The sequence below is a fragment of the Aotus nancymaae genome, unplaced genomic scaffold, assembly GCF_030222135.1.
Source record: "Aotus nancymaae isolate 86718 unplaced genomic scaffold, 86718_ANA_hifiasm-v0.15.2.pri h1tg000029l, whole genome shotgun sequence".
Lineage (NCBI taxonomy): Eukaryota > Metazoa > Chordata > Mammalia > Primates > Aotidae > Aotus > Aotus nancymaae.
Genome location: NW_026988442.1, coordinates 25,858,913 through 26,120,381, shown reverse-complemented (window position 1 = coordinate 26,120,381; position 261,469 = coordinate 25,858,913). Strand labels below are relative to the sequence as shown.

Genomic DNA, 261,469 nt, shown 5'->3' with positions numbered 1-261,469 from the left:
AGCCAGGCATGGTGATGTACACCTGTAGTCCCAGCTACTTGGGAGGCTGAGATACGAAAATCACTTGAACTTGGGAGGCAGAGGGATCCTGCACTCCAGTCTGGGAGACAGGGTAAAAATAAAATTCATAACAGCAGCCAATACTTATTGTTTTAGGAAACGTGTCTGACTGATAACTGGAGGGTGGCTGGAGCGAGGATGGCTCAGAAGGGTCAATGGGCAAAAGGGCTCTGGTTTATTCAGAGCCCTAGAAGTCACGGCAAAGACCTTGGAATTGATGGGGCTTATAGACGGGAAGCCAGTGATGCTGATCACAGACGGGATGCTGATTGTAGAGAGGGTTAGAGAGCAGAGGAGTGGCCGAGCCGACTTCCATTTTTAAAGGATTATTCTGGCTGCCCAGGGCTAATAGACCTTGGGAGCCATCAAGGGGAGGTTGTGATTAGAAAGACCAGGCAGGAGGCCACTGTCACAGCCCACAGAGGGAGCAATGATGGCTTGGAGTCGGGTGGTGGTAGTGTTGGGTGGTGAGAAGTAGACAGAGGTCTGAGTGCGCCTGGAGACATCGGAGCACAGCACTGTGTCCAGCGCATGGGGCGAGCCATGAGGAGGTAGCAGGATACCCTAGGACAAGTGGCTGCAAGCACAGCTGCGTGCACTAAGCAGTCTGGCCCTCACCGAAGTCCCCACCCCACGACTCGGAAGGGGGCAGTGGAATATGATTAATATCTGCGAGCCAAGAGCAACAAGGATCCAGCAGAAAGTCTCTGGGTCCACGGGTGCCCTGAGGATGGAAACCCCACAGCTACTGTCTGGACAGTGACCGAGGACCAAAGCATGGCAGATGGCCAGGTGACCCCGACACCAGCCCCCACTCACTTCCTTCAAATACTTGGCACCGCATGAACGCAGAATCCACCCAAGAAAAGTGCAGGAGCCTCAACTTGATGAAACGAAGATTTCAACGCTTCCCAAAAATGGAGACTCAAATTGCCCTGGAGAAATACAGAAAGGTATGTTTTCTGCTTGCCTATGTTTGTGGACTGATATTTGGGTACCATTTCCATCTCTCTAGATTGGTGCTTCATGCCTAGTTTATTTCTTATTGCAGGGGTTGACAAACTTTTTTTTTTTTTGAGACAGAATTTCACGCTAGTTGCCCAGGCTAGAGTACAGCGGGGTGACCTCGGCTCACTGCAACCTCTGCCTCCTGGGTTCAAGCGATTCTCCTGCCTCAGCCTCCTGAGTAGCTGGGATTACAGGCACCTGCCACCATGCTCAGCTAACTTTCTGGATTTTTAGTACAGACAGGGTTTCATCATGTTGGCCTGGCTGATCTCGAACTCCTGACCTCAGGTGATCCACCTGCCTCAGCCTCCCAAAGTGATGGGATTACAGCCATGAGCCACTGCGCCTGACTGGCAAACTTTTTGTAAAGAGCCAGAGAGTAAACATTTTGGGCTTTGCAGGCCAAGGTAAGAGTTGGGCTCCTGCAACTATTCAACACTGCCACTGCAATGCAAAAGCAGCACGGATCAGGGCTGTGTTTCATTAAAACTTTATTTGCAAAAACAAGCGGTGGATCCCAGGGTCTCTCCAGTGTTTACCACAAGATCTTGGATGTGTTTTGGGATCAAGAAATATTTGCTAATCTAATGAATGGTTCTTGCCACTCATCAGCTTGGAGACCTTGCACAGGTCCCCTCTCTGAACTTACATTTTTTTTGTTTGTAAAATAGAGAGACTGGACCAAATGAACTTTGATATTCTATGAGGGTGAGCTATGATTTGAGGATTTCACGGTGTCCACAGTATTTCTGTATTATTTTCTTATTTTAAACGGCATGGTGGGTGTGCACGTGGTGCAAGGATTTATAAGTTTTCTTGGTCCTCTTCTTTGATTCAACTTTCTGTGGCTATTCCATTATCTAAAACAGGAGTCCCCAGCCCCTGGGTCACTAACTGGTACCAATCGTATGACCACCTGAGCTCCACCTCCTGTCAGGTCAGCTGTGGCATTAGATCCTCATAGGAGTTTGAACCCTATTGTGAACTGAGCGTGGGGGGATCTAGGCTGCGTGCTCCTTATGAGAATCTAATGCCTGATGATCTGTCACTGTCTTCCATCATCCCCAGATGGAACCATCTAGTTGCAGGAAAACAAGCTCAGGGCTTCCACTGATTCTACATTATGGTGAGTTGCATAATTATTTCACTATATATTATGATGTAATAATAGAAAGAAAGTGCACAATAAATGTAATGCGTTTGAATCATCCTGAGACCATCCCCGCCCCCATCTGTGGCAAAATTGTTTTCCACGAAGGGAGTCCCTCATGCCAAAAAGGTTGGGGACTGCTGGTCTCAAAGGTCTCGTCATGAACTACTGTGGGTCTCTGATCTGCCCAGTTCCCAGGGGAAGCCTGGCCTCCCTTCCCTCCTGTCCCTTGGTCTGTCTTCCACAGCAACTGTATTAACAGGACTCTTCCCATTGTAAATGACAGAAACTTAAACTGGCTGTGGCATAAAGCAAATTTTTTAGTTTACGAAACTAAAAAGGCCATGCGTAATATAGCTTCTAGCACATTCCATTGGGAAACCCCAAGGAGTCCAAAATCTCTACATTTTTTTTTTGAGACAGTCTTACTTTGTTGCCCTGGCTGGAGTGCAGTGGTGTGACCTTGGTTTACTGCAACCTCCGCCTCCTGGGGTTCAAGTGATTCTCCTGTCTCAGCCTCCCAAATAGCTGGGATTACAGGCGTGCATCACCACGCAAGGCTAACTTTTGTATTTTTAGTAGAGACCGGGTTTCACCATGTTGGCCAGGCTGGTCTTGAACTCTTGACCTCAGGTGATCCACTCACCTCGGCCTCCCAAAGTGCTGGGATTACGGGCACGAGCCACCACACCTGGCCCAAGATCTCTAAATTTGAAATTGGACTTCCCGGTATTTTGGTCAAGGTAGGAGGATAAAAAAACATGTTTAGCTTTGTTAACAACTTTTAAATATTAGATACTTGGTATGTGGGGCTCCATTTATACTCTTGTCCTGGGGCCCAGAGATGAACTGGATGTGAGTGAGCTGGCCTTGGCAACCATGGGAGGACAAGAGGGAGGATCCTGATGGCTCTGCCACATGCTGGCCCCGGAGCAGGTGGCTCAGCCATGATTTCTAAAATGGGACTCAAAATAAAATCTAAGTCGCAGGGTGAATGTGAGAAGCAAGTGAGATAACGTGTGCAAACGTGCTTTGAGAAATCCTATACAACGACAAGGAATTATTATTATTACTGGAAGTGATTAGGCGCAGACATGGTTTCATCACCCTCCTGAGATGGTGCCTGGAACCCAGAGGATTCTGAGAAACGTCTGACCGAAGATGAATAGAGAAGGGCTGTGTGTAGACGGGAGATCAGGCAATGGGCTTAACATGGTGGGAAATCTTAGGAGCTCCGTAAATATTTAGCTTGTCTACCAGACGTCAGCTGAGATCTACCTGCGCTTCAAGTTTCCTGAATAGGCAAGCCGAGTGCCTGGGCATCTAGCCTGAAGCCCTCTCGGGCACTGACACCCCATGGAAAAGGGGGAAGGGTCCTCTCCATCCTGCCTTTCCCCATTCCTGGGAAATCCTGATCTAGACAGAGGCTTGGAGCAGTGTGCAGAGGTGTGTGGAGGAGAGTCCAGAGTCCAGGGGTGTTCAATCTTTTGGCTTCCCTGGGCCACACTGGAAAAAGAAGAATTTCCTTGAGCCACACATAAAATACACTTACACAAATGATAGCTGATGAGCTTTAAAAAAATTGCAAAAATAAATCTCATAATGTTTTAAGAAAGTTTATGAATTTGTGATGGGCCACATTCAAAGCTGTCCAGGACTGCAGGTTGGAGAAGCGTGGTATAGACGGAAGGAAAGAGGACAGTAGAGATGGAGGAGGAGGAGGAGGGAAGAGGAGAGAAGAAGGTTGCAAGAGAGAGCTGAGTGGACATTCCTAGCATTTCAGAGTTGAAAGAGAATCCACAGATTCTGCCCAACCTCCCAGGAAGTAGAGGCTCAGAGAGGCCAAGCAACCTGCCAAAAGTCACACAGTCAAGCATTAGCCTCAGAAAAGAAAGATGAGCTACCAAAGAGGGGTGGTCTGTTGTGAGCAAGGGATGGGAACAGATAGATGACTGCACAAGGGACTCCAAACTGACCCCCAGCCAGCAGGGTAAGCCCTAAGCGAGGCGGGGGGGTGGGTGGTGATGGCATGATCAGGAACAAGGTGGGGACTAACATTTACTGAGCACCCATGACATGCCAACCTCCATGCTGGACACTTTCCTCACTGAACAGGTATTGTTCTTGGATTATTCTTGGTTAACAAACTCAGATGTGTTTTTCTTTGTTTTGTTTTTATTAAGCACTTTCTTTTGGTCTCCAGGCCACATGTCAAGTCAGTGAACTGTTGGGGAAGCCAAACTCAGTCTTTGGGGCTTCCATTCAATGACCGTGCAAATATCCTAGGTAGCCCAAGTCATGGGAGTGCAGGGGGGCACTCTTATCAGTGCAAAGTCAGTCCCTACATAATGGGTGTCTAGCTCCCACATGGTCCCTCCAGGACAGGAAGCCCCAGTCACTGGTGCTGTGTTTAAGAGCACAAAATCTTTGGTGGGATCAGATCAGGGGACCCCTTGGCTGAGGTCTAAATTTCCTAGGCACAGCACAGGGCCATCAGCTCTGAGGGATAGCTGTCAAGAGCACAGAATCTAGAGCCGGACTATGTGGGTTAAAATCACAGCTCTACCACGGCTCTACCAGCGTTAACTCTAAAATAGTTAACTCTGCAAACTTGACAACTGGCTTAACCTCTCTGTGCCTAACTATGAAGTGGAGATTAAACATGATGGGGAGGATTAAATAAGCAAAACCAAGTCAGGTGCTTAGAACAGGGCCTGGTACACACTGTGCATTCAATAAATGACGACTACTACCACCAAGTTTCCCTTCTGTCTTTCTTTCTCCTTGGCCGCAAAGGCTCTCTTTTCTCTCCTTTATGTGACACCTAGCAATGGGCTGTCCTCTGGGCTAAAAAGGATAAGAATACAGTGCCGCTGGGATGCAGGCCATGATGCCAGTGGAGGGCTCTGCACAGCATTTCATATCTCTTTCTATCATTTTTATATTTATTATCATCATCAGTCTGAGTCTCATTAGACCCAGAATTGGGCTCAGAAGCATCTATTCATAGTAAATGGGAAAGCGCCCAGCAAAAACACAGGAAAATGAGCTGGAAGACCCCAGGTGCCTGGTGCAGAGGAGGAAGAGGGAGGGAAGTGGAGGTTCAGCTCTTAGGGCCTCCTGGAGTCAGCTCTGGCCTGTGCTGGTCTCTGGCCCCTCTGACCTCAGCTGACCTTGCCTCTTGCCAATATAGACCCTCTGGCTTGCCTGCCCTGGCATCTCTCTGACCCTTTCCCCTGTGACTGGCCCTCCTGGCCTGCTGCTTCTCACTTGACCAAGGTCTTCAATGACCTTGGCCAAACTTCTTGATCCAAGTCAGGTTCCAGGTCTCAGTGCTGTCACACCCATTTGGCAGGTCAGAACACCCAGGCCCCACGAGGAACTGCTATGAGGTGGGGGCAGATCCAGGATGCAGGTTTCCCGGCCTTTAGCCTCCTGCTGCTTGCACCGGCAAGAGTGGCTGTGCAGGGTGATTGATGGGCACACAGCCTAGACCAGCAGCTCTCAGCCGGGGTTGATTACGCTTTGCAGAAAACTTTTTTTTTTTTTTTTGAGGCAGAGTCTTGCTTTGTCACCCAGGCTGGAGTGCAGTGGCGCTATCTCAGCTCACTGCAATCTCCACCTCCCAAGTTCAAGCAAGTCTCCTGCCTCAGCCTTCTAAGTAACTGGGATTACAGGTGTGCCCCACCACGCCCAGCTAATTTTTTGTATTTTTAGTAGAGGCAAGGTTTCACCATGTTGGTCAGGCTGGTCTCGAACTCCTGACCTCGTGATCCACTCGCCTCAGCCTCCCAAAGTTCTGGGATTACAGGTGTGAGCCACCGCCCCTGGTGGAGAGAACCTTTGATCACATCTCAAGACATCTTTGGTTGTCATCACTGGGGATATGGGGCTGCCACTGGTATCTTGTGAGTAGAAGCCGGGGATGCTGCTAACAATCCAGTAATGCACAGGACAGCCCCCACCCCCAACTACAAAGAATCAGCCAGTCCCAGACAACAATCTGTTGAGATCCTGGGCTGGATTCACATGCAGCACTAAGACTTGGATAAATTGTTTAACTGGATCTTCTGTGAAATAATGATAATACTACTGAGTACATCGAATTTGGAGAGGATCTAATGACCTAAGGCACGAGACAGCTGAACGTTGTGTCTGGTGGAAAGCGAGTTTTCGCTCATGAACGGGGGAGGAGGTGAGTGTGTGGGCTGTTGTACCAGGAGGAATAGCTGCTGACAGCGTCCCATATCTACCCTCCAGAAAGTGCCAGGGAGGACCACAATCTTCAAAACCAAGCCGAAGGGGCACACTTGTGTCTAATGGAATTTTGAGTTCATCTCCCCCTCCCTGCCATCGGGCATTTGAGAATTTGAGTGTTAATTTCAAAGAAGAAACTGCATTACCTGTTCTCCATGCAGATCTGAGCTTCCATTTTAATTTGCCTTCATTATCTCTTTCTCTTATTAAGAATGGTAAATCTGTTTTGTGTTTTCATTATTCCATTAGCTCGAGGAAGCTCATCAGTAATGTGGGGAGCTGCCAACATAAATAGCACAATTTCCATACAAGCGATGCAATAATTGACTTAAATCACTATTCTGCGGAGACCGAGGTTCACAATTAGAGAAAGCAGTGTGATTTGAAAATGAGTTACAGTTGATTGGATTTTAGGGAAAACCAGGTTTGGAATGTGTTAATTGCATTCCGCCTAAACACCAGGCCTAAGTGAAGCAGCCAGAGATTTAGGTAAATAACAGAATCTTCTCCAGAAATGGCCCCAAATTGCTTAATAGGATAGGAGAGATCTGATTAAGATGGGGAGCTAATGGCCTTACTGTATTTCTGGGGTGACAGTCTGAAACTCTCATCTTGGAAACTCCTCGAGATAAGCGAGTGACAAACTTCAATCTGTTTTTCAGTCCGGCCTGGCTGAGTTTGGGGATCAAATGTCAATGGTGCCTCCTTCCTGAGCCTCTTTTCCTGTCCCACCCCACAAATGGTCCACTGACAAATCCTGTGGGCTCTAATTTTAAAAAGCATCCCAAATCTGGTGTCCGCTGCCACCACCATCTCTCACCTCAACTGCTGCGGTCACCTCACTGGTCTCCTGGTTTCTGTCCTTGCCTGGGCAGCCTCTTCTCTGTACAGCAGCCAGAGAAGTCTGTTAGAACCTAAGTGGAACTGTGTCCCACCTTTGCTCAAAATCTGGCTGGGCACGGTGGCTCATGCCTATAATCCCATCACTCTGGGAGGCTGAGGTGGGAGGATTGCTCGAACCCAGGAGTTCGAGACCAGCCTGGGAAACATTGTGAGATCCTGTCTCTAAAGAAAAAATAAAAAACTAAATTAGCCAGGTGTGGTGGTGCATGCCTGTAGTCCCAGCTACTCAGGATGCTAAGTGGGGAGGATGGTTTGAACCCAGGAGTTCAAGGCTTCAGTGAGCTATGATTGCTCCATTGCACTGCAGCCTGAGCAACACAATGAGACCCTATCTCTGAAAACAAACAAACAAAACCCCTCCAGTGGCTTCCATCTCATTCCAGAAAAAGCCGAATCCTTCTGATGACTTGTAAGACTCTATGTGATCTGCCCATAAACTTGCTGAATCCTTCACTCACCAGGGATGCCCAGGGTCCTTCATGATCAGCACGTTTCTGTTTCCATCTCTCAGTATTTTCTCCTCCCATCTCTCAGTATTTCTCCAGCCACCTGAGATTACTTCAAGACCCCTGATCGTTCCAGTCTCAGCCTTGTCACAGAATCTTGTGTGTACTGTCCCCACCTCATACGCTGGCTTAGTTTCTAAGCTCCCCTGAGATCTTACTTGATTTATGCCCCCTTCCTCCTCCAATCCTTTCTCTTAAAGTTCCTAGGAATTCAGAGAAAAAAGCAAAAACTAGTGGAAACTGTCAGATCATGTGACTAGCTCCCCTACCCCCCAGGTTTCTGGACTTTTCTCCTCCTCTCTTAGCTGCACAGATGAAGTGTGAACAGATATTTTAATACTTATATTCAACGACTGTGTTTCCTGGTCACAGTTGATTGGTCCAAAGTGGACCAATCAGAGTCCTTCCCTGGGAATTTGGAATGTGATATAAAGCTTTGAATCTTGATCTCGCTTCACTTTTATGTCTCTCTCTCTCTCTCTTAAACTTTTGCATAATCTCCTGTTTATATATAATTTTACCTGAAGGAACACATGTAATGATGTACATTCCTTATTCCCTTATTCCTATTTCCTCGCTGTTTTACCTACGTTATCTCTGTGACCCAGTGCTAGAGACCCAGGTTAACAGCCCAGCATGTATTCTTTCCAATATATGCTTTGTGCTTATATTTGCATCTGTGTTTTTGTGTGATACACATATACAGATTCACAAATATATGCAAATTGATTGGGATTTTTCCATTGTTCTTTGTTTTATAAAAATGGGATTCTATTTTACATTACTTTCTACATTCTATTCTTTTCTATTATTCAAAAGTATCTCATAGAAATGTCTCCAAGCCAACGAATAAAGCTCTAACTTATTCTGGCAAATACATGGTAGTGCAGTGGTGTGGGTTGAGTCTACACAAGAAAGGATGGCTATTATTCTGTGAGTAAAAGCAGAGAAAGTGGGTCCGAAGATGGAGGGAAGAAAGCAGAGACCCAGAGAGCAGAGAGGGAGACTGAGAGAAATTACAGCGATAGATGCCCTCTGAGTCAAGCTGGCATAAGGCCCACCAGCCTCTCAGCCTCAGGGCTCTGGGACACCCCATGCTTTCTTTATGAGAAAGTGGCCCTGTATGAGTTTCAGCCAATGTGGTGGGTATCAGTTGGTTGTAACTACCGGGTTTTATCTAACACAGATGAATCAGCCATGATGCTTTTATGGCTATTTGGAAACTTTACGGACCTTAAGCAATGAAGGTAGGGTTAGTCAAATTCCTCTGTTGGCTGGGGGTGGTGACTCACACCTGTAATCCCAGCACTTTGGGAGGCTGAGATAGGAGGATCATTTGAGCCCAGGGGTTCGAGACCAGCCTGGGAAACATAGTGGGACCTCATCTCTACAAAAAATTAAAAAATTAGGCAGGTATGGTGACACACTTCTGTAATTTCACCTACTTCGGAGGCTGATGTGGGAGGATCACTTGAGCCCAGGAGGTGGAGGCTGCAGTGAACTATGATCATGCCACTGTACTCTAGCCTGGGCAACAGAAACCCTGTCTCAAAAAAAAAAAAAAAAGAAAGAAAGAAAAAGAAAAAAAAGAAGAAGAAGGAAAAAAGTCCTTCCAGCTGGGTGTGGTTGCTCACACCTGTAATCTTAGCACTTTGGGAGGCTAAGGTGGGTGGATTGCTTGAGCTCAGGAATTCAAGACTAGACTGGGCAACAAACCCCGTCACTACTAAAATACAAAAAATTAGCCAGGCGTAGCAGCATGTGCCTGTAGTCCCAGCTACTCAGGAGGCTGAGGCAGGAGAATTGCTAGAACCAGGGAGGTAGAGGTTGCAGTGAGCCGAGATTGCACCACTGCGCTCCAGCCTCGATGACAGAGCGAGACTCCAGCTCCAAAAAAAAAAAAAAAAAAATTCTTCCAACAACATGTTGTCATAATTGGTTCAGACAAGCTCTAACCCTTGGTTGATTTGTTCATTTATGTGTTAATTCTACTTCATTCCATCCTTCGCTCCCACCTTCTGCCACTGTCAGCTGCCCAGATGTGTTTCCTATGTCTTTTATTTTGTATGATTAGGGATAATATATGCAAGTATTGTTTTGTGTGTGTGTTTTAAGTATGCCACATTGTGTGATAGACTACTTTCCCTCTTTTCTTTATGTGTGTGCGTTTGTTTTGTTTTTCACCTTGGGAGCAACCCACAGCTGTGCTTGTGTTTATAAATCTATTTAGTTCCTCTAATCTCCATTCCCCATTCACCTTCTTCCCCCCGGCACACTTGAGTTATCCTTTTGCTTGTAGGCGGTTTGCCAAACACCTATAATTGCTTTGTGTGCATCTATTTTACCTTATGTAAAATGGCATTGAGCGGTGTTGTTAAGACCTCTCCGTACTGCTGTGCACACATCTGGGGCGCTGCTTGTAACTGTCTCATAAGATGCTTCGTGCGCACCTGGCACATTTTACTTATGGTCAAAGAATGGCTCACAAACATTTAGCTAGTCATCTGCATGCTGTTTAGCTCTCCCATGAAGAAGACCCTTCTTCCTAGATTGTTTCAAGCAACAAAGGCAAAAACAGAATTTTGACAGTGTCAAAATGTGTTTGAAAAATTCAGTTTGAAAAATTCAATTTGAGTTGCTGACTAGAGGAGATGAGGAAGCTCATTGGGCTGTTTATGGGTTTGTTTTGTTTTTTGAGATCTTGTTAGCAGTGGTAGTTATCTGTACGGGTCTGCAGGTACCTCAGTTCTTGCCTCCTCAGAAGAAAGAATTTGAGGGGCATAAAGCATGGGGAGAGACTGAGGCAAGTTAAAGGCAGGAGTGAAAGTTTATTAAAAAGCTTTAAGGCAGGAAGGAACGGAAGGAAAGTGCACTTGGAAGAGGGTCAAGCGGGCACCTTGAGAGACCTGTGTGTGGCCTGGCCCCTTGACTTGAGGTTTTACATGGTGGCATGCCTCCAGGGTCCTGCGTTCCTTCTCCCCACTCCTGAGATCTTATTGGGAAGCTGCTGACCACCAGTTTCAGGTGTTTTCTATCTATTAAGGGACTTGTCTTTCCCTGGTTCCAGCTGTGACCAATTATTACTTTAGCGAGCTCGTTAACAACCACCTGACCATCACTTGATGGTTGCCTGACACTCCTGGTGTGTGTTGGGGCTAATCCTCTCCTGCCCTGCTCCTACATGACCAGCTACCTACTGTAACACTCTGGCCCCGGGCTGGAATGCAGTGGTTCTCACTGCAGCCTCGAACACCTGGGCTCAAGCTGTCCTCCCACCTCAGCCTCCTGAGTAGCTGGGGCTACAGGTGCCTGCCACCATGCCTGTTTAATTCTCTTTTATTTTTTGTAGAGACGGGGTATCACCATGTTGTCTAGGCTGGTCTCAAACTCTTGGCCTCAAGCGATCCTCCCACCTCAGTCCCCTAAAGTGCTGGGGTTACAGGTGTGAACCATCATGCCCAGCCTGGATTTTCTGAAAACTTGCAGAGTATGATTGTGGGGCAGTCACGACACCTCTAAGAGATGACCAACAGCATCTCTCCACCAGGCCTTCCATCTGCTGTGGCCAGGTGGGCCCATTCTTCCTAAGAACTCCCACCATCAAAGGGAGGGGCTCCCAGGGTGCCGGCAGCTGTCACCACTTCCAACCGTGTTGCTGTGAACATCCACATGTGGTCCTGTGCAAGGATCCCTCTCTGCTGTGAATTCTCAGTGGGGGTGATGCAGTCCCCCAGGGGCTAAGAACTGATTCTTAAGGGTTGGAATACTCTTTGCTTAAAATTGTGGCAGAATACACATAAAAGTTACCATTTTAGCCACTTTAAAATGTGCAGCTCAGTGGCATCAAGTATATTCACATGATTGTGCAACTGTCACTACGGTCCATCTGCAGAACTCTTTTCATCTTGCAGAACTGAAACTCTGGACCCATCCAATGCTAACTCCCCAGTCCCCGCTCTCCCAGACCCTGGCAACCACCATTCTACTTTCTATCTCTAGGATTTTGACTACTCTAGGTACATCGTACAATATTCTACAAATACTGTAGAATCACACAATATTTGTCTCTTGGGGCCTGGCTTATTTCACTTAGCATAATGTCCTTGGGATGCAGCCATGTTGTAGCATGTGTCAGAATTTCTTTCCTACTTAAGGCTGTATAATATTCCACATTATGTACAATAGCACTTTCTGTTTATTCATATCCATCAATGGACACATAACATTTTTACTTGTTTTCTGTTTTGTTTTGTATGTTTGAGACGGAGTCTCCCTCTGTCACTCAGGCTGGAGTGCAGTGGTGCAATCTCAGCTCACTGCAACCTCCACCTCCTGGGTTCAAGCAATTCTCCTGTCTTAGCCTCCTGAGTAGCTGGGACTACAGGCGCATGCCACCACACCCAGCTAATTTTTGTATTTTTAGTAGAGACAGGGTTTCACCATATTGGTCAGACTGGTCTTGAACTCCTGACCTCAGGTGATCCACTCGCCTCGGCCTCCCAAAGCGCTGGGATTATAGGTGTGAGCCACCACACCCAACCAAATCTTACTGTTTTTATGTATAAAGCACACATATACCTATAGCACACAAACAGATACATACACAGTGTCTATGTAGTTTCAAAATTTCATTAAAAGGGCAATTAGAAAAAAAAATCTTAAAAGTTTCCTTAAGGGATAATGATGACTGCTGACACTGTGGACCAGATAATTCTCATTGTGGGGCTGTCCTGTGCATTGGACAATGTTTAGCAGCACCCTGAGCCTCCACCCACTGGATGCCAGTAGCACCTCCCTCCCAGCTGTGGCAAACAAAAATGTCCCCAAGCATTGCCACGTGTCCCTAGGGGTGCAGGATCACCAAGGTTGAGAACTGCTGCTCTGGGCCCTGCCCCTGAGGGTGGGCTGCCTGTCAGAGAGCCTGTGCATTATCACTTTCTCTGAGTGCCGCCTCGTGGCTCTCCGGAGGGGGCATCCTTTAACCAGCAGTGGCCATGCATTTCTGTGGGGGAGAAAGCTTCATGGAGGAGTCTGGGCTGAAGGATGGGGTGGCCCTGAAATGGGCCAGAGGAGGACAGGAGGCTCGCCAAGTTCAGCACAAAGGCCCAGGGTTTCTTGGCACAGAGTTCTGGTGGCCTCTGGGTCACCTTACCCAGCAGTGTGACCAGAGACAGCCAACACCCTCACCCTCTTGGTTCTTGGGCGTCAGGCTCCAGAGGGCACCGTGAATGGACAAAGCTCAGGTGTTTGCTTCTAACAATACTCCTGCCACTCCTCCCAGCCACTTCCCCACCTTTCCTCAGCATGCCCCCTCCCCGCCAACACCCCCAAGTATTTGTATGTATTCATTCCTCTAGTTGACAGGTATTTATGGAGCACCTACTAGATGCCAAGTACAGTGTTGTGCTCTGAGATATGATCGTGAATAAGGCTGGCCAGCTCCCCATCCCAGCCTCACCCAGGAACTTTCAGAAGGCTGCGGGAGCTCTCAGCACTGCAGCCCTTCCAGCCTGGGCTGTCAGCCATCCTGGAGAAGGGACACCTAAGCTCAAACCTCAAGGGTGGGTCCAACCTGTTTCTACCAGCTTTGAATAATGGCAACAATTACAATGATGGTGGTCCCTGAATTTACCACGTGCCAGCTACTGCTTCCAGCCCCTCTCCAGTGGGTCCCTGCCCATTCCTGGGCATCAGGAACTGGAGGACAAGCCAGAATCCTCAGCAGCTTCTAAAGTTGTGCATCATCTGCCCCTGCTCTTACTTCTCCCTGACCTCACCTTCCAGCACTTTCTGCTGACTTTATTTCAACCGCACTGGCATCCTGACAGATCTTTCCAAGGCACCAGGCACGCTTCTGCTGCGGGGACTTTGCCCGTGCTGTTCTGGTCACTTGGAATACACGTTTCCTAACCTTCCTCAGGCCACTGTTCAAATGTCTTCTTGTCATTCTACTTGCCGTCATCATCCTTCTCCCTGCCGAGTCCCATCTAAAATCACTGCTTTATTTTTCTCCTTCCCACTGAGCACCATCTTCCATTTCCCATATTTTATATCTTCATCTTGTGTGTTTGTCTGTCTCTTCTTTGTCTGTCTCTCCCTATGATATGGTGTGGCTGTGTTCCCACCCAAATCTCATCTTAAACTGTAGCTCCCACAATTCCTATGTGTTGTGGGAGGGACCTGGTGAGAGGTAATTGAATCATGGGGGCGGGTCTTTCCCATGCTGTTCTCGTGATAGTGATTAAGTCTCGCAAGATCTGATGGTTTTATAAAGGGGAGTTCGCCTGCACAAGCTCTCTTGCCTGCCACCATGTAAGAAGTCCGTTTGCTTTTCCTTCATCATCCGCTATGATTGTGCAGCCTCCCCAGTCATGTGGAACTGTGAGTCCTTTAAACCTCTTTCCTTTATACATTACTCAGTCTTGGTTATGTCTTTATTAGCAGCATGAGAAAGAACAGACTAATACACCCTATTAGAAAGTAAATTCCGTGAGGGCTGGGATTCATCTGCCATGTTCAATGCTAAACTCCCAGCATTTGTAGCCAAGCCTGGCACATAGTAAGTGCTCAAGAAATATGTGTTGGATTGGCCGGGCACAGTGGCTCACGGCTATAATCCCAACACTGGGAGGCCCAGGTGGATGAATTGCTTGAGCTAAGGAGTTTGAGACCAGCCTGGGCATCTTTTGTAGAGATGGGTGAAACCCCATTTCTACAAAAAAAAAAAACAAACAAACAGAAATTAGGCAGGCATGGTGGTGCACACACCTGTAGATCCAGTACTCAGGAGACTGAGGTGGGAGGATCACTTTAGTCTGGGAGGTGAAGGCTGTAGTGAGCCGAGATCATGCCACTGCACTCCAGCCTGGGCAGCAAAGCAAGACCCTGTCTCAAAAAAAAAAAAAAGGTGCATCATTGAACCGCACATACACCTCCCAAAAGCCCGACGAGTTTGATCAAAACCACCTGGAAAGCTTGTGAAAACAGTTACTGAATCAGTGAGGCTGGGCTGGGTTTGAGATTCTGTGGCTCTACAAGTTCTCAGGGGATGCTGATGCTCCTGGCCCTTGTCCACACTCTGAGCAGCAACGACTTAGTGGCTGTGACCACCATCCACTTTACAGATGAGCAAAACCAGCGCACACAAGCTGACGACATCACTAAGGCACCGGCTTTAAGGAACAAGGATGAGTTTGCAGTCTGTCAGGCTCCCAGAGCTGATGTTGGTAACAGCGACCACCCTACCATACTGCTGACTGCAAGGCTGAAGGGTCCCTCCGGTGCTTGCAAAACTGAACTCTAAGTTTTCCAAGCAAGAAGGTCATGGATGCCAACTCAGGGCCTCTGTGACCAACTCTGGAGGCCTGTCCTGTAGTGCAGCTCCCAGTCGGGCCTCAGATCCTAGGCCCTCAACCTGTCTTCCTCCGTGTGCCCTACTTGTCTCTCTTGTGCTGGGATTTGTGTGTGTGTTGGGAACTATTCAGAATGCCTTCTTGGCGTGTTAACAATGAAGGGAGCTCTCTATGTGCCAAAGCTTGCACTGGACGAGTGGGAGCTGGTAAACTTGATAAGCCAATTGGGAGGAAATTCACAGCAGCATCTCATTAGAAGGTCAAGGGCATGATCTCGCGCTTACCCTCCCCCAAAGCTCTAGAGGAAAGCCCAGAGAGGAGGGCAGAGTGGTCATTTTATCCAGAGCATTCTAATTCCTTGATTCCATCTGAACTCGATATCACAGAGATGGACTCTTGGACACGCTCTCACGTTCCCTCTCAGCTCTTCACCATGGGCTAATTACAGAGGCTGCTATTCCCAAATCTAACTAACTTCGCCCACAATCAAAGCACAGTCTCTCTCTCCCCAGGCTGATCTATATAACGGCGGCCCTGCTGCTCCAGCCGAGGCCAGCCGCCAAGCTCATGGCCACCCCGCGCCTCCATTTCCTCGGTACCGACTGCCCTCTGAGCTGTACCCCTAGCCCGAGAACCCAATCCTAGTTCTGGGTTCTCTCACAAGCAGCCCCATAAAGGCTGGTGAGGCCACATCAGGAAGGCTTGAGAGGCCATCATAAACCCCATATTTACCAGGGCCGGGCAGGTAACATCAATGCGGAAGAGGAGTAGATGGGAGGGGCTGCCTGAAAAGCCCGCAAAGGCTGTAAAGCTCTTCCCAAGTGGCTAAAAGTGGTCCGAGAGAAGAAGTCAAGCCCCGTGTGGCCAGGGAGCCCCCACTTTTTTTTTTTTTTGCTTTGTTTTCCAGCAAAGCCAAACATTTAGAATTGTTTGCATCAACTCTCCCAATGGTTAAAGCTTGCAAACTAATTTGAAAGGATTTTCCAGCACTGCACAGACTGCGAGGCACGTGTGATGGCCTAATTCAACCAACAGGGCCACGGGTTTGCAGTCTCACCTTAGAACACTGAGGACAGAGTAAATGTGAATGAATAGGGTTCTCTATCAGTTGGGATCTGAGGAAGATACGGGGACACAGCTAAACAGCCTGGGTGACAGAGCAACTCTGTCTCAAAAAAAAAAATGATTTTCATGGGTACAATTGGAGCTGTACGTAGGAAAGTTGCGTCTGTACACACATATAAATTCAGCTATATTAGTTCGCTCAAAAGCATTTGAAAAGAAACAAGAGAAAAAAATCACTTAAACAATGCAGGCGGCTCCTCTGGTTTAATGACTATTTGCCACTTGTTGAGTGTGAAATGGGCAGTGTGAATCTGGGGACCTTCACAGGGTCATCCCTCTCCTGGGCATATCTTTCTGCCAAACAACTCCAGTGTTTCAAGACATGTAATTTCCATGCAATATACCTCCCAAATGCAAACCAGCTACTCTATGTATAGACAAAACCATTCAGGAACAATATAGGAGGTTTTCATGGACATTTTTGCAGCTTTCTCTATAGGCATTTATCTTTATAGCCTAACCCTGTGTTTGGGGCGACTCCACTGTGGAAATAAAAATAGAAGCCTATATATAGAAAAAGACAAGAAGCAAACGCACCACATACTACCAATGGCTGAATATGAAGAAGTGGGAGTGATTTTTTTTTCTGCCCTCTTCTTCTAGTCATTGAAATTTTTATTGAGCATCTACTATGTGCCAGATGCTATTTGATTCACTGAAGATAAAACAGTGAATTATAAAATGCAAAACTGCCTGGCAGGTGAAGACAGACGATGAACATCTAACTAAGTGAAATACACATCAGGCTGGGGTCGATGTGTGCTTGGGAGAACAAAATCAAGCTGGGCAGAAGACAAGAAGTGCCAGGTTGCAGGTGCAGGTGTGGGTGGGGAAGGCCTTATGGAGAAAACGACGCTTGAGCAAAGGTTGGAAGGAGAGGAGAGAGTGAGAATGTTTAAGGAAAGGGGAACAGCAAATGCAGGGTGTGCAGAAAACAGCCAGGGGCCACTGTGGTCAGAGCAGAGCCAGGGGCAGTGGCTTGCTGTGCTGTCTCTAGTGAGGGTCTGCCACTGGTATAATGGAAGTCCAAGCTTTTTATTATCTCTTTGGGAAAATCAAACGGGGGGTGAAAGGAAAAAAATCACCTTTTTTTCTGGCCCATGAAGAGCTGACAGTTTTCCTCTCTTTGCTCAGTTTCATGTCTGCACAAGGCTGGCCTCCTGCAGGCATCCCTTCAAGGCGGCCCTTTCCTGGGTCATCATATGATCAGCATGAGAGATGCCATTTCAAAGGTTCAGAGCTGTGTGGCCTGTGGACTCAGGGGTGGGGGACACACCCCCTCCTTCCTTCAACCTCCCTCCCACTGCCCGCTGCCAGGGTCTGCCGAGAGAAATGTGGGCAAACCACATTGACCAACCCAGGCCTCCTAAGGGCACTTGGGGTGATGCCAGCCCCAGGAAGGAGTCCTCAATAAAGATCCAAGGTGCTAACAAGAAGATGTCAATCCATTAACTTCACTTGAAGGGAAGGAAAAAAATGTCAATTACTGGTAACTTGAAACAAAAGAGTGGGAAATCACAAATGACAATCTTTTTAAGACAGCCCTGGGGCCACTTCCAGCCGACCCTGTGCATTAACCAAGCAGGGAGATTTTTCACTTGGCTGCTCCCTCCTGCGTCCTTAATAGCATAAAATAAAAAGATTTTAGATAAGATTTCATTCTGTGAATCAATTGGCAAACCACACTAGGCTTCACGGGGCATTCTGGTCTCAATCTAATGGAAATTATTATTTTTTCAAATGAGAATATCGATACTAAATTGGATCCCATAGCAGACAGCATATACAAAGGATTTTATTTCAGCTGCTTCTCTGGCTCCCACGGAGCTTTGCTTAAGTACCTGCCAGCCTCCCAGGGAAAGGGTGGGAGAATGTGGTGGGAGAACAAAATCCCAAATCCTTGCTGTGACGGAATAGCCAGAAAGTTCTGGCCCCGCATTAGTTTTCCTGGTTTTTCGCATTGGTCTTTGTTCTGTTCCTCAGACACCAAGCTCAGCCTGGGCCTCTGTGCCTGTAGTTACTTCTGCCTGGGATGCTTCCTCTCATTTCCCTGCTCTTGGCTTTCCCCTCTGCAGATGACAACTCTCTGGTTAAAAATCACTTGCTCAGTGAAGCTGGGCTTGACCACAACCCTGTCCTGTTATTCATGCCATCAGCATCCTTCACAAACCATGGCGACTATAACTACATAATAATTTATTTAATGTTTCCACTGCGTCTGCATAGACAGGAGGACATCTATGTACTAGTTCATTGCAATCTCCACTTGGCAGTGGCCAGTTGTTCTAATCAGGAACATGTTCTCTGGAGGTGACTGTCAGAAAGATCACACTCCAGAGGCAGTGTCCTCAATGGCACCACTAGCTTTATGCCAGGTCAACCCCAGAGGCTTCTCACTAATTGGCCCAAGGAGCATTAGACATGAGTGGTCATGGGCGGAAGTCAGGGCTGATGCTTGGCAAAGGGGATGTGAGAGATGCACCGTTTTCAGTGGCAGCAGTGCTTTTGAAGACAAGTGGACGGGGGGAACGTCTTAGAGCTGCTCCCTGCCCTTGCGGGAGCCCCGGAGTTTAAGAATCGAGGGCTGCACCGTCTCATGCAGTTGCCACAAGTCACACTGTTGTTATCTTGACTTCAATGTCAATTAACTAAAATTAAATGGCTACTTCAGCTCCTCAGTCACACTAGCCGCATTTCAAGGGCTCCATTGGCACGTGTGGCTGGTGGCTACCACATGGCACGGCGCCCAATAGAACGTTCCATTACCATAGAGAGGGCTATGGGCCACAGCTGCTCTAGGGGATGGTGCCCTGGGTTGGATCCCTAAAAAACCCCATTCCTGACCACTGTGGGTGCTAGACAAATTCTACTGCTGCAGTACTGTGGCCTTTGCCCCTGGCAGCCCCTTATGCAAAGCATTTTCTGAGCCCCGGGAAGGCCTGAGATCTGGTGGTCCAGGAGATTCCAGATCGGCCTGTGGGGCTGTTTTCCTCTGCCTGTTAATAAATTGTGGTTGGATGTGGTCTGAGAGGTGCCTTCATCAAAACCTGGATGCCAGCTACCAGCTACTCCATTTATTCTTGTAGTTATTTAACAAACATTTATCGAGTACCTACTATGTGCCAGACACCTTTTTGAGTGTTGGGAACACAGCAGAGCACAAGGCATACAAGTACTTGCTCTCATGGAGATTACATTTTGTGGTACTGGTGGGTGGGACAGACACCCAGAAAACAAACAAATGAATTAGATGTTGTCGGAGAGCGATAAACATCATGAAGAAAATCAGGCAGCATGCCAGAATACAGGGCGGCTTGGCGCGCAGGGGTAGTGAGCACTTGATGGAACAGAGGGGCCATCCACAGCAAAATCACTGTCCGTGATGCTGGAATTCCAGCATTCCAAGGCTCTCTCTCTACTGTCCCTCGATTCCAAGGCTCTCTACAGTCCCTCGATTCCCAGACCTCCAGATGTCTACACCGTAAGGAAGTTCCACCGGGGACGTTCCTTTGCCTGGCTCTTCTACTAACTTTCCTTGTGACCTCAGCAAAGTCATTGACCCAGCTTGGGTCTCCCTCTGTTTTCCCATGTACAAATTGCAGGCTTTGGACCTGCTGACTTTCAAACTGTGAGCTGTGACCCCTTAAGTAGGTTGTGCAGTTAAGTTGACAAGTGGCGGCCATCATTTTGTAGAGAAAAGGAAAAAGAACCAACAGAAAATAGAGTATATTGCACAGAGGAAGATATGGTTTCCTGTACCTTTCACGTGTGTGTGTACGTGGCGTGCACAGGTACTGGGTCGCTGTGTCAGCTGTATTTCTTCTTGTGAGCTGCTGTCAAAAGATCGGAAAGCTCTGCTCTGTATCACCTCCTGGGCCTTCTGATTTGAATATACTCCGAATCTGTTCTTAACCCGTGGGACCAGACAATTTAACAACATACTCACGAACAGAGTGGAAATTGAATCAGGGAGTGTGCTCTGAGCAGACGTCGCTTACATTTTTATTATTCCCTATATGCGAAAATCACATTAAGGCTACATTTAAAAACCTGTAATATTGCATGGAGGCCTGGTATTTCCTGGGGATCTGTTCCGACACTTCCACTCACCACGGTCTGAAACTCCAAAATCCCACCTTGGGAGTGCGAACTCTCCGTCTTTCTTCACTCCCGTTCTCTCACTCCGTGGGTTCTTCTTCTTGTTCTCATTCATTCATTTGTTCATCCACTCATTCATTCATTTACTTTTTGAACATTTATTTCTTGAGTCCCTGCTGTGGACCAAACACCATTTTGGGTGCTGGGAACAAGTACCAAGACCCTGTTATTATGGAGCTCACGGTTGGGTGGGTGAGGGGTGTGTCTGATGGGGCTGAGACAGATAAACAAGAGGTCAGATGGTGGCAACCTTCAAAGGTGATGGAAGTCATAAAAGAAACAGGAAGGTGGAAGAGAGGATGCAGGAGGCATCTGAGTTGGAGAAGCCAGCTTAGCCGTTAACCTGGGCTTTCTCAGAGTGACCTGAGGACAGATGCTATCAGCTGCTCACGTGTCTGGCACCATGGACCCTGAGTGCATGCTATACTGAGTCAACATGAGGCTCAGGCTATGGTTCCCAGCCCTGCAATTCCACTTTCCTGCACCCAGATAAATGGTTAGACCCATTTGAGAGGGAGCCCAGTGGTCCCCACTAATCAACAAACCAAGGAGTTGGCCCTCCTGTCCCCAGCACTCACAGCCCTGCCCAAAGGTACTGAGAACCAGAACATCTCAGCAAACAGAGTGTCTGGGGCTTGCGAAAGCCCAGATTGCCGGATCGACCCCAGCACCTGTGCTTCCCGGTCTTTCCATGTGCCACGCCCTCAGGGTGTTCCAACCTGCCTTTCCAGCAAGGTGCTGGGGTGTGTGGAAGCTGCTGGTCTGAGAACCACTGATCAGCATTGACCCGGAGGCTGGCTGGTGGAGGCAGCGCCTGGCAGGTCCAGCAGTGGTGCAGCCCACTTACGTTGACCACTTTTGCTAGGTCTCTTGTCTCCCAGCAGCTTCTTGGTCACTTACTATGAACCAAATGCTCAGCCAGGGCTGGGGGTCCCCACCTTTGGAGGGCCACTGGGGTTCAAGCCAGTGCTGGGGAGTTTGAGACACCCAGGGCTGCTGAGACTGTCTCAGGGAGGACACACATCCCCGGTGGCTCAGCATGGCTTCATCTCCAGTGGGGCTCAGCTTCCAGCAGGCACCAGCACCCCTAGGAAAGTGGGACTCCGAAAGTCCTTGGGAATTGTCTTTGGAGCTGGGTCCATTCACAGACGGCTGCCATCCGTGGGGAAGGAGGGACATGGGTCACAGGAGAGCATGGTGTATGGTTGTTAAAATTGATCACTAAGCCTGAAAGATTGAGTTCAAATCCCGATCTCCTCACTTCGTGGTAGTGTGACCTTGTGAAGTTCACTTAACCTCTATGAGCCTCAGTCTCCTCATCTGTAGCGCTGGGAAACATAGCCAGTATTTTCAGTGTTAGCCATCCTTTCATGGGTCATCGAGTCTGTCCCAGGCTCTGGTGTTGGGCACACAACAGGGAACAAAGCAGACCAAGAGCTGCTGCTCTCGGGAGACTGCTTTCTAGGAGGGAAGAGGGGACAGCTTTTAAACAGGAAGAGTAAATTAGATGGCATATTCAAAGGAGATAAGTGCTATGAATGTGGAAAACATTCCGGAATGAACAGCCCAGTTTCTTCAACAGATACACTGCAAGGAGAAAAATAGAAGACGATTTTAAAAAGATGTAAGGGACAGCTCAACTCTCATAAACAACCTTGTTTGGATCCTAGTTTGAACAAATCAAGACGAAAACAAGTTGAGAGAATGAAGGACATCTGATGTGGACTGGAATTCTGGTAACACTAAGGAATGATTGGTAATTTTTGAAGTAATGATAATGGTATTGAGGTTATGTTGGGAAAAAATCCTGATTTTGGTGACATTTACAAAACGTTCACAAATGAAATGAGGTAGTGTCCCGGATCTGTTTCAAAACCTCCAGTGGGGCAGAAATCAGTGAAGCCAGATGGACTGTACGTGGAGCTGCGGGGTGAGTGTGTGGGGTTGATCTTACTGTCCTCTCTACTTTTGTTTGGATTGATAATAAAACATTTACAGAGAAATCAAAGTCCTGCTCTGGCTTCACGTGTCACTCAGAGTAAAGCGTGGTCCTCTCGGCGGCCCCCACAGCCCTGTGAGGTCTGCTCCCCAACTTCCTCTTTATCCAACCCACCCCTGCTCACCCCTGCTCACCCAGCACCCACCAATTATTGGCCTTCTTGTGCCTCCCGAACCACCCAGGCTCACCTCCTGGGGGCTTTGTACCTGCTGTTCTCTCTCCCCTCCCCCACAGCTGCCCTCGCTCCCTCCAAAAATTCAAGCCTCTGCTCAAATGTCACCTCTCAGTGACACCTTCCCTGAGTGCCCCACTTAAAATCCAAACCCCATTTAGTGCCCTTCTCCGGGTTCCCTGCTTTCATTTCTCCACAGCACTTCTACCCTTATAATAGACTGTACTACATCCTTTACTGAATGTTTTGTTTGTGGCCCTCACTAGAATGTCAGCTCCATCATGATGGGGATTTTTTGTGTTTTTATTCCCTGCTACATCCTTTGCATCTAGAAAAATGACTGGCACATAGTGGGTGCTCAAAAAATCTGTTGAAGGAATGAATAAATGCAGACAGAGACACTGATGAAGGTCTTACTAAAAGGAATACTCAGAAAGGCCTGCAGAGGGTCTCTGGACAATGGGATCACGGGGAACCCCTGTTCTCTTCTTTGTACTTTTTTATATTTTTACACGTTTCTATAGTGACTGGTAATTATTTTTGCAATCTGAAAGAGCAAACAATGATATTTTAAATAAATTTCAAGGGTTCCCATTTTTACTGGAATGAAATTGACTCTTTATCCTCCTCTGGCACCATCCCTCTTTATCCTGACTAGCAAAAGAGAAGCAGAAAGTGCTCCTTCCTCCTGCCTGCTGAATGCTGGGCCCTCGGGAGGGGGCATATGTTAGTATGTTCTCATTCTGCTATAAAGAAATACCCAAGATGGGGTAATTTATAAAGAAAGAGGTTTAGTTGACTCACAGTTCTGCTTGGCTGGAGAGGTCTCAGGAACCTTACAATCATGGTAAAAGGGGAAGCAGGCACGTTTTACATGGTGGCAGGAGAGAGAGAGTGAGACTTTGAAGGAGAAACTGTCAAAGACTTATAGAATCATCAAATCTTGTGAGAACTCACTATCATGAGAACAGCAGGGAGAAACTGCCCCCATGATCCAGTGACCTCCCTCCATTGACACATGGGTATTATACACAGAGCTGAATCATATCAAGCAGGGAGCAGGGGCAGCAGGCCTAAGCATGATCCTTCCTTCTCTGATGCTGCATATGGCACCACCACCTGCCCAAAGGTCCAGGAAGGAGTCTTGCAGGCATCTGAGATCCCTCATGTCCCCCTCATCCCATGTTCCATCCCTCACCCAATCCTGGGGGAGTCTTGTTCCAAAATAGGCCTTTCCCCTTTCTCATGTGACTTTCCAATGTGCCACACATGTCCCTGCAGATCCGGCAGACTCCTGGTGGTCATCCAGGTCCCCGTCCCAATGTCCCCTCCTTTGAGAGGCCCCCAAGGGACACCACCCAGATCTCCCTCCCCACCACTGTGTATTGCCCCATCTGAAATGACCCTGGGTGGGGTCCATCTTCCCCAGCCAGAGCACAGACCCGGTTGGTCTCCTTGCTTGTCACAGCCTCCCACACCCGGGGGCTCACAACCCATCTGCTGAATGGATGGGTGCTGATGTGTTGGGAGGTTTGTCCCCTCCAAATCTCGTGTTGAAATGTGATTCCCATGTTGGGGGTGGGTCCCTCAGGAATAGTTTAGCGCCACCCCCTTGGTGAAGAGTGAGTTCTCCCTCAGGTAGTTCATGCCACATCTGGTGGTTTAAGAGCCTGGGACGTCCCCTTTTTGCTCTCTCCCTCACCATGTGATGCGCCTGCCTGCCTTTGCCTTCCGCCATGATTGGAAGCTTCCTGAGGCCTCCCCAGAAACAGATGCCTGTGCCATGCTTGTACAGCCTGCAGAACCACCAGCCAATGAAACCTCTTTTCTCTGTAAATTACCCAGCCTCAGGTGTTTCTTTACAGCAATTGAAAAAACAGCCTAATATACACATGCCCCGACTCCGAAGCGGTTACCAGGGACTGAGGATGACATGGGCTTGTCCGACATAGGGAAAAGCTTCTGATAGGATGTCAAGTGAAAATCCAGGCTGCAAAATCTATGTGTACAGGCTGACGGCCCCTGTGTTGGAAAACAAAAACAAAGTCAACAACGTTGTCTGGGGAAAAGGAAGAAAGTATTCACTATCTAAATGTTCAACTGTCCCTGGCGGTGAGATTCTGGACAATGTAGGTTTCTTTGTTCTGCTTTTTGGGGCTTTCCACAGTTTTCTTTAAGGCACACTTACTCCCTTTATGATGAAAAAGAGGGAACTAGGAGGCAAAGGAATCCTTGCGCCCTCTGCTGTTCATCATCTGCTACTGCAATGCACCTCCCAGGATCTGCCCGAAGTGGTGCGTAGGGGTGACAGGTGTCCTCCCATCCCCTAAATTTCAAAGGAATGGATGTCAAAGGTGATCATGACAGACTCTCCCATCCCCGGAGAGTCTTTTCAAATTCCCCTGAATCCCCTCATCCTCTGCAGAAGACCCCCAGAGCTCCACTCCCACACCCCCGTCAACTCCCCCTCACCCTGAGTCCCCATCCCTCCTAACTCCTCCGTTTCCCGTCCCTTGATGAGTTCTAGGAGTAGGAGGGGCATTAGGACAACAGAGTCAGGCCTCTGGGTTGAAATCCAGTGTGTCCTTGGACATGTCATTTAACTGCCCAGGACCTCAGTCTCCTCATCCATACACTGGGACAGTAAGAAGTCAGACTTTCTCAGCCTCAGTGCTGCTGACATCCTGGCTGGATCACTCGTTGTTACCTGGGCTTGTTTTGTGCATTGTAGAAAGTTTAGCAGCATCCCTGGCCGCTACCCACACCATGCCCAGCACCGCCAGCCAAAACTGTCTCCAGACATTGCCAAGTGTCCCCTGGGGCACAAACTCGCCCGTGGGTGAGACCACGGCAAGCCTGGTTTCCATCATTACACCTCGCGTCGTGCTACAGTTTTCTGCTGTTAGAAGGTGCTCAGAAAATACCAACTGAAGAATTTAGGGATAATCTGCTCTGAAAACAAAAAGGAGGAAGGAAGAGCAGGGATTGAAAGGGTGGCCTGACGCTCTCCTCCCCCGCGTCTCCCACCCCAGCTAGCTGCTGCCTGCAGGCGAGGTCAGTTACAACTTGGCCTCATCAGTGTCGCCCTGCCCTTGCCTGAGCAGGCCCCAGGCTGCAGAGGTGGGACGGGCCTCCCAGGCCCCCTTCGCACTGGGCCTGTTGTGCTTGGCCCTGCCTGCCGTCTCCACCGAGAGGAGAACGTATTCAATTAACCTACAAAAACAATAGCAAAAAGGGTCAGATTGATTGTGAAAGAGAAAAGGTGCTGAAAGATTCTGGCAAACAGGCCCCCAGTGGGGGTGGACAAGGGCAGGCAAAGAGCTTGGCTAAAGTGGGAGAAACCTCAGCAGCGTGGAGGCACTGGTGTCCCCTTGAGGGGACAAGGCCAGCTAGGAAAACAGACTGACTCCATTCCTTGGCCTGTGGGCCTCCCATTCGAGAGTGTGGAGGCAAGGAAAACACAGCCGCAGCCAGGTCTCCCGGTTTTCTGGGCTGGCTGGAGGGGGGCACAGAGAAGCTCAGGAAGTGCTTGCGGCCCTGGGGGTCTTGCTGGGGCTGGGGCGGGAGTGGATTCTTACCTCCTCAGTTCCTGGAGAGAGATCTTCCTATCCCCAAAGCCTAGAACTCAGGGAGCCAGAGATTAGCATAGAGGAGGGCTCTGCTAGGCAGTCTCTCTGTGGCTGGAGCTAAGGCCCCTGCCCTGTGGCCCTCCCCTGGGGAGAGTGGCCTCTGCTGTCAGCAAAGATCCTCAGGTACTAGGGGCCAGGCACTGTGCCAAGCACTCTATACACTTTACCCTAATTCATCCTCCCGATCCCACTCTGTGATAGCCTCTAGCTATCTGTTTATGTGCACATAGTAGGTACGCATATTTGTTGAGCACTTACCAGTGCCAGGTTCTATGCTTGGTGGCAGAAACTCAATGATGAGAAAAAACAGATGTGGGAATGCAGAACAGCTGTCAGGCTCCTACGTCACGAGTGGGAATGTAAAATGGTGCACCCACTCTGGAAAACGGCATGGCAGTTTCCCACGATGTTAAACACACACTTGTACAACCCTGCAATCCCACTCCTGGTGTGTAACCTACAGAAATGAAGACCTTTGTTCATGCAAAAACCGGTACATGCAGGGCTACAGCAGCTTATTCCCAATCACCAAGAACTAGAAACAACCCGAATCCCCTCACCTGGGCAATGGCTCATTCAGAGATAAATTACCTACGAGTCAGCAATAGAAAGAGCAGACCATCTATGGACGGACAACGCGGATGAACCTCAGAAGCATTCTGCTGCGAGAAAGAAACCCGTCCCCACGGCTGCAAGCGATGTGTCTTTTACATGACGTCCCGTTGAATAGAAAAGGCACAACTGCAGGGGAGAGATCAGACCCATGATTGACAATGGGTGGGGTGGGAGAAGGGCCTCACCATCCAGGGGCCACTGGAAGGCGTTTTTGGAGATGATGGAATTGCTCTGTGTCTTGATTCTGGTGATGGTTGCGTGACTCTGTGCATTTATCAAAGCTCATAGAACTGTGCTCCAAAACATGAATGTTACTGTGTGTGAATTAAACATAAATTAAAAAACAGAGGTTGGGCGCGGTGGCTCATACCTGTAATCCCAGCGCTTTGGGAGGCTGAGGCGGGCGGATCACCTGAGGTTGGGAGTTCAAGAGCAGCCTGACTAATATGGAGAAACCCTGTTTCTACTAAAAATACAAAATTAGCCGGGAGTGGTGGTGCATGCCTGTAATCCCAGCTACTCAGGAGGCTGAGGCAGGAGAATGGCTTGAACCCGAGAGGTGGAGGTTGTGGTGAGCTGAGATCATGCCATTGCACTCCAGCCTGGGCAATAAGCGAAACTCTGTCTTAAAAAAAAAAAAGAACAGATGTGAACCCTGCTATTGTGGAGATTATGTTTCAATATATAAAGAGGAAATAAACAAATAGGCAAACATATATACACTTAGTGAGGTGGGAGGGATATGGAGAAGCATAAAAGGAACAGAAGAGGTTGGGTGGGGTGGAAATCTAGGTGAGCAATCAGGGTGGGCCTCACCGAGGAGGTGACATTTCAGTAGCAGTCAGAAGGAAGCAAAAGAAGGAGCCATGTGGATACCTGGAGAAGACGGTTCCAGGCAGAAGGCAGGAGCTTGCTTGGTGTGCTTAAGGAACAGCAAGGAGGCCACGGTGGCTGGAGCAGAGTGGGGAGTGCAGGGAACTGAAATGGGGTCAGAAAGTACCAGGAAGCCAGATCTCCGAGAGCCTCCAAGGCCATGGTAGTTTCAGTTCTTGCTCTGAGTGAGGTGAGAGCTGTGGGAGCTGAGCAGAGGAGGGCCGTGATGTATTTATTTATTTTAGCAACTGCTCTGGTGCTGTGTGTGAGGTGCCGACTGTCAGGGGTGAGGCAGAGGCAGGGACCAGCGAGGAGGCAGCTGCCACACCGAGGCGGGATGCGACGCGGGCCTGGACCAGCGTGGGCGTGATGGAGGTGGTGAGAAGTGGTCTCATGGTGCCTGCAATTGGAGGTAGAACCCACAGGTTTTTCAGGCTGATTGAAGGTGAGGCATGCGTGAACGAGAGTTCGAGAGGATAACTTCAGTATTTGGGGCTCAGTTTCTGGAGGAATGGGCGCTGTCATGTACAAAGATGGGGAAGGTGGCTGGAGAAATAGATTTGAGGAGAAAACCAGGAGTTATTTTATTATCATCAATTTAGCGATGAAGTCGCTCAGGTCCAAAGAGATCGACTCCCTTGCGCAAAGTCACCCAGCCAGTGTGGGATGGAGATGAAGTTGGAAACAGATTTGTCTGACCCCTGAGCTCTGTCCCCTCTGCAGGCTCCTAGACTAAGAAATGGCTGGGTTCAATGATACTCAAAATGGGGTCCCCTGAGCTTTAGAAATGCAGATTCTTGGATTCCACCCAAGGGGGCATTTGCCATGTGCTTGTGTTATTCTCATGGGCTTCGTGTCATCAAACGTGCTTTTAGCTGCACGTAATCTACCTTCTAAAAGAGGTTAATCTGCAAGTTTCCTAGAAAGTATATCATATAATAAGAAGTCCTTAATTCGGGCTGGGTGTGGTGGCTCACACCTGTAATCCCAGCACTTTGGGAGGCTGAGGCAGGAGCTTGCTTGGTGTGTTTAAGGAACAGCAAGGAGGCCATGGCGGCTGCAGCAGAGTGGGGAGAAAATGTGTACCTACTATGTGCATATTTGTTGGGCACCTACCAACAAATATGAATCACTTGAGGTCAGTAGTTGGAGGCCAGCCTGGCCAACATGGTAAAACCCCGTCTCTATTAAAAATACAAAAATTAACTGGGCATAGTGGTGGGCACCTGTAATCCCAGCTACTAAGAAGGCTGAGGCAGAAGAAGAGAATCGCTTGAGCCAGGGAGGCAGAGGCTGCAGTGAGCTGAGATCATGCCACTGCACTCCAGCCTGGGTGACAGAGTGAGACTCTGTCTCAAAAAAAAATACTGAATTTGATAATTCCAAGATTAATGGAATTAACCATCAGTTGGGCTGGTTAATCTGGCAACTCAATTATGTCAGACACAAAGATGGTGTCTCTACAATTCTCTTGGTCTTTCCCTTGTGATCACAAGATGGCTGCTGCAGCTCCAGACATTCTGACAACATCAAAAGATAAGACAAACAAAAGAAGTTTCTCAAGTGTCTCTATTTTATCACACACGTAAAAACTCTGTTTCAGAGGCTCCCAGGAGACATCCACTTGCGACACCAGGGCAGGTTCCTGCCTATAAACCAACTACTGGCAGAAGGGAATGACTTAGCTCAATCACAATTGATGCCCTGGAGCTGGGGCTGAAGCATCTCTCCATTGAGCACATTGTTATCTGCTGTGCACGGAGGAAATTGAGTATTCTCTTAGCCAAGGAGGGAAGCTGGCTTTCCAGCAGACCAGCAATCTGTCTGCCGCAGGCCGCTGCATATGCTTTTGTGTATTATCTTATGTGTGTATGTGTAATCTTATTGAATAAGATACTTACATCCTAGTCACAGACAAGCACTGCCGGAACTGATAGCAGAAGAGGTCAGAAAGAAATTATTAAGCTTGGATCCTTCTATCAGACCATATAAGTTACTGTTTTAAAATAAATCCCACCATCTCTGCTTGGCACTGTTAGGTTGCTGTGCATATGAGGCAGAGGTGTGAGTCGTAAAATTTAACCTTGTAAGAGTGACTTCAATCTCGGTAATTGCTTTAGGCTTTCTTTTCCTTCTTTCTCTCTCTCCTTTTCAGTCCTTCACTATAGAAAATCGTTCAGGCTTTTTTGCTATCTGAGAGACCCTACTTAATCCCACAACAGCCTGCAAGGTGGGTTTGATTGTTTCTGCTGCATGGATGAGAACCCAGGTCCACATGCAGCAGGGGCCCCCCGGCCAGTCCCCGCCCTCCACCAGCTCTCTCCTCCAAGGACCTACAGAGTGGACTCTCACCCTGATTCCACTATGGAGCATTCAGGAAGGGAATCCTGGTATTTCATTGACAAGGCTGGCAGACTGGACCAAGTTGGAACTAAGACTTGCCCTTGTCACTCACGGGGGACCCTCAAGACATTCCCCCGTCTCCTGTACACACTCAAAATTACATCCTCCAAGAAAAGCTGTGAAAACACATTTTAAATAGATGCCTGGCGCGCCCTCGTGTGTCTCCATGGTGTAATAACATTGTAAGGTTTTCAAAACAGGTTTAAAAATAACAATAATGATGGCTGCTGATATATATCGCGCACTGATGTGCCAAGCAATGTATAAAGAAATGTAAATGCACAGTTTCCGCTTTGATATAAAATTTTTCTGCTGAAGAAACTATATATGACCATGGTTAAAAAAAAAAATTACACAGGGCACAAAGGTTTACAGCAAAGTTATCTTCTCCCAATCCTACCCAAAAAAATTCACACAGGGTTCGGGCGCAGTGGCTCACGACTGTAATCCCAGCACTTTGGGAGGCCAAGGCGGGTGAATCACCTGAGGTCAGGAGTTCAAGACCAGCCTGGCCAACATGGTGAAACACTGTTTCTACTAAAAATACAAAAATTAGCCAGGCTTGGTGGCGCGCACCTGTTGTCCCACCTATTTGGGAGGCTGAAGCAGAAGAATCGATTGAACCCAGGAGGCAGAAGTTGCAGTGAGCCGAGATCGTGCCACTGCACTCCAGCCTGGGTGACAGAGGGAGACTCCATTAAAAAAAAAAAAAAATCACACAGGACACAAAGGTTTACAGCAAAGTCATCTCCCCCCGCTCTGTTCTGCCTGTGTGGGAATGGTGCACACTAATGTTGGACAGTGCACAACCTGCCCAACCTTTCACCACTGAAATGGATCCATGTGCAAATGTATCTGTGGGACAAATTCTTAGACTTGGAATTGCATGTGTTTGCAGCCCTCTACTGGGGGCACTTAGTACCACTTTGAATCACAGCACTGGCACTACTTGCACTGGCGGATGTTTTCCCCATTATTTCCTTCACTGGATAAACTACTATGAAGCACCTACTGGATACAGGGAACTTGACTTCGAGGTTCTCTTTGCTGGTAACATGAGGGTAGATAAGAGTTCAGACCTTACATCCTATTCTCTCAGCAATCCAGTACCAAAAGTTTTTCTTATGAGCTTTAAAACTTATTCCCAGGATCCAGTATCATTGTCTTTGATTGGCTTAGCTTTGGCCACACCCTCATCCCTGAACCAATCATTGTTGCTAGGATGGTGGGGATGGAGTGCTCTTATTGGCTAAATAGGAGATGGGCAGGGTCCCTGAGGAGAAGATCCACAGGAGCGGACCTTGGGGGCGAATGGAAGTGCATGGCGTCCAAGCAACAGATGCCCTTTTCTGTGACTCCACCCCTCACAGAAAGTCTATGGGACTCTCTGCCTTGTATGAGTGGTACTGTTAGAAAGTGGCAGGAACACGAAAAGAAAATGTGGGCATTTTCTGTATCTGAGTTGATGCAGGCTGGAGACAACAGCTGCCAGAGCTGCAAGGCGAACACCCTGAGAAGTGGAACCGCAGGATCCAGGCGCCTGTTGAAGGGATAAATGAACGCTATGGTGTGAGGATGGGACCTTTCTGTCTTCCGTTTGGCTGAAGCTCCAAACGCCAGGAGTAACCCACAGGTAGCAAGCACCTATCCCTCGACCTCTGCAGGAATTGCAAAAAGCAACGTAAAAAATTGATCTGTGACCTTAGCCCAGTGCTCAAGGAGGTTGGAGAAGCTGAAAGACAGAACTGGTTTTGATATGGTTTGGATTTGCGCCTCCACCCAAATCTCTCCTGTGTAATCCCAGTGTTGGAGGAGGGACCGGTGAGAGGTGATTGGATCGTGGGGACAGATTTCCCCTGCTATTCTGGTGATAGTGAGTGAGTTCTCATGAGATCTGGTTGTTTAGATGTGTGTAGTGCCTCCCACTTCTCTCTCTTCCTCCTGCCCCAGCCATGTGAACACGTGCCTTCCTCCCCTTTGCCTTGTACAGCCTGTGGAACCATGGGCCAGCTAAACTTCTTTTCTTTGTAAATTACCCAGTCTCAGGTATATTTTCATAGCAGTGTGAGAAAGGACTAATACAGGTTTGGAGACACGTCTTTGGAGAAACTATTAATACTTGGGGTCCTGTGGCATTTCCTTGCCATGAGCACCTCCAACGCTATGCTGGAGAAAAAGCCATTCCAACTCTTCACCAAATGCTGAGTCAGAGAGATGTGAGGAAACCACCCAAAGAGCTTGCCCTGTGTCTTCTGGAGAGACCAGGGCCAAACCTATGCCTGGGAATGGGCAGAAGTTAGGGACCATGGGCGCTCAGCCTCTGCAGAATAATGGATTAGTGCATCAGGAATGATGACCCCAGAGCAGGCCAAAGGTGTAAATTTCTTCCAGCAGGTTCTGAACCTCAGAGGCAGCCAGCCTGGGGTTATTTGGGATTCCCAGTGCAGGACTGCCTGAAAATGTGAGGGACCCAGATGGGGCTGCTGGACCACAGGATGCCCAGGACCCACGGGCACACTCAAGAGTGGCCGTCCAGAGGAGACACATCGCCTGCATCCCAGGAAGCAAACCTGGAGGTTGCCAGTGGGAGAAATGCCAAGAACCACCATCCCTCCCCTGGGACACACAAGCTAAGGGGAGAAGGAATTGGCTCTCTAAGCTCCGAAAGCACAGGGTCGCATCATCACAACAACAGCAAAGTAAAGCGACCCTGCCCCTCACCTCTTCAGAGCCCAAGGGGGCCTGGGGAGAAGAAATGAGAGTGGAGGAGTGGAGATGTGTAATATGAATGAAGTTAGGAGTTTTGACATGACTCAACATTTTAATGACTTAGACTGTTACGACACTCAGAAGTGACCTGGAAACGTTATTATTTTCATCATCACCATATCGTTATTTATCATGATCTAGGGGTGAGGGGAAGGGCCAAGGGATCGGCCTAATGGATCATTCAGGGCAGGTAAAGAACTATCCCACCAGGTGTGTCTGAATGGGAGGTGGGAGGGAAAACCAAGTTGCTACTTGCACCCCTCTAACTTCCAACTTCCACTCTTTCAACATACCGGACACAAAAGCCAGGTAAATGGCTTCAAAGATACAGCGATGACAGGGGGTGGGGGTGGTAGTTCTTGGTTCCCTACATTGCGTGGAACGAGGCTTTGAATCGGGTTTGAGAATGGGTGACACTGGAAGACTAGTAATCTCAGGTGCTGACCTGTGGGCCGGATTACAATTGTCTTCAAAAATTAACCCACGATGGGATCAGACAAGTTAGTATGGCCGTAGGTGCTGCAATGGAAGAAAGCTTTAAATGCTGTTCAGGTCATAAGACATGGGTCAAAAGGAGCAACGAAGAGTTGATGCGAGGCAAACATTTCATATCTCTGTCCAAGAGCTACCTGATCAGGTTTCAACCATCAGGGATGCAGTGAGAACTTACTGGGTCCCCAGCACTGTGCAGACACGATTCAAGGAAAAGGTAACCAACTCTGGCATCCAAGCGCAGGGCAGCAGCCAAGTTCTTCCCCCTTATGAGCTGACATCTGATTGACAGATGGCCCCAGAGAAAGCTTCTTGGATCACATCTCAGTAACCACTGGCCTAGCCTGTCAAATCCTGAGATTTAGGATGGCATATAGGACCTTAAATCTGGAAGAACTTAGCAACTTCATAATGTCAAATCCAGGGGGAAAATATGCACACAGAGAAACCAGAAAAGCATAGAATGGTGGGGAGAAAGAAAGAAAATGAAAACACTCTGTTTCCATCGGCAGAATTAGCCTTTGCCAGGAAAACTGGAATGTTGACTTGGTAGGCACATAATTCATTTTTCTACACACTCAGAAGTAAAGTAAGAGCCAGACCCTGGGAGAAATCACGGATACTGTTCGTAACATTGGCAAAGCAATATAATTGTGAACTCAGCCTCATGTGAAATGCTTGATAATCTCAAAAGGTAAATGCCACAGCATTTTATATACTGTGTGGTCTCAGTGACGTTAGAGTTTCTATGTATCCCAATACCTGTCCTCGTTTCTAACTAGCCTGATTTATCATCATAGACAAAAGAGTAGATGAATGAATATATGCCAAAATGTTGTTAGTAACTGGTAGAAAATGGGCAGTTTTTATTTTTAATCTTTATAGTTTTCAAAAGTACTAAAAATTATTTTTAATTTTTTTCTTTTACTGTAATAGCCCTTTGATTATAGAAGCAAGACATAAATGAGAATTCACAGAAACAGATATACAGTATAGAAGGGTTTTTCTATTCTTTTTTTTTTTGCGGGGGGCGGGGGAGACAAAGTTTTACTCTGTTGCCCAAACTGAAGTGCAGGGCCATGATCTCGGCTCACTGCAACCTCCACCTCCCAGGTTCAAGCAGTTCTCCTGCCTCAGCCTCCCAGGTAGCTGGGATTAACAGGCACGAGCCACCAGGCCCGGTCAATTTTTGTATTTTTAGTAAAGATGGGGTTTCATTATGTTGGCCAGGCTGGTCTCGAACTCCTGACCTCGTGATCCGCCCGTCTCGGCCTCCCAAAGTGCTGGGATTACAGGCGTGAGCCACCGCGCCGGGCCCACAGACTGTTTCTATGAAACATTTATGCCAGGAGTGAAAAGCGCTAGTAATCCGTACCAAACATGGAAAGGGAGTGTCTGTGACTCTGCGCCACCTGGTGGCTCGTTTGCAGAATGCAGGCCCATCGTAACCAGATCTTCTTCAAGAGAAGCCAGAAATACCAAGTTCCATGCGAAATATTCCAAATTTCAAAGGCTGGTAACTAACTAAAAAATTTTAAAAGTAATGTCTGGAACAAATAACAACATTTGAGGGCCAGTGTTCAAAGCGTTGAGGCCTCTGCTTTAAGAAATAGATGTTGAATGTTGTATATATTGTCAATGTCTAGGGAAGAGATGAGGAATTTTGTTCATATGCCTTCCTTCCACTGCCCTTTATTCCTCTCACCTCCTTGTTTTTATTAGTTATATTATCACTAATTCTCTTACCAGTAGCCTTTATGATTTTATGTAATATATTTAAACTCCATTTTTCAATTCCATGAACTTTTTACAGCATCTATTGTGAAAAAGGAAGAAAATCCTTCTTTTACCTGTTTGGGGCTAATGATTATGCTTTATCATTATTGCATGTCTGCAACGTTCCAGGCACTTTACATTCACTCATTCATTTATTTCTTCAACAAATATTAAATATTAATTGTCTACTTATGTGCCAGGCACTTTTCTAGACACCGGGAGTACAGCAGTAAACAAAACAGGCAAAACGCCCTGCCCTTGGGGAATGAATATTGTAGCAAGGGATATAGATATTAAATGAACAAATAACACAGCTGTATCATATGTTAGAGGGTGGCAAAGGGTCAAGGAGAAGCAATAAAGCAAGGAGAAAGGAATGTGCAGCATGAGTGTGCATGCATGCATGCATGTGCAGGGGTGTGTGTGTACATCTTGAGTGTGTGCATGTGTATGAGCTAATGTGAGTGTGATATATTAGCTAGGGTAGCCAGGAAAGGCCTTTCTGAGCAGATAAGTCTTGAATAACTCTTGATGGAAGGGAGGGAGCCATACAACTATGAGGTGTGTGCAAATTCCTAACAAATGACACAGAAAGAGCCAAGGACGCGAGGCAGGGTGTGGCTGGTGTGTTGGAGGGACGGGGAAAGGCTGAGGTAACTGAGGAAGGAGGGGAATGGGAGATGAGATTGGAGGAAAAGGCTGGGCAGTTCATGGGGGGCCTGAGAGGTTCTGATAAGGAACCCTTTGAGTAACGGTGGGGTGGGGGACATAGGGAGACCAGCTCAGAAGAGTAGCATGAACTGACTTGGGTTTTAAAAGCCCATTATGGCTGCTACATGGAAGATAGACGGGGGCAAGGAGCGAAGCAAAGAGACCTGATAGGAAGTGGTGGCAGCCTCAATCTAGGGCGTGATGGCGATGATGGTGACGTAGGAGGTGATGAGAAAGGTCAAATTCTGCAGAGCCTGCAGGATTCGCTAACAGATTGGGCATGGGAGTGCAAGAGGAGTGAGGGGTGCCTGCAAGCTTTGCTGTTGTTGTTGGTTTGTTTTAGTTTTGCTTATTTTTTAATGACAGGGTCTCTCTCTGTCACCGAGGCTGGAATGCAGTGGTACAATCATAGCTCACTGCTGCCTCAGACTCCTGGGCTCAAGCAATCCTTCTGCCTCAGCCTTCCGAGTAGCTGGGATCACAGGTGTACACCACCACACCTGGCTTTTTTTTTTTTTTTTTTCGTAGAGACAGAGTCTCACTATATTTTCCAGGCTGGTCTCAAACTCCCGACTTTGGGCAATCCTCCCACCTTGGCTTCCCAAAGTGCTGAGATTACAGATGTGAGCCACTGTGTTTGGCCCCTCCAAAGTTTTTGATCTGAACAATTGGAAGGTTAGGATTGCCTTTTCACCATCTTCCTATGTAGGTAACTTGATCTGTCATCAGTGAAAAGAGGCTGGATGGATATTACAAAAATATTGTTAACAGTTATGTCTGTGTGGTAGGGCATAAGTGATTTTATTTTTCTTTCTGTTTTTCAGTATTTTTCATTTTTGAATATAAAATCTGGATTGTTATTATTATTTGTTAAAATTTCGGGCAGGTATGGCAAGGGTATACTCAACGGACCAGGTAAAAACACTTTCTACCTTGTTGAATTCTGTATTAGTCAGCATCTGCTGCATAACAAAACAACCCAGGCTCTTTTTTTTTTTTTTTGAGACAGAGTCACACTCTGTTGCTCAGGCTAGAATGCAGTGGCATGATCTTGACTCACTGTAACCTCTGCCTCCCAGGTTCAAGAGATTCTCATGCCTCAGCCTTCCAAGTACCTGGGACTACAGGCATGTGCCACCATACTCCACTAATTTTTGTATTTTTAGTTAAGATGGGGTTTCATCTTGTGAGCCAGGCTGATCTTGAACTCCTGGCCTCAAGTGATCTCTCCATCTTGGTCTCCCAAAGTGCTGGGATTGCAGACGTGAGCCACTGCACCCAGCCTCCAGGCTCTTCATTAGCATTTCTTTCTCACTTTCTGATATGTGGATTGGCTGGGGCAGCCCTGCTTCAGACTGCAGGTCAGGTTCAGGTCTATTCCAGGTTTTTCATCCTAGGACCTGGGCTCCAGATGTCTCTGTGGTCATTAAACTCTTTCTCTGCTTCATTTCTGCTGTTTCTGTGCAATGGGTCTGTTACTGCCCAGCAGGTATACGAATCTGTCTGTCCTATAACAATAGTATATAGATGATAATCACTGTTTGGCACTAGGTCTAGCTTTGGCTTTTGAAAAGCCAAAAAGACAAATACCCACTTTATAGTTAGTCCTGGCATACCTAACACTGTGTGTCATCAGAGATTCTGTAGTCCTGTGGGTTTCTTTTCTTTTTGAGAAGGAGTCTTGCTCTGTCACCAGGCTGGAGTGCAGTGGCGCAATCTTGGCTCACTGCAACCTCCGCCTCCTGGGTTCAAGCAGTTCTTCCACCTCAGCCTCCCAAGTAGCTGGGACCAGAGGCGCATGTCACCATACCCGGCTAATTTTTGTATTTTTAGTAGAGGTGGGATTTCACCATGTTGTCCAGGATGGTCTCGATCTCTTGACCTAGTGATCCACCCACCTCGGCCTCCCAAAGTGCTAGGATTACAGGCGTGAGCCACCTCGCGTGGCCGGGTTTCTATCAATCTAATCAAAATACAAGCAAGGCATGTTATTCATCGTCAAGAGGTAACTTGGAGGTTTGTTTGTTTTTTTAATCTCTTCATTTCTTTAGATGTTGAAATTCTATTAATCAGTTTAAGGACCCATGTGATATTTATCATGCTACAGAGGAAGCTTTGGGGATTATGCCTCAGTAACCAACAACCCAACCTGTCAAACCAGGAGAGCCAGGACAGCATCAGACCCCAAATCTGGAAGAATTTAGCAACTTCATGGTGTGCCAAATTCAGTGGAAACACACACACACACACACACACACACACACACACACAGAAGGATTATAAAAGCTGTGATTTAATATGCAGAAACAATTGCTAAAGATGCAAATATTTTAACAGAAAGGAATTCATATAACTATTGAGAGTATATTAACCAGATAATCTCAGAAGACCCAAATTGAGTAGACAAATATTTTGATTTTAATACAATTTTAATACAAAGCAAAACTAAATAGAGTTTACTATAATTTGGAAAAATATAATAATGTTTTGGTGTGCCACCTTTCAGAATGTTAAACAGAATAATTTTTAAAAACTGAATTTTATTTGTTATTTAATTTCACTTAGAATAGGAGACTTTCAACCTAATAACCTACCTGGGAGTTTTTCTCATCTTGTGGGAATCAATTAAAGGCAGAATGTCAGCTTTTCCAATTAAACATTTCACAAGGAGGAAAAACTCCAAAAGCACGTGCCAAACCATCCACGGTAAGTCACTTTCTGCCCTTGGATGGGACCCAGCATGTGAGAGTCTGGAAATGCTTTTAAAGGGTGTCTCTGAAAATGCTGTGTCTCACATCAAAATGCCATCCTCCTCCCTCTGCCACAGAAGAAAAAATATTTGTGCTGGAAAGTAAAATGAACAGATATGGAAACTGGGACAGCGGGAGCTGGGGACAGCCCTGGGTGGGGCAAGAAGCCCTGCCCGCTTCTGGGGGAAAATTTTGGTGGATCCCCACCCTGTGGTCACACTGCCTTCACAGCTGGGAAAGAGCTTCCCTACCCAGCATCTCAGTGGAATTGCCCGGCAGCCCTTTGGGGTGGGGACTGCTGCTGCCCATGTTTTACAGTTGAGGAGACTGAGGCTCAGAGAGGTTAAATCACCTGCCCAGATTCACAAAACTAGCAAAGTAGCTGCAGCAGAATCAAACCCTGGTCTCCTGACTGCACCTTCTGAACCCTTCCTCTTGGCCAGGCCACCCCTCTCTACGCGCTCCGTCTGCATCCCCAACCCTCTCTCCTGTAGCTCCTCTCACAGTTCAGTGTTGCGCCCAAGAACCCCATGATTCTCCATCAAGTCATGATCGAGACCACACATAAAACCCCTGGCCAAGATGAGGGCAGAGCCACACTACAGGGCACCGGCCAGAGTGACAGCCTGCCTGGCTTGGTAGTGACTCCCCCGTCTGTGGGGGTATGCAAGCAGAGCTAGACCCAGCATGCAACGTGGCCCAGGAAAATGTGCGAAGTGATTTCCAGCATCTCCTTCCTCTTCTCTTGCTAACTTTATGCTGTCCATTCCTTCCCCGCTCAGCTGTAGGATCTGGGGCCATTGGCCCCTGTACTGGGTTGAATAGTGTCATAAACTTCATGTCTACCTGGCCCCTGTGAATGTGAGTTTATTTGGAAATAAGGTCTTTGCAGACATAATCAAGTCACACTGGATTAGGGTGGGCCCTCCCTCCAATGACTTGGGTGATTTTAAGAAGAGGAAAATGTAGCACAGAGACACAGAGGAGACACAGTGGGAGGAGGGCCACAGGAGGGTGGAGGCAGAGATTTGGACGGATGTAGCTGTCAGCCAGGGAATGCCGAGAATTGCAGGCAAGCAGCAGAAGCTGGAAGAGGCGAGGAAGGGTTCTTCCCTGGAGCCTTCAGAGGGAGCTGCTGACACCTTGAGTTCAGACCTCTCAGGTCCAGACGGTGTGGGAATAAACTTCTCTTGTGTTAAGCCACCTGCTGTGTGCTGCTTTGTTAATGCAGCCCCAGAAGCCAGTATAAGCCCCATCTCCAGCAGCTCGAGGGAAGCCCGTCTACATCTCCCAGCACCCTGCTCCCCATGACTGGGTCTAGAGATGCACATTTAACCCCCAGAGAACCAGTGGGATTCTAGAACATATGTGCTGGGGCTTAGGGAGAAGGAAACCCTCTCCCCCTCTAGGTGAACATGGAAGGGCATAGCCAGAGTTAGTGCTGGAAGAAGAGAGGTTTTGTAATAGAAAAAAACCTGAGAACAGAGGCAAAAGGAAATAGCATCATCCTAGTCCTAGATCAAGCTGAGCCTTTCTGAAACCAGAACTAACTATGACGTTTTTAGTCCAGAATGAGTAGGTTCCCGGGTAACTTAAGCCTGCTTGGTTTCCGTTTCTGTCTAAAAGTTTTCTAAGTAATCCAGGAGTCAAGCATTGGATGGCTGTGTGGTCCAAACAGCCTTGATGATCTTTTTTTTCTTCACTCATGCCTTCTAACCCTGTACATTAATACACCTAGAAATAAATTTTGAATTCTTCTGGTATTCCCTGCATTCCACTCCTAAAGGGGGGACGTAATTGAGAAGGTGGCGTTACAAACACATATTCAGGGCTTTCCAGTTAGTCCTAGTTGATCCTGAATCCTGGAAGCGATTGAGATGTGGGGAAAATATAGTCTCTCCTTTGCAGAAAAATCGATTCAGGTGCCTGACATTTCCACCTGATGAGGCTTTGCGGGAAACCTCCTGCCCAACACGGGAGGCCACAGGTGCTTTCAACAAAGCCTGCCCTGTGACCGACCCCTTCTGAGCTCCAAGATTTGGCTCTTCCAGCTGGATCCTGGGGGTGGCCAGTGGAGGGAGGAAGGGAGGATGAGGGGGAGAACTCAGGCCGAGGCTCCAGGGACAGGAGGATGCTCAGTTTGCAGCTGACCTCCCATCCTCTGTCCGAGCGCCTCTCTGGCCAGCAAGGGGCTCATCCAGGCTGATTCAATGTTAAGGACTCCTTTTAAGAAAAAAATTAACTCCACATATAAAGTTAAGTATGGACGTGAATATTCATTAAAGTGGGAAAAGGAATCACTGCAAACTGGAAATGTTAGAAAGTTGGCAACTACCATGAACACCTGAAAATCAAAGTAAATAACAAACCATCATCATCATCACCACCTGCCTGACCCACCTCTATCACACCTGTCTTACTCCAGTTTGGCTGCAGATTCTCTTATAACAAGTTCATAGGATTCTTTTCTACAGTGACAATAAAAAGGGAATTTAATATTTTCTTTAGGCATGTTCACTTTATTTTATTTTATTTATTGATTTATTTTTGAGATGGAGTCACCCACACTGGAGTGCAGTGGCGCAACCTCAGCTCACTGCAACTGTCACCTCCTGGGTTCAAGCGATTCTCCTGACTCAGCCTCCAGAGTAGCTGGGATTACAGGTGCGCGCCACTATACCCGGCTAAGTTTTGTATTTTTAGTAGACATGGGGTTTCACCATGTTGGCCAGGCTGGTCTCGAACTCCTGACCTCAAGTGATCCGCCCACCTCGGCCTCCCAAAGTGCTGGGATTACAGGCATGAGCCACCACGCCCGGCCTAGGCATGTTCACTTTAAACTCATTTTTTAAAATTGATATTTTAGAGAAATTTACTTCGGGTCCACAACTCATCATTGTGGTGTTGTATCTCACTTCACCCTTGGGCTCCATGGTGCTTCCTGCCTTGGGCAAGTGGGCAGGAAACTCCAGCCCTCTGACCACCATTGGCAGTGGCTCCCTACAGATGCCTCCACCTTCTCTCGTCCAGCTCCTCTGGGTTCTCGGCAGCCCCAGTTTCACCTCCCGCCTGGCCGGTCCTGGAAGGCAGGACATGGGGGAAGTGGCTGTGAACACTTTGCTTAGAGTCCCAAGCAGGAAGTGGAGCCACATCTTTTTCTGATCCTTCTCTTGGGGCAAGGGAACACTGGTGCCAAGGGAACATGGTGGCAGCCCTCCAGCTCTGATCAGTCCAGGACCAGGGTACAGAAGCTGACCCTTAATATGTGCTCTTGGGGTGGATGTGTGACCAAAACCTGGTCAAGCAGGGTCACCTTGATTGGCTCAGAGACGGCATTTGCTTTAATCTGGGGTAATGTAAGTCAGCCCCTGGGAGTATCTTTCCTTTAGGGCTGCTAAGCCAGGAAGATGTCAGCCTGAAGCTGCTGGGAGACATTTTTGTCACCCGTGGGAAGGGCCCACCTTACAAAAAAGATGCCACAGCAGAAAGCAGAGGCAGTGCATGGAAAGGGCCAGATTCCTGGTGCCAAATCCCTCAATTTCCTGCTTGTCTGATCCTGTACTTCATCTGTTCCTGCTTGGGAATACCCTAACCATTCTCTTTCTCCACCCTATTCATCCACCCTTTTGGGTCCCTTGACCTCTAATGTCTGCCCTTGCTGATGCTGACAAATAGCTGATGAGGAAAGCATGAAGGCCCCGTAGGAATTTTGTGAGCCTGTGCCTTCCCCAAGTAGAATACAGAGCTGTGTTTTCCCAGCATCCCCGGGAGCTATAGTCATGTGACATCACTCTGCCAATCAGATGCATCCAGAATTGGTGATGTAGAGGTGCAAGTACATGCAAAGCCACCCCTGGGAAAAGCATTTGGTTTCCAGAGGCAGCACTGATAGAGGAGTCTCTAGCAGTGGCCTTCACCACTCAGCATTGGCAGGGAAGCACTGCTCTGTCTGGGCTTGGTGATGGTAGCCAAGGCGTCCCACTGGACAGTCTTGATCTCGCTATGGTGAGGCACAGTCCTGGCTATGTAATTCTAAGCCCAGTTCTCTGCCCCCGCTCCTAGAAATTCACTGAACTGTGTACTATCCTTTAATAACTTAATAATTTTTTTTTTTTTTTTTTTTTTTTTTGCTTAGTGTGGATACTCTTGTTTGCCACTAAATTTTGGCTTCACCCAGTGGCTAATAATGCCTGTAATCCAGCACTTTGGGAGACCGAGGTGGGCAGATCACTTGAGGTCAGGAGTTTGAGACCAGCCTGGCCAATATGGTGAAACCCCATCTCTACTAACACAAAAATTAGCTGGGGTGGTAGCATGTGCCTGTAGTCCCAGCTACTTGGCAGGCTGAGGCATGAGAACTGCTTGAACCTGGGAGGCAAAGTTTGCAGTGATTGCACCACTGCACTCCAGCCTGGATGACAGAGCAAGACTCTGTCCCCCTCAAAAAAAAAAACTGGAGCAATCTTAATCATATCCCTGAGCATGCTCAAATTGGATAACTCAAAGTTTAATAAAGGATCTTTTTTCCAAGTTGAAGGCAGGATGTAGGGAAATCGTAAGGCACAGTGCAGTGCCCCAGGATGAGTAATTGAGAGAGGGTTACCCCCATCAGACTTGCTGGGACAAAGCGGGTAGAAATTATGTGAACCTGGAGAGAAAGGTGAAAAGAGTTGTAAGCTAGGGAGGGATCCACGGGAGAAATAGTCCTACTCATTCTTCTCCCTGCCTACTACTAAACGCCAGGACTCCTAACCCAACCAGAAGCTGAGCATGGAGCAGCCCACTGATGGAGCCCAAACAAGTCAACCTGCTGATGAAGAGGAGGAAGAGGTCGAATTTGTTGGGGCAAATAAATACAGAATTACTGGTTCAAATCCTCATTCCCAATCAAACTATTTTTGGAAAGGAGGATTGGATAGATAAAAAGGATAGAAAGGAAAGATGGAAGAATTTTAATTTGAATCCTAGTACACAGACACTCGACATAATTAGGTGAAATAAGTATCATGGAGGAAATTAACAAGGGACTTGGAATGGTCCAATGGAAAGTGAGGTTGGTGATTCAGGAGACAGAGAAGCTCACCAAGGTGTAATATGGGGATGGTATCTCCCCAGCAGTCCAGGTAAGGGGATAGTCCTAAGGCAGAAGGATGGAGGATAGGGCAGAGATAATGGACAAGTCTGTAATTTTGGCAGTGGCCCTCTGTATTGGTCAGGCTGTTTGGCTGCAAGTAACAGACGCATAAAATAGCAGTGGCTTAAATGAGCTAGAAGGTATTTCTCTTTCAACCAAAGACTAACGTGATGTCATTGAGGGGAGAATCAGGGAGAGATGTGCGGTGTCTCCCCTAGGTCTCTGTAAGAGTTACTATATATAAATAGCCTCAAGGGCACAGATGATAGTAAAATGTAGTAAAATTAGGTAATGAATTTTGAGTATAATTATTTTTGTTTTAATATAATTTAATTATAAATTTAAATCATTTAATTTTAAAAATAATGTCTGTTTACCAACTTGCAAAAATCCTGAAAATGTAGCAATCAGCTTTCACAAGCCAGCAAAGCTAGCTCCAGCACATCACTGGATACAAGGGAGAAGCATCTAGAAAGGAGATAGGAGAACTCAAGGGGCCAGAGTCCTTGGGGGCTCAGCCAACACCCACGTGTGCAGGGATGGATGACAAATCATCCAGCACCTATGTTAGCTCTTCATTCTCCCCAGCATCCGGGAGCTTCTTGACAATCCCTTCCTTAAGTGATCTCTGGTCTTAGCTACTTGCTCAGTCCCCCATCTGATTCACCCTGACCCTTTACAGGGTTCAAAGGAGGGATCTGGGTAACGGAGGATGAGTAGAAATTCCCCAGGCCCTGGACCAGCTGGGGACCCTCCTGAAGGGAAATAGGGTCTAAATATACCCCTGGGACATAACTGTCCCCATCCTGCAGATGAGGAAACTTAGGGTTGAGGGAGTTATTATTTTCCAAAGTTCAAGGTCTGCTGAGAGGCAAAGGCAATATTGTCAAGCAGGTTTGTTAGCCTCCAAACCAGTCTCCTCACTGCAAAGCCATCCTGCACCATCCTGGAGACAGCTCCTGGACCAGCACTCAGAATTCCAGTTCACTGGAGTGAAAAGAAATCTTAAGAATGACCTGGTCCAGACTTCCCACTATACATGAGGGCAAACTGAGGCCCGTGGTCATTCATACAGCAATGACACCAGCTGACCAAGGACTAGAGCTGAGGCCTCCTATCAACCAGGCAGAGTTGCTGGCAAAGGATAAATATTCTGGGTAAGAGAATTAGAGGAGCTGAATAAAACTCAGATAAAAGAGTCAAAAGGCCTGTAATCCCAGCACTTTGGGAGGTTGAGGCAGGTGAATCACTTGAGGCCAGGATTTTGAGACTAGCCTGGCCAACATGGCAAAACCCCATTTCTACTAAAAATACAAAAAGTTAGCCAGGCATGGTGGCATGCACCTGTAGTCCTAGCTGCTTGGGAGGCTGAGGCACAAGAATCGATTGAACCCAGGAGGCAGAGATTGCAGTGAGCCGAGATCATGCCAGTGTACTCCAGCCTGGGCAACACAGTGAGACTCTGTCTCAAGAAAAACTGAAGAGTCAAAAAAGAGACTTCCCCCACCCCAAAATGTTGAAAAAAGAGATTAGAGAAGATGATATCTTCATTTGGATTTAGAATCAGGAGAGACTTCCTGCCAGGATTGGTACCCTTCAGATTCTTTGAGAAAGTCCATGGTGCAACAAAGACTCCATAAAATATTATTATAAACACTGCAGAGATGTGCAAGTCAATGGGGCAACTGAGGCACAAAGCTACCTCCTCAGAAACCCTCAGGGCCTGAGACGCAAAACGAAGAGTTGGGCATTCTCAGACTTTCATCCTTTTTGCCCTAGCAAAAAAAAAAGACCTCCTTTGGGGTAGGGGGCACTCCCAAATGACAAGCTGGAACTTGTGCTCTGGGTCCTAGGAAGCAGGACGCTGGAGATGGTCTGCCAAAGCCATGGTTCCAGAATTTCCAGGAAGACGGATTCCTCAGGAGGCCGCAGAGACCTCGATGGGGCTATACTGGATGCCAGTGGAGTTCTGCCTGTGGCCAAAGCTCAGGGCAAACCTGTCAAACAGAGAATGTGTGGGATCAGGGCATGGCAGGGCCTGGGGCCTTCCCTACGGAGTGGACCTTCCACTGGGGTTCCACTCCCCAATCTCATCTTCACTCCTACCATGATCCTTCTTGTTTCCTATGTTAGTACAGATGTCTACCTTCTCTCACCTGGACACCCCAGCAGCTCCTTCCTGGTCTATCTGGATCTTCCCTGGCCTCCTATAGCCCCTTCTCACCATTACATCCACAGTGACCTTTCTTTTTTCTTCTTTTTTTTTTTTTTTGAGATGGATTCTTGCTCCATTGCCCATGTTGGAGTACAGTGGTGTGATCTCAGCTCACTGCAACCTCTGCCTCTCAGGTTCAGGCAATTCTCCTGTCTTAGCCTCCCAAGTAGCTGGGACTACAGGTGCATACCAACGTGCCTGGCTAATTTTTTTGTATGTTTTAGTAGAGATGGGATTTCACCATGTTGGCCAGGCTGGTCTCGAACTCCTGATCTTGTGATCCACCTGTCTTGGCCTCCCATAGTTCTGGGATTACAGGCATGAGCCACCGTGCCTGGCCCATAGTGACCTTTCTAAATACAAAAATCTGTCACTCCTCACTGATATGATTTGGATTTGTGTCCCCACCAAAATCTCATGTTCAATTGTAATTCCCAGTGTTGGAGGTAGGGACTGACGGGAGGCGATTGGATCATGGGGGCAGTTTCTCAAGAATGGTTTACCACCGTCATTTTTAGTTCTGTCCTCGAGATGGTGAGTGAGTTCTCGTGAAATCTGGTCATTTGAAAGTGTGTAGCACCACTCCCTGCTCCCGCCATGTAAGATGTGCTGGCTGATGTTCACCTTCCACCATGAATGTAAGTTTTGTGAGGCCTCCCCAGAAACTGAGCAGACACCAGCATCATTCTTCCTGTACAGAGTACAGAACTGTGAGCCAATTAAACTTCGTTTCTTTATAAATTACCCAGTATTTCTTCATAGTAATGCGAGAATGGTCTGATACACCTGCTTAGAAGGAGACTGTCATCATGCTCAGCCTAACATCCCATGTCCTCACCATGGCTGGCCTCCCCGACACCAACCCCTCCAGTCCCTTGGCTTATCACACCCTGGACACATGGGCCTCCCACGTCTCTCCCTTCAAAACCCCTAACTTGTTTCCACCTCAGGGCCCTTGCTCTTGCTGTCCCCTCCACCTAGAACATTTCTTTTTTCTTTTTTTGAGACGGAGTCTTGCTCTGTCGCCAGGCTGGAGTGCAATGGTGCAATCTTGGCTCACTGCAACCCCCACCTCCTAGGTTCAAGTGATTCTCCTGCCTCAGCCTCTGGAGTAGCTGGGATTACAGGTGTGCACCATGCCCAGCTAATTTTTGTATTTTTTAGTAGAGATGGGGTTTCACCATGTTGACCAGGGTGGTCTTGATCTCCTGACCTCGTGATCTGCCCACTTCAGCCTCCCAAAGTGCTGGGATTACAGGCGTGAGCCATCACGTCTGGCCACCTAGAACATTTCTTCCAGTTCTTGAAACTGTTTCTTCTGCTTGAACATTTCTTCCAGCTCTTGAAACCATTGGCTTTTTCTCATAATTCCAGTCTCAGCTCAGAGCAGGTTTCCGTCAGTATCATTCACTCAGCCAGAGATACAATTAAAGATGACAGTGCCAGGCAATGTTCTAAGCCCTGGGACAGGGCAGTGAGTGAAACCAATACACAAAAACATCATCGTGCTTGTTGAAAATTCCTGATACACTTGTAACACAAATGCACCCATAGCTATTTGCACCTTAGCTAAAGAAACTGTATCCATCTCCCAGATCTGCCATTCACTCTCTGGTAGGTTAACCTGTCTTATTTTCTTCATGATATAAAAAACTCTGAATTATCTTATTTGTGCATTTTGAGTTTTGTAATCTATCTCTCTCCTGTACATTAAGATGTAACTTCCTTCTAAGTCCAGAGACAAAGTCTCTCTTGGTCATGAGTCTGTCCCCAGAGCTTACTACAGTGTCTGGCATTTGAAAATATTTGCTGAAAGTTGAATGAATTGATTCCTGAGAAATTGGGATAAAACAGAAACTTTTGAAGGTGTATTTTTGTTATTATATCCCCCAAGGGATTAGTAAAGGTCTCTTTTGAAGAGAAATAACCTGATAAGAAAGCAAAATAAACAACATTTCGGCAACCGATTGCCACTGATTGATTGTAAGGCGATTTGAGCCCCTTGTTTAATAATGTTCCTAAAGCAGGTAGAGGAACTGGATCTATAAGAAGGAGCTTGTTGGCTCCTTTTCCAACAAGCGCATCTCAGGCAGAGGGATGCAGAAGTCGGCCCACAGTAGTGGGCGTTTGCTCTACCCACATGTGCCTCCAATTTTGGGGGAACTAGTCTACTCTGTGGCATGTGGCTTGACTGGACTGTCAGTCAAGGAGCTCTGCCCTATCCTGGCTAAGTTAGGACTTAGGAGGTGGGCACATAAATCAGGCTTGGCCAATCAGACTTTCTCCTGAGACCATGACTCTTGTATGGAGGACACAGGAGTGAAAATAGTTGATGTCAAATGTTCCTGCTGTCAAAATCCCTGGACATGCCCCGGTCCCTGTGTTCCCAAAGTCAAGTTTCTCTCTCTCTGTGTGGCCTCTGATATCAAGAGCCCTCTGAACTCTAGGGACAGAGATGATAAAACACAGACCTACCTCCAGACTCTACCAAAACCCCTAACTTCCTGTCTTCTCCAAAGTCATAGCAGACCCAGCCTCTAGTCCCCAAGGGCTGGCCCCGGCTCCCTCATGTGACCCCAGATCCAGCCTGACACCCCCAGCTGCAATCACATCCTCCCTTACCCCAAAGCTGGCTCCCACCTGCCTTTCTGCCTCCTTTGCTTTTTGTACCAGAGGATGGATTTGGAATCTTCTCCCAAGAAAACCAGTATGGCAGAGATTCCAGACAGCTGTCTAGTAACGGAACCCTTGATTTTTAGCTGGGCACATGGCTGCCCAGATTGAAGACCACATTTCTTAGCCTCCCCTGCACATAGGTGTAGCCGAGTGCTATACAAAAGCATGTGGGTAGAAGCGACCTTGAGGACTGTGCCCGCCCCTTCCCCTCCCCCATCCTCTGGCAGGTATGTGGGGGTGTACCTCTTTGCACCATGCAGGAAAGGTGATATGGAAGATTGGCAGAGCAATAAGACGGAAGGAGCCTGGGACCCTGCATGACCTTATGGCGCACAGCTGCCACCAACCCTGGACGCCCAACAGACATTTGGACAACTTCAAGTTGCCAAATCGATTTCCTAACAAATGCAGCTGGGATGCTGAGGGGCCTGCCGAAACTGCAGAAGGCGTCACTCAACAAAGTAGGAGAGAGCGTTCTGGGGTGGGGAGGACCAGGTTACAGGCTCTTACATCAGGAGCCAGATTGGGATGGGGCTTAGCAGCTGGTTCAAGGTTAGCTAGTCAATGTTAGAATGATTTTTTAAAAACCTTTTATGACTTCCCAGGATCAGAATGGGCAGTCAGGAGCTGGTGACTATGACCTAGTTACAGGAGGTAACCGGGGACATTTGCCAAGGATGCTTAGGATTGTGGCACGTTGAAGCCCCTTCCAAAGCTCCCGTTCCGCTCTTCTTTTTTTTTTTTTTTTTTTGAGATGGAGTTTCACTCTTGTTACCCAGGATGGAGTGCAATGGCGCAATCTCGGCTCACCGCAACCTCCGCCTCCTGGGTTCAGGCAATTCTCCTGCCTCAACCTCCTGAGTAGCTGGGATTACAGGCACAAGCCGCCATGCCCAGCTAATTTTTTGTATTTTTAGTAGAGACGGGGTTTCACCATGTTGACCAGGATGGTTTCGATCTCTTGACCTCGTGATCCACCCACCTCGGCCTCCCAAAGTGCTGGGATTACAGGCTTGAGCCACCGCGCCCGGCTCTGCTCTTCTTTTATCTGAACAGCCTAAGGTCTCATGATGCTAAGATTCTGAACTTCCCTCAATGACCTGAAGGCCTGATGTGACCTAGCGCCTTCCCGTCTGGCCCATCTGACCCTCCACACTCTTCCCTCCCTCCTTCCCTCTGTTCCAGGCACACTGGCTTCCCTGTTGTTCCCTGCACATGCCAGATACACACCCACCTCGAGGCCTTTGCACTCACTGTTCCTTCTGCCTTCATCGTTACATGGCGGCCTCCCTCTCACTAACTTAAATTCCACTCCTCCGAGAGGACTTCCCTCCCTGACCACCCTCTCCACTTCAGCCACAACCCCTTTCTTCTTTGCTCCCGTGTCCACCTGGCCCTCTCAACATACTTTGCTGTTTCATTTTCTCCTAATTACCCGTCACCAACGAAAATGCTCTTGTTTATGCATTTGTTGGCTTCTCTGCCCCATCAAATGGAAGCTCCTTGAGGACAAGAACTTTGTCTTCCTTAATCTCAGCATGTTTTCTAAGGCTCTAAACACAGTCTGGCACATCGTAAGGACTTAATAAATAGCCACGGAATGAGTGCATGAACCCACAAGTGTTTTGCATGCAATGTTTGAAGGCCATGTTATAATGTTTTGCTTCTCCAAGGTCCCATGACTAAGATAGTTTATAGTTTTAAGATTCAACTCTTCTAGCCCCTTGTGACGCCTGAATCAATTGATTTTTAAATCCCTGTGACCTGGGTCTTAAAGTCAAATGAAAAGGCACCGTAGGGAGACACAAGACAACCCAAGGAAAACAACTTATGTATGGCCGGACAAAACTCACAGTGCCCAGGCAATAGGGAAGACAGGAGGGGTGCTCGCTTGCAAAGAGAAAATACAAAGACCAAAATCCTGGAGCTGTGTGCTTGGGGTGTGACACAGTTCTTCCCCAAGACCCCCCCCGTCAGCTTCCTACCGTCTCTTTTGGAACTGCTGGTCTATCTCTGCCAATGACTGGCCTTTTGTTTCAGGAACAAATACATAGATGAAGCCCAGGCCGAGGACAGCGGTCAGTCCGTAGAGCAGAAAGGTCCAGGACAAGCCGATGGTGCCTGGAAACAGAAGGGCAGGAGTGTTGGCCCAGGACCGAGCACTCTGGCCCCGCAGCCTAGGCCAACTGATGGGCTGTAGGTCAGGCATGGAAAGTCAGTTCACTCAAAGCAAATGTTCCCGATGGTCAATTTGCAGAGTGACCAATAAGCTGTCATGGAAGTACCTTAAAGCGGAAATCTCACTCATTGTCCCAGAGTCGGATGAGCCAGGATGCAAGTCCACAAGCACAGAGACGATGGCAACTTGTGTTTACGGGAATGACCCCTCACCCACATCTAGGGCACTATCCCGTGGACCACACCTGGGCTCCGAAAGCCTGACCTGAGGGGATGTGGATCCAGCTGAGTGGCCAAACAGCTGCACGGACATGACCTTGGCAAAGATCAGTTAAAACAAACAAAAAAAATCCTTAGAAATTCCATGAATTGGGCATGGCGCAGTGGCTCACACCTGTAACAGCACTTTGGGAGGTTGAGGTGGGAGGATCACTTGAGCTCAGGAGTTCGAGACCAGCGTGGGCAACATGGCGAAATCCTGTCTCTACTAAAAATAAAAAATAAAAAAAATTAGCTGGGTGGGAAGGCACACATCTGTAGCCCCAGCTACTTGGGAGGCTGAGGCAGGAGGATCATTTGAGCCCCAGAGGTCAAGGCTATAGTGAGCCGAGATCATGCCACCGCACTCAAGGTGACAGAGACCCTGAAAAAAAAAAAAAAGAGAACACCAGAAATTCCATGAATTGGTCATTCAGTGAATTGATCACTCAGAAAATTGAGTTTCAGCCAGTTTGCCTTGTGACTGGTTTGGGACAGAGGACAAAAGCCGCAGTTCAGTCCTGGAGTTGGCAGGGGGCTGGCAGGGGTTTGGGGCAGCGGGTGGCTCAACATCCTAGCCGCTGCCTCCTCCTGGAGCCTCCAGTGGGTCTCAGAGCCAGCAGCCAGGATGGGAATAATCCTGAGTCCTCTGATGTCATCCAGCCCATTAGAGCAGAGGCTGTGGTGGAAGGGTCTTTGTCAAGGTGGAAGATAAATTATGTTTTGGAAGCCATTCTCACCTCTGCCAGCCATGTCCATACCTCCTTTAGGCAGCCTCCCATGACCAGCTGGACCTATCGCCAGCAGGGAGTGCAACAGGCTAGAAGGCAGGGAGGCTGGTTCTAGTCTTTTGATTCCCTGGCTGGATGGGGAAGGATGTATTTTCCCATCTGTGAAATGGGGATGACACATGACATAATTCCAATAAATTCCTTCCTTCCTTCCTGCCTCCCTCCCTCCCTTCCTTCCTCCCTTCCTTGTTTCTCTCCTTTCCTCCTCCCCTCTCTCACTCATTTACTCCACAAAAAGGAAAATACTTGAAGACTGAGGCTGCAGGGAGAAGCTTGGATTTCCTAAGACTGGAGGTAGGGAGACAGTTATGATGTCGGGGAGGGGTTCTTCCACTGGTGTTTCCCACAGCACTGCCCCCCATCTCCCAAGTTGGCTGCACCTTTAAGAAGGAAACTAATGGCCATAGGGAACAGGAAAATAACTGAACCATAAAAACTGTGCCTTGGGGTCCACAGTGAAGGAGCCTGTGTACTCTGGCCCAGATGAACGAAACCCACTGAAGACCAGGGCCTGGAGCCATGAGCATCTCAGCATCTCAGAGCCAACCCCTGGTGTTCTTGGGCCCACATAATTTCCACCCCATCCCTCAGACTGGGTTTCAATGCTAGGGAGGAAGAGATGATGTCACACAAACTTGATCTGAGAAAAACTTCCAGGCCAGACATGGTGGCTCATGCCTGTAATCCCAGCACTTTGGGAGGCCAAGGCAGGTGGATCATCTGAGGTCAGGAGTTCCAGCCTGGCCAACCTGGTGAAACCCTGTCTTTATGAAAAATACAAAAATTAGCCGGGCATGGTGGTGCACCTGTAGTCCTAGCTATTCGGGAGACTGAGGCAGGAGAATCATTTGAACCCAGGAGACGGAGGCTGCAGTGAGCTGAGATTGTGCCACTGTACTCCAGCCTGGGTGACAGAGCAAGACTCCATCTCAAAAAAAATTAAAAATTGAAAAGAAAAACTTCCAGCTGGCCGGTGGCATGAACCAGTTTAAACCAACTGGGAGCAAATAAACATTGCTGCTCTTAAACCTGCCAATTGACCTCAGACAACCTCTTGCCAGTACCGAGTGTAGACTATCACCTGTTAACTGGCCTGGGGAGTTTAACAGCGTGTTTGAGGGTCCTGGATGTCATCTTGGACACTTGGTGATGTTTCTGCATAGAATAATAGTTCTGCAGCTAACACATAAGAAAGTCCAAAAATGTCTGCTTTCGAGTAGGGAGCTTGGGCTACAGAAAAAAATGGACTTGTCTGGGAAGCACTCACCGATGAGATCGAGGAAGGAGAGGCTGATCAAGAGGTTGGCTGCCCAGTTGAAGCTGTTACAGAAGGCAAAGGCTCTTCCTCGTATCTCCACAGGGTAGATCTCGCTGAGGACAAGCCAGGTCACTGGGGTGGGAGAGCAGGAGGGCTCCTGGGCTTTGGTGGGACCTGGAGCCTGGTACCATCAGGTCAAACACACAGCTTTGCAACAATGGGATTTTGCAGTGTCGGGCTCCTGACCAAACTCCCCCCATACCGCTGTAAGAATCCCGGTAGGGTCTCGGTTTGCCGAAGACTGAGAGGTTTTCTGGGACATGAGACTTTCAATGCTGAGATGGGAACAGTCTTGGATGAACTGGGATGATTTGTTTTTACCCTATTCATTAATTTCCTTCCAGTAGTGAGCTATCCAGGGAAAGATCCAGGCTTTAAGGGACCTGAAGCTTAAATGACTTGGGGAGCCTCTTAAGGAATACAAATTACAAACATAAAGTTAGGCACTGGCCCTCGGAGGAGCAAGTGCAAATAAGTGAAGGCCCTGAGGCTTCATGGTCAACCCACCTCTCCTGGCCCTCTAACACCCTGCCGGATAGTCAGGGTGGGAAGTCCCCAACTTCCCCCTAAGAGGGGTAGAAGGCTCCAGAGTCATCTGCAAGAAAACTTCACTTACCTGGCCCAAACCCAAAGGAGAAGGCGCTGACAAAGACCATCAGGCAGAGCAGTGCGGTCCAGCGCAGCAGTGCATGCCCCGGGGCGGGCAGAGGGGGCCCAGGGAGGGCAGAGCTCAGGGCCGGCTGAGGAGGGGCTGCTCCAGATCTGGGATGGGACTTGGTTTTCTTAGCAGTGAACAAGATTGGCTCCCTTTGGTCCTCACTGGTCCTTGGCATGGGAGGTAGAGAGGAGCCTTGCAGCAGATGAGAGTCTCCAGGGAGGCTTGTCTGCCCAGTGGCATTGGGCACAGCCAGGCAGCTTGGGCCTGAGTCCATGGGCACGGCAAAGCTGACAAGGCCTATACCGCTGACCGACAGGGCCATGAGGGCACAGCCAGCTAGCAACAGAGCCCTGCGGCCTGCGCGGTCCACCAGCCCCATGGCGATCAGGGTAGCTGCCACCTTCACTGCTCCAAGCCCCACGGAGGCCAGCACAGCTGAAGATCCCCCATGGAAGCCAACGGACAGGAAGATGGTGGAGGCATAGGACAGCACGTTGGGCTGCCCTGTTAGTTGCTGGAAGAGCACCAGCCCCAGGCCCACTGTGGTCCGGCCTCGCATGTTATCTCGTGTCCTGAAGAGGTCCAAAAAGGAGTACCGTGGCCTTCCCAGGCCCAGCTTGGGGGCCTCACCTCCCTGGAGTGGGATGAGGTCCTTGTGTGCTGCAGTCTCATCTGCATCAGCCGGAAGGAAAAGGAGGCTGAGGGACTGCAGGACAGCAGGTGCAGTGGCCCAGCCAAACATGTGCCTCCATCCCCAGGGGGCACCAGCCAGTGCATAGTTGAGGGCATAGGAGAGCAGGATGCCCACGGTGATGCCTGCCTCATAGAGGGACACCAGCACTCCCCGCTGCCGTGGCCCCACCAGCTCTGACACGTAGATACAGCAAGCCATGGAGGAGAGTGAGATGGCGAAGCCAACCACAGAGCGGCCCAGGACCAGCCAGGCCAGGGAACCAGCCAGGCCCAGGCCCAGGCTGCCTGCCAGCAGCACCAAGTTGCTCCCAAGGATGGCTTGCTTCCTGCCATAGCAGTCAATGAGGAAGCCCCCGATCAGGGAGGCAAGGAGAGCCCCCAGGAGCAGGCTGCCAACTAGGAGCTCCTGCTCCAAGCAGCTTAGCCCAAAGTCAAGCTGCAGTGGCAGCAGGGCACCTGATATGACTGCCAGTTCATAACCAAAGGTCAGGCCACCCAGCAAAGACACAGAGGCACACAAGGTCAGGACAGGTCGGGGGCGGCCTAAAAAACAAAAGTGACAGGGACAGAGTTAGAATGGTTCCTTGCCATACCATCAATCCATTCAACCTTCCCTCCATCTGTCAATACCTCCATCTATCCATCCATCTACTCCATCTACTCAACTATCCATTCAGCCATCTATCTCTCCATCCATCCATCCATCCATCCATCCACTCAATCCACTCCATCTATTCAACCATCCATCCATCCATCCATCCACTCCATCAGTTCAACCATCCATCCATTCATCCTCCATCCATCCACCTACTCCATCTGCTCAACCACCCATTCAACTGTCCGTTGATCCATCCATCCATCCATTCATCCATCCATCCATCCACTCCATCTATTCAACCATCCATCCATCCACCCTCCATCTCCACCATCTGTTCAATCATCCATTCAGCCTTCCATCCATTCTTCCATCCACTCCATTTATTCAAGCACTCATCCACCATCTATGCATCCTCCACCCATTCATCTACTCCATCCATCCAAATATTTATCCATCTCTATGTCCATTTATCTGTCCCTTAATTCACCCAACCATCCATCAGTTTATTGATCCATCTATCTACAAATCCATCCATTCATCCACCCATCTCTGTATTTCATCCATTTCACTCATTCACACATCCATCCATCCATCCATCCAAATTTATTTATCTGGCATTTACAACATGCCAGGAAGTGTTCTTAGGGCCGTAATACAGTAGTGTTGTCCAGGATCTAACGTCCTAGAAGAAATAGGAAGATGATAAATAAGTATATAGTTTCAGGTGGTGAAGATATCATGAAAAATGAAGCAGGGAAAGAGAATTAAGATTTATGGAGTAGCACCATTTTAAGTCCTCTCTAAAGAGCAAAAATTTGGGCAGAGATCTGAGCGACATGAGAACAAAAGTCCTAGGAAAATCTGAGTTTCTTCTTTTAGAAGGTGAACTTGGCCAGGTGTGATGGCTCACGCCTGTAATACCAGCACTTTGGGAGGGCAAGGTGGGTGAATCACCTGTGGTCAGGAGTTCGAGACCAGCCTGGCCAACATGGTAAAACCCATCTCTACTAAAAATACAAAAATTAGCTGGGCATGGTGTCAGGCACTTGTAATCTCAGCTACCAAAGAGGCTGAGGTGGGAGAATTGATTGAACCTGGGAGGCGGAGATTATAGTGAGCTGAGATCACACAACTGCACTCTAGCCTGGGTAACAGAGTGAGACTCCATCTCATAAATAAATAAATAAATAAATAAAACAAGAGGCGAAGTTATTCACATTTACTGCAATGACTGATACGATTGAAATTGCTTCTGCCGTTTACTTTTGTATCTTCTATTTACTGTGCTATCACGATATTTCTGTTTACCTCCATTTCTGCTTCTGGTGGGTCAGTGATGGGGTGGGTTTTTGTTTTATTCTTTCCCCCACTGATGTGAGTGTACACTTCCTATGTTTTCCTTTTCTCTTAGAGCAACATCAACAGCATTTTCTGCAATGAGAGCAATGTCTCTGCCTATGCCATCCAATATGATAGTCACTAACCACGTGCGGATAATGAGTCCTTGAAATGTGGCTAATGGGATGCAGGAACTAATTTTATTTTCTATTCTTTTTTTTTTTTTTTTTGAGACAGTCTTACTCTGTTGCCTAGGCTGGAGCACAGTGTTGTGATCTTGGCTCACTGCAAACTCTGCCTCCTGGGTTCAAGGGATTCTCCTGCCTCAGCTTCCTGAGTAGCTGGGACTACAGGCATGTGTCACTATACCCAGCAAATTTTTTTATTTTTAATAGAGACAGGATTTCACCATGTTGGTCAGGCTGGTCTCAAACTCCTGACCTCAGGTGATCCGCCTGCCTCATCCTCCCAAAGTGCTGAGATTACTTACAGGTATGAGTCACCATGCCAAGCCTGAATTTTTTATTTTATTTTAATTAAGTACATATAAAAATAGCCACATATGGATGGTGGCTATCCTACTGACAGCTCACTCTTAATTTTTAATTCATACACTTAAATGTATATATTTCTGGAAGCATCTAGAATAATTCAGCAGTATCTATGTCATGCACCCCCACCCCGGACCTGACAAGAACATCTGCAATATTATAGCCAGATGTACGGAGAGTTTCTCTGGACCAGACACTGCTTTGAGCACTTTAAGAACACAGTTAGGGTTGGGCACAGTGGCTCAGGCATATAATCCCAACACTCTGGGAGGCTGAGGCAGCCTCACAAATAAATAATATTGTTCCATTTTCCCCCCACTGATTTGAATGTTACACTTCCTATGTTTTCCTTTTCTCTTAGAGCAGCACTATCTAACAGCATTTTCTGCAATGATAGAAATGTCTCTACCAATGCCATCCAATATGATAGTCACTAACCACATGTGGATAACGAGCCCTTGAAATGTGGCTAATGGGATGCAGAAACTAATTTTTTTTTTTTGAGACAGTCTTACTCTGTTTCCCAGGCTGGAGCGTAGGAGTCCGTGAGGCCAGGAGTGCAAGACCAGCCTGGCTAACATGGTGAGACCCTGTCTCAACTGAAAATACAAAAATTAGCTGGGTGTGGTGGTACTCGTCTATAATCCCAACTACTTGGGAGTCTGAGTCGGGAGAATCATTTGAATCTGGAAGGTGGAGACTGCAGTGAGCCAAGATCGTGTCACTGTACTCCAGCCTCAGCAACAGAGTGAGACTCTGTCTAAAATAAACAAACAAACAAACAAACAAGCAAACAAAAACCACATTTAGTTCTCACCCCAACATTATGAGGTAGGCTCTTATATTATTTACGAGTGAATAAAGTGATCATTGGAGGAGTGAAGTGACTCACCTAAGGTCAAAAGTAGTAAGTGCAACTGGGCAACACAGCAAGATCCTGTCTCTACAAAACATTTTCAAATTGCCCAGGCATAGTGGTGGGAGCCTGTAGTCCCAGTTACTCAAGAGGTTGAGGTGTGAGGATCACTTGAGCCCAGGAGCTTGAGGTTACAGTGAGCTATGATCGTGACACTGCACTCCAGCCTGGTGACAGACTGAGACCCTGACCCTAATAATAATAATAATAATAATAAGTTTCCCTGTGGGAGTGGGTAAAAAAAAAAAAAAAAAGTTGTAAGCAGCTGAGGCTAGAATGAAAGCCAGACAGTCTGGCTCCACAGTTAAAACTCTTGACTGCCCCATTATAAAACTTTGGCGCAATGTGATTTCACTCTGTTCTCTTGCTTCAGTCCCTTCCTAGCTCTGTCAGGCAATTTTTGTGCAGAGGGAGGAGTTCCACGGGTGAAGGAATCATTCCCCCCGCCCCTCACCCTGCCGTTCTGCTCATCTCTCTCCCCTGACACTCCTACCCTCCGAGGAAACAAGCTCTTGTCACTGCCTGGCTGGCCTGTCCTTCCTGTTCCTCACCACTGGTAAACATCCTGGAAGATGCTGCTCAGATCCTGCTCTGTCTTCGCCCCCCTTTGCCCCTCCTCCCTCATTCCTGGGGTTTTCTTCCAGAAAGGAAAGTCCTTCCAGGCCATGTGAAGCAATCGAGGTGAAAGCCCAGGATTTGTTTGCCATTTCCTGGGTTCCTCCTGCAGTGAAAGGGAACCCAGCCAAAGGACTCACAGCTTCCTCCCACAGGCTCCACTGGAAAACACATCAGTGCAGGTTCAGGTTGCAATGGACAACAAAACCAATGGATAATAAAAACAAACAAACATGAAGTAAAATAGTAATAATAACGGGTATCATGTATGGAGACCTCCTCTGTGCAAAGGCTTTACTTTCCTTCCCTCAGTTCATCCTCATAACAATCCTAGGTGAGACTGCTGCAATTATTCCATCTTACAGATGCGGAAGCGAAGGCTCAGAGTGTTCTCACAGCTAGGAAGCAAAAGGATCGGGGCAGAAACGCTGACCTGCCTGCCTCCCACACCCATACCCTTAAGAGCTCTGCTGCAACGACTTTCCAGCAAGAAGAGCCAATCAGAGATAGGTGGGGTAGGAGATAGCTGGGGTGCAGGGGCAGAGGTGGAGGGGAAAGAGGGAAAACCCCAAGGGATAAAGCATGGTGAAACGATACTGCCACCCTGTGGCATGGGACTGTAGATGGAAAGGAGCACCCCAAAGCAGTCGGGGTTGTCAGAAAGATGAGGAAGAACATTCCCCTTCCATGGTTCCCATCACCTGAGTCAGTCCCACCACCTTAGCACGACAGCCGAGACCCTTGATGGGCTGACCTAACTCCTCGGCCACTTCGCCTCAACCCGGACCCTGTGGCCGCAGCCTCCCCCACACACTCTGCTGACACGTGTGTTCACGGCACAGACTGCACGCTTTCATGCTGCTCCACCTCCGCACGTGCTGGGCCTCCTACACGCATTGCCCTTGTTCCCCGGGGAAAGGTACCTTTGTTCCTCTACTCTCCCTCTTCGGTCCCAGGTCCTGCGCCACCTCCCCAAGGAGCCTCCAGGCATACACATCTGTTACTTGGCATCCACTCCTTGTCTTCCATTGTGGGAGTCGCCCTCTCCCTTGTCTCACAGTCTCCGGGTTTGGGTGAAGATGACCGCCCCAACCTCCACCCTCGTGCCCACCCCCACGGCAGTATCCACGATCCACATCCAACCAATCAGCAGATTCTTGGGCCCCAGGCTGAGGCGAATACCACGTGGCCAAACCTGGGCCAGTGAGAGTCAACCCTGGCCTGTTTGCTCACCGGGGGTGCCAAGCTGGTGGTTTACCTGGCTGGAGCCACTAGGGGCCATCTTCCCGGATGAAGGATTCCTGACAACACAGTCTGAGCCTCTAGATCCAACTGCACCTGAAGCCGTAGACTTCAGTGAACAATAAATACTCATTACCAATTTCTTTATTTTTCCAAAGGTTTGCCTGAGATTTTTTTCTTAATCCCAGTCCCCAAGTACCTTTTATGTCAACAGACAGCGACGTTTGCTTAGTGCCTTTCAGTGGAAACGTTTGAGGGAGTTCCAGACGAAATCCCATGCATCTTCCTCAGCTCTCTACTGCACTCCCTTCACTTGCCCACACTGCAAGTTCCTTTATGAGTCTTCCATATTCAACTAAGGAGGGCAGGGATAGAGACTGACAGCCCTGCTTTGACACCCAAGAGGGACTCAGTGAAGTTTCTGCTGAATTAACAAATGACTGGGTAGGGGACCAGGGCTGTTTCACCTCGTGGCATTTCTGGGGCTGTGTCAGATACCTCTGAACCTAATTTTTTTTTTTTTTTTTTTTTGAGACAGAGTCTCGCTTTGTCACCCAGGCTGGAGTGCAGTGACACAGTCTCAGCTCACTACAACCTCCGCTTCCTGGGTTCAGCTGGGAAGTGATTCTCCTGTCTCAGCTTCCAGGCACACACCACCACACCCAGCTAATTTTTGTATTTTCAGTAGAGATGGGGTTTCACCATGTTGGCCAGGATGGTCTCGATCTCTTGACCTCATGATCCGCCTACCTCAGCCTCCCAAAGTGCTGGGATTACAGGCATGAGATGCCACATCTGGCCGACTAATTCTACGCAGCAGCCAGAGGGATCCTGGGACAACCTGTCAGGCCTCATCACTCGTCTGCTCAGAGTCCTCCAAGGCTCCTATTTCACTCTGAGAAAAGTCAACATCCTCACTGTGACCTTCAAGGCTCTGCAGGATCCATCCCCTCTCACTGGGCTCCAGCCACGCTGGTTCCTTGCTGCTACTCTCACTCCAAGCATGTCCCAACTCAAAGCTTGGTACCCACCAACCTCTCTGCCTGGGAAGTCCTTTCCCTCCATGCCAACGGCTCCTTCCCTCCTCCCTTCTGATCTTTGCTGAAACATTCCCTTCTCGGTGAGGCTGTCCCTGGCCTTCTACCTAAAATTCAACCTTCCCGTAGCATCTAGCACTTTATATCCCCTTCTCTACTTGTTTTTTCTGCTAAGTAATCCCAACAGCTGTTGTGTGGCACTTTTCATCATCCAAAATAACTACATATTTTACATATTTATTGGTCTCCCTAACCTGAAAGTCAGCCTCAAGGGAACAGGAATGGTTTGTTTATTCTCAGCTGTCTCCCTGATGCCAAGGAAAGTTACTCAGCACTTGTTCAATCAATATTTGTTGACCAAATGAATGATCGAATGAATGAATGAACAAACAAATGAACTGTGGGGACGTAGGGAATCCGGAGAGAAAGGATCTTGGCTCTTGAACATCTGGAAAGGTCCAGGGTCTGGAAGTGGCCATGGATAGGAAGCAGAATAAAGCCTGGTCCTCAGATTAAGATGGCTTAGGCCAGGCATGGTGGCTCACGCCTGTAATCCCAATACTTTGGGAGGCCAAGGTGAGTGTATCACTTGAGCTCATGAGTTCAAGACCAGCCTGGGCAACATGGTGAAGCCCCATCTCTACCAAAAATACAAAAATTAGCCAGGCATAGTGGCACACACATGTAATTCCAGCTACTCGGGAGGCTGAGGTGGAAGGATGGCTTTAGCCTGGGAAGCAAAGGTTGAAGTGAGCCAAGACTGCACCACTACACTCTAGCCTGGATGAGAGAGCCAGATTTTGTCCCCCCCACCCCCCCGGCAAAAAAAAAGAAATAGAAAAAAGTTAAGGAGAACAAATTAAGATGGCTTGACCTAAGTTGAGCAAGTGAGTTTCCTTTCTACCAATCATCTGTCTAAACACAGGTTGTACGTGAAGATGTCCCTCACTAGAGGAAATCCCTTAATCCTCTAAGCCCCTCACTGTGGAGGACAGAGCTTCCCAGGGAGAGTCAGGGGGCAGGCGGAGGGGAGGGAACCCAGGTTTGGGATGCAAGTATCTCCAGCTGCAAGTCAGGCTCCTGTTGGTGACGCTAGAACAGCGTCTCAACCAGAAGCCACAGAGCACTGTGTCCCTCCTGCACCGGAGACCTGCTGTGGCTTTCCGTGAAGCTCCAGGGAGAAGCCAGGAGTGAAACTTACCTGTCCGAATATCCTCTTGCAGAAGGCTGGCTTCCAGTGTCCCAGCCATTGCAGTCACAGCTGATACTTGGAGCACCCACTAGAGCTGGCCACTCTCCTAAGGGGCTGTGTCTGTGCCAGTTGGCTTAATCCCTAGACAATCCTATGACAATCACTATTGTCAGTCCCATTTTACAGAAATAACAACCACACTGAGAGGTGAAGACATTTGCCCAAGGTAACAGAGCTTGTAAATAACACAGCAGGAACTTGAACTCGGGTAGTCTGACTCCAGAATGCCAATATTGGGTGCAATACAAAATAAAAACTCGCCTTCACTCACCATTTACCAACTATAGGTAATGAGCCAAGCACCGTAAGTTCGCTTTTTCATGCCATTCTCATGGCTGCCCTGTGATAAGAGCATTTGATAGTGACCAGAGAAGTTGGCAGGGTCTCCCAGGTCAAAGTGGGACTGTGGGACAAAGTGGGAGGAATTGGGGCTGGAACCCAGTTCTGCCCCAAAAGGCTATATAGAGAGCCCAATCCCTGGTCCCTGCTGTGAAGTGAGCAGCGTAAGAATTCTGGGGAGGACAGACACCAGCAGCTGTGACTTGTGCCTTCCCCAGCACTAGCACCCAGCCCTCGCTCTGCCCATAGAACACACTCAGCAAACGGCTGTTGAGTTGACTTAGCAGGAATGGGAGGTGCAGGAGAGGGCCAGGGCTAAGCTGAGTGTCCTTAAGAAGACCTTGACCTCTGTGGGCCTTGGTTTTTTCTCAGGCTCTGAGGCACTGTGCCATGGGGTTTAAAAGGGTGGACTCTCAAGTCAGAGCTGGGAGTGGTCACCAGTTTTACCATTAACCCACCATGAGAGGCCGGGTGGTGCAGTGGTTAGGATTGCAGACTGGAGCCAGAATGCTGGGGTTCCTCCCAGCTTCTCCTCCCCAGAGCTGTGTGACCTTGGGGAATTCACTTCACCTTTCTGGGCTTCCCCATCTACAAATGGGATAATAATGCCTACCTCCTCTGCCTCCCTACTTCATGGCCAGTGTTAGCTACTCTGATTCTCCACAGAACGACTCACAGCCAGCTTTGAAAAGAGAATTCAGGTCATGCCCCCAGCTCCAGCTTAAAACCCTTCTCCAGCTTCCCATGGCATTTGCAATAAAATCCGAACTTCTCACCACGGCCTACAAAACCCTGTACACCTCTCTGACATCCGTTTGACCTCGGTGCCCTGCCCGCTGGCTGTGCTCTGGCCACCCTGGCCTGGGCCACACAAGCTCATTCCCGCCCCAGGGCCTTTGCACTCTTGCTGCCACCTGGAAGCTGTTTCTCCAGATCTCAGCAAGGCCCGCTTCTGAGAAAGGTCTCAGTCCCAAACCACCTATTCCAGAAAACCCACCCTGACCACCCACCTACAGAACCGACGCCCTCAGCATCACACCACCCCATTATATGTGTTCACAGCACCTTATCTCTCTCTGAAATTATTCATAAACATGTTTACCCAGCTACTTAACCAGAATGCCAGCTCCATGAGAGAGAGGATGATTGTCTATTTTGTTCACTGCTGGATCTCCAACCCCTGCATCAATATCAATGTCTGGCACATAGTAGGTGCTCACTGAAGAATCAATGACTGACTGAGGCTTTGAGATTTCTGAATGCAGAGAGAAAAATAGAGCCCTAGTCCCGAGTTGCAACAAAGCCATTCCCTACTCGTCCCACCCCAATGCTGTAGAATCTCCTTCTCTGTCCCCTCTCTGCAGAAGCACGTCCAGCGCAAGGGGTTCGTCTGTTTTGTTCTCGGTTTCGTTCGCGGCAGCGTCCCCTGGCCCACCACAGTGCCTAGGGCACAAACGCGCTCAGTGAATGGAAGAACGGCTTTGCTCCTTTCAGAGCCTCCATTTCTTCGTCCGCAGACCAGGAACCACTGCACTTGCCCCGGGCTGTGGGATGAGGCGCCCGGGAGAGCTCCGGGGCCCTAGTGGGCGCCACAGCAAGTGAGGGGCCACTTTTTCCGGGGCAGAAAGGACGCTGGAAGGAAGCACGACCGAGCCCCGTCCCAGCCCCCGCCGCAGGCCTGCAGCCCCGGCCGGCCCCGAGAGGCGAAATCCCGCCGGGGTGGCGCAGGCGGAGCCAGAGGGCGCGCAGTCTTGGGGGCGCGGGGGCGGTGTCTACACCCCGGGAAGGGGTCGGGCTCCTGCCCGCGGCGCCGGATCGGAACTTACCCATGGCGAGCGGGACTCTGCGGAGTGCTGGGGGCGCTGAAGGGCCGGGCGCGCATCCCCCGGGCCGGAGTCCCCAACGCCGCCGCCGCGGGACAAACTTTCCGGCCCGCCCCCTCCTGCACTGCCCGCCCGCTCGCAGCGCCGCCAACGCCACGTCGGCCAGCCGGGTCCCGGGGCCTGGAGGCGGGACGGAGGGGAGCCCGGGACCGCCCCCGGCCGCCCCGGCCTGGCAGGGACCCCCTCCCTCGCCCGCTCTCCTCCCGGGGCCCCCATGGGCTGTCTTCTGGGTCCCCCACTGATAATCCTCCTCTGGGGGGTCACTCCACCCGCTGTCCTCCCCAGGTCCCGTGAGACGCTCACGCATACGCACTTGAGCCGCTGACTCTCCCGTGGATTCATCCCTCATTCACTCCACGCTTGGATTTGAACACCTACCTCGTGCAGACGCTACGCTAGGCTTGGGATGGGCCGAAGAACAAAACAGACAAGCCTTTCGTTTACATTCTAGGAGGGGAAGAGTTCACATTCTAGGAGGGGAAGACGAAAAAGAAATAACTAAAGGATCCTGGGAAATACCAGCTAGTGATAAAGACTAGGCAGAGTTAAACTCGGGTGGTGGGTTAGGCAGGCACAGGTTGCTGCTTTAGCTCGCTGATCTGAGGAGAAGATGTCTGAGCAGAGACCAGGCATTCCCCACAGAGGGAACAGCAAAGGCAAAGCCTCTGGGGTGGGAAGGTATAAAGAACCCAGAAATTAAGCCAGTCTCTGGAGCAGAGGAGGAGTCAGGGAGAGTGGAGGGAGATGGGGGCCAAGGGAGGGGCTTTGGTGGGCCAGGGTCAGGAATGTAGATTTCATCCCCATCAGCAGGAGAGATAACTGGGGAGTTCTAACTGATTGAGGGCAGGAAGAGGGAGACCACTTGGGGGGCAAGGTGAGAAATTGGTTTGGGCTCATGTCACAGCAGTGAGGTTGGAGAAAAGTAGGCTGATCACATATAGACTCTGTCAGAACTTACAGACTGGAAGAGGGGCAGCTTGGGGCTGGAAAAGGAGATCCAGAGTTCTGTCTTGGCTGTGTGACATTTGAGGTTCTCATCAGGCGGCCATGTGGAAATAGGTGGGCAGTTGGCTATGAGCCTGGGGTTCTGGAAAGGGGTAAGCTGGGGACACCACCACTAATGCTCACTCAGGCCAAAATACATGTACAAGCCCAGCACTCACATGGGCGCAGCCATATCCAGCCTCTAATACGTGTTCACAGATAGGCACCTTTGCACACGCGTGTGCACCAGTAGTTGTACCCTCACCAGATAAAGTCACAGCGACCCCTATCGTACAGGTGGATACACAGGTATTCTTCCAAGCTACAGACACAAGCAGGTGTCTTAGCAAAGATGACAGCATCTGCAAGACCTCTGAGTCAAGGGATCCCTGTACAGTTCCGGATATAATAATAGCTGGGGCAGTTTGAAAACATGGCTCCAGAATTCGTTGTTCTTTCCCTTGAAATCAAAGTGGGCTTGTGACTGGTTTGATCAGTAGCCTGCAGAGTGACACTGTGTAACTTCTGAGGCTGGGTCATTGGAACACTGGCACCTGAAGCCCTGAGCCTTCATGTAGGAAGTCCAATTACCCTGAGACCCTCCTGGTATTCCTGGCCTAGTGGCATCCCCTTCCCCTCTAGATGTCACAAGAAGTATCACTTAGCAACTTACTTCTAAGGAATAGAATACGACAAATGTGGTGGATGTCATTTTCGGATTAGGTTTTAAATGATGGTGATTTTTGTGTTGTTAGGTCTCAAGATCTCTCATTCATTTGCTCTGTTGAAGCCTTTGAGCTGCCAAGTTTTGAGCTTCCCAATGGAGAGGCCCACATGGCAAGAAGCTATTGAATCGCATAGCTAATGCCTCCAGGCAATAGCCAGTGAAGGACTAAAGAGCTTAGATCAACAGCTCCTAAGGAACTAAATCCGGCCAACAAGCTTGCGGTGAGCTTGGACGTGAATCTTCCCTCAGCCTAGCCTGGAGGTGACTCTGGTCCTGGCTGACACCTTGATTTCAACCTTGCAAGACTCTAAGCTCTTGCTCAGAGCTAAGCTATGCTAAATTCTTTATCCTAGAAGGCATGAGATAATAAATGTTGTTTCTTTAAGCCACTAAATGTTGGGGGTAATTTGTTACACAGTGATAAATAACTAATATACATTTTATTATTGTTGATTATCTTGATTAGAAAAAGGAGATGGATCATCTCCAGGAGAAAGTAGGGATTCAGTTATATCTACTGGGAGGCTTATCACCTTTGGCCTTGAATCTCTCTTTCAGCCCTTGAACAGTTAACCATCAGAAGCTGAGAAATCAGTGAGAGTAGTATCTAACTTTAATGTAATCTTAAGGGACTGAAAATGCCTTTGCAAAGAATAGAGTGTGAGAGAAATCTGGCACGGCTGACTCCATTTTTGCCTCTAATCTCACAGGCTACGTCTCTTCACTTACTGATTTCTGCACATAGGCCAAGCTAACCATGGGAGGAATTTAGTTTTTATTTTAACTTTGTAGCAAGGATAGTAATAATCCTTGCACATAGGCCAAGCTAACCATGGGAGGAATTTAGTTTTTATTTTAACTTTGTAGCAAGGATGGTAATAATCCCTCCCTAAAACTAACCCCCTCCTTGCTCAGGGACTGAGCCACCTTTGTAAAATTAATGAAAGGCCATGAGGTTCAGATTATGGGATGGGCCTGAATTATGCTAACATGCAGGTGTAGTTTCTATAATTCCTATTGCTCAGGAGTCATGTGGCCAGAGGTCACAAGGTTTGTAATTTTGCCAACTGCTCCTGTAGATAACATCACTATTGTAGAACCTAAGATTCATCTTTTGAGATGGTTTTCATACTTTTGCATCCTGACAACCAGCGGACCCCCTCTGGACTGAAGGCTGATGACTCAACGGGTCCTGTGGTCCCCATCTAGAGGCAGACTCAGTGCATGGGGCCATTTTCCATCTCAATGATTTCACCCCCCAACTAATCAGCAGCACCCATTCCCTAGCTCCCTGCCTACCACATTATTTATAAAAACCATAGCTTCTGAAGTTTTCAGAGAGACTGATTTGAGTAATAACTCCACTTAACCCGCTTGGCTAGCTCTGCATTGATAAAACTTTATCTCTACGCAATACTGCAGTCTCGGTGAACTGGTTTTGTCTGTGCAGTGAGCAGGAAGAACCCATTAGGTGATTATAGGGCTTTGCTGAAAAGCCCTTCTAACCAATGTCTGTCTCTAAGAGTTGTGAACCTCTCACTCACTATTTAAAAAGTCTATTCATTAGCTTGGGGGGTCTGTCATGGAAAAACGAGTTTCTCTGATTTAAAAAACAATCCCTTAAAAAGCCACTTTACTAAACTTCCTTTTACAGATGGCCTCAGAACCCAAGTTGATTTCTTGGGGAGTGACACAGAATTTAGATAAAATACAGGATGCCCAGTTAAATGTGAATTTCAGATAAACGTGGGACATACTTTTACTACAAAATTATTTGATGTCTATCTGGAATTCACGTTTAACTGGGCATACTATCTGTTGTTGTTTTTGCTGAATCTGGCAACCTTACCAACCATTGTTTTGGGCTGAGCTCCTGCACTAGTCCCCAACAGAACAGACTGAAAATCAAAATGGAGTCACCCATGCTAGAGTTCCAGGTCACAAACCTAAACTAAATTGTTATCTGACCTTTCCAGAAATCAGGAGAAAGAGAGCCCATTTCCCAAACAGGCCAGCTTAAATCTTCAATCAGTGTGATGATGAAGTTCCTCCACTTTAATCCTTACAGTTTTAAAAAAGGTAGCCTAAAGTAACCGGATGTTAACGAGTTATTTTTCTATTGCTCTGTCTAAAGTAACTAATAGACTTTGTGTTCTTTGTTTCTGCTTTCTTCAGTCCTTCTCTGTCTTTATAAAGCCAACCTCTGCTGCTCGGCTTATTGGAACACTTATTCTATTTGAGGAAATGAAGTGTTGCCCGATTTTAGAATTGCAAATAAAGCCAACTGAGATCTTTTAACTTGTTGTGATTTTGTCTTTTGACACAACTAACAAGGAACAGACCAGGAACAACTGCACTTCCCTGGGGCTGTCAGGATGGATCAGAAGAGGCAGGATGAAGACAGCAAGACCCAGAAGGAGGCTTCAGCTGTGAATCATGTAGGAGAGTGTGGCGCTTAAACTCAGCTGGCGGCAACCCTGACGTTTAGCAGGAGTGAGGAGGGGAGGGCACGATGGAGGGCTGGATTAGGGCTAAGGGAGTATAACTTGCACATTTAGAGTTTGTTTTGTAAGTGGATTCTGCTCTGAGATTTTATTTTGCATTTTTTGCGATGGAGTCTCACTATGTTGCCCAGGCTTGAGTGCAGTGGCTATTCACAGGTATGACAATAGTACCCTACAGCCTCTCACTCCTGGCTCAACTGATCCTCCTGCCTCAGTCTTTCGAGTAGCTGGGACTACAGGCATGTGCCACCATGAAACTGTCCTCATAGGGTTAACGAGAATTACATGCTGGGCTCTGGGCAGAAATATAGTAATAATTAAGCATTAATTTGGCTGCACTTTGGCTCCTTCGTTGTAACTGAGTCATGTGGCACTAGAAACTGCCTTTTCATCCCCATTGTTCCTCTAGATAGCATTTCTGACCTTAGAATCATAAGGCTTTTTGTGTAGGAATTGCTTCAGATCCTGAATTCCTGTGGACCGGCAGATGCCAACCAGTTTGAAGACCCCCACAGAGGAACTGAATCAGCCTAAGAATGCATTTTTTAAAATCTCCCTGTCCTGTGATTTCACCCTATATTCTTTGACCAAACAATAATCCCTACACCTCAGTCCACTCCAAAACCCTTAAAACTCCAAGACTCAAACTCCTCCAGGAGGTGGATTTTAGGTTTCCTTCTGTCTCCTCTTTCAGCTGCCCTAAGATGTTTTAATTCTTTCTCTGCTGGAACCCTTTGTATTGGTGTATTGACTTGCCCTGCTTCAGGCAAAAGACCTGTTATAGTCACAACCACAGTCAGCTTACTTTGAGATCTTTTTTTTTTTTGAGGCAAAGTCTTGCTCTGTCACTTAGGCTGGAGTGCAGTGGCGTGATCTTGGCTGACTGCCGCCTCTGCCTCCTGGGTTCAAGAGAGTCTCCTGCCTCAGCCTCCCAAATAGCTGAGATTAGAGGTGCCTGCCACCACGCCCGGCTAATTTTTGTATTTTTAGTAGAGACAGGGTTTCACCATGTTGGCCAGGCTGGTCTCGAATTCCTGGCCTCAAGTGATCTGCCCGCCTTGGCCTCCCAAGGTGCTGGGATTACAGGTGTGAGCCACCACACCCCGCCACTATGAGATCTTAATTACTGTTTTTCTCTGTCTTGTCATTTACCATTTATAATCACCTCCCAACTCTCTATATATCTCTTCTTTGCATATTTCTGTCTGTTGCATTTATCACCATCTGATACACTGTATATCTTTTTTTTAACAAAAAACGGAGCTCGTTATTAAAATAGCAATGTATGTCACATCAAAGAACATCACATGTTAAAAATAATGCATATTTGGAACAAGACTCAAACAAAAACCTAGTTACATTTTTGTATCTTTCTAGATAAGCAGCGTTTTTTTCTTCATTCCTTCTTTAATAAAAATAAAAAAAAGCTGTATTGACGTGTTAAAAGAAAAACTTTAACAGAGTTTAATTGAGCAGAGGATAATTTGTGAATTGGACAGCCCCCCTGAACCAGAATAGGTGTTACGGTATGGTTGATTTATGAACAGAAAAAGGAAAGTGACTCAGAAAATGTAACTGAGGTGTAGAAACAATTGGGTTGGTCACAGCTTGGCATTTGTCTTATTTGAAAACAGTTTGAACAGTTGGCCACCATTGATTGACCGAAACTTGGTGATTGGTACAAGAGTGAGCTGTAGTCTGTTTACACATCTAGTTAGGTCACGGTACATTTTGTACAGAGAAACCTTTAGGCTAAACTAGAAATAGGTAAGGAGGCAGCTTTAGGCTAAACTTAACAGAAGTACAGTTAGCATATAATAAGCTGCACATGCTTCAAGTGTAGAGTTTGACAAATTTTCACACATTTACACCTGTGAAACCACCATCACAATTAAGATAAGGACCATGTCTATTATGCTTAACACATTATATCTCTCATGTACTTATTTACTCTGTCTTCTCCCTTAAAATGGAGCTCCATGAATGGGATTTGTTTTTTTTTCTGAGACAGGATCTTGTGCTCTCGCCTAGGCTGGAGTACAGTAGAGCAATCACAGCTCACTGCAGCCTTGACCTCCCCAGGATCCAGTGATGCTCTCACCTCAGCCTCCCAAGTAGCTAGGACTCTAGACGTGCACCACCACAGTGGACTAATTTTGTTGTATTTTCTGACGAAATGGGGCTTTGCCATATTGCCCAGTCTGGTTTCAAACTCTGGGTCTCAACTGATCCACTTGCCTCGGCCTCCCAAAGTGCTGGGATTACAGGCATGAGTCATCACGCCTGGCTGGGAATTTTAAAAAATCTCCCTTTTTCTCTTCTGTATCCCCAGTGTTTTGGTTCAGGACAAACATCTAGAGCTATGCCTAGCACATTCTAGTTGCTAAATCATAATTGTTGAAGGATCTTACCTTCCTCTTGTTCACCCAAGCAGCCAGCTTACAAGACTGCCTGGTTTTTGTTCCCCAAACTCTAACCTTAAAAAGAACTTAGATTAGAGGCTGCACATTCAAATGCCTACAGGGCCCACTCAGGTCTTATAAATGAGGGAAGTGAGCCAGGCATAAGACAGTGTGGAGTGGTGGTGAGGACTGTGGCAAGCTGAAGGCTGTACGTTCAGGGCAGAAGTTAGCAGACTACAACCAGCTGACTGCTTTGTCTATAAAGTTTTATTGGAACACAGTCATGCTTGTGCATTTCCATACTGTCCATGGTTGCTTTTGCACTACAACAGCAAAGTTGAGTAGTTGTAATAGACATGATGGTATGAAGTAATTGTAACAGACATGATGGCATGGCCCACAGTGCTTTAAATATTTACTATCTGGCCTTTACAGAGAAAGTTTGACAACCACAGGTCAAGACTGACAGGGGGCCAGATGCGGTGGCTCATGCCTGCTATAATCCTAGCACTTTGGGAGGTGGAGGTGGGAGGATCGCTTTGAGCTCAGGAGTCTGAGACCAGCCTGGGCAACATGGCAAAACCCTGTCTCTACAAAAAATAAAAAAATGAGCCGGGCATGGTGGCTTGTGCCTGTGGTCCCAGCTACTCAGGGGGCTGAGGCTGGAGGATCACTTGAACCAGGAAGTGGAGTTGCAGTGAACCGAGATTTTGCCATTGCACTCCAGCCTGGGTGACAGAGTAAGACCCTATCCCTGTCCCCCCGCCGCCCCCAACCAAAAGACTAACAGGGGCAGCTGGGCAGAGCTCAGCAGGCTGACTAGGTAGGAATATGGGCCCAAAGCTAACATTTTTCATTATAGGAATGTGAACTTTCCTGAGTTTTTTTTTTTATGAAGCAAGAGATACTATGTTTTAAAACAATGTGTTAGCAAACTGGATACAACCCAGAGGTCACCAGAATCCATATCAAGTTAAGTGGATAGGACACAGACACCCTCCACAAAGCTTCCCCCATGTGCCACATGCTGCCCAGAGTAGCTAAGCACCTCTGAACCTGACTGGGGCACTGGAAAGGATGATGTTGGGCCAGACAGATTCCATTTGCCGCATGGTATTTGTCATGGTTAACTTGCCACAAAATTGCTACACAGCAAATAGGCAGAACAACAACAACAACAACAAATCCCACAAAACCTCAGGCGCGTAGAAAAATCTTTCTTTCTTTCCCAGGATCTGTGCTATTCTCTCCCATGTCTGCAATTTGTCTGGTTCTCTCATTTGTCTGCAAATCATCTCGTCTCCACATGTCTCATCCTGGCGGTCAGGATGCTTTCAGTTGCAAGTGACGGAGACCTAACTCAAAGCAGCTTAAGAAAAAAAGATATTTATTGGTTAATATATATATTAAAAATCTGCTTCAGGCATGGCTGGATCCAGGCTTAAATGATTTCATCAGATCTCTGTGATTCTCTCTTTGCTTCTTTTAATTGGGGTTCCCTCTCAGGCAGGTTTACTGGGTAGTCCCAGACTCACATTCTCACGGTTTATTTTCCTAGGTATAAAGAGAGCTTCTCTTTTCAAAGAGCTCTCTCCAAAGTCTCAGAATTGATTCTTACTGGCCATGCTGGGAGTTAGTGGAGTATGCTAATGAGTCAGTTCTGATTCACACGGAAGAGGAGTGGTTTACTGATTCAATTACTTTATGAATAATTAATGAGATTCATGAACAATTAATTTCATGAATGAATAAATTCATTCTTACATTTAATTTTTAATTGAACAGGTATCTATTGAGCATTTATTATGCTGAGAACTTATCTAAGTGCTGGGAACAGAGAAATAATCAAAACAGAGAAAAACTCTTGTCTCCATGGAGCTTACATTACTGAATGTAATGTAAAGGGAGGCAGATAACAGCTCAATCTGTAAAATACAGTACAAGATAAATACGTGAAATGTATAGTGTGCCAGATAATGATAAACAATATGGAGAAAAATAAAGCAGGGAAAGAGGATCAAAGTTGCACGAGGAATGGCAGTGTGACAATTCCTAATCAGGTGGTTCGGGAAGTCCTCAGTGAGAAGGTGACACTTGGGTAAAAACCTGAATGAGGTGAGAAAATGGGCAGGATACCTGTGGGACCAGCATTCCAGGCAGAGGAAACAGCAGTGCCAGAGCCCCGAGGCAGGTGTCTGTCTGAAGAAGAGCAGGGAGGCCAGGATGACTGGAGCAGAGTGAGGGGGAGACACACAGGAGAGGGGGACAGAGGGGATGAGAGGTGGGCAGGGCTTTTGAGGGCTTCTGCAAGACTGCGTGACGCAGGCCTTCTGTCTCCTAGTGCAATGCTCGTTGCTCCTCTCCAAACAGCCTTTTCTCTCTATGACTTTCTCCTTTTACTCCTTTCTTCACCCCTGGGGCTCAAGGATGGTGACAGCTCCACGGTTACCCTCTCTGGGGTACTGCACCATCCCTTCCCTTCTGGATCCCAAATGCTAGGCTTGAATCGTTGCAAATAGTCCTTTATCCCTGCTCTGCCTGCTCCACTCTCACTGAACGCTACTCAGCGGATTTGAAACAATCACAGATTTGTCCCCTTAGTGCCTTCGTTTGTAAAATCTTCACGTGACTGATCAAATTTGAGTTCCGTAAGAACTCATGAGTCCTGTATAATTCATCTTGTTTTACAGCTGAGGAAACTGAGGCTCAGAAAGGTTAAACCAGGTTTCTCAACCTCAGCACTATTGACATTTTGGACTGAATGTAGGAAGCTGCCCTGTAAACTGTAGGATGTTTAGCAGCATCACTGGCCTCTTCCCACTAGATGGCAGCACACTCCCTGCTCCTCGTATTGCCAAACGTTCCCTGGGAGGCAGAATCTCTTCCATTTGAGAACCACTGGGTTGAATGGATGCGTGTAGCATAATGGTTATGGATACAAGCATAGGTACTGTATGCAATTTATTGGAAGCGTCCTTAAAGCCAGCCAGAATGCAGTTATGATTGATAGAGCTCCAGCAGCCATTTTATGCCATGAGACCTTGAAAGTAGAAACTGAACCCAGCAGAGCAACCCCACAGCAGAAATCTGGGTTCCTAACTCCGTTATGCACCATTTCAGCCCTGGCCCCACTATCTCTATACTTCAAAGATAAACTGCTTGATTGTTTGAGTCACTGCTATTGTGAGTTTTTCTATTATTCACAAATGAACCAAATCATTTCTAGTATGTTTTAACAGTAATGGAATAAAGATGTAGTTTTAAAAAATCATAATTAAATAAATATTATCCCACCACACTCATATAAAGGGAAATCGAATGTTCTGGAGCTGGATTCTAGGAGTGGGGTAGATGGAGGAGGCTGAAATTTCTCCTGATCACTTCTTGCTTTTTTTCCTGTACTCTTGCCTAATTCCCTAGCACTGCTCAAGTCTTAATTCCTGTAATAGTTGATCCATTTTTCTTACAACTTTGGAGTCGTGGAAGAGGCGATGTATGTGGTTATATTTATTGTAGGTTTGCGGTAATGGAGGTTTGTTACCACCCCGAACAGTGCCGAAATTTTCTTTTAACTTAAAACTCAACATTACAATTCTAAACATGTTATCAGCTTCTTCCTACAACAGGAAATTCTGGCTGCTGACCTGCAGTGAGTATCTCTGACTTTTGCCTGCCTGCTATTCATTATCCCTTTTCCTAGTAAGCCCACTTGGATTTTCCTTTGGGAAGCCACACCTCCTTCACTCTCCATGTGAATTCCAGTGGGGCTGGCCCCACCTCCCCTTTCCATATGACCTGGATCTGGCCAATCAGTCTTTTCCATTGTTTTGTCTACAGTGGTCTGTCCAGAAACAGTCATGTGACCCAAGGCAGACCAGTGAAAATTATCCTGGGATTTTTGCTAGAACTGTTGGGGGAAAAAAGTGTAGTGGGCAAAAAATCCACAAAGATGTTCCTATTCTCATCTCTGGAAATTGTGAATATATTAGGTCACATGGCTGAGGGGAATTCAGGTTGCAGATAGAATTAAAGTTGTTAGGCTGGGTGCAGTGGCTCACACCTGTAACCCCTGCACTTTGGGAGGCCGAGGTGGGTGGATTGCTTGAGGTCAGGAGTTCAAGACCAGCCTGGCCAACATGGTGAAACCCTGTCTCTACTAAACATATAAAAATTAGCCAGGCATGGTGGCACACATCTGTAGTCTCAGCTACTCGGGAGGCTGGGGCAGGAGAATTGCTTGAATCCAGGAGGCAGAGGTTGCAGTGAACAGAAATCAGGCCACTGCACTCCAGCCTGGGGGGCAGAGTAAGTTAAAACTTTGTCTCAAATAAATAAATAAATAAATAAATAAATAAATAAATAAATAAATAAATAAAATTGCTAGCCAGCAGATTTTGGAGGGATTAGCCTGGATTAGCCAGGTGTGCCTAATGTAATCACAAGGATCCTTAAAAGTGGAAGAAGGAGGCAGCCAAGGAGAGCTGGGAGATGGCAGCCTGAGAAGGTGATATGGTTTGCATGTGTGTTTCCTCCAAATCTGATGCTGCAATATGACCCCCAATGTTGCAGGAGGGGCCTACTGGGAGGTGTTTGGGTCATGGGGGCAGATCTTTCATGAATGGCTTGGTGCCCTCTGTGTGTTCATGAGTGAGTTCTCGCTGTATTAGTCCCTGTGAGATTTGGTTCTTCAAAGAGCCTGGCACCTCCTCCCTTCCCTCTTGCTCCCTGTCTCGCCATGTGGCACGTCTGCTTCCCCTTCCCCGTCTGCCATGATTGCAAGCTTCCCGAGGCCTCAGCAGAAGCAGATGCTGATGTGGCACTTCTACAGCCTACAGAACCATGAGCTGAAATAAACCTCTTTTCTCTACAAATCACCCAGCCTCAGGTATTCCTTTATGGCAACACAGAATGTCCTTACACAGAAGGACTTCACTGGATGTTGCTGGTCTTGAAGACAGACAAAGGGGGCCATCAGCCAAAGAATGTGGGCAGCTTTTAGAAACCAGAAAAGCAAGTAAACAGATTCTCCTCCTAAAGCCCCCAGAAAGGCACACAGCCCTGCTGACCCCTTAATTTCACCCCAGTGAGACCGATTTCAGACTTCTGATCTCTAGAACTGTAAGATAATAAATGTCATTTAAGGCTGGGCTTGGTGGCTCATGCCAGTAATCCCAACACATTGGGAGGACAAGGCAGGCAGATTACTTGAGTCCAGGAGTTTGAGACCTGACCAACTCTACTACAAATACAAAAAAATAGGAGGGCGTGGTGGCTCACACCTGTAGTCCCATAGTCCCAGCTATTCGGGGGCTGCAGCAGGAGGATTGCTTGAGCATGTGGAAAAGTTGAGGCTACAGTGAGCCCTGATTGTGCCACTGCACTCCAGCCTGGGCGACAGAGTGAGACCCTATCTTAAAAAAAAAAAATGTCATGTAAGCTACTAAGCATATGGCAATTTGTTACAGCAGCAATGAGAAACCACTGTAGAAGAGTCTGTCCTTTCTGCTGGGGTTGCTGGACTGGTTGACATGGAGTTCATCACGAGAAGGGGAGCACTCTTGGGGATAAAGCCATCAAAGAAGAGAGCAATGTTGAGAGGCAGCCAGATACATCGTGTGAGGCCCTGGGTCCACCTGCATCTAAAATAAATTTCTTTTTGCGTTTAAGCTCATTTCTGCATTTGCAGCCACCATGGTGATGAATAATGCAAAATATATTCCTTTTGGGAAGTCACTGGCAGTGCTCTGCCCAGTCCTCTGGCCGCCTTGCCCTTCAGTGCAGTGGCTGACAGTCAAGCTGTCATCTGCATCTGGGCCTCTCTCTGCCCCTGCTCTGCTGCTCAGTGGCAGGCCAGGAGCACAGAGAAAGTAACCTCTTGGGAACAACCCTCAATCAACGACTGGTGTCTAAGTACCCGGCTCCCTTGGCCCTTGGGTCTGAGGCCTGAGTCATCTACACTGGTTTCTGTGCCCCAGCGGGATTCAGCTCTAGTTGCCCAGAGTGGAAATGGGCTCACCTTTCACTGGCTGCCTTCCTGTGCTTACCTCACTATTCTGGTGTTTCTTGAGAGTACAGCTGTCTAGGAGTTGGAGACCATCCTGGGCAACACAGTGAGACCCTATCTCTATAAAAAATACAAAAATTAGCCAGGTGTGGTGACTTATGCCTGTAGTCTCAGCTACTCAGGAAGCTGAGGCCAGAGAATCGCTTGAGAGCAGGAGGTTTGAGGCTGCAGTGAGCCGAGATCATGCCACTGCACTCCAGCCTGGGTGACAGAGTGAGACCCTGTTTCTTAAAAAAGAAAAGAAAGAAAAAAAAGCAGAGACCAAGGAGAAGGGGGAGTTTTGTGGGAGATGAGTTTGGAAGAGGATGCAGGGATCTCATGCAGGGCCTCCTGGGCTAAATCAAGGATTGAATCTTTAACCTAAGTGCAGTGGGGAGCCATTGAAAGGCTTTAAATTGAGTTTCTGCCACAGCAGCCAGATCTAGTCTGACCATAGCAAGCCCAGTCTATGTAAATATGTTTTCATGCAGATTTCTAAGGCAGGGGCTCAGATGAATTTGGTCACCATAGCGACAACTATGTGGACGCTAACAATTATGATAATGAAGCCACAAACTTGGGAAACTGTGAGTTATAAATAGAATTGATTCTGGGTGAGCTTTGAGCTTTTTCCATCGGGCTGATGAAAGGTGCTAGAAACCACATTATACCAACATAAAGGGTTTTATGTTTGAAAAAGCGACCTGCCTTGTGTATGAATGAAACCTAAGGACTGAAGAGCCCAAGGCGTTGGTGTCATAGCAACCCTCAGACCAAAGGGCTTTTCTTTGGTATTTCAAACAGGGCCCCAATGACTGAGGGGTGGAAGGAAGAAAAATGAACAAATGAAGAGTGTCTGCTATCCACCAGGCACCCTCATGTTGAACATCTTATTTAATTTTTATAAGCACTTGCCAAAGTAGAACTAATTATCCCCATTCTGAAGATGATGAAACTGAAATTCAGAGAAATGATGTTGGTTGGTGCATCACAGTGCCAGCCATTGGTGGCTGCCTTTCCAGTAGCTATGCCCAGCTCCCTTCCTCATTGATTGTAGAACACATCTCCATCTTCAGAGGCTGAAGATGCCAGATCCTCACTTTTCCAGCTTCCTCTGTAACTAAGCCAAAGACACATGGGCCAACTGTGACCAATGCCCTTTACAGGAAGTGTGACAGGGAGAGGAGAGATTTCAGCAAAGGATTTTCTCCCAGATAAAGAGAAGTATACAGGAGGTACTACCCCTCTTGAACCAAATGTTTTTGTGTCTTCAGATAATGTGTGGAACGTTGGTAGCCATCTTGAGATCATAAGGTGACAAGAATAAGGGCCAAAACAACATGTTGAGGCTGGTGGAAAAGAATGAAAAGACCCCGTGTCTTTGGTATCTAATGACAGCTGGGACCTTCTACCTCTTGAAAAATTTTATTTTTGAGATGGAATTTCACTATTGTTGCCCAGGCTGGAGTGCAATGGTGTGATCTTGGCTCACTGCAACCTCTGCCTCTGGGTTCAAGTGATTCTCCTGCCTCAGACTCCTGACTACAGGCATAGACTGCCACGCTAGGCTAACTTTTTGTATTTTAAGTAGAGATGGGGTTTTGCTATGTTGGCCAGGCTAGTCTGGAACGCCTGACCTCAGGTGATCCACTTGCCTTGGCCTCCCAAAGTTTTGGGATTATGAGCATGAGCCACCATACCAGGCCATACCTCTTGAAATTTTGTGAGAAAATAAATCAACTTATTGCTAATTAGTTGACTGATGTTACTTGCAATTTAAAATATCAAACCATTGCAGTCTATTAATTGTCCCCCAGTATCATTCCTTTCCTACTTCCTTATAATCATAATCCCCTATGGTTTTAGCTGAGTCTGTGGCTGCCCTGCCAAAGAATACATTTCCCAGCTTCCTTTGCATCTTTCATGTGACTATGTTCTGGCCAATAGGATGAGAGTGAAAGTGACATGTGTATTGGGCCAAGTTCTTAGCTGGTTGATCTCTTTTTCCTGATCCTCATCACCCTTTTTGCTGTGTGGAGAGGGCAACAAGTGAAATAGACTCAGGAGGAAGCCAGAAGTTGAGAATGACATATCTGAACTGTTACATAAGCTAGAAATAAATCTCCCAGATATTTAAGCCCCTATTCGTAGGTTACTTTGTTACAGCAGTTTATTTTGTTTCCTAGCTAATTAATACACTAACCACAACACACCTCCACTGAGGAGTGGTACAAGTCAGGATCCTTGTTGCAAGCCACACAAGGATAGGGCAAAGGACAGGCATCTATAGCAGGAGGTGGTTTCTGTGTTCCCTGAGACACCACACAATGTGAAGCCCATTCCCCTATGAGGATACTGGGGGTCCAATTGTAATAGTCATCGTACTAAATACTCCATTGTAATAATAGCTTTCATTTCGAAGTGTGTATCATGTGCCCAGCACAGTTCTATGTGTTTTACTTCTCATTATTCATTTAATCATCACAAAAACCCTACAAGGTGGATGTTATCTAAAATCCTATTTTACAGATGAGGAAACTAAAGCACAGAGAGGTTAAAGAACTCACTCTTCCTCAAACGTGTCAAGCACACTTCCTCTCTGGGGCCCCTCCTGTCTGGAAAGATCTTCCCCTAGGAATCCATTCACAGGACTCAAATGTCACCTTTTCATTGACACCTTCTCAACCACTTTATTTAAAATTAGCCTGGGCAATGGTAGCTCATGTGTGTAATCCCAGAAGATCAGGAGGGATGGTGAGGCAGGAGGATCACTTGAGGCCAGGAGTTTGTGACCAACCTGCACTACACAGGGAGACCTGTCTCTACAAAAAATGATAACAATTGGCTGAGCATGGTGAATTTGGTAACCATAGAGACAATGAATGAATTTGGTATCTTTTTCACATGCCTGAGGTCCCAGGTACTTAGGAGGCTGAGGCATGAGAATCACTTGAACCTGGGAGGTGGAGGTTGTAGTGAGCCAAGATTGTACCACTGTACCCCAGTCTGAGCAACAGAATGAGACTCCATTTCAAAAAAAAAAAAAAAAAAGTTATGCCAGGGCAACAGGCAAAAACTGGAGTGGTCCCTGGCAAGCCCAGATACATGCCATTCTTCCCATCCCCCTTCCCTGCTTGATTTCACTCCATATTACCTGTTAGCCCTGCCAACGTCACATTTTCCTTATTTGTCTATTGTTGGTTTCCACCCACTAGAATACAAACTCCATGAAGGCAGTAATAATTATTCTCTATTTTGTTTACAGCTCTGTCCCCAGGGTCTAGTACAGTGCCTGGCCCATAGTAGTCACTCAGTAAATATTTATTGAATGAATTAGTAAATACATGAATGAATGGGCATCTGGTGCTAATGGGTGAGAAGTGAGGAAGAGGCCATAGGTTCTCTTTCAGGCTCAGAAAGGGCTGAAAAGTAGAAGCCTCTCTCCCCTTTACAGCTTGACTGTTCTACTCAGAGCCCAGCTGCTTCTTCTAATGCCAGAGGTCAAGGCCTCAAAGAGCCATGCTTGCTGCAGTCACCCCAGGCTCACAGCACCTCTCTTCCAGCAAGAAGGTCCCCACCTCTTTGGGACCAGACCACGGCCCTTGTTCTTTCAGCTCCCAACCTGTCCCCAGTGCCAACTTGCTCCAGCCATGTGTAGCTGCTGGTCCTTTTCCAACACAACCATACCCTGTGTCCATTCTTGCTGTCTGGAACCTGAGCACCCTCCACTCCACCCCCTGATTGAGCGTTTCAGCACCTGAACTTGATGAACTTGAAGATATGGGAAAATGAGGCATGAGTTTGGCTGAAGTGTAAATAAGCACAAAACTTTGGGAGAGTAGTTTGGCTGAGGTGTCGAATTTCAAAGTAGAATTCGACATATACAGGCGTAGAATTTCATCTACAACTCAGCAATATCACTTGTAGAAAGATGTCCTCAGAAACACTCATTCATGTGTGCAAAGATGGCTGAATAACCCTGGTCACTGCAGCACTGTTTATAAGAGACCAAAAAAAAAAAAAAAAAAAACTGGAGAATTAACGTTATTAAAATGTCCTACAGATTCCATGTAATTCCTATCAACATTCCAATGACTTTTTTTTGCAGAGATAAAAAAATTCTAAAATTCTAAAATTTATAAAGAATCATAATAGACTCCATATAGTCAAAGCAGTCTTGAGTAAAAAGAACAAAGCCTGATGCATCATACTACCTGACTTCAAAATATACTACAAAGTTATTGTAATCAAAATAGCATGCCACTGGCATAAAAGCCCACACACACATACCGATGGAACAGAATAGAGAGCCCAGAAATAAATCCACATATTTATAGTCAATTGATTGTCATTGAACATGCCAAGAACACATAATGGAGAAAAGACAGTCTTTTCAATAAATGGTGTTGAGACAAATGAATATTCGTGTGAAAGAAATTAGATCATATGCAAAAAATCAACTCAAAATGGATTCGACTTAAATGTAAGATCCAAAACTATTATAAGAAAATGGGCAAAATGCCATAGCATCAGACTAAGCAATGACTTTTTGCATATGATCCCCAAAACACAGGTAGCAAAAGTGAAAATAGACAAATGGAATTGCATCAAACTAAAACGCTTCTGCACAGTCAATTAAAAAAAAAAGTGAAAAAACAAAGCTATAGAATGGGAAAAAAATTTTGCAAACCATACATATGATAAAGGGTTAATATTCAAATATATAAGGAACTCAATCCAATAGCAAGAAAGCACAAAGCCTGAATTAAAAATGGGCAAAAGATCCAAAGAGATATTTCTCAAAAGAAGACGTAAAATGGACAAGTATATTTTTAAAAATGTTTGACATCACTAATCATGAGAGAAATGCAAATTAAACCCGCAAGGAGATATCACCTCAGACCTGTTAGAATGGCTATTACAAAACATATGAAAGATAAAAAGTGTTGGCAGGGATGTGGAGAAAAGGGAACCCTTGCACTGTTGATAGGAATGTAAATTAGTACAGACATTGAAAACAGTATGGAGGTTCTTCAAAAAATTAAAAATAGAACTACCTTATGATCCAGCAACCCCACTACTGGGTACATAACCAAAGGAAACAAAATCAGTATATTGAAGAGATAGCTGCACTCCTATGTTAATTGCAGCATCATTCGCAATAGCCAAGTCATAGACTCAATCTAAGTGTCCATCAATGAATGAATGCATAAAAATGTGGCACATATATACACAATGGAATACTATTCAGCCTTAAAAAGTAACGAAATGGGGCCGGGCGCGGTGGCTCACGCCTATAATCCCAGCATTTTGGGAGGCCGAGGAGGGCGGATCACCTGAAGTCGGCAGTTCGAGATCAGCGTGACCAACATGGAGAAACCTCGTCTCTACTAAAAATACAAATTTAGCCAGACGTGGTGGCGCATGCACCTGTAATCCCAGTTACTAGGGAGGCTGGGGCAGGAGAATCTTTTGAACCAGGGAGGCAGAGGTTGCGGTGAGCCAAGATCGCGCCATTGCACTCCAGCCTGGGCAACAAGAGTGAAACACGGTCTCAAAAAAAAAAAAAAAGAAAGAAAGAAAAACGTTGTCATTTACAGCAACATAGATGGAACTGGAACTGGAGGACATTGTGTTGAAGGAAATAAGCCAGGCACAGAAAGACAAATATCTCATCATCTCACTTACATGAGGAAGGTAAAAAAACTGAACTCACAAACTTTCACTTAGACAAGAGGAATACATTCATGAGATCTATTGAACATGGTGACTGTAGATAATAACAATGTGTCGTATTCTTGAAAAAATGCTAAGATAATAGATTTTTAAGTGTCCTCAGCCCCAAAATGATCAGTATGTGAGGTAATATTAACTAGCTGGATTTAGCCATTCCACAATGTATACATAATTCAAAACATGTTATTTACGATAAATACCTACCATTTTTAATTTTACCTATGTATCTCTTCATTTGGCTGTTCATTTTTATCTCTTATACTATCTTTTATAATAAACTGGTAATAGTAAAATGTTTTCCTGAAAAACAACAAACTGGAAACAACTGTTTCGCAACAAGAAACTACCTGACCAGGTAGAAGGACGTGGTAGCTCTGTATGTACTGAAATAGAATATAGTCCGAGATAAATTGTCTAGGAAAATGAAAAGCAAGTTGCAAAAGAACCCACAGTATGATGTCATTTATATTGGAAAAAACACCACAACCATGTGTGAGTGAGTGTGCGCATTGAATAAAAGTCTGGAGGGGCCGCGCGCAGTGGCTCACGCCTGTAATCCCAACACTTTGGGAGGCCGAGGCGGGTGGATCACGAGGTCAAGAGATCGAGACCATCCTGGTCGACGTGGTGAAACCCCGTCTCTACTAAAAATACAAAAAATTAGCTGGGCATGGTGGCGCGTGCCTGTAATCTCAGCTACTCAGGAGGCTGAGGCAGGAGAATTGCCTGAACCCAGGAGGCGGAGGTTGCGGTGAGCCGAGATCGCGCCATTGCACTCCAGCCTGGGTAACAAGAGCGAAACTCCGTCTCTAGAAAAAAAAAAAAAAAAAAGAAACTAACGGCCAGCAGCGTCACAGATTGCAAGGGGGATAGGCAGGTTTTGATGTATGTGCGTGTGTGCAAAGTTCTGTATTGTAAGAATTTGCTACGGCCTGTATTAGCTTTATAATGAAACAGGTATTAACTGAAAAAGTTTAATTACTCCCAATTCAGTTTAGGTTCCGTCTCCGGAAAATTTTCGTGGATTCCCCAGCCCCCCACTCCCTGCCTCATCCCACCACCCCCATTGCCCTCTCTGAGTCTCCATTTTCTTTTCCGTAAGAAGGGTTTTCATCATTTCACCTTATTTCTTCTGAATGCACCAAATGGTAGTTAACCTAGCACTTAAGACGATGTCGGAAACATGGTTCATTGTCTTGACCTGCGCGACTCTGACTAGTTTGAGTGCATTTTGGGGAAAATTTAGGAGTCAGGGGAAGAGGAGTTCCAAAAACAAACTACTAGGGGGTGCAGCTGTCCAGGAAGACTCCTGAAAAGAGGAAAAGAGCGTCCGACGTTTTTCTCGACAGGCGCCGAAGTTTTCCGGAAAGAGACAACCAGTTTGGAGGTGGGCCCCAAAGCCGGCTGCGAGAGTCACCGAAGATTTCCGGAGAGAGCCGAGGAGTGGGGAAGGGCCGCTTTCCGCTCGGTTGCCGAACGCTACGAAGATAACGGAAGAGGTGGAAGGCGGGGCCACAAGAGCCCTTCCTGCAGGGAACCCAAGGCTTCAGAAAGAGCCTAAAAGTTGGGAGGTGTAACCCCTCACGGGCCGGAAGTTTCCGGGGTAGACGCGTTCGGGTAGCCGAAAAAGTCCGAGGATTTCCGAAGCGAGCCGAAGCTTCGCGATCGTTTTCAGGGACAGCTGATCGGTTGGAGCTGTTTCGCGGACCACAGTCATGGCGGCACCCAGAGCTGCTGTGCCGGACGGTGGCGAGGAACCAGTGCCGGAGGCTGAGGCTCTGGCCGCGGCCCGGGAGCGGAGCAGCCGCTTCTTGAGCGGCCTGGAGCTGGTGAAGCAGGGTGCCGAGGCGCGCGTGTTCCGCGGCCGCTTCCAGGGCCGCGCGGCGGTGGTGAAGTACCGCTTCCCCAAGGGTTACCGGCATCCGGCGCTGGAGGCGCGGCTTGGCAGGCGGCGGACGGTGCAGGAGGCCCGGGCGCTCCTCCGATGCCGCCGCGCGGGTAAGGTGGGCCCGGATCCCGGGGTGGGTGGCCCCGAGGCTCTGGGGCTTGGACGGGTGAGGGACTCTCTTGCTCTCCGAGCCTCGATTTGCCCCAGTTTCTCCTTATGTGCCTTCTGCCTTGGCCTGCCTTTCGGAAATGTTATTCTTTCATCCCTTTCTTCATTAAGTCTTAAGAAACCACATGGCTTTGCAGGGTCAAGCGTTTCTCTTGGGCCGTTCTGCCTGGTTCAGATCTGGGCCCTGTCATTGCTCGACGTTGAACATGTTTAACTTCCCTGAGCCTTGGTTTCCCTATTTGACTCGTTTCAATTTTCGATCATTATCTGTTCACTTATTAGTCCTAAGAAACAGATGTAATTACAAATATTTGCCCTGGAGCCAGGCTCTTTGGGTTGATATACTAACTCTGCTGCTTCTTATGTAGCCTTTCAACAAGTTATTTAGCCTCTCAACCTCAGTTTTCTCACCTGTGAAATGGGAGACATAGTAGCAGTATCCATGTCATAGGGATGTTGTGACCATTAGAGAAGGTATATGTGCCACGTAATATGTTCGAATGTGTGCCTGGCACATAGTGCTCAATAAATGTTGGACTTCATTAAATTGCCTATTTATTTTTTCATTAAACATCATTGTACGCCAGCACCATAAACCTTGTCCTCAGATGAGAAATTGACACTCAAGAGAGAAGTAACTTGCCCAAGGTTACACAGCTACTAAGTGGCCGGTCCAGGCCCTCAGGTCCGTATGCCTCTGACTCAGAAGCACTGGCTTTTCACTTTTACACTTATTGCCTTTATTTCTTTTATCAGTATTTTTTAGACAGCGGTGGGCACCAGAACATAGTTAAGTCCTGGGAGATCTGGGGGAGGGGAGCCGAGAAATTCATTAGCCAACAAGCAGACACGTGCTGCCCTTGTAAAGACTTAAGATTTCATGAAGTTATTTGTGTGTTCGTATTTCTGTTTTCGGCCTCTTACGTTATGTTAAGCAGGGATTGTATTATAACTGCCTTGTTTATTGCTGTATCCCCATTGATTTTTCTCTAAGTTTCTAGAAAAGTATACTGAGCCTGGTTGACTTTTGGTAAAGATTCATTGAGTTTATTGGAGCTATTGTTCCTATGTTATAGCAGCAGAAACTGAAGCTTAGAGAAGTTAATGTAACTTTAAGATAAGACAACTAATAAGAAAAGGAGACGGGATTTGAACCCTGTCCTCTCTGAAGATGAACCTCGAAGTCAGCCCACTGCTTGGCCTCCTGTTTGTGACCTCATCAGTAGAACCTACCCTGACTGGGCTGTGCCTTGCTCTTTGTTTTTGTTTTTGGTTTTTGAGACAGTGTCTCGCTCTGTTACCAAGGCTGGAGTAGTGCAGTGGCGTGATCTTGGCTCACTGCAACTTCTACCCACTGGGTTCAAGCTATTCTCCTGCCTCAGCGTCCCAAGTAGCTGGTACTACGAGCTACTTGTATTTTTGTATTTTTAGTAGAGATGGGGTTTTACCATGTTGGCCAGGCTGGTCTCGAACTTCTGACCTCAAGTGATCTGCCTGCCTCAGCCTCCCAAAGTGCTGGGATTACAGGCATGAGCCACTGCACCTGGCCTTTGTTTTGTTTTTTTCAGGGAGAGAGTGTGATAAATGAAGTTCAGTGAGAAACAGTGGTGTGGAAGGGAGGAGGAAGCTTTTGCCTCCTCAGCTTAGCTGTGGGGTGGTCCCAGGCATAGTCCTGCAGTGGACATGAGCAGGGGAATATTCCAGATGAGTTAAGTTGTACCATTTCCTGCAGCATTCCTAAATCATCCTGAAATAGTAGATATAGTTGGAAAAACTGGCTTAATCTTTGAAAATTAAGTTTACCATTAAAAAAGAAACTCCAACCCAATAACCACTTGTGTCTTGATTTCAGGAATATCTGCCCCAGTTGTCTTTTTTGTGGACTATGCTTCCAACTGCTTATATATGGAAGAAATTGAAGGCTCGGTGACTGTTCGAGATTATATTCAGTCCACTATGGAGACTGAAAAAACTCCCCAGAGTCTCTCCAACTTAGCCAAGGCAATTGGGCAGGTTTTGGCTCGAATGCATGACGAAGACCTCATTCATGGTGATCTCACCACCTCCAACATGCTCCTGAAGCCCCCCCTGGAACAGCTGAACATTGTGCTGATAGACTTTGGGCTGAGTTTCATTTCAGCACTTCCAGAGGATAAGGGAGTAGACCTCTATGTCCTGGAGAAGGCCTTCCTCAGTACCCATCCCAACACTGAAACTGTGTTTGAAGCCTTTCTGAAGAGCTACTCCACCTCCTCCAAAAAGGCCAGGCCAGTGCTAAAAAAATTAGATGAAGTACGCCTGAGAGGGAGAAAGAGGTCTATGGTTGGGTAGAAGAATGTGTCTGACAACCACACACAGTGAAGCTGTTTTTTCAAAGTACATTTGAAGAAATGCTGCAAGTAAGAGAGTAGATCTAAGTAAAGGTGTTAAGATATTTTTAAGTGGTGTGTGATCGTGCCTGGTGTGTCATTATCATCTGCACTACTGGAGCTTTCTATGTATCTAAGACATGTTCTAGGCGGAATTGGGTATTTAAAGTAAATCTAGGACAGGCTTTCTCCCAGGTTGTGACTTGTACATCTCAGGTACATGGGTGTAGCATTGAACCACATGAGAACTTTATTCTCTTTTTAGTCCCTGTGAGACAAGTCTCAGTTGCTGATAGTATGTCTTTATCAGCCCCATAACCTAGTGTTTTTTTGTTGCACAGGATATATTTGTCTTGAAACCAGTTTAATGGGAATACAACTAAAATTTTTTAAAATGAAGTAGAATTACAGAATAGACAATATCAGCGTATTGTTTTATGAAACTTTCACATGTATATAGAGACAAGGATATGTACTGAGTTTTGATGTCAAATATTTCTCTTTCAGGGTCATGATCAAAAAATGAAAACTGCTTAACTCCAATTTCTCTCATAAAAGCAGACTTAAAACTTTCGGGCAACTGAGATTCATGTTAACATTGTTTTTATTTTTATTGCTCTGTATTTTTGTGGTTACCTTCTAAGTAAGATAAGGGATTGATATGAAATTCCTTTTAAGTTTATACAGGTAAGCAAACTGAGTTAATTTCTGTCACAGACAGTAAGTAGGTAGAGCCAAAATGGTAGAGTGACTTGTGAAGACGGAAGTTTGATGAAGTCTGGTCTAAGGCACAGGTAAACTGAGTGTGGATTTAGAAGTACTAGGAGCTAGCTTTTAACCTTGCCGAGCCTCAATTTCTTTCCCCAGAAGAAGCCATGTGTGGGTGGGGAGGAAAGGGAGGTATAAAATACCTTTCTTCCTTGTAAACTCCATTCAACAAACATATTTTGAGTGCTTTCTGTGTTCCTTGGCACCATATTGGGGATGGGGTACAGTGGTGAGCTCGAGAGACACAGCGCCTGTTCTTTTGTAAGAAAATTTATTTTTATAAAAAAATATAAAGTATACAGTATGATGTTTTGATACACATTATGAAATGATTACTACAGCTGAGCTAATTAACACCCATCACCTCACATAGTTACTGTCTTGTTTCTTAATATGGATATTTACAGCTGTGCATTTCCCTCTGCACACTGCTTTCATCACACGCTATCAGTTTTGGTATTTTGTGCTTTTGTTTTCATTCATCTCAATATATTTTCTAATTTCTCTTGTGATTTCTTCTTTGACTCCTTGATTGTTTAGAAATCTGTATTTCCACACACTTATGAATCCTCCAGTTTTTCTTTGGTTACTCATTCCTAGCTTCATTCCATTGCGTTCAGAGATGATACAGTCAGTGCCTGTTCACGTGAAGCAAACATTCTGTAATAGTAGGACCAGTACCATGTCTGTTTCATTCATCACAGTCAGCACGCCCCAAGTGCCCAACACGGAGTGGATGGCCAGGAATGAGGGAAAACTTCCCTTCCTGGGTAGTTGTGACTAGTAGAGAGGAAAACTGATATTGCCTGCTTACTGCGTGTCAGGCATTGGGCTAGGAATTTTTACACTGGATCTAAAATAACTCTTAAGTCAGGCATTGTCCCCATTTTATAATGGATAAACTGATCCCAAAAGGTGGGAACTAGTCCAAGACATAACAGGTAGCAAGAGGCACTTTTACCTGGCTCTGAATCTGTATTCTTTCCACTGACAAATGAGATACCGGATATGGTGCCTCTTTATAGTACTGTAATAAATATTGGCATCTAACTTTATTTTCTAGGAACTCCAAGGGCCACAGGAGCTGACAAGTTTTTCAATTGATATTCCCAACATGACCGAGATGGCTCATTCCTCAGTTTCCTCACATGTACTGTAAGGCTAGTACCTGCTTTGTGCTTTTGTGCATTAAGTCAACAAATCCCATGGTTTGGCTGTGTCCCCATCCAAATCTCATCTTGAATTATAGTTTCCGTAATTCCCACGTTGCAGGAGGGACCCAGTGGGGGGTAATTTGATTCTGGGGGCTGTTCTCATGATAGTGAGTGAGTTCTCACAGGAGCTGATGGTTTTATAAGGGGCTTTTCTCTTGTTAAGTACTTCTTCCTGCCGCCATATGAAGAAGGACGTTTTTGGCTCCCCTTTGGCCATGATTTTAAGTTTCCTGAGCATCCCCAGCCATGCTGAACTGTGAGTAATTAAATTTCTCCTTTATAAATTACCCAGCCTCGGGTATGACTTTATTAGCAGCGTGAGAATGGATGAATAAGTACTCACTATGTGCCAGGTACTGGAGATTAATAGAAGGGAACATAAGACAGTTTCAGACAGTGATGAGTGAAGATGTGAAGGAAAACCAGAAATGCAGGAGATGAAGGGAGCATATCCCAGGCAGGCTGTGGCGTATAAAGTTGGTGAAGAAGGACCATCCCCGACAGCAAGGCGGATGTGGCCGGCATCAGCGAGCAAGGAGGAGCAGAACCTGAGGTGGGAGAGGCAGAGCCAGATCCTGAAGGGCCCTGTAACAAGGTTGCATTGGTTGCTGGCTGAAAACCTAGAGGGCAAGAGTGGAAGCAGGAAACCTGGAAGTGAGAAGGCAACTAAAACCAGCTGGACCAGTGAAAACATTAGCCAGGGTAGAAGCCGTGGTGAGCATGCGCCAACTGCTGGGCACAGGACCAGGCAGCCACTGAGGCAGGAAGAGTGATGGAGGAGCAGCCTTGTCTGGGGTAACACCGGAGGTTCCTTGTTTCGTGGTCACAGAGGTCAAGGATGTGGACCCACAAAGAGTGAGGTTAAGAACAGAAATTTAATAGGTGAAAGAGAGAATAGCTCTCTGCTACAAGAGGGGTCCTGGAAACATGGGTTGCTGGATCTGCAGTGAAATGCAGGGGGTTTTATAGATGAGCTGGTGAGAAGGTGGTGTCTGATCTACAGAGGGTGTGAAAAACTGGTTGGACCAGGTGTGCCATTTGCATAGAGTATGAATCTCTGGGCATCCCCACCCCGATCTTTTATGCATGCGAGTTCTCTGAGCTGTGCCATGTTGCCCACTTCTTTATTACTGTACACTTGGTGAAAGAAAAGGGAAGTTGGAGCCTCCGTGTTGGACATTCCTGGCTCCCAGGTAGCCCTTTTCTGTTGGCACAGCTACCAGCATTCCCCTGTGCAAGCATCCAGCTTCCTTATCTATGTTTGCAGCTGGATTTTTCAGGCTGCTCTTTGTTAGAAAATGATTTCTGGGGCTGCTTTTTGTTAGAAGGGAAATTCTGCTGAGGATTCTTTTGCCCTCAGTATCTGCCTAAATAATTTCTTTCTGCCTCCTGTATCAGTGGTCAGTGGCAGTGGGGGTAGCCGCAGCTGTCAGAAAATAGTAATGATCTTTGCAAGTATCGAGAGGGAGAGCAGTAGATATTGGAGACTGGAGAAACTTTACAAATGCCCCCAGGAGAATTGTCCATCTGTGCACTTAGCCCACAGTGGGAAATAAAGGGTTAACAAATGCTCCTAGGTGAACAGTGGATTTCTTCCCTAGTTCAATCTTACAAATGGCTAAGGAGCCCTCAGCACTTTCAGATCCCTTGAGGTCCACGGGGGAGCTGCAGGTGCTTTGCAGAGCTGAGCCGACACATCAGCAGTTTTGTGTGAATCCCCACCTGAACCCAGCCAGATGAGGATTATAATCTCCATTTTACAGTGGAGGAAACACTCGGCAATGGGAAATAACCTGTCCTAGGGTATTAGTGACAGAGCTGGGATTCAGACCCATGCTTTTAACAGCAGCTGACTTTATTATAGAGTGACTATGTTCTTTGCATGTATTAACCCATTTTACAGAAGATGCAAATGAGACACAGAAATTAAGCCTTGCCCCAGGCCACTCAGTGAATGGCAGAGCCAGGGAAATGTGATATGACACTGAGATGCGACCAACACTTGACACAGGCCCACATTCCTGGAACATTTAAAAGTGGCTCCGGGCCCAGTCCATGGGGCCAAGAGAGGTAGTTCCAGAGCAGAGCTGCTTTAAAGCTGGCGTAGTAAGTGCTCCAAACAAGCTGTGTTATTGTTGGATGGGCTGAGCTGACCACGCTCACACCTCGTGCTACCTTAGGGGTTGGGAACACCTGCATTAGTGAAGGCATGCAGGGCATACTCTCTGATTTAACTGAGAGTCAACCGTATTCCTGGCCCTGCTTCCAATAAAACTTTATTTACAAATCAGACAGCCTGTGGGCCATAGTTTGCCAATTTGATTTTTAAAACCGTCCCATTAAGGTATTTGTCTTGATTATTGAGTTTTTTGGTGCCCGCTTAAATTTGTGCCTCACTTGCTCCACTCTAGTCCTAACCCATCTGTCACTGACTGCCAGAACCCCGATGGAGGAGCCCATGTTCTCACAAGGGTCTGCACCTGCTATGGTTTCAATGTGTCCTCCAAATTTCAGGTGTTGGAAACTTAATGTCCAATGTAGCAGTATGGCAAGTGGGGCCTTTAAGAGGTGACTGGATCCTGAGGGCCCTGCCCTCATGATGAATTAATCCACGTGTGGATTCATAGATTAATGGGTATTATGAAAACAGGACTGGCGGCTTTATAAGAGGAAGAGGGACCTGAGCTAGCATGCCCACCACCCTTGCCTTGTGATGCCATGTGCCGCCTCAGGTCTCCGTAGAGTCCCCGCCTTCAAGAAGGCTGTCACCAGATGTGCCCCCTTGACCTTGTACTCCTCCATAACAGTAAGGAATAAACTCCTTTTCTTTATAAATTACCCAGTTTAAAGTATTCTTTTAAGAGCAATAGAAAGCAAATGAATGCAGCCCTAACCTGTTGGGGAGCTAGGAGTCTCCCCTTGGGTCCTTAATTCTAGGCACTGCAATTTCAAAGGACTGTGCACTTTTCTGCCACCAGGGGTCATAAGTTACCATCATTCTCGGTGCCAACAGGTAAAGAAACCTCCCTTCTCTTTCTTCTCTTCCTCCTCCCTCCTTCCCCTCTTTCTTCCTCCCTTTCTTTTCTCCCCTTCTTCTTCCTCTACTTCCATCTTTTCTTCCCAAGTCCCTGCCTCCCTTCCTCCCCTCTCCCTCCCTCCCTTCCTTGAACGTGTTCATTTATTCATTCAACACCACCTTAGCTGAGCACCTATATGTAGCAGGCACTGTGCTAATTGTGCACCACGTAATGAGCGAGACGGACGTGAGGATGTCTATTTCCTTCCGGTCTTAATGTTTCATCCATTCTCTTCACTCACTCCTTTACTGGGTATTTAGTGAGCACATGGGCTGTGTCTGGCTCTTCTGAAAAAGCTGCAGGGATGATAAGGTCCAGCTGCGGCCTGGGAGCCCCTGGCCTCTGTCCTGGCCCCTTCATTCTTCCTCACTCAGCAGCCCAGGGAACCCTTTTAAAGCCAGAACACGCCACTTCTCTATTCACAAGTATGCTGGCTTCCCAGCCCATGTCTCCTTGTTTACCAGGTGCATGGCCTGGGATCCCTTCCTTGTACCTCTCTAAGCCTCAGTGTCCTCATCTGAAAAATGGGCTCACAATGGTGCTGCATGGTGGAGTTACTGTGAGTATTGTCACTGGTCAGGATCCCCAGGAAGCAGCCTCTGAGATGCAGCTGAGCTGCAGGGTGTTTATGCAGGCCGGCCCTCGGGATCAACTCCACAGCATGGAGGATGCAGGAGAGTGGGAGGGAGAAGTGGGGCTGAGACCCAGCAGCAGCTTCAGCCAATCCCGTGGGAGCTCTGCAGCTGGAATGGCTCTTCAGAGATGTCACAAGATGGCCTGAGATGGCCAGGACTTTGCAATCTCACATTGTGCAGTCATTGAGAGGTCACCCCTGCAAGGGACCGAGCTCAGGCAAGGCCACTCTGTCCACTGTGAGGCGATCCCTGGAGGGGCTGAACACAGAAGCTGACTGCAGACCACTCTCCCTGCCTCTGGGGCAATCAGTCCTTCCTTGAAGGGGTCTGGGTCGCACGTCGCACATCCACGTCCACCACAAGCATTCATATGAGGAGGTGCATGGACAACTTGGAGCACAGGGCATGGGACATGGTGACAGTGAGCAATGTTGTTATGATGTGATTTAGGTGGCTACTGTTCTTAAAGAACAACCAACAGGTGATTGTAATACAGCTTCATGTATTCCTCTTATAAGCTAAGGGTTCAAGATGCACTTTCCCACATCGCCAGGCTGCCATTCCAAAGCTTCTGAATCAAAGGTCTGAGACTGGCCTGAGAATCTGCATTTCTAACAAGCTCCCAGGTGATGCTGAGGCTGCTGTTCTGAGTACTCCTACCTGAAGGAAAATCAAAGTATGTTATCAGAAAAATAGGAAATGGATGCTGAGAGGGCAAGAAACAACATATCCACCTGCCATACCCATTTTACAGATGGGGGAGTAGAGGCTCAGAGGTGCTAAGCAACTTTTCCAGAGTCATCAGCCTGGAAATAGTAGAGATTGTGCCAGGCATTATTGCCTACCAAAGGTCACCCTCCTTTTTTTCTTTTTTTTTTTTTTGAGACAGAATCTCGCTCTGTCACCCAGGCTAGAGTACAGTGGTGTTAGCTCACTGCAATGTCTACCTCCCAGGTTCAAGCGATTCTCCTGCCTCAACCTTCCAAGTAGCTGGGATTACAGGTGCATGCCACCATGCCTGGCTAATTTTTGTAATTTTTAGTGGAGACAGGGTTTCACCATGTTGGACAGGCTGGTCTCGAACTCCTGACCTCAAGTGATCCACCCACCTTGGCTTCCCAAAGTGCTGGGATTACAGGCATGAGCCATGGCGCCCGGCCTACCCTCCTTATTCCTTTTGGACAGAACCCCACTTAGTCTAGATATTAGTTAGGTGAAGACAGCTTCATCTCAGGAAAGGTCAGATTGGTCCCTGATTAGAAATGGACGTGTGTATTAGGCTGTTTGCATTGCTATAAAGAAACACCTAAGGCTGGGTAAATTACAGAGAAAAGAGGTTTAATTGGCTCATAGTTCTGCAGGCTGTCCAAGCATGGCTCCAGCATCTGCTTCTGATGAGGGCCTCAGGAAGCTTCCAATCAAGGCGGAAGCAAAGGGGGAGCAGACAGTGTCACATGGCAAGAGCAGGAACGAGAGAGAGAAGGGGAAGAGCCGGGTTCCTTTAAACAATCAGCTCTCTTATGAACTAACAGAGCCAGAGCTCACTCAGAGGTTACCACAGAGAGGGCACCAAGCCATTCACGAGGGATCTGCCCCCGTGATCCAGTACCTCCCACCAGCCCCACCTCCTCCACTGGAGGTCACATTTCAACCTGAGATTTGAAGAGGACAAACTTCCAAACCATATCAGCATGTGATCCTTTTCTGACCAATAAGATACGAGAGCAAATTTATGAAGATTGCTTCTGCGGAAGATTTTGCTTCTCCTAGAAGGTGAGGAGGTGTAAGAACTCTCTCCCTGCCCTGACACCAGCACATTGCCATCAACAATTTCTGCTTTTCATTGCAATGGCGATAACTGGAGGTTCAGCAGCCATCTGGAGACCGTGAGGCCACCCCTGACAGTGAAGAGTCAGTGAGAGGAAGACGATGAGATAGAAGAATGGGCAGAGTGTGAGTCTTCCCTTCGTGACCTCAGACCTTGCTTTCTGTACTTACTACATGCACAGGCAAATATCTCCAACGCTGAAGCCACTGCAAATCAGGTTTTCCATCACTTGAAGCCAAAAGTATTCCTAACCAACATAGATAGTGATCTCAGGTCCCCAAAACCATACTTGTTCATAGCATCTTGCTGCCTTTCATGGTCAGGTTGGGGCCTCTCTATCTAGATCAAAGTCAAGGAGATGGACCGACTCCAGCCCCTTCTTGCCAAGGCCTGGGAGGTGGGAACCCCACACTGAGTCCCAGCCTACTCAAGTCCTGGCCAAAGTCTGCCACCAATTCGCTCTGTGAGTTTGGGGAAAATTCTAGACTTCCCTGCACCTCAGTTTCTCCACCTGTAAAGTAGAGGATTTGATCTAGATCCAGTGAGTTGCTATAACTGTAGGCAGTTTAGTTGGGTCCACAAAATGTTTGCTTTTTAGTTGCCGATGTTAAACAATTGGGATGGTTTCTTATGCAAAAATCCAGACATCTGGCTTCTCTGGAAGCATCATCAGGAGATCTGGCCACATGGGCCCTGTTCTAACTTCTCTTTTTAGAGGGGGCTGTGCTTTCCAGTTCACTCCGGTCTCCACTGCCCCCATTGCTCCTTGGCTCTGAGTCACTGTTTATCACACGCTAGTCCCATTGCTCTTCTTATAGAGGTAAGAGGAGAGTGAGATATGTCTTACTCCTCCTGTTACTTTTTCCTGAGAGCATTAGAATTTGCAGCCTATAGATAAGACAGCCTGTACCTTCCCCAGGGGTCTTACAGGCATCTCAAAACTCAACATGTCCCAAAACAAACCCCTAGTTTCACCTTTGGTCTCTGCCCCCACCACAAACTTTCGTCTTAGTAAATGGCAGCCCCAGGAATCCAGAGATTCACCCCAAACCTGCAGGCTCTCTTCAACTCCCATCTTTCACCAGCTCCCCTTGCCCTCATTCAATCCAGCAGCAGATCCTGCCAGTCACTTTCAAAATATAATTAAAAAGTGGGGAGAGTGGCTGCCCTTGGAGGAGGGGCAGTGATTTGGAGGGGGCTTCTGGGGACTTCTGGGGGGATGGACAAGTTCTAATTCTTGAGTTTGATGCTGGTTATGTGGGTGGATTGGGTTTGTAAATAACTTCATCAAACTGCAGACGTGTTTATATGTGTGCTTTTCAGTATTTATGTTGCACTTCAATAAAAAGCTGATAAGGCTGGGCGTGGTGGTTCACACCTGTAATCCCAGCACTTTGGGAGGCCGAGGTGGGCGGATCACCTGAGGTCAGGAGTTTGAGACCAGACTAGCCAACATGGTGAAACCCTGTTTCTACTAAAAACACAAAAATTAGCTGGATATGGTGGTGGGTACCTGTAATCCCGGCTACTCAGGAGGCTGAGGCAAGAGAATCGCTTGAACCCAGTAGGCAGAGGTTGCAGTGAGCCAAGATCGTGCCACTGCACTCCAGCCTGGGTGACAGAGCGAGACTGTAAAAAAAAAAAAATGCTGATGAATTTGGACCTGCAATCTGTTCCTCTCCTGGCCACCCTGGCATAGGCCATGTGACCATGTGATCTTTTCCCTGAACCCCTGCAGTTGCCCCTCATGGTTCTCCCCACTTCTGCCCTCATCCCCACTGTTTCCACACAGCCCGGGAACTCTATTAAATCTCAGTTCAGATCTGCTGGGCAAGGTGGTGCGTGCCTGTAGTGCCAGCAACTGGGGAGGCTGAGGCGGGAAGGATCACTTGAGCCCAGGAGTTCAAGGCTGCAGTGAGCTGTGAGTGAGCCACTGCACTCCAGCCTGGATGACACAGTGAGGGCCTGTCTCTAAAAACAAACAAAACTAAACTAAAAAATAATAAATTTAAAAAATTTTTTTAAAAAAGGAAAAACCACTCTTGGGGTCCCCACCTCACCCAGGGGGAGAAGATCAGTAGCTCAACCTCCCGCCACCTCCCCCAGCACTCCTGGTTCTGACCCCCGTGCTGTTCTTCTCCCCCATTCCCCTGGGTAAGCCACACTGGGCTCCTTGCTGTCCTTCCAACATGCCAGCCTCGGCACATCTCAGGCATTCGTAGCTGCTGTTCCCTTTCCCTGAAACACTGTTCCCACTGATCATCACATGGCTGCCTCCTCATTTCCTTCAAGTCTCTACCAAATGCCACTTTATCTGGGCACCCTCACCCCAGCCCCATCGGCTGCCCAGCTTCATTCCTCTCCAGCACATCATGGCCCCCGACAGCCTCTGTATTCACTTGTTCATTCGTTTGCTGTCTGTGGCCCCCTCTAGAACCTGGGATCTGGGCAGGGAGCTCTGTTTGGTTCACTGCTCTAGCACTAGTTTGTACCGTGGTGCCTGGGATTTAGTAGGTGCTCCTTAGATATTTTGAATTGAATTGAATTCTCTCTTCCAAACCTAGCCTGCTTGTTGAAAAGAAAATCAAGGATCCATGTGAGCCTTCCTCTGATTCCTCCCACTGTCCCAAACACACACACGTAAGCACGTGCACACACACACACACACACACGCACGCACGCCCCACCTACCCACTGTCTTCCCTGCTGGAGGCAAAACAGAGTATGTTTCTGGCCTGAGGTTTGGAACAAAAAACAGAACACTAGGTGTCTGCTGCCGATCAAAGGCCTCTTCATGTTTGTCAACCTTGACCCTCTGTCCAGGATGGAGGAGGCCTGAGGATGACCCAGAACTGGGGGTTAGTCATAGCTCCACGCCAGGAGGACCCAGGCCTGCCCCCTTTCCCATAGTGAGGAAAGGCCCCACAAGGTCAAACTGCTTGACTTCCCCTCCAGGAGGAAGAAGCGGGGTCTAATCCCCACTCCAGTCTGAGGGCTCTCTCCTGGGACCTGAATCAAAGCCAATATTGTTCTTGGAGCTGCAGAGACCTCAAACCAAATGTCACACTGAGAAATGTTGACAGGGTTCGGGGGTCAGGGTGCGGAGGTGGAGGGGAGGGGAACTGAAAGTCCCTTCTGTGGAGGGAAGAATGAAATTTGGTGCCAAGATTCCCCTCGTACTCTCTCCTACTGCCTACCTTATTTTTCTTCATAGCACTAAGTTCCACGTGACACGCTGGGTATTTCACACATGCATCTTATCAGAGCTACTAAAATGAAAGCTCTGTGAGAGCAAAACCAGTGTCTGCTTTGATGACTGTTGCATCCCCAGCACCCAGAATGATGCCTGGTACACAATAGGTGCTCAATTAATCCCTGTGGAATGAACAATAGTCATGATTTTGACCGATGTTCCTAACAATAAAACCCAGTAATATAGAGCGTGTTTCATCCTTCGATATTTATTGCTCCTCTCCATGTTCCAGGCACTGGGAGTGTGGCGGGGGGCGATTGACACTCCCTTGTTCCCCTGGAGTTTAATCTAGTAGTAAACACTTTCAGACAACAAATCATGCTATGAAGGAATAACTCAGGGGGATTTTGTACAGGGTGAGTGATGTGGACTTGAAGAAGGCTGCGTTTCATTAGATTAGGAGGTCGGGGGTGGGAAACCCTCTGAGGAGGTGACATTTGAGTTGAGGACTGAGTGAGGTGAAGGAACCAGTCACTGTGATGGTGGCGGGAGCTTGGGGAGGATGCATAGGGAGATCCAGGCAGACTGAACATTTTTAAAAGCAGAGAACTTGGATTTATGCTCAAGAAGCAGAAAGAAGGCTGCAAAGAGGACAGCCCCTAGCAATGAAGGAGAGGGAGGGAGGGTTGAAGGACCAGGCAGGACCTGATTATTCCTGTAAATGTCTAGCACTGTGCTTTGCACACAGCAAGCTACCATAACCTGGCTGATGACCATAGTTAATGTATTTATTCATACCTCACATAGCTTGTTATTTCCCAATTAGAAATCATACTTCCCTGTAACTAGGGGTTGATCGGTACCTAGTTCTGTGCTAAACGACTAAACAGGAAAAGCAGTTAGAATGGTGCTTGGCTTTTCATTCTTTGAGCCTTATCATGAACCTATGAAGTAGTTGTTTTCATTATCTACATTTTCCCCAAGGCCATGGAGACTCAGAGCTGTGTTATGAGCCCACCAGGTGCACAGTTTCAGTGTTAAACATCTGCTGCTTGACAAACTGCACCCCAAACTTAAACAATAATCATGCAATAATACATCATGATTTTGTAGGGCAAGAATTAGAGTGGGGCTCAGCTGGGTGATTCTTCTGTTCTCTGTGGCATCAAGGAATGTCACTCGGGGTCACTCAGCCATCAGATGAGCTCATCTAGAGTGCCTAAGACAGCCTTACTCATGTGTCTTGTGCTTTGATGGGGCTGGCTGGAAGTCTGGGCTCAGCTGTCAACCAGAGCAGATACTCATGGCCTCTTCAGCAAGGCAGCCTCAGGGCAGTAGTCCAGGTCTCCAAGGATGAGTGTTCTAGAAATCAGGCAGAAGCTGCATGGCCTTATTCATGTCCTGGAAGCCATATCGGGTCACTTCCACAGTAAGTTGTTGGTCAAAGCAGTCAGAAGCTCACCTACGTTCATCAGGAAGGGGCATAGACCCTGCCTCCCAGTGGAAAGGATGTCACAAAATTTGTGGCTATGTTTTATAACCACATATGCACGGGCATTTGAATTTCTTACCCCACTAGATGGGGAGTCACATGAAGGAGGGATGCTGCCTGCCTCATTTCATGTTGGATCCCCAGTATCCAGCACAGTGCCTGTTGAATTTAGTAGATTTTTGCTGAATGAATAAATGAATAGGTGATTCCAAAATCCATACTCCTGTGGCTATGGGTTCAGCAGAGCTTGGTTATGAATGACTACTGCTCCAGGCAGCACCAGGAACACCAGGAATGCTGGTAGCCCAGCCTTCTAGTGGGAGATCAGCAAATGTTGGACTTTGCACATCAATTCAATTCAACCCAACTCATATTTATTTCCCACCCATGTGCCAGGCAGTGGAGAGACAGCTGTGTCTGAGCAGGCATGGCCTCTGCCTACAGGAAGCTCAAAGCCACGCTTTCTTTCTCTTCACATGAGTTGGCTTGAAGTCTGGTGGAAGGACCCCTGGATTGGGTACTGGCCATAATTCAGACCCTGACTCTCTGGGTGGTATTGGAACAGACACTGTGACCCTCTGTTTGTTGACCTGTTAAGTTGGACAGGTGTATCAGATTGGATGACTATGAAAAAGCTCCTCCAGCTAGTGGGAGTCATAGACAGGTATGGCTCAGATTCCCCTTCAAACTGGGACTCTCTGCCCAGCCATTATTAGCTCCTTTGGAAACTGCCTCAGTTGTCAAGTTAAAGTCATACTCTTCTCAGGGAAGCCCTCAGCCCATAGGCTGGTTGAGCAAGATGAGGGTACAAGTATCTACCCACCTGGAGCAAGACTCCTCCAATGGGTGAGCTTTGCCCGGGGCTCTCCATTGTGCTGGCAGAGACTTTGTTGTGACTGAATGCTGCCTGGTGGCTCCCTTTGCCCAATCCTGCTTCTCCCTGTTCCTTTTCCTTTTCACAGGTGTTATTCCCAATACATCTTAGGCACGCCTAACCCCCTGTTTCCTAGAGAACCCACACTGTGATATGGTTCTACATCTGAACTCTGTCTTATTCACCCTTTTTTTTTTTTTAAGTGAGTAGTATGGACATATAGTATAACATTCAAAGAGTTGAAAAACACTGTGTTGTAGGTTGGGTTTTCCAGGATTTGGAGACTAGTATGTAGGAAATTTATTAGGGCATGCCTTTGGGATCCACACCTGTGTAAGGGGAGGGAGGGAAACAAAGGTAGAGTGAAGGGAAATGTTGAGCTGAAATGCAGCCTTGACAGAGCTCTTGGGCGATTGCATGAGTTCTCTAAAGGGGGATGGCCCCTCAAAGTTGTCTCAAGTTGGGGTGAGGAGGCTGGGCACTTGTATTCCTGTTTCAATCAGTAACTGGATGCCAGCCATTCTGGGAAAGACACATGACCTTGGCTAAAGTGGCACTGTTTGCTGAGGCAATCATCAAATGGGCTCATAGCTGTGGCTTGACTGCTGGAAGCATTCCCAGCAGATGGAGTTTTTTATTCCTAAAGGGACGTTGGGCAGTGCATTCCAACACTCATAACAGAGTATGATGTGCAAATAAGTCTTCTGCTTGCTCATGTCCCCAACATAACAACTTCAGTCACACCTAACTGAAAACAGACACATAAGGCTCAACATATTAGGTTTTCTACTGCCTTGTAAACAAAGTACAGAGGTGGTTCCATGAATTCATGAAGGATCCCAACTCCCATCTTTCTGCTTTTCTATCCTTATGTGTACCTTTCATTCTTAAGGTCAGTTTGTGCTTATTTCTCTGTCAAATCACCTCACAACTTACAACAACATTAATTTTGTTATTTCTCATAATTCCATGATTGACCGGGCTCAGTTGAGTGGTTCTTCTGCTCCACATGCTGCAGCTGAGATCACTTAGGGGGATACATTTAGTGGGAGCTCTGCTGTGGCTGAAACATCTCAAATAGCTTCCTGTCTTTCAGGGCTCCTCTCTATAGAGTCATTAATCATTTAGTAGTCTAGTCCATGCTTCTTTATGGTGTGACATTGGCTGCCAAGAGGGAGTGATTAAAGAAGACAAGCCTTAATGTGCAAATGGTTATTAAGCCTTTTTTTGCATGACATTTGCTGATATTTCACTGGCCAAAGCAAGTTACATGGCCAAGCCCAGAGTCACTGTGGGAGGGAACTACACAGGGGTGTGAATACCAGGAGGCATGGGTCTGTGGAGGGCACCAGTATAACACATGCCTTACACTTCCTGATTTACAATGCTGCTGGAGCTCAAGCCATGAGTCAGGAAGAAAGAAGGGAGAGGAAATAATAAAGGGTTTGCTCCTTTAAAGACACAGTCTTAAATGTCCCACATAACAACTTCTATTAACTTCTCATTGGCCAGATCTTAATTACATAGATACCCCAACTGTAGGGAAGCCTGAGGATTGTTTTTAAAGCTAGCCATGTATTCCAGGGAAGTGGCACCAAGGACCAAGGGAAGCTGCATATGGGTGGTCCCTGCTACACCAGCGTCCCAAGCCTCCTAGTGCACCTTCTAGGAGACAAGCAAGGTAACCAATTTCTTATTTATCCTTCTGCATTGTTAATAATGCATGTAATTTTTTTTTTTACACACTGGCCAGCATAAAGTTTTTTTTATGTATTTCTATATAGATACTTCTTAACTTACAATGGGGTTACCCCTCAATAAACCCATTGTAAGTTGAAAATATCCTAAGTTAAAAATGTAGTTAATACTCCCAATAAATCCATTGTAAAGTTGAAAAATTCTAAATCTAACCATCAAAAATCAGGAAGCATCTGTATAGCGTTCTTAGCACAGTGCTTGAAAAACAATTTCATAAATTGTAGGTGTCGTTCCTCAAAAAATGGTATTTATTATTATATAAATAGTAGTACGATGAAATTATGAGTGCCTTGAGTCACATTCTCTAGTTTGTCTTGGATGCCAGTGGTCAGACCCACCCAGCTCATGTGGTCTCTTGCCAACAGCTCCCATCAACCTGGGGTTTTTCTAACTGCTCTAAGGTGGGCATGATGGCAGGGGGAACAGTCTAGTTGAGGGTTAGCAACAAAAACTTTGGAGTCAGAAGACCCATCTCTGAGTTTCAGTCTCTTCCTCTGTAATGAAGGTAACCACACCCATCTGGAAGGGTGGTTGTGAAAATAAAATAAGAAAAGCTGAAGAAGCATTGCGCATGGTGTCTGGTGCATAGTAGGTGCTCAATAAATGGTATGGGATGCCTCTTGACCTGTCTCTCTGACAATCTTTAAAAGGAAGTTAAGTGGGTGGGGGGGGTCAGGGGTCGGGGGTGGAACACAAGATTTCTCCTTTAGCTGAAGTGTGTCTCTGGATTTTAGGCCATGTGTTATATTTCTTCACTCAATACACGTAATAACCTCCTGATCTTCTGATAATGCCAACAAGAAAAAAATCTCAGTATTTGTGTGAGAATATGGGAATAGCAGTGTGTATCATTGGAATTTCAGTTCTGTCATGTACTAGCTGTGTGACCTGTGACAAATGTCTTAATCCCTCTCAGTCTCAGTTTCGTCATCTGTCCAATGGACATAACTAGTAAGGAATGAAAATTGATGTTGGTCAAGCCATCCATTAACTGTGGAAGTTCTTTAAGAATTCCCTTCCACAGTCTACTCAACAGTATATCTCAACAGTAGGCTTAAAATATTCAGTAAAACATGCTGTAAACAGATGTACTGTCATCTAGACTTTGTTGCTCCATTTATAGAGCACAAGCAGCATAGATTTAGCATAATTCTTATGGGCCTTAAGATTTTCAGAACGGTAAATGAGCATAGTTTCAACTTAGAGTTAACAGCTGCATTAGGCCCTAACCAGAGAGTCAACTTGTCCTTTGAAGCTTTGAAGCCAGGCATTGACTTCTCCCTGGCTATGAAAGTCCTCAATGGCGTCTTCTTCCAATAGAAGAGTATTTCATCTATGTTGAAAATCTATTGTTTAGTGTAGCCACCTTCCTCAGTGACCTTAGCTTCATCTTCTGATTAACTTGGTGCAGCTTCTACATCATCACTTACTGCTTCACTTTGCACTTTTATGTTACGCAGATGGCTTCTTTCCTTAAACCTCGTGAACTCTGCTAACTTCAAACTTTCTTCTGCAGCTTCCTCACCTCTCTCAGTCTTCAAAGAATTAACGGGAGTTAGGGTCTTGCTCTGGATTAGGCTTTGGCTTGGGAATGTTGTGGCCGGTTTGATCTTCTATGTTAGACTACTAAAACTTTCTACATATCACCATAAGGCTGTTTTGCTTTCTTATTATCCATGTGTTCACTGGAGTAGCACTTTTAATTTCCTTCCAGAGCTGTTCCTTTACACTCACAAGTTGGCTAACTGGCACAAGAGGCCTAGTTTTTGGCCTTGTGTTGGCTTTCGACATGCCTTTCTCATTAAGTGTAATCATTTCTAGCTTCTGATTTAAAGTGAAAGATGTATGACTCTTTCTTTGACTTGAACACTTTGAGGCCACTGAAGGATTCCTAGTTGGACTAATTTCAGTAGTATTGTATCTCAGGGAATAGGGAAGCCTGAGGAGAGGCAGAGAGATTGGAGAACAGCCAGTCGTTGGAGCACTCAGAACACATACAACATTTATCCACTAAGTTTGCCATCTTATGTGGGCACAGTTCATGGCACCTCAAAACAATTACAATAGTAACATCAGAGATCACTGATCACAGATCACCATAATAGATATAATAATAATAAAAAAGTTTGAAATTGTGCAAGAATTTCCAAAACATGACCTAGAAACATAAAGTGAGCATACGCCATTGGAAAAATGATGCCAAGAGAATTGCTCACTGCAGGGTTGCCAGAAAAATGCAGTATCTGTAAAGCACAATGAGACAAGCTATGCCTGTACACATTATAGTTCTCATTTCAGATGAGGAAACAGTCTGAGTGAAGCCTCCTGCCCAGCAGCGAGCAAGTGGCCCAGCCAGAATGTGAATGTAGCTTTGTCTGATGCAGGCATGACAGACTCACACAGGTAATACAAATGGATTTTATAAGGATAGAATGAGTTAAGGCAGGTAAAGTACTGAAAGCGGAACCAGGCAAATAGTTAGTGTGGTATATGTGCTTGCTAATATTAATATTATGATGATGACAACATTTGAACCACCAGATTGAAACCTCTGCTCTAACACCAAATTTTGTACTCTTAATCTCTTAGCTGGTTCTGGAACAGGGAATTCAACCCAGGGCCGCCGGGAAAATATGCCCTGGTCCCAGCTGCCTCCACTCAGCCTTTGGGGTATGGACCAGAGTTCCTTGGATGCCAATGAGTCTCTCTCGAAGTAGCTTTTCCAGTTTGGAGTACCCCATCCTCCCACGCCTGGACCTTGAAGGTCCAAAGTGCTCCCTGGAGGGCCTTGTCCCTCATACACTGTTGTCTGGAGCCTTTGATGAAGCCGGTTATTGGACTGGCTCAGGATCAAGTCCCAACCTGAAAGGTCATGGAAGACAGTTTCATCATAGCTTGGAATGGGTCCATTGGGAAATAACTGGCCCTCAGGGTTTATAGGAAAGGCATCAGCATGATCTGGATGGGAGGTGAGTGACCCCTTCCTGGGTCTTTCTCTTGCTATCTCTTGGCCTCCTAAATTTCAGATTTTGGCATCAAATTTTTGGAATTTTGCCATTGCCATGTACTCACTGCACTCTGAGTTACTTGGCTTTTTTCTTTGAGTTGCTTTACATTGTAAACTTAAATAGATTTAAGTTAAAAGGAGAGCTTTTTAGAAAAAGTCGTAGGCTTTAATAAAAAACAAAAATCACAGCCAGGTGTGGTGGCTTATGCCTGTAATCCCAACACTTTGAGAGGCCAAGGCAGGAGGATCACTTGAGCCCAGGAGTTTGGGACCAGACTGGGCAACATAGCAGGACCGTATCTCTACAAAAAATTTAGAAAATTAGCCAGGCATGGTGGTGTGTGCCTGTAGTTCCAGCTACTCAGGATGCTGAAGTGGGAGGATTACTTAAGCCAGAGAAGTCAAGGCTGCAGTGAGCTGTGATCACGCAACTGCACTCCAGCCTGGGTAACAGAGTGAGGACCTGTCTCAAAGCAACAACAACCACCACCACCACAACAAAAAAACAACAAAGCCAAAACCAAAAGAAAAATCACTCTCCTTAAGAAGTCAAAAGTTATTATAAGAATAAATAAAATAATATTGTCTGGTTCAGAAAGAGGCCAGTGTTTCTGACTCCAAACCCCTTCTCTGTCTGTTACAAAGGAAGGTTTATAGGTGATGAGGTCTTTTTTTTTTTTGAGATAGAGTTTTGCTCTTCTTGTCTAAACTGGAGTGCAATGGTGCTCCCAGGTTCAAATGATTCTCCTGCCTCAGCCTCTCAAGTAGCTGGGATTACAAGCGCATGACACCACACCTGGCTTTTTTTTTTTTTTTTTTTAGGTATTTTTAGTAGAAATGGGTTTTCACCATGTTAGCCAGGCTGGTCTTGAACTCCTGACCTCAGGCGATCCTCCTATCTTGGCTTCCCAAAGTGCTAGGATTACAGGTGTAAGACACCGTGTCTGGCCGGTGATGAGGTCTTAAAAAGATACTGACACCCAGCTGAGACTCTCTCCATGGTATAATGAGGAGTTAAAGTGACACAGGATAACTTGCACTTTCTGTGATTCAATGTTATTTAAATGCCCGACATGAAATTATCTGTGTTTCCTCACTGGTATGCCTCTCACACTTTGAGAAATATTCCACCATCTCATATTTGATCCCAGTACCAGTTCCTCTCTCATAGTCTCATCAGAGTTTCAGCAAGACCTGCCAGCTCTACTGGCAAAGTATATCCAGCATTGAATCCTTTCCTACCACCTCTGCTCTTACTACTCTGGTCCAAGCCACCATCATCTTAGCCTGAGGTATCTTTGAAATAAAAAGCACATGCATGAGGATGGCTATCATAAGAAAGGCAAATAATAACAAGTGTTGGGAAGATGTAGAGAAACTGGAACCCTCTTACACTGCTGATGGGATTGTGAAATAGTGCAGACACCTTGGAAAACAGCCTGGCAGTTCCTCAAACAAAAGCACTCTAACAAAAGGTTAGACATAGAGTTACCTTATGATCCAGGAATTCCACTCATAGGTATGTACCTAAAAGAAATATAAACATATCCAAAAACTTGTACACTAATGGTCAGGGCAGCATTATTCATCATAGCCAGAAAGTTCAAACAGTTCAAATGTGTATTAACTGATGAATGAGTAATAAAGTAGGGTACATCTATACAATGAAATATTACTCAGCAATAAAAAGAAATGTAGTGCCAATGCATGCTATGACATAGATGAATCTCGAAAGCATTATGTTAAGTAAGAGAAGCCAGACACAAAAGGACCGCATACTATATGACTCCATTTATATGAAATGTCCAGAATAGGTGAGTCTGTACAGACAGAAAGTATCTTAGTAGTTGCCTGGGACTGGTGAGGTTGCAGGGGGATGGGGAGTGACTGTTAATGGGCATGAGGTTTCCTTTTGGGGTGATGAAAATGTTGTAAATTGATTGTAATAATGGTTGCGTTGTGAGTGTCCTGTAAAACCATTAAATTACATATACTTAAAATTTTTTTTTTTATTTTTGAGACAGGGTCTCGCTCTATTGCTCAGGCTGCAGTGTAGTGGTGCAAATACCATTCACTGCAGCCTTGACATCTTCCTGTCTGAGCCTTCTGAGTAGCTGGGACTACAGGCACATGCCACCATGCCTGGCTAATTGGCATATTCACTTTTAAATAGGTGAATTATATGCTCTGTGAACTATATCTCATTAACACTGATTTGTTTTAAAAAATGAAAGCAGAATATGCCACTCTGCTTAAATCTCTACAGTGGCTGCTCTTGTTGCTGAGTGCGAAAGTCCTACTTGGGCTTTTGAGATCCTGCTTTGATCCTGCTTTGTGACCCTGTCTCTGCGCTCCAGTTCCTTGATGATGCTAAGACCTGCCATGTTGGCTACTGCCTCGGAGCCACTGCATTGGACTTCTCCTTCCTGGAATGCTTCCTTTGCATACCCAGAAGTTCACTTGTTCAGTTTCTTTAGGTCTCGGTTTAACTCAGGGTCCTGTTCTTGGACAGCTTCCCTGACCACCTTATCTACAACCTTAGCTCCAACGCATCGCTGTCTACTTCCCTTTGATGCTTCCTTGTGTTTTCTCCCCAGACTTGTCATATCTTCATCTTTTGATTATAATACATTTTACTCATTTGTTTGTTTATTATTTTCACCTGCCATCATGTAAGTTTCATGAGGTCAGGGATTTTAGTTTTTTAGACTTATTCATTACTATATATACAGACTGGTATAAAAATAAAAATAAAAATAAAAAACATGATAAAAGGTATGTCTGATTAATCCCAAGTTTACTAATGAGCAAAACCAAGTCTGGTAGATATTCAAATATTATTAATAGTTAAGTAAACACTGACAAGGCACCTAGCATAGACCATGCCCAGGTCCCAGAGGTATTGGGTGTCAAGATTCTGTACTAACTTAGGAGGGTTGCAGGACCTAGGTTGAAGCCTTTTAGATGTGATGTGATAAAAAGCAAATTCACATTTCCCAGCTTTCACCAGAATCTGGCAAAGGATGAATTAGATTTTTAGGGACAGTGGTTCTCAATCCAAGCTACACATTAGAATCTGCTGGGAGCTAAAAAAAAAAAAAAAAAAAATCCTGACGCCCAAGCCACACCCTAGACAACGAAATCAGACTCTCTGAGGATGGAGCATCAGCACTTTTAATGCTCCTCAGGTGATTCCGATGTGCAGCCAGGGTTGAGAACCACTGTGCTAGAAGTTTAGAGAAGGGCAGGTAGCACCCTTGTTATCCGAGCGGAATGAGTATTGGGAAACAGTCTCCTGAGTGAACACACTCAAAGTGTCAACAACTCCTTTAATATTAATACTTTCAGGGATTTGGTGCATGGAGAATCTCACTGCGACTTTACTTTGTTCAATGCTCAGTATTAAAGTCATATTGTCCAGACCTAATAAACACGTATACTAGAGTTATTACCGTGTAGTGGTTGGTTATGCATGTGGACTCTGCAGGGAAACTGCTGGGGTTTGAATTCCCACTCAATAGCTGTGTGTCCTTGGATAAGTTACTCGATTTCCCTGACCTCAGTTTCCTTCTCTGCAAAATGGAATATATTAGAACCTATTTCATAGGGTTATTTAAATGTTCAGTGAATTAAATCATGTAAAGCTCTTAGAACAGGGCCTGGACTGGAGTAAAGATGCAGTGAGTGTGGCCATTATTATTCATGAATAAATAAGCAAGCTGGAAAGCCAACATTCCTTGCATTTGACATAGATCACAAACTAGATTAAATTCTCTTGAACAATATAAACTGCAATTATAAATCTTAGTAACGCCTTTTTTTTTTTTTTCTTTGAGATAGGGTCTTGATCTGTCACTCAGGCTGGAGTGTAGTAATTATAGCTCACTGCAGCCTTCACCTCCTGGGCTTAATCAATCCTTCCACTTCAGCCTCTCAAGTAGCTGAGACTACAGGCATGCACCACCATGCCCTGCTAATTTTTGTGGTTTCTTTGTAGAGACAGGTTTTGCTGTGTTGCCCAGGCTGGTCTCAAATTCCTGAGATCAAATGATCCTCCTGCCTCAGCCTCCCAGAGTGCTGAAATTACAGGTGTGAGCCACTGCACCCAGGTGAGCTGATCCTTTTTTATTTTATTTTTAAAATATAGATCGTATTTCACTATGTTGCCCAGGTTGGTATCAAACTCCTAGTCTCAAGCAGTTCTTCTACCTCGGGCTCCCAAACTGCTTGGATTACAGGTGTGAGCCACCATACCCGGCCCCCAAGTAGATTATTTTGAATGGTTCAAGCATAATAAACAGCAGATCAAATATACACAAATTCATTGCTGATAAGACTTACAAATTCTTATCTTTACAAAGTCAGTTATAAAAGTGCTGAACTCATAGAATTTACTTTGTTTCTTATTTGCATTTTCAGAACTTTGCAAAGTTCTAATTTTTACCTCTTCCTAGATACAACAACAAAGAAAAAAATCTTCATGGGCATTTTGGTAATCTCACCCAGACTCAAAAGCAAAGGAGTTCTGTCTCAAACATACCATGTCTATAGGAGCTGAGTTACCAACTGGCTGACTTCTGATCAGAACATTTTGGATCTTGTTGTATATTTCAAGATGATTCAGGTCCATCCTGAATGATCCAGAGTGTTTGAGCAGTGTGCTTAGTTCCTTTTTGTAATATAATTTTCCCCTGCTATAGCAGGTGCTTGCTTCCTTTTTGTAATATCATTTTCCTCTGCTATATCAGGTGCCCATAAGTCTCTATATTCTATGAAGTTTAATCTTGAAAGACTTGAGCTCCCCCAACAAAGGAAATATTCTTTAAGTTTCGTGTGGTAGGCAGGAATGACCCAATGGTCCTGGTATTTTGATAGACTACAACAATGTCTGATGGCATTATTAGAAACATGTTTTTGTTATTATTTTTGAAAGAGTTCCACTTCTGGTTCTAGTATAGAAAATGATGAGACTGTTGCTCCCACTCTAACACCACCCCATCAAAATAGGCTGTATTAGCTATAAGATCATAGTTTTAAAAACCTAATGGAAAGCTGAGGACACAAAGAAACCTAAAGGAGCTAAACTCCAAGAGGAAGTGCCAATATCATCATAGGGGAGAAGAGACTCACAGCTGCTCCAAGTCCTAGCACAACTGCTGGAGAAAGAGGAGCCTGTCATGGATGGGCAGGAAGAAACCAGCTAAATTTTCGACATGGGAGCTTCGTGTAAATTATAATGGAGATGAACTCTACTAACTGAATAGGTCTGAATCTACCCACCAAGTCTTACCATGGGATTTATCAAGTGCAGGAATATTACACCAAACAGACAATAAGAGGAGGGCAAAGAAGGATTCCCCTGAGGGCAAGAGGTCCTCTCTTAAGTATAAGACACTTTCAAAAGTAGGCACAGGGGAGCAGGTCAGGAGAACTGAGAGAAAACCTGAGGGTAGAAGAATTGAGAGATCCCCTCGCCTCCCAGGCATGTCTGGCTTTTGACTATCAGATGCTGATAGTGAAAAGACACCCCTACCAGTCATTCCAAGCATTCAAAATGTGTAGAACCATAACCCTCCAAAGGCCAGATAAACAATAACTTGGCTGAAGAAAATCCTCTCAGATGCAGGAAATGGGGGGGCAGGATTTGAGAAAAAAGAGAACTCACCAACCACCAAAAAACCTCATGGAAACTTGATTTACACAAGAGAGAGAACTCCCAACATTCCAAAATTGGGCAGCTCTACTGGGAAGCAAGGCAGATTCCTAAAATCTCACCAGTGCTCAGGTCTCAAATCCTGCTGAAGGAAAAGTTCTAAACCACCCCTCAAAACATTTGGAGCCAGTGATGAACTGAAACAAACTAAAACTGCACCAAACCTGAAACCCAGCTCAATCACAGGTAAGACTGGTTAACTTCACACTACAGGTAAAACCGATTAACTCCATGCTGCAGGTAAGATTGGTTAACTCCATACTCTATCAGTTTTACAGGAAAAGGGGAGTACCCCTTCTGGAGGTAAATATTATTTACTTCATTCTCTACTGTTCCTTCTGAGAAAAATGGCTAAAACACATTCAAAGATTAGCAAACACACTGACAATAATAAAATGTGACAGTTATGAGAGAAAAGTATTAATAGAAGCAGATTCAGATTTGGCCTAGATTTTGGAATTCCCAGAGACTTTAAAAATCTATAACAAAAATGCTAAAAATGAAAGACTCTAAAGAACAACAGGCATAAACAAATGGAAAACTTTAGAGACTTTAAAAATCTACAACAAAAATGCCAAAAATGAAAGAATCTAAAGGATGACATGCCTAAACAAACGGAAAACTTGAGCAGAGACCTGGAAACTATTAAAAGAACTAGTGAAAATTCCAGAGATGAAAAATACAACCTCAGAATTGAAGGCTTAGATCTATAACATTCTGGGCACAACAGAGACAGGAATCAGTAAAGACAGGTAATAGAAAATGCCTGTTTGAAATGTAGAGAAGAAAAAGTGAAAAAAAAAAAAAAGAACAAAGAGTCTGAAATTTGGAAGGTGATACCAAATGCTCTAACATAAATGTTATCGTAATTCTAGAAGGGCAAAAGAGGTATTTGAAGATATAATGACTGAAAATATTCCCAAATTGATGAAAGACGTCAATGCACAGATCCAAGCAGCTCAGCAAACTCCCAGTAAATAAATACAAAGGAAATGCTACACCTAAACGTTTCAATCAAACTGCTCAAAGCCAAAGATAAAGAGATATTACAAGTAGCCAGAGTAAAAACAGGACATTACTCACAGGGGAACAATGATATGAGTGGTGGCTAATTTCTTACCAGAAACAATGTAAACTTGAACACAATGAAGTCACCCACGCTAGAGTTCCAGGTCACCAAACCTAAACTAAGTTGTTATCTGACCTTTCCAGAAATCCGGAGAAAGAGAGATAACAGCCCATTTCCCAAATGGGCCAGCTTGAATCTTCAATCAACATGATGATGAAGTTCCTCTGCTTTAATCCTTACACTAAAAAAGGTAGCCTAAAGTAACCAGATGTTAATGAGTTATTTTTCTATTGCTCTGTCTAAAGTAACTAATAGGCTTTTTGTTCTTTCTGCTTTCTTCAGTCCTTCTCTGTCTTTATAAAGCCAACCTCTGCTGCTCGGCTTATTGGAACATTTATTCTATTTGATGAAATGAAGTGTTGCTCAATGTTAGAATTGCAAATAAAGCCAATTGAGATCTTTCAACTTGTGATTTTGTCTTTAGATATAGCTCACGAGGAACAGATCAGAACAACTGCACTTCCCTGGGGCTGTAAGGATGGTTCGGAAGAGGCAGGATGAAGACAGCAAGACCCAGAAGGAGGCTTCAGTTGTGAACCACGCAGGAGGGCATGGAGCTTAAACTAACTTCCTTCCTTCCCCTCTTTCTTTCTTTCTTTCTGTCTTCTCTCTTTCTCTCTCTCTTTCTCTCTTTCTTTCTTTCTCAGGGTCTCACTCTGCCATCCAGACTGGAGTGCAGTGCTGTGATTTCAGCTCACTGCAACCTCCACCTTACATGCTTGAGCTATGGGACTACAGGTGCCTGCTACCATGCTTGGCTAATTTTTGTATTTTTTGTAGAGATGGGGTTTCACTATGTTGGCCAGGCTAGTCTCGAACTCCTGAACTCAAGTGACACCCTCCTTGGCCTCCCAGATTGCTAGGATTACAGGCATGAACAACTGTACTCGGCCACCATTATTGTAAGGCTTTTATATTGTTCCTAAAATAATATATTATTATTCAAAGGTAGACTGTGATAAAGATGCATATCATAATCCCTAGAGAAACTGCTAAAATAATAAAACAGAAGAGAAGCTAAACAGTTAATAGAGAAAATACACCAAAATATAATCAACTGATACAAAAGAAAGCCAGAGAGGAGGAAGAGCGGAACAAAGAACAAATAAGATCAATAGAAAACAAACAGCAAAATGAGACACTTAAATCCAACTAGATAAATAATTACATTAAATGTAAATTGATTAGACACTCCAATTAAAATATCAGAGAATGTTAGACTAGATGAAAAAGCAGAGTTCATCAATACACTGTATACAAGAAACACATTGTACATAGAGAAACAGACAGGTTGACATTTTTAAAAAGTGGAAAAAGATATATACAATACAAACATTAAGCATAAGAAAGCTACTGTGGCTATTTAAATATCAGATAAAGTGGACTTCAAGATAAAGGGCATCTATGGTGATAAAGAGAGAGATTTCAGAGTGATAGAAAGGTGAATCCACCCAAGAAGACATAACAATCTTAAGTGCGTACACATTTAATAACAGAGCTTCAAAATCTATGAAGTAAAAACTGACAGAACTAAAGTGAGAAATAGAGAAATCCACAGTTAAACTGGAGATTTTAAGAATCTAAATTTCAAAATCATGATCAGTCAACTTGACCCAATGAATACTTTTTATCACTAAATATACTCAATTGCTTTTTAAAAACAATTACTTAAAAAATTAGAGACAGGGCCTCACTGTGTTGCACAGGCTGGTCTCAAACTCCTGGGCTCAAGCGATCCTCCTGCCTTGGCCTCCCAAAGTGCTGAGATTACAGGTGTGAGCCACTGCACCTGGCCTCAATGCACTTCTGTTTTGACTTTATTGAGGTTTAACAATATATAATAACGTTCACCCATTTTAACTGATCAGTTTGATGGAATTTAATAATTATATGCAACTGTATTACCAGCACCACAGTCAATAGGACACATCTATTACCCTATACGTTTCCTCATGGTCTTTCCGATTGATCTTGTGTTTTGACCCCCATTGCTTGGCAATCACTGATCTGGTTTCTGTAACTAAATTTTGCCTCTTCTAACCCTTCATATAAATATAATTATACAGTATGTAGTTGTTTTTGTGTTCAGCTTCTTTCATATAGCATAATGGTTTTTAAAAAATATTTATCTATAGTGTTGCATATATCAATATTCCAGAGTAACTACCACCCAGCAGTAACAAGGACACCACCCTCCTGCAGTGTCAATGGAAGCCATGTGGGGATGGGTTCAACAGCAAGTGGAGAGGGCAGAAGGATCAGTGAACTGCTACACAGAACAATATTAATTACCCAACATGAACCACAGAAACAGAATAGACTGAAAAGCAAATAGAGCTGCAGGGACGGGGAGTTACAGCAAAACATCTAACATCTGTGTCACCGGAATTATGGAAGGAGAGGAAAAAAGAGGGTGGGCATAAAATTATTCAAAGAAGTAATGGCTGAAAAATTCCTGAATTTGGCCATATATATAAAAATCTACAGACCTAAGAAGCTGAGTGAATTCCAAATATTAGTAGGATAAGCCAAAGAAATCCACACCAAGACATTCATGGCCAAACTTCTCAAAACAAAAGACAAAAAATCTTGAAAAAGATTTTTTTCAAGAGAAAGAGAAATGAACCTTACATACGGGGAAGAAATAATTCCAGTGATACCAGATTTTTCACCAGAGACCATGGAGGCCAGAGAGTAGGTGTATAACATTTCTCAAGTGCTGAAAGAAAATAACAGAATTCCATATCCACTGAAAATAGGAACCAAGGGGAAATCAAGACCTTCTCAGATGATGGAAAACTAAGAGAATTTGTTGCCTGCAGACTTAGTCTCAAAGAATGATTAAAGGAAGTTATTGACCAGGAGCAGTGGCTCACACCTGTAATCCCAGCATTTTGGGAGGCCAAGGTGGGCAGCTCACCTGAGGTCAGGAGTTCAAGACCAGCCTGCCCAACATGGTGAAATCCCGTCTCTACTAAAAATACAAAAAATTAGCCGGGAATGGTGGCACGCACCTGTAATCCCAGCTACTCAGGAGGCTAAGGCAGGAGAATCACTTGAACTCGGGAGGTGGAGGTTGCAGTGAGCCAAGATGGCACCATTGCACTCCAGTCTGGGCAACAGGAGCAAAATTCCATCTCAAAAAAAAATTATATTTGATAGTTAAAGCAAAAGTTAGAACACTGATATAGTTCTAAATGTATATAGACAAAATATTGAAAGCACGGTTTTAAACTGGGTAAGGTAAAGGGGCATGAAGTAAGGTTTCTGTACTTTGCTGGAATTGGTAAAATGGCAATACCAGTGGATTATCTTTTAAGTTATGTACATGCAATGTAATACCTAGAGCAATTACTGAAAAAAGTCATGCAAATGACAAAAACCAAAACGCTAAAGAAATGGACAAAGGCCCTGGCTAGGCATTTCTCCAGAGAAGATATACAGATGTTCAACATCAATCATCATTAGAGAGACGCACATCAAAATCACAATGAGATACCACTTCACACCTATTAGGATGGCTATTACTTAAAAATCACAGAAAATAAGACGAGGATGTGATGAAACTGGAAACTTTGTGCACTGTTTGTGGGAATGTGAAATGGTGCAGCCTCTGTGAAAAACAGTATGGCCATTTGTCAATCATAATTTTTAAAAACCACAGAATTACCTTATGATCCAGCAATTCCACTTTTGGGTGTATACCCAAAAGAACTGAAAGGAGGGACTCAGACAGATATTCTTTGTACATCCATGTTTATAGCTGCATTACTCACAATAGCCAAAAGGTAGAAGCAACCCAATGTCTATCAACAAATAAATGGATGGACACGATATGGTATATCCATACAACGGAATATTATTCAGCCTTAAAAAGGAATTGTGACACATGCTACAACACGGATGAACCTTAAGGACACAAAGCTAGTCACAAAAGGATAAATATTCAATGATGCCGCTTGTATGAGCTATTCAGATGAATCAAATTTAAAGAGACAGAAAGCAGAATGATGGGTTCCAGAGGCTGTGGGAGGAGGGAATGAAGTTATTTTGTAATGAATTCAGAGTTTCAAAACTATAAAATTTCTGACAAGCTTATCCAACCGGCCTTATTTTGTTGTTGTTCTTTTTTTTTCAGGCTTTTAGCAGCCTAAAGCCATGGTTTTTAGTTTCTGTCCCTAGTGATGAGTGGAAAAGAGGGATGAGAAAGGGGCTTTACTGGCCCAACCAGAAACAGAAACTAACAAGCTGTGACTGTATTCGCTCCCTTGGACGCCTCTGTGAGAACCAAACAAACTAAACCTAAGACAAACTTTTTGGGATCTAAGGCTATGCAGAGAGCTTAACCCCAAAAGCATGATCCGAAGGAAAATCTGATAAATTTAACTACCTCAAAATTAGAAATATTTGCTTGGTGAAATATAGTTAAGAGGCTGAAAAGACAAGCTACAGATGGGGAAAAATAGTTGCACACAACATCTGACAAAGGACTGATATCTAGAATTTGCAAAGAACTCTCAAAACTCAACAGTGAAAAAAAAAAGCAAATAATATAACTAGAAAATGAGTAAATGACAGGAAGAGATAGTTCATCAAAGAGGATATAGAGATGGCAAATTAGCACATGAAAAGATGGTAAACATCACTAACCATTAGGGAAATATAACTTAAAGCCACAATGAGCTATCACTACATCCCTATCAGAATGGATAAAATTTTAAAAAAGTGACAACACCAAAGGTTGGCAAAGATGCAGAGAAATTGGATGATTCATACATTGTTGATGGAAATGCAAAATAGTACAATCACTTTGGAAAACAGTTTGACAGTGTCTTAAAAAGCTAAGGATGCAATTACCGGGCAACCTAGCAGTTGCACTCCTATATGTTTACCTGAGAGTAAATAGAAGTGACTTACCCATCTTAAAAAAATAAGAATAGGCCAGGCGAAGTGGCTCACGCCTGTAATCTCAGCACTTTGGGAGGCTGAGGCAGGCGGATCACAAGTTCAGGAGTTCGAGACCAGCCTGACCAACATGATGAAACCCCGTCTCTACGAAAACAAAAATTAGTCAGGTGTGATGGTGCACACCTATAGTCCCAGCTACTCCAGAAGCTGAGGCAGGAAAATCTCTTGAACCCAGGAGGCAGAGGTTGCAGTGAGCAGAGATCACGCCACTGCACTCCAGCCTGGGCAACAGAGTGAGACTCCATCTCAAAAAAATAAAATAAAATAAAATAAGAATAACTCATCAACAGCAGTAATGCTCATTGAGTACCTGCTCTGCCTGACGCTGTTAATCACATTTCATGTGTTATCTCATTTAAACTTCCTAACAAATCTCTTGTCTGGTGTAGACTATTTTTTAAAATTTAACTTTTAAGTTCGGGGGTACATTTACAGATTTGTTGTATAGGTGAACTCGTGTCATGGGGATTTGTTGTTCGGATTATTTCATCACCCAGGTATTAAGCCTAGTACCCATTAGTTGTTTTTCCTGATCATCTGTCTCCTCCCACCCTCCAGCCTCTGACAGGCCCCAGTGTGTGTTGCTCCCCTCTCTGTGTCCATGTGTTCTCATCATGTAGCTCCCGTTTATAAGTGAGAACATGCGTATTTGGTTTTCTGCTCCTGTGTTAGTTTGCTAAGGATAACGGCCTCCAGCTCCATCCATGTTCCTGCAAAAACCTTGATGTCCTTCTTTTTATGGCTGCATAGTATTCCAGGGTGTAGATGATTATTCTCACCACTCCACTTTCAGCCTCAGAGGCTGCTGTTTAAGGCCACGCAGTTAGCAAGTGGCAGTGCCAGGATTTGAACCCGGGTAATAGGAGCAGGAGCCTTAATCCTCGACTTGTCATCCTCAGCCATCTCATAGCAGAGTAAACAGAGGCGAGGAGAGGACAAGCCAGCTGCCCCAGGCCACATTGCTGGGAGGCCGCGAGGGTGAGACCCAAGGCCACGCTGCCCTGCGGCTGGGGTCCCGGTTCTCTAGTTCTCCTGCCTAACTTTCCCCAGCGTTCCCGCGCCTCTTTCACCCGGTCCTAGGGGCCCAGGCACCACCCTTTTTCTCCGGGAGGAGCAGGGAGAGGGCGGGTTCCCCGGCGCGCTCCCCTCCTCGACCCTCCCCCAGGCTTTAAGCAGGCGCCGGGGCCAGGCGGGGCAGTCCCGGGCCGGCCCGCTCCGCCCGCAGATCGCGCTGATGGCGGCGCTGGCGGCGGCGGCCAAGAAGGTGTGGAGCGCGCGGCGGCTGCTGGTGCTGCTGTTCACGCCTCTCGCGCTGCTGCCGGTGGTCTTCGCGCTCCCGCCCAAGGTAACACCTCCTCCGCCTGTGCGCCCCCAGTCCGCCACGGACGGGATCCTCTTCTCCCAAGTCTCCAAGTTGAGAGACCGCTGAGGTCCCGGTGTAGACAGGCTCCACCAGACCCCCCGCCTGCCCTCACTTGCACCGGACTGCTGTGAACGCTCCTAACGTCTCTTCCCTCTTCCCAGCTGCTCCTTAGAGCTTAAGTCCCACCTGCCTTCTGGATCTCACTTCCATGGGATAGTGGAATAATTTCTTTTTGCCTTAGAGACAGGGTCTTTCTTGTCACCCAGGCTGGAGTGCAGTGGCTGTGATCATAGCTCACTGCGACCTCCAACTTCTGGGCTCAAACGATCCTCCTTCTGCAGCTTCCCTAGTGGCTAGAACTACAGGTGCATCCCCAGCTATTTTTTTTTTTTTTTTTTAATATAGATAGGGTCTCGCTATGTTGTCCAGGCTGGTCTCAACTCAAGAAATTCTCCCACCTTGGCCTCCCAAAGTGCTGGGGTTACAGGCGTGAGCCACTGTGCCCAGCAGACTTCTTTCTTTCCTGAGCTCTAACTCTGTGCTTCGTGCTGTGTTGCACATTTTACCTGACAGTCACAATGAACACTTACTGCGTGCCAAGCTGTGTGACCTGGGGCAAGTCACTTAACCTCTTTGACCTTCAGTTTACTCATGTATAAAAATGGGGGAAATGATAGTGCCCACCCATAGGGCGGTGGTGAATATCAATGAGGCAATATCAATGAATCTCTTAGAACAAAACCTGGTACAGTGTAAATGCCTAATAGCAGTGGCTTGTCGTTTTCTGCACGAGGTCTTTACATTATGAGGATGGTAAGATTCATGGGTGCTTACCAGGAGTGAGAATTTGCCTTTTGTGTATCTTTTTATTTAATCCTTTCAATGCCTCTCAGAGGGGAAAGATTATTTGACCTATTTTCCAGAAGAGAAAACCAAGGCTCAGAGAGAGAAAGTGACTTCAGAGAGGTTAAGTGACTTGCCCCAGGTCACACAACAAGTAACTGTGTCGGTATTCAGTCCCGGGCTTGTTGGAATCCAGAACCCTAGCTGTTTTCAGTCTCTCCAAGAAAGTAATCCCTGTAAGATCAAAGGCTGCAGGTGGAGCTCAGGAGTCATAACTGAAATCAACACTAGTGGGGGCTGGAAGGAGATGGTCCCACAGGTCCCTTTTGGGTTCTTCACCTGTGCCCAGCCCATCCAGGGTATCATGAGAAGGCACTGGGCTTGCAATATAAGGCTTCTACCTCCAGGATGTTGCTTCACCATCTCTCAGTGAGATATTACATGTTCACAAAAAGTAAAGAGGTGTAGTTTAGTGGTGCATTACCCAGCACCGATCAGATGAGGCCAGAAAAGTTCTGGAAGAAGGAGCCCTCCTTGAGCACATGGAGTAAGAAGGTGACACCAGGTGTTTCCAAGGAGACCCAGGGCTAACACACAAGCAGTTTCTTTAGTGTGGAATTATCTAAGCTATTAGACTTTCTCAACATGGAAGAGAAAAAAAAACAATAAACGATGGAATAAGGATGAGGCCACCTTTTCCAAAACCCCCCACCCTGGGCCACTTTCTGTCCTTCGGATCTTGGGATCTTGGATCAATCTCCTTTCCTCTTTGGGTCCTGCTTTTCTTCTCTATAAACTGGAGCGATCACGACGCTAGCTTCTGGGATTGATGTGAGGGGTTGAGTAAGGCTTTGCGAAACATCTTTGGTGGAAGTGTGGGTGGCTGAGCCTTGACTGATTGCTGTCTGTGAGGCCCTCAGCAGAGCTATCCGGCAAGAAGAAATGAAACACAGGGTGTCTATTCTCAGCAGGGGTCCCGTGCTCCATTCTCTAGGAAGAGCATGAGCCCAGGAGCAGATCTGAGGGTTATGGGGCCTGGAACATTCGGTACAAGGCTTGGGAGAGGCTCTGAAGCTTGAGCTTCACAAGGTATCCTCTTCCCATCTGAACCCCAATGTGCACAACTGAATGGAAGGCAGGGAGAGATAACAGGGAGAGCCCCTGGGATGTAACACCCCCTCCCGCCACCACCGATGGTGCTAAGACTGACGAGGAAGGTGTTTTATTGAATGCTTAGCTCTTACCATGCACTAGGAGTTTGTCAGTCTTGTCCCATGTAATCCCCACAACAACCAGAGACGCAGCTGTTATTTGCATCCCTGTTTGACAGGTGAAGAAATGGAAGCTCAGCAGGGTTAAGTGACTTGCTTAAGGTCACACAGCTGCTAAGCCAGAATGTAGAGTCTGTACTTTTTTTTTTTTTTTTTTTTAATTTTGTGATAGGGTCTTGCTCTGTCACCCAGGCTGGAGTGCAGTGGCACAATCTCTGCTCACTGCAACCTCCACCTTCCAGGCTCAAGCCATCCTCCTGCCTCAGCCTCCCAAGTAGCTGGGACTATAGGCTCCTGCCACCACACCCGGCTAATTTTTATATTTTTAGTAGAGATAGGGTTTCCCTATGTCACCCAGGTTGGTCTGAAACTCCTGGACCAAGCAGTCCACCAGCCTCGGCCTCCCAAAGTGCTGAGATTACAGGCAAGAGTCTATACTTCTTTGTAACTGCTGTGCCTTACATGCTCTTCTTAGTTATAATTCAATACAAACCATTCCTTCGTTTCCTGTAGTTCCCTTGTGGGGACTCTTTATGTGGTTCTAGATGTCACTGCCTCTTTAAGTGGTTGATGAACTAGGGCCTCCTCCCAGGAGGCAGGTCTGACTGCTTGGAGGAACTTAGCCTCCCTCAAAATCTCTATTGGCATACCCGAAGCCCCCTCTCCCATATAACAATATTTATATGATTATCATTATTAGATTCTCTGACATTAAGAACAGACGTGTTTCTCAATCTAATATACAATGTGAATAAAAAGTATCCTAAGAAAACATTGCCCTCTTTATTGATCTGGGACATACATTTAACCCATTTCCCATTTAGAAAAAAAAAAAGTGCAGCTGACTGCCAGTGCAGTATTCTTGGGGCGAAACGGGAAATGGGTTAAAGCAAGCACAGTAGGTTTGGCTTCAAGACAATCCTGGTTATCTTAACCAGTCACTCCCTGTGATAGCCCCCCAAGCAGAGGCTGGTGGACTAACTTCCAAACATGCTTGCTGGGCAATTCAAGACAGGTGTCCTCAGGTCCACTTCAACTTCGGATTGCCACCTCTCAGCCTCTTCCACGTGGGTATTCTGGTGCCACAAATGCAGGTTGTATTGTACACATCGGTTACTAAAAGCTTGCGAAGTTGCGGATATCAGATCCGGAAAGAAGTTGGAAATGCTTGGTCATGTGTCATTTCCCAGGCAGTGTGGAGTAGGAGACAACCCCTCTTTGGGGCCTGGTTTTCCAACTTGGTGACAGCTCCTATCCATTGCTGCTTTGCTGTCATAGGAGTCTGTGTGGTCAAGAGGGTTGGTTCTCCTGCACCTGTCCCTGGTGACTGGTGAGCTGGTCTGCGGGGAGGCTGGAGTCAATCCACAGAGCAGAGCTGGAACAATTCTTACATTATGTCCTCTGGCTCAGAAATGCTGTCAGCAGGGATGAAAAGGAGTGGGATGAGCTCTGGAATGCATGGCTGCCACTTCCAGTGCCACTAGGGATCCTGGCTCTTGCTATTGAAGAGTGCTGGGGGGTCAGGAAGCTGGGATTCTACCCCAGCTTTAGACTACATTAACATTTTCCAAGAATGGCCATCCTGGGAGTTAGAGGTTTAGGGAGTGATCTTAGCTAGTGGGCACAGATGAGACTGTTATTAATAAATAAGCTCCAGCCCTACATGTTTGCAGGAAGTCTTGCCCTCTTTTCTGCCTTATACCCCCTGACAGCCAATTAAACAATACTGACCAAATGTCCAAGAGGAGTTCTTAGCCCTGGGGGTTCACAGGTGACTCTAAAGATGCTCTGAGAAGGAAGAGTTTGGGGGCGTTGTTGGCAAGACTGCTACAGAGTGTTGTGCAGGCTGTGCACTGCACAAGGTGCTTGCAAGTAAGGCTGAACCAACCGGCATTCCCCACTCCAAGCCGTACATCCTGGTGCAGAGCTGGATCCACCTGACGAAGGACCTTTTTTTCTAATTTGCACAAAGGTGTCACGTGCGCTAACAGCAGACTTGCCCTGGGGTAGAGATCTTGTGGAGGGATGGTAGTACACCGACAAGGTCAGATTTTGCCCAATTTGTGGGCAGGTAGATGACCAGGAAGTTGGTCCTTTCATTCCCAGTTTTGAGACTTTGGAATCAGAACTGCATTCGCATTCCACATACTTGCTGGGCAAGTCATTTTATGTCTCTGGCCTTAGATTCTTCATTTATAACAATATTATATTCCTTCCCAGTTATTTTCTGGGCTCAATGAGTTAATACATTGCGCCTGTACTACAAGTTCTTACATTCATATTTAATGCTGAAAGTATACTTTAGTTCTCTTATTTTGCAGATGAGGAAACTAAGGCTCAGAGAAGTTAAATGATGGAGAGAACATGGGTTTTGAGTTGGGAAGACCTGGATCTGTGTCTTCGCTCTGAAACTATGAAAGAGGGGAGCCTGGGCTGGAGACCTTGAATTTCTGAGCCTCAGTCTCATTGTGAAGTGGGGAGGACTCACACCCTCCCATTCTGTTATGAGAATCAGGGGAAAATACAGGAGGTGTCCAGTGCAGTGCCCAGCACATAGTGGGAGTTTATAATTAGAGCAATAGCTACACATTTTTCTCACATTTGCCAAATGCTGTTTTACATTCCTTTCCAATTTCAGCTCATTTACTCTTCACATCCGATGTAGGAATCTCAAACAATAAGTATCCCAATTTTTAGAAATGAGGAAAGTTAAATTCCCAAGGTCACACAGCTACTAAACACGACTTCAGTCACTCCTTCTCCTTCTCTCTTGGTCCTGGATTTTGGAAGAGAGGGTGGCCAGGGTTCAGAGAGGCCCTTGAGTTTTCCCCAATAGAGGTTTTCCAGAAAAAAAACTGCAAGTCCAGCTCTGCGGATTGAGTACCTTCTCTGGCCAGACGCTACCTGCTGATTTTAACTTCTGTCATCTCATTTGAACCTCAGGGAGCTCAGACAGGGCATTTTTCCAAAGGCACCCCAGAATGGAGTGAGTCTGGTTCAGTTTCCATCATCCAAATACCACTCACATCATTTTTGCCAGGGTCCCTCACCACTCAATATTATTTCCATTTTTTTTTTTTTTTTTTTTTTTGAGACGGAGTCTCACTCTGTCGCCAGGCTGGAGTGCAGTGGCTCAGTCTCAGCTCAGTGCAACCCTCGCCTCCCGGGTTCAAGCAATTCTCCTGCCTCAGCCTCCCGAGTAGCTGGGACTACGGGTACGTGCCACCACCCCCAGCTAATTTTTTTTTTTTAATTTTATTAGAGAAGGGGTTTTACCATGTCGGCCAGGATGGTCTCGATCTCCTGACCTTGTGATCCATCTGCCTTGCCCTCTCAAAGTCCTGGGATTACAGGTGTGAGCCACCGTGCCTGGCCAATATTACTGACTTAATTACATTCCTGTTTTTTTTTTTTTTTTTACATTAATGTCTTACTGCCTTCTCCTTTTTTAAAAAAAACTTAAATGCAACTTTAAAAGGAGATTTTATGTGGGTATCATGTATGGAAAATCGGGATCATCATGGATGATTTGAAAAATAAAACTAGCAGTAAATAGGTAAATATTTAATGCTGATTAGTACTGGGTACAGACTGCTGCCTGCTTGAAGCTGTGGACCTGTGACCTGCCCTCTTTTTCTTGCAAAGGGAGGGACATCATCAAGTGAGCCATTAAAGACAAGCTAGTACCAAACTGAGACTTTGTTTTGGAAATAATGAGAGGGAAAGAATTAGAGGGAGGTAACCCCGTTGTTCTACCCAAAGTCTTCTGGAGTTGGCTTTTTATGCTTCAAGAAATATTGGACTTGTGCCTTGTCTGGGGGTGCTGAGGTTGACTGACAGCCCCAGCTCCTCCGTTTCCTCATCTGAACATGGATGGCCTTCTTGCCACTGTGATGCTTGGTGAGCTGTTAAGTCAGCTGAACAGTGACCCACCAAAGATGTCGGTGTCCTAATCCCCTGACCCAGTGAATGTTACTTTATATGGGGGGAAAAAAAAAGGGACTTTGCAGATGTGACTAAGGGGAGGATCTTGAGATAGGGAGGCTACTGTGCAGTATCCAGGTGGACCTGATGTAATTCACAAGGGGCCTTCTGAGAGGCAGGCAGGAGAAGTTGAAGTCAGAAGGTAATAGGATGATGGAAGCAGAGACAGAAAAAGCAATGTGAGGTGGGGCTATGAGCCAAGGAATGCAGGTGGCCCCCAGAAGCTGGAACAGGCAAGGAATGGATTTTCTCTCCCGGAGCTTCCAGGAGGAACCAGCCTGGCCAACACCTTGACTTTGGCCCAGTGAAAATGATTTCAGACTTCTGGCTTCCAAAACTCTGAAAGAATACATTTGTGTTTCTTAAGCCACTCCTTTTGGGGTCATTTGTTACAGCAACAAGGAAAGAGGAATACATGGTAAACCCGCCCCACCAGCTGGTTCTCCCAGGAGTGGTTGGGAAGTTTGGCCCCATGTCTGCCTCTGAAGTTTGATGCAGTAATTGCCCGTTATGTGGGCCTCTTGTTCCTGGGATGCAAACCCTGGTGTTCAGGACAGAGCCTGACTTGGTCAAAAAGGTTCCAGGCTTTGGATTCATTTGGATATGAATTAATCTCTGGCCTCTACCCTGACGAGCTGTGTGAAGAGTGTCTTCACCTCTGGGAACTCGGTTCCCCATATGAAAAATGGAAATGTCCTTACACCTTTCTTCACAGGATTATATAATGAATAAATAAGTTCATATATGCAAAACATGTGTCTTTTTTTTCCTTTTTACATGTAAGGACATGTAAATTTTATTTTTTTTTTTGGCAATTTTACCTTTACACATGCTTTTCTGGCTGGAATCTTTGAAACTGATTTGGAAAAAAATGGAAGATGCTGGCAGCATTTGGTGCAAAGGACTATGTTGAAATGGTCAGTCTTGTGCCTCAGTTTTCTCATCTGGAGATTGGGTCTAATCATAGTTCAGCCACATAGTGTTAGGGGAGGAAATGAGTTCATATGTTTGAGGCACTTAGTGAAGTGCTGGCTCCTGGTAAGTGCTGAGTAACTGTCAGCTCTTATTATTACCGTTGCCATCGCAACATTTCGGAACTGGTGATCATTCTAGTTTAACCATCACAAAAAGGAAACTGAGGTCTAGAGAAGGAAGTGAATTTTCCAAAGCCTTCACTGATGGGAAAGGCAGGAATGAGCACTTCCATCCCCCTCTCCAGGGAGTACCCCATCTCGGGCATTGGTCAACAATGTTTTTATTTTAATTAATTGTTATTTTTGAGACAGGGTCTTGCTCTGTCGCCCAGATTACAGTGCAGTGACGTGATCCCGGCTCACTGCAACCTCCACCTCCTGGGCTCAAGCCATCCTCTCACATCAGCCTCCCAGTGGCTGGGACTACAGGCACGCACTATCACGCCTGGCTAATTTTTGTATTTTTTGTAGACACGGGGTCATGCCACTTAGCTGGTCTCAAACTCCTGGACTCAAGCTCTCTGCCCCTCTCAGCCTCCCCAGATTCTGGGATTATAGGCATGAGCAGCCGCATCTGGCCTCATCAATGTTTAATTCTAAAGACTTCTTTTTAATCTCTGATGACTAACTTCTAGATGACAGGTTTGGGGGTGGGGTGGTCAGAGGTCAAGTTTACTTATTTCTATTCAGATCATACCTGGCTCTCAACAAAGGTTAAGGAGAGCTGATGTTTACTGTGTGCTTCTTAGGAACTCTGGTCCCCAATTCCTTGCTGATCCCATCTTCCAACCCCACTCCACCTCTCACGCCCTCTGTTCCCACCACTCTGGCTTTCTTACTGCTTCTAAATATCCCAAGCTTGCTCTCACCCCAGGACCTTTGCACTTGCTGCTCCCTCGGTCTGAACCTCTGTTCTCCCAGATGTCTGCAAGGCTTGTTCCTTCCCTTCACTGATCTCCGTTTGGATCTTACCTCCGAAAAGCCCTTCCCTAACCCTATCTTTAGAGGCTCCCTAAAATACAAAATGAAAAATCCTTTACTCTGCATTCTGCCTTATTTTTCTTCATGGTCTTTGTCACTACCTGGCAATGTATTATGTACTTAATTATATATCTACCAGTGCATTATCTGTATTGCCCCCTTCCCTGCCTCCCCACCCATGGGGTGTAAACTTACAAGGGCAGGGATATTTTGTTTGTCCTGCTCACCATTGTCTCTTTGGTGCCTAGCTCAGTGCTTGGCACATAGTAGGTGCTCAATAAGTAAGTATTGAATAAGTGAAAGAAAGAATGCCAGTTGTGTGCTAAATTCTTGGCATGCATTTTCTCATGAATCTTCACCACGACCCCAAGAAGGAGCTAGTACGATTCTCTCCATTTGCCCAATGAAGAGCCCAAGGTGCAGACAGGAGGAGCCCCTGCCCACATTAGGCTGACAGATGGCGGCTGTGGGCTTGATTCCCAGGCTGACTTCCACAACTGCTGTTGCCTACCTCCCCTGGCCCTTTGCCTCCTGCAGAAGGACGCTTACCCTGGACACTCTGGGGATAATCAGAGGCTAATTCGAGAGCCAGGTTGGCAATCCAGGGACAGGGACACGTTGCCACTCGCCATAAAGCTCTGGGGTCAGGCTGGCAGGCTGGGAAGGCTTCCTGCCTCTGGCTGGCTTTGCACTTGGACTGAACGTGGTGAGATGAAGACAGGAAGGAAGGGTGTTCCTGGAGAATGGGAAGAGCAAGAGGCCAGGAGCAGGAAGAGTCCTGAGCAGGGGGACAGGCCAAGAAGTCTGTCTTCCCAACTCTTTTGATGCAGACTTCCAGTGTACAGCAACCCAGGAGGGCAGAAACTGACAAAAGCCACTGTAGACTGAGCACCTACTAAGCACCAGGTGTTGTGCTGGGTACTTCACATGCATTGCAGCCAATGCGTAGAACTTCCCGACAAGGGAGGCCCGCGAGGAGGCCACGGTGTCAGCACAGGACATTGTTGTACCCCAAGGTCTCCAGCTGGCGAGTAGATTTTTTTTTTCTTTTCTGAAAGCTCTGTCTCTAGGCTGGAGTGCAGTGGCGGGATTTCGCTCACTGCAACCTCCGCCTCCCCAGTTCAAGCGATTCTCCTGCCTCAGCCTGCTGAGTAGCTGGGACTACAGGTGCCCACCACCACGCCCAGCTAATTTTTGTATTTTTAGTAGAGATGGGGTTTCACCATGTTGGCCAGGCCGGTCCCAATTTCTTGATCTGGTGATCTGCCCAACTCGGCCTCCCAAAGTGCTGGGATTACAGGCGTGAGCCACCTCACAGCTGTGGCCCCAGGGCCCTGTGTCATCTAGCTCCTGCCCACCTGTTCCCTGTGTCTGTTTTAATGTTACTAGTATTTGTTTTAATCCTTTTATAATCATTTGTTTATGATAAACACACAGACACACAAATCACCATCATCAAAGAAGAAGTTTTTATACTCAGAGGGCCCTAAAAGCAGAAGGCACACCATGTCACACAGCATCACACAGGGAAGCAGCAGGGCCCACTGGGAGGCAGAGGGAATAAGAGGAAACATGGGCATGAGCCTTTTTTACTGTGGGCAATATGTCCAGGCAAGGCAGGGTGGGCAGGTTTAGGATCGGTTAGTTAGTTTGAATAATTTCAGTGGCTCTAGGGCATGGGGGCTGCCCCTAGTTGTCTCGTCCTGGCTCTGGGGTGATTAGGGCAGGCGGATTCGTGTGAGAGCCCTCAAAAAGAGATGGTAGGGAGTACCGCCTCTGGATTGGTGGTTTCGCATATGAAGGAATGCTTGCAGGCTAGTCATTTATTATTTCTAGGAATTGGTTAGCCCTGGGAAGGGGCAGTCTCTCCGGGGTGTGAAAGCCTCAAATACAGAAATTAGAAAACATGATTTTACAGCTTCGCCTGCCCTTCTCTTTTCTCGCTGTGCCCCAGCCTCATGGGCCTTCTTTTGGTTCTTCAAAGCTGCCAAGCTTGCTCCTGCCTCAGGCCCTTTGCACTTGCTATTCCCTGGACCACTCTTGTCCCAGATCTTTCACAGCTGCGTGCTTCTGGTCATTTAGGTCTCGGCTCCACTGGTACCGCCTCCTAGGAGTTCTCCCTGATTAATGCTTCTCCAGCACACCTGCCGTCTTCATCCCACAAATCACTCTCTAAAACAGCTTCCTGTTTTATTTTCTCTGTGGCATTCATCCTGATCTGAAATGATCATTTCTTTGTCTAGCGTCTGCCTCTCTTCCTTCGTGATGAGTGACCTAACAGCAGGTTCATGTCTATGGTGCGCTCTACGGCAGCCCCGTACCCAGAGGAGTGCCTGACACACAGTAGGTGCGCAGTCAAAAAGTATTCATTCCGTGAATTTGAATTTGAACACACGTTCTGATTTTAGAAACTGTACAGGGTCTAAAACCCTAGACTGCTTCCCGGTTTGCGTAACGTTTGAGTACAAATCAGGGTTTCCAGCCCTTTCTATTTTGAGCTGGAAAGACAGGCCCAGAAGAGGACTGGAGAGACTTCGCTAACTTCTCCCAGCCTAGTGGACCCAGATCCCTCATCTGTGCCCCAACACACTCTCCCTACCTGGTTTGACCCATTGCCCCATCTCTCAAGTGGGCACATAGAGCCCAGAACAATTCCTCTGAGGTCCAGCCAACTTTCCACTTTCCCGGCGCTCCTGCCAGGTGTGTAAACAGACTGGCGTGACTCCCAGTGATGCCGCAGGGAGCAAGATTGTGTTTCCTGACCCAACTCAACGGGACAGTGCCCTCTGGACTGATGAGCAGATTTCTCTGACACCCCCAGACCTTGAAGACATGAAGTCAGCACTCTAGGTAGGGGCAGACCAAGCCAGGGCCTGGAACAAGTCAGACACGTGTGTCCAAACTGCTCTCTTCAGCTGAGATGCATCAGGCACTTGGGAAGAGCCACATGAGGTCACCCCACTTCCTGGCAAGTCAGTTCCCTCCCTTGAGCCTCAATTTCTTCATCTGCAAGGTGAGCATAATGATACTCACCTGCCCGGAAGACATAAAGGTGCTGACACATTGTAGGTGCTCAATAAACGATTGCTGCTGTTGCTATTATCTGCGGAGAGTTCAGGCTCTCTGCTCTTTCTGCTTCTCCTTGAAATTCACATGAAGGGGGACAGCCGTGGGAAAGTGCCTGTGGTGCTGGTGGGAACACCCATAGTCAGAAGACAACAGTGAGCCCCAGCTGGAAAAAGACACTGGAGTAGACCTGAGAAGGCATCAAGCCCCTGTTCTGCCGGTCAGCCTGGTGCAGTCCCTTCCCCACGCTTTTAGCCCTACTCTCCTGCAGGACCTTACCAGCCCTCTGGGCAGAGAGAGGACTTTTAATTCCACTCTACTAAGCACCCCTACAGGAAAGTGCTGGTACCTGGGAGGCTGCAGGAAGTGACCTCAGCTTTACTGATGTCCTGGGCCACATCACATGCCTTATTCTTGCACTCTCCTCTGTCCCCCGGGGAGACCTCGTAAGAGCTATAGCCAGCACCTCTCTAGCATCTACTAAGTGCCAGGCATGGTTCTAAGCACTCAGGACATGCTTGCACGCTTTTTTATGTTCATTGTGGCTCTGTGGGCTGGTGCGTTATTATCCACATTTGCAGATGAAGAAACCGAGGCACTGAGTGGTTCCGTCACTTGCCCAAGCTCCCACAGCTGGGAAGTGGCCGAGGTAAGATTCAAACCTCACCATTCTGGCTCCAGGGTCTGTGTTTCCAGTCATGCAGTATGACCCAGGGGTGATGGACCCATTTTACAGATGAGGAGAGTGAGGCTCCGAGAGATTAAGCCATTTGCCCAGCGTCTCATAGCTATTGAAAGAGTAGTGGGGCTGGCAGTTGAGCCCAGGTCTGCCTTGTTGAAAACCCACACTCCTTTGTGATTCAGTGGAGGCCAGCAGGGAAGGGAGCAGTTGTGCTGGTTGGGGAAGGTGGGACATCAAGGCAGGCCTCCCAGAGGACAGTGACATCATCCAGAGACTGGAGTGGGACTTTGGAAGTCTCAGGGGGCTTTCTGAAGGTTGGAGTTTATGGAGACAAGAACTAACATGAGTAATCCGTCAGTGCGGGTAGGAGCTTGGATTCGGCTTCTTGGGTTCCAATCCTGGCTTTTTTTTTTTTTTTTTTTGAGACAGAGTCTTGCTCTGTCACCCAGGCTGGAGTGCAGTGGCGCGATCTCGGCTCACTGCAACCCTCGCCTCCCAGGTTCAAGCAATTCTCCTGCCTCAGCCTCCCGAGTAGCTGGGATTACAGGCGCCTGCCACCACGCCCAGCTAATTTTTGTATTTTTAGTAAAGACAAAGTTTCGCCATGTTGGCCAGGCTGGTCTCGAACTCCTGACCTCAGGTGATCCGCCCCCAACTTGGCCTTCCAAAGTGCTAGGATTACAGGTGTGAGCCACTGCCCCTGGCCCCAATCCTGGCTTTTTAACCAACTTTGTGACTTGGGCCAGTTACTTAACCTCTTTGTGCCTCAGTTCCTTCATCTGTAAAATGGGTATGATAATAATAGATGATGCTTGTAAAGAGCTCAAAAACTTTGGCTACCTTCAGGAACAAAGCACCTACTGTGTCTCAGGCCTTAGAGGACATGCTTTAAATCAGTAGTCTTCCAGCAAATTTGCTCCCAGGAAACATGTGGCAACGTCTGGAGGCAATTTTGAGCTTCAAAGTGGGAGGAGGGTGCTACTGTAGCTGGTGGTTGGAGGCCAGGGTGCTGCTAAATATCCTGCCATGCACAGGACAGCCCCCGACAAAGTATCCTCAGACCTCAAATGTCAGCGGTGCCAAGGCTGAGAACCCCTGCCTCAAATGCATTAGTTCCTTTGATCTCTCTGACATGCTGGGAGCTAGGCATGATCCAGAGTCCCATTTTGCTGATGAGGAAACAGAGGCCTAAACCAGAACATGCTAGCCTATGACCAGGCAGCCTGGAGGCAGAGGGCCTGGCAGCGAGGAGAGGATTTGGAAATGGAGGGCATTCTAGGCACTGCAAAGGCACCCCTGCCCTCAGTCCCTCTCAGAGGCCAGCTCCAGGCTGGACAGAGCTGACGGCCCCTCTGTCCTCAGCAGTCAGGATAGCTGCCTTTCCCTCGCTAGGGAAATAACAAAAGAGGCCCTTGTTCGCCGCCACCCACAGCCCTGCTTCTGCCCTGGGTTTCACCATGCCTCCTGCACCTTTCTCTCTTGACAAGCTGAAAGCGCTGGCTCTGGGGGCCTAGGGGCGAAGGACAGAGCAAAGGAACATTCTTCCAGCTCCTCTTGTTAACCAATCCCTGCCCCAGCCTGTAGCCCCCTCAGACTTCTCTAGAAAGGACTGGAACCAGTCAGTAAAACTTCTCATGGTGCCTGAGGCGGGCGTTTTACAGCACAGAGTCCCCAGCCACAAGCGTGGGCAGCTCACCGAGCAGCCAGTCCTGCTCTGCCAATGTCTGGGACCAGAATCATGGGATGTCCAGGCCTGGGGAGCCCTGCCAAGGCCTGACTCTCACCTCCCATTGGGGGTGAGAGGGGAGACTGAGGCCTGTTCCGAGAGGACATTCTCGCCCCCGCTAAACCAGACATCAACTGCTCCCTACTCTTGACTTTTTTCTTGCTATGGAATCTGTACTTGTCCAGACCTTGGCTTTCCCTTCCTGGAGAAGGAGCCTGTGTCACGTGGTGTACCCCCAGAATCACTTCCTGGGGGGTGGAGGAGGAGGGACAGCAGCACGAGAGCATACACCCCAGCACCAGCCTTCCTGGACTCCAGCTTTGCTCTCCTACTTCCTGGCTGTGTGACCTTGGGCAAGTTACTTAGCCTCCCTGTGCCTCAGTCTCCTCCTCTGTAAAATGAGAATATTGATCGGGCCTACCTCATAGGAATGCTGTGATGATGGATTCCTATGCCCAGAGTACTTAGGGATGTGCCTGGCCCAGCACAGGTGCTAGGTAAATGTTTGCCATTGTCAGTAGTAGTCATAGTGGTGTGATTTGCCTTGCCAATGAGCTCGTGGCTCTGGGGTCTGGAAGGGCTTTACACGGGTTGAAGTTTGTTCTTGAATCCTCTTGGCCTCCTCCCTTTACTCATTGTGTGGGTTCTTGGGTTCTCTGAGCCTCCATTTCCTCCCCTATAAAATGGAATAAAGCTCATTGCCTAGGGTCTGCTGGGAAGATTAACAGATAATGCTTATTCAGAGAAAAATCTCAGTGAGAGTTCCCCTGTCATTCTTGTTCTTGGCCCAAATCCCGAAGTCCAGATGCCTGAGAAGTGAGGGACTGTGAGCAGCGGAGGCGCATAGTCAAAAGGGGCTTGGAAACAGGTCGGGGCTTCCCAGCAGGGCCGGCTTCCCCTGGGACCAGCTTCCCCTTCACTCACTGGTTTCCCAACTGCGCCCCTTCCCAAGATGCCTGGGGCAGGACCAGCTGGACCTGGATGGAGCTGGGATGATGGTAAACACAAGAAAATTGAAAATGTCAAGGGTAGGACAGACCCTAGTGCCCAAGAAGCAGTGGGAGCACAGGATGTGGGCTCGGATGATCCAGGACAGAGCCAGGTTTGGCCAAGAACTTCCCTGCGGGTAAACGCCAGGCACTTTCCTAAGCAGCCTCGGTTTCCTCATCTGTCCCGTGGGCCCACCAGCCTCATGGGGCTGTGATGAGGAGCCGGGGAAACCATGAGCTCTGTAAAACAGAAGAGCGTCCCGCAAATAGCGAGGGGTTAATAGGGACCTTGTCCATCTTGTCCACCAATGCACCCCAGTACCTGGTGCACCATAGGCGCTTAATCCACGTGTCCTGAATGATTATGGAATCAAGCACTGAGGAATTTCCTCAGTGTTCCCTGTGTGCCAGGTGCTACCCACAAGTGACTAATGCAATCAGTCAGAAAGTTTCCATTGAGCACCTGCTAGGTACCAGCTACTATTCAAGGGGTACATGGCAGTGAACCAGACAGTCACCAATCCTTTCAGCTATGCAGCTGACATTCTAGAGAAGGATAAATAAGCAAGATCTTTAGTACTGTTACCGGAAAGGGGTCCCAATCCCCCTCAAGCGAGGGTCCTTGGATCTTCTGCAAGAATTCGGGGTGAGTCCACAGAGTAAAGGGAATTTATTAGAGAAGTGAAAACAAAGAATGGCTACTCCACAGGCAGAGCAGGGGCCTGGGCAGCTCACCTGAGTATGCTCGTGGTTATTTCTTGATCATATGCTAAACAAGGGGTGGATTATTCATGAGTTTTCTGGGAAATGGGTGGGAAGTTCCTGGAACTGAGGGCTCCTCCCCTTTTTAGACCATATAGAGTAACTTCTGGATGCTGCCATGCATTGATAAACACTGGTGGCAGTGTCTTTTAGCAAGCTAATGCATTCGAATTAGCTTATAATGAGCAGCGAGGACAGCTGGAGTTCGCTCTCCTTGCCATCTTGGTTTTGGCTGGCTTCTTTGCTGCATCCTCTTTCATGAGTTGGGTCCCTGTGACCTGTATCTTGTGAAACCAGTCCTGCTGACCTCCTGTCTCATTCTGTGACTTAGGCTGCCTCACCTCCTGGGAATGCAGCCCAGCGGGTCTCAGCCTCATTTCCCCAGCCCCTGTTCAAGATGGAGTCGCTCTGGTTCAAACGCCTCTGACAGTAGGTCCAACAATGATAGTTGCTATGGAGAAGAAAAGCAGGGAAGGGAGGGAGTTGGGGATGAGGGTAGTGCAATTGTAGAGTCTGGAAGGTGTCCTGGAAAAGGGAGCATCTGAACGCATATCAAAAGGAGGTGACATTTGAGCAAAGACCTGAAGAAGGTGAAGGAGCAAGCCCTGCGCATCCATAGAAATAGAAAATTCCAGGCACAGGGAACAGCAAGTGCAAAATCCTCTGCACAGACCCGGGTGTGCTTCTTGGCCTCGGAAGAGGGTTTCTCTTGGGTTCTCTCTCATCTAACCAGGCTGATTCCTTTCCCTAGGCCTGCCATGTGTGCTCTAAATTCCTTTCCCTTTGGGACCCGTATATATGTGGTACCTGGAATCATTACCTTATCTCCAAATGGCAGCCTTGAAGTGGCTTACGGATCATTGGGATGAACCTTCTTTTTTTTTGTTTTGAGACGGAGTCTCGCCCTGTTGCCATGCTGGAGTGCAGTGGTGCAATCTCAGCTCACTGCAACCTCCGCCTCCCGGGTTCAAGCAATTCTCCTGCCTCAGCCTTCTGAGTAGCTGGGATTATAGGCGAACGCCACCACACCCAGCTAATTTTTGTATTTTTTAGTAGAGACGGGGTTTCACCATGTTGGCCAGGATGGTCTCGATTTCTTGACCTCGTGATCCACCCCCCTCGGCCTCCCAAAGTACTGGGATTACAGGCGTGAGCCACTGCGCCCGGCCTGGGATGAACCTTCCAACCTAAAGAAGGGTGGGAGCATGGCAGGGGTCCAAGAAACAGCACATGGTCTTCCTCGGTTCTCGTAACAGCCTTTTCCAGGAGACTGATCCTTGGTCCCCTGGTCACAGAAAAACTAAACTGAAGAGACCAGATGGGATTTAAAGGCTCATCCCACCCCAGTGCCTTCGGGCAGGGTCTCACTTCACCCGGAGAAAGGCCTCCTATTAGCACCAGCTGCAAAGGTGTGGGAGAGGCTGACAGGGGAAAAGGGAGGTAGAGGGCCCTGAGGGGAGCTTTCAGTGCACCCCACCACCCCTCTCCATGTTGGGATGAAGGAACCAGCTGGAGAGATGGGAAGACTGAGGCAAAGAGAGAGGCAGAGCTGCCCAAGGTCACACCGTGAATCAGCTTCTTTTCTCGGAATGTGTTCTACCCGCCTCAGGCTGAGGCCACCAGGAGCTCCTGTGTCCAGGGCACCACCCCAACACCACCCTCCTGTCTGGCTTGTGAATGATTAGTGAGACCTGGGCAGCCACAGGGTGTAAGCCACTGCAGGAACACTTTTAATGAATGGCTCCAAGAGCTTGAACTTGTCACAACATCCACTAATGAGTCCAGGGGTCTAACACACTCCACTCTAGGGGAGGGGTGGGAGGCAGGGCTCAGACATCGCCTGGGGGGAGCTTGCTACCCTTTCTGTTTGCCCCGCTGAGTCTCGTGCCCAGATGGACACAGGTGGCCCCTAGCTGCATTCTCAGAGTGTTTTGGGGCATGGGACAAGGTAAGACGGAGCCTCAGTTGGCAATCAGAGACAAGGCTTCTAGGTGGCCTCAACTACTTCCATCTGCATCACCTCTGGATTAACCCTCCATGCCTCAGTTGCTCCCTCTGGAAAGTGGGCACACTAAAATCAGTTCTGCTCACTCTAAAGTCTGAATAGCCCCCAGAGAGGATGTGAAAATGCCTATCAAGCACCTTCTGTTGAGTGTCTGTCCTTTCATTTCTTCTAATAGAACCTACCAGATCTGGGAAGAGCTAAAGACACAATTACTGTAAAGGGCTTACCCAGCACCCACACAGAGGATGTGCTCAGTAAGTGCTGGCTGCTCCCGTCAGTGTAATCTTCATTGCTGAGCCCTGGGGTGAGGGCCCATGATCAGGACTAGGGCCCTGGGCTAGACCACCATGGTAGGATCGTGGCTCCATCCCTTGCTAATGTAAACACAGGGGCAGAGAAGTTGCCGAACCTCTGGGTGCTTTATTGTTTCTAAACAGGGTCATTGGGACACACAGGTGAGCTAATGCACCCCAAAAAGCATGGCTTGGTGCCTAATGCGTAGTAAGCCCTCAATAAATAGTTGCTTTGTTCTTCTTGTCTGTGGCTTGCATTGAGGAGAGTGACCTTGAGCAAGCCACTTGAACTCTGAGCACGGTAAACTGAGCCACACATAAACAGTAGTTGTTGCTGCCTCTTGGGGCAGTGTGTAGAGTTTAACAAGGGAATTGCAGGACAGTGCCTGGCGTGTAGTAAGGGCTCAGCCTGTGTAGCTGTCCCGCACAGCAGTGATATGGCACTGAGGCCATGTGGGAGAGTTGCCCAGAGGCTGGGGGAGAAACGCCCAGTATTGCGGGACTGTCAAAGCACAGCCATGTCCACGTGCCTTCTCATCTCCCCCGGGCATTCTCTGAGATGACCTGATCTGCATCCGAAATTACAGATGGAGAGAGGGAGCCTCCAAAAAGCCAATGAGTCAGCCTGAAGCTGCTGGCTTGTAAGTGGTGGAGCTGAGTTTTGCACCCGCTCTGTGTGACTCCTGGTGGTCTTGTTTTCCTGAGGCTTCACCTGCCTTATTTAACCTCCTCCTTCCAAGTGGAGGTCTCATGCCCATGTGTTTCTTGACCTTGGCAGAGAGGGTTTCTCTTGGGTTCTCTCTCTTCTTACCAGGTTGGATCCTTTTCCTGCTGTGTGTGCTCCAAATTCCTTTCCCTTGGGGATCCGTATATATGTGGCACCTGGAATCGTTATCTTTGTCCCCAGATGGCGTACTTAAAGTGGCTTTAGATCACTGCGATGAACTTTCTAACATAATGAGGGCAAGGAATGTAACAAAGTAACAGCTGCCAATCGTAGGTAACACTAGATATGTAGACAGAGAGATAGACAGTAGATAAGTAGATAGATAGCTCTTTATCCACCCAGATCTATCTATCACCTATCTATATATCTGTCCAACTCTGTCTGTCTATCTATCTATCTATCTAAAGAGAGAAAGGGAGGGAAGAAGGAAGGGAGAGAGAGAGATTACTCTGCGTTATGCATTGTACCCAGCACTTTACCTACATGAACTTATTTAATCCTTCCAACAATAACTCTATGAGGTTGAAATTCTTATCATTATTATCATCACTCCCATTTTACAGATGAGGAAACCAAAAAACAAAGTTAAGTCATTTGCTCTGGAAGCTGTAGAGGCAGGATTGGAACCCAGGCACTGGATGCGAAGCTCATAACCCATAGGCTTTTCTGCTTCTTGGCATCAGGTCAGGATTTCAACCCCCAGCTCCCAGCTCCCTGCCAGTGGTTCTTTCCCCTGATCCTGAAAGCTTTTTTTTTTTCCCTTGGGGGCTGGCCTTCTTCTAGGCAACGTCCACTGTGGTATTTCTGTGATGCTGTCATTCCCATGTTTTCCATGAGTAAACTGAGGCTCAGAGTGGGGAAGTGACATCAGTCCTGAGTGCCTGAGCCATGATGCTTCAAACTCTATATGGCTCCAGAGCTTCTGGCACCGTGCAGGCTCAGTCCTGGGCAAGGAGATGCCATAAGTTTTAAGGCTTGGCTTCTGCCTTGCTAGAGTTCAAAGTTCAGCACTTCACAGCCCCAGCCCTGGACACGCCTGAGGAGCAGGACCCTAGCAGGCAGCAGGAGGACATTGCTGTGGGCAGCTGGCCTCAGTCCTGTACCCAAAGTGCAGGTCAGCCAGCTCTCTGCCTAGCACGGAGCTACCAGTACCTGCCAAGAGCCAGGTCACTGCCCAGTGCCCTGACAAAAATGCCAGCTGCAGCCCAGCAGGAAGCTGGGGCAAGGGGAAGGGGAAGGTGGTGGTGGAGACAGTGTCCTTAAAACTCCTGCCCTGGGTCCTGGAAAACAGACCATTTCTCTTTCTTTCATTTCCCGCACGAATAGTTGGGGGGCAGTAGGAGAAAAGTTGCCTTGTGTATGCCAGGAAATCATTCTCCAGCTCAAAAATTAACCACCTGACATGGCGTTTTCTTTCTCTCTCCACCCTCCTCTCACCTCTGCATGTTTTGCTTGCAGACTTTAATCCCTGTGGTCATGTATTGGCTAAGCCTGAGAAGCTGGGATTTCTTTGGCGGAGGGATTATAAGGCTTCCTGTAAGAAAGCCAGACCTTGGAGCATATGTCTGGGTTGGGTGGGTGTGACAAGGGCTGAGGTGGGGACCAAGACTAGGATTAGGGTGGGCCACATGAGGCATTTGGAGAGCAAGACTGAAGGAGGCGCTCACTCAGGGTCATGCACAAGCCTCACCCACATGGCAGCCCTGCTCCCAACTCCTGCCGCCTGATAAAGCTCAGGGCACAATGGTCTTTCAATGAACTAAGAGAAAACATGGCCTTAACTTGCACAACGTGCCTCTGACTCACTGTGTGACCTCAGGCAAGCCACTTTCCTTCCTGGGGCAACCATTTCCTCCACTGTATATACTAGAAGTTAGATGAGACCAGCGTTTCTCCACTTCTTTCAGCTCTATGGACATTGACCCTCTTGGAGCAAATAATTCTTTATTGTGGGGGGCTGTCCTGGACACTGCAGGATGTCTAGCAGCATCCCTGCCCTGTACTCACTAGATGCCAGGAGCACCCTCCACCAGTCATGACAATAAAACCTGTCCCCTGGGGGACAAAGTCACCCCCTGTTGAGAACCACTGGATTAAATGATCTCAGCTTCATTCTGACTCTCATATTTTAAGATTTAAGAACAATATTTTTGAAGCCCACCTTTATGAAATTAACTGTATTATTAATAATAATGTTATTTAGTACAACATAATATATTTATTGAGCTGCCGTATGTATCAATCACTGGGTCAGTGGTTACTTTATATTAATAACTATCTCTCCGAGGAAGGTGCTATGGTCATATGTCTATAGCACACAAAGAAACTGAAGGTGAAGAGAGTTAACAGGGCCAGGATCAACAGCTAGAATGTGGAAGAATTGGGTCTTGAATTCAGGCTCCTCTGATTCCAAATTCCATTGTTTCAACTGTGCATGTTTGTTGTACAAAGATTAGAAAATACAGATATGCAAAAGAAAACAGCACGTTCTGATCACAGAATTACTAGATGGGAGGCACCTATGGTTTAAGTCCGTAGAACAAAGACTTTTCTATTCCATTCACCTTTCTGAAGCCATGTGAAAACGGCCACAAAAGCAACAAAAGGAAAGAAGAATATGCCATCTTTGATGAAAGAAGGAAAGACCATACTCCCACCTTCCCAACATATGAAGAAGAGCTGACCGTGGCGAGGACTTTGACCAAACTGCAGATGGAAGCCAAAGGTGGCCCATGTTTCTCCAGATCACGGGCAGGACTGGGAGTTCTCCAGAAGTAGTTTTGAACTCCAACACTTCCTAATACCAGCAAAGCCTGGAGCATGCATGTAAGGGAGCGTCCCTGAGATGTATGTGACAGTACAGCATTTAGATGAACTGACTGAGGAGGCTCCAAGACCCTTGTCAAGAAGCGGGATGTTGGCATGGCAGGTGGGAGAGATTGTGGATGGTGGTCACCTGTATGGCTGTAAAGGTTCTAGTTTTCTCTTCCAGTCAGTCAAAGAGACATAAATGCTAAAGAGACACCGAAGAACTGTGACCTTCTTGGGTCTTCACACTGAGTTAGGGACTCCAGCTTGCTTAGAGGAGATGTTAGGGACCATGTTGGTGAGAAAGCATTCTGAGACAGTCAACAGAGTGTGGACACCTGTGGGCCAGCCCCTTTCCCCACACTTTCCTCCAACAAAGAACAGTCTTAAAAGAATGACCCCAATTCTATAATAAGTAGCCAGCATGAGGTCTGCCAAAATGAGTGTGAGAAATAAAAAGGAAAGAAACACAAAATAGGAGAAAAAAAAAATAAATACTAGAAGATTTGTGTTATGAAGTAGGAGAAACTATTGGACAGAGATTTTTCTGTTTAATATATAAAAACAAGGTTGCCTGCCTAAAACAAATCTCAAAATAAGAAACAAAAAGGGCAAAGAAGAGACATTAAGAAGCAGAGGGTGGTGAAAAAGCAGCACTCAGGAAGTAACTGGAAGAGGAAAAATAAAGCTATTCTATTATAAATGCTCTATTAGAGCAAAACGGGGAAATATTAAAAACATAATCAGAGACATTATATATAGGCTAAAAAAGATTGAACAAAATCACAGAGTAATTAAGGGTGAATGAAAAACAATCAATATGGAAGACAGAGGAAATCCAACATCAGCGTAATTGGTGTTCCTGAAGAGGAAAATAAAACGGAAAACAATATTGGAATCTTAATAGAAGAAAATTTCTCCTAAACCAAAGTAAAACATATACAGGTTGAAAGAACGTACTATCTTCCAGAACAAAACATATAGACACTCATCAACACCAAGACAAATTGTGGTAACATTAATGGACTTGGAGCTTAATCAAAAAACCTTAGGGATATCTAGACAAAAAATTCAAGTGAGCTATGAAGGGGGTGGGGTGGGAGAAATCAGGCTGGCCTCAAATTTCTGCGATAACTAAATATCTACTAATTCTCAGAGAAAAAAACAAGAATTTCACAGATATATCACTTTTGTATTCACAGAATGCCTTCTTTTAAAAAAATACACATATTTGTTGTTGAAATTTGGAAAACAGAGCATATAAGAAAGAAATCAAAATTTATTCATAACTTCATCCCTAGGATAGAAATGTCAATCACACACTTCAAAATGCTTTGACAGACATTTGTCCTAATGGAATTCTCTCTGATGTAGACATCCCAATATTATCATTCCCAATTAGAAGATGAAGAAACTTAGGCTCAGAGTGTTCAGTGATTTGCTGCAAGAATTCAGCAGCAAAACTACCTAGGCCCAGGCTTCCTGGCCCTTGGGCCTGAGTTCTCTAGAACAGCTCCATCCTATAAAACTTTCTGTGATGTTGGAAATGTTCCATATCTGCTCTGTCCAAAATGGTAGACACTAGTTCCCTGTGGCTGTCGAGCACTTGAAATGTGGCTAGCATTACTAAGAAACTGGAATTTTAAATTTCTTTTGATTTTAAAGAACTTGAACTTAAATTCCACAGGTGGCCCAGAACTCCACTGTTTAGACAGGCCAGTTCTAGAATGTTCCTTGGCATTCTTTCCCCTTCAAAGGCAGCTGACCGCTTTCCATTTCAGCCTCCCTCCCAACCTCATCCATATCAAGTTCTTCCAGTCTGGCCTCTGGGGTCAGTCTTGATCATCACGACTAGGCTTCTTGCTTGTGGCACCTGTCTTCTCCAGGTGCAGTCTCTGTCAGGCCTTGCTGTCAGTTCCTTCAGCCCTAGAGATTTTAGCTGGGTCCCACTGGCTTCTGAAGGCAGAGGGAATAGTCTGGGAGTTGAGCCATGTTTTACCCGGAGCTGCTACTCCTTTTTCCCTGGGCCCGCTCAGCAAGATTCTCCCTCCCCAGATGGAGCCTCTGTACAGAAACGAGTGGCAAGAAGGCAAACTGCTCACCCTGGGTTGACCCAGAAAATGAGTCTGCAAAATCAGACACCTCCCTCAACCTCTGAACTCCAGAAGTTAAAATTGAAAGGAACAGTGCCTCAGGATCATGTGGCCCCGCACTCCTTCCTACCTGAATCTGCCCTTGAGGGCCCAAGGGAAGCCTCTATTTTGTAAACACCTCAGTGTGGCCCTGTGGCTGGTGTGAGTTTATGAAACAGGGGGCCCAGAGGCAGAGGCGGACCGGAGCTGCTGTTGGGTGCAGTAAAATCGTGAGTCCACCTGGACTCCCCTCTATGGTTCCACTATTTCAAAACCCAGGGCCGGGAGTGATGAGATCTACTCTTAGGCTCTGTATGGTCCTGAAGATATCACCCATCCTCTCCAGACCTCAGTTTATATCTTTAAAATGGGGATTTTAAAATGGAACAGGGGTTTTTAGCATAGAGTCCGGTGATCCCTACTAATCTGTCAACACCTTGACATTACATTCAGTATTTTATGTGTGTGAGCACTTTTCTGGGATTTTCATTAATTACCGCAGGGGTCCTTCCTTCTACTAATACAAATCATTTAAATGAGAGGTCATAAATTGGTGACTATGGGTTGAATACCACCTGCAGATGTAGTTTTTTTTTAATTGGCCCAGTTTCCTTTTAACGAGCCAATCTTTTAAAACGGTGAGATTTCACTTAGAAGCACAATTTCAAGTTTCTCTTGAAACATCAGGAGATCTGGCATCATGGGACCCACATTCCTGCATCACAACAATCAGAGGAGCGGAGCAGCAGTTGCTGTCCTCGTGGTAGGAAAGGCCCCCGTGGTCCCCACTTCACCACAGTCCCCACCCCTCCCTATTGCACTCATGACACCGAAGTCCAATGCCAGCTGTAAGTTACCATTAAGCTTGGGCATTTTTATCCTCTGCTAAAATAATAATTTTCTGTACCCACAGCATTGTTGGAAGTGCAAATCAGACTTGAGAAAATGTGACTTTTCTGACACTACCCCACATTACTCATTCAACTGTCCCCTGCATATGAGTTTGAAATGGCTGACTTTATATCATTTATTCATTCATCTAACAAATACCTATTGAGGCACTGAGGACAGAGGTGAACACAGACGGATAAAGCCCTGTTTGCATGGTGTTCATGGTCTGCAGGGAGGAGAGAGAGATAATAAGTGAATGAACAAAAAGTAAACTTCAGCTAGCCATTAGTGGCTCCACAAGGACGGAGCCGGACGATGTGCAGCAGACCACAATCAACAGTGTGATCAGAGACGGACTCCCTGAAGGGAGGACCTTTGAAGTGCGGGCTGAACTGCAAGGAGCCAGCCAGCCAGAGACAGAAGAGGGGTGGGTGGTGTCAAGAGGGCCAGGCAGAGGGAACAGCAGGTGCAAAGACCTGCAAGTGGGAACAGGCCTGGCCTGCTTGTCCACCACTTAGTGTTTTACAGGCCGCAGTGCTCTAGTCCCTGCCTCTAAGTCCCCTGGGAGATTTTTGCTCTCCGGAAGTTAGTTTTGTTCTTAAGGCCTGGCAGAATGGGAAAGTGGGGGGATGAGGGGCAGCAGCACTTCCTACTAATTCTCCATCAGATGTCTGGATTCAGCTGGCAAATCTGAATCTATTTACCCACAGGAAGCTCAGCAGAGTGACTCCAAATGGGGTCACTATGGCCCTGCTCCAGTCCCTCTCCATCAAGGTAATAAAACACACTCTTGACCCACTTGCTGCCAGAGCCCCAAGTGGGCCAAGGATTGACTTCCCAACTCCTGCCATTTCTCTTGGGTCACCTCACCAGCTGACATGTGCTGTATCTGGAGTCATTTCTTCACACAGGGCTGAGCTGACATCCTGACAGGAGCATCCAGAGAGAGAGAGAAGAGAGAGGGAGGGAGAGAAAGGGAGGGGGAGGGAGAAAATGAAAGGGGAGAGAGGAAAAAGAGAGAGGGAAGGGGAAGGAGGGGGAGAGAAAGAAAGGGAGGTGGAGGGAGAGAGAAAGGGAGGAGAGAGAGAGGAAGAAAAGAAAAAGGGAGGGGGAGGCAGAGAGGAAAGACAGAGGGAGTGGGAGTGGGAGGAATGAAGGAGGGAGAGGAGAGAAAGAAGAGAGAGGAGGGAGGGAAGGAGGGAGGGAGGGAGGGAGGGAGAGAGAGAGAGAATATTGAAAAGCAACCATTGCAGCCAGAATTTAAACCACAACATTTCCTCCCATTTATGTCATGTACAGAATGAATACATTGCACAAAAGGACTCACAGCATGTCACCTCCAAAGCAGATGGATTCAAATGTTTACAACAGCTTTTTCCATAGTAGCCCCAAACTGGAAATAATCCAAATGTCCACCAGCAGGAAAATGTACAAATAAATTGCCATCTATTCACAGAAGGGAATACTACTCAGCAGTAAAAAAGAATGGACTGCTGATACACGCAACTGCCTGGAGGAATCTCACAGACATTTGTCGAGCAAAACAGCCAGACACACTTCAAGCTCGTTCTTGTTGGTAAAATTAAAATTAAAAAACAACCAGAGACAAACGTACCTCCTGTAGATTCCATTATGTCCCAGAACAGGCAAAACCAATCTATAGTGATAGAAATCACAGCACTAATTTTGAGGGAATGTGGGAATTGACCTGAAAGTGGTATGCAGGAACTTTCTGGAGAGATGTAAATGTCCTATATCTTGATTGGGATGGTGGTTATGTGAACATATGTTAGAACTTTTATGTAAACTATAGCTCAATGACTATAGCTCATGACTTTATTTTTTTTAAGTCAGGTTTATTTTTCTCTCCAACTATTGCTTTAAAATATTTTCAGCGGGGGAAATTCTTTTTCTATTACTTGGACAAAACCCCCTGCAGACACATGCCTTTTCCTATCACTCTTGAGATGTAATTAAAATCCTTCAATGACTTTAATACACAAACACAGTCTCAATTGAGAAGCTAGAATGGTCAGTTCCAGGTGATCATCAAAACGTGGAACTCAATTTGAAGTGAAATCCTTTCTGCTCCCCTTCCTGGGGCTTTACAGGCTTGAAGCTGGGAAAGAAACAGGAAAGAGAGATCATTGTCTCCTGAGTTCCCCGTTACGATCTTACCTCCTCTTCTTCCTTGTTTTCTTAAGCAAGGTTTGTGACAGCCACAGTGAAAGAAGCCGGGGGCAGGAAGAGTCAAGAAGCACAGCAGGTACACAACTCCTGCCCCTCAGTTTCGCTTTACAGCAGACGCTTCTCTTGTGAGCGTTACAGTGTTGGAGGACTAGAGGGTCCCCCCTTCTCAGGACACTTCACAGCCCTTTCCTTGGGTTTTTTTCCCTGGCTTCTCCTCCTCTAGTTCCTGGTTTCCTATACGTGGGAACTCCCTCAGGGGTTCTATATCACTTAGAAGCAGACCTCTTAGGCAGTGTTTTAAAGAGGCCCTGGGCTGAAACTCTCACCTCATAACCACATCTGATCTTTAGAAATACTTGGGCTTTCCCTCCTCACGTCTTTGCAATGTTGGCCCAGCTAGGACTGAGAGATAACACACAGGATGCTAAGTTCACTTTCAGATGAACAAGGAGTTTTTTTAAAGTATAAGTATATCCCAAATAGTGCATGGGATATACTTATGCTAAACAATTATTTGCTGCTATCCATCCTAATACTGATTGGATATTTGGGAATAGCTTGCCTTAGCTGTCCCCATCTCCCCCTTGTGTAATAGCATAACACTATGAGCAGCTTGCCTGGTGTCTACCTAGTGACAGAAATCACAGCACTATTTTGGAGGGGATAGGAGCGGGCTGTCCACTACTCTCATCTCTGTGACTCTGGTCAGGTTACTTATTCACTCTGTGCTTCAATTGCCTTACCTGTTAAATGGAGATAATCACGGAACCTACTTCATAGGGCTGCTGTGACAATCACAATTAAACTGAGATAATACACAGGTACATGTTTGGGCAGTGTCTGCCCTACAGCAAGTTCTCAGTAGGTATTGACTATTATTAGTATTATGACGATAGTGATTGTTTTCGCCATCACATGAAGAGAGGAAGATCTAGAGCCTATAGATAGATAGGTTATTTTCTGGAAAAACAGAGCCAGAACTAGAAGGTTAGGGTTCCTGTGAATGAGGGATTGGGAGGAAACGGGATGGTTATTACGAGTATGCCTTATGGGAGACAGTGAGGCAGAGACGGGGAGTGACGGAGAAGCAGGAATGGCAAGGACAAGCCAGGGAGCTTGAGAGAGGTATTCTTCATCTAGAAATGTGAGAGATTTTCAGGCATGCTAGAGAATAGAGAGGAGGTGGGCATTTGACAAGAACACCCACCAATTATGCAGAAATACAAAGTGATAAAGAAAAAACTCTGATCAGACCACCACCTGGGTTCAAATCCTGACTGCCTCAGCAGCTGCTGGGCAAGTTACCTGACTTTTCTTGTTTGCCTCAGTTGTCCCATCAGTAAAACAGAGCTAATAATATCTGCCTCAAAGGATTGTTGTGAGAATAAAATGAGTTCATAAATGCAATTACTTGGAAATTACTTGCTGATTAATTGCTAGCGATCATTATACTTTGAGTCCCTTAAATGTTTAAGAAAGAAGAGTCTACAAATCAGAATTCCTGTTTAGACTGTGCAGTTTGTAAACCGCAACACTACCCTGGGACTGAATTACCTGGGACACAGAGTTATATGCATGACCTAAATCGATGCCTTTTTATAATTTCTCTTCCCAAAAGAGGGGGAAAGTGATAGTACCTCCCTGAAGCCAGATGTGTTGGTGTATGTCTGTCATCCCAGCTACTTGGGAGGCTGAGATAGAAGGTTCACTTGAACCCAAGAATTCAAGACCAGCCTGGGCAACATAGCGAGAGCTTGGTTCAAAAAGAAAAAAAGAGAAAAAAAGATGCTTCTATGAAAAGGTTGTTAGGGGCATTAAATGAGTTAATATATATAAAATATCTGAAACTTAAAGAATCCTCAAAAAATGTTGGTGATTGTGATTGTCATTATACCGTAGTTATTCTCCTTCATGGAGATGGGAAGCTGGATAGAAAAGGAAACTCACCAGAGCTCCTCAGAATTGGTTCCAGGTGACTGCCTATCACCGTTCTCAAACACTATATTTTCTTTTCTTTTCTTTTAATGCCTCTATCAGGATCACCCAGGTAACAGGGTTATCCTTTCCTCATAAAATGAATTGGGAAATGTTCCCTTTTTCTGTGCTCTCTGAAAGACTTTGTGCAAGATGGTATTATTTATTCCTTCAGTGTTTGGTAGAATTACCATTGAAGCCAGAAGGGCTTGGAACTTTTTTGTGGGAAGGTTTTTAATGATTGATTCTGTTTCTTCAGTAGATACTGAAATATTCAGCTTTTTAATTTCTTTTTCTGATAGTTGAGAAAGGTATGTGTTTATCAAGAAGTTTCTCTGGTTACTTGAAATTATCAAAGTTATTGGTAAAAAGTTGTTCGAACTATCCCTTTTGTATCCCTTTGATATTGTAAGATCTGAGTCATGTCTTTTTAAAATTGTTGTCATCTGTTGAGTTCTGACCTTAGAGTGTCCCTAGCAGGAAGCTATATTGCCTTCTTAAATTTGTAACTTTGGTGCTATTCATGAGGATCACACACACTAGAAGGATGGGGTTCCTGTGAATGAGGGATTGGGAGGAAACACACACACACATGCACACATGCATGCACACACACACATGCACAACACACACCAATTCCTGTTGAGTTAGAGGAGCAAATTTGCAAGGATCCCCTACTGCTCCAGAAATCCACCCTCGTATTTTAAAGTACAATTGGCAAATAAATTCTCAAGTGCCTGCTGGACAAAGGGGAGGCTCTGACCTTAGGAATCTGCAAAAGCTTTTATTCTCTAAGATTTTGTTTAAATAGCTCTTTCTAAGATAAGTGTTCCCTGCGATCTCCCTTTATCCTCTAAGTTAAGTTAATTACTTTCCCCTAGGTGTCCCTAGCTTACTTATAACCACATCTACAATGGGACATGTTGGTCCCATTGTAGTTATTTAAGTCTGCATCCACCTGCCTGATCCCTAGACTCTGAGCTCCTCAAGGGCAGATGTTCACTTACTCATCTCTACCTCCTGAACTTCCAGTATGGTGGTCAGCAAAAAGTCAGGGTCACAACCCATTTATTCATTCACTCATTCCACACTCTCTGATACCAACCCCCTCAATGTGTTGGGCACTGTGCCAAGTGCTGGGGACACAGACGTGAACAAGACAAAAGCAACGGGGTCCCTCTTCTCAGGGAACTTTCATTGTAGTCGAGGAGACAGAGAGTCATAAATCATTTTGAATGGATGAACCTTTTCAGGTTACAATTTGGCAGCATTTCCACCCTGTTTTCCAGGGAGCATAAGTTGTGGAGGATTTTAAGAAATATTTCAATCTGTGGTCAAATGTATTTTGGAAACTTTGGGTTAGACAAAGTCAAATAAACGTGTGTACTGCATGATTTGTCAGCCCTTTCACTGTACTATTTATGGATTTTTAGGGGAGTGGTAGGGAGAACAGTTCCTGAAAAACTTATTTGGTTTTAGAACCCTTTCTTGTAAAGATGCCATGTGACCTTGGATGTGATGTGCTGGGAAGTTCCACAAAGACATTGCTTGAGACCTCCTGGGTTGCCCCTAGCAGCTGACTCAGCTGCCAGTTATTCTATCAGTGCAGAATGTACTCAATATATTTTTCTGGATTTGGAGTCACAGCTTCTTCTATTCCAGAACCATCTATAAGATGAGAGAAGTTCAAAAAGTTCACAAAAAAATGGAATTAAAAGACAAAAATAAAAATGTAAACTTTGTTTCTCAACATAAGCTCTGTCAGGTTGTAGACACTTTTGTAATGATGATACCAGCTATTTAGTCCATCCTTTATTTATTTATGTATTTTTTGAGACAGAGTCTCATTCCGTCACCAGGCGTCAGGCTGGAGTGCAGTGGCGCGACCTCGGCGCACTGCAACCTCCGCTTCCCGGGTTCAAGCAATTCTCCTGCCTCAGCCTCCCAAGTAGCTGGGACTACAGGCACATGCCACCATGCCCAGCTAATTTTTTTTTTTTTTTTGTATTTTTAGTAGAGACGGGGTTTCACCATGTTGGCCAGGATGGTCTCGATCTCTTGACCTCATGATCCGCCCGCCTCGACCTCCCAAAGTGCTGGGATTACAGGCGTGAGCCACCGCGCCCGGCTAGTCCATCCTTAAAGAACTAAGAGTCTGGGGAATTTAACCATCTCAATGCCATCTGTTTTTGCCTTATTAAGAAAATGTGTCCTCTTTAAAGATTTTTAAAGATTAGAAAAGAAAAAGAAGTCAGAAGAAGCCAAATCAGGACCATAAGACAGATGCTTAATGATTTCCCATTAAAATTCTCACAAAATTGCCCTTGTTTGATGAGAGGAAGGAGCAGGCACATTGCTGTGGTGAAGGACTGGGAAGCCTTCCCTGGCATTTTCCTGCTAAAGCTTTGGCTAACCCTCATGAAACTCTCATAATGAGCAGATGCTATTGTTCTTTGGCCCTCCAGAAAATCAACAAGCAAAATGCCTTAAGTATCCTCCCAAAAATGTTGCCATGAATTTTGCTTTTGACTAGTTCACTTTTGCTGTGACTAGACCACTTCCAACTCTTGATGGCCATTGCTTTGATTGTGCTTTGTCTTCAGGATCGTACTGACAAAGCCATGTTTCATCTCCTGTTACAGTTCTTGATCCCATTTGTTTAAAATTTCCATTGAAAGTTCTGCTCTTGTCTGCAACTGATTTGAGTGCCTACTATGTGCCAGGCAATGTTCTTGGCACTGAAAACAGGATCCCTGCCCTCCTAGAGCTTGCATTCTAATAGAGGAGAAAACATATAGAGCTTAACTGGTTACACAAAAGAACATGAAACAGGATAAGGGGCTGGAGACAGGGCGTCATGCTGCTTCTGTACCAGGAGCCAAGACCCAAGAGGAGAGGCGGCTCCATCTCTCCAAAGCTGTGTGTCTTCAGGAAGGCCCTTTTGCCTCTTTGAGCTGTGGAAACCAATTGTCCCCAGCTGATACTCAGGTTCCCAGCCTAAGAAGGCCAAGATGGCCTTGGCCAGGTCTGAAGCCTTGGGTCCACTGGCTCCCCAGGCAGTGACTAAAGCTCTGTAGGCAGAATGTTGGGATTCCAGGAGCTTCTCTGAACAGCGTGCTGTTTATTGTGCCACTGCTTCCCCACATCCTTATTTGCTGTGCTGGGAATACCTGGGACAGGCCTGCCCTCTGTTTGTCTCTGTGGAATTCTGGGATGATGGCCGTTGGCTCTGAGCACACATTGAAGATTTTCCACAAAAGAGGGCTTTTTTCCACAGAAGGGCCTCAGCTTCTTGTGGGGGGAGTTTGGGGTTCTGGAAACAACTCTCACATTCACCTGCTGACTCTCTCTTCCCCTCTCTGGTCCCAGTCTCCACATCTGTAGAGCCAGGGAAATGATAGGGGCTTGGTGATGATCTGATGATCTGCCATTGAATTCCCAAATCGCGGAGGCTTAGGGGCTGCCAGGGTAGATGGATGAGCGGGAGAGAACAGAGAGGCCCATGGACAGCTCCTCATCCCACTTCTCCAGAAAAGTGCCTTTTTTTCTGATTTTTACATTCAAGCTTTGTCTGTTTTATATATTGTGATCCAACATACGATTTTGCTTGAACAAAGGGCTAGGGGTTGTAAGTGTTTATAGACTCTGGTCTTGTGATTCTCAAAGACATCTTACCTCTGAGATGCAGGGATCTGCCTGATTTGGGAAACTGAAAGAATGGTGACAGATCGAAACTTAGGGATTTTTCAGTTGTGGCATTTGATTCTGTATTATTGCTTTTGCTTTCAACCTTTAAAGTGTGTGTCCAATAACCTGGGTTCTTGGGATATTCATTTCAAGTTGAGTTAATTTGTTTTACAGTTGTTCTTCTCCAGACCCCAACAAATACATTTTAGGTATTCTGAAGGATAACTTTGTATTAACTCTGACAGCTTATTTAATTTTTTCTCTACAACAATATATCTTAGGTCAATAGGAAAATAGGAGGTGCTGTACAGAAATTCCCTCTGCGGGAAACTTGTGCACATCTGTAAATTTCATGAGTGAATGTGAGCACTGATACGAAAGTTAAGGGACTTGGGAATCTGGACATTTTCCAATGTAGGGTGTGTTGAGCAGAGTCTCGGGATATGTTTTTCAAGGTATGGAAACTGGTGACAGTGTGTCTCTGCCATCTCAGTAAATGACAACCCTATCTTCCCACTGCCGAGACCAACAACTTTGGAATTGCCCTTGGCTTCTCTCTTTCCCTCAAATATCACAACAGATCTATCAGCCAGGCTGTCAGACGTGACTTTGGAAATAGATCGAGAATTCAACTACTTCTCACTACCTACCCCACAATGTACGCTAGTGGCCAGTGTCTTTTGCTCGGATTGTTGCCACAGCTGTCTGATGGGTCTCCGTGGTCCCTCCCTGGCCTCCCTGCAAGATGGATTAACTAATCAAAGGTCTCCCATGTAACTTGATACCTGCCCTGTTTCGCTGAGTGTATGTTCTATGAGGGTGGCTCTTAGGATGGTGCTTTGTTCAATGTCCTGTGAACATGGAATAAAGTCAACAAAACTTATTATGAGTAGGAAGTAAGAGCCATAAGATGGCTCCAGACGGGACCAAATCTAAGCAAAAATTCATGTTTCCTAGAACATGCAAGATCGTTGCCTTGAGAGGACATAAGAGAGCAAGCGCAGGGCAGGAATAGTTTCATTCCACCAGTGACCACGCAAATAATAGGACATTAGGTATTATGAATCCTGTGGGACACGGATGCATCAGATGTGAAGTCATTGTCGTTATCACTCTCATCATGAGAACAGGTGTGTAGTTTGACAGGTTTTGATAAATGTGCACACCAATGTAGCTACCACTCCAATGTAGGTCTAGAACATTTCCTTCAGCCCAAAACGTTCCTCTGTGCTCCTCTGCAACCCCTACCTACACCCCTACAACATAGACCTTCCACCCTAGCCCTGGCAACCACTGATCAGACTTAATTTTATCTGCCTTTTATTGATTCTAATATTCAGCTGAGAACAGCAGCAGGGCACTTGCGTGAAGGTCTGGCTGTGGAGGTAGATTGCCTTGGTCTACCCTGGTCTGTGCAGCCTTGCTAATGACCTCCTTGCATCTCAGTTTCCTAATCCATCCAATGGGGATAATAATCATACCTACTTCCCTAGGATTTTATTAGGAATAAATAGCATCTGGCATTTAATAGCCCAACAGGTATCAGCTACTGTTACTGTTTGTGGAGTATGCATTTTTGTGTTGGGCATTGTGCTAAGTACTGCGTAAGGATGTGGCAGTTGCTCCCTGTGCCCTCTCCACGTCCCCACTGGTGCTCACCATTCCCGCACACAGCAGCAGTTTCTTACTGCATCTGAGATGCTCTGAGGGAGCATTTCCACCGGCTGCAGGAGCATGCTCAGGCTGCACATAAGGAGGCAGGAAGTGCTAAAAGTTAATCACACGTGTCCCACGTAACTTGATGCCTACTTCAACCAATGATGGCCAGGAGTTGGCAGATAAATGCTCCAACTTCCTTGCCTCCAGTTGAGACAACTCTAAGGCATGGTCTGCCCTGTCCCCCAGGGTTCCCCATCAGAATTGAGCTCCAAGTGTCCACAGTGGTGACCTTCTCATGGGATACTCTCTATATAGGGTTCCTGCTGTTTCACTTCCCCACTGTCCTTCCAGAACCTCCTGGAATCCCCTATCAAGTAAACTATTTTCATTCTCATCTTTATCTCTAAGACAATAGTGTATTTCATTTAATTCTCAAACAGTCCTATGTGGCGGACCAAAATAGCTTCCTCATTATATAGCTGAGCAAAACGAGGCTTAGAAAGATGACACCACCTGCTTAAGGTCAATGCCTTAGGCACACACCTGCTCCACTGCTGCCCTGAGAATGAGCCGGGGCAGGCCCTGCCCCGGGCCTCCTTCCGGGTCTTCCCCGAGCCACGCTGACCCTCTGAGCATACGTCTCCTCCTGCAGGAAGGCCGCTGCCTGTTTATCATCCTGCTCATGGCGGTGTACTGGTGCACAGAGGCCCTGCCGCTCTCGGTGACAGCGCTGCTGCCCATCGTCCTCTTCCCCTTCATGGGCATCTTGCCTTCCAACAAGGTCTGCCCCCAATACTTCCTCGACACCAACTTCCTCTTCCTCAGCGGCCTGATCATGGCTAGCGCCATTGAGGAGTGGAACCTGCACCGGCGAATCGCCCTCAAGATCCTGATGCTCGTTGGAGTCCAGCCGGCCAGGTAAGAACAGGTAACAGGTCCAGCCTACAGTGGGGAGGCGGAGGGACCGCCGCTCTGAAGCCTATACCTGCTTTTCTTGGTTTACTCGTCCAGGCCAAGAAACTCATCAGTTCCTACCATTCATTCCTCAACTATTCAGCAAGCACCCGCTGCATGCTAGACATAGCACTAGGCCCATCATGGGGAGCTTTTCTCAGAGGTGCAGAAGAATTGGGGAGAGGGTTGAGATCCTGACCCCCAGACCCCACCCCCCGGGATTCCAGTCCCTTAGTTTTGGAGGGGCTACACTGAGAGTATGACCCGGACTGCTCAGGGCTGAATCCCATATGACCTGCTCTGAAAAATGACTTAACATCTGTCTGCTTATAAATAGTGATGTAGTGGCACCCGCCTCATAGAGTGTAGTGAGGATTAGATGAGTGAAAGCAGGTAAATCCCCTAGACTTGGGCAGGCGATGCTGGCTGTTAGCATTCTTGTTTGCTATTTTCCTGCCTAGGTAATGAAGGTCGGATGGGAGTTGAAGGTAGGGGAGGTGAAGGAGGAGGGAAGATGGCCTTGGAGGGAAAAGGAGGCAGGGTCCAATCCTAGAGAGCCTCAGGCTTTCTGGCTAGGATTGGGCTTTTATTCTTAGAGGATTGGGTGGCCTTTAAAATAGGGGTGTTATTTTTCATCTTAATTTTTGTTCCATGAACCCCTTTGGCATTTTGTGAATCTCAAGGATCTTCCCAGAATAACGTTTTTAAATGCATAAAGCACATCAGAGTTTCAAACAACAACTACAGCAAAATACAATTACCTAATTTTTTTTTAAACCCAGACACCTGTGCCCTGGTGCCTTAGGAACTACTTAATTAACACAGCAAATAGCAAGAGCCAGCAGTGGGCCTAATCACACCCATAATGTTGAGCAGCTTTGAGTGCCGATGATATTTCAGGACGTCTGCAATGATTATGATGTGACATAAAAATGTCCGGGATCTTGCCGGGTGCAGTGGCTCACGCCCTGTAATCCCAGCTCTTTGGGAGGCCAAGGCAGGCAGATCATTGAGGTCAGGAGTTCAAGACCAGCCTGGCCAACATGGTGAAACACCCGTCTCTACTAAAAATACAAAAAATTAGCCGGGCGTTGTGGTGCTGCTTGCAATCCCAGCTACTCAAAAGGCTGAGGTGGGCAGATCGCTTGACCCCAGGAGGCGGAGGTTGCAGTGAGCCAAGATCGCGCCACTGCACTCCAACCTCAGTGACAGTGAGACCTTGTCTCAAAAAAAAAAAAGAAAGAAAGAAAGAAAGAAAACGAAAAGGCAAGAAAAAGAAGAAAACGTCAGAGATTTTTTTGGGTGTGACAGAGCCTCAGGCACTGCTCATACACCTGAAATTTGTTGCCTGTTTAATCACTGAAGAAAATGCTTAATTTGATTAGATGTTAGCAAAATGAAGATACACATTTTCCCCCAATCTAGTTCTGAATTATATCCATAGACTTATTGTTATAAACCTGGGCTTTAAAGGGTTCTAAGCCAGGGAGGGATATGGCCAGATCTGCTGTTTTAAAGATTCCTCTTAGTTGTCTAGCAGAGATCAGATGGGAGGGGATGGGTGTGAGAAGCTGATACGTCCCAGTTAGAAGACCACTTAGGGTGTCCTGACAAGAGACAGTAGCAGCTTGGACTAGGTGGTGGCAGTGGAGATGGACAAATTGGATATATTTGAGAGCTCTTTGGGTGATAAAATCAACACAGGGGAGGGCATAGAATAAGAAGGCTCTGGATGACTCCTAAGTTTCTAGCATCTTCTCTGTGCCAACCACTCTGCTAGACTCTGTAGCTGTGCCTCCTCCTGGAGGAGCTGCCAGTCCTGTAGGACAGACTCCATCTATGGAACTGATTCCAATGCCAAGTAGAATTTGGTCTCCAAGGGCACACCATGGTGTGAGAGCCCACATGAGAGGTAGGGGGAATAGGGGGAGACTTCCTGGAGGAGGTCGTGACATTTGAGCTTGACTTTGAAGAATGAGTAGAGCTGCTCTTAAACATATTCTAAAGTTACAATAATGAAAACAGTAAGACAAGTCTGGAAACAGATTTTTGAAACACAGAATAAATCTAAAGGAAATCCAAATCAGTAGGGAAGGATTCTCCAATAAATGGTGGGAGTTGGGATAATTGGTTTATTCCATGAAAAAAAAAAATCTCTTTACATCTTACTTTGTACTATGCATCTAAGTAAATTTCAGGTGGATTCAGAGTTCAACATGAAGAAAAAAAAAATCCTGAGGCTTAGATTCTGTTGGTGGGAATGGACCAACCAGAAGCAGGGAGACAGGAGAGTTAAAGTGTGTTGGATGCTACTGAGAAGTTCAGCAGAATCTCAGCAGCGGGTGGCTGATAAGAGTGGGAGGGGAAAAGGGGGAGGAAGCTAGGAAGGCCATGACAGAAACATGGTGGAATGTCTTGGTTCCTGGGCAACTTTATTCTGAAATGCGTGTCATTGAGGATTTGGGGGCAAGAAAGAGAAAACGTCAGGTTAGGGATGTCTTTAGAACCTGGGCCCCTGTGGACAGTTCACTTAAACACATTGAACCCCAGTTTTCTTAGATCTGAAATAAACCTGGTGAGTGGATTTGGTTTCTGCTTGGAATCTCAAGCTTCCATCTGTAAAATGGATGATTGGATTCCTCAGGGATGGCAAACTGGGACCAGTGGATCTCCTGGGCCCCGGCCTCCGGATTTGCCTGTAATGCCATCTGTTCTGCAGGCTCATCCTGGGGATGATGATGACCACCTCATTCCTGTCCATGTGGCTGAGCAACACCGCCTCCACTGCCATGATGCTTCCCATTGCCAATGCCATCCTGAAAAGCCTCTTTGGCCAGAAGGAGGTTCAAAAGGACCCCAGCCAGGAGCGTGAAGAGAACACAGGTGAGGCTGTGCAAAGGGATTGGGGCCAGCTCCACCAGGGTTTGGGAGTGGGAGTGGAATGTTCAAAGGGAAGGCCAAGGGCATGCACACTTATTGAGTAACTACTGTGTGTCAGGTGTTTTAATTATGATAATGACTGACAATTAGATAAAAAATCATGTACCTTGTTTTGTAAAAAAAATTGTACTTATTAAGCACATGCTATATACTGAGCACTGAGTTAAATTCTTTACATACGTTATCTCCCTTAATTCTCAAAACAGCTCTATAGAGTAGGCACTATAATTAAACCGTGTTTTACAGCATTCAAAGAAATGCTCAGCATCACCAGTACTCAGAGAAATGCAAATTGAAACAATGACATTTTAATCAATGAGACAGGCAGAAATAAGAAAGCTGGTGAATCCCCCTGTTGGCAGAAGTGGGAGCCACAGGAACTCTGTGCACCGATAGAAAGAGTGTAGACTGGGTTAGCATTTCTTAAGGATCTTCCATAAGGATTTAATCACATTAAATGTGTTTGTACTCTGTAACCCACAGTTTTGCTCCCAGACGCCAAAGGAATTCTCCCATAGGTTCAGGAGGGAACACACACAGTGATATTCACTGTAGCATTCCCTGTGGTGTGGGGAGTTGGTGGCTACATGGGCTTTATCGCTAGTACAAGCAAAGGCAAATATGGTGGGTACACGCGATTGAGCATTATGCTGCTTTTAAAAGAGAGGGCCAGGTATGGTGGCTCACACCTGTAATCCCAGCACTCTGGGAGGCCGAGGCGGGTGGATCACGAGGTCAAGAGATCGAGACCATCCTGGTCAACATGGTGAAACCCCGTCTCTACTAAAAATACATAAAAAATTAGCTGGGCACGGTGGTGCGTGCCTGTAATCCCAGCTACTCAGGAGGCTGAGGCAGGAGAATTGCCTGAACCCAGGAGGCGGAGGTTGCGGTGAGCCGAGATCGCGCCATTGCACTCCAGCCTGGGTAATGAGTGAAACTCCGTCTCAAAAAAAAAAAAAGAAATGTGTAATGAAAAGCTACACATTAAACATATTGGAACAGTTGCTATAGAAAGGGTGAGAGTGGGATATGGGGAGAGAAAGGACTAAAAAAACCCAATCAATTACAGAAAAGAGAAGGTTTGTGCGGTAAATAGTGATAACGTATTATGAACAGAGGGATTGGGTTCCCTCAATCCTCTGAAATTGTGTTCTTAACACAATTTCAAAACAAAACATACACAGCCATTGTATTTTTAGATGACTACATACAGGCTCTGAGAGGGAGATGGTTTTCCCAAATCATACAGTGAAGTTAGAGAAGCTCAGGATCAAGTCAGAGGCACAAGGATGTCATGACTTTTCATTGGCGACTCTGTGGTTCCCTTGGTCTTATGGTTGCAAACTAGCTGCCACATCATGTCATTTTAAAATAGCTTACCTTTAATTTCTATAACTGTCTTCTAAAAGGAAGCTTTGAATTGGTACATACGTGGGCAGAAATGGCTGGTTGAATCCCAGCATCGATTCTTCCTTTGTTCTGTTAGGAAAGGCTGAATCTCCCAGCTCCCCTTGTGATTAGATGTGGTCAGGTGACTAAGTCTGGTCAATGGCATATGAGTGGAAATGATGTGTGCAATTTCTGGGTTCTGCCCTTCCTGCTGGATGGAATGTGAATATGATGGCACCTGGGACCCAAAGACAGAAGCCATATCTTGAGAGATAGATGGCAGATCTGCCCTGTGGCCTTGTATCATCTACCCCAAGGAACACAACAAGCATTATCCATGAAACCATAGGTTTGGATGCTAGTTCCATTTTTTCAAATAGGAATTAAATAAAATATATATCTGTTAAAATTTAAGTGTTGATCCACAAACCATCGAAGTTCATCTCACTGACAGTCCCATGAGTATTTCCCTGTCATACACTAAGGGGTCCTGCTTATTTTATTTTCACGACAGTCCTGAACACTGGAATTGATTATATGTACTTTGCAGATGAAGTTTGGAGAGGTGAGATAATATGTTCAGAATCATAGCATTGATCCAGTAGCAGAGCCAGCTCTACGCAGGGGCAGAGTCTTCCATGAGTAAGGGAGGAGAAGCTTTATCACATGGATTAACAAACTTTCTCTATAAATGACCAAATAGTAAATACTGCAGGCTTTGAGAGCCGCTCTGTTGCAACCGCTCAACTCTGCCCTTGCAGAGAGAAAGCAGCCACAGACAAAACGAACGAGCAGGCGTGGCGATGTGCCGAGACGATTTTATTTATGGGCGCTGAAATTAAAATTGTATATAATTTTCACATCAGGAAATATTCTTCTATAGATTTTTTCCAACCATTTCAAAATGTAAAAGCCATTTGTAGTTGGCAGGTCACACAAGAACGGGTGGTGGGCTGGATTCGGGGTGCATATTGTAGGTCGCTGACCCCTGCTGTACAATATTGGCTTTCTTGATTTTCAAACTGTTTCCCCTAAGAGGATGGCCTGACAGTCACCCTGAGGTGGCAGCAAGCACCTGGGCCTCTGCCCGTTCCCCCATGTCAACCCTCGTTAGACTCACTTTATCCATTTTGTACACTGGACTTCCAAGCAATAATAACCAGTGTTTACTGCGCACTTAGTTTACGCACAGACTCTTAGGTGGGCCTTGTATCTGAATGAGATGGAGCAAGCATCGACCTCATTTCGAGAAATGGAATTGAGGAAGGAATTAAAAAGAGTACCGCCCCCCCACCCCCGGTTACCCAGTTTCCAAACAGTGGCTCTGGTATTTTGAAGCCAGGCTGGCTGACTTCAGAGCCTGCACTCTCAGTCTCCATTATTCTGCCTCCCATATGAGACTTTGAAAGTGGCCAAGCAAATTACTGAAAGCCAAGTCCCTCATTATGAAGATGAAAAATCTGAGACTCAGGAAGGGGAAGGGACTTGCCCAAGGCCACACACAGTGGTGGCCGTGCAGTGAAGTCCAGAGTCTTTCCCCCCATGCTGCAGGATGTCAGGAGGGAGGGGACCCTGGCGGCTGGGATAGATACCTACCTTTACAGGCCGTGGCATCAGGGAGCAGGAATTGGTTAATGATCAACCCCTAAGACCTAAAACAAGGCTAATTCCAATGCAAAGAGAGCTATTCACTTTCACCAGTTCTGAGCTTTGACCAGGTGGCAGGAGGTGAGGACAGGGGTGGAGGGAGTAGAGATTCTGCCAGTGGACTAGGAGAGGGACCAGGAAATTCCTAGGGGCTTTAGGTTTTTAAGGACATCTGTAGCAGCAGCAGCAACCATAATTATAATGTGAGCAAGGCTCTCATGTTCTGAGCAACCACCACATGCCAGATACTGTGCTAATTTTTATGTATGCGTGACAGAGTCTTACTCTGTCCCCCAGGCTGGAGTGCAGTGGCACCATCTTGGTTCACTGTAACCTCTGTCTCCTGGGTTCAAATGATTTTCCTGCCTCAGCCTCCTGAGTAGCTGGGATTACAGGTGTATGCCACCTTGCCCAGCCGATTTTTTGCAGTTTTAGTAGAGACAGGATTTCACTGTGTTAGCCAAGATGGTCTCGATCTCCTGAACTTGTGATCCACCCACCTCGTGATCCACCCACCTCTGCCTCCTAAAGTGCTGGGATTACAGATGTGAGCCACCATGCCTGGCCCATGCTATTTTTTCTTAAACTCATTAGCTCATCAAATCTTTATAATTGCACTAGGAGGTAATGATGCTCATTATATAGATAAAGAGACTGAGGCTCAGAGAGGCAAAATGATTTGCCCAAAGTAACGTGGTGATTTGCTGAGTTCTGTCTGAATCCAGAATCTATGCTTCTAAGCACCTTGCCGTGGGGCCTGGTACAGAGAAGGCAGAAACTAGGGCAGGGTGGGACTATCTAGATAAGACTCCAGAGGTCCTGAGCCTTGGAGGGCAGCGCTGCTGCCTTTCTCTGGCTCTTTTACCTAGTTCTGTGCCCTGCACTGCCTAGGGCACCCAGGGGCCATGTGAGCGATGGCTTCGCCAATGTCCCCCTGCATGGATGCTCTCCTTCGATCCTCCACCACCCTGTGGGGAGGCACTATTAGCATGTCCATTTTACAGAGGAGGAAACTGAAGCTCAAAGGCATGATTGGCCCAGTGTCCCTTGGCCAGTAAAAGGCCCACCTGGATTTTGTTTTTGTGTTTTAGAACAGGGTCTTGTTCTGTCTCCCAGGCTGGAGTGCAGTGGTGTAATTAGCTCACTGCAGCCTCAAACCCCTGGTTCAAGTGATCCTCTAGCCGCAGCCTCCCAAAGCACTGGGATTACAGGCGTGAACCACCATGTCTGGCCTTTCACTTGGCTTTTGAATCTAAACACTTTCACCTCCTTTCTCTGTCCATAGAAAGCTAGCTTGCCGTCTGCATCTTTCTTTTATAGAAAGGTCCAGGACGCCACCCTTCACAACACAAGGGTGTTTTACGTTGGGTGAAGCATTGTCCTCCTTCGGTCTTCATCCGTAATGCTAACTCACCTCCTGCGACTTTCAGCATCTATAAAACAAGAACACTGACTCTTACGTGAGAAACGAGAGCCAGGTACATAGGAAGTGGTTAATATGTGGCAGTTGTATGAAAAACGACCTCTGAGACTTCCAGGAATCGGAGGCACAGGTAATAAGACCTTCTACCTTGATGCACATCGACATTGCCACTCCTACTTGAGCGGGACTTATTCGCTTCCTGGTTTACAATCTGTTTCCTCCATGGGCTCCAAGCTCCATGAGGGGTGTATCAGTCTTTCTCATTGTTGTGAATCTTCACTGGTGCAGCCTTGTTCACCTAAGACACTGTTGGTACATAGTAGATGTTAAATAAATGTGTAGAATTAATGAATATGCAAATAGGCCATTTAACTAACTGTTCTATGCCTCAGTTTCCTCAAACCTAAAACGGGGATAATAATCCCACTACCTAGGCTGGCATGAGTGCTTAATGGATGAATGGATATAAACCTGCTTAACTTGGGGCTTTTGACCTTCCCTGGAGTGCTTTTTACCTAACTGACACAAGAACTCTTTCCTGAGGGCCTTCTTCATGTCAGACTTTAAGAACATCTCAGTCATACCAGGGAGGCTAGATCAGAGTTATCAGTTTCACATCAGACCTGCTGAGTGCCAAGTGGGTGCCTTGGAGATGGACCGAGGTTCAGGGGTAGGGTATCCAAAGTTCTAGATATAAGCCTGACTCTGCCACTGACTTATTGGGTCCTCTTGATCCCAACTTTAGCCCACCTCTCTGGCCCTCAGTTTCCCCTGTTGTAAAGAGGAAGGTAATAAACTTTGCGTAGCTCTCTAAGGCTGCTTGGAGACAGCTGTAAGATTATAAATGTGAAAGTTCTCAGTCCCGTGGCCTGACACAGACTCATGGATTGGTATGATTTGAATAACACTTTACAGAAGAATCAAGCTTCTAACCAACTGGCGATTTCTGGACCCAGAGAAGTCTCTCTGGGGACTTAACCTTATTGGCCTGTTTCCACGTGGTCTCTTAGGCCACTGAGATCACAGGAAGCACAGGGGTGGATCCTGGGTAAATGCCTAAGAGCTCAGCTCAGCATCAGGTTTTCCAATTTCATCTTCATGACTTCATCATCATCAGAAAATAATATCTGTTATTAACTGTTTTCACATTACCAATCTCTGTAAGGAAAAAGCAAAACTCCTTCCTTCCTGATCTTATATGATAAAGCTAATTACCGTTTAGAGTTCTGCATGTATGAATACCCTCCACTACCTTATTTATACCACATACAATCTCTTATCAGGGTTCTTCCAACTCACATGCAGAGCAAACGGGGCCAGGTGGGGGCTGTGGCCAGCTGCTGAGCTCAGTTTCCCTATCTGTAACCTCAGACAAGTTGCTGTTCACCCTGGCTGCATAAAGGAATCACCTGCACAGTGCCCAGGTGGGAAGATGGTAGAGTGAGCTAGAGATGGTGGGGGCTGGGGGTCACCAAGTCAGAGTTTTTCCTGTCTGGCCATCCCCCAGGGAGCAACTTTGCCCTCCACCTTAGTGTGTTATTAATAGCCCCTCGCTTCCTACTTCAGTGCCCTGGACCCTGGCCTCGTGCGTGGCGGGTGGACCTGTTCCCAGCACTCATGCCCAGGGGCCCTCGTCCGTATGGCCCAGAGCAGCTGACTCGACTTTCACCCTTAGACCCCTGCAGGTGACCAACAAGGCCAGCCCCAGTCACAGGAAAAATGACACGGCCAGCCACTGTGGAATCTGATACCAATGGGGTACCACGAGAGCAGCCCAGGGTGGGGAAGGGACTTCCCCAAGCTGCTGGGTGAGACAAGGAATGTCCACGTGGCTGAATGTGTGGCCTGACATCCATGTGAAGGAAAATCCCGCGTAAAAAAGAAAAAAAAATCAAACTTGTTTTGTGTTCTGCATAGGTTCCTTGAAGAGCATCAGTGGCCTTCACCAAAGACCCGAGGAACACACTAGTCATGAAACAAGCTGAGTTATCATTTATGGCAGCAGGGAGGGGGCGCACATGCCATGAGCCACCCTGAGGGTCTCAGGACAGGGGTGTTAAAAGGAACTCAAGACAGGATCTGGGCTGAAGGTTGGGCACTATGGGAGACCAGAGGCAATTCTGAGCTGGGTAAGGAAGGAGCAGTCACTCATTTAGCAAGAGAGAGGGGTGCTTGGGATTTTGAGGGTGGTGCTACGACCTTGCTTATGACTTTGTCTGAGGTCAGTGTTCTGTTAGATTGTGGAAGTCCAACAGGAGAACAAAGTAACCTGGCTCTGAGAGTCAGACTCATTCCCGGTGCCAGGGGCTCTGTTTTCTTCTTTCTCAAGGGTAACCTACATTTACGGAACCTTTACTAGAACTCAGCTTCCTGTTAAATCGATCATAAATCAATCAATCCTTCCTTCCTTCCTAACTTCCTTCTTTCCTTTCTTTCTTTCTCTCTCTCTCTTCCTTTCCTTTTTTTTTTTTTTTGAAACAGGATCTTGTTCTGTCACCTAGGGTAGAGTACAGTGGCATGATCACCGCTCACTGCAGCCTCAACCTCCCTAGCTCAACCAGTCCTCCCACCTCAGCCTCTCGAGTAGCTAGGACTACCCGGACCTGTTAAATTCTTTATATCGAGATTGACAAGCCATGACCCTCCACATCCAGTCTACTGCTTATTTTTTATGCAGCCTGGGAGCTAAGAATAGTTTTCATATTTTTAAATGGTTGAAATAAATCATAAGAAAAGTATTTTGTGACATGTGAAAAATTATATGAAATTCAAATTTCAGGCCAGGAGTGGTAGCTCACATCTGTAATCCCAGCACTTTGAGAGGCTAAGATGATAGGACCACTTGAGCCCCAGAGTTAGAGACCAGCCTCGGAAACATAGACTTCCTCTCTACAGAAAAATACAACAATTAGCTGGGCATGGTGGCACACACCTGTGGTCCCAGCTACTTGGGAAACTGAGGTGGGAGGATCACTTGAGTCCGGGATGTCGAGGCTGTTGTGAGCTGTGATCGTGCCACCACACTCCAGCCTGGGCAACAGAGCGAGACCCTGTCTCAGAAAAAAATTTTATGTCCCCCAAATAAAAGTTTGGCCAAACCCAAGCACTGATGTGTTGTCTGTGGCTGACTTGCTGCTCCCATGGCAGAGATGTATTGTTACGGCAGAGACCTGACGGCCCCCAAAACCTAAAATGTTTATTGTCTGGCTTTTTACAGCAGAAGTTTGCTCATCCCTAGTTTTAGTAGGTTAACTTTTTTTTTTGAGACAGTTTTACTCTTGTTCCTCAGGCTAGAGTGCAAAGGCGCAATCCCAGGTCACCGCAACCTCCGCCTCCTGGGTTCAAACGATTCTCCTGCTTCAGCCTCCTGAGTAGCTGGGATTATAGGCATGCACCACCATGCTCAGTTAATTTTGTATTTTTAGTAGAGATGGGGTTTCTCCATGTTGGTCAGTCTGGTGTCAAACTCCCAACTTCAGGTGATCCACCCGCCTCGACTTCCCAAAGAGCTGGGATTACAGGCATGAGCCAACGCGCCGGCAGTAGGTTAACTCTTAATCCTCTTGACGATCCTAGAACTGTTACTTCCATTTTATGAATTAAAGAACTGAGGTAGAGGGAGATTAAGAGATAGACCCTAACCAGGGTTTCTCAACTTCATTATCAGTGGCATTTGGGTGGGATGAGTCTTTGCTGGGGTGGGCTGACCTATGTATGGCAGGACGTTTAGCAGCATTTCTGGCCTCTAACTGATAGATGCCAGGAGTAGTTTGCCCTTCCACCCAAGCTGTGATAACCAAAAATGTCCCCAGACACTGCCCAACGTCCCTTGGGTACAGAATTGGCCCTCACTGGGAGCCACTGGCCTAAAGTCACACAGTCAGTGACGGAGCTAGGATTTGAACCCAAGGCCTGTGTGTTTGGTCACCAGCTACACACCCAACTCCCAGGGGTGGGTTATTTTACTCTTGGTGGTGGTTCCAGCTGCAGGAACACTTAATTCATTCTAATTTTCTTGTCTCCAAAGCACTGTCAAAGGCTCTGGGGAGTCTGGTCCATCAAGCAGAGGAATAACTTTATCATTTTTATGTATTTGCTTTAAGAGACAAAATCCTTCTCTGTTGCCCAAGCAGTGGCGTGATTATATGGCATGATTATACCTCACTGCAGCCTCCAACTCCTGGCCTCAACTGTCCTCCCACCTCAACCTCTGGAGTAGTTGGGACTACAAGCATGCGCCACTACACCCACCTAATTTTTTAAAAAGTCTTTTAGAGAGGAGATCTAGCTACATGGCTCAGGCTGGTTTCAGTCTCCTGGGCTCAAGCAATCCTCCTTATTCAGCCTCCTGAGTAGCTGAGATTTTAGGCGTGAACCACCATACTTGACCAGAGAAAGAACTTTAAAGATGAAGTCAGCTCCTGTCCTGAGCCTCCTCTGCTCAAATGCTACCCTAGCTCCTACCTGACTCAGAGGAGAAGCCACAGTTCTTCCTGTGAGCTCTGAGACTCCTGCATGGCCCCACCCACTTCCTGCCACCTCCACCCCCTGCCACTTCTCTTACCTTGCCTGCTCTTACTCTTCTCCTCCCTCAGGCCCCTGCAGCCCCACCGGCCTCCCCTCTGCTTCCTGACACTGGGTGTGCTCCCACCCAGGGCCTTTGCACTTGTTCTTTCTTGCCCCAGATGTTTGCATGGCTCACCACCTCACCTTCAGGTCTTGGTTTGAAGTCAAATTCCCGTCTTTATCAGACTTTCTTTGAGCCTTGAAGAAGGTGCCTCACCTCAGGATGCCTGGCCCCTTCCCTGCCTTGTTTGTTTGCATGGCACGCACCTTCACTTGACATACTGCATATGTAACTTAGTCATGTGTGGCCTGTCTCCCCCACCAGAAGATCAGCTCCACAGGGACATGGACTTTCATCTCTTGTCGCTCAGCACCAGGCACATGGCAGGTGCTCCATAGTGATTTACTGGTGGATTAATTGGCTAGGGTTCAAGTGCCCAAGTTGTGGCTCTGGGTTCCAAGTTGCACCAAGCTCTTATCTCAAAAGAAGAACTGAAACACATGTGCTACTTGTTCACAGAGTATCCCAAAAACATAGTCAATAGCACATAGTAGGTGCTCAATAAACACTTTTTGGATGAATGAATGAATGAATGAATGGATAAGTGAGGTCGCCCAACCCATTGCTGATTCAGTACCATCAGACCTGGCGTTTCACAACTTTGGCAATAGCTACTCAGGTAAGCCTAGGCTTGAGTTATGGATTGTCAAGCAGCCTTGCAGCTAAACCCCTGCTAACCCCCTGCCAACAGGCCTGGGCACATCTTCACAGATGGATGGTAGCATAGGGGGACAGAATGCTGACTCGTCTTTTTAATTTTCTTTCTTTCTTTTCTTTCTTTCTTTTTCTTTTCTTTCTTTCTTTCTCTCTTTCCTTCCTTCTTTCTCTTTCCTTCCTTCCTTCTTTTTCTTTCTCTCTCTCTTGCTTTCTTTCTCTCTTTTTCTCCCTCCCTTTCTTTCTCTTTCTTTTTCTTTCTCTCTCTTTCTCTTTCCTTCCTTCTTCCTTCTTTCTCTCTCTCTCTTTCTTTCTCTTTTTCTCATACTTTCTTTCTCTTTCTTTTTTATTTCTCTCTCTCTTTCTTTCTCTTTCTCTCTCTTTCCCTCCCTCCCCCCTTTCCCCCTCCCTCCCTTCCTCCCTTCTTTCCTCCCTCCCTCCCTCCCCCCTCCCTCCCCCACCTTCCTCTCTCCCTCCCTCCCTCCCTCCTTCCTTTCCTCTCTGTCTTTGTCTTTTGATTCTATGAACAGTATAGGTTCCTTGGCAAAGAAAGCATTCTTGACTGACTACACAAGACTTGGGACACTCCTGTCCCATTTGCTACATTACACTAAAGACATCATGCTCTTTCCTCCTAGCTGCTGTGCGGAGAAACGGCCTACACACTGTGCCCACGGAGATGCAGTTTCTCGCCAGCACAGAAGAGTAAGTTATTGGTGAAATTCTTAGAGCAGCCAGTGCTTGATTCAAGGAGTCAATGAACAAGAATTCAATGCTGCAAACCATTTCCTCCCATCCCTGAATTTTTCTCCAAACGACCTAATGCCTAAGTTTTCACCATTCATCTCTGTGGCTTAAACTGAACCTCAGCAGCCTCCTTTTAAAAAAAATGCAGACATGGAGAGGGTGGGGCAGCACATTAAATCCCTAAAGGTCTGGTGAAGTTGAGGATCTCAGGTACTTTCCTCTTGAAAGAAGGGACCCAGAAGAGCAAGACAGCACAAACTACATGACGATCAAGGAGGAGAGGGGAGCAGGCAGGGTTAAGAGTCCAAACAGACAAAACACCCTGTAAAACAATAAGCCCTTCACCCTTACATGACTTAGAAAGCATCTTCACACTGATGTCGAAATCGCATTTTGTCTAGTGTATCCTTTGCATTATGGCAGTGTGGTTAAGGTCATGGGATCTGCAGTCACAAACACCTGACTTGGAACTCTGGCTCTGCTGCATACTGGCTGTGTGAAATAATATAGATACAGCAGGTTGGCCGGACCATACATGTCCAGATGTTAGCACTTGTTATTATGGCATTGTGATCTCAATTTAACAGTGACGACACAGCAGGAAGTCAAGCGATCTGCTCAAGGCAGTGCTGGGCGTTGATCTGGTCTATTTCATTCATTCAGCAAATAGTTATTGAGAGCTTATGATAAGCCAGGCACTATTCTAGGGATGGAGATACAACAAGGGACAGGCAGAAATCCCAGCCGTTTTGGGCTTAGATTCTAGTGCCAAGAAACGGATAAATGAATAATCCATGGTGTGTCAGGTGGTTGATAAGCTTCGGAGGGAGAGCAAATCAGGAAAGAGGGTGGGGGAGGCGAGCTGGTAAGTGGGAAGGGGCAGTTTGAATATGGGTGGTCAGGGAAGGCGTCACAAGGAGGTCGTGCTTGAGCAAATCCCTGCGAGAGGTGGGGAGTCTTGGGGGTAACCATGGGAAGTGTGTTCTCAGCATGTGCACCAGCACGTGCAAAGCTCCTGAGAGGTTAAAGAGCAGCCAGGAAGCCATTGTGGCTGGAGCTGAGTGAGTGAGAGAGCACATGGTAGGAGGCTGGGTCAGAGAGTTTTCTTGGGTGGGGAGAGAGTGATGGTGGAGGACAGAGCACGTGGGACCTCGTGAGCCATGGCTATAGCCTTGACTTTGAATGAGATGGGAGCTGATGGAGTTTTTAGCAGGTGAGGGGCATGACCTTGTGCCTGTTTCATCCCACAGCCTGTGCTCCTTCTTGGCACCATGTTTGGGGGCTTTGAGTCCACCTTTGAGACATGGGTTACATGATTGGTCCAGCCACTCATGACCATGTAGCCTGGAAATATGTTTTAAATATCTGCCCATGCAGTGCTTGCACTGGGTCTATTGGGAAACCCAGTCCTCACTCTCTGGAAGTCTATGTTGGATGCAAACTCCTTCCCCTCTCTGGGCCTCAGTTTCCTCACCTGAACAAAAAAGTGGTCGCTCTAGATAAACCCTAGGGCCCTTTCTGCTTTTTCTCCTTTTGATACTTAGGATGGTTGGGGTTCCCAGGTCTGAGGGAGGCCACAGTTCTGGACCGGGCCTGCCACCCCTGAGAAGTCAGACCATGATGGTGGTTTCGACCTGCTTCTAGTCTTTGCCTTCCTGTCATACTGGAAATCAGCTAGTCAGACCCCAGCTCATGTCCCCATTGTCCTCTGAGGAAGGAGTCCCTTATGTAGTGATTCAGGCCAGAGGGTATTTGAATAATCATTCCTTCTTTAAGGAAATAATTTTCATTTTCGTTTCTACTTTAATTTTAAAAATTTGATTCATTACACAGAATAGTTTTCTTTTTTCTTCTGTTTTTTTTTGAACAGCAACTACTTTATTGTTATTTTTTATTTATTATACTTTAAGTTCTGCAGTACATGTGCAGATCGTGCAGGTTTGTTACATAGGTATACCTGTGCCATGGTGGTGGTTTGCTGCATCCATCGCCCTGTCATCTACATTAGGTATTTCTCCTAATGCTATCCCTCCCCAACCCCCTACCCCCTGCTATTCCTCCCCTAGCCCCCACCCCCCAGGCCCTGGTGTATGATGTTCCCCTCCCTGTGTCCATGTGTTCTTGTTAGAACAGTTTTCTTTTTAAAAAATCTTAATTTCCCTTTTTTTCAGCTTCATTGAACTATAATTGACAAATAAAAATTATATATTTAAAATATACAATGTAATGTTTTGATATATGGGTACATTGTGACATGATGATCACAATCAAGCTCATTAACATATCTATCTTGTCACCTAGTTACAGTGCTGCAGCACTTCTCAATTTCATTCACTTATAAGCATTTTACAATTGCATATGTCAAAAAATACCCTTAAACTAAAAAATAAATGTATTCAGCATCTCACTTCCAGAGGTAGATTGTAACGATTAAATGAATACCATTCTAAACTATTTCTTGATAGAGAGCTATATACATAAATGCATTTTTACCATGGTGGCTCACACCTGTAATCCCAGTACTTTGGGAGGACAAGAAAGGCAGATCACCTGGGGTCAGGAGTTTGAGACCAGCCAGGCCAACATGGTGAAACCCCATCTCTACTAAAAATACAAAAATTAGCTGGGCATGGTGGTGGGCACCTGTAGTCTCAGCTACTCTGGAGGCTGAGGCAGGAGAATCACTTGAACCTGGGAGGCAGATATTGCAGTGAGCTGAGTTCATGCCATTGCACTCCAGCCTAGGTGACAAGAGTGAATCTCCGTCTCAAAAAATATACATAAATAAATAAAATAAAAATTGATGATGCTATATATGCTGTTTTGTAACCTGCTGGTTCACTTTTTTTCTTCATTTCAGTCTGTTTCCAAAACTTATTTTATTTAATGGAGTATAGCGGACATCATTTCACCTCAATAATGCCAACCTTATGGTCTTTTAATGATGTACTTAATAATTCTTAATTTCACTATTTCCCAAAACTCTTCAACTGCACAAGGAAAACAACCCAGAAGATAAAAAAGAAAAAAATACATAATTTCACTGCTGGGAAAAGTATCAAAACAATTTGCATATATTTCTAGACTTTAAATGCTCTTGTGTTCATGAAACATGGCTGTTCCTTTATTTTTATTTATTATTTATTAATTTTTTTAGAGACAGGATCTCACTCTGTTACCCAGGCTAGAGGGCAGTGGTGCAATCATAGCTTACCACAGCCTTAAACTCCTGGGCTCAGTCAACCCTCCTGCCTCAGCCTCCTGAGTAGCTGGGACTATAGGTGTGTGCTACCATACCCAGCTGATTAAAAAAGTTTTTTTAGAGATGGGGTCTCACTGTATTGCCCAGACTGGTCTCAAACTTCTGTCCTCAAGCAATCCTTTTGCCTTGGTCTCCCAAAGTGTTGGAGTTACAGGAGTGACCCACGCCCAGCTGAAACGTGAGTATTTATAAAATAAAAAGCTAAGTAGTACTGTGACGTGCCTTTTCACTGTAGTTTGTGAATGGACAGCTTTCATCTTACCAAGCATCTGTTTAATGGCCACATTGGTGTTCCATCCAGGAAGAGGGTCATCTCTATTATCAGCCCCTTTTTTATGGGCATTTAGACTATTCTTCACTTAAATTATATTTAATGGCATGGTGACTTCTCCTGTACCCATACCTGAGACACTAGTCTATTTCTTTAGGATACATTTTTAGAGTAGAATATCTGAGCTCAAAAAAAGGGCAGTCTGTGGTCTGTTCTCCCTGTGTTCTGAATGGCTTCTCTTTGGATTTGTTTAAAGCAAAGACCAGTCTGGAGAGACGGAGGTTCCACTGGATCTGCTGGCCGACTCCAGGAAGGAGGAGGAATATCGTGGGAACATCTGGAAGGGCTTCCTCATCTCCATCCCCTACTCAGCCAGCATTGGGGGCTCAGCCACACTCACGGGCACAGCCCCTAACCTCATCCTGCTTGGCCAGCTCAAGAGGTGAAAGCAAGAGTCCCCACTGGCAGGGAGGGTTCTGCTCCTCCCTTCCTCGTCCCTCGTTCATTCACCATCCAGAGAGTGTGTATTGAGGGCTTTCTCTGGGCCAGGCTCTGGATACACAGCAATACACAAAACTCAGTGAGATCCCTGCCCTTGGGGAACTTCCATTCTGGTGGGAGAGTCAGACAATAAGTGAAAAAGCAAATGAATATGTAATATATCTGTGTGATAAGTTAGGGAAAAATACAGCTGGGCAAGAGGGTAGAAGTGAGGAGAGAGGGGTGCCAGTTTATGTAGGTTGGTCAGGGACACTGGTTCTTTCTGATGGGCTGACATTTGAGCAGACACCTAGAAGGGAATGAGCCACGTGGACACAGGAGGGAAAGGCATTGCTGACAGCGGGGAGTAGCTCCTACAAGGCTAGGAGGTGGGGCTATTCCTGGGGAGGTTCAGGGACCAGCAAGAATACCAGGGAGATGAAGAACCTGGGGCGAAGGGAAGGTAAGAAGATATAAGGTTATAGGGGCAAGTGTTGTCTAAGGACACAGCTTTTCCTCCAAGTCATTGGGGGTCATTGGAAAGGTGAGAGCAGAGTGACCCATCTGGAGGCATGGGTCTGTGGCTGTTCATGGCCTGGGAGAAGCCTTCCAGCCATAAGCATGATCCCCCAGTGAAGTGGGCTCTGCTGGGAGCTAAAGTCTCCCCATCCCTGGAAGTGGTCAGCAGTGACTGGGTGGCTGGCAGTCAGGGCATGAGAATAAGAGAAGGGCTCTCCAGCTGCACAACTTGCTGCTACCGTTATTTCAAGCCTCTGGTTTCCAAGACTTTAAAAATTCAGTATTTTAAGATCCTGTCTCTAAGACTTTTAGGTTCCAGGATTCTGAGGCAAGGTTTCTCAGATTCCTTGCAGTGGAGATGTAGCATAGATTCATTTAATTTACATAAATGCAAATATAAGCATTTGGCAAACAAAGGACAGCAAAAAGTATTTGATATTCAACATGGCTCCAAATACTAGCCAACTTCTTTACCTGTTGCCCAACCCAAGAATCAAAAACCTGTGGGGATGAAGGGAGGCCCTGCTGATCTTCCTGAGAGAGGTTTGCTATGCGCGCAACACTCAGTAACATACATGTGAGTAATTAAAGGTATTTTCACGAGAGATATTAGCACACCTATGTTTGGCCTCGTGCTGATTTTAAAACCTTAACCCCTGGGTAAGGTGAATTGCCATTGCATTCTCAGATTCCAAAATGCTTTGATTTTAAGATTTGATAATGGGAACCAGTGATTCTCAGCCATGCACTGGGAGAAGTGAAAAAAAAAAAAAAAAGTCGTAGGTGTATTTCACCAATTGATTTAAGCCCACTGAGTTTTACTGCAAACCTCAGATGTCTTTTTATCTCTAGCCTTTAAACAAGGCCTGGCTGTGCCTCGTGGTTTTAGCTTGGTGACAGAAAAGCCAGAAGCAAAGAGGGTCCTGTTTCAGGTGTGGGAGAACCTAGGCTCAGCCCTTTAGTGTTCTGCAGAGGGGAAAGGTAGGCATTTGGCATTAGGGTTTGCCAGGGCCCATCCCCAGGGCTGGACAGGAAGATGTGGGCTCTGAGGATGGAGGGCAGGGCCTGGGTTGGGGATGGAGAGAATTGGAGGGGAGAAGTTGTTGTCAAAGCATTTTCAGGCTGCCTGCCTGCCCTGATGTAAGACTTTGTTCAAACCTGAAATGAAATTGGGGAAATTATATGTTTTTTAATGTATCTTTCATATTTATATTTTATAAAATATATCTTATGTATATTTAGTATATAATATATATTATATTAACATATAATGCACAAAATATATATTAACATATATACACAGTAAAAATATCAAATGTAAGATTTCAGGTAAATTACATGCAAATTGTATGCAACACAATGGCTCGAATGTAGACTCCCTGGTGTAGGGAGAGGGGATTTAAAAGGAATGCTAGGTAACACATGATTTTGATTCTCCAGTGGAGAACAGGAGAAGCCTGAGGAGACAGGAGAAGTGGCTGCCCTGAGTGGTCCTTTGGCCCTTGTTGCCAAAATACGTTTTATTGGTTTATTCTGATTATAAAATGATAGTGGCACGTTACAGAACATTTGGAAAATGTAGAAAAAGAAGTTTGAAATACCTTCAATCCCACTGTAAGATTTTAAGACTTTCTTCTAGACTTTTCTATATCCATATATTAAATGTGTGTATTTTTCATGTTTTTGTCACTATACTCTTAATATGGTTTTATTGTCTGATTTTTATTATTAAAATTTTTTTTAGAAAACCTAATTTTTAGTGACTATATGTTATCTTAATTTGGGTATCATACTTTAATCCTAGGCATTTAGATTGTTTTCATTTTATAATGATTATTATTTCACTATTACGAATTATGTAACTGACCATACACTTGCTGATATTTTAATTTTTTTAAAAAATATTTTTATTTTGTCTAATTACAGAGGTATGCTTATTCACTGTAGAAAATACAGGTAGCGAAAAAGGAGGAAATAAAAAAGCTCTTAGAATCCTACTATATAGAATTTATTAATTCTTTTTTTGTTTATTTATTATGTAATAACTGTTAATGTTTTGGTTTGTTTACTTATTTACCTAGAAATGTCTGTGAGTGTCCATATACTTTTGTATACATCATTCTGTAACTTATTTTTCCACTTTTCAATCCAGCATTTATATTCCTGACCACATTCTGGTTGTTTGTTTTAACGTTTATTTCAAGTAGTAGAATTTCTGGGTAAAAGGGTATGCACATTTTTAAGACTCTTACCGCATTTTACCAAATTCTTCTCCAGAAAAGAGTATCCTGATGAACAAACATCAAGAATCTGCCTGTTTTCCCACATCTTCACCAGCATTGAGTGTTATTGCCCTTCATCGTTTCGGGCTTGATGATGTCTTAATAAAACTGAGATTGGACACTATTCAGCAGAGAAAGAACTCATTGACATCGCCATTGCCTGGACAAAACGTCCAGGGTCTTTGAGCATATATAATAAGGAGGGCAAAGGTTTCCATCTGCAGATGTGTTATGTTTGACTCCCATATTCATCAAAAACATTTTCATGAATTTTCAACATTTAAACATCACACAGTTTCAAGTAAAACGCAAATCTGGGCTTACTGGCCCTGCACTCTTGCATGGCTACCATGGGGGAGCAAACAGCACCTGACCCCTTTAATGCGCACAGCTCTCTTCAATTCTCCATGGCCTGACCCAGCCTGTTTCATTCACTCAGATACCTGTCTATCCCCCAGGGGGCAGAGATTTTGACTGTTGTGTACCCATTGGTCCCACTAGGTCAGAAGCCAGCAGCCCCTAAAGAAGAGGAAAAAAGGGGCTTCTATTAGAAGAGGTGGAAAACACTGTTCCCAAGACTCCCATAGGACCTTTTCATTCCCCTCTTGACTCATGACTCCTAGTACCACCTGGTCCCCTCTCCCACTCCCCAAATGGGCATGGCTGCCCTTGGCCTGTTCTCATCTCCCGCTGTTCTCCAGTTTCTTTCCGCAGTGTGACGTGGTGAATTTTGGCTCCTGGTTCATTTTCGCCTTCCCTCTCATGCTGTTGTTCCTGTTGGCAGGCTGGCTCTGGATCTCCTTCCTGTATGGGGCACTGAGCTTCAGGTACCTCTCATTTTCTTCTTGGCAGGTAGAGTGGGGAACCAGGGAGTGGCCTTTCTAGTCTCAGTATCTGCTTATGAAAGCTAAAGATGATCGTTATTTCATGTCATATTCTCATTTCTTTATTTTATGTATGTATGTATTTATTTATTTTTACAGACAGGGTCTTGCTCTGTCACCCAGGCTGGAGTGCAGTGGTGTGATTGTAGCTGATTGCAGCCTCAATATCCCAGGTTCAAGTGTCCCTCTGGTCTCAGCCTCCCAAGTAGCTGGGACTATAGGCGAGTGTCACTGTGCCTGGCTAATTAAAAAAATTTTTTTTTTTTTTGTAGAGACAAGGTCTCACTATGTTGCTCAGGCTGGTCTCAAACTTCTGGCCTCAAGTGATTCTTCATGTCTTAGCCTCTCAAAGCTCTGGGATTATAGGTGTGAGCCACCGGGCTAGCCATATTCTCATTTCTTGACCTCCCAGGGATTAAGTGAGAGGTGTGGCCTGCCTGCCACACTCAGACCCTCTTTTGATGTCACATATTATTAATAATTATTAATAGTATTGCCTTTAAATAAGGGTAAACACTCTTGACCAGAGAAGAGGGGAGTGCACTATTTCCCATTGTATGGGGCCCTGGCACGGAAGATAATTTGGGGTGACGTGAGGACAAGATATTAGATAACACCAAATCATATTATGGGAAATATGCCTTTATCAACTCTCATCACTCTCTCTATTTATGCTGAGGAGAAAGTCTCAGTGGGGTGCTAAAGAAACCTTAATATCTGACATTTCCAAATCAACTTCTTAACAAAGAAAGAGCAAGCTTCAGACCCAGAGACTTGAGCCAGAAATGATGTCTAGCCAAAATGCAATACTGGCACTTTGTTTTCCTGTATTTATTTTGGTTACTTCGGTTACTTTTTAATATGGCTACGTTAATTTGGATAGATAACACATACACATGGTTCTCAAAAATAAAAACAACAGGAAGAGGCATGCAGTGAGAACCCCTCTTCCCAACCATGCCTACATGAGCCTCTTCACCCAAGATATTTGCCCAAAAAAAGATGCACTTTTATTGGTTTCTTGTGCAACCTTCCAGAGTTTTCTTAAGCAAATACGAGCAGACACAAATAACTTTTTCTGGTGACTGGCCTCCCTGACATATTTTGGGTTTGTTTTGTTTATTTATTTATTGAAACAGAGTCTCATTCTGTCACCCAGGCTGAAGTGCAGTGGTGACATCCTGGCTCACTGCAACCTCCACCTCCCAGATTCAGGTGATTCTCCTGCCTCAGCCTCCAGAGTAGCTAGGACTACAAGCTCTTAACACCAAACCCAGCTAATTTTTTTGTGCTTTTTTGTTAGAGATGGGGTTTTACTGTGTTGGCCAGGCTGGTCTCAAACTCCTGATCTTAAGTGATCCACCCACCTTGACCTCCCAAAGTGCTGGGATTACAGGCAGGAGCCACCTGCGCCCAGCTGTTTTTTTATTCTATATTTTTGTTTATTTTTTTCTCTTTTGCCCTGAAGCTGTAGCTCAAAGGAAGCAGACATTTTTATAAGATACATTTCCAGGAGTGGGATTTCTGGGTCTGAAAATAAACACATTTTTGTTTTAATAGATATTGTCAAACAATTCTTCATAAAAATTTTACCTATTTACTCTCCCATGTACAATGTATGAGCATGTTTGCTTCCTTGCAGCAAAGTGGATTTTTGCCAATCTGATAAGAAAAAAATAACGTGTTTATTTTATGAAGAGTAATCTTGGGCAACTTTTCATGTGTTTGGAAGCATATGAAAAGTTTTTCACTGATATTTTCTTTCCTGTGAATTGTGATACTGTGTGTTCATATTTTTATACATTTTTCAAATGGGTTATTGGTCTTGTTTTTACTAGTTTCTGGTAGTCTTTATATTTTAGAAAGATGAGAGTTTATTCTGCAATAGAAACTATATTTTTCCCCTGATTTGTCTTTTGACTTTGCTTATGGTGCTTTTCTCCATGCAGAACTGTTTAAAAAAAATTTTCTATCTTTTCTCACATGGCTTCTGAAATTTCAATTACAGCTTAGAAAGGTTTTCCTAATACAGGATTTATAAAAGAATAATCGCATGTTTTCTTCTAGTGTAATATATTTTTACATTTAAACCTCTGATCTATTTGAAGTTCATCCTTATGGTACAGTGTGAAGTTTGGATTCAGCTTCATTTTTTTTTTGTCCCAGATGGTCACCCAGTGTCCTAACACCATTTATGGACACACAACATTTTACAATTTTGATGAAGTCAAATTTCTCTATCTTTGGTGGCTTGTGTTTTTGGCATCATATCGAAGAAACTGTTGCCTATTCCAAGGGCATGAAAATTTACTCCTGCCTTTTCTTCTGAGAGTTTTATGGTTTCAATGGTAACATTTAGGTCTTCAATCCATTTTGAGTTAAATTTTGTATATGGTGTGAGGTAGGGGTCCAGATTCATTCCTTTCCACATGAGTATCCAGTTGTTGTAGCACCATTTGTTGAAAGGCTATTCCTCCCTCCACTATTCAATCTTGGTACCCCTGTCAAAAATCAATTGGGCACAGATGAATGGGTTCACTTCTGGGCTCTCAATTCTGTTCCATTGATCTATACGTCTGACACCATTTGCTGAATAGCCCATATTTTCTACACCAATCTGAGATAGCAACTTTATCATAGACTAAATTCCCATTTGTGATGAGTCTGTGTCTAGATTTTCTATTTTGTTCCATTGATTCCTTTGTTTATTCATGTGCCTGTTTGACCCACTCACAGATTTTAAGCCTGGGAGTCATATGATCAGATTCACATTTTTAAAGATCAGCCAGGCTATACGTGAGAACAACTGTAGCAAAGGAAGACAGAGGCAGGGAGACCAGCCATCAGTTAGGCCTCAGACAGAGAGGATGTGGCTTTGTCAGGTGGTGGTGGTGGTTGTAGGTGAGAAGTTAGTCTTACCTGCAGTGGCCTAACCTCCCACTTTCTGTTTCAGGGGCTGGAGGAAGAAGAAATCTGAGATAAGAGCCAATGCAGAAGATAGGGCTCGAGCTGTGATTCAGGAAGAATACCAGAACCTGGGGCCTATCAGGTATGTGGGGGTCCTTGGGTTGAGGAAAGAGCTGAGTATTAAATGCTCAGGAGAGCTTCCTCCTGACCTGGGCTTGGGCCTAGGGGGGCTGAGCTCCAGGGGAATTTCAGGACCCATGGCCTGGGAGCCTGGAGATGGAGGATGGGAGGTGGTTTACAGAGTCATCCTCTTGCCCTGGTGCTGGGGTAGAAACCTGAGGACCAAAAAGCCCCTCAAGAGGGATCTACTACCTTCCACCTAAGGCACCGTTTCCCTCTGAATACACAAAATGTTTGGCACTATCTCAGGTGGCTTCCAGGACTTGTTTAATGCATGTTTCCCACATGGTGAAAATAACAGCTTCAGTAGGCCTGTGTTCACAGACCAGCTGTGCCATGCATGTCCTGTGTAGCCTTGGTCCCAGCACTAACCCTCTCTGGGCCCTGCTCTCCAGTCTGTGAAATGGGTACATTCAGTAACTATATCTTCCAACGATTGGGGATCCTCTCTTTCCACCTCCATCCACCCTCTTTCCAGGTCTGTACCCTTTCTGTGTCTTCTCCTCTCAGTGTAGACAGACTGTGTGGTTTTCCATCTCTCTCTCTCTCTCTTTTCCTCTTTCTCTTTGCCTACTGCATTTCTGTCTGTTTCTCTTTCTCTCTGCTTTTCTGACTCTGTTTCTTACTTTCTTGATTTTCCATAGGACCCTGGGAAACTCCTGGCAATAATGATGCATGCAGGTTTGGGGAGTGAGTGGCTTGAGGCTCAGGAAGGATCCTGAGGGAGCGTGGAAGTCCCGAGACAGGGATTACTTACATCCCATTGGCATCCCTTCCCTTGCTCTGGGCACCCCCTGGGGAGTGGATGACTCCAGCTTTCTCAGAGGCAGAGCTCAGGCCCAGTCACTCCCAGTGGGCAGCTGCCTGAGCCTGTGTCTGCTGCAGTCTGCCTGAAACCCAGGGTCACCATTGTGCCTGCATGTCTGTGCCACAGGTTTGCCGAACGGGCCATTTTTGTCCTTTTCTGCATGTTTGCCATCCTCCTCTTCTCCCGGGACCCGAAGTTCATCCCTGGCTGGGCCAGCTTCTTCACTCCCGGGTGAGGCTCTGGGGACCCCCAGGGTGGAGTCCAACAGGGAGGATTCTGGGCTGGGCCACCTGGAGCTGGAGAGGTGGCAGTGCAGCTAGGGAGACCCGTATCCAAGTTTCCATCTCTTGTCCCATGTGATTATTAATTAACTCTTTTATAATAATCTTATGATTATTATTAACTCTTTCTCAAAAGAGTTTAGGTTGTTTCAGTTTGGGTGATAAAACATGATTTCTTGTGTGTTGGAAGCTATAGATGTGGAGTCAGACAAAACTAGGTTAGAATTCTAGCTCTACCACTTACAAGCTGTGTGACTGAGCAAATTGTTCATTCATTCAATCAACATTGATTGAGAAATTATTATGTGCTAAGCTGGATGCTGGGTACTGGGACACAGACAAAATCAAGTAGTTAGACAACAAAATAACTGCACTACAATGAGTGCTATGAAGGAAAGAGTGAGAGGGTTATGCTATAAAATAATGGAGAGGGGGCATTGACTTTGGACAGTTCTGGGAAGAGCCAAAGCTTAGGAAGACAGCAGGTGAAAGCAGTGGAGATGCACTGAGAATGTCTACTGAAGCCTGAGCCAGAACAAACTTAGCATGCTTGAGAAACTGAGAAAAACCCAGTGGGACCAAGGCCTGGTGAGAAAAAAGGAAAGGGGGTGAGGAAGGATAGGTGAGGGCCATATCAGAGTGTCTTTTTGGGCATGTTAAGCATTTTGATTTTTTTTTTTTTTTTCTGTGAGCAGTGAGCAGCCATTGGAGGGTTTTAAGCTACTTAACCTCTCTGTGCCTCAGTTTCCTAATCTGTAAATGGTATTATAATAGTACATTTCTCATTGGCTTGTTGTAAAGATAAATGAGTTAATACATGTCAAGTGATTAGAACGGCTTATAGAAAGAACTCAACAATTGTTAGCTATATTCATTAGGAAATGGGTAGTGGGGGCAAAAATGTAGATGAGGAGAACAGTTAGGACCTATAACCTCATCTAGATGGCCCCTGTCTTTTGGAACAGGGGTGAGCACACTATAGCTCAGGGGCCAAATCTGGCCTGCCACTTGATTTTGAATGGGTTTTACATTTTTTTAATGGCTGCGGAAAAATCAAAAGACAAATAACATATTGTGATGCACAAAAATTATATGAAATTCAAATTTCAGTGTCTACAAATAAAGTTTTATTGACACACAGCCACACCTATTCAATTACTTATTGTCTATGGCTGCTTTCATGCTCCAATGTCAAATGTGAGTCCAGATGAGCACCATGTGGCCTGCAAAGCCAAAAATACTTATTGTGTGACTTTTTACAGGAGACATTTGCTGACCCCTGTTCTGGCAGATGGCTTAAGTGAAGGTGGTAGCAATGGCGATGCAGCAGTCAAGATATCTTTCAAAATTAAATGTGGGGCTTGCGCTGGGTTGGATTTGGAGGGTATTAATGAAAGGAGTGTGTGCATGAATGGTGGTTAGTTGGAGAAGAATATTTTTAGGGGCTGGGAATGGCTTATTCATAATTCTATTTTGGTCTTGGTTTAGGCTTGTTAAGCTCAATAGGCAGTTGGATATGCAAGACTGGAGCTTAGAGGAGATGTTTAGGTTGCAGACATAAATCTGGGAGTCATTGTGTAAATTTGGGAGTTAAATCCATAGGAATTGATGGGCTCAGCTATGGAAAGTGTATAAGGAGAGTATAGAAGACCATGAGGAACCCCAGCACTTGGGAGCTGGGGAGAGGAAAATGAATTTACTAGAGAAATAGAGAGATGGTGAGTGAGGCAGAAGGAACTTAGAGCTATGGACCAGCAGAAGCCAAGAGAGGGGAGTGTTTTAAGAAGAGTGAGTGGGCACTGTGTCAAATTCTGGTGTGAGTGGGAACATGATTAAATAGAGATTTATCTGCAGGATTTGGCGAAATCTGATTATTTCAGTTAGCCGCATCCAAGAGAGATATACTGTGAGCCATATATGTATTTTAAATTTTTTAATAGCTATGTTAAAAAAGTGAAAAGAAACAGATGACACTAATGTTAATATATATTTTATGTATAAATTATTAGTGAGAATTTTGCATTCTTTTTTCATAGGAAATCATCAAAATCTTGTGTGTGTTTTATATTTAAAGCACATGTCAGTTTGGTCTTGGCACATTTCAGGTACCCACTAGACCACCTGTGACTTGTGGCTACCATGCTGGACAGTGCACAATCCACATATCTCACCCTCTGAGCCTCAACCTCTTCCCTGGTAAAATGGATGATATAAATTCAGATTTCCTGAAAGGTGTTATAAGCAAGAAACAATATACTTTCATGAAGCCATGAAGCTCTCATTGCTCTTACCATTTTTTTAATTTTTCCAAAATTTAGGTAGTTTATTTTTTTTAGATACAAAATGGGTGTTACAAGCATCCCAACAATACAGAAAATGTGAAAATCAGCCAAATCTCAGTCTCTAGTTCTGATATACATCTTTCCTGATTTTTAAAAAAATGCCTATCTGAGAACTGTTATACATTGTGATCACGTTGTTACTGGCCTGTACACAGTTGTCAAAACTTGTTAAACTATACCCTTAAAATTGGTGCGTTTTATCGCATGTTAATTACACCTCAATGAAACATATGCCAATTGGCTTTTAGAACCCTATTAAAATAAGAAGATTTTTTTAGACAGAAATATGATCACATCAACATATTATTTGTAATCTGATTTTTAATTTTGTATTGAATTTCGAAAGTTACACATACTCATAACAAATTCAAACAATGCTGAATTGAAAAAGGACAAGTTGGTAGCTCTTTCTCCACTTTATGTCCCACTGCCCAGAGATGATTGCAATGAACAGTTTGGTGTGTGATGTTCCAGATATGCACACATATCTTCATGCATACACACATACAGATATGTATACACGTAACAAAATACTGGAAAATGTAATCATATGATCATGGACAACTTGCCATTTTGGACTGACTTCATCCTTTTTTTAAATTTTATTTTCCTGGACTCAGGTCACAACTTCATCCTTTTAAAACACTGCAGAGTACTCTACAGAATGGGAGCACTTTGATTTATTTAACCAATTCCTTATTGGATTGTGTTCAATGCTTCAGACAAACACTTTTAAAATAAAGTTTACAGGGTATCTTCGTTGTATTTTTATGTCAATACATAGGGTTGATATTATCTTTTATCGTTTTTTAAACAGATGCATGTATTTCATAATGTGAATGGAACATAATTTCTTTAAACATGTGTCTATTGAAAATCTTCCATTTTTTTTTTTACTCTTCTCAATAATAAACATCCTTGCCCATAATCTGTGTACAAAAGTACATTTCCCAAGGTTCAATTCCTAGCGATAGGATAACTGGATCAAAGGGTATTCACATGTAACATCTGAAACATGTTGCCAAATGCCTCAGGAGGTTCAACTGGTTTATTCTTTCACTAAGAGCATATGTTCCCAACACCCTCACTGGTTTTACTCCCCTTTTCAAGTCTTGCCTGTGGCAGATGAATGGTATACCATTAGTGTTTTGCTCTGTATTTCTCTGATGATGATGATACTGACCATCTCTTCCAACTTCTTGTCTATTTGAATACTCTCCTTTCCAAGTGTGTGAGTGGGAAGAGCTTTGGTTAGCAATGAGCTCTAGGCGTCATTGAACTTGGAGCCAGAGCAATCTGAGTTTAAGGCAAGGGTCTACAGAATGGGAGCACTTGGATTTCTTTAATCAACTCCTTATTGGATTGTGTCCAATGCTGCAAATCAAAACTTTAAAAATAAAATTTACAGGGTATCTTGGTTATATCTAGGTGTATGTCAATTTAACAAAATGACTTGCTCAGGGTCCAGCCTTGAACAAGTGGTTTCTGCTCTCTGACCCTCTGATTTCCCACCTGGAGTGGAAAGTGCCTGCCCCGAGGGCTTAATGTGTACAGAGCTCCTCCTAAAGACATATTGTGGATGCTTGAAAGGTGACAGTTAGATTTTGAGGGGCCGTGAGGCTGAGTCAATCTGGGTTCTACTGGTGTGAGTGGGCTGTATCGATGTGGTGAGCTGCCCGTCCCAGGAGTGATTCAAGCACAAGCTGAACAAAGATAGGGCTCTTACGGGAGTCCTAGTTAGGGTGATTTATGGGGTTTCCAAAGACTCCAATATTCTGCCACCCTCAGATTCTCCCCTTTTTGGTTGAGTCCCTCTTCCTAGGGTCCTTGAGTTGGGAGGATAAGCATTTGCCTGGGCCCAAGCAGCATCTAAATACCCCCAGGGAGCTGCAAATAAAGAGCTTTGCACCATGCAGAGGGCATTGCAGGACAGAATCTAGTGACCCAGCCTCCAACAATGTCCCCTTCACAGCAGGCCTAATTCCCTTCCACAAATCCTCATTTACAAATCTGCCAAACCTCAGCCCGCTGAGATACCCAGGGTCACATGTTTTGGGGCCTTCTCATTGTAGGTTTCTTTCTGATGCTGTCACCGGCGTGGCTATTGTCACCATCTTGTTCTTCTTCCCATCCCAAAGGCCCTCTCTCAAGTGGTGGTTTGACTTCAAAGGTAAGGTGGTCAAGGATGGGGTCTTGGTGGGCTCAGTGAGGACTGCGGCGTGGAATGTGGTCATCAAGGGCCTGGAGCCTACCTCTGCACTAACCACGTGGTCCTTCCTCCTTTCACTGTCTGAGCCGTGGCCTTGTCTGGGGGCTTAGGACTGCCCCAGGTGATAGCCTAGGACAGGGGTTAGCCACTGTAGTCTCCAGACCAAATCCAGCCAGCTATCTGTTTTTTGAACAGCCTGTGAGCTAAGCATAGTTTTCAGATTTTTAAATGGTTGAAAAAAAAAAGAAAGAAAAACATTTCACGGCATGTGAAAGTTACATGAAATCCAAATTTCAATGTCTATTCGTCAAGTTTTGCTTTCCCCTAAGAAATGTGTGGAAATTAATTTTCTTTAGTTATATAAGTACCTATACAAAAGCCTCAATTTTGACTCTTGGTCCACAAAGCAAAACAAGATTTATTTTTCTTGCCCTTTGCAGAAAAATGACCCCTTAGCCCAAAGCAGAAGTCGCACCTTGGTTGCCCAAGGAGCCACTTATGGAAGGTACAAGCTGGGTTTCAATGGTACAGGAAGTGGTGGGGACTGAGGGAAAACTGCCTAAAGGCATTCAGATTCCGTTTTTTAAAAATCGCTGAGTCCCTCTAACCAAAAAGGCCTTCAGATTGCCAGCTTGCGCCTCGCTCTGGTGTCCAGCAGAAGTCTGCCAGAAAGTGACGCCAACACCTGAGGCTGCCACCTGGGCAGTTGGATGAGCTCCTCCAGAGTCAGGAAATAGGGACCATAATCGAACTGTTTTCTGTTGTTGAGGAAAATAGTAGATGAAATTTCTTGGCTTTATTTATTTATTTAGACAGGGTCTTGCTCCGCTGCCCAGGTTAAAGTGCAGCCTCACAATCTCGGCTCACTGCAACCTCTGTCTCCTGGGTTCAAGCGATTCTCATGCCTCAGCCTCCCCATTAGCTGGGATTATAGGCACCGCCACCATGCCCAGCTAATTTTTGTGTTTTTAGTAGAGATGGGATTTCACTATGTTAGCCAGGCTGGTCTCAAACTCCTGACCTCAGGCTATCCGCACGCCTCGGCCTCCCAAAGTGCTGGGATTACAGGCATGAGCCACCGTGCCTGGCCAGTGTATTTATTTGTTTCTCATGTGATGTCCCCCCTGGAATATAAGTTCTCCAAGGAGACGAATTTTCTCTGTTTTGGCCACTTCTGATATCCTTAGAGCCCAGAAGAGTGTTTGACACATGGCAGGTACTCAACATATATTTGTTAAACAAATAGTCAAGGACATGCTGTGGGCAAGACCCTGGGATGAGTCCCTTGCACAGAAGGACCATTTGATCTTTCCAGTTAGTCTCCAAGGGAAGTGCTGTTACCCTATTTTGCAGAAGAGGAAATCAAAGCTTAGAAAGGTAGCGACACTGGCCCAAATCACACAGTTGGGGCACAGCAGAGCCAGGATTCAAGTCCAGTTCAAAGCCTGTACCTTCAGCCACTACTCTAGACCACAGACTGGCATCAGCTTGAGCTGGAGTGGGATATCCATGTAGTCAGAGGTTGTGCTTATGAGAAATAGCAGTAAAGCGATGGTTGGATGGGAAAACAGTAAAAACCATGGTAGCTAACATTAACTGAGAGCTCAGCATGTGACAGGCAGTCTGATAAGCATTCGACATTTAATCTGCATTACATGGGACCCTGCTCAAGGCCTTCTTCATTCCCCTGTCCCATCCACCCTTACTTGCTGTGTGGGATGAGTCACTTCACTTTTTCAGACTTCTTGGACTTCTTTAATGAAATAATATTTTATCACCTGAAGGCAAAAGGCGGGGCCACCTGCCATGTCTGGTTGCCTTGTCCAGTTCTGGGCTTATTGTATGTTGCATTTGGCCCAAGAATCTCCTCCAGGTTTATGACACCTACACTGCATGTGGATACCATGGGCTACATACACCTGTGGGTTGCATGCACCTGTGAACTGCATACATCTGTGGACTGCATATACCTGTGGGCTTCATACACCTGTGGGCTGCATACACCTGGGGGCTTCATACACCTGTGGGCTGCATGCACCTGTGGACTGCATACACCTGTGGGCTGCATACACCTGTGGGCTACATGCATCTATGGGCTGCATGCACCTGGGGGCTTCATACACCTGTGGGCTGCATGCGCCTATGGGCTGCATACACCGGTGGGCTACATGCACCTGTGGGCTGCATACACCAGTGGATTGCATACACCTATGAACTGCATATGCCTGTGGGCTTCATACACCTGTGGGCTGCATGCACCTATGGGCTGCATACACCTGTTGGCTTGATACACCTGTGGGCTGCATGCACCTGTGGACTGCATACACCTGGGAGCTACATACATCTGGGGGCTTCCTATACCTGGGGACTACATACACCTGTAGACTGCATACACCTTTGGGCTGCATACACCTGTAGACTGCATACACCTGTAGGCTGCATACATACACTTGTGGGCTGCATACACATGTGAACTGCATACACCTGTGAACTGCATACACCTGTGAACTGCATACACCTGTGGGCTGCATACACCTGTGGATTGCATACACCTGTGAACTGCATACACCTGTGAACTGCATACACCTGTGGGCTGCATACACCTGTGGGCTGCATACACCTGTGGATTGCATACACCTGTGAACTGCATACACCTGTGAACTGCATACACCTGTGGGCTGCATATACCTGTGGGCTGCATACACCTGTGGATTGCATACACCTGTGAACTGCATACACCTGTGGGCTGCATACACCTGTGGATTGCATACACCTGTGAACTGCATACACCTGTGAACTGCATACACCTGTGGGCTTCATATACCTGTGGGCTGCATGCTTGTTGGTAAAGGAATTTTATTAAGTAGCTTTTATTATCTTTATTTCCTGATTATAAAATCTTGTTTTAGATAAACCACTGTGTTACATTTGGAAAAAGCTCAAAAAGAGAAGCAAAATGTCCATAACTGCTCGACCAGGAACTGTCCTGGGAGATGAGGAACTGTCTTATAGAGCCAGACCCATCCTCCCTGCTTCCCTGAAAACAGCCTGCAGAGAAAAGTCCCATTTCAGGAGTGATTACCCTACACCTGGCATGGCTCTAAGCGTGTCATATACATTATTTGACAAATATTTATGGAGTAACCACAGGTGTCACTGTTCTAGACCCTGGAGATGCAACTGTCAACTAACTGGAAATGCCTCATCTCCCTGCAGATTCATCATTGCCCTGGTTCGTGTTCACAAGGAACACCCCCCTACCCCAGTTCTGTAACTGTGCCATGTGCCAGCTGAGGAAATGGGGCACAGGGAGGCAAAGTCACTTGTCAAGGGCACACAGTGAGCCAAGACCCAGGAGGGTCTGTCTCTAAGCCTATGCCCCCAACCCAGGGGTGTCACATTACCAGCCACGTGCCAGGTCCGACCCACCACCTACTTTTGTAAATAGAGTTTTATTTACAATCATGCCCACGTGTTTAAGTATGGTCCTTGGCTGTTTTCATGCTACAGTGACGGAGTAGCGACAACAGAGACTGTCTGTGTGGCTGCAAAACCTCAGTGATTCACTCGCTAACTGTCTGCAGAAAGTCTGTTGACTCCCCCGGCCCATTGTCCTCACCACTGCAGCACACTGCCACTTTTGAGGAAATGAAAATCATCCCATAATTTCAGGAGTCAAAAATACCCTTTGTTTCTATTTTTCTAAATTTCCTTCTTCTTTTTTTTTCCTCTCTGTATATGTTCCAATACAAAGAAAGCCTTTTCTCTGATAAATAAGGGTAAAAATAGCACTTGTGCCGAAGGGCTGAGTTAGGTGATGTCCTGCATGTGGGGTTTCCAAAAACTCCCCAGCTGTGGGAACCATGAAAATTATTTTCATTGGGAATAGAGCAGCTCCCCCTCTCATGATGCTTGTACACTCTCCCTAAAGCTCCAAGTCAGATGCTGGGTCCACACTTTGGCTTCCTAGGGACCCCTGAGTGTCCCCACTAAGATAGGGCTGCAGGGCTGGTGGCCTCTGCCTTGGGCTGAGTGGCCCTGACTGTGTGCTGAATTCCTCTCTCTGCCCAGCTCCCAACACGGAGACAGTGCCCTTGCTGACCTGGAAGAAGGCTCAAGAGACAGTGCCCTGGAACATCATTCTTCTCCTGGGAGGGGGCTTCGCCATGGCCAAAGGCTGTGAGGTAAGACCCCCCCGCCCCACCCCTCCCCCCATCAGGAACATCAGAGGGGAGTCAGGTGTGGGCGGGTCCCAGTGCTGGCTGCAGCACCAGGATCAGAGCAGGCCAACTGCACAGGCCCTAGGGAAATAGCCAGTTTCCTCACTTGCCAAACTGAGATGATCATAGTTCATTCCTCACGGGTCCACACTCAGGGCCTGGTGAGAAAGAGAGGAATAAGGTATGATCTGGATCCTCAAGGCACTCATGATGGGCAAAATATTAATACCAATAATATTAGGACTGGAGGACTCTGTGACTTAAAATGGATAACAGTGTGTTGTGCTCACCCAATGCCAGACACTGTTCAGCATGCTTGTTGAGGCAGAAGGGCGACTTGAGGCCAGGAGTCTAAGATCATCCTGGGCAACATAGTGAGACCTCGCTCTTTGTCCTGCCTCTCTTTTTTTGAGACAGCGTTTTGCTCTGTCACCTGGGTTGGAGCGCAGTGGTGCCGACACAGCTCACTGCAGCCTCAGCCTGCCAGGCTTCATCATTTCTCCCACCTCAGCTTCCCAACTAGCTGGGACTACAGGCATGCCTCACTGTGCCCAGTTAATTTTCTTTTGTATTTTTTGTAAAGATGGGGTTAAAAAAAATTAGCTAGGTATGGTGGTCCCAGGCTGGAGTACAGTGGAGTCATGATTGTAATACTGCATTCCAGCCTGGGTGACAGAGCAAGACCTTGTCTCTAAAAAAAAAAAAAAAAAAAAAGAAAGAGAGAAAAAAGAAAAACGGGCCGTGCACGGTGGCTCATGCCTGTAATCCCAGGATTTAGGGAGGTTGAGGAGGGCAGATCACGAGGTCAGGAATTCGAGACCATCCTGGCCAATATGGTGAAACCCTGTCTCTACTAAAAACACAAAAATTAGCCAGGCGTGGTGGTGCATGCCTGTAGTCCCAGCTACTCAGGAGGCTGAGGCAGAAGAATCACTTGAACCCGGGAGGTGGAGGTTGCAGTGAGCGGAGATCACGCCACTGTACTCCAGCCTGGGCGAGGGAGCGAGACTCCATCTCAGAAAACAAAGCTATGAGGTAATGCTATTATTATGTCCATTCTACAGATAAAGGACTTGAGACACACAGAGAGAAAGTACCTTACATAATGTCATACAGCCATGGAGTCAGATTAGAATCCAGGCAGTTTGGCTCTAGAGTCTATGCTCGTAACCCAGACTAGATAGTAATATTAATTAGTTCACCGATGTTATTATTAATGGTATTCCAGAGGGCTTTGTGAGCTCAGAAGTCAGGTGAAGGTGGAGCAGATGAGGCCCATGGAGTGCAGAATTTCAGAAAGTGCTCACTCTCTGGGGTGTGCAAGCCCAAGTCAGCCAGCCCAGCTCAGAGGCAGCGCAGCGCCAGCATCCAGCCTCTGGCACCATGTGTTAGCTCACTGGATCGCCACACTAGCCCTAAGAGCTAGGTAATGTTTTTATGCCTCTTTTACAGATAGGAAAACCGAGGCATGAAAAATTAAGCAGCTCTCTTACATTCTTACGACTGCACTCTGCTTGGGAGCCGGGGTTCACATGCTCCCTGATTTCAGAGTCCAGGCTCCAAACTGTTCACTCTAGAATTTTACACATGCCAACCATTGTTTGAAGTGCTTCGTGAGTGAAATATGACTCAGTCAATCTTTATAAGCACCACTGAATTTGATACTATCACTGTCTCCCTTTTAAAGATGAGGAATTGGAGGCAAAAGGAAGCTAAATAGCTCACCTACATTTGCACATCCTAGAGATGGTAGAGCCAATATCTGAAGCCAAGCTCTGTCTCACCCCTGAACGCCTTGTAAACCAAGGCATTCAAAACCACAGCCAATTAAAAGTCAATCTGAAATTAACCTGGTTAAGGGAAGCTGAAATTACTTCTTTTATTGCCTTCTCTTCTTATTTCAATTTTAATTTTCAGTTTCAAATGAAGCTACAATGTTGGACACCTGTTAACCGTGTACACTGGGCAGAAGCCCGGCTTGGAGATCTCAGTACCTCATCAGTCTAGGCTCTACCACTCCTCGCTGGGACACTTTGGGAAGGTTTCTTAACTTCTCTGAGGTCCTATTTTTCTCATCTATAGATTGAGACTCAAAGTTCTTATTCTATAGGGTTGTTGGAAAAAATTAAAGAATAACTGCCCATTACATACCAGCTCATAAATCCTCATGCCATAGTTTCTACAGGTTGGACTTTCAATAAGCAGACTCTGGGATGGAGATTAGCAAGCACAGGCTTCATTAGGTTGTGCCATTGGGGTCACTGTGGACGGGAGAGGAAGGAAGCAGGAGAAGGTAGAGGGAGAAGTGCAGTGGGAGGCAGATCCACTGCCATAGGAACATTGGAGCTGAGATGGTCTTCAGAAGCAGTTTGAGTGATCAGAGATAGCCAGACCCTTGTATCCCAGCATCCATCTGTCTGGGGACACAAGCTGCCCCAGGTGCAGATATGACCTCAAGTGAGGCAGCTTCTGGGGTCTGAGAGAGCCAACTGCACCCCCTGAGCTGGGACAGCAATGTCTCCACTGATGGGGATCTGGGTGGCACATTCAGGCTCTCTACACAGGTGCTCATTTTTAAACAAAACATGTTTTACTTTATTCATTTAAAAAAACACATAAATAACAATACAGACTTCAAAGGGAACAAAGGAATAGATGATCAAAAGTACTGTTATTTGTCTGCATTTTAGGAATCCTGAGGCCCAGACAGGTTAAGTAACTGGTTCTGGGTAACACAGTTCATTAGTAGCAGGGCTAAGATTTGAACTCATGTCTGTGTGACTTATGCTATTGCCTCCTGCTGGGGTGTCTGAGGGAAGGCTTCCTGAAGGAAGTGACATGTTAGCCAGGCCCTGAAGAGGTGTGTAGTACAATGGAACCAGACCATCTGGATTGGAATCACAAACTTCTCCCTTCTTAGGTGTGTGATCTTTTTTTTTTTAAAGATGGGGTTTCACCATGTTGGTCAGGTTGGTCTTGAACTCCCGACCTCAGGCAATCCGCCCTCCTTGGCCTCCAAAGTGCTTGGATTACAGGTGTGAGCCACTACGCCCAGCTAGGTGTGTGATCTTTGTCAAGTTACTAAACCTCTCTGGGCCTCAGTCTCCTCATCTGTAAAACTGGAATCACAATGGCACCCACCTGGTAAAGTTGTCATGCTTTTTAAGTGAGTCAAGATATGCAGAGAAATGAGAACACAGCCCAGCATAGTTGGTTAGATACTGGTCCTCATGTATGGTTAGATACTGAGGAAAAGGAAAATCAAAATCAAAAATTACGTGGAGGTTCATGGCTTGAGCAACTTGATGAAAATGGTGCCATTTACCTCAGTGATCTGAGCCCAGCCTGGCCTAGAGGAAGGAGACTGAATGAGATGACCCCGATCCAGAAATTTTCCTGCAGACTGGGCTGCAGGATGCTGGACATGCTGAGAGGCCAGCCTGGCTCTGAGCCCAGCCCTGGGCAGCTGGTCAGAGTTTCTCTTCAACAGGGGCTTTGTGTAGTAGCTGTTCCTTTCCCCAGCCTCTGCCGTACCATCCCCTCCCTGGGCACCCACAGCCTGGCCCAAGAGTGACCAGAATGCTTATGGCACATCCTGGTTCCTGGCCCCTGCCCCATACTCTCATCAGACCACAGCCTGACAGCCTCCTGAGAATTGGAGGTCCCTGGATGCAATCCAGGGTGAGCCTGGTTATATAGGCTCCCTGTGCCGGTTCTGAAGGGCAGGAAGCCTGCCCTAGTGCTTACCCTGAGCCTGGGCAACTCGCTTAAGCCCACTTAGAGACCTCACTGCAGTTTTCTCCTGCTGCAAAACCATGTAGTCATGACTCTGCATAGTCAAGTCAAAGATTTCCCTTGGCCAACACAGAAGGCTGACATAGCCTGCTGCCTCCTCCACTCCCAATGTTGGCACCTACCTCTCTCCCCTCCTAACGCCCCTCCAGTACCCTTGTCCCCTTTCTCAGCCACATCAGACTCATATGCACCCCATGGCCTTTGCATCTTCCTTTTCTCTGTTGAATTTTCATCCTGAGAGCTTTGAGTCCTCACTCTTCAGGTCTCAGCCCCTCAAAGATGTGGGGACCCTCCCAAGCCCCCACATCTAGAATAGCCTCCCACCCCAGTCCCCCTTCCTCTCATGACCCTACCTATTCCTATATACCACATATACCCATCACATGATCCTATGGGTGTGTTTATTGATTGTGTCTCTTACTAAAATGGAAGCTCCATGAGGGCAGGCAGAGACCATGTCTGTCTTATCCATCACTGTTCTGGGCACTTAGAAGACACTGGGTGCATATTGGTGCTTAACACATAGTTGTTGCTAGGACCTACAAGATGGGCTGCTTTGAGAATTGCTAACATACTGTATGGAAAGTACCCAGAAGAGTGGTGATATACCCCAGGTGCTCAAACCAGGAGCCACTCTCATCTTCACTATTATTATTACTGCTATTATTGCATTACCTCATGGATGAAAGGTTGATCTTATTCTTTTGCCACAACAAACTTACTTACAAATATATTGCGATGATAGAAGCTTGGTATTACATCAGAGTGGAGCAAACCCTATAGGTAAGGAGAAAAGGTATATAGCCCCCATTCCTCATTTTCTGCCAGAGATCTGTCATCTTTATTATTGATATGGTTTGGCTGTGTCCCCACCCAAATCTCATCTTGAATTGTATAGTTCCCATAATCCCCTGGTGTCATCCGACCTGGTGGGAGGTAATTTAATCATGGGGGCAGTTACCCTCATGCTGTTGTTGTGATAGTGAGTGAGTTCTGGAGAGATCTGATGATTTTTTTTAATAAGGAGATTTTTCCACCCTTGCTTGGCACTTCTTGCTGCCACCATACGAAGAAGGATGTGTTTGCTTTCACTTCCGCCATGATTGTAAGTTTCCTGAGGCCTCCCCAGCCATGCTGAATTGTGAGTCAATTAAGCCTCTTTCCTTTATAAATTACTCAGACTTGGATATGTCTTTATTAGCAGAGCGAGAATGGACTAATACAATTGTTATTACCCTCATTTCTTTGGACAGACAAGCCTAATGATATGACTAAGATCCAGATTCTGAATCTTACTAGGGCACGTCATGTTATTTATTTGGGAAAATCACTTAGCCTTTTTGTGCCTCAGTTTCTTCAACCATAAAATGGAGATAATTGTACAGACGGTTCCTGACTTCACAATGGTTCGGTGTATGATTTTTCAGCTTTGAAATGGTGAGAGAGTGATATGTATTCAGTAGAAAAGGTACTTAGAATCTGAAATTTTGGTCTTTTCCCAAGCTGGTGACATGTGGTAGGATACTCTCTTGTACATACTGAACAATTATGAAGGTAAACAACAGATACTCCACAGTGTATTGCATTGCCAGATGAGTTTGCCCAAATGTAGGCTAATGTCAGTGTTCTACATTTAAGGTAGGCTGGGCTAAGTTATGATGGGAACAGCTAGGTTAGGTGTATTACATGCATTTTCCACTTTCATATTCCCAATTTGTGATGGGTTTATTGAGACATAACTCCACTGTAAGTTGAGAAGCATCTGCAGTTCATATTCCATGAGGTTACTATGAAGATTAAGTAAATTAATATTTACAAATTACTTGGAAGAATGCCCAGCACAGAGTAAGCTCTATATTGTGTTTGTTAAATTAAAAATGATAAATCATATTCAGTGCTTACTATGTACAGAGACTGTTTTCATGTGCACTTATTTAATCCTTAGAGCAATTGCTTAAAGAAATCAAGGAACAGAGATGTTAATTAATTTGCCCAAGGTCACACAGCTTGTAAATGGTGCCATGGTTTGAATGTTTACACGTGTGCATAAAGCCATGTCTTTTTACCTTCCTTTAATCAAATCCACTGGTCTGTCTACCTAGGAATTTTATACAAAGTTGTATGCATGCAGCTGAGCCCATTGTGTTTTATGAAGTCTTTTAAAAGATTTTCAGGGGTGTTTTGGCCACAGGAGATTTTGATTTCAAATATTGAACTTATGCCATAACAAACCTCCTTATAAGCTGCTCCTGTACTGTATATCAAAGAGACCAAGAAGACAGGACCTGGTTGAAGTAAGAAAGGAGGAGGAAGAGGAAAACATCACTCTACCAGCTCAGCCTCCCCACCTCCTATCTTTGCAAGGCCCCTTGGGTACCTCTGGTCATCTTCAAGGCCACTAAAGAACATAATTTGGCAACCACTGCCCGGGCCATTTCTGAGTTCCACCACTTGCGGCATCTTGTGACTTGATGCTACTAGTTATGGTAGGCACTTACCATGTGCCCAGCCACTTTCCTAGGCCCTTTATAGACTCGCTCCTTTCATCCCAACAATAACCCTCTGGGACAGGCACTATCGTTATCCCTGGTTGACAGAAAAGGACATTTTAGAACAGAGAGGTTAAGTGACTTGCTTAGGAAGTTAAGGGACAGCTAAAAAGGATTAAGCTGGGAAGCAAACTCAGTCTGACTCCAGAGCCCCTTCTCTTCACTTTCTGGCCATGCCACCTCTGACCTTGGCTGTTGCTGGTCCCTTGAGTCCCTGGGAACACTGGAGGGCTGTGTGTTCCCAGGGAAACAAAGCTTCCAATTCCTAAGAATATAGGAAAGAGGCTGGGGCATGGTGGCTCGTGCCTGTAATCCCAGCACTTTGGGAGGCCGAGGCAGGAGGATTGCTTGAGTCCAGGGGTTCAAAACCAGCCTGGGCAACATAGTAAGGCCCTGTCTCTATTAAAAAAAATCATTTAAAAAATTTAGCCAAACATGGTGTTGTCTAACTGTAGTCTCAGCTCTCAGGACACTGAGGTGGGAGGCTTGCTTGAGCCCAGGAGATAGAGGCTGCAGTGAGCTATGATCATGTCACTGCACTCCAGCCTGGGTGACAATGTGAGGCTCTGTCTCAAAAAAAATAATAAAATAAATAAAATGGGAAAGGGCAGGTGAAGTCTCTAAATAGTCCCAAGTAGAACTCTACACAACAGGGGTTTTCCTCTCTTAGGAAGCTGCCAGACCTCCCTCCAGTGTGGGAGCTGCGCCAAGGCCTGAGTGGCTGTGGGGACGCTGGCTGGAAGCCCAGTCACTCAGAGACCCAGCCTGGCTTGTCACTTGCCCAGGTCATTAATATTCCCTCTCTCCAGCCCCTCTCCGTTTAATTGTGCACAGAGCTGTCAGGTCAGACTCTTTGCCAGAGTTGTGGCCTATGGGAAAAACCAGAGGCCCCATTTTTCCCCAGCAGCACCCCTTGCAGCCAGGGGAGGGGCTGCAGTCTCCACGCTGCCACTTACCGTATTCCCCAGGCTAGCAGACAAACTGCAGATGTACCAGAAACACCTTCGTTTCACAGGGAGTCTTCCGGGGAAAAGTATTTTTAAGTATTTATTATTCTTACATTGAAGGTAGTTTTTACGTCAAATTGTAGGGACAGATGTACTATTTGTGTAAAAACTGTATGCTGTATTCCTTTTTTTTTTTTTTTTTTTGAGATGGAATCTCATTCACTGTCACCTAGGCTGGAGTGCAGTAGCGCCATCTCAGCTCACTGCAACCTCCGCTTCCCTGGTTCAAGAGATTCTCCTGCCTCAGCCTCCCTCAGCCTCCCAAGTAGCTGGGATTACAGGCATGCACCACCACACCCAGCTAATTTTTTTTAGTAGAGACAGGGTTTCACCATGTTGGCCAGGCTTATCTTGAACTCCTGACCTCAAGTGACCTGCCCACCTCGGCTTCCAAAAGTGCTGGGATTACAGGCGTGAGCCATAGTGCCCGGCCTTGTATGTGGTCTTCTAGAATTGATTATGAAATTTTTAAGTTCTGAGTAAGCAGGGACTTTTCTATTAAAAGTAAACATATATATGGAGTTTCTTTGGTACTGGGTTGATAAAAGGGTTATGTAGCAATACACTGGATTCTGAACGTTGACGAACTAACCCAACTCTGCCCTAGATCGGCTCCAAAACCTACAGCTTTGTTGTAGCGCTAAGCAAAGGTAGCTTTATTGTGATCTTACTGCATGGTTCCACCAGGGGGTAGCATTGAGCATAATTTGACATCCAGCGTTGCCGCTTTGTGGTTATAATGGTGTGTTGGGTCAGTTATTTAAGGACGCATTTGATGGTGAGAGGACAGAGGTGTGGAAGAGTATATATGTTATATACTGGTAAATAGGGTAACTTCTGGAGAAGTCAGCGGAGAAAGCACCCAAATAATTCTGCAGTACTCACAGGGGAGTGGCGTCTCCGGGAACTTACCTACCCGTCTCTGCCCTGCTGGACTGGAGTCAGCACTGGGCATTGCTCTTAATTAAGAGGCAAGGTGACAGACTGGTGTGTCCAGAGGAAGTCGCTGATTCGCAGGGAGCTTTGCAGAATCACATCAGCTTATGGAGGTAGATGGGTATCTCGGGCACTACTTTTAGGGACCTTGGTCAAGTCACAAAAACTTTTTCAGGCTCAAGTTCCTCCTCAGTAAAACAGGGACCAATAATATTTACCTTTCAGGATGGCTGGGAGGAGTCAAGGAGCTAATGCCTGTGGGTGCCTGGTCCCCTGTAAAGCCTCAATAATGGTTATTCTTATGACAATAAATAATAAAGAACCGTTAATATTTGTAATATTATCATTGTAATAATTGTCTTTATTACTATTCATATATATATATATACACACACACATGTATTGTATGTATGTATATATATATTTTGATTTTGAGACAGAGTTTCTGTTGCCCAGGCTGGAGTGCAGTGGCATGATCTTGGCTCACTGCAAACTCTGTCTCCCAGGTTCAAGTGATTCTCGTGCCTTAGCCTCCCAAGTAGCTGGGATTACAGATGCACATGTAATTTTTATATTTTTAGTAGAGATGGGGTTTTACCATGTTGGCTGGACTGGTCTCGAACTCCTGGCCTCAAGTGATCCGCCTACCTTAGCCTCCTAAAGTGCTGGGATTACAGGAGTATGAATATCTTTATTATTGATAATTACGTTGATTGTGTTGCACTTGATGTATATCTGATCCATGTTTTATATATGATATATAGTAAATCTTGTATATATATATTTCATACATATTAATATATTATTAAATAATAATTATAAAAATAATGAATATTTTATATAACTAACTCTTACTATTTGGGTAATTAATACCCTTCATTAGAGGGATGAGAAGTTTTACTATTGAGGGTCTGATTTGATTTCTCTCTCAGACTTAAATTGGAGCTTAGGGGTGCTAGAACTAAATGGATTATTGGAGACCCAGGGGTTTGGGTCCCTGGCCTGTATGGGATAGAGCAGAGAGAAGTTCAAGAAGCAGAGAGGCTGCTGGCTCAGATGTGCAACCTTGGCTCGAATGTGTGACATTGAACACATCCCTTGCCCTCTCTGCACCTCAGTCTCCCCTTCTGGGAAGGGGTACGGTTGTCATTGTTATGATCTATCCTAATCTTCTCTGGGGATGGGCTGGGTATGATGGGATGCCTTTCCCTCCGCAGGAATCAGGGCTGTCTGTGTGGATTGGCGGGCAGCTGCACCCCCTGGAGACCGTGCCCCCCGCACTGGCTGTGCTGCTTATCACCATGGTCATCGCCTTCTTCACTGAGTTTGCCAGCAACACGGCCACCATCATCATCTTCCTGCCTGTCCTGGCAGAGCTGGTGAGGGTCCCTCTGGGGAAGAGGGGAGCACCCCTCCCCCAACACCCATTCAGAAATCTTCCCCCTGCCAAGGGAGCTTCACTGGGGGTTACGGTTGCCATTGCTTTCCCCAAAAGCCATGAAGGTGTCAGGACCACAGTACAATTTCTAAAAATACTGGATGTTTTCCTTCAAAAAATGCATACATAGAGTAAATATTTTCAAAGTGTTCCCAATTCTCTCTTTGGGGAAAATGTACCCAAGGTGACGGAGAGTTTTCTAGAACAGGTAAATTACCAAATTTGGATTAAGAAGAAGTAGAAAATCTGAGTAAACAAATGGCCATAGGAGAAATCCTAGTGGTAAGCAAAGCAGTAGCCTCCCTCTAAAGCAGGGGTTTCAGCACTGTTGGTATTTGGGGCTGTAGCATGCTCTGTGTGGGGCTGGCCCGTCCTCTACAGGGTGTGTCGTGGCATCCCTGGGCTCTCCTCACTAGAGACTAGTGGCACTCCCCTAAATCATGACAATCCAAAAGTCCCTAAGCATTGCCAAATATCCCCAGTTGGGGGAACAAATCCTTCCCCCCAACCCAGTTGATACCTATTGGGCTAAAAATCACCAGCCCCAGGCCGGGCTCCGTGGCTCATGCCCGTGATCCCAGCACTTTTGGAGACTGAAGCAGGCAGATTACTTGAGCTCAGGAGTTCCAGACTAGCCTGGGCAACATGGTGAGACCACATGTCTGCAAAAAATACAAAGATGAGTCAGGCTTCGTGGCAGGTGCCTGGGCAACAGAGTCAGATCCTGTTTCAACACAAAAACAGAAACAAAACCATCAGCCCCAGGTTATTTGCTAGGTGACAGCTCGAAAACTAGCAAGGAACAGATAGTTCCCAACTCACCCGAGCTGTTCACCAGCATAGAAAATAGACATGGCCACTCAATTTATAGCTAGCAAAACCCTGGTCCCAAAACCAGATAAGGAGAGCAAGGGAAGAGAAAGCTATAATCCAGTCTCACCTGTAAAAAGAGATGCAAATAGCAAAATGAACCCACAGTTGTGTGAAAAGAACAATATATACATGATCAGGCAGCTTTTATACTAGGAGTTTTAAAAAGGAAACTATCAATATAGTTTATATTTAAACATTAAAAACCCGACCATGTAATTACCTTAATATAACCAACGCTGATAAAATTAAATCAATGTTGCAAGTAAATGTTTTGTATGCAAACGGTCATGCCCCAGCACACTTACCTGTAAAACCTTGTCTTGGGTTTTGTTTGTTTATTTTATGCATCAATTTATCTGTTTTTGCACACAGAAGTACACTGTGTCATTAATGACTGGAGAATATGCCATTATAAATGGGCAGTTGTTGGTTTATTTAAGCAATCTCTCTGCCCAGTGGAAATATAGGTGTTTCCGAACTTTGCTATTATTCAACAACGCTACATCACCGAGCCTTGTCTATGCATCATTAATTACATCTAGGGAAGCTCCTATAACTGACGTTCCTGGGTCAAAGAGCATGTGCATTTAAAATGTTGTTGGATATGAGGAAATTGTCCTCCAAAGTGGCTCACCATTTTACAGCAGTGGGAGTATGAGGTGGGAGTCCTCAGGGAGACCTGATGACTGAGAGAAATGGGAGTGCTGTGGGTGGTCTGGGGGAGAAGAGGGAGCGTAGAACCCAGCCAGTCTGTAAGGGGCAGCTTTCACTGGAAGAGACACTTGCAAATGACACATTCTTTAAACTTTGCTTATCATCAAAATCAAAAAACATTTTACACCTAAGGGGGTGATTTTTGAGATTTTTGAGAAAATAAATATGCTTTGAGTTGCAAAAATTCCCCAGAAGGGCCAAAAACATCCTATGTAAGTAAAATGCTGAGAAGTGATCCCTTCCCTTGCTCTCCTTATCGGGATTTGGGGCCAGGGTGGCAAACTGGTGGCCCGTTAACTGAGGCCAGCCCACAGGTGGGTCTGATACACACGGTCTTAGAAATTTGGTAGGGCTGCCAACAGATGCTCTCATGAGCTCTCTTTCTCACTGAAACCCAGGAATGCATGCCCCCAAGAAGAGGTATCCAGAGGCCAACTCTGTGCTGAGATTGTTTGGCTGAGGGAAGGAGCAGGTGAAGTGTTTTAAAGAGCTGGTTCTCGGTGCACGGTCCTTAGACCAGTAGCACCCCAGCATCAGAGGAGCATGTCAGAAATGCAGGTTCTCGGGTCCCGCCCAGACCTGCTGAATCAGCAGTTCTGGGTGAGGTGAAGCCAGCTGTGTGGACTTTAACCAGCCCTCAGAGTGCTTTTCTGCACTCTCACATGGAGAAGGAGTGTTCTAGGACCATCACCCAAGCCCATCTTAGATCAAACCCCAGTGTGGTCCTCGAATGTCACTAACCCTGGGAATGTTCTCCACCTCTCTTGATCTGGTTCTCTTCTTACCTGCTTATGTCTGTTTCTGCCTGTGCATGCATCTTTCTGACTGTGTTTCTCTCTCTGTCTAATTCTCTCTTCTCACTTGTCCCTGTTCTCCGCCACGCCACCAATCTCTATGGATGTCTTTGTCTCTCTGTCTCTACGTCTTTGTGTGTTCCTCTTTCCAACTGCCCCCCTCTCTCTCTTTCTTTCTCCCCGTGGTCACTCTGTGTTGGGCTCTCTCCTGGTCTCCCTCACCTCTCCTGGGCCCAGGCCATCCGCTTGAGAGTGCACCCCCTGTATCTGATGATTCCGGGCACAGTCGGCTGCTCCTTTGCCTTCATGCTCCCAGTCTCGACGCCCCCCAACTCCATCGCCTTTGCCTCTGGACACTTGCTGGTCAAAGACATGGTGAGTCTGGGCATTTCCCAGCAGAGGCTCTGGGAGGTGGGCGGGCAGCAGGTGGCAGGCAAGGCCTCTCCGCAGGACTCTGACACCCCGACCCCACTCCCCAGTTTCTGAATAGGTCTTTCTGAGGGGGACCAGGAACACACATTTTAGCAGAGACTCTGGGATGATTCTCACACTTAGGCAATTTCAGGAAACCCTACCTTAGGGACTACTTTCCAAAATTTGCTGCAGGGACAAGGGAGTTCCCCTCCCTCTGGACCCTACTTCATGCCCAGAATCTTTAGAAGAGAGAAGCAGCAAATACACCCTGGGACTCAGGGATGCGCCTCGGTGTCCAGCCAGCTGGGAAGGAGAAAGAAGCTGAGGACTGTAGCAGTGGGAGGACCCCACCAGCTTTCAGCAGGGCGCAGCCATTGGCAATGCGTTCCCTCTCCCGGAAGCACCCTGCTGAGCCAGCTCCTCCCTCCTGGCTCCTGACTCCCAGTTTCTTCCCTCTCCCCAGACTTTGCAAATAACCCTTCCTCTTCTATAAAATGGGGATTAATAAGAATAACCTTTGTAAGGTTGCTTTCTGAGTTAAATGGCATAACCCTATGACAACCACACAGTGCCTGGAACTACAGGCCATCAATGAATGGGGACATTTGCAGCTCTTTGAGTGACAGTTTAAGGTAGTGTAAAGATTGAAGGGTCCCAGGCATTGACCGACCTGGGTCTGTGTCCTGGCTCCATCACTTCCTGGCTGTGCAATCTCGGGTGAGTGACTTCCTGTCTCTGAATCTGAATGTTCCCATCTGTATGGTGGGTCAGGTGCTGACCCCTTCCTCTGTCTGGGCTCTATTTCAGGTGCAGACAGGTCTCTTGATGAACCTGATGGGCGTCCTGCTGCTCAGTTTGGCCATGAATACCTGGGCACAGACTATCTTCCAACTGGGCACCTTCCCGGACTGGGCTGATATGCACTCGGTCAATGTCACAGCATTGCCACCCATCTTGGCCAACGACACATTTCGGACCCTCTGAGTCCCCCTGGGGAACTCCCTTGAGGCTGAACCCTCTCAAAGGGCTGTCACCATCACCTGCTGCTAGGACTCTACAAAACAATCAAATAATTATTTCCTGTAATCCAATATGCAGCAAGCAAGGGTGAACTCCAGTGTTCCACTCGGGTCCACGAGCCATTATCTAGAACATTTTCTGTCTCTCTCATGTAGTTCAAGGCCCAGATATCTCTCAGATCTGCTGCCTGAGAAACAAGCTCCTTTATCAGTGAGCTGTTTTATCATTAGGATGCAAGAGACTCCAGTTTCATCAACAGTGACCAAATCTGGCATGGAGTCTGTCTCATACAGTTGGGATGGGAGGCCATTCATTCCCATGGGCACAGCTAACATTATCCCCCAGTGACTACTTTCTGTTACACTGGAAAGACCACTTCGTCTTTAAAGATCACTTTCCTGGGCTGCAATGTTCCAGTCCAGTTGTTCCAGCTGTCCACAACTAGTGTGTGTTTTTGCTTAGTTGGTGCCCATTCTGCACCCATTGTTTTACCCCTGCCGATACCCAGCAGTCAGAGATTCTTTCTTAATCCTTGGAGACAGGGAAAGGGACAGATGGCTTTCTGAGGACATGAGATTGTGCAAAGCCTCTTTGCTGTTTCTCTGGGCTCCTGAGCACACCAGGGAAAGTTCTAGAAACCCCAGATGACATCTCTACCCAAGAGATTTAGGATTCTCCTGTTTCATCTGGGCCAGTTTGGCCATAATTCTGGGGTCAGGCCAGGCCAGGGTTCTACCCTCCCATGGGGAGACCTGTGACCCCTCTAGCCAATACCTTCCTGCATGTGGCCCCCCCAGGGGCCTCTGTGGCTGCAGGGTGGTCAGCTGCTTCTTGTCCCACCAAGTGACCTTGACCTCCCCATGTCCCACCTTAAGTAGTAAGCATGTTTAATTATCAAAAGCCACATTTGTCAGGGGTGAGAGGAAAGTCAAAAAAGATAAATTGGGGCCTTGTAAAAGGCCAGGGTAAAATGTCTCAGGCAAGCAAAACATAAGACATCCCCACGAGCCCGAGGCTGGAAGTGCTGTCTGCCCTTAAGGGTTTACTCCCTCTTTGTTCCAAGCAGAAGCATTCTGGCATCTCAGTGAAGAGTGCAGGCCCTCAGGAAGTGTCTGCTGAATGGAATGGCCCAGTGTTAGCCCAGTATCAGAAAAGGCACCAGCCCAGGGGCCCTGAACCGTTACACTTCCCCTTCCTAAGCCTCTGAGGGTGGAGATTCCCCTAGGAGCACTTGGCCAGCTGGGAAGGCAGCACCCAGGTTTGCTCTTGATAACAGCACAAGTGAGTCATGGGCATTTCCCTGAGAGCAATGGGAGAGGCCCTCTGAGTTGGAAGTTGAGCTCCACCTCCTTTCCAAGCGAGCACTCAGTGTCGAATCACAGTTACAACCCACTGGGGCTGTGGGGAGGTGGGCTTATATGGGACTGGAGACAAAAGGTTTATTCAAAGAGAAGCCCACGGGATTTGTAACCAGATGAATCATGATTTCAAAGACTTCTGATCAAAAATACTATGAAATAAAGACTGTTAATCAACATTGGACCTGGAGATGATTTGCCTTTCTGAACATAAGAAAGCGTCAAAGCCCCAAATCCCTGGGCTGGGAATTCCACAGAACTGACTTCTCCAAATTCATTTTCTCTTGCTCTCCCCTCCCCCTCCAGGCACATACTCAAACTCTCCTGCCTCAGGGCCTTTGCACGTGCTGTTCGCTCTGCCTAGAACACTCTGCTCCCAAATATATGCCTGGTTCCCCCACTCACTTTATTCAGGTCCCTGCTCAGGTGTGACCTCCCCCTAGAGGCTTCCCTGACCTCCTGTCTAAAATATCACCCTCATTACTCTTCACCCCCTTACTCTGCTATATTTTTTTCTTAATACTTAGGACACTATATAAATTATTTTCTTATGATCTTCCTCTCCCTCTAGAATATACATTTATGAAAATACAAATGGTATTTTTTTTACTGCTGTGACTCCAGTTCCTAGAACAATTTCCGGCACATAGCAAGTGTTCAGTAAATATTTCCTACTTGAATCTGCACCAGAATTAATGGGAAAGCCATCTCTCCCCTCTGGGGTCTGTTTTGTTTGTTACTTTGTTCACTCATTCTTCCATTTATTCATCAATAAACATTTATTGGGAACCTGTCATGTTCTGGTTCATTGTCCCGCCCACATGGAACTTACACGCTGGCAGGGGAGACAGGCAGTAGGAAGATAAACAAATAAATAAAATGACTCTGGGTCATGATGCCGGCTAAGAAAATGAAACTGACCAAGATGGTAAACTGACTCACAGGCTACTTTAACCAGCGTGATTGGGGAGGACTTCTCTGAGGAGGTGGCATTGCATTGAGACCTGAAGGAGTCAGCCAGATGCTCATGGAAATGTGGGAGGAAGGGAGAAGGTGGGGGAGATGAGGAGTCTCTGGGGAGAACATTCCAGGCAGGGGGAGCAGATTGCTTCACTTAGCTGGATGCTCTGAGCTGGAACTTTGTGGAGTTTGGAAATCTAGATTCTGCCTCTTCTGATTGGTTACCAGCTCTCTCTGCAGCTTTCCTGAGAAGGCATCCTAAGTTGCTCTGACTGTATGTTACTCAGTCCTTGAAGCCTGAAGAGCTTTGCCATTCTTAGCGTAAAAGAAGATGTGTGAGCAGAAGGCAGCAGCACCATTGCGGTGTGCTCATGGCGGCATGGGAGAAAGGAGATGGCAGGGCTGGTGCAGACTCATCACATTACGCCAGGGGCTCACGTCCAGAAGATAGGAGGAGTGCTCCAACTCAGAAACCACCAGGCAAACAAAACTCTGTTTTTGTTATCTGTGGCTCCATAACAGACCATCCCCACCCTTAGAACTTTGAAACACAGCAATTTCTTGGCTCGCGTTTCTGCATTTGGACAGAGCTCTGCAGGATTGCCATTGTCTTTGCCTCATGAGCTGGGAGTTTTGCTAGGGCTGGAAGGTCTGCAATGGCTGCTGACAGGATCTCTCTTCACACGGCTCCTCCAGGAGTCTATTTTGGACCTCATTACATAAGAGTGGCCTTCAAGGAGGGCAAAAGCTGAAGCTACAAGGCCTCTAAGGTCAGGAAATGGAAGTCTAGGAACATCAATTCTGTCCAATTCTATTGGTCAAAGTGGCCCACAGGACTGGCCTGGTCCAAGTGGAGGCAAATAGACTCCAGCCCTTGATGGCAGGGGCAGCATCCACCAGGGAGGGGAGGGACAGCGGGCTGCTATGTTTGGAAGCCATCTACCATAGCCCTCAAGAGCAAAGTGGACAAAAGGTGTGAAATGTCATCCTGAAAAGGGATGTCTACGTGGCCAACAGGGTTATGAGGAGACACCCAAACCTACACGTTTATAATTTGCAGGGAAATGCAAATTAAAATAAAATTCAACAACATGCCAATCAGACTGGCAGAACCAAGAAAAGTGGACAGTAAGTCCGGGTGGGACGTAAGGCAACAGAAACCTTGTCAGCTCGGCCAGCAGCTTAGCAGTAATTAGGAGTATTCATTATCCGTATTTCCTAGGACCTAGAAAACTACCATGGGATCTAAGGAGACAGTGTCAAAGGATATTTGTGCCACTGTTGTTTGAGGACACCTAGGTGACCATCGCCGGGGGAGTATTTAAATAAAATATAGAGGAAATATGCTAAGAAACAAAACAAAACACAGGAACACGTAGAAGTGATGGACTACAGGTGCACAGAGTGACAGGTTGGACATATTCCAGTACGGGTGTCAAACAGGTACAGAGTTAAGTAGGTGGAGAAATGGAGGTGGTGATGGTAGGCGTAAAAAAGAGATGAAATGAAAGTCATTAAGCAAGGAGCTCAATAAATCTCACTGGAATCCTGGTGCCCAGGCTGGTCTTGAACTCTGGCCTCAAGCAGTCCTCCTGCTTTTGCCTTCCAAAGCACTGGGATTATAGGCACAAGCCACTATACCTGGCCTACTATTTTGGATTTTGATTTTTTCATCTGAGAAATGTGAGCATATAGTAGGGTCTCGGAAATAGAAAGCATCTAAACTAGCTTCGTGGAGAGTTTAGTAAAGGGTCAAGTTACAAGGTGAGCAGAGAGTAGGGGGACCACAGGAAAAGCGTGGGACCCCACTGCTGAGAAATCAGGAAGCGAGGAGTGAGGAGCACCTCCCAGCCTAAGGCCTCAAGGGAGTGAGCTCCCTGATGGAATCTGGGTCCAGGGACACAGCTGGCTCTTGGCGACTGTAGGAAGGGGTGGGGTCTTCCTCTCCTCCATCCCTCAGCTCTCCTGCTGGGGAGTCAGGGCTCTCTAGAGAAACCAACCAGCAGGGTGTGTGTGCACGTGCGTCTTATCAAGAGAGAAAGAGAAAGATTTCTTTTAGGAATTGACTCACACCATTGTGGAGGCTTAGTGAGTCCAAAATCAAATGGGGGAGACCAGTAGGCTGGAAAGCCAAGAAAATGCTGCAGTTGGAACCTGAAGGCCGTTGGCCGCAGAGCGCCCTCTTGTTCAGGGAGGGTCAGTCTGTTGCAGTATTCAGGCCTCCCAATGATTGATAGAAGAGACCCACTTGCGTTCTGGAGGGTGATCCGCCCTACTCAAAGCCCACTTATGCAAATATTCATCTCATCCCAAAGCATACTTACAGAAACATCAAGGGTGATGCATAACTAAATCTCTGAGCACCATGGCCCAGCCAAGTTGACTCATGAAATTTTATGTGTTGCACCAACGGAGCCAGAATGCAAGGGGGGCTTTGATGCAGCCCATCCAGGTCCACCTCCTAGGTGCCGGGCAGGGAGGAGGTGCATGGGAGGAGCCTGGAGAACAAGCTTTGAGAAGAGTATGGCACACAGGGTCAACGCCACATCAGAGCTTGCAATCCGGTGCCAGCCCAGAGCCAGATTTTGTTTGTTTTCTCCCTGATGAGTTTATTTTATGTTTATTTATGTATTTATTTATTTTAAGACAGGGTCTTGCTCTGTGGCCCAGGCTGGAGTGTAGTGGCCTGGTGTGATCTCAGCTCACTGCAACCTCCATGTCCCAGGCTCAGGTGATCCTCCTGCCTCAGCCTCTGGAGTAGCTGGGAGTGCACACCATCACACTCACCTACTTTTTCTATTTTTAGTAGAGATGGGGTTTCTCCATGTTGGGCAGGCTGGTCTTGGACTCCTGAGCCTCAAGTGATCCACCCGCCTCAACCTCCGAGTGCCCAGGTTATAGGCGTGAGCCACTGTGCCGGCCCCTGATTAATTTTAAATTATTATTTGCTGGTCTTTAAAATTCAGGAGATTTCACATAAAAATCTAGATTTCCACTTCTCCTGGAAAGGAAAATGCCAGATCTATCTAGCAATACGAGACTTCATTGGCACACGGCAACAATTGCTTGGAGCTGAATAGTTTGTGGAGGAAATCTTAAGTTGGAACATAAACATTCATTAGCCTCAGTCCCCACCACTCTTTAGCATCTTACACTGACGCTCCTCTTTCAACTCTGTCACTTTCCTGGCCTGTGAAGGCATTTGAACCTGTGGCACCTGAATTGCATGATCTGGGAGGTCCATTTCAGCCTTAGTGGTCAAGGGTTCTAATGGCCTAGAGCAGCCCTGCCCACTGAAATTTCTGGATGATGGAAATGGACTACAGCTGCCCTGTGGAACACAACAGACACTTGCTATGTGTGGTTGTTGAACATTTGTAATGCGGCTAGTTCAAATTGAGATTTGTCGTAAGTAGAAAAATGTAGTATGAGAAAATGAATGTAAAATATCCTGTCAATTTTTTATATCATTTACATGTTGAAATGATATTTTTCATATGTTACATCGACTAAAATATTTTATTAAAATTAATTTCCATTTTTAAAAGTTCAATTTTTTAAATTAAAAAAAAATTATTTATCAACTTGGCTGGGCTATAGTGCCCAGATATTTGGTCAAGCATTATTCTGGATATTTCTGTGAACTAACATTGAAATCAGCGGGCTTTGAGCAGGGCTACTACAAGAGTTTAAATGATGCATACAGTTCGAGTTGGTGGCTCACACACGATTGCTACTGGACAGCACCAGCCTTATAGGAAGATTGTGGCTGCTTCTCTGTATTCTCAAACCATCTGGACAGTGGCAACATTGAAGAAGGCTGAAGAATTCAATGACTCTAATAGTCTATGCAACTGGGTGCAGTAGCTCACGCCTGTAATCCTAGCACTTTGGGAGGCCGAGGTGGGCAGATTACTTGAGCCCAGGAGTTTGAGACCACCCTGTGCAATATGGCAAAACCCCATCTCTACTGAAAATAATACTCTATGAATCTCTGATTCTGATCTCAGACCAGGCTCTCCAGGAAGATCTGAAGGCTTACCTCTTCCTCTTCCTCTTCTGTCTTATGGCTCTGAATCCTCCACCCACAAATTCCCCTCAACAAAGCTGATTCTAGTTTGGATGATTCAGAAGCCCATTCCGGATGCTGTGGGCCTTGAGGTCAGGCCAGCCTTATATAGACAGAGGTAACTGCCTACATGTACCGAGAAAAGCCAAAAATAGCTTTTGCCCATTCACTCTCTATGCCCCCATGCTCCCTAATCTTACGTATCCACCCGAGGCCTTCTGGAAACGAACTGCCTGGCCCTTATCCAATCAGCTCCCTAGTGCCCATGCAGAAACTGGCAAATGCTGGTGGGTGTCTTCTAGGACTGTTTCTGTCTGACTAGCACAATGTTCTAAAGTTTGCTATGTGATGGGATCCAGGCCAGGGTGGGCTGGTGAGCATCTGAAGTCTGAACAATCAGATGTGAGCAGACGGAGGCTCGCTCGGCAGAGCTGTCAGCCCAGGTAAGAAGGAGCAGGGCATGAGCATTTACCTATTGCTCACTGAACACTCTACATGCATTATCTCGTGGAATCCTCTAACAGTCCTTAAAGTAGATACTGTATTCCCCTCATTATAGCAGAGGATGCGCCACTTCAGAGAGGGATAGTGTCTTGCCCGCGGTCACACAGCACAGTAAGTGGCAAAGCTGGCATTTTGAGTCCAGGTATGCTGCCTCCAGTCCAGGGCCCCTGAAGTTTGGGGAAATAGCTAGACACCTCCTCGCAGCCAGACAGCTAACAGCAGGCCTGACTAAGGCCTTCTGCAGAAGGTTAAAATTGATGGTCCTCATGCTGGCTTTGGCCCATAGACCTGCTAACATTGGTCTGCACAGTAGTCTTTCATAAACAAACAAACAAACAAAAAACACAGGCTTAAAAAAAAAATGCTGGCATTTACATTAAAAAGAGGATAACTGGCGTCTTCAAAAAAGTTGGAAAATCTGGTCATGGTGAGCCTCATTTTAAGGGGCTTTGACCCTCAATTGGAGGTGAGTAGCAGCTGCCCAGACAGGAGGGAGCTGGGGCTACACTGTGCAGTTCGCTGCTGTTTGCATTCATCCTGCTTTGTTCATGAACCTGAGCAGGCTGGCCCCTGTGGGTGCACGAGTTTGCTGCTGCTGTTCTGCCTCGTGTACTTAGTTATTTGCAAACCTGGTGGCTGGCCCAACATCCTGGAGGGGTACATGGTCTGGGAGGGGTGTTAGGCCCTCCGAGGGTTCTGGCCACAGGTATTCCATTCAATCGCTGTGTGACTATGAGAATGTCACTTCCCCTATCCAGGCCGCAGGACATTCCCATGGGGCCTGAGAGTGACCTAGGCAGCATGTCCTTATAAGGGAAAATAGCTGTGTCCCCTACTGCTCCATCCCACAGAGTGGGAGCCTGGGGGACTCGGGAGCGGCCTGCTGGGAGTGATGGGGAACAGAGATGCTGGAGAGGTGTCTGCATTCCAGGTAGGAACTGGCTTTCCTGAGAGCAGACCTGCAGGGCAATAACTGCAGAGGGTGTGCACGGGGAATTTACGGTATTGTATCTACTATTTGCAGTACCAGGTGCACTACGAAGCAATCACGAGGTCTGTGAATTATCCCCTCCACAGCAGCAGAGCCCAGTGCTAACTGGCATACCCTGAAGCCAGCCTGCTGGTTCGAAATCATGGCAGTACGATCAATAGCTGAGCGGCGTGGCTGGCAACATAGCTCTCTGAGTCTCAGTTTTCTGAGCTGTAGAATGAAAATAACATCCTTACCATAAAGGGATATTCAAAGTAAGGGCTCAGCGAATTTGAAGAGAAATTCTTTAGAAGAGTGACTGATACGTAGTAAGTGCTCAATAAATGTTAACTGTTATTTTCATTAATCTTATTATTACTATTATTATTATTATTATTATTTTTGAGGCGGGGTCTTGCTCTGAGCCCAGGCTGGAGTGCAGTGGCACGATCTCAGCTCACTGCAACCTCTGCCTCCCGGGTTCAAGTGATTCTCCTGCCTCAGCCTCCCAAGTTCTTGGGATTACAGGCATGGGCCACCACAACTGGCTAATTTTTGCATTTTTAGTAGAGACGGGGTTTCACCATATTGGCCAGGCTGGTCTCGAACTCCTGACCTCAGGTGATCCGCCTGCCTCAGCCTCCCAAAGTGCTGGGATTATAGGTGTGAGCCACTGTGCCCAGCCTTATTAACCTTTCTTTAAGAGGAGAAAACAGACAGAGAGAGACGAGGTCACCTGCTCAAGGTCTCATAGCTAGGGAGAGACAGAGCTGAGATTTGAAGCCAGGCCCAAGTCAGGCTAAAGACAGGAAGGGAGCTGGGGAAGGAGACCAGAGCCACTGCTCCCAGCACTTGGCAGGGGTCTGACTGTCTCCTATGAGTCCCAAGAGAAGGGATCAGGCTCCCCTTGGGGCACACAACTATGGAGTGGGAGGGAAAGGGGAGCTGTATGGTTTCTCTGTGCTTCAGTTTCCTAGTCTGTAAAATGGGACTATTCTACCTTCCTGGATTAGAGACACTGCTTGGAAAAGGCTGCCTTTCTCTCTTCCCACACCTTCCACCCGCTCCTGCTTGTGGGCAGAGGATGAGGCATTTTGCCCAACCCTCTGGGAGGTGGACCCCAAAAAGGGCGGGACAACGCAGCCAGGAGAGCTTCATTAAAGAGTGGAAAAGCAGAAGTGACAGGTCCCAAGTCCCGGCGATTCCCCTACTTCCTCTCCACCTGTCACAGCTGCCAGAGACCACCTGCCTGAAACCACTGCCATTCAGGCAGCATGCCAGGCCACCCAGGAGAAGCCGAGCACCTTGTCAAGACCAGGTAGGTCTGGGGACTTTAGACACTGAGGGCTGCAGGTGAGAAAACAGTCAGCTGTCGGGAGTGATGGATATGAACTGAAATCTTCAGCTCTGCCATTCCCTGGCTGTGTGACTTCAGGCAAATCCTCACCTCTCTGAGCCTCAGTTCCTCATCTGTGAAATGGAAGTAATAATGACATCTACGAGACTGTTGCCAGAGTTGAATGAGAAAATGCATGCTTAGAACTTGGCACATGCTTGGCTCAGAGTAAGCACTCACCAAACAGCAGCTGGTTTCCTTGCCGTTTACAATACCCAGTGCGGGGCTTGTCTTCCAGTACGACTTAGGACTGGCTTTCAATCCTTAAACTTGTTTTTATTATAAGCTATTATTCCAAAAGCCACTGTGTTCCAAATGTTAATTATATAGTAGAAGGGCGGGGCGGGGGGGGCGGGCGTTAGTCCCAAATTCAAAAGCCTTCGGGAGCGGGGAAGGGGATGCACCTGTGGGAGGCCACCTGGGTTTGCAGATAGACCCGCTCATTGATTAGCGGGCGCAATCTGCAGGGTTGCTCCCCTGTCAAAGGGGGTTACTGAATACTCAGCTCCATCTACTTGTTACAAAGCTGGGAGCTCTAACCTAGATCTTCTCATCTCTCAAGAAAAACTGGAAATTCAGATTTTAATGTGAAAGTTTCTTATTTCCAAATGAGGCAGTTTATAGACACACACACACACACACACACACACACAGACACGCACACAGCCACAATACAGTGCATTTGTATATGATTCAGCTTTAGGGCTTCAAGACTGTGACTTCCACTCCAGCCCCACAGGCCTCACTGCATCTCAGTTTCCCGCTGTTCTGGTCCCCCCAGCTTCCTGTTTCCTGATGGTCAGAGCGCAGGACCTTTGCACATGCTATTCCTTCTGTCAGGGATGTCCAACTCCCTTCTTCACCTATAAACTGATACTTGTCCTTCCACCCCCAGCTGGAATGTCACCTCTTCCAGGAAGCCTTCCTGATTCCCCAGTAAAACAGACTCACTCTCCATCTATCCCACCCCAGTCCAGTCTCAGGCATATCATCCTCAGAATTCTTTTTTAATGAACTTAAACTCTAATGATCTATTTAAGTCTCCTCAATTAGAATGTGAACTCCTTTCGTGGGACCAGGACTTAATTCATCTTGGTCATCTTGATCAGCTGTCAGCACAGAGCCTGGCACAGAGGAGACTTGAGTGAACATTTAATTGTTGGAGTAAGTATCGTCAGGGTAGCAAGTGGTGCAGTTTTAAAGGATCCTTCTTCTGTGCCAGACCCTGTGTAAAGTGCTTTACATGCATTACTTCATTTTGTTGTTCCAGGAGCCCTGTGACAAAGGTTTCTGTATTAGTCAGGACTCATTTGGTTGCAAGTGACAGATTGATCTCATACTGCTTGAGAAAAACAGACATTTTCTAGTGTGTGGTCCGGCGTAGATTTGGGCTTCAGGCATGCCTGGATCCAGGGACTCCAGCAAGGCCACTGGGCCTCTCTCTCTGTTTCTTAGCGCTGTTTTCCTTGTGTTGCCTTCATCCCAGGCTGACTCACACTACAAGGTGGTCCCCAAGGCTCAAGGCATCCCTCCTACCAGCTTAGCTCTCAAGGTGACAAAGAGCAGTTTTTTTTTTTTCAGTCATTGCAGCAAAGCCCGGAGGAAAGCTCTATTAGCCCAGCTCCGGTCTGGCGCAATCCCCGCACCGGTCACTGTGGCCAGGGGAGCAGAGGTACTCGGATCAACTAGACCCGGTCACATGCTTATCCTTGGAGCTGACGATGGTGGAGAAGGTCAGCGGCTTTGCCTGTAACCAACACAGTGATAGTCTCCCCACCACCCTCCCTGCCCATTATAACCATATTGACACATGACCTTGCTGCCTGCTCTCACTTAAGATAATGCATGATCTCTAACTTCAAGCGGGCCTCGGTGTTGCCCATATGTCCTTGCCCTAGTTCATTTGTTTTCCCACTCTCCTGGACAAACATTTTGTACTTTCTTCTTCCTCTTCAAGCATCCCTCACCTCCTCCAGCATCTTACCTTCTCTGCTGACCTTGCTTCCTGCCAGCCTGAGCAAACAGAAGCAATCAATCATGCAACTGTCAGTGAACATTTTTGGAGCGCCCACTACATGGCAGACAGTATTGTAGGCACTTGGGACATATCGGTGATCAAAACGGACAAAGTCCCTGCCCCAGTGGAGTTGACTGTAGTGGTAGATGACAGCTGATGTGATGCTTACCCTGTGCCAGAAACGAAGTGACCCTAGGAGGTGCATACTTTTATTGCACCATTTTACAGATGAGATGGCTGAGACACAGAGAGGTTATGATATGGACCCAAGGTCACAAAGCTGGCAAGTGATGGAGCAGGAATTGGAGCCCAGGAAGTCCAGAGGTCACACCCTTAACATTACTCTCTTCTGTGCATATCAGAGGACACTTTGCACAAGTGCACACATGTTGCCTGTTCATTCACCATCATCTGTACCTGTTTCCTCTGCTTTCCCACATGCTATTAAGGATGAATGACCCCTGCTCCATTCTAAGACTCAGTCTCACCCTCTGCCCCCACCCCTACAGATGTCACTCCAGGGAGTCTCCCCTTTGCCAGTGTCTCCCCTCTGTCAGTGTCTCCCCTCTCGATGGGATCTTCCATCTGTAAACATGCCACAGATTTCCTCACTTTACATGAATTCTTGTGCTCCAATTTCCCGTAGCTACCAGCCGCTGCTTTATTTCTCTGCTCTTTGACTGCAGAAATTACTGGAAAGAGTTGTCTATATTTGTTTCTCCCATTCTTCTCCTTCCAGTCTCTCCTGGACTCAAAAAGTTAGGTTTTTGGCCCAAAAAGCAAGCAAACTGTCCCTGCCAAGGTCAGCAGTGACCTCTAAGGGGCTAAAAGGCATTGCTCAGTCCTCATTTTTCTTGACCTTTGGCTGCATTTGACGTATTTGATCACTCCCTTCTCCTTGAAACGTTTTGTTTCCTTGGCTTCCCAAGTATCACATTGGTTTCTGTCTCCTTTGCTGGATTGCCTTGAGGCGTGTCCTTGGACGTCTTTCCTCCCCAGCGACACATTCTCTTAAGGAATCTCACTATGCACCGTGGCTTCAGGTAGGGATACAAAGTTGGGAGCCATCTATCAATCAATGACTCCCAACTTTATAACTCCAGCCTGACCTCCTGTCTGAATTCCTGACTTCTCTTTCCAACCACATTCTCAAAACCTCCCTGGAATGGCTCAACTGAATCTCAAATTTAAGAGTTCTGAATGGAATTCCTCCTCTTTCCCCCACTCAGAACTATTCTGACCACAGAGTTCTCCTCTCAGGAAATGACACCTAAGCGCTTCCAGTTGCTCAGACACAAAAGCTACTTGTCACCCTTGACTCCCCTCTTTCTCTCACACCAGACAACCAATCAGCCTCTGCAAATCTTGTTGACTCTGCCAACAAAATGTTTTCAGAATCTAAGCTTTCCTTACTATGCCTCGCCCATCACTCTTATCATAGTACAAGCCCCAGGAAGGTGAGGACTTCTGTTTTTTCATTCCTGTTTCTCCAATGGTGAGCACAAAGTTGTTGCTTAATAAATGTTTGTTGAGTTAATAAATGTAAGAATGATAGACTATAAAAATTCCTCAGAGGCCAACTAGTCCACCCTTCTCACCCCTAAATTATAGAGGAGACCCAGAAGTCCAGAAAGAATAGAAGGTCCAGAATCATACAGCAAGACACCAAGACTATGAATTCAAGTGGAATTGTTTCTCTTTTTCTCTCTGCTCTTATTCATTCTCTCTCTTTCACCTGTGCTTCTCGCTCCATGACTCTTTCGTTCTCTTGGACCAGTTGCCTTCACAAAACTGTAATTATGGACTCAAGCAGGGCAGACATTCAACCTCACATCCTCAGGAACTGCATGGGAGTTGGGCTTTTCCCTGACAGTTCCAGTGAGAATAATCCTGGGGAAGGTTCTGATTGGTTCAGCTTGTGTCATGTGGGTATACAGTGAGTTACTCTGATGGGTCCACCTGGGTAACTAAAAGGGTGGAGTAGGCCAGGCGTGGTGGCTCACACCTGTAATCCCAGCACTTTGGGAGGCCAAGGCAGGCAGATCACGAGGTCAGGAGTTCGAGATCAGTCTGACCAACATGGTGAAACCCTGTCTCTAATGAAAATACAAAAATTAGCCAGGCATGGTGGCACATGCCTGTAATCCCAGCTACATAAGTGGCTGAGGCAGAAGAATCGCTTGTACCTAGGAGGCGGAGGTTGCAGTGAGCTGAGATCGTGCCACTGCACCCCAGCCTAGGCGACAGAGCAAGACTCCATCTCAAAAAAAAAAAAAAAAGGCGGAGTCTGTTATCAGGGCTAAGTGATGGGTTTGTGGGGCAGGGACAGTGGACAGACACCCACCCACCTCCTGATAGCAATGCCCCTCAATTTCTTTGTGTGCAGGTGGAGGTCCTGGCGCTTGGGGCTCTGGAAGGCCCTTGCCCCACTGCAGGCTGCCTGGGATGCCTTCTCCCAGCCTGTTCCAGCCAGCTGTGGCCAGCTGCTGATCCAGCTCCTCCTGTGTGCTTCCCTGGCCGCCGCTGCTGCAGGTCTGGCTTATCACTGGCTGGCGTCTTCGCTGCTTTATCCTCCTGGACCTTCAGCCAAGGTGGCCACTGTCTGTGGCCTCCTGGTCTTCCTGGGCCTGGGCCTGGTGCCCCCAGTCCGCTGCCTGTTTGCACTCAGTGTGCCCACCCTGGGCACAGAGCAAGGCCGCCAGCTGCTCCTCTCCTATAGCACTGCCACCCTGGCCATTGCTGTGGTGCCCAATGTCCTGGCCAATATGGGTGCAGCCGGGCAGGTGCTGAGGTGTGTCACCGAGGGCTCCCTGGAGAGTCTGCTCAACACCACTCACCAGCTGCACGCAGCGTCCAGGGCTCTGGGCCCCGCAGGCCAGGTGGGCAGCCGGGGCCTGACATTTGAGGCCCAGGGCAATGGCTCTGCCTTCTACCTTCACATGCTCAGGGTCACTCAGCAGGTCCTAGAGGATTTCTCTGGCCTGGAGTCCCTGACCCGGGCAGCAGCACTAGGGACTCAGCGAGTGGTCACAGGGCTGTTTATGCTAGGCCTCCTGGTGGAGTCGGCCCGGTACCTCCATTGCTATCTGACGGACCTGCGGTTCGACAATATCTATGCCACACATCAGCTGACCCAGCGGTTGGCACAGGCCCAGGCCACACACCTTGTGGCCCCTCCACCCACCTGGCTGCTCCAGGCAGCTCGGCTGAGGCTGTCACAGGAGGAGTTGTTGAGTTGTCTTCTAAGGCTGGGGCTGCTTGGCCTGCTACTGGTGGCCACGGCTGTGGCGGTGGCCACAGACCATGTAGCCTTCCTCCTGGCACAGGCGACTGTGGACTGGGCTCAGAAGTTGCCAACTATGCCCATCACACTCTCCGTCAAGTATGATGTAAGTGTGATCATGGGAAGAGGGAACAGAGTCTTTGCTTTAAGGGAAGGGGGAGGGTCTGTTAAACCCTTGACTTGTGATTAAATTGGACTTGCCTCCAAGAAATAGCCCTTGAATTAGCCATGGGGCCCCATGCCATGGGTAGAGGGACACATCAGATACCCACAACAGCCCTAGGAAGTGAGTTCTATTTTCACTCCCTATTGCAGGTGAGGATGCTGAAACCCAGACACCTTAAAATAACTTGCCCCCAAGGTCACTCTTCACAAGTGGCAGCATATCCTAGCCTCATCTTCCTCATTTGTACAAGTTAGATCAGTCCTCCTAACCCTGCGAGGCTATTGTGTGGCTTACAATGTGATATTGTCTTAAAGTACCTAGTAAGCTCCGTGCCACATCAGAGATATTTAATAAAGAGTGGCTGTTATTAATAGCTCACATCTGTCTATATCAGGCTAAAGGAGGGCTTTGAAATGGCCTTGATCAGGAGGCAGCCAACTACAGCCTTCAGGATGAATCCAATGGCTTCTCGGTTTTGTAAATAAAGATTTTTGAGAACACAGCCATGGCATTTGTTGATGTGTTGTCTGTGGCTGCCTTACAAAGGCAAAGTTGAGTAATTGCAACAGAGACTGTATGGGCTGCAAAGCCTGAAATATTTACTATTTTAATAGTGATATAAAAAATGTTTACTATAGACTTATAATTGGATGTGTTACTAACAGAACAAGAGTTGTGTTTTTCGATCCTTTCTTTTGCCACAGATCTTTTTATTTTTTATTTCTAGTAGTGAGATCTCACACAAAAGTCCATTGCATAAACCATATCAAAGTGTCAGACTCTGAGCTAATAATATTAACAGTTTATATTTATCAAGTACTTATTACATATTAAGAAATGTTTTTCAAACTGCACAAAATCAATTTAATCAATTTAAGGAGTCATAGACAGCTTTTTAATGAAATAGAATAGACTGGAAAATTATAAGATTATATTGTAGGCGATAAGGGAGTGTATGATTTTGTGAATATTTTCTTCAATTACAATAAAATCTGTGCTTTGAAGATGCTGTAAAATGCATTTCTTTTCTTTTCTTTTTTGAGACAAGGTTTCACTCTGTTGCTCAGGCCAGAATGCAGTGGTGTAGTGGTGGAATCACAGCTCACTGTAACCTTGACCTCCTGGACTCAAATGAGCCTTCCACTTCACCTACCTCTGCCTTCCAAGTAGTTGAGATTACAGGCACACACCACCACCACCCAGTTCATTTCTAATTTTTTTTTTTTTAGAGATGGAGTCTCACTATGTTGCCCAGGCTACTCTCAAACTTCTGGGCTCAAGCACTTCTCCCACCCCAGCCTCCCAAAGTGTTGGAATTACAGGCATGGGCCTCCATGCCTGGCCTGTAAAATGCATTTCTTACCATAGGTCACGGTAAAGAAATGTGTCAGGCAATGTTCTAAGTATGTTCCCTCATTTACTGTTTTTCACCAAATCCAAGATGTCATCAGTTGCAAGTCACACCATTATTTTATGTATCCTTACGGCAGAAAATCTACCAATTCAATCTTGACACGATGCTTTCTTATCATGTAGAATTTTAATTGTATTTGTATGAAATAGTTCACTTATTACTTAACATAGGTTTATTTTGTCATAGCTTTCTCATGTATACATAAAAAGAAAAATAGGGGGCTAGGCGTGGTGGCTCATGCCTGTAATCCCAGCACTTTGAGGTCAGGAGTTCAAGACCAGCTTCACCAACATGGTGAAACCCCATCTCTACTGAAAAAACAAAAATTAGCTGGGCATGGTAGTGCATGCCTGTAATCCCAGCTACTTGGCAGGCTGAAGTGAGAGAATCATTTGAACCTGGGAGGTGAAGCTTGCAGTGAGCTAAGATTGCTTCACTGCGCTCCAACCTGGGTGAGCGAGACTCCATCAAGAAAGAAAGCAAGAAAACAGGAGAGAGAGAGAGAGAGAGACAGAGACAGAGAAGGAGGGAGGGAGAAGGGAAGGAAAGGGCAGGGAAGGGAAGAGAAGGGAAGGGAAGGGAAGAGAGGGGAGGGGAGGAGGGGAGGAGGGAAGGAAGGGAAGGGAAGTAATCTGATGGTTTTCCTAAAACATTTAAGCCAACTTTTCTCAATGACTTTGGCCGAGGAGTCAATCTCTGAGGCCTTTCCTCCAATGTCATTCTCTGTGCCTTCCAGAGCCTCAGCGATGCTCCACCATTGTTTCCAGCATTTTCTTGCAAGCTGTGGGCTCCCACTCTGCAATTTTGAGGGCCCCCACTCAGATCCTCTAGGAAGGCATAAATTGGCCAGGCCCACTCATTGCTTTGATGTTATTTCATCTTTTCTGAAAGCTTTGGGAGTTTCTCCTACGTTCAGTTGAACCATTTGGGGTGTGGCAGGCTATCCCTCTACCCCTGGGTTAGAGCAGAATCCAAAAGCTCAAATGGTGAACTTCCTTCTTCCCTGCCTCTCTAGATACCATTCTTCCACACCTGGACATATCCATGGAAACTGCAGGACCCAATGCTTACAAGCAGGACACAGGGACCCACCTTGGCTGAGACTGACTCCTGGGTCGGCAACATGCAACCCATGTGTGGCTTTAGGCTTCCCATCTCTTTTTTGTCTGAGATGGAGCCTATGCTGCCCAGTCTGGAGTGCAGTGATTTGATCTCACTGCAACCTCCCCTCCTGGCCTCAAGCTATTCCCATGCCTCAGCCTCCAGAGAAGGTGGGATTATAGGCACATGCCACCACACCCAGCTAACTTTTTGTAGTTTTAGTAGAGATGGGGTTTCACCATGTTAGCCAAGCTGGTCTCAAACTCCTGACCTCAAGTGATCCACTCACCTCAGCCTCCCAAAGTCCTGGGATTACAGGCATGAGCCACCGTGCCCGGCCACTTCCTATCTTTGAAATTAGGCTCCTTTTGGGCTCGACCCATAAAATTCTGTATATTGGATGGAATGGAACATCTAAAGTATTCACTAAGGACTCAGCAAAGAGCAAACATCCATAAACAATTTGTTTTCTCTAAAATACTCTGCTCAAAGATGCTAATGATAGTAATATTTGTATGGTGATTTTTATTTGGCAAAAGAACCTGTTTCAGACTCCTAGTCTCATTGGGTGCTCCTCAAACTCTGGGAAACAGAAGTTATTTCTGTACCCATTTTGCAGATGAAGGCAGGGGAACCTGGACCAGCCTCCTCTAGAAGTGGGGAGTGCCCAGAGGGGCCCTCAGTTGACGCTGCCTTTTTCTCCTTTCTCAAGGTGGCATACACCGTCCTGGGCTTCATCCCTTTCCTCTTCAACCAGCCACCTCCGGAGAGCCCCTTCCTCTCTGTCCACAACTCCTACCAGTGGGAGCTCCGCCTCACCTCTGCCCGCTGCCCACTGCTACCCGCCCGGCGTCCCCGAATGGCTGCCCCACTGGCCTCAGGGGCCCTGCAGCTCCTGGCAGGCTCCACGGTGCTCCTGGAGGCCTATGCCCGCCGCCTGCGGCACGCCATCGCTGCTTCCTTCTTCACAGCCCAGGAGGCGAGGAGGATCCGCCACCTGCACACCCGGCTCCAGCAAAGACACAACAGGCACCAAGGCCACGAGCTGTCCTTGGGGGCTCCTTCCTGTGCCTCACACACAGACCTGCCTGCAAGCCTCCAGCATGGATAGACCGCAGGCTGGATGCCTTGAAGAACCGAGAGCAGTAAGGAAGAGGGGAAAGGGCTTCGGAGTTGCACAGACCTGAGTGGCACCCTTGGCCCTCGTGCCGCCTCCCTGTGTGACCTTTGGTAGGTCACTTCACCTCTCTGAGCCTCAGTTTCTACATCTGCGTAACGATCTCGTATTTACCATTGATGTGACCTACTTTCCACACAGGGGTGTGGTCAGGATAGAAGGAGATACTGGGCGTGATAGGCCTGGATGACAGGTAAAGAACCATGCAGAGGTGAAGTCAAAGAAGTGCAGAGACAGCTCATGTTTCCTCCAGGCTCATCTCACCTGCACCAACTGCTCTACCTGTTAGATGGAGACCTCACACATGAATTTCTCTAAATGTTCCTGGAACTTATTTATATGCTTTGAAATCCTCTAAGCTCATTGACAGTAACCCACAGTTTTAATTACATAAATAAATGTATTTATTAAATCTTAAATTAGATTATGTTATTCCTCTGCCTCACATTTCTTCATGGTCTTTCCATTGCCAGGATCAGATGGCCAAATTAAAAGATAGCACATTCAGTTCAACTTGGATTTCAGATAAACAACAAATACTTGTTTAGTTAAAAACTTAAATGAAATGTAACAGAGTTTAATTGAGCAAAGAACGTAGCCCCCAGAGCCAGAATAGGTTCAGAGCAACTCGGGGAGGGAGGCGCACATGGTCAGATAATATTTATGGACAGAAAAAGGAAAGATGTACAGAAAACACATGTGAGGTATAGAAACAGCTGGATTGGTTGCAGCTTGGCATTTGCCTTATTTGCACACAATTTGAACAGTTGGCCACCTTTGCTTAATTGGAAACTCAGTGATCGGTACAAGAGTAAGTCACACTCTGTTTACACATCCAGTTAGGTTACAGTTCACTATGTATGGAGAAACCTTTAGGACAAACTTTTTATTTTTTTTTAATGGAGTCTCTCTCTGTCACCAGGCTGGAGTGCAGTGGCGCGATCTTGGCTCACTGCAACCTCTGCCTCCCAAGTTCAAGTGATTTTCCTGCCTCAGCCTCCTGAGTAGCTGGTACTACAGGCACATGTCACCATGCCCAGCTAAGTTTTGTATTTTTAGTAGAGATGGGGTTTCACCATGTTGGCCAGGATGGTCTCGATCTCTTGACCTCGTAATCTGCCCACATTGGCCTCCAAAAGTGCTGGGATTATAGGTGTGAGCCACCGTGTCAGGCAAGGACAAACTTAAAATATGTAAAGAGTTAGCCTTATGCTAAAATTATCAATGGCATTATCATCCTTCTTTTAGAGGAGAAGAAACAGATTTAGAAAGGTTAAGTATTTTGCCCAAAGTCACTCAGCCAATAAGCTGCAGAGCCAGGATTTAAACCCAACTAGCCCAGCTGCCATGATTCATGAACTTAACCGGTCTCTCAAATAAGAGTAAAATCCCCTTTGACAACCACACTCAAGTCAGTTTGCTTTCTTTGGCTCCACAATCATAACCAGGATTGTCAGTTGGGTGAGTACTCTTCAAATATGTTTCTATACATGTATGTGTATGTAAACAGAGTATAGAAATATATAATATTGTTTGTCGAGTTTAAAATAACATGATGCCATATATATAGCACTGTAAATTGTTTTTTCACTCAACAATATGCCATGGCCCTTTTTATTGTTAAAGAGCATTGATATGTTATTAGTTATTTAGCAGTTCCCCTAAAATAGATGATTAGGTGGTGTCTAGTTTTCCACGATGGCTCATGCCTGTAATCTCAGCACTTTGGGAGCCCAAGGTGGGTAGATCACAAGGTCATGAGATCGAGACCATCCAGGCTAACACGGTGAAACCCCGTCTCTACTAAAAACACAAAAAATTAGTCAAGTGTGGTGGCACACATCTGTAGTCCCAGCCACTTGGGAGGCTGAGGCAGAAGAATCGCTTGAACCCAGGAGGCGGAGGTTGCAGTGAGCCAAGATCACACCACTGCATTCCAGCCTGGGCAGCAGAGCGAGACTTGGTCTAAAAAAAAAAAGTTGTAATGAACATCTTTGTGTTCTTGTGTAAATCAGAAGCTTTCCTTAGAACAGATGTAGAACTCCTAAACTACATGGGCTACTTTCAAGATTTCAGTTTTTAGATGTCTGTTAGTTGGTGTGGTGGACAGACATCTAAAATAGCTCCCAATGATCCCCACCTCCTTGTATTCATGCCCTTGTGTGGTCCCTTCTCCTTGAACAGGGGCAGGACCTTGACTCTCTGCTAGCTAATCAAATGTGACAAAGGTGATGGGATGTCATTTCTGTGATTAAGTTACATAAAATCGTAACTTCCATCTTGCTAGCAAACTCTCTGTTGCTTTCTTCTTGGCTTGCATGCTTTGATAAAGCAAAATGCTATGTTGGTGAGGCCCATATAAAAGAAACGGCAGGCCCCAGTCCTACAGACCTCAAAGAAATGTCTTCTGCCAACAACCTTCTAAGTGAGCTTGGAAGAGGATCCTTGCCCAGTTGGGTCTTCACTTAGGACTCAAGACTTACCTGGCTGACACCTTGATTCTAACAGTCAGAGACCCTAAAGCAGAAGACTCAGCTAAACCATATCTGAGCTCCTGACCTACAGAAACGGAGATAAGAAATATATGTTGTTTTAGGGAGAGAGATCCAAGATGGCTGATCACTAGCAGCTCGGGCACGTAGCTCCCAGTGAAAGTGCAGAGAATGAGAGGACGCCACACTTTCAGACGAATATTTGTTGCTCACGGACCAGGAGGTTCCCAGCGGAGGAGCCCCACGGATCGCTAGCGCGACTCTTGTGGCCGGCACGGTGGTTGTGCTGGTGCCTTAGTGCAGCAATTATTGGTGCAGAGTCCGGAGATTCCCGGGCAGAAAAGCACCATCAATCTTAACACCGCTGTTTTGGCTGGCGCAGTGGATTGCTCAGATTTCGGCGCTGGGAATCAAAAGTTGGACATCTGCTCAGAGACCTAGTCAGAAAGTCGGTAATTACAAAGACGACAGAGGGATAAATATATAATGAAGAGAAGAAACCAGCCTAAAAAGGCAGAGAATACTCAAAATCAGAATGCCTCTCCCTCTACAGGGGATCGCAATTCCTCATCAGTAGCGGAACAAGGCTTAATGGAGAATGAGTGTGTGCCAATAACAGAAGCAGGTTTCAAAATGTGGGTGATAAGAAACTTCTCTGAATTAAAAGAACTTGTTCTAACCCAATGCAAAGAAACTAAGAACATTGAAAAAAGGTTTGACGAAATGCTAACGAGAATGGACAATTTAGAGAGGAATATAAGTGAATTGATGGAGCTGAAAAACACAACACGAGAACTTCGCGAAGTATGCACAAGTTTAAACAGTCGAATTGATCAAGCAGAAGAAAGGATATCAGAAGTCGAGGACCAGCTCAGTGAAATGAAACGAGAAGACAAGATTGGAGAAAAAAGGATAAAAAGGAATGAGCAAAGTCTCCAGGAAATATGGGACTATGTGAAAAGACCTAATTTACGTTTGATAGGTGTACCTGAATGTGATGAAGAGAATGAATCCAAGTTGGAAAATACTCTTCAGGATATCATTCAGGAAAACTTTCCCAACCTAGCAAGGCAGGGTAATATTCAACTCCAGGTAATACAGAGAACACCACAAAGATATTCTTCAAGAAGACCAACCCCAAGGCACATAATTGCCAGATTTATTAGGGTTGAAATGAAGGAGAAAATACTAAGGGCAGCCAGAGAGAAAGGTCAGGTTACCCATAAAGGGAAACCTATCAGACTTACAGTAGATCTCTCAGCAGAAACCCTGCAAGCCAGAAAAGAGTGGGGACCAATATTTAATATCCTTAAAGAAAAGAACTTTCAACCCAGAATTTCATATCCAGCCAAATTAAGCTTTATGAGTGAAGGAAAAATTAAATCTTTTGCGAACAAACAAGTACTTAGAGACTTCACCACCACCAGGCCTGCTTTACAAGAGCTTCTGAAAGAAGCACTATACATATAAAGGAACAACCAATATCAGCCTTTCCAAAAATATATCAAAAAGCAAAGAGCATTAACACAATGAAAAATGTACACCAACTAATGGGCAAAACAGTCAGCTAGCATCAAATGACAGTATTAAACTTATATATATTCTAATTGGATAAAAAGCCAAAACCCATTGCTTTGCTGCATCCAGACCCATCTCACATGCAACAATACACAAAGACTCAAAACAAAGAGAAGGAGGAAGATTTACCATCCAAACAGAGAGTAAAGATAAACAAATAAGCAAAAAGCAGGAGATGCAATTCTCGCCTCTGATAAAGTAGATTTAAAGCAACAAAGATCAAAAGAGGCAAAGAAGGACATTACATAATGGCAAAAGGATCAATGCAACAAGAAGAGCTAATGATTCTATAGATCAACGAGATAGAAAATTAACAAGGACATCCAGGACTTGAACTCAGACCCGGAACAAGTAAACTTAATAAACATTTATAGAACTCTCCACTTCAAATACACAAAACATACGTTACCACCTCACACCTATTCCAAAAGTGACTACATAATTGGAAGTAAATCACTCCTCAGTAATCGCATAGCATTTCATAGGTTTAAATGAAATATTGGTTGGCTGCTTGTTTGTTATTTTCTTCCTTTATTCCTTCCTGTCTACATCATTAAGCATAATTATTGGTATAAAAGTGGTTTTCAATACCCATTACTAAATTGCATTCTAGCCTGGGCAAGAAAGCAATACTCCCATTCTCTCTCTCTCTCTCTTCCTTTTTCTTCCTCTTCTTCATTCTTTTTTTTCTTTCTTTCTAAAAAAAAAAAAAGAAAACATGCTAAATTTGATGAAAACAAATAGTAGCCTACACATCCAAGAAATGCAATGAACTCCAAGTAGGATAAATTCAGAGAGGTCTACACCAACACACGTCATAGTCACAGTCAGAAGACAAAGAGGAAGCAGTGAGAAGTGACTCATCACAAAGATGGGAATTTTAATAAAATTAAGAGCTGGCTTCTCATTAGAAAAAAAAAAGCGACAGAGGTCAGAAGGCAAAAAAAAAAAAAAAAAGAAATATATGTTGTTTTAAACCACTACATTTGTGGTCATTTGCTATGCATAGGTAACAATAGAGCTGAGATTCCCCAGAAGTCAATCCTGAGACAAGAATTTATGTGCAGGTAGTTTAATTGGGACGTGATTCCAGGAAGCACCAGTAGGGGAGTAGGGAAGTGAGAGAAGACAGGGAGGAAACCCTCTGCAGGTTGCATTATCAAACGGGTTGCTGCTGTGGACGACTCAGGCTCAGTCTCTCTGGGCACCTCTGCAAAATAGTGCAACATCTGTACCAGAGTTGTCTCCCCAAGAGTGTGGCAGGAAATCTGGGTATTTATTCCCCAACTCTCAGCTGTCACTGTGAATGGTAGGAAAAAACAGTTTCCTCCCACTGTACTCTCAACACTCAACAGAGAACACTTCTGTGACCAAAACATATGGGGGTGTTTCCCAACTCAAGCCATTCTCCAGCAGACACCAACGGCATATCCTGTCATTCAATTCAATTCTGACACTATCGACCTGGAGTTGGAGTCCGATCCCACAGGTTAAAGGTTCAGTCCCACAAGACTGCCTCCGCTTCACATGCTAATTGCAAGGAGTAGGTGGTCACCACACTTCTAACTGACCAACTATAAACTGGGGTTCCCATGACTCCCTCCTCAGGTTTGATAGTTTTCTGTAATGGTGCAGAGAACTCAGGGGCACGCTTATTTACACTTACCCACTTATTATAAAGGATATTACAAAAAATACCAACGAACAGCCAGATGGATGAGATGTACAAGGCAAGGTATGGGGAAGGAGCATAGTGGTTCCACGTACTCTAGGAGCACGCCATCCTCCAGGAACCCTTATGTGTTCAGCAACTCAAGCTCCCCACGCCCTGTAGTTCAGGGATTTTTATGAAGGCTTCATCACATAGGCATGATCAATTATTAAGTCAATCTCCAGCCCCTCTCTCATCCCAGGAGGATGAGCATTGCTGAAAATTCAAAGCTTCTAATCATGGCTTGGTCCTTCCAGTGATACTTCCATTACCCAGGAAATTTCAAGGGATTTAGAAGCTCTGTGTCATACTCTCCTATCATCCTAGAAATCCAAAGGTCTCAGGAGCTTTGTGTCGTGGATCCATGGTCAAAGACCAGATATTAGAACAAAAGGTTCCCCTAGCACCCATATCTACAAGAGTTTTGGGAGCTCTGTGTTAGGAGCAAGGATTAGAAACCAGTATGTATCTTATTATTTCACACACTGGCTGTGGGCTGCTCCTGGAGCTATAAGCCCTGTGCTTGGGACAGAGAGAAGATGCCTTCAGGTGCAGAGTCACAAGGACTTGCAGGAGAGTACCCACTGCCTATAGGAGAACTGAAATTGCCAAGAGGATGTAGGAGGGGCTCCAACAGCATCTTCTCCCTGCTATATACTGGAAAGAATATAAGATGGGGAATAGGAAAGGTCTGTGTTCCACTAAGTCCAGGTGCTACCACTTAGTAGCTATGTGACATTGAAGAGGTCACCAGGTCTCCCTGAGCCTCAGGTTCCTTTCCCAGTCAGCGGGGATAGCAGAACCTTCCTCATCCATGCTGGGTAATCATGAGAAGCATATTTCAACCAGTCCTTGCACACACTTGGTTTCCACTAACAATTTGTTCCTTCAGCAAATATTTACTGAGCACTGACTTTGTGTCAATCTCCACGCTAGGCTCTTTCAATACCATCTATGCAAGTTCCATGCATGCTAGATGAGAGATTGGCAGCAAACAAGCTAAAAAAATAAGTAAACAAGATCATTTCATGTCGAGACAGGCACTAGGAAGAGGATGGGGAGCAATCTTAGATGGGGTGGCCAGGGAAGACCTCTCTGGGGAGAGATGTCCTGTGAACTGAGACCTGAAGAATGACAGGAGCCAAGCATGCAACAGGAGGGGCATGAACATTCCAGGCAGAAGAAACCACACGAATGTATTTAAAGGACAGAAAAGGCCAGGCGTGGTGGTTAATGCCTGTAATTCCAGCACTCTGGGAGTCTGAGGCGAGTGGATCACGAGGTCAGGAGATCGAGACCATCCTGGCCAACATGGTGAAACCCTGTCTCTACTAAAAATACAAAAATTAACTGAGCATGGTGGCACGTGCCTTTAGTCCCAGCTACTCAGGAGGCTTAGGCAGGAGAATAGCTTGAACCCAGGAGACAGAGGTTGCAATGAGCTGAGATTGTGCCACTGCACTCCAGCCTGGGTAACAGAGTGAGACTACATCTCAAAAAAAATGATAATTAAAAAAAAATTTTAAATAAAGGACAGAAAACAGCAAAGATGTTTCTAGACAGCTTGTCTGAGGCCCCAACTCCTTTCAGGAGCCTCTCACCAGACTACCTGTTGGGTGCCATGCCTAAGAAAAGAGAAAAAGTGAAGGTTGATTCCAGTCCTGTGGACAACCCCACACTTAAGTCTCAGGATCTTACTCTCTGGCCAGGGAAAGAAGAACGTGGGGCTGGGACCCCTACGTGGTGGGCTTGGTGCTTCCCTCCCCCTTCTATCCCAATAACCCTCTGGGGTAGGCAAAGGAGTATCAACATGCCCATTTTACAGATGAGAACAGTTCAGAGAGGATTGAATTTTCGCCTAGAGTCGTGGTGGTAAATATAATCTTTCTCCTATCCAATCCAAGGAAGAGTCCTAGGCTTCCAAACAAGTGAGATGGGGAAGGGGCCCTAATTTCCCTTGTCTGGAGCAGAGGAGTCAGCACTGGGGTCTTCCAGTCGGAGGAACTGGAGTTGTCTAAGAACTTGGAAACTTGGCAGTGTCGAGCACCCTCAGCTGGCTGCCATGGGACCATCTTAGGGAGAAGAGCCAAGGGGGAAAGGAACCAGGTGAATGAAGTCTCCTGTTGCCCCGCCTTGCTCCTCACCTGGAAATGAGTTCCAGGTGCTGGGTTCCAGTCCCCGCGCCAGCACTTGCTGGCTACAGCGACAATGTCAGCACATTCCTCAGCTGTTTGGCATCTCAGTTTTTCCAAGTGTGAACTGAGGATCCTTATGCCTAAGTCTGAGGGCAGCTGAGTCAAGTCCCAGAAGAGTGGGGGTAGTGGGCATTGGAAAGGGTTGGAGAAGAATGGCCCTTGTTTATTGGCACACTTTATAAGTATTCTTAAAACAGCTTTATTGAGTTATAATTAATATATTATAAAATCCCCCCATTGGAATTACACAGTTTGATAATTTATGGTGAATTTTAGTGTTATGCAACCATCACTACATTCCATTTTAAGAACATTTATTATCCTAAAAAGTTCTTTTATACCTATTTGCACTCCACCTCTGCTATTACTCCCAACCCAAGGAAACCACCGATCTGTTCCTGTGTCTACAGATTTGCTTTTTCTGGACATTTCACATAAATGGAATCAGACAATAGACAGTCTTCTGTATCAGGATTATTTCATTTATCACAATGTTTTTGAGGTTTCTTCATGTTATAGCATGTGCCAGTAGATTGTCCCCTTTTAGTGCTGAGTAGTATTCCATTGTACGGATATGCTGCAATTTATCTATTTACCAGTTGTTGGACATTTGAATTGTGCCCAATTTGGAGCTATTATCAATAATGCTGCTGTGGACATTCACATACAAGTCTTTGTGTGGACATACGTTTTCATTTCTCTTGGATAGATACCTGGGTGTGAAACCTCTGAGTGGTGGGGAAGGTGTATGTTTAAATTTTTAAGAAATTGTGAGGCCGTTTTCCAAAGTGGCTATTCCATTTTTTATGTCCACCAGCAGTGTGAGGGTTCCAGTTTTTCCATATCCTTGACAATATTTGATATGATCATTCTTTCAAATTATAGTATTTCTAGTGGATGTTTTCATATGCATTTCCCTAATGACTAATAGTATGCATATCTTTGATGTACTTAAAAAGAGAGACCAGCATTTTCAGTTCTCTATAACTCAGCCCCATGGGTAGAAGGTGATGATAGAAATTCTGATAGAAAACTCAGGTGTACTGGGGAGAAGCCATGTGGTTTATATACACTGATGGTTGTCTAATCAACACCATTACCTGCTCCACCCCCAAATTATTTCTTAATGGCTTCCCATTGTGAAGGTTGGAGATTCCTGGTTCTCACTTTTCCAGCTTCTCCTCGGGCTTGGGTAAGTGCCTCAATCCTGGCCAATGGAGCCAACAGGAAATCTTCTGGAAGGGCTTCTGGAAAAAGATTTTTCTTTGATAAAGAGACATATAAAAAGAAATGGTTCTTGGTGTATTTAAACATGATTTCATGTCAATATGATGCTTGGAATGGTGGCAGCCATCTTGTAATCATGAGAAGACAGGTTTGAGTGCAAAAATTAACAAGCTAAGGATGGATGAAGGGAAAGATGAGAAAAGTCTGAGTGTTTGATAATTTACTAGCTTGGCCAGTTCTGCTGTTGCCTACTTCAGATTCCTTGTTAAGCTGAGATAGTAAGATTCCACCCCCTTTTCAAAATACATTTTCAAATTTTAGAATAGTTTTAGATTTTTAAAAAATTGTGAAGATAGTAGAGAAAGCTCCTATATACCCGACACCCAGCTTCTTGTATTATTAATGTCTTACATTTATGTTACATTTGTTATAATTAACAAACCAACATTAATACATTATTATTTGATAAAGCCCATACTTTATTCAGATTCCTTTGGTTTTGACCTAATGTTCTTTTTCTGTCCCAGGATTCCATCCAGGGTGCCACATTACATTTAGCTGTCACGTCTCCTTAGGATCCTCTTGGCACTGACAGTTTCTCTGATTTTCCTTATTTTTGATCACCCCGATGATTTTGAGGCATACTGCTCATGTAGATTCTCCCTCAATTGGGATTTGTCTGATGTTTTTCTTGTAATTAGACTGGGGTTATGAATCTTTTTGAGGAAGATCACAGATGTAAACTCCTCCATAGACTGCAAAGTAATAAGGTTGTAACCCCATAATGGGAGAGACTTTATTCTCATCACATCATATCAAGGGTACATATTATCATCACGACTTACCACTGCTGTTGTAGCCTTCATCACCTAGCTGAGGGACTGTTTGCCAGAAGGTTCCTTCACTGTGAAGTTAATCTTTTCCTTCCTTGCCTTTTTCTTTGAAAGGGAGTCACTAGACACAGCCCACATTAAGAGGTGGGGAGTAATGCTTCACCTCCTTGAGGGAGAAGTAGCTACATACATGATTTGAACTTCTGTAAATAAGATTTGTCTATTCTCCCCTCATTTATTTATTATTGAGTCACTTATTTTTTATCTGTATGGACTCATAGATATTTATTTCATACTTCGGGTTATAATCTAATACCACTTTATTTTGCTACGAAATTGTTCTAGCTTTGACCATTGGGTGCTCTTTCAGTTGGCGGGAGATATAAGTTCCCTTCAGTTAGCAGGAGATGGCGGGTGACTACTGAAACATAGACCAATTAGGAGTCCCAGAAAGTCCTCAGGGGATCTGAAGCACTTGTAAAAGCTAAAATTGAAGCTTTTTCAGCAAGAAGATATTGTTGAACCTCTTAGAAAACAACTGCTGTGCCTTTCTCCTGCTGAAAGAAAAACCAGAAGTTAAATCAATGATCGATGTCCAACAGTGGTGAACATTTTTCTTATTTTTTCTCTAATGCCTTTGTAAACTGAATCCTATCATATACCAATAGATTCAAATCTTTTATAAGTTCATTTATAGATATTCTGTGAAGGGAAATTTTATCTCCCAAATTGGACTGAAGTTGGGACAGGGGACAGGGGACAGGGAAGATGCCCAGTGGACTAAATAAGCCAGCTCAGGAATTACTAGAATCAATAAAGGAAGAGCTGTTTCAACAACATCAGGTAGTGAAAGGGGAATGAGTACCTAGAAGGAATGACTTGAGACCTTGGACACAAAAGCCACGAGGTGACTTTGTCAAGCACCAGCCTTAAATTCAGCACCAAGAATCAAGGACAGCTACCCAATGTTCTACTGAGATTTCTTCTGGCCTTAAATTAAGGCTAATCTTCCAGGTCAGGGCTTCTCCAAAAACCAAACCTTATTTGCCAGCCAATTGTGTAATATCTGAACCCCAATAACTGAAGCAGGATTAATCTCTTTTCTGTCTCATCCCTATTAATACAGAAACTCATCTCAAATTGCATCAAACCCAGCACTTTGGGAGGCTGAGGTGGGTGGATCACCTGAGGTCAGGAGTTCAAGACCAGCCTGGCCAACATAGTGAAACCCCCGTCTCTACTAAAAATACCAAAAAATTAGCTGGGTGTGGTGGTGGGTATCTGTAATCCCAGCCACTAGGGAGTCTGAGGCAGGAGAATCGCTTGAACCCAAGAGGCAGAGGTTGCAGTGAGCCAAGATCGCACCATTGCACTCCAGCCTGGACAAAAAGAGCAAAACTCCGTCTCAAAAAAAAAAAAAAAAAATAGTTATCAGTTTGGGCTCTGGAGTCAGACCTCCTGTGTTTAAATATAAAGTCTGTGGCCTCCTAGTGGTGTGGCCCTGTGCAAGTTTCCTTTTTTGAGCATTGTGAGTCTTTGCTTGATGGTTTCATTTAACAAATATTTATTGAGCTCCTCCAACATATAAAGGACATCTCTGGTCTTGGTTATACAGCTGTGCTTCTTATATAAGCTGCACTTTCTTGGGATGAAATAGACACCACATGCATACTAAAAAAGTCGATAAAATAATTTCAAAGTGATAAATCTTATAAAGAAAATTAAACAAGACATTGTGGTGCAGAGTAACTTAAGGGAGAGACTTCAGCTGGAATAGTTGGAGAAGCCATCTCCGAAGAGCTGAGTTTGAATGAAGACCTGAAGGGGTGAAATGGAACCAGCCACGTAATGAGTCAGAAGAAGAGAGTTCCAGGTAGAGGGAGTAGCAGGTACACAAGCTCTGAGGCAGGAAGGAGCTTGTCATGTGTTTTAGTTTCCTAGGGATGATGTAACAAATTAACACAAACTGAATGGCTTAAAACAACAGAAGTTAATTCTCTTACTGTCTTGGAGAATAAAAGTCCAAAGTCAAGCTGTCAGTAGGACCATGCTTCCTCGAAAGCCTCTATAAACTTTCTTATCATGCCCTACCTGGCAAGGGGTCAACTGAAGGAACATCCCTATCATATCCTTCTGGGCAAAGGTCCAAGGAAAACCCTTCCCACATCCCACTGGAAAAAGGGCCAACCCACCTGATCATAAGTACATCTTATCAATATCCTGCTAGGCAGCAAGCCATACTGCTCAGATCCCTCCTGCCCATACCTATAAGTACCCCAGTCTGTAAGCGGCAGTGGGCTCTTCATTAAGCTGGTCCCCTACTTCTGCAGGTTTTTGCAATATACCTGTGTTGCTGTTGAGCCACCCTCTGTGTGTTTGCACGCGCGTGCGTGCGTGTGTGTGTGTGTCTTTAACCCTTGCCTTCCCTTCAAAACCTAACAGGGAGCTCTGAGAGCAGGGACCCTCTTGGCACCACCTTTGTAGTGCTTACAATGCCCAGCAGGCTGCCCTATATATAGAAGGGCCTCAGTAAAGACATGATGATGGCAGCAAACTTGTCTATTGGGAACAAGGCAAAGGAAGACTGCGTGGGAAGGAGCCACAACCAGTGAGACTGCAGTCAGGAAGGCACTGGACCAGGAAAATGCTGGGAAATTACCTGCAATCCCCCGGTCTTGGTTCTCATGAAAAAGAATTCTCATCAATTAAAAAGAGTGAATGAAGTCTGGGGTAGCCTTGTGGCCACACAGAAGCTCAGACAGGCACTAGGAAGGTAATAGAGGGAAGTGGGACCTGGGGGAGGGAGCGTGGCCACCTAGAGGTGCTCCTCCTGCTATAGGCACTTGTCCCAGGACATGCAGGACCAGTGGGACTCAGTCTTTTGTTTCCTAAATAAACCAGAAACTGGATTTTGATGTGCAACTTCTCTTCTTTAAAATATTGACTCTATTAAAAAGGAGAAAAAGTACAGACTAAAAAAGCAGGTTTGTGGCTGCCAGCCTGTGAACACTGCTGGGTCAACTGACTCTGGAGGCAGTGACTGTTCAAGCCTCCTGGGTCTCACTCACAACACAGTCAGCCTGATGTGGCTCAAAGGACGTCAAAGCCATCAGAGAAGATCTGAGTTCAAACTCTGCAGGAACTTCTTTAAGCCCCTACTTCCTGGGTACAGTCTTGTCCTGCCTGTTTTAGCAGAGTGTTGTGGCTCCAGTGAGTCACCTTGAAAAGCCCTGTGTTTTATAAAACAATGATAGTAGCAATCATTGATGATGGCAGCTGACACTGATGTCCTGTATGTCCAGGACTGTGCTAACTCCTTTATGACCTTCACCTCAAGTCTTCCTCACAACTCGAAAGGATAGGTGCTATTTGCACCCACATTTTACAGGTGAGGAAACTGAGGCTTGGGGGCATTAAGTGACTCCCTGAAGGTCACATAACAGGTAAACTGATGGAGTCAAGACTGGAATTCCAAGTCTGTCTGATCCTAGAACCTGGATCCCAGACACCCTTAGGTACTCTGCTCTTTCCCTAAAGTAAAAGTTGAAGCTCTCTATGCAGCCCCTTAAAAATGAAATTATATGTGGAATCAAAGTGGAGATGTTCTTGTCAAAGAGGGAAGGGGAGGCAGAGCCCAAACCCTATGCTTCTCTGCTGCAGAGGACATTGTGGTGACTTCCCCAGAATCGACACTGCCCTTCCCATTGTATTGCACCCTGGCTATGCTGACTGGGTAGAATGAATCTACCCCAGCTCCAGGGATTAGGCCTGCTTGGTTCTCAACTGATCAGGGCAATGCTTCATAAATCAGGCTAAGTTAATAGCACATGGAATTCCCCCAACCATGCAATTGGCTCCAGACTTTTGTTTGCTGTTTGTTGAATCAACATGCTGTTTCCTCCCAGATGAGAGTCAAGACACAGGCATCCCTGGATGCTTCTGGAAACCATCTTGCAACTGTAAGAGACACCAGCTTGAGCATAAACCTGACACAGGGAGGGGGCAGAGTCCAAAGAATCCAAAAGAATCAGAGCCAGATCTGATCACACTGTGCCTGAAGTCCCCATAGTGATTTGATGTTTTGGGCTGCAAGTGACAGACTATCCAGCTAAAACTGAGTGAAAGGACAGAACGTATATTATTTCACTTAACAGTCTGGGAGCATACAGTTTTAGGGCTGGTTCAGTGGCTCAATGATATCCTCAATAGTCCAGGCACTTTCGTTTTTTGACTAGTCAGTGTGTCAGCAGTGTTTCTCCTTATGATCACAAGATAGCTGCAGCAGCTCTGTGCACGACATGATAACAGGCAAACAGAAACATAAGGTAAAGCTTTCTCATCCCATAAATCTTTTTTCATCCAAGAGGAATGTCTTTCCCAGAAGCCCCTCAGCAGGCATCCCCTTACCTCTCATTGGCCAGAACTGGTCATGTGCCCATCACTAAATCGGTCACTAATCACTTCTATGGGAAAGTGACATTATCATGAATGACATAGACCAATCATGGTTTTCATTTTCTGTGGCTGGGGAGAGATTTCACCTTCCCTGGATACACTGCAGCCTAAACAAAATCAGGTGTCTGTAAATAAGGGAAAGAGAGGAGAACAGCTGTTTTGGTCAGCAACTCACAGTGTCTGGCCCATCTACCCTGTTACTGAGACTTCCTGGCTCCATGAGCCAATAAGTATTGTCTAAACCCAGTTGAACTGGATTTGTTTTTATAACCGGAGGCCTTCTAATGGATATACTCCCTGAGGGACCTCTATGCAACACTAGAGCTAAACCAGGAACAGCGGATGACCTCTGCTATAAAAGATCGACACCAACATGCAGAGCTAGATCTGGGGGTCTGGAAGCCTGGGGAGGTCCCACCACCAGCTGGGGCTTCCCAGGGCTTATTAGTAATTAGTAATCACTCCCTGCCAGCGGACATAACCCATATCTGACTGCCCTTTGCACAGGTTCCCAAAACTCCTTGCCCTGGTTTAGGTCACTTGAGAGCCATCCACCCCATTCAACTACTGTTCCTCAGTCCTAAAATTCCACCATTAGTTCATAACCATTGTGGCTTTCTCTTCTCTGGTGTTCTCTTAGGGACCTGCCATTAAGACACTCACACCTTCAACTACATGACATTGTCAGACCTTCCCTGTGGGCTGGAGGGGAGGGATACGTGTTTGAGATTTGAGGGAGGGTGGGCAAGATGAAAATAACTCAGAAAGGCTTGGGTCTGGTTCATTCATTCATTCAATGTATCTATCTAGCTAACATGTATTGAGCACCTAATATCTGCCAAGCACTCTTCTAGATGTAGGAAGACTACATCCTCCTTCTCCTCCTCCCCCCTCCTCCTCCTCCCCCTCCTCCTCCTCTTCCCCTTCCTCCTCCTCCTCCTCCTCCTTCTTCTTCTTCCTCTTCTCTTTTTTTCATATAGGAGATGAGGGAAACAGCCAGTAGCCTTCAACTCCACCTCTCTAAGTCTAGCCAGCTCTCCATCCCAGCCGATACCTTACCCCCTCCTCTTGATCCATCTGCCTTGATGGCTCCATCCCAGATAATGTGTCTCAGCTCCCAGAGAAGGCTCCATAAGCAATTCAGAAGGCTCGTGTGACCCTGGCTGCAGCTCTAGTCAAGATGATGACAAATGGCATTAGAGCTGGTAGCCCTCTCCCAGCCCTCCTCCCCTTCACCTGTCAGTCCTACTAACTCCTGCAGAGCAAGCTTAGGTGATGCAGGTGGAGAAAGGCGTCTGCATTCAGCCTGGCACTGGAACTCTGACTGACGAGCCCAAGAAGGTACTAGGTGGGACCATGGAAGCACCTCCCTGGTCTAACCCAGGCTTGAGCCCTGGGTCCAGGCTTCTGGGACCACCTAGCCTGCTAGTATGGGGAAGGAGGACGGTGAAAGGCCACCAGGACCAGACTTACTAACAGGCATGGTGTCCCTGTTTCAATTTAAGGAACCTAGGTCACTCCCTCTCCCCAAACAATCTACTGCTACTTATTCTCCACAGGTGATACCAAGTCACTCTTGGTGCTTTATTGGAAGTTGTTAAGCATTGCCTTTCCCATATACACACATGTCCTTGGGAGAAGGAGTTAACTGAGTCCCGGAAACTTCAGTGTCATTAATGAAGTTCTCGAAAGCTTTTCCCTTAAAAAGAGGAACTTTTTAGGGACTCTTTGAGACCAAGCAATTAAGGACAGAAAAAAAAAAGTAGCATTGACAGGACTCCATCCTCATGACCTAATCACCTCCTAGAGGCCCCACCTCCTAGATCATTGCACTGGGAGTTAGGATTTCAGGATTTCAACATATGAATTCTAGAGGGACAAAAACATTCGGTCCATTGCAATGACTTAGTTGCCTCAAGGTCCAGGCAACCTCATGAGAACTTGCTGGGGATGATTTTGGACAGCTCTGCTCATTGAGCCACAGGATTTTTCTTTGTGCATCATCTATAAAATGACATGAGTGTATCTCAGAGCTGCAGAAGTTGTACTAGACATTTTATTTTTATTTGTTTATTCATTCATTCTGGTTACCTCACTTCTGATCATCCCCTTTGTATATGGCAAATCATTCACTGTGTAAATCTTGCTAGAAGGCAAGCCACCTTCTCCCACTAGGGCAACCTGAAAAGCTGGATATCTGCTTTCTCTGCCCCCTGGCACTTGGGCACGGGCCATATGACCTAAGTTCAGACAAACAGATGCCTCTACCAACTAACAAATATAAATGCACCAGAAGAGCCCATTTGGGAAAATGCACTCTTTCATGCATTTATTTTATGCCAGCAACAGCAGCAGTGGTACCCATTATTCAGTGGCCCTGGAAGCAGTGACAGCAGCATAGCATCCACTTTCCAGGGGCAATGATGGTAGTGGCATCCTTGCCAGATGACCCTGTGGTTGACTCCAGCCACCCCACCTACCTTGGTTCCCACCCGTATTATAACTTGGTTTTGTAAGCCTCCTCATGAATCTCCTATATTTAACATCTTCATTGAAAAGTGCCCTTTTTTTGCTTATGTTTGTGTGAGTCTGTATCTGCTGCTTGCAGACAGGACCCTTGGCTGATATTGATCTCTAACATGGCTCTTGGTGCTGACAAGCTGAGCTACGAGGATTCTCTAACTCTGAGATTCTTCTCCAACTGCCTACTGGCATTTGGACCCAGATGGCAAACTCAACATGGCCAACCCTGAATTCTTCCTCCTCACAGATCACTTCCACCCCACCCCTACACCTAACCCCCTGTGTCATCCCAGATCCTCTGCCCCCTCCACCCCTCACATCTAATCAGCTACTCCCTTCTCCATGCCCATTGTGTGTTGGGCCATTGCCTCAGTCTCCCCTTTGGCCTCCTTGCCTCCAGCCTCTCCCACTCTCCTCCCTTTCTCCACACACTGCCCACAACAGCCAAGGCCACCTGTCAGGTAGTCATTGTGTGCACAAGCTTCAGGATAAAACTAGACCTGAAGCCAATACTTACCCCACCACTCTCTAACAGTGTGGTCATAGCCAAGTTATTTATTAGAGTGACAACTTCTCCCTGTTTGCTCAGGGCTGACCCATTTTTATCATTGAGAGATCCAAGTCTTGAGAAAATTCTATTTATATTTATATTGTTTAGTTATTAAATGTATCGTTATGCTTAATGTAAGCTTAGTTTATACATCTGTAAAATAGGATCTATAGTAGTACTTAAACTGTAGCATTGTTCTGAGGATTAATTGTGATAAAGGGTAGAAAGTGCTTGCTTGTTGCAAGCCTAAAATAGATGCCACCTATGTGTAAATATCTTCCACACAGCATTTCCATTCTATTCTTTCACAATACTTCTCCCCATTTGGAATTCTATAGCTCTCTGTAATCACCTACATACTGTGGTCTTTCTCACCAGATTTTGAATAGGCAGCCTATATGAAGGCAGTAACCATGCATGTCTGGCTTCTTCACCACTGAGTCCTAGAGTCTAAAACCTTGCCTCGCACATAATAGGTACCCCCAAAATATTTGCTGGATGAATAAGTGAATAGATAATAAATAAAGACTAACCTTAATCTTAATACCCAAGACCTTTTGCTGAAATCTGGTTCCTTGAGAAAGGTTTGAGGCATAGATTGTGACTTTTTGGAGTTCTTTGGTTGCTCACAATAGAAAGTATCTCTGGCCAACTAAATCAAAAGGGAATTTCCAATTGGATTTGGAAAAAAAACAGAACCAGGGAGAACTCTGGAGATCCATGTAGCTGGAGCTAATGGGAAGTTGTGTCACAGCATTCATGTCAGGATGAACAGGATGAACATTCTGCTCAGGATTCAAAATCAAATCCATGATATGTTTGGTTCAGATAAGGGGCTTGCATCTAGAACCAGGAGTACAATGGGCAACTTGGACTATCTTTCAAGGGCTGTTATTGACAGTCATACAGGTTAGGCACTGCTCGATTCAAGTAGGCACCACTCAGCACAGTCTAAATGGATGGACTCTCTGGAGTTGTGCAGTGCACAGCCTATAGGACTGTATATGGCAGACCTGAGTGGTGGTGGTATAGTTCCCCCCCCAAAAATTGAAGTGTTTCTTCTCAGAAAAAGGAGGACCAGAAGAAAAAACAACACATCCACCACAAATGAATTGACTCAGGTTAACAGCTGTGGGAGGTTGACATTATTTGATGTATCAGCAAGATCTAGGCCTTCCCAGGCCTTCCTCAGCACTCGCTGTCAGCCGGCCTTCTTTACTTTGCAGACACTGAGCTTTCACAGTAAGGTTGCCTGGCAAAGCAACAGTCAGTCTGACAACCACTGGCCTGTGCCAATGCTGCCACTTAGTGGCCTTCATGGAAACCGCAGTATCCAGTGTGGGCTTGCCAGTCCGCCTTTTTCCTTCTTCTTCCCTTGTCCCTCTCTCTCCATTCCTTCGCTCCCCTGCCCTGCCGTCCCCTCCCCTCCCCTCCCTTCCCCTCCTGCAATGCTGAAACTCCTCGTTCTTTTGGTCTGGTAGTAAACCCTACCTATACCTTCCTTTGGCTTGGAATTCCTGTCGTCAATCACTATTTGACTAACTGTATTGGTTATCGGTGTAAAGCAAAATCATTTATTATTATTATATTTCATGATCCTGAAGGTTCACTTATAAGCTGTCCACACTCAGGATCTTTCATGCAGTTGAAGGCAGATGGTGGCTGGGGCTGGAGTCCTCTTGAAGTTTAGATTATTGGGTGCCATCTTTGAAGACCAGCTACCACCAGTTGGTAACTGTTTTTTTCTGGAATTGAATAATAATACATCATAACTTTGTCAGCAACTTTCATGCCTTCCAATGAGTAAAGTGTTAGAAAATTCTATTTATTCTGTATGTATACAATGCATATACAGTCATGTGTGACATAAGAATGTTCCAGTCAACAATGTACTGCATATACAACTGTGGTCTCATAAGATTGTAATACTGTATGTGTACTGTACCTTTCCTATGTTTAGATATGTTTGCATACAGAAATACCATTGTGTTACTATTACATATGGTATTCAGGACAGTAACATGCTACACAGGCCTGTAGCCTAGGAAAAATAGGCTACGCCATATAGCCTAGGTGTAGTAGACTGTATCATCTAGATTTGTGTAAGAATACTCCATGATATTCATACAAAGATGAGATTGCCTAAAGACACATTTCTCAGAACGTATCCCCACTGTTAAGCCATGCATGACTGTATGTATTTTCCTTGTGGGTGTAAAGCTATTTTCTATATTACTCACAATGCATATGTGATCATTTGCGGCATTAAAGTATATTAACTATGTTGCTGATTAAAATAATAACAAATTATTAGACCCATATGAGTTCCTTTTTATAAAACTGTCAGAAGAATGTGCACCTAAACTTAAACTTGGGTATCTCTGGGAATTGGGGTTACGGCTAATAGATCATTTTCTTTCGAGATACTCTGATTTATCTTCAGCTTTCACGTATTAAAAGCCAGCATTTATCTATTCATCCAGCAATATTAATGATTCACAGTAGTCACCCAAGCCCTGTAGTTAAAGCAGAAGCTCTTCAAAGGTCCCTCAGGGAAGGGCGGTGGCCGCGACGCCTTCTGGGGACTGTGGTCCCGAAAGCTGGCGCGGGTCTCGCGAGAGCCCCGGGAAAGGCGGCCTGGAGGCCTTTCTGCGCATGTGTCGTCCTGTTCTTTACCGGGACGCGCATCCAGTTTGTCAGGCTCTTCCGGGTGAGAGTCTTGCTGTTTGTGGATCCGTGCTCCCACCGTCACCTGTACTTGGTGCGAACTGGAAGCGAAGCAGGTGCACCTGCAAGCTATAGGAAGGACTGGCAGCAAGCTCCGAGAGAGCAGTCGGGCGTCGGAAGGAACGGTGGGGCTGGGCGGAACTGGCCTCAGGTCTGCGGAGGGTGGATGCGCTCTCCCCGTCTCTGGAGGGAGGGTTTCCTGTGCTCGGGAGGCCAGGCAGCCAGGGCAGGATTGGGGTCCTGACCTGCAGGCCACGGGGCGGGCTTTCTCTAGGGCCCTGATTTGCCTGAAGGAGGTGCTTGGTGAAGGTGAAACGTTTGCACATTCAAATAGCTAGAGCCTCTTTCCAGAACTGCTGATGCACTTAGTGCTGCAGCCATTGATTACTACAGCTGAGCAAATTTCAATTCAACTTTTAGAAGAAGGTTGTGAGTTGCAATTGAAGGGAGTGGGCGGGGTCCAGATTTGACAGGAAAAGACACTTCTCTGGAGTTATCTGAGAGTCCTTGGTTGGAGAGAAGGCTTACTGGTTATAACTAAGGAAATAATTTCTTCATTACTTCCTAAACATCATGTCATTCCCTACCATCTCCACCCTTTGTTTATTCTGAGCTGCACAAACCATGTTCATCACCTCCCCTGGGATTTACTGAGTTTACCCCTTACAGAGCCACACAATAGGGGTTTAAAAAAAAGACTAAAAACTAACTTATTTTAAAATTGCGACTTAGTAAATATTCAGTAATGCAGTCTGCTAGTAACAGAGCCAATAATTGAATTCTAGTCTCTTGAGTACCAGGTCATCTACCACATTTAAGTTATCTACCACAACAAGTTTCTTAGTAAAAGGCCCTCTTGTGAAACTACAGCTAAGGTAGACCAAACTGTCAAAAAGACAAACATCTTAAAGCACTTTCATTCATTCTTTCTGGATTCTCTCATCTCAAGTGGCTAAACACATTAGTAGGAAAATAGGTAAATGATATAATATCATTTTCCTATTCCAATAGATCTTTTAATCCTATAACCCGTTTTAATGCTAAAATAGTGTTCCCGGCTTTGTATATACTAACTTTCATTGACCTAGTCTCCTATTAATTGGACTCAGAGGTTTTCAGTTTTTTTTTCAAAGGAGGCGTAAATTGACAGTAATGAAGTAGAAAACATTTGTTGACATTCACTCAGTAAGAAAAGCTCTATGTGACCATTCTAGAACTATAAACGGACAAGTGAACATTTCCTCAAGCTGTTGCTTCCTGAACCAGAATGGTCAAAATGCCATGTTTTTAAATGGGTGTGTGGCTGTCTTTGTGAGTAATTGTAGAGCTGCTGTGTGACCCAGATTGCTCATGATTCCATTCCCCATTCTTCCTTACCCAGCTCTGCTTTTAACGCTCTTGGCCCTTTCTCAAGAGAACCCGAAAATGAACAAATTTCAGGTAAGTTGCCCAGGGATTTACTTCCCACGTTATACAGTGAATTTCAAGAGGTTTAGAGTAGTTTGCAGATGAAATTGAAATGTATTTCAGCATCAAAGAAGAATATCTGATCAATACTGGATAAGTGGACATAGATATACAGAAAACATATTTCTATAGACTTATTCAAATGGTTCCAGAAAGGCCCAGAAAATATGAGGTAGGCCTTACACTGGCATTTTGTGTGGTTTTCCCATCATTTATATCTAAAAATTTTCTTAGATGATCTTTGAGTAAGTGAAGTAGAGGCAGCTTTGCCAAAAAACAGCTGGGAAAGAAATGCTGTTTGTTTCTTGTGACTTCTATACCCAAGCAGAGCATAGTAATTACAGGGAACCAACTCAGTGTCATCTGAGCAGGCAGCATTCTGATGGTTCTCTCTGATGTCTATGATCCAGTGATAAGACCTAGAATAAGTGAATAAAACCTGCAATAAATGGAATAATGCTCCCCAAATGATGCCCTGTAACTATTTATTACAGCCATCCTTTTAAAGCAAGTTCTAGGGAGAACAATTTAGTGTGATATTCTGTAGGTAAAACTTCTTCACGTGCCTGTCTCATTTCAACCCACTTGATACAGTCTTATGACTGCCCCCGCCACTCTGATGGATCTGTTCTGGAAAAATTTAGCAGTAACCTAAATGTTTTCAAACCTAATGAGTCTTTTCCGGTTCATACTTTACCAAACTCTTTGTTGCATTTGACGGTATGACTGCCCCTCCCTAATATGCACCTTTGATAATTTCTGTGGTATCACTCGCATGATGCTCTTTGTAGCTCTCTAATCATGTCTTTTTTTTTTTTTTTTTTTTTTAATTGAGACAAAGTCTCACTATGTTGCCCAGGCTGGTCTCGAACTCCTGGGCTCAAGTGATCCTACCACCTTGGCCTCCCAGAGTGCTGTGATTACAGTTGTGAGCTGCCACACTCAGCCTGTAATCATATCTTTTTTATATCTTTTATAAAATCTAATTCTCTTGTTTCATAAACATTGCTATTTCATTGTTAGCCCATTATTCTTTCTGATTTTTTTTCATGCCCTTTGTGGTTTTAACTTGTAACTCTTTATGCTCTGAAATATTTGTACCCCTGAGAACCTCAGCTTGAGATTCTTGCTGGACATCTCTATAAGGATGTCCGGAAGGCACTTGGAGTCCTCGTATCCAAAATAGAAATAGTGTTTACAACTTGCTCAGTGTGCTTCTTCTTTATTCCCTATCAGTGCTGCTTCCATCAGGCCAGTGAGGCAAGCCAGAAAAGGAAGTCCATCTTCGTCTCTCCTTTTCCTCATTTCCTACCATATCTGTTTGTCAAGCTTGCTAATGTTGTCTCATAAACCTTTCTTGAATTTGTCCTTTCACTTCCATTCCTACTTCTCCTGCCTCAGTTCATGGGTTGACATAATATTAATAGCTTTCTCAGTAGTCTGCTCGGCCTCTTCCTCCCTTCCTTTCCCCACCTCAAGGCTGTTGTTCACACTGACCAATTCCCCCAAAATGCCAATGTGATCATGTCTTAATACAGAAATGACTTAAGAGGTTTCATGCCACTTACAGAGTACAAGTTCAGCATCCTTGGTATGACCCATAAGGCTGTTTTTGTCATGACTGTTTCCTGCCTCTTCTTAATTCCTACCACTCTGGACCTTTCATTCAACAACTGTATATTGATCAAACAGTTATGTGTCATACACTACGCTAGATGGTCTACATTCAGCTTGAATGAAGGAGATACTGTCTTTGTCCTCATGGAGCTCACATGCTAGTGAAGGAGAAAGATATTACACAAACAATACAAACTGTGCTGAGGTGGTTCTCAACTCTGCCAGACCCATATCCATTTACAGAACATACTTTTTCACAAGCTATATTGGGATGCAAACCTTCCATAGTCAGGCATCTCCTTTATCTCTCTTAGTTAATGCCACCCACTCACACCAGGCTGCCTCCTCTTTTAGACTTGGATGAAACCACACACCATAAGGTGTGATACCAGCTTCCTGAGGGGCCAGATGGTGGAGCCAAATGATGCAACCTGGAAGTGTGGGCAAGTTAACTCATTGTGGGTGAACCTTGAATGAAGGGAAATGGAAAATGAGAAGGAGGTGGGCCGATGAATTCCCCACCCTTTCTCTTTTCTGTGCACTGAGTTCAGTTCATCCTGGTGGTCCACCTGGAGATGTCCCATGTGCTGAGGCCATGCTCCTTCTAAGGAAACTTGCCCCTCTTTGGGGCTTGTAGTGAAGTGGTGGGCAGCATGCTAATGCCTCTTGTATCTCATTGTTTACATCCTTGCTTTCCTCCCTTCCTTACTTCCCTTACCCTCGCTGTTCTGGCTTGGAATTCCCAGATGAAATGATACAGCCTGAGTCCTTGCCTTAGGCTCTGTTTTCTAGAAGTCCCAACTAAAAGCCATCTTCCCTTTTGAAAATTACACAAGTAGGTTATATTATTTAGGATCTCCAAAATAGGATGGCTATCCTAAATAACATAATAGGATCTCCAAAATAGCCATCCTGTTTTGGAGATCCTAAATAATATAACTTGCTGGTGTAATTTTTAAAAAATCAATAGAACTCGAATATAGAGGAGAAATAAATACAGTAATTAAAAATAATATGTATCTTAATATAGACATGTCCAGATAAAACTATAGTAAAAGTCATAAAAGTAGTTTGATGCTTATACAGACTTCTTTTAGCTTAAATCACTATGAATATGATAATTACAAGTTTATATTGATACAGGAGTGATGTGTCATGATTTGAATACCGTACATAGCATTGCCATTAGAGATATTTCTCAGGAGTGAAAATCGCTAAAGTTCTAGTTCAAATCAAATACAAACTGCCCTTGATGTATCCACTATTACACTGAAGAAAATTTAATATGGATAAAATATTTATAAAAATACTATGTGTTCCAGTGCCAAATGGAGTAAGGTTCTAGGCTTAGATGATTTTAAACAGATTTTTCATTTTTATGAATATTTGAGATTAGAAAGTTATACAGGATTTGGGGCATTTCTTTCCTGTAGGAGAAGGTCCTGCATGTTGCAGTGTCTCTACCATCCCTCCTTCTCTCTCCCTCCACCAAATGCCAACAGCATCCCACAGAACCTTGACGGCCAAAAATGTCTCCACAGATGTGCCAAATGCCCCCAGTGGAAGGGACCTCTCACACTCAGCCCCTCTGAAGAGTGATGGTGGTCTGCATTTAGTTTCCTGAACATACCCCAAATTTTACACTCCTGCTTTGAACCGTGTTTCCACTGTTTGCTCCTTGACTTTCTACCCCTTTTCTGTCTACATTGTGACCATAGCCAGGAGCCATCTCATCATAGGACCCATTCCTGCTCCCATCTTCTGTGTCCACAGACTGTGTGCTTACAGAGCAATGGTGGCTGTCTTCATCTCTGCATTACATGCAGGGTCTGGTCATTATCTGTCTACCTTACAAGTAAAGACTATTAGCCTTTAAAGATGTAGGCACATGTCCTCAGTAGCCATATGCCTGCTCATAGTAGTGCTCATCATTTCTTTTTTGTGGGTAATCTTGTTTTGTATGAATCTGTGAACTCTCCTCTGCTCTGAATGGATCATCGTTCTACTTACAGCGTTGCTTGCAGAGTGGACCTGAGTCACCAGGAGAATTGAGCTTCTTTTTCTTCTGTCATAAGCACCTTTCAGTTTCTCACAAAGTGAACACATTCACTGTTCTTACTTTGCACCTTCTGCTATGAAGTGTACTGGGTCTGCCTTAGTGAGTACAGAACTTTCTAGTCAGGGCTCTCCAATTCTCTGGCACTCTTTGTCCCTGGTTTTTGGTTTCTAATATTTTTGCCAGTCATTCTTTCTAGTCATTAAGACCTTATGTGTCTATTGTTGTGCATGTAATTATAAGATACTCTTTATCGAGCTTGTAGGTCCTTTGGAGGAAGTAATTCATGGAGGAAATAAAATGGATAATGTAACTATTTCTAGTTTATGTGTAAGAGACACTTAAGTGATGGTAGCGGGAAAGGCCTCACTAAATTACCTAATAAAGTGTGTCAGTAGAAAGATGTATAGCAGATCGAAGAAAAGAAAGACTGGGGTGACCTAGGACAGTCATGTGAGTGAGGTGAGACATACAGCAGGCCAAAGCCCAGGAGTCTGCAGAGGTGGAGGCAGCACTACTATTTTTTACTGCTTTATTTTGAAATATAAAAAATGAGAAAAATCATACATAAAGTACCTGTGTCTCCTTCACCTCACTTCCCTGACCTTTCAAAACTATATTATAGTGATTAAAACCAGGAAATTAACATGAATACAGTACTATTACCTAATCTTACTCAAATTCTGCTAATTATTTTCCATGAATATCCTTTTTCACTTCAAGGATCCAACCTAGGAACCCAAGTTGCATTAAATGTCTTGTCTCCTTAGCCTCTTGCAACCCACGATGGTCCTTTTTCACTTAGAACCTTGATACTTTGCTGGTTAGTTATTTTGCAGGGTTCATCCTATTCTTTTCTTTCTTTCCCCTTCCTCTTCCCTTTCCCTTTCTCTTGTTTTCCTTTTCCTTTTCTTTCCTCCCTCCTTTTCTTTCATTTCTCCTTTCTTTTCCTTTACTCTTTCTTTTCTTTCTTTCCTTTTTACTTACTTATTTAACTTACTTAATTTTTGAGACTGAGTTTTGCTCTGTCACCCAGGCTTGAGTGCAGTGGTACAATCATAGCTCACTAAAGCCTTACCCTCCTCAACTCAATCAATTCTCCTGCCTTAGCTTCCCAAGTAGTTGGGACTGCAGACATGTGCCACTACTCGTGGCACAAAAAAAAAAAAAAAAAAAAAAAAATTGAGTGATGGGGTCTCACTATGTTGCCTAGGCTGGTCTTGAACTCCTGAGTTTAAGCAATCCTCCCACCTCAGCCTTCCAAAGTGCTGTGGTTACAGGCATGAGGGACCACACCTGGCCTTCTGTAGTTCTAAAAATCAAAACTGTACAGAAAGATATTTTAGAGAAGTGCCAGTCCTTCTGATCTCTTCTACCCTGTTCCCATCCTTCCATTCTTTCCATCTGACTCCACCTCTCCCCTGAAGGCAACCAGTTTCATGAGTTTCTGGTGTATCCTTTCCATAACTTTTTTGTACACATTGTGATTATATATGGTGAGGTTTTTTTGTTTTTGTTTTTGTTTGAGATGAGGTCTTGCACTGTCACCCAGGCTGCTGGAGTGCAGTGGCACAGTCTCAGCCTGCTACAGTCTCTGCCTCCCAGGCTTGAATGATCCTCTTACCGCAGCCTCCCGAGCAGCACACGCCACTGTGCCCAGCTAATTTTTTTTGTCGAGAAGAGGTTTTGTCATGTTGCCCAGACTGGTCTCAAACTTCTGAGCTCCAGCCCTCCGCACACCTCGACCTCTCAAAGTGCTGGGATTACAGGTGTGAGCCACCACACCCTGACGTGTGGTTTCTTACATCTCCTTTCTTACATAAAAGGTAGAATATTATAGATATTCTTTAATACTTTGCTTTTTTCATTTCATGTCAGTTCATGGAGACCTTCCTCATTATTTATGCTTTCAAATATTGCTTCTGATCACTGTGTTGTCTCTCCTCTGAGCTCCAGAACCATATATCCAACTACCAGCTAGACATTTCTACTTCTTTACTCAACAGACACTTCAAGCACAGCATGGTAGAGATCAGTGCTTTCATTTCCTATGCTCTGTTCTGTTTTGTTTTGTTTTCCTATCCTCCATATATACTACTAGCATCAGCCCAGCTGATGATACGGAATAATCTGCACATTACATCTACTGCACATCAACTAGAGGTCAACTCCCCTTGCCTCTCATTAAGTAGGACTGATTCTCTCCTTCCCATTTCCCAGGAACTACCTGTGGTCATGTCCTGCAGTGGTGTCTTAGTTTTCTTCCCCTCTAATTTGACCTTTAAGCCAGTTTCCATTTTTCTAGAGTAGGGGACAGCAGATGTTTTCTTTAGAGGACAAGGTCAATATTTTTGACTTTGCTGGCCACATGAACTCTGTTGGATTTACTCAGCCCAGCTGTTGAGGCATGAAAGCAGTCACAGAGCATGTGTAAGCAAATTAACATGACCATATTTGGCTCCCAGTAGCCTAGATTTTGCCCACGGGTTGTAGTTTGCCAACCCCTATACTCTAGGGCATTGTTTAAAAATACATATTTGGTCACAAATCTTCAGTCCTTGCTTACAAATACCTTTTTATGGATTTCCATTATTCACAACAGTGATCTGCAAAGTGGAGGATAGGGAGCACCCCAGCAATCCACTGGACTTCTATTCTTATTGGTATTTCAGCCAAAAGAATCAAAAAATATTTAAGCTTTATTGATATTAATGTATAGCTTGAAGTAACTTAGAAATATACTACAATTTCTAAGTAAATGTATATTAGTTGTGCAAGAATGTTTTATGATGTGCTGTACTATCTAGATTTCAAGACTACTAATTAGAGAAAAGAGTTCCTTTATTCTCTGGGCTCTATCCCACTCCTTACTATCCTTTCATATGGAGAAATTTGTAATTCCCAAAGTCCTCGTGTGTGTTTTCTGTCTGTGTATATTCTTAATGGCTACCTACAATCCTATAAAACATAACTATTTATATTTCAGGACTAAAAATGTTATCCCCTCAAAGAAGGGATAACAAAAAACGGAGCAAACTTTCTTCTTTTGGGATCACCCTTTATCTTGTGTGTATGTCCAGCATTGCTCTTTAAAGATGTACATTCCTACTTTTGTCACCCTGTCAGAATGTATGCTCCTTGAAAGCAGCTTTAGTATTTTATGTGATTAGTGATCCAGGCAATTGGAATAGCTCAAGGCATGGTATAAGCTCAGTACATTTTTGAATTTTATTTTAAAATGAACATAGTGACAGATTTTTAATTTTCTGCCCATCTCTTTATAGCACTCCATTAGCCATGGCAGTGGTCTGCTTATATTTGATGTTACCATACATTTGGTATCACTCAATTCTGATCACTCGAGATCAAACTTTTACTTTCAGAGATCAGTTTCATTCCAGGACCTAACTGTGAACTTCACCCAAGAGGAATGGCAGCAACTGGACCCTGCTCAGAGGCTCCTGTACAGGGATGTGATGCTGGAGAACTACAGCAACTTGGTCTCTGTGGGTAAGGACAGTTTCCCTGTACAACTCCCAAGAGCATACATTTCTTCTGTGTTACAAAAGTATGTTGATTTCTAGAATTTAATTATTTAGCCTTGAGCATCAGGGGAGCAAGATGATTAAACTCTAAAGAGTAGAAGTATGTGTATGTGTTCACTGCCCGTCCCTCACTCTTTGCCAAAATGTTCTAGCTTTACTGAGCTATTGCTGGGCATCTTCATTGCACAGCTTCTGAAGCTGTACTTTCTTCATTCTTCAGAGTCCCTGATGTCCAAAGATCTTGGTCCAAGTTCTGTAATTTCCCATTAACAGGATATCATGTTAGCAAACCAGATGTGATTTTCAAATTGGAGCAAGGAGAAGAACCATGGATAGTGGAGGAATTCTCAAATCAGAGCTACCCAGGTAAGTAAATGATAACTGAGCAGGTGGAACCAATGGAAATGAGTATTCCGTGGTGGTCAGTGACAATAGTTGGCATCTTTGTAATACTTTTCATAAATTTCTTTTTTTGACCCCAGACCTTTGGAAGTGATTGAGGTTGATTAACTGTCTTGCTGTAAACATCTGAAATGTTCTCCCCAATAACTAATTGAAATTTATAAAGATTTTGCCACTAAGTTACCTATCCCCAGAACTCACGTTCCTCTTTTACCACACCTTAAACTTTATTTCTATAATATTCTCTGTTGCCTCCCTTGCCCCATCCACCACTGTCATAGATTTAGTTTATATTTCAGACATTCAGAGATCTGTCATGATCTTTTTAGTTGCCTTCCATTTTTCTCTCTATCACTTAACTGAGAAATAACATGGTTCCCCTTTCCATTATGAGCTTCACCAGGATCCAGAGTAGGGTGAGGCAAACAAAGTGCCTGGCATGCAAAATTTAAGAAGACACTCAATTATCAGGATTGTACAGGTATCCTTGGTATCCTGCTTGCCTTCCTCTAGTCCCAGCTCTGCTCAGTCCACAATCTTACTTTCCATTCCCCTTTGCATTGTACAAATTTGAGAGTTTCATGTTACTGCAAAAATTTAAGGTTTACCTTTCTTCTTGTGTGTTTAGATAACAGACCATCTTTCTGACATCTGTTTTGCCTGATCTCACTGTATCAGTCTTTCTCTAAGTGCTTACTTGAGTCTTGTGTGTTTTATTTAATACTCCATCAGCATAATTCCAGCTTTGTGTACTATTCTGTGTGACTATTTACTTTTTCCACTCAATGTTTAGTAGTATTTGTAAAGTGTCAAAAGTACTTGTATTCTTTGCTAGTTTCTTCTTCCTTTCCTCCTCTTAAATATTGGCTTGTATGGATGGATTTGCTTTCTTTGTATTTTTTGCTTTTCTTCAAATCAACCAAGTAGGAGATATTTGCACTTGAAATTTGTTTAATCTTGGTAGGCTGGGCCTAAAGTCTAACCTGTAAAACAATGCATTTCTAAGGAATGCTCATTGCATAGAAAATATATAAAGACTCACCAATTATTGTTAATTGTCTTTCTTTTTCTAGAAGTTGATCATACCTTAGAGAAGAACAGGGAAATCCAAGACAAGCATTTGAGACCAACTGTATTCTTCAGCAACAAAACACTGATTACAGAAAGAGAGAATGTATTTGGGACAACATTTAATCTGGGCATGAATACTGTTCCTTCAAGAAAAATGCCCTATAAATGTAATCCAGGAGGAAACAATTTGAAAACGAATTCAGAAGTAATTGTTGCAAAGAAAAGCAAACAAAGCAGAAAGATTCCTGATGAGTACAGTGGATTTGGGAAGCCATTATTCCATAATAAGCATGAGCAAAGTCATTTGGGAATGAGAAAATACAGATATATTCCAATGAGGAAAGCCAGCAATCAAAATGAAAATCTTATTCTGCATCAGAACATTCAGATTTTGAAACAACCTTTTAACTACAATAAATGTGAGAAAACTTTCTTCAAGAGGGCAATTCTCATTACACAGAAGGAGAAACGGACTGAAAAGAAACCAAATGAATGTAATGAATGTAGGAAAACCTTTTCTAGGAGATCTACCCTCATTGTACATCAGAGAATTCATACAGGGGAGAAACCCTATGTTTGTAGTGATTGTAGGAAAACTTTTCGTGTGAAGACAAGCCTTACTCGACACCAAAGAATTCATACTGGAGAGAGACCCTATGAATGCAGTGAATGTGGGAAAACTTTCATGGACAAATCTGCCCTCATTGTACACCAGAAAATTCATAGAGGGGAGAAATCCTATGAGTGTAATGAATGTGGAAAGACCTTCTTTCGGAAGTCAGCCCTGGCTGAACATTTCAGGTCACACACAGGGGAGAAGCCTTATGAATGCAAGGAATGTGGAAATGCCTTCAGCAAGAAATCTTATCTTATCGTACATCAAAGAACTCACAGAGGAGAGAAGCCAAATGAATGTAAGGAATGTGGGAAAACCTTCTTCTGTCAGTCGGCCCTTACTGCACATCAGAGAATTCACACGGGGGAAAAACCCTATGAATGTCACGAATGTGAGAAAACCTTCTTTTGTCAATCTGCTCTCAATGTGCATCGAAGAAGTCATACAGGAGAGAAGCCCTATGAATGCAGTCAATGCAGAAAATTTTTATGTACAAAATCAGCCCTCATTGCACATCAGATAACTCATAGAGGAAAGAAGTCTTATGAATGTAATGAATGTGGGAAATTTTTCTGCCATAAGTCAACACTCACTATACATCAGAGAACACACACAGGAGAAAATCCTGGTGTGTTTAATAAATGTGGTAGAATATCCATTGTGAAGTCAAACTGCAGTCAGTATAAGAGAATGAACACAAAGGAGAATCTTTATAAGTGTAGTGAACATGGGCATGCCATCAGTAAAAACTCACACCTCATTGTACATCAGAGAACTATATGGGAGAGACCATATGAATGCAATGAATGTGGGAAAACCTACTGCAGGAAGTCAGCCCTCACTCACCATCAGAGAACACACACAGGAGAGAGACCCTATGAGTGTAATGAATGTGGGAAAACTTTCTGTCAGAAGTTCTCCTTTGTTGAACATCAGCGAACTCACACTGGGGAGAAACCATATGAATGTGATGAATGTGGGAAATCCTTCTGCCATAAGTCAACCTTCAGAGTCCATAGAAGAATTCACACAGGAGAGAAACCATATGAATGTAATCAATGTGGAAAAACCTACCGTCGACTGTGGACTCTCACTGAACATCAGAAAATACACACAGGAGAGAAACCTTATGAATGTAACAAATGTGAGAAAACATTTCGCCACAAATCAAACTTTCTTTTACATCAGAAGACACACAAGGAATAAGTTCCAACAAAGCAACAAATCAAATAACTTACACAATGCTAAACTATGAATATATGTAGAGGAGCAAAATCTTATGAATGTAATGAATATGGAAAAGTTTTCTGTCACTATTCAGTCCTCACTATACCATCAGAAATCATGCAGGAAAGAAATAGTTTAATAAATGTATTCATTGTGAATTATGAAAATATTCAACAGCAATTCAAAGGTTATGCCAAATGTCCCTCCCTTTCAAAATAATGAAACAAACATTATTTAAGTTAAATTGTTACTTGGTTCCTCCACACAGTGTTACTTGTTAGTATATGTTATGAGGTGTGAGGATCTGACCTTCATTTCAAATCAATACCATTGTTCCTGTGATAGTTGAGTAATTCACGGTTTCTCAATTTATGGTGTGTTTTCAGATTAGGCAGCTTTTTTATTGTCTGCTAACTCCATAGTCTTCTAGTAGCAGACTAGCATACTATATAGCTTTATCTGCAAAGGTGACAACTCAGGAGAACTAACCATGGTACTTCATGCACCCATGGTAATTATACCACAGATGAGCATTTGGTAAAGCTGAGCCAATGAAAGCTGTTCCTAAGACCTTTCTAATGGAAGAGAGGCACAGGATAGCTAGTTTGTGATACTGAAGCTTTCAGCCAAGTCAAGAAAACAGCAATTGCAGTAGGAAAAATATGCAAAAGTCAGCATTCTTGAACAACGAAAAGAATTCTGATGATGGCGGAATCCAAAAAGTGTTCGTTTCTCTGGTTTTAGTGTGCTCTAATATCCACTCAACCCCATCTACCAGTGGTTTTTGTCAATTAGTATGTTTTCAAAGATCTCTTGGATTTCCTAAATATCTTCATTAGAGGTGTTCTTTAGAAGTCACTAATCAAATTCTGAGAACAAAACGCCCCTGTGAAGCCAATTAGGATTACATTGTATGGATATATGTGATGAGATAGGATTGCCACTCATATGGGGTTATTGGGAAATGTTTACCTTTCAAGTCCTGGTTTCCATGAGTGGGGTTTTCCCTCTACCCATTCCTAGCCTCTCTGCCACATTATGCATTCTGCCCCAGGGAAAATGAAGGGGGCTTATCTAATTGGTAAGAGTGATGGGTACCTGGGTTTGCTCAGCTGAATTCCTTCTTCATTGTGGGCTGTCCTGCAAGTACAATTTCTTGTCACAGGTATTCCCTGTGATTGGTAAATTGGTCTCATTCTGTCATTCAGCTAACTGACCCATTAGCTGAAAGGTCACACTGAGTTGCATCCTCCAACTCAATTTGATCAGTAATAAAAATTTCATCGTGACCCCTGTCTGCTATTTGTTTTGTTATTGTTTAAATGGAGGTAAAATGATGAACCCAATATGAACATGATTGATATATCCATTTATTCAGTTCTTATGTCCTTCAGCAGGATGGATAAATGTGTGTGTACACACATATGCATGTGTTAATATATATAAGTATATACATATGTATGTGTGTATACTGATCTGGCTCTTTTCCTGTGAAAGGTATTCATCACTTCAAAGATTTGGTTGCTATTGTGCTATTGTGAATTAAGTTACCTTTCACTTTAAAACTAATGTAGTAAAGGAAAACAAAAATACCTAATTTGTGTGCCAAATTTGTCTAAACTTATCCTTTAATGTCGGAACAATTTTTTTCAAATCTTAGGAAAATGTAAATTCACAAGTCCAAGAAGTTTAATGAACCTCAAGCAGAATAAAAATGAAGAGCACAAGACACCAAATTTCAAGACATAAAGAAATTACAGCTGTCACTTTCACTGTGCTTAATTGGTCGCACAGACCAACCATGATGTGATGTGGAAGGGAATCACACAGAAGCATGAATACCAGGAGGTAGAGACCTCTGGAGCCATATCAGAGGCTAGCTACCACAGGCGGCCACCGTAAGAATGGAGTCGTTTCAAGAAAGGTGAGAGGAGATGCACTGGAAACAATTAATGCAAACATCCCTTTCAAGAAGTTGTACTTAAGGCAAGAGAAATGGCATAGTAACTTGAGAGTAAAGTGTAGTCAATGGAGGCTTCTTTCTAGAGATAGCGATAAATACATGTTTATAGACTGATGGGAAATGTTCCTTAGAGAGGGGGACATGTTGGAGTGATGTTCTGCATAGGTGAGATGGGTTGGAACCTGTGTGTAAGGGGGAAAGGTAGCCTTTTTAAGAGAATAGGCAATGGTCATGCCATGCCAGCTCACTCACACATATGGGTTGATGTGGTGGAAGTTTGTTAATTTATTTTTTATAATTGTTTCTATTTTGTAATGAAATGTGGAATAAGATTATATGAGAGAGAATGGGAGATAATTTCATAGGTTGGTATTATGGATATGACACATTTAGTTTCAGTTCTGCCAGATTATTTTATCTTCCTATTTGTCATTCACTACATAGTATTGTGGAGCATTTGTATTTTTGTTCTGTCAGTTACTAATGTACTGATACCTTTATATAATGCCTTAATATCCCTGTTATTTGCAGGGACTAAGGGAAAGATACTATATTAGTGTCTTACTGTTAGTCAATAATGAAATTAGTTGGTACTCTTCTTCTTTCTTCTCTCCCTGTTCACCTGGAATATAATTTAAAATGATAGCTTATTCTTTAAGATGGATATAACAGTCTCTGAATTATTATATGTTCACAGTTTGCCTATGGACTTTATGTATGTTTGAAGATCAGTCTGACTGGTTAGAAAGCTAACTTTCTTTGCATATGCTAAAACACATTACTCTATCATATCTACAGCAAGTGTTATACTTCAGAAGCCTGATGCTTCTGGATACTCTGTTCCTCCAGAACCACTCTCTACCTGACTCTACATGCTTGAGGCAGACCTCTATGAACTGCATCAACTGAGGTCTCTTGCCATCAAGTGTCTGGTTGAGACCCTATTTGTGGCCCTCTTCTGCAGCTACAGCTATTCCCAGATCCCAAAAGTCATTTCCTTCCTGTATCATTTAGAGTTCAATCAGAGCAGCAGAGCCATATGTATGTTCTGTAGATAGATTTGTTATCAAAACTTGACTCCAGGGTACTATAGGAAGCCTGTTATGTGACTGTCCTCATGGCTGATGCTGCCACTTGAAGTCTGCAGGCCAAGCAAGCAGGGAAAGTGAACACTAAGTGAGAGAGTACAAAGACAAGCTGGAACCCACACAGAAAGCTGTGGTAGTTTTTACTGTCTTCTACCTAAATGATGTGGGTGTCCTACAGAGGTTGGTGCCATTTGTCGTGTTGCTAAGCACACACATATCCCAGGAGCTGGAAGAGATGGAGAAGATCCTGGAGAAAGAAGAGCAGCCACAGGCTTGTCTACTGAGCCACGCCAAGAACCAACAGGTAAGAAATGTGTTGGGGCCAGAAGCCTTTCTAAGCATAAAAACAAAATGATTGTTCCTTTGCCACCACCCTCCAGATCTCACGCCAAGATGTCCTCTGTGACCCACCCTCACTGGAAACATATAGGGAATTCTAGGGAACATAGAATCAGCAGAGCCAAAGTGACACATTACAAAGCCACCACACTCCAGCTTTCCCTTCAGGGCTAGGGATCCCTTTTTGGTTTCCTGCAACCCTTCTCACACTTTTGTAGCATCTCTTCATTCAATTTTCTTTCATTCCTTTCAAATGAGCCATTTCTTAATGGGACTAATTCTGTAACTGGTACCAGAAGTGGTCCCATGAAACAGATCCTCAAAATGGAAATGAGATTCTGGGGCTTGGTAAACCATGCAGCAGCACCTCACTTCTGGAGACGAAGCAGACACTGTTGTAACATGCCTTAGGAAAGAGTGGTAATCAGGTGTTGGCCTGCCAGTGACAGCTAGTGCATCATGGAGACCCTAGAATGAAATTAGATGGGCCTCCTTCGAAGGAGCAGCTTGATATAGAAGTGAACAATTTCTGGGTCTCCTGGACAGAAATATGACCTAAGGAATTATATTGGGAATTCATAGCACCTTACTCAACTTTGAGACAAGCCAATTTCTAGACCCGAAGTGGCTTCAGAAAGACCATTTTTTTTTTTGAGACGGAGTTTCACTCTTATTACCCAGGCTGGAGTGCAATGGCACGATCTCGGCTCACCGTAACCTCCGCCTCCTGGGTTCAGGCAATTCTCCTGCCTCAGCCTCCTGAGTAGCTGGGATTATAGGCACGCGCCACTATGCCCAGCCAATTTTTTGTATTTTTTTAATAGAGACGGAGTTTCACCATGTTGACCAGGATGGTCTCGATCTCTTGACCTCGTGATCCACCCACCTCGGCCTCCCAAAGTGCTGGGATTACAGGCTTGAGCCACCGCGCCTGGCCCAGAAAGACCTTTTAAGAAAGTTCCCGCAATGTAGCCATAGAGGCATTGTGCAAATCTTTTTCCAGGCCCTCCCAGGGGTCTCTGTGGTCACCTTGACCACCATGGCCATGCATGAGGGAGAAGGAAATACCCAGACCTCCATGGGGACTTGGATATTGGCTCTAATTATATGAATTCTCATAGTTTCCAACACTGCAGTGGCCCATAATCAGAGTGGAGACTTATGAAGGTCAGAAGATAGAGTCTTGGCCTGAATCCAACTCCACTAGGGTTTGCTTCTGCCAGTGGGACCACAGGCCCATCCTGTGGTTATTTCCTCAGTCCCAGAATGCAAAGTGGAAACAGACTTACTTAGTGGCAGGTTCCTCGTGTTGGTTCCCTGACAGTGGAGGGAATACTCTTGTACCCCATGATAATTTAAAAGTTATCCAGACTAGATATGTTTTAGGAAAAAAAAAATGGGGATTAGAGACAGCCAGTGATTTAATGCAGATACCTAACATTGTTTATATGAGGTACATGGATCATATTCTGTGCTGACTCCAATTTTGCATTCTGTGGAAGCTATCTTAAGAGATAATTTAATTTTTAAAAGGGTTAAAGCATTCATTCAACAGCCAGTTGTCTTGTTTGTCCTCTTATGAAGACAGTGATTGAGCTTAGGACCCACCCTAATCTAGTATGATTTAATCTTGATTACATCTTCAAAATGATCCTATTTTTAAATAGGGTCGAATTCATGAGCACCAGCAGTTAAAACTTCAACATATCTTAGGGAGGGATTCCATTAAACCCACAAACTGTTATGTTTATATCACCTCAAATATGTGAGAATGAAAACCATATAAGGATTTAATTATTAAAAGCAAAAGATGAATCATTTACATTAATGTGCAGATGACAGTTTACACCTAAATTGAAGTATTTAACCTCTCACTTCATCTGTTATTTTTGCTTAAACAATAGAACTGTTATGATTTTAATTAAAACCCCAACGAAAATAGAAAACTTTCTGCTGAAACTTTCCAATGAGGATGTTTTGACTACCCTAACATTTACATGATGGCTATTCTTTTACCTTTTTCACACAACTGGAGATGTTGGGCTTAGAAATTAGTGATAGCCCCTAAGAAGTATGGCAGAGATACAAAGAAGAAAGTGTTAGATGTCAATAAATAGAGTTTGGTGATGGTGAATTTGGGACACTAGGCTTCTCAGAACAAGTCGTTCTGCTGTATCCTAGAAAACTTTTCTCTTCTCACTATAGACTTTAGAGTTAGCAGTTTGACCCTGATAGGAGCCGTGTTGAAAAGTCTTTGTATATTTGAAACATGTAAAATGTTTCCTGTTTAACTTTAACCCAGGATTTTAAGGACCAAAATTAGGGATGACAGGTTCTGTGCATAATTTTTATCTTTATCCCAATAGCCATTCCCATTTTTATAATATTCATAAAAATATTTAATTTTTATTACAACAATATTTTCTTTGCACTCAGTTAACTTATTTCAGTTGCATTTTTGGCTTATATGTAATTTGAGATCTATAAAACTAATGTGTCTGTTATTTGTAAAAAGTGAGCTCTATATATACACACACATACACATTTTCTAAGAGATATAAATATACTGATGCCTCAACACACAAGTCATGAGGCAGATGAAAAGGAGGCACACCTGGGGATTATACAACAGTTGAGCTCTGCGGCAGCTCCTGTCATGTCTGAGTAAGCAAAGAAACATGAGAAAATGAAGAAACTGAATAGTGTCTACGTTGAGGCCAACCCTAACTATGCCCATCCCACTTGGCCAAACACAGGCAAATTACCACCGATGTTTGTTAGAACAAATTCAGGAAAGTGTAATTCGACTTCTGATACAAGGCTCAAATATATTCAATATTACATGCTAGTATTAGCATATACTAGAAAGCTTAGCATTGAAGATATACAACAAGAAATCAATTTCAGGTAACATAATACTCCCAGTAGAGTTCTCCATATTCTGAAACTAAGGCCTAGAATTGTTGCAGTCTCTCTATTTCTTCTTGATTCTTTAGAAACATAAAAGAATGGTGCAAACTATTCAGGGAAGCTGGGTGTCTCAGTTATATCCATTTTTTTTTTTTTTTTTTGAGACGGAGTCTGGCTCTGTTGCCCAGGCCGAAGTGTAGTGGCATGATCTCAGCTCACTGCAACCTCCGCCTCCTGAGTTCAAGCAAGTCTCCTGTCTCAGCCTCCCGAGTAGCTGGGAGTACAGGCACACGCCACCATGTATTTTCAGTAGAGACAGGGTTTACCATGTTGGCCAGTCTGGTCTCAAACTCCTGACCTCAAGTGATCCACCCACCTCAGCCTCCCAAAGTGCAGGGATTACAGGCATGAGCCACCATCCCCGGCCATTTAGGCAAGGCAGCAGAAACCATCTTATCCACAGACCCAAGACCTTTGGATTTCTCATGTCAGCCCTCCTAACTCTTTACCCTTTAGTTCAGAGTCATAATCAGCTTTTTACTTTTCACTGTCTACTAGCAAAGTTCTCCAAAACTTCTAATTCATTCAGAAAAGATGGCTTTTGTTTTCCTTACTTATGCTTAGATTAGGGTTGCATCGTCTAACCTACAAAAGTTTGCATCTTTAGATAGCTACTTCTATTTGTTAATCCAGTGAAAGAAAATTATAAACAAACAACAAAATGAATGTTCTTTTCACTGCATTCTTCTAGCTGCCTCTTAGCTTATCACTGCTCACCACAGGAACTGCCTTATCCAATTTCAGATTTAGTTGAACACACTTAACTTTTCTTTTTGGAGTCTCACCCTGAGCCCAGGCTGGAGTGCAATGGTGTGATCTCAGCTCACTGCAATCTCCGCCTCTTGTATTCAAGCAATTCTCCTGCCTTGGTCTCCTGAGTAGCTGGAATTACAGGTGTGTGCCACCATACCTGGCTAATTTTTTTTTTTTTTGTATCTTTAGTAGAGATGGGGTTTCACCATGTTGGCCAAGCTAGTCTCAAACTCCTGACCTCATGATCCACCTACCTTGGCCTCCCAGTGCTGTGCTTACAGGCGTGAGCCACCATGCCCAGCCAAAGACTCAAGTTAATGCAATAAAGTACATTTCTGATTGCCTCTCTATTTCTTCAACATTTACATATTTATATTTCCAAGATATTCCATAGAACATGAATCTGTGCAGAAGAATTAGGCTTCGACTAAAAGTCTTTCTACATTTATCTCTTGAGTTTAGCAAACAGTAAGTCATCTCTAAAGTAAGTCATATCTTTCTTCATCTCTCTTTTTTTAGGGTTTCTTTTTATTGTGAGTCATCTGATGTCGAGAAAGCCTTGAGTTTAAGCTAAAAGCTTTTCCACATTGATTACATACAAAGTGTTTCTCTCCTGTGTGGATTTTCTTGTGTTTATTAAGATTTGAATTATTGTTAAAACGCTTTCCACATTCACCACATTCATAGCGTTTCTCTCCAGTATGAATTATTCTATGATGATTAAGTTCCCAGTTAAGATGAAAGGTCTTTCCACATTCATTACATGTAAAGGGCCTCTCTGTAGAATGAGTTTTCTGATGTTTAGTCAAGTTTGGCCGATATTTAAAGGTTTTTTCACATGTCGTACATTGGTAAGGTCTCTCTCCTGTATGAATTCTTTGATGTTGTGTTAGATCTGACATCCGGACAAAGGTCTTTTTACAATTACTACAAATAAAAGATTTCTTTCCAATATGGATTTGTTGGTGGCGAGCAAGATCTGTGCACTGGGCAAAGGCTTTTTTACATTCATTACATGAAAAGGGCTTCTCTCCAGTATGAGTTTTCTGATGTTTATTAAGATTTGAGATGCTTTTAAAAGATTTCTCACAAACATCACATTTGTGGGGTTTCTCTCCTGTATGAGTTCTTTGATGTAGAATAAATTTGGAGTATGGATTGAATTCCTTTTTGCAATAATTACATGTGTAATATTTCTTTCTAGTATGAATTAATAGATGCTGAGTTTTTTCTGAGAAATAGCGAAAGGTTTTTCCACAAAAGTTACAGGAAAAGGGCTTCCTTTGAGTAAGAGTTTTTTTATGCTGAGTCAGGTTTAGTCTCTGGCCAACATGAAACCTCTGATGTATAGAGAGGGATGAGAGAAACCTGAAGGCCTTTTGACATACATCACATTTGTATGGCTTCAGTCCACTGTGCACGCTCTGATGTTGAATAACCTTCGAAGGTCTGTTAAAAGTTTCGCCACAGTGGTTACATTCGAAGTGTTTATATAGCGTACAAATTTTCTGGAGCATTGTAAATGATAAGCGATGCCTAAAGGCCTTCGTATTTTCACCGTATCTGTGGGCTTCCCCTACCTGATGGATTTTCTGATGTCCGTTAAGTTGTGAGATATGCCCAAAAGCCATGCCACAGTCATCACATTCATAATGCTGGACAGAAGTACCACGTTTTCGGTATTCTCTGTGGTGAAAGCTTTGTCTGAAGGCATCCCCAGATCCCTTGAGGGCACGAAATGTTGCCAAGGCTGGTTGACATGCTGTTAGGGAAAAAATATGAGAAAAGAGGAAAATCACAACTGGGCACTCCAACATACATCAAGTTAATTAGGAAAGCAAGGGAAAGAAGAGTGCAGTGGCGTTAGAGGAGTAGGATGAGAAGTAGGAGTTTGTGGAGGTGGAGAGGAAAAGAATTGCTTCTCCAAGTACAAAAATGATTTAAGTGATGAACGGTGTCCATTGAATTTTTCTCTATAGCTTTAAACTTGAAATAACTATACTTGTGATTGTAAAAATGGCTCAGTGAAATTTTAATAACCCTAACACAAAAACTTAAAGAACCTAAAAAGAATCACATGAAATCATAAGCATGGATTAAAATTTTATTTTCACTATGCTCCTTTAAAATATTCCTGTGTGGTATAGCAATTTGTGAAAGTGATTACACTTTAAATGTTTTCCTTTGAGCATCAAAATTGGGGATACTTATGAGTAAATATACATCTGTCTTATCAATTTGATATTTAATGTTTCACTGTGCAACAGGATCATTTTTTTATTATTATTATTTTCTTTTTTGAGATGGAGTTTTGGTCTTGTTGCCCAAGCTGGAGTGCAATGATGCAATCTCGGCTCACTTCAACCTCTGCCTCCCAGGTTCAAGCAATTCTCCTGCATCAGCTTCCTGAGTAGCTGGGATTATAGGGGTGTACCACCACACCTGGCTAATTTTTTGTATTTTTAGTAGAAACAGGGTTTCACCATGTTAGCTGGGCTGGTCTCAAACTTCTGACCTCAGGTGATCTGCCCACCTTGGCCTCCCAAAGTGCTGAGATTACAGGTAAGAGCCACTGTGCCCAGTCAACAGGGTCATTATGGATTGGGCCAGTGCTCTATTTGGATAGTTGAGTTGTACTTATTTTTGTTGTTGCTAAGAACATTAAGAACAATCTTAAATCTGTATCTTTTTTAGTTTGTTAAACTATATCCTAGTATATTCTACTATTGATTCTTAGAAATGAGAGTCCCAATTATATTTTTGTATATATACACACTGCACTCAAGTTCTTATATTGTATGAACACACCATTATTTTCCAGTATCTTGATAACCCTAGACCATCAAACTTGTCTTTATATAAAACTGTGATATCATGAGTTCTAGCATTTTGTTGTAATGAAGACACCTAGAAACTGGTTAGCTGCAGAAAGAAACTTGAGCATTTCTACACACATAGGAATTATAGATTGAGCATTTCTATACATGTACAAAATATTATAGATATGTTAATACAGACCAAAAAAATCTACCACTGATAAGATGGAGGACCAGCATGGGTTTCTGTTATCTTCCTCATTCTAGTCTGAGATGCTACTGATGTGCTTAGAAAAATGTATATATATAGTGGAATATTTATTAATATACATGAGTAATATTTTCAAAGAGATAAATGAGACATTTCAGCATGGGATAGA

General features: G+C 45.6%; 5 protein-coding genes across 33 annotated transcripts; 4 read left to right on the top strand and 1 right to left on the bottom strand.

Moving 5' to 3' along the window:
* Positions 1-26,341: 26,341 nt before the first annotated feature.
* Positions 26,342-64,399, bottom strand: SLC2A10 (solute carrier family 2 member 10). 4 transcript variants are annotated; one of them, XR_001109790.2, is made up of 6 exons: positions 64,344-64,399; positions 53,895-55,172; positions 53,228-53,350; positions 50,719-50,854; positions 26,911-27,060; positions 26,342-26,776 (listed from the first exon to the last, which is right to left on the bottom strand). XR_001109790.2 is itself a non-coding variant. In XM_012467360.2 (5 exons), the coding sequence occupies exons 1-5, from the start codon at positions 64,345-64,347 to the stop codon at positions 27,027-27,029; spliced, it is 1,575 nt and encodes a 524-aa protein (XP_012322783.2). In that variant the 5' UTR covers positions 64,348-64,399; the 3' UTR covers positions 26,342-27,026. The 4 variants fall into 4 exon arrangements, 2 of the variants coding, with proteins under 2 accessions (XP_012322783.2, XP_012322782.2); XM_012467360.2 differs by having other exon boundaries at positions 26,342-27,060; XM_012467359.2 differs by lacking the exons at positions 26,342-26,776; positions 26,911-27,060 and adding an exon at positions 38,354-45,839.
* A 19,910-nt stretch (positions 64,400-84,309) lies between these two features.
* TP53RK (TP53 regulating kinase) lies at positions 84,310-117,150 on the top strand. 17 transcript variants are annotated; one of them, XR_010344552.1, is made up of 7 exons: positions 84,310-84,794; positions 86,705-87,251; positions 101,887-101,983; positions 104,359-104,463; positions 109,065-109,176; positions 111,993-112,099; positions 112,334-117,150. XR_010344552.1 is itself a non-coding variant. In XM_012467358.2 (2 exons), exons 1-2 carry the CDS (start codon positions 84,512-84,514, stop codon positions 87,181-87,183), a joined length of 762 nt encoding a protein of 253 aa, XP_012322781.1. In that variant the 5' UTR covers positions 84,310-84,511; the 3' UTR covers positions 87,184-89,490. The 17 variants fall into 17 exon arrangements, 1 of the variants encoding a protein (XP_012322781.1); XR_010344554.1 differs by lacking the exon at positions 101,887-101,983; XR_010344553.1 differs by lacking the exon at positions 104,359-104,463.
* A 923-nt stretch (positions 117,151-118,073) lies between these two features.
* On the top strand, positions 118,074-202,600 carry SLC13A3 (solute carrier family 13 member 3). 3 transcript variants are annotated; one of them, XM_064382488.1, is made up of 13 exons: positions 118,074-118,222; positions 152,710-152,802; positions 155,558-155,721; positions 166,160-166,226; positions 170,058-170,243; positions 173,784-173,909; positions 176,920-177,015; positions 177,988-178,092; positions 182,557-182,654; positions 186,765-186,877; positions 196,418-196,579; positions 199,257-199,394; positions 200,241-202,600. In XM_064382488.1, exons 2-13 carry the CDS (start codon positions 152,720-152,722, stop codon positions 200,415-200,417), a joined length of 1,515 nt encoding a protein of 504 aa, XP_064238558.1. In that variant the 5' UTR covers positions 118,074-118,222; positions 152,710-152,719; the 3' UTR covers positions 200,418-202,600. The 3 variants fall into 3 exon arrangements, with proteins under 3 accessions (XP_064238558.1, XP_012322778.2, XP_012322779.2); XM_012467355.2 differs by having other exon boundaries at positions 152,537-152,802; XM_012467356.2 differs by lacking the exon at positions 177,988-178,092 and having other exon boundaries at positions 118,142-118,222; positions 152,537-152,802.
* A 6,899-nt stretch (positions 202,601-209,499) lies between these two features.
* OCSTAMP (osteoclast stimulatory transmembrane protein) lies at positions 209,500-219,236 on the top strand. The gene is given in 6 exon segments (XM_021669117.2): positions 209,500-209,632; positions 214,114-215,116; positions 218,404-218,761; positions 218,764-218,822; positions 218,824-218,895; positions 218,897-219,236. Coding segments are annotated over 6 exon segments (1,698 nt in total). The 5' UTR covers positions 209,500-209,588; the 3' UTR covers positions 219,059-219,236.
* A 19,885-nt stretch (positions 219,237-239,121) lies between these two features.
* On the top strand, positions 239,122-259,436 carry LOC105727483 (zinc finger protein 334). Of its 8 annotated transcripts, none has more exons than XM_012467350.3 (5): positions 239,122-239,284; positions 240,541-240,599; positions 247,683-247,809; positions 248,118-248,210; positions 249,320-259,436. In XM_012467350.3, exons 2-5 carry the CDS (start codon positions 240,585-240,587, stop codon positions 251,137-251,139), a joined length of 2,055 nt encoding a protein of 684 aa, XP_012322773.2. In that variant the 5' UTR covers positions 239,122-239,284; positions 240,541-240,584; the 3' UTR covers positions 251,140-259,436. The 8 variants fall into 8 exon arrangements, 6 of the variants coding, with proteins under 6 accessions (XP_012322773.2, XP_012322777.2, XP_021524787.2 ...); XM_012467354.3 differs by having other exon boundaries at positions 239,147-239,310; positions 247,690-247,809; XM_021669112.2 differs by having other exon boundaries at positions 239,222-239,310.
* Positions 259,437-261,469: the final 2,033 nt, after the last annotated feature.

What these genes read in the sequence shown, in the direction of transcription:
- SLC2A10 (XM_012467359.2), bottom strand. An exon ending in CTCCTTTGGGTTTGGGCCAG is followed by an intron (nt 53,351 to 53,894) that starts GTAAGTGAAGTT and finishes CTCCCACCCCAG; the next exon opens with TGACCTGGCTTGTCCTCAGC. An exon ending in CTCCTTCCTCGATCTCATCG is followed by an intron (nt 50,855 to 53,227) that starts GTGAGTGCTTCC and finishes TTCTGTTTCCAG; the next exon opens with GCACCATCGGCTTGTCCTGG.
- TP53RK (XM_012467358.2), top strand. Translation starts at nt 84,512, where the DNA reads ATGGCGGCACCCAGAGCTGCTGTGCCGGACGGTGGCGAGGAACCAGTG. An exon ending in CCTCCGATGCCGCCGCGCGG is followed by an intron (nt 84,795 to 86,704) that starts GTAAGGTGGGCC and finishes TCTTGATTTCAG; the next exon opens with GAATATCTGCCCCAGTTGTC.
- SLC13A3 (XM_012467355.2), top strand. Translation starts at nt 118,112, where the DNA reads ATGGCGGCGCTGGCGGCGGCGGCCAAGAAGGTGTGGAGCGCGCGGCGG. An exon ending in TCTTCGCGCTCCCGCCCAAG is followed by an intron (nt 118,223 to 152,536) that starts GTAACACCTCCT and finishes CTCCTCCTGCAG; the next exon opens with GAAGGCCGCTGCCTGTTTAT. An exon ending in GTGGTGGTTTGACTTCAAAG is followed by an intron (nt 182,655 to 186,764) that starts GTAAGGTGGTCA and finishes CTCTCTGCCCAG; the next exon opens with CTCCCAACACGGAGACAGTG.
- LOC105727483 (XM_064382487.1), top strand. Translation starts at nt 240,510, where the DNA reads ATGATTCCATTCCCCATTCTTCCTTACCCAGCTCTGCTTTTAACGCTC. An exon ending in CAGCAACTTGGTCTCTGTGG is followed by an intron (nt 247,810 to 248,117) that starts GTAAGGACAGTT and finishes TCCCATTAACAG; the next exon opens with GATATCATGTTAGCAAACCA. An exon ending in CTCAAATCAGAGCTACCCAG is followed by an intron (nt 248,211 to 249,319) that starts GTAAGTAAATGA and finishes TTCTTTTTCTAG; the next exon opens with AAGTTGATCATACCTTAGAG.